Below are 288,358 nucleotides of genomic sequence, written 5' to 3'. Positions count from 1 at the left end.
TCAGTAAAATTCAATTTTAAAAAATTCAGTTGGTTCTCTCTCTATAGGAAGGAAGCCATACAGAAAAAATTACTTATTACCATCCTGGAGAAAAGCATCTTTTCTCTATTCCTATATCAAGCATCTTGTGTTAGACCCTAGGTTTGGTTGAGCAACAAGAATAATGCATAGAAATGCATTATTCAAATGCATAGAAAGAGGTCTGAAGGTACAGGAGATGAAAGCAAAGGTTAGGAGAGAAGGAAATGGTTTCTGTTAGAGATTGTGTGAGACAAAACAACAGGGCAAAAATATCAGTCTGATTTTGGTATTTTATCACCAGGAGTAATTGTGTGGCAATGTGTAGCTCTTAACTACGCCTGATAGAATTAAGCTTTTATTTAAAATTATGGCATATTTGTGTTTTCTTCTGTTTTTTTATGCATGAAAAGATGCTTAAACTTCCATATTTATAAGCTTTTACCAAAATAATTTCAGCTTTATAATGTCATTAAAATTATTACTCAGTTCCATGAAAAGTGCAGGATTTTAAGATTTACTTAGTTTTAAATATTGATTTATATTTCCAATACCATTGAGATGTCAAATGTATTTCAGTAAAAAGTTTTTTAGCTGAGTGTAACTTTTAAAAGTGTTTATGAGACTTTGTTGTGTTCTTTGCAGTTTACCAGTTAACAGACACAAAACAAAACCAGCATTTTCCCAAAGAGAGCTGGGCTTTTGGGATTCTCCCCTGTATATTTTTTGGTTGTTGCTTAAAAAAAATATTTTCTTCTGGTTGAACTCAAACCTGAAATCCCTTAATGTGGAAAGACATTTTAAAAAACTACACTGGAGCGTGTACAGGAGAACCTTTGACACAAATCTATCGGAGAATAGAAAATTAGTAAAGATTTTTGGTTTGATATTTTAATTTTTTTTTCTTTGCTTAGCACATTTCATTTCCTATTCAGGAGGAAATGTTTGTATATCTAGGCAGGAATGACATGGCTTTTAATCCTACATTACACCATAACAGTTGCTCATACCCACAGTGTTCCCCAATCAAGCCATCATTAAAAGTTTTTCACACACTCTGAAGATCTGAAATGTAAGTTTTAGACCAATTCCTGAATGTGTACAAATGCAGTCTCTGGTGGAAGGAGACTTTGAAATGCTTGTTAATTCTGTATTAAAAAAAAATTAGCAAACCCCAAAAGCTAAATATGCTTAATCTGAGCTTTTTTATTTCTCTCTTCTTCTCCAAAAGTGCCTCCCTGGTAGCAGGAGAGCCTGGAATTAGAAGTGGGAGAGCAAAATTCTGCAGAGGAAGGTGCTGCCTGAGGCTGAGGCATTCCCCTTGGAAAGCAGGTACACTTCCTTCCAGCCTAAGTTCCTTCCAAAAAGAAACAGAGGGCTATCTGATTGCATTAGCAAGGGTGATGCTGTCAAATTGACTTTAGAATTGCTTTTGATGGTTTACTGTCCTTAGGATGTAAGTTGGGTAAGGACTTGTTAAAAAACAGCACAGCTGTCTGTGCATTTTTTCCTTTACTATTTTATTGCTGTTGTGTGCAAAATTTTGTGTCAAAATTTTAGAGGAACTTGTTTGGCTATGTGGGATTTACCCTGTGGATGAGGGTGCCCTTAATTTGATTTTGGAGGTAATGAGCTGGGAGGGATTCCCTCCAGCTGTGGAGCAAAACCTCTCAGGCTCTGTAGGGGATGCTGCCAGCAGTCCCTTTGGTGAGGGGTGCAGTTGGCAAAAACCCCTCTGCATGCCCCAATTCCCAGAACCTAAGTGGGAAACAGCTCTTTGTGCTCCTACCCAATGGCAACAGAACATCAAATAACCAACTGGAATTACCCAGAACCTGGGGAGAAACAGTTACCTTTGCAGAAAAAAAATGGTATTTGAATGCATTTTGTTGGTTGTGGTGTTTATTTCATACATGTCATGATTAAAGGAGGTATTTTTTATATGTGTCCACTTGCAAGTGATGTGTGTGCCTCATGCTGAATGCTCTGAGATGCTGTCACACGAGCCCCAGCACACACATCAACCTGTGCTCCCAGTACAGCTCCAGGCTTAAATGAGGGGGGAAACTGGGATATGGTGCCATGATCTTGCTTTTTAGAGACCACCTTTGGTACCCAAAAGGAGCTGGGACTCACTCTGGGAACTGGGGTGCAGAGTTCACATGAGAAAACCCAGGGAATGTCAATGAGAACTGCACCTGTCAATGAGAACTGCACCTTCCTAATGTGATTTGTTCAGCCTCTTGGAAAATTTGGGGGATGATAATGAGGATTATTTGATTACATTTTTCTAGGCAATATCCCACTGACTTTGTTTATTAGTTTTGGAATTTGATTTGTATTTGTAGCAAAGTGTTATATATACCCTGCTATCTTAGCACTTGGTAGCAACTAAAATGCAAGCAGCAGAAATTATCATAACAAATATTTGCAGCTTATTGTCAATTCTATAATCAAAACCAGGTCAGCCAAAAGGAAAAGATTCAATGGCTCTTTGTCTTCAAATGCCACCCTCCAGAAAAGATTTAGTACATAGAATTTATGATACAATATATATATTGTTCTTGAAAACTTGTGCCTTCAGTACTGCCTCACATCTGACAAAATTCTTCTTTGAAGGGTGATAAAGCTGTGTTAATGTTATTAGAATTTGTTTGGACTATTATATCTAGTTTTAATTGACATAAGTTTTTTGGAATGACAAAGGGGTTTGCCTGGGGAAATTTAATTACAGTTCTTTCTTTGTTTCCACTTCAATTTGCAACTTTACACACGAAAAGCATGATTACCTCCTTCCATTGTTTTTGTGTGTATGTAAGTTGCCTGCCTCTGCACAGAAGCTGTGACAGTGAGCCTGTCACTAATATTTTTAAGGAAGGTGTTTGAGGAGAAGCAAGGATGTGAATTGCCCAGGCTTTTGGGAAGCATCCTTGGCAGTTTTACTGAAATTACAGCCGGTGAGCAGCTCTGTCCTTGCACAGCAGGCTCAGCTTCCAGAGACCAAACACAAAGAGAGGGAGGGGAAGGAAAAGCCCCAATTTTCCCCTTTTTCATTTGCTGAAGCAGCAGCAGGTAGGGAGGGCAGCTGCTCTGCTGAGATTGAGCCTCTCCCACCCCACCAGGACTCAGAGCTTGGGCTGAGCTGAGCTCATCCCTTGGCTGAGCATGGGAAATTAAAAGTGGAGTGTTCGTGCTGGCAAGTTCAGGAACTGGTGTTCACAGCTCCAGCTGACATCTGCCCCTGGCACACTGAATTTACTGCCCATCGTGTCTCCTTTGTAACAGAAATCAGATTTTTTTTCTCCACATACACGGGAGTAAAAGGTGACACGATGAAATTTTTTTTTTTTAGAAAAGCTATTTCTTTGGAACCCTGCAATATTGTAAAATTAAAAAGTTTTGCTTCTAGAAGATGCTGTCTTCTGGCAGCTGTTACTTTGCTCACCATCATCCTTGTAAGAATGAGTTCATTTTCTTCTCAGCTTGGGGCTTTTTTAGGAAGGGAAGGCTGTGTTTTTAGAGGAAAGACAAAAGGATCTCTCTCATCTTTTTGTTTAGTATCACTTTTGAGCTGGACAACACTTTAAAGTTTGATAACAAATCTAAAAGTTTCTGTGCAACCCCCAGCTTCTTTTGTGCCTTAAAAGAACTGTTCAGGGACTTGATGTGTATGCAGTTGTCTTCAAAGACATATTTCATATTATGATAGGAAATAGCAAATGTTCAATGGAAGAGTTTGTTTCCCAAGAAGCTGAATTCTGCTGCAGTCCAAAGCAAGACTTTCATTTTAGAACACCAAAGATTCTGTTTAAAACATCTGAGTATTAGGATTGAACTGAGTGAAACAAACATCACTTTAAAAACTTTTATTCATGTTTTCTGACTGCTGGTGTGACTGAATGATGTTGTTTTGTAGAATCAATGGATAAAGCTGAATGCAGATCATTAGGGGAGTAGGCTGGAGCCAGGGTTTACATTTGGGAAGCTGCTGCCTTTTTTGTTTGGAAACAATATCAAAACTACAAAATTCAATAGGTTTTAGTGCTTTTTAGAGACTACCATAAGAAATCCCACTTTTATTGGTAAGAATGTGGTAAAACATTTGATCTCACTGCCTCAGTCATTAAGGAAGATATTATAATTGAAGATTAGGATAATCTTGTCCTAATGTCTCCAGTGAATGACTCTAAAGCTTCCCTTATGCTCTTTCCCAGTCCCTAATTGCTATTACACCACTGGTGACAGGAGCAGTTTTATTTCCAGTTTTGTTCATATTCTGCCCACGTGGTTTTGCTGGCTCACAACATCCCCCGCAAGGTATTTAAATTCGCCTTAAGACAGGGGCAAATTCTACATTGTTCCACTGCATGTTGTGGATCTGTGTCTCCTGGGTTGACCTTCGCAGGTTGTTTTGCTTTTAGAAGCGGAGTTTCCAACCAAATGCTTCCAGGCAGTGGCACTGCAGAAAAGAAGTGACATCAACAAGACACCCAACCAGAGGCAACCAAACCTAACATGCATAACAGGAATTGGCAGGAGGTGTGAATAAAACTCCCAGCCCAATGTCACAAAGAATATCAGGCTTATGGAACCAACAAAAAGCAGAATCTGTTCCTACTGAAACCCCTTTGAGCACCTCCACCTCTCCACTGGAGTCTGTTGTTAATCCTCGTGAGCATCCTGAGGGGTTTTTTAATTTTCCAACCCCCTTCCTACAAAAGGTGGTTTGTGTCAGTGAATTTGGGGCTGGACCAGGTTTCTGAATTGAAGAAGAATCTTCACTTTATTCTTGTTTGCCATCTCCAGTGTCTTCAAAGCTGAGTCCTGAGACAGGTGACAATATGATATTCTCCAAATGGAAATGCTGGCAGGGCCCTCACTTGTGGTGTTCAAACTGCATTGTGCAAAACAATGTAGGATCCCATGGAAGAAATCTGTGGAGATAGGGAGGGACTGAAGCAGGGAGTGTGTCCATGTCACTATCATATTTTCTGAAAAATCTCTTTGCCAGGATTTATTCTCCTGGGAAGCTGAGAAGCCTCAGAGAAAAATAAAAATAATTATTTGATTGCTTCTCCTGTGTTTTGCTGCTTTGGAATGTGGTTTGGAGATTGTTTATCCAGCATGTGAATTGTTTTTAATTAATGACCAATCACAGCCAGCTGTGTCAGGACTGGAAGCAGTCACAAGTTCTCATTATCATTCTTGTTAAGCCTTCTGTAAGTATCCTGTCTCTATTCTTTAGTATAGTTTTAGTATAGTATAATATATAAAATATAAAATAATATACTATAATATAGTATATTATAGTATATTATTTTATACTATTTTATAATATGATATACTATCTATTATATAATATGCTATAATGTATAATATAGTATACTATATATTATATACTATAATATATATACTATATATACTATACATAATATATAATATATATATAATATCTATAATATGGTATATATAATATAATATATAATATATATTATATAATATATTAGCCTTCTAAGAACGTGGAGTCAGATTCACTCATCTCTCACCTCATCCTGGGGACTCCTGCAAACACTACATGTCCAGTTCTGGGGAGGGCTCAGCTGAAAACTCTGAATTCTGCAGGATTGTTTGCCATGCAAAAAGGTCCTTCTGAAGAGCCTGAGTGAACTCAGCCCTGTTAAAATCCAGAGATTGCCACTCAGGGGGGGATCTCAGGGTTCATTCCAGGTCTCTCCACAGCAGGGCTCCCACCCATCCACAGGGGAAATACAACAAAAGCGAACTCAGAGCTCGAGTGACTTTCATAGCACCACAAGCAGGGGCTCTGAAATGGATCAGAGGGGATTAAAAACCAGCAGCATGAACTCCAGGTGACTTCAGTGAGCTCTGCTAATGCTAGAGACAGTGAGGAGCTCAGCACTGCTCACAGAATAACAGTGTTTGCAGAAAAATTTAGCAGCTGCTCAGAGGGGAGGGCAAAAGACTACGGAGAATGGCTCTGAGTCCCTTTCATTCCTCTTATCCATTTTCTTCCTAAATGCTGGGTTAATATTTTTAATTCCATTTTTTAAAAAATATTTCTCTTGACTTTTTGTATTTTTAGAGAAGGAAGGCTTTTCAGGCTCAGGGTGAGAACTGTGCTCACCTGCAGCCCCCACACCTGCAGGAAGATTTTGGAAAATAGGGCAGCTGTGCTGTGCCTGCGTGGCAGGAGAGCAGCTCAGGGCATTTGGCCCAGGGAGCACATCTGCTGGGGAAATAATTCCTCCCTTTTCTTTGCTCAGGCAGCTCTGTTGTGAAGGATCACTCCCAGGAAGGTAATCCATCTTCCAGGCTCTGAGCTAAACACAGGCAGGATCCTATTGATTTCTGTGGGCTCATAAAGGCACATTTTTAGACATAATTTTCTGCTCTCAGCTCTGGTCAGTGCTTTCAAATACTTGGATTTCATCAAATCAAGAGTGTTTCTGAAGAGGAGACAGTCTTTACTAGTTCTGGCTGCATGATCTTGAACAAATCATAGAGGCAGGAGCCTCCTATTTTATGTTTTTTGGTCCATTTTCAGGTGACATTAATAAACTGACTTTTCAAAGTGTCAGATGTCCCCAAGGTAACAACCCCATGCTTTAAAACCAGGAGAGGATTTCTTCACTAAGCAGACACTGAATTTGAAGGACTCTGCCCTGTGCTCCTTGTTGTACATATTTTAGGGTTATAGTGGTAAGGATGTGCAAAATCAGAGCGTCCTCTGCACAGGGAGCTTGAGGGAGCAGGGCAGCTGCTCACAGAAGAAAACTGCCCCTGCAAGGTGGCAAGAAATGCCTCTGTTTTAGCTCTTCTTAGCAGAAAAAGCTAACTGAAAGATCTCAGAGCTGCTCTTCCTTCAGAACATGTAAGCAGCACCTAGGAGGGTGCCTGGTTTCTAAAGTCTTGTACCTGGTTTTTAGCCTTTCTTGTCCTAGGGTGGTTAACAGACTTTATGTTCTTTGCCATCAAAATCTCAGAAAACTTCTGTGCAATTTTCACGTATTGTGTGTGTTACATGCACTGAAAAATAATACACCTTGGGATTTGGGATAAGGAAGGAATGGGAATGAGACACCAAGCAAGTGGAGAGTCTTTTTGAACAGATAAATGTGAAAATTCAAAATTTCTCATATGTGTGGAAACCCAAGGCACTGGGAATATTTCTCTGTCTGCTCTGGGGTGCCCTGACCCCCAGGGCAGCACTGACTGTGACCCTCACTCATGGAGAAAGCTTCCTAGACTTCAATATAGACCAGAATCCACAAAAGTGTGAAATAGATTATAGAGAGCAGTGTAGGTGGATCACTTGGTGAGAAATTTAGATTTTGGGATTTTTAGTATGTTGTGGATGGAAGCAAGATGGAGGGCACAGGGTGTCATCCTGAGTTTCTTTGTGCTTCTTCTTCCTTCTTCTTCATGGGTTTGGGTGGCATTTTGTAATTGGGTGGAAAAGTGCCCATTGCAGCTCTTTGGGATCGGTTATTGGGTTAAAAGGGAAAATAATCTGGGTGTCCTTCCTTAATTGGATGGTTTAATCTTAAAAGGCCTTGTAACAAGGGATTGTTGGCCATTTTGTGCCTTCTAATGAACTCATGGTTGTGAGACTGTTTTACTGATAAGAAATAACAAACACCTGAGTCAGAACATGAAATACCATCTCAAATGTCTTCAATCCAGACACAGAGAAACTGATAAATGTGGATAAAACCTGATCTGCTTTCAGTAAGAAGAAAGCAAACTCCAAACCAGAGTGAAACTTGCTCTGCTGCACATTCTGGCTCCAATCATACAATTTCTCTGCAGGTGCCTCTCTTGCCTGCCCCTGATGTCAGCAGGGAAAAGCTGCAGCTCCCCCAGCCTGGGAGAGCCATCCCTGCCCATGGTTGAACCCGTCTCAGTTCTGCCAGGCCTGTTACGGATTCAGCATCCAGCACAGGTTTAAAGTCCCATTGAGGCATGAATATAAGACCTCTGGGATTTTAGCTTGTGCTAAATTTGTTGTTGGAGTGCCTGGCTAAATGTGTGTTTGAGTTGTGGCCTCTGAAAGTGCATGTTTATATAATGCAATATCCTGATTTGTGAAAGGAGGGAACATAACATTTATTGGGGTATGTGACCCTGTTCACAGGGTTCTTGGATGAGGGAAGAGACAAGGATCTGACTCCATGTTTCAGAAGGCTTGATTTATTATTTTCTGATATATATTACATTAAAATTATACTAAAAGAATAGAAGAAAAGGTTTCATCAGAAGGCCAGCTAAGAATAGAATAGCAAAGAATGAATAACAAAGGTTTGTGGCTCAGCTCTCTGTCCCAGCCAGCTGACTGTGATTGGCCATTAATTACAAACATCCAACATGGGCCAATCACAGATGCACCTGTTGCATTCCACAGCAGCAGATAATCAATGTTTACATTTTGTTCCTGAGGCTTCTCAGGAGGAAAAATCCTAAGGAAAGGATTTTTCATAAAAGATGTCTGCAACAGGGGTACTGCAGGAGTCAGGGTAATCTCTGTGCATCCTGAAATCCTCCTGTGAATCCCTGCAAGACTTTGGGCTCAAAGACCCCTGGGCTCAGAGTGCTGCTATGTGAAAAAAACCCATCCATAAAGCCTTTTTATTTATCAGAGGCAAGGAGTTCCCATAAGAAAATGATGCATTTGGAAAAGTAACAGAAACCCCAAATTTATGCAGCACAGCAGTTTTGAAGTAAGCAGGCAGTCTAGACACCTACCAGTTGTTACATAAGGATGCATTGAGGACTCATTAATATTTCACTAACCAATAAAATGTTGTGTATTAAAGTATTCAAATGTAATGTTATCCATTTAGCTGCCTTGCAATGGGAAACAAACCACAAGAAGGCATCTCATAGGAAAAAACCCCACCAGGGTGGACTTGAAAATTGCTTTAGATATAAAGCTTTGTGGGCTTAAAAAAGATCCTGGGTAGGAGAAGGGGAGCAATTTTCAGGGTCTGTCCTGGTTTTGCAGCCACACAATTTAAACTGTACATTGGAGCCTGGGCTAAACCCACAACAGGTGATTTTGGTGTGTTCACACTGGTGATGGCAGGTTCAGGGGGCTGCTGCTGGCTTGGGAAGCCTTATCCTTTCTATGTCACTAAATGTTATGTTTGCCTCACAATCCAATGGGTTTTTCCAAGTGCAGGTGTAAATTTGGACTAAGGGAGGTGCTTGAAGGAATTGGGTGCTGAGCTTGCTCTCCAGATCCTTTCAGTGTGCCTTGGGAAAGGCAAATATCCAGGGAGAATTTCAGATTGCAGTGGGTTGACCCTGTCTGGATGCCAGACACAGCACCCCTGTACCCACCCCACAGCCAAAAGCTGCCCACACAAACCCAGTTCCCAGACACACAGGGTGTGCTTATTTCCATTTACAAAAAACAGAGCTAAACAAAGCAAAAAACCCAGAAAAATCAAAGGAAATACAAGTAAAAACCAACCTCTCTTTTTGGCTTGGGAGTGACACACTTTAAAAGGCAGCCTTTTAAATAGGGCTGTTCTCAGTAGGGCTTGAAATACTGTAGGAAAAAAAAAAATTAAAAATCTGTGTTATCAGCTTTTAGGCAGAAAAAGTGAGGCAGTGCAAATTCTTCCCCTGCCAAGTCTCATCTCAGGCTGTGGGGGTGAGGGATGAGGTGATGTGGCTGTGTCTCCTTTTTGGCTGCCCAGGGAACCAGCCTGTGCACCAGGCCCTACAAACAAAGGAAATTCAGATTTGCATTAGCAGCCCCAAATAAAATGAACCCCAAAATTAAAGCTCTCAATACAGAGAAATGATGGGGTGGCTTAACTGGGATATAGTTCTAGTTTTACTGGGGAATAGCTGCACCAAAATCTTCTGGGTTACACATGTGTATGAATTGAGATGTATATGAGATGCAGGGGTGTGTCAGTCCTTAAAATAAATTTTGGTGGGGTGAAAACCTTGATTATATCTTGGGTTTTAGCAATGAATTTTTTGAAAGGGTAGAAGCATTTATGTTATTATAGCTCATGTAAGATTCTTTTCATCAGTGTTTAAGAGTAAAATTGTTCTGTAAAGTGCTTGCACAGACAGCTAATATTGATTACAATTAAAGTCTCCCTTTTGAATCTGAATTTAAGGCATGCTAAATATGGCAAGAGGCTCTGACTTTGTTATTGATAACATGTTTCTTGATGGCTGATATCAGCCTATAGCTGTTTAAGATATTGATCTCCCATAGTATAAATATTGTATATGACTCACAGCCACATTCTGGATAATGTATTAATTTATTGTTGGTTTAATTTTCAGTAAAGGAGATAAAGTTGTGTTTGGTTTAATATACAAACAACTTAAGTAAACATGCCTATTGTTTAGATGTATGAGGTATCGGTATATTTTTAATTTAACTTTTTAACTAATTTTAATGTAACTTTTTAACTCCATGCGTATGTGCATTCATTTAAAGGCCAGTGTTTTGTTTAAGGCTGCAATAAAGACAAACGAGGATTTCAACATTTAATTCTGTAGATGATGTCCCTCAAATGTAATTAAATCTGATCTCACTTACTAGCAGACAAATGAATAATTCATGGGGCTTAGGCATAATCAGGTTACGAACTTTCTTAAAATTTCAGATGATGTACAAAGGTTAATTTTTATATTAAAAGAAGAAAAGCTGGGATAGTTGTATCTCCAGTGTGATAATCCAGGTTGCCTAGGATACCATGTTAAAGAGACAGAAAGTTCAGGATATATATATAGAGAGTCAAACACGACCTGGTATTTATTTAATCCATAAGATGTATAGATTTTTGTGTGTGTCTGAATAACTCATTATTTCCTCTTGACAAACACAACAGGGAGAAAGGGTTGGGGGAGCTGAAGAGGGAAGGGAGAGCTGCAAACCAGGAATGGCAAACATCCAGGAAGGCAGAAGGAGAGAGGCAATTCTGAGCCTGGGAGGAGCAGTGGGTGCCTGGCAGCTTGAAAGAAGCCTGAGGAAGGTAAAGAGAAATTGTGAAAAATGCCAATCACTTGGTTTTAAAATTTTAAAAGTTTAATAAGAATAAAATGGTTATAAAAATAGTAATATAATTAGAGTAATAAAAACTTGGACAAATGAGATTAGGACAATATGGAACAATAAAAACAAAGAGTTATGGACAGTCCGGGTACCTCTTTCTGGGCAAAATAATCCTGAAAAAGGACCCACGTTAACAGAGGATTAACCCTTAAAAGCAACAGCCTGTTGCATATTCACACACCTCACACATGATGCATAAATTCCATTCAAACACAGGATTCTGTCTGGTCATCATCAACTTCTTCCTCTGAATCCTGACGGCATCTTCAGGGCTGAGCAAGGCAGGAAGAAGTTCATTTCTTCTGATAATGGAGCAATAAATTTGCTTTCTCTGAAAGATTCAGGTGTCCTGGGGCTGCTGTCTCACTGTGACTCCTCTCTTTAAAAAAAGCATCTTACATAGCACAGTTTCTATTTTAACATTATGTTATAACCTAAAACTATATTTAGCACACTACTTAAGAGAATTAATACAGCATAACTTTCTAACATAACACATATAATATTCATTTTAATATTTGCCAAAAGCCAACAATACACATTTTTCACAGAAATTAAAGCCATGGCGTGGCTTCGGCCAGCAGCGAGGCTCCCGGGGCCGGCAGGGCTCTTCTCCCTTCCCCGGGTGTTCCCAGGGCAGCGGCAGCCTGGGGGAGCTCTTCCCACGCTGGAAAATCCACAAACAGCCATGGGGGGATCAGTCAGCCATCAGCAGAGAGGGATCGGGGGTTCCCTGTCAGTACCAGCGCTGGGATGGCCGCAGGCAAAATCCTTCTACCCCCAGGGCATGGTGTGAAAAATGTGTACTTTCTGATTGGCTTTTGGCAAGTATTGAAATGAATATTATATGTGTTATATTAGAAAGTTATGTTGTGTTAATTCTCTTAAGTAGTGTATTAAATATAGTTTTAGGTTATAACATAATGTTGAAATAGAAACTATGCTGTGTAAGATACATTTTTTAAAGAGAGAATTCACAGTAAGATGGCAGCCACAGGACACCTCAATCTTTCAGAGAAAGAGAATTTATTGCTCTCTTATCGAGTTCTTCCTCGCTCAGCCCTGAAGATGCTGTCAGGATTCAGAGGAAGAAGCTGACACTGACCAGACAGAATCCTGTGTTTGAATGGAATTTATGCATCATGGATGAGGTGTGTGAATATGCAACAGGCTGTTGCTTTTAAGGGTTAATCCTCTGTTAACGTGGGTCCTTTTTCAGGCTTATTTTGCCCAGAAAGAGGTACCCGGACTGTCTGTAACTCTTTATTTTTATTGTCTCATATTGTCCTAATCCAAATTGTCCAAATTATTATTACTCTAATTATATTACTATTTTTATAACCATTTTATTCCTATTAAACTTTTAAAATTTTAAAAACAATGATTGGTGTTTTTCACAGTCATGATCAGGGTTCTGTGCTCTGCTGTTTCACCCAGTTTGCTTTTGTTCTCCTCCTTGCTGCTCTGAGAAATCATTGGCTTTGGGAACATCTTTCCACCATGGATTGGATTGAATATATCCAGGCAAGTCCCCAGTGAAAAAGATATCAGGGTTTGCTCAGCCAAGTAATAAACAGATCTTTCATTAGAAATGCAAAATAGACGTGAGAGAAGTAATACACACTGGAACAAAAAGTATTATCTTTGGGATGCTTGCCTGAAATAGCAGCATGCTTAGTGCCTTAACAGAAGGGAAAATGGGTTTGCAGTAGTAAATCTCAGCTCTGACAGCTCTCACCCTGTGTGTTAGAGAAATCCTGCTTTCTCTTCACATGCTGTGTAAATCTGCAGGAGCTGTACCACGAGAAACGCCAGTGCAGCCCTGTCTGGGATCTCCAGCTGCGCTTGGAGGCCTTGGCCTGGAATTCCTCTGGCCTTGTTTGCCTGTATTTTTGCAGGAATACATGGACATTAATCCCTGAAGAGGAAGGTGCTCAGATTTCCCCACAAGCCACCTTTAGAGGGTTCCCTGCTCTGCACGCAGATGTGTAGCAGTGCCAGCACATCCTCTCTTCTTCCTCTGCCATCCAACAGCCCAGGAGCCCGGCTGGCAGTGATTTCAACCATCCAGTCACCAGTGTGCTTTTATAGAGACCATTCATTTTTGCTGACTTTGTTGATATATTGGGTGTGTCCACCATCCTCTTATTTCCCCCCGCCCTGTTATTTTTAGGCCAGCCATCATTTCTGCTGGCAGCACTCAGCCCTGGCTGCTCACAGTGCTCAGAGCTGGGCATCCCCAAGTCAGCTGAGCTCCCCCACTCTGAGGAGTGCTGGCACCCAATTTCCTACAATTTCTCCCATTTCCGGTGGAAATACATAAAATCAGAGGGTTTTAGGAAAACTGCAAAAGACAGGCCTCAGATACAGCAGAATTGTGAACAGTGCTAAAGCAGCAGAAAAATTATTTAAGATGTAGAAAAGATACAGGTGAATAGAACAATAAAAGCTGTGTATTAGTGCTTGTATAGGCTTTCTAAGTTGCAAAAAGTTTATCTAGCAAGATATTAAGAAGGTTAAACTTATGAATAGTGCTCTGTGTGTTGTCTCTTATAAATAGGTATTGTATTCAAAAATAAGCAAGCATTGTTTTAACCAAAGCTATGTGTGCTTATGGTGATTGGACAGAACTACTGTCAATGTGCTTTTGCTTCATGTAATTAGCTTAGAAGGTTATAAAGTATGCTGTAATATTAAGTTTTCCAGCCTGCTTCCTAGATTTGTGAGCTGTTAGCATCTTTCCATTATCACAATCATGTAATGAAACTGATGCTGAAAAATAAATAGCACAAGACAATCTTAATAGCAGCCCCGTCCTGTTCGTGTCTGTAAATCAATTGCCAGCATCATTTGCCACTTACTGAAAGGGGCTTTGTTTGCACCTGTGTCAGCCCCAGGGCCCTGTGGATTCAATGCTCCTGGGTTATGCTGGCTGAGCTCTGCTGCCTCTGCAGACTGGGGCAAAGCTGATGTTTTTCAAGCAGGAGTGAGGTAGTGCTGATCCTCTGCTTGAAAAGCCTCAGCAACATCCAAGAGTCCTGCACCAATGGACTGGAACTTCACTCCTGAACACTGCAAGATGTGACAGGATATTTGGAAATAATAACAAAAAAAAGCTGTTTCTACTCCAAAGAGATATAACTTAACAGCACTACGCTGGGCCTTGGCTACTCCTCTGCAATTTCAGAGCAAAAGCCACTCATTTTCTGATGGAAGTAATAAAGAGAAGGTGCTCTGACCCTGTAATGTTGGTCATTTGCTGCAGACTGTACTGGGCTAAGTGCACTATCCAGTTTCTTGCTGAGGTAGCTGAAAAAGCAGGTGATGCCAGTGAAATGTGCCCTGGGATGCTGGGAAGGGAATCTGGGTGAAGCATTTAAAGCCATTTATCTCTGAGCCCAGAAAGCTGAGGCTCTCAGGTCAGCTAAGCCACCAAGTGATGAGACAGTTTAGCACCAAATCCCTGAGCTCTAATTTAATGTGGAGCCTTATCTCAGTGTGAAGCCTGGTCCCCACTCCTTTCTCAGGGAGCACAGGGTTATTGCTCAGGATACCTCTGGGGAGGGCAGGGAGAGCAAATGAGCTCCTCTTGCTGTTCAGGTTACATGGATTAGTGATTGATTGATTAATTAGAAGCCTTATTGACAGTCCAGGAGGTCACCAAAAGCCAAGGTCCTGTCTCATCTGAAATACTTGCTGAAAATACCAATTTAAGGAATAATGTTTATTTTCTTTGCAGTTTCTGCTAGAGAAGGCTGGGGGAGGAGGGGTGCAGGGAAGGAACCTCCCCAGAGTTTTAGGATGGAAACAGAATGAAGAATAATTGATCTCTGCAGACCTCTTTATAGGTGAGTCATGGGACAAAACTATGCTAGCAAATGCACCTGTGTCTTATACCTTGTACAGGGAAGATGTATTTTGGGCCTGTAGCTTCTTCTTTCAGGTTATTTTTAATTTTTTTTTTTTTTTTTAATTTTTAAAAGTTTTTTTTTTTGCTTGGCCATCTTTTGCTGCTGTGCAGTCAACCCTCACCCAGAGCAGCCTTAGCACAGGACAGACATCCTGTTGTTTATCTGGCTTTCAGAGGTAACAGCTTCTGTAAACTGCCTGCTGGCATTTTGTCCCCTGACTTCAGCGCTCACAAGAAAATTTTAATGTGAATAATTTCTGAATCCCAAATAATAGGAAGGGAAAGCTGTACCAGGGCTGTGTTTGCTTTCTGAAGCTCACTGCTCAATGTCTTGGACTGAATTTTAAATATGTAGAAATCAGGGATGCTGGTGGAAAAATGCAGAAAAAAATTACAGTAAAATATTTACTGTATAATGGCAGATATAATCTCTATAATGACATTCTAATATTCCATTCTAATGACATTCTACACAGAAAAAGAAAATAATTTTCAAGTAACAAGTGCTTCAAACCCAGCTATTGTGCTGATTCTTAAAAGTACAAATATGCTCTCTTGTTTGTGCTGGCTTATCTTCGAACTGTGGACATTTATGGAGTGACCATCTGTGGCAAGAAACATGTTTCTCATCTTGTCAATTCTTTTCTTCCTGGCCTCTCTGAGCTGGGATTTCAGAACTCTTATGCTTGGCAGGTTCTTGAATTTGTGATGCTTCTTTCTGTGCCTGGAATTGCATTTTTAATATCTTGGCAGACGGCGTCCTAGCAAGGATGAGTTTTACACTCGTGGTTCCCCTGTTAGGGCATTTATTCTGAGGAGCAATTTTGTCCCCAATTACACCACAGTGCAGGGATCTTTTCTCCTCTTTCCCCAGCAGTAGTGAATTTTGCAGTTTTAGGTTACATTGCACAATTTGGAGCAAGGTGGAAAGAACTTCCACTGACCTTCAGAATTGTGCCTGTCCATTCACATTTCTGTTTCTCCTCTGAGGAAGGAGCACTTGTTCCTCATTGTTGGCAAGCTCAGGACTTAGAGGGTAATACAATCTGACCAGTTTGCATTTAGGAAGTAGTAGTAGCAAGAATAATGTGCAACCTTATGTAATTGTATTACAACTTTTAGGATGGTGGAGGAAATAAAGGGAGATCTGGATAACCCTCAGTTTGGTGTGGGTACAGCTGAGCTGTTATCTCCATTGCCCACAGGAAAGGACAGCTGGCCTTAAAAGCAGTGACTTCCATGAACCAGAGTCAGATTTGGCAATGCCTAGAAGTGAGCAGCATTCAAATGCAACTTTTGAATTGCTGGATTGTCACAAAAGGAGGTATTGATTGTTGGGTGATTGTGCTGAATCAGAACAATGTCGACTAATGTAAGAATCTGTTTGTTAGCTGTTAGGAAATGCTGGATTGTACTTGAAGTGAGCATTTGTGTTGATCTAACACTTATTTTCTAGTATTTTGCTCCCACAGCATCAGATATGTCTCAGCTTTTTTTTTTTTTTTTCCCTTAAATTATGTCAGGCAAACCATGTGGGGTACTAAATAGCATTTGCCTCTTCTCCATGAGTTATTCCAAGACTTGAAATGTCTAGAGACCAAAAGATTAAAATCTCTGGACCTGCCTTTTCACTTGCAGGGCCCTCTCCAGCGGGTTTTGGGGGCTCTGTCAGACCTGACAGATCCCATCCATCCTGGCAGCTGCAGTGCATTAACTCCTGTTCCCAGTGATGGTGGACACTGCCTGGCAGTGCAGCAGCATTCTGTCCTCAGCTGCTGCTTTTCCTTGAGTATATTTACAGTGCCAGCATGGGGAGAATTAGCCTCTAGAGCCATATTTGCAGGCCCAAATTAGTCTGCAGAATAAGTCAGGAAATTTGCAGAAAAACTCCAGTGCTCTGAGGGAGGGTGAGGAAAATCCACAGTGCCATAATGTTAAAGCAAGTTGCAGTCCTTTCCAAGGGAAAAGGATTTTTACCATGCCTATGTAGGCACTGTGTAAAATTCAGGTACAATTAGCAGAAAGTGGTCTTTAAAACCTTTAAAACTAGTATTTTAGTATTATGAATGACTTCACTCCAACCTCTACTAACTTCAGTACTGGGATTAACTCCTTGGGGCTCTGAGCATGCAGCAATGATCAGGAAGGTTGCAGGGAGGCTTAGCTGATAGAAAAAGTTGGTGTATGGAATAAAATTCCCTTAATTCCTCAAAGAGATTGGAGTGTGCATGAATGGAAGTTCTGAAAGCTTTGTGCAGGCTAAGGAAATGGGAATGAACAACAGCAAATATGGCTTGGGCTCTTGTGACAGCATGTTTGTTTTTATGAATTTGTGACATCCAGTTGCTGCTCTGTGATTGCTGTGCTTGTGCTGTCCTCACCAGCCTCTGGCTGTGCAGCTCTGTCTTCTCCTCCTGGGTGAAAAGCTTGCTCCCATCATCCCTGTCCACTCCCTGTGCTCATCATGGAACGCAGGGAGAAATTCACCCCATTTTCCTTTGCAGTATCCTTTGGAATACTGAGAGGTTTTTTCACAGCTCCATTCTGCCTTCCTGACATTAAACACCAAATCCATTAATCCTCTGATTAATCCCATGAGACCATGTTTCCCAAAGCCTTGATCCCTCTTAGTTGGAGTCTCTGGATGCTTTTTGTGGGTCTTTTGTGAAGGGTGACCCTCAGAAACAGACACTATTTGATCTGAGAATTAGCAGGAGACCCCAGGCTTGACTCTCAGAGCAGTTTTTCCATCAGCCATCAGAAATTTGGTGGAGACTCCCCTCTGTGAGGCTGCTGATGGGCACATCAGGTGAGAGGCTGTGGGAATTGAAATGGAACCCTTCAGTTAGAATAATATTCCATTTTTAAACTAAATGAATTAATTTTTATTTATTTCAGTTTATTCTAAGTTTACTCCATGATGTTTTAGCTCAAGGGATGTTTTGATGTGTGTCTGCTGTGTGTACTGGGGAGGAAAAGATAGAAAATTGAGTGAGTAGTCAGAATTTCTGCAAATCTCTTCACCTGTGAAAAGCAATTGCTAAAAATGCTTTTCAGTGCTCCCTTTGTAATCTTGCAAAGAGCAGGCTGATACAGCAATATCTGCATCTCCAGGAGGCATGATGATTTTCTTATGAAAGAGTAAATCAGAAGAAATGCAATTTGTCAGCTTGCCCCCTGAAGCTGGAGTGGGGTAATTTATTATCAGGTGGTTTGGCACTCTGTGCTCTTGAAATGTACAGGAAACAGAGCTGCCTTCCCTCCAGTTTACCCAGTTCTGGCTGTTTTCAGTGGATGTGCTCCCCATTTGTGTCAGGGCAGGAGCAGAGCAGGTCAGTCTCAGACATCTTTTCATTAAAAATCCTTTCTTCGGATTTTTTCTTTCTGAGAATCTGAGAGGCCTCAGAAACAAAATGTAAACATTGATTATCTGCTACTGTGGAATGCAACAGGTGGATCTGTGATTGGTCTCATGTGGATGTTTGGAATTAATGGCCAATCACAGCAGAGCTGGCTCTCTTTCTGTCAGTCACAGACCTTTGTTATTCATTCTTTTCTATTTTTAGCTAGCCTTCTGATGAGAACTTTTCCTTCTATTCTTTTAGTATAGTTTTAATATAGTATATATCATAAGATAATAAATCAAGCCTTCTGAAATATGGAGTCAACATTCTCGTCTCTTCCCTCATTTGAAAACCCCTGTGAACACCATCACACAGGTCCTTGGTGAAAGTGCAAGGTGAACTTTGGTTGCCAGTGCCTCCATTCCTCGTTATCGTGTCAAGTCAAATGCCAGGCTCACTCTGGCAGGGAGGAGGAGGAGGGTGCTTTTCCAAAAATGCCATTTAATTGTGTGTCTCCATTCCCTTGACAATAAAGACTGAAGTGCTCTATTTTACCAGTGACTTTACCCAGCAGCCTGATGTGGAGCTGTCTGTGATTCTGTGGTGCTGAACTCTGTTCCCAACGTGAAATCCATTATATCCATCTCATTTCAATGCACAGGGATTGCTGTGGCATTCAGCCTTGCACAGAATTAGCTCCTTTTTTAGTTCAGAAATCACTTCTATCACAGAGTGCAAAGCTGCCTTGCACAACTTTATCCACTGTATCTGAATAATAGCCCAGAGACTGCTGCATTCAGATCTTCAGAAATTCTTGCTGAGAAGCAAAGTATCCTTCTTGTACTTAGCATATTTTCCCACTGTCATTAGTTTATGTCCTATTGAAGAGAGATATCAGAATGCTGGAAGTTATTACGTGTCTGGCCTGACAGCTCCTGCAGGTTTCCAGCAGGATCTGGGAGCTTTCTTGGTACAGGCACTGCTTTGCTTTGTGTGCTTATTTCCATTTGTAAACAGAGAGCTGACTTTTCTGGCTGATCCATTCCAGGTTTAACTGGAAAACTTGATAGTAGTGTTCATAATAAGGGGTAGATATGCTTCCCAGATGGATTTTTGTAGTTCCCTTTTCACCTTTTCTTTCCTTACACAAAATGACTTAATGGGACCTCCCTCTATTAGTGTTCAGCAGCCAAACCTTCAAGTGAGAGCTCTCAGATTCTCACTGTAGCAGTTTTTCTGCTTAGCCCAGCTCTGAGAATTCATGCACTAAACAAATTCCTTCTTTTTTCTCTTGCTGGTTTCCTTTTTGTCCCCTCCAGAGAGTGCACTTACTCAGCCTGCTTGCTGTCACTTTGAAATGTCAGAGGTGCCGTTTGGACATTACTTTGGAGGAAAACAATGACAGGTCAAGAAAAACCCACACGTCTTAAAGAAGCAGAGCTCTGGTATAGTCCAATGTTTCTCAATATCTGAATGACATCAGGTACCAGCTGAGACAAGGATATAAATTTCACAGTAACAAAGAGGAAATGGGTGAGCCAGATTGTGCTGTGCCATCTCATCCATTTCAAGTTTTGGTCTTTTTTTTATTTTTTTATTCTGCATTCAGATTCAAGGATAATTCATGGCATGAGTATTGACTGCTGTCAGAATTCAGAATCTCTCTGAAAGTTATTACTGTAAATGTCTACTTCTGCTTTTTGTTTAGGATAGACCCCCCCCTAACCTGAATGGGCTAATGAATATATAATTGGTGCAATTCTAACAGAGATTCACAGGGTTGGAAGGGACCTTAAAGATCATCTAATTCCAGCCCCTCTGCCATGGGCAGGATGGGTGTTCCTCTCCTTTCTTTTTAGCTCTATCAAATCCCTTTGAAAGTCTCCTTTAGTGTGTTAAACCCTTTTCTTTTTAACCAAATACTAAAATAGGGAGTGAGTGCCACTGGGGGATGAGAGTCCAGATAATTACATATATGAGTTGAGCAATTACATGAGTTGTTTCAAGAAGTGTGTGGGTGGAACTTGAGCTGTGTGAGGAGTTTGAAATCTGGTTTGTCTCTGGCCAGGTGTGGACAGGTCACTGTATGGTGCTGACAGCAAAGCACAGCCTGGGATTTAAAGAGAGGATGTGTTTGCTTGCCTGGCCCCATGGCTCCTGCTTGCAGGAAAATCACTTTTATTAGCTACAGAAAAGGAAAAAAAAATTAATTGCTTGAGAGCAGAAGGGAATTTTTACATGGAGCAAAGAAAGGAAGTGTGTTTGACAGCTTTTGATGTCCTAGTTTGATAGATGGTTATGTGTGACCTTTGTCTGCAGAGGCACTGAGAGGAAAGCGCTAAAATCTCAGAAGAAGCCAGTGGAGGAAGAGGGAGAGGAAGGAGCTTCAGTCCAGGGCTCCTGGCAGCCTCCCCAAGGCCTGGCAGCCGTGCTGGTGTGCCAGGGGCACAGCTCCAGCCTGTCCTTGAGGCTTTCCATCACAGGCTTTCCCAGCCAGGGCAAGAGATCCTGAGTCAGTCAGCCGAGCCACTCTTGGAAGCTTAAAAGAGGGAAACAGGGGAAGAATCAAGAGAGAATTTCTGCAGAGCCTGCATGAGTGAGTGTCCCCATGGGAAGTTGTGCTGGAGTCTGGTGGCAGCCAGTGGAGGTGGGATGGTTTCACTGGAACAAAGGACTGGGATGAGAGGATGCTGTTGTAAATCTTTGATTTGTGTGGGTAATGGAGAGGCAAACAGTGATTAAAAACTACTCCTCTAAATCTGTCTGATCTCCTGAGTGATCTGCCACAGCACTTCTTTCCCTCAAGCATTGCTTTGTGTTTCCCAAAAGCCCCCTCAGAAGTGAGATGGGCTCAGAAGTTTCTTTTAGTTAGCAGCAAGATTTAATATCTGATTCCCAAATTGCGGTCTCTGAATTTTCCTTCTCCTGTATTTTATATTTCCAGGGGCTATATTAATGTAATGTAGCAGTAAGCCTTTTTTCTACACTAATTTGATCATCTAGTTTTCTTTAGAGAAGTTCTGCACTTAAAATTATCTCTCCTATACTCTAGGAAATAGCTTTTGTTTTGAATGCTACAGCTGCTACATTTTATTTTTTGCCATGGTGGAACAGCTTTTATGCAAACAGAACTGATTCACCTCATTTACTCCTCACTTCCCTCAATTTCTTCCTGTTGCATCTGAAGCACAATAACTTCATTTAACTGAATTTGCCTTTCAAAAAGCTACAACTCTCTGGTGCTGATCCTAATTTTAGCCCTTCCTTGGGACAAGTTTTCCAGTGGATAGTTAGGCTCCTTCTCACTTTTCCTAATGATACATGCAAAAAATAATGGCTAAGTGCAGGCAAAGTTAACTGAACTATATATTTTTTTATTTTAACTCAGGGAGGATAATTTTTATCACACTCCTGGTAGTGCTGCTTGCTGGTCTATATACATAAATTGTGTGTGTATATATATATATATATATATATATATATATAGTTTATAGACACACATATAATTTTATATATATATAAAATTTATATATATATATATAATATAGATATTTTTATATATATGATATATATTATATATAATATATATATTAGATATTATTGTTTATAGACACACATATAACTTTATACATATAATTATTATATATATAACAATTCATATATATATAACTATATATATATAAAGTGATATATATATATATATATATATATATATTACAATATATATACACATTGTTTCTCTGCTGTGAAATGGAGATGATGTGCCATGCTTGTGCTGTTAAAACATCTAGTCACATCCTACTGGAGACAAAAGGAGTTTTCTGTCTTGTTCAAAGGTCAGATTAATTTACTTCCTGAAATTAGGATTAGGTTTAAGTGCAGCATATCTGATTATCCACAAGGGTTGAACTGAAACCTCTAGAGGAGGGAGTTGTAATCTCTGTGGAGCTGTAAAACCTGGGGCTGTTTTCTTCTGTAAAAGGGGGAATGCAATTTTCTGGAAAGTTCACTGCTGACTTTGAGGCACTCCTGTGGTCTTACCTGTAAGGGAGCTCCTTTGTAGGTTTGGGGTGAGCTGGGAGCCAAAGGAGACCCCAGGACCTCCAGTGGCCAGAGAGCCAGGATTTGGGCTGGTACCATGGATGATTACAAGGGAGTTCCAGAGTCTGTGCTAGGGTAAAAAAAACTTGCAGAGATAAACAGGGATAAAAACAATGACACAGTTCGGATGAGGAGTTGGGAGTGCAGCCCAAATTTATCCAGAGCTTCTGCACTGTGGCCAAAGGTTTGGCTGGGGGTCCCAGGTGAGGATGGTCAGGGTGATTGAAAATGTGAAAAACGCCATCACTTGGTTTTAAAATTTTAAAAGTTAAATAGTAATAAAATGGTTATAAAAATAGTAATATAATTAGAGTAATAATAATTTGGACAATTTGGATTAGGACAATACAAAACAACAGAAACAAAGAGTTATGGACAGTCTGGGTATCTCTTTCTGGGCAAAATAAGCCCGGAAATGGACCCACGTTAACAGAGGATTAACCCTTAAAAACAACAGCCTGTTGCATATTCATATATCTCATCCATGATGCATAAATTCCATTCAAACACAGGATTCTGTCTGGTCAGTGTCAGCTTCTTCCTCTGAATCCTGACAGCACCTTCAGGGCTGAGCAAGGCAGGAAGAAGGTAATTTCTCTTGATAATGGGGCAATAAATTCTCTTTCTCTGAAAGATTTAGGTGTCCTGTGGCTGCTATCTTGGTGCAAGTCCTCTCTTTAAAAAAAGTATCTTACATAGCATAGTTTTTATTTTAACAATTTGTTAAAACCTAAAACTATATTTAACACACTACTTAAGAGAATTAATACAGCATAACTTTCTAACACAACACATATAATATTCATTTCAATATTTGCAAAAAGCCAATAATAAAATAGACATTTTTCATGTCCACTGTGGCCAAAGGTTTGGCTGGGGGTCCCAGCTTGTTGGGAATTCAGCTGACTAGAGACTGGAAAAGTACAAAACCGTGGCTAATTCCAAATCTTGCACCTGCAAGATAACGTGTCCTTGGGCCTAGCGGAGTATGATAAAGAAATGGACAGCGAGATGTGAGAAGTAGAGAACGTAGGCCCAAAGGAATGTGGATGAGTTAATGGTATAGTTTAACTAATAGATTGCTTGGCTTACAGAATATTCATAAGCTTATTTTTTTGTTGTGTAAGTGTTTGATGCTTTCTTCAATAAACTGGACCTGTGATGAACCATCTGGTGTCCTGGTCCCCTTCCTTCGACAAATGACCTCGAACGTTGACCCCCTCGTCTTGAACTAAAAGAAAAAGGGGGAGGACATGCCACGGTCGAGGAAGTTGGAGCTGGGTCCTGTTTGCAGCCGGGACGGTGCCTGAATTTTGAAGCACCCTTGGGGTTCACATCGGTGACTCATGGCATTACGTGCTGCCGGAAACCTGGAAAGCTGCAAAGAGCGCGCTCACGAATAGGTATGGATAGGCAAGCAGCATATGAATTATTCTCCGCGTATTTAGAAAGGCGAGGGGTAAAGGGGGTAGATTTAAAAAAGGAGCTACCAGGGTTATTAGCCTACGGATACGCTAAGGGGACTTTCCTTAACCCACATACCGTTCATGAACTCTCGGAATGGAGAAAATTTGGGGATATACTATGGGAAGCAGTGTTAGAAGATGATAAGACAGCAAAGAAATTGAGCAAGCCGTGGCGGGTGGAGCACAATAGACTGCTTCAGCATGTCTCTGAGCGCAAGGCAGCAGCCGCGGCTCGGGGCGCCTGCGGGGCTGTGCCACTTTGAACTCGGCATGGGCGCAGTGGCGGGGTGGCTGTGGCGCACGCGGTGATTCAGCCTACCGGCGAGTCTCGAGAAACAAGGAGCCCAGCGCCGGGGGGTCGCCCGCTCCGACACAAGTGGCGTGGGACCAGAGCGCTTTTCCAGCGCGAGTGCTTCTCCCTCCGTCCCGCGGCCGGCAAAAAGCTTCAGTTTTAGACCCAACAGCCGTAATAAATGTGACTCTTGTCAACAAAAGAAAAGATCCTTACTGCAATTAAGAAACCAGTGATAATAAACAAGTGACACCAAGGAGCATTACTATCAAGATGTTCCTCGCCTAAGTTAAAAAGACTTTTTGTTCTTCCTGGCAGAGACTGTGAAAGAGAAATCAGCGTAGTGAAAGCGTGAGTCAAATTTCAGCCGATTTGGCTTAGCATCCGTTATGCTGTCAAAATCACGTGTATTAACATAGACTTTAATCGGTGGAACATCAAACTCCGAGATTGTATTTTGAAAAATTTAAAAATGTTAAAGATGTGTTAAAGTGATTGTATAAGTAAGATGTAATGAGTGTGTTTTTTGTATTTTTTGAGCTTTGCTTGGATGTGATAGATGTAAAAGCAAGCACTGAATTCAAAAGAATTTTTCCACAGGTATACCTTGAATATCTTATGTTTAAGTGCATTCAAGTATAAAAATGCTGCAGCAAACACATGAAGAAAGTTGTTTTAGTTTAGTATTTTAGAATCAGGCCTGTAAGTAAGTTATAGTAAATGCTATATTCTATTTCTATAGTCAGTTTTATTTGTTACTAAGTAGTTTAAGTTAAATTATCCATTAAGTGCCATTAAATGTTAAATATTGTTAAGGTTAAGTTTTGTTAAGTTTATTTCCTGTTAGGTTTAAGTGCTGTTCAGTTTAATTTCTGTTAAGTTTAAGGGTTATTAAGTTTAAGTGAAGTTAGATTCTGTTAAGTTTAAATTGTATTTGGTTTAAGTTATGTAGAATTTAAAGTCAGTTAAGTTCTGTTAAAGTTAAGTTCTGTTAAATTTAAGTGATTTTAGATGTAAGTTCTGTTGATTTGAAAATCTGTTAAGTTTAAGTTCTATTAAGGTTAAGTTTTGTTAAGGTTAAGGTTTGTTAAACTTAAGTTCTGCTAAGTTAAAGTTTGTTGAGATTAATTTTTGTTAAGTTTAAGTAAAGATAAGTTTAAGTGGTGTTAAGTTCTGTTAAGTTTAAATATTTTAAGTTTAAGTATTTTAAGTCTAAGTGCTATTAAGTTTAAGTGATGTTAGATAGATGTATGCTTTTATTCTAGGCATTTATTTTATGACTTTTGTGCAAAGTGTTGTTGTGAACATCAGAGAAACTCTAGTTAGAAGAGACAATCAGAAGCATTTGTGAGTAAAGCCATTCCTGTTTGAAGTATATCTGCTGTTTGAGAATGGAAAGCAAACTTACTAGACAATCGACGCAAATAAAACCTGCGCACATTTTGCTCCTTTAGCTTAATTTTGTAGGTTGTATTAGCACACCTGAGTTTTGTTTGAGCCTTGTAGCAGTATAAAATTCTTTTTGTATCTGTCGTATAGCATATCCTATAAATAGTGATAGCCTTTTTAGTTTGTTTCTCTGGCTTAGATCCCTTGTAGGAGAGAAACCTTGGTAGCTGAGAATACTGTTTGTAATATAATAGTTGTTAGAATTGCCTATTTTTGTGTTGCAAAGAGTGTGACACAGTTAGCCCATAGAACTTTGCTTTTTCCAAAAAAATAAAAACAGGGGAAATGTTGGGAATTTAGCTCACCAGAGACTGGAAAAGTACAAAACCGTGGCTAATTCCAAATCTTGCACCTGCAAGATAATGTTTCCTTGGGCCTAGCGGAGTATGATAAAGAAATGGACAGCGAGATGTGAGAAGTAGAGAACGTAGGCCCAAAGGAATGTGGATGAGTTAATGGTATAGTTTAACTAATAGATTGCTTGGCTTACAGAATATTCATAAGCTTATTTTTTGCTGTATAAGAGTTTGATGCTTTCTTCAATAAACTGGACCTGTGATGAACCATCTGGTGTCCTGGTCTCCTTCCTTCGATACCAGCTGAGGATGTTCAGGGTGATTGAGAGCACTCAGGGCTCTGACACTGTTGAATTATGCTCTGTTTGTCTGTGTGTGCGTTGGGAAACGTTTTCAGTAGGTCAATTAATTGTGATTGATTTGCTGATTGCATTTAGGGCAAGACAATTAATTTAGAAAGGCCTGAAGAGACACAGGCTCTTTCTCCCTGTGTGGTGCATAGGGATGTCATGCTGCCCAACTCCCAGGTGCCACCTTGTCCAGATACTGGCTGCAGCCACCAGACTCCCTGGCTGGACCAGGAGTATCAGCAAGGTAAGTGCTGGGATTAGGCAGGAAAAGAGATTCACAGTGAAGCTGTTTGAAAGAAACAGCACCTGAGCAGAGTGAAGGAACAGTGTTTGAAGGCAGCTGGAAAAAGTAAGGTGTATTGAGTGCAGAAGTGTTAATTTGGCTAGTAAGGAGAGTGGGTGTATTTTATACTGGTTCTTGGATTTGTTTGTAATTACCAGCTCTGGTTAACAACTCTGGGTTATTTTGCACAATCTGAACTAGAGCCATGGGCTCTCCTTTGGCCTGTGTGGAATCTGATGTAATTAGTATTTGTGTCATCCAAAGGCATTTCAAACAAATAAGTACAAACAAGGAAGGAACAAAGCCGTTTTGGTTATCAGTGGTACAATGTAATTCCTCCTGCAGGTAATTACTGGTTTCCACCTACTTCTCACAGGGCTTGAACTAAATGCTATGTTAGCAATGTGCAGGCAGAGTTCAGGAGATTAGTGCTTATGCTGCTGGTTCTGGAGGGAAGGAGTAACAACAAAACGCAAAGGCAGTGAAAAGGAAGGAATTTTGGGATTATGTTGCCACAAACACTTGACATGAGCAGTTTTGGTTGATTCCCAAAGGAATGGCTCTTGCAGATCATTGCCAGCTTTCTTTTTCTTTTTCTTTTTTTTTTTTTTTGGTTTGTCAGCTGTTTTCAGCAACAGGTAAGGTGTTGTTTCTCCTTTTACACAGTCACTGCCACACAGGTTATCGCTTGTTTCCAGCTCCCAAAAAATATCTGCTGAACCTTGCTGACACTCTAAAATTTTACAGAGGTGCTGGCAATGTGTGAGGAAGGAAACAAGCCCCAAGCTTTGCTGCTGAAGGGACAGTGTTTGCTGCAAAAGCAGCAGAGAAAAGGTGCAGCAGAAGCCGCAAAGATGAGCATTTAGCATAAAATAAATGAACTTCAGCGTGTTCAATTATAAAACTCTTAGAAGCGGGGTTATGTTGAGGGTTTCAGGATGCACATGAGGTGCTCCATTTCAGTGCCACATCCATGTGTGACAGGCAGGGTAAATATTCCCCAAGAATCCAGTACTACCTCTACCTGGCTTTGTTTGGAACTGGTAGGGCACCTCCAACATGGATCAACAGCTGTGAACACTTTAACTTGAATTAACCTGGGAAAAAGCAGAATACTGTGGTAGCTTGGGAGTTATTTTGGACTCCTGGGTAAACACCATTTAGACTTGTGTAAATTTGTAGGAGATATTTTGACAAAATTATTATTTACCCAAGTTAATATGTGCTTTATTTTGCTGCGTGCTCCATATTGTATTTGATCAGTCAGCACACTGTGTACTCAGACTCTGCCTCTGATGGTTTCAAGGCATCTACACCACCGGCTGCTGTATATTTTCAGTTTAACTCAGGTTTAAGAGTGTTACTGGATTGACACCATCTAACATGAGTAATTTTGATGAGAGATTGCCTGACCCATTTCTCCCTAGAGTCAGGAGAGGCTTCTTAGATGTTTAATCCATTGGGTCAAGGCATCTCTGCTGATAGAGAGAGAAGTAAATATACCCAGGCTAATGGATTTCCTTTTTAAAAATGTCTTATTTGCTGGCTGCTTGTTAAAAAGCCTGTGCTAATATTTCTGAGGGGTGCTGCCCTTTTGCTCTATTTTTCCTGGAAGTACATTTCCTCCTGATGGCCCTTGGATCCTCCTGGGAGTCAGGATCCAGTAAATAATCTTGGCAGCCTAAAACTCACTAGAGTCATTAGTCTTGTAAGATAATCTTGACAAGCCATCCATGAATATAGCTTGGTAATTATTAATTACAGGTCAGAAGGAGGTGGGGAATAATGGAGAAACTTTCACTTTGTTTTGTTGTGGTTGGGTGGTTGTTTTTTTTTGTTTTTTTTTTTTTTTTTTAATTCTTGTTTTGTTGTGTTTATGCCAGGGCATTGGAGAATAAGGGACCCAAAAATAGTCCTGGTCTGTGGTGTCCTTCAGCTTGTCCCACCCCCGGCTATTCATCCCTCTTATCCATCCAAAAGGGCATTATTTTTCCTTCCAAATAAGTTTGTAAAGTTTCAGTTTTCTCCAGTTTTGTGAGAATTTGTCTGGGAATGGCTTAGCAATTTGTGATTGAAATGAATTGTTTCCATTTACTTCAAGTTCCTTGAGGCTCCTTCACCCCGATGCTAATTTCAGAGCTTGCTTGTCCCTGTCCGTCTCAGATAGATTTGTTTCTTTTTTTTGTGCATCTATTCCTTTCTTTGTTGGTTTTTGGACTGATTGTGATGGGACTGGAATGAGGGCTGGTAGGCAGTGCCATAGAAGACTTCCTTTGTTATCATCTATTGCTTTTCAAGTGTTGTTTGCATGTGAGGGATGAAAAGGAAATGCTTTGTGGGCCATTCCACCGCTCCATTTGCAAAGAGGAGAATTCAGTTCAAAAGGAAAAGGTACATTCAGCCTACAGCTAAAGCATCCAGCATTAGCAGGTACTGGCAGGTAGGGAATCACCATGAGTTTATCTACCATAATTAGTACTGTTTAATTTCTATATTAAGCAGTCATGTCTTTAATTTGTCTGATCGTGTCAAAGGAGGGAATAAACACAGTAGATCTCCTTGTTCCTGCTCAGGGCTGTGTCAATACCCAGCCATCTGCAAAGGTGTGTTCTCTTTCAGGATGTAATTATCTTAAAAATGACTGTCAGAGCTGCCTTTTAATGAGCCTTCTTGTTGTCAGCAAGTGCCTGGCACTGTTCTTGCACTGGAGGTGATGGCAGCTGTCCCCTGAGCTGCACCACACTGCTCACAGTGCTTGGAACACCTTTGGGATGCTCAGCAACAAAGCTGATCATCCACAGGTGTTGTTTGACTTTGTGCTGGCTGCTGAGAATTTCTCTGTGGTGTTTTCAGCACGAGTAAGAGACACCATAGTGTCACTGTCATATCTTCTGGAAAAATCCCTTTGCCCAGGATTCTTCTCCTGGGAAGCTGAGAAGCCTCAGAGAAAAATGGAAATAATAATTATCTGATTGCTTCTCCTGTGTTTTGCTGCTTTGGAATGTGGCTGGAGGGCTCTCAGGCAAAAAAATATGGGAGCAGGAAATAACAGTTCTTTAATAGGGAAGAAAATAAAAAGATAAACAATTCAATAAACTAAATCAACACTGAGAGAGTTAGAACACAACCTGACACCATGCTGGTCAGGGTGTTGGTGGCAGTCCCATTGGAATTGTGGCTGCAGCCCTCCTGGAGTGTCAGGTGTGGTTCTGCTGGAGCAGGGATCCTGTAGAAAGGGTGTATTCTTCCTCTGAAGATCCAGTGGAAGGGGCAGCTGCTGTTCCTCTGGGGAATCCAGTGGAGAAGCCGTGCTGGTGTTCCAGAATCTCCAGACTATATCCAGGTAGGAATGCTTGGCTCCTCCCTGTGGGCAGAGCATCTCCCAGTGGGATGCTGCAGTTCTTATCAGTCATGCAGTGACATTCAATAGCCTCTTATCAGCAGATGTCCCCCCTGGAGAGTGGATTGGTTGTGGAAGAGATAAGGAAAACTGCCCAATTAACAGAAGACAACTGCCATACAGATGGCAAATAAAATACAATTTGCTTGGCAATCCAGGACACCTCCTTTCTCCCCTGAGTGCAGGAATTCAATGTGTTGGGCAAGAAGAGGCCTGAGGGAAGGGGCTGCACTGGTTTTTGGGGCACTGCCACTGTCCCAACCTTGTAGTGCTCCCCAGGGCCTCTGGAGCCATGTCACCCTTAGCTGAGCACGCCCCAGGCTCAGGAGTTGTTCTCTGCGGGGAAGAATGTGGTATTTGCTGGGTCCCCAGGATGAAGGAGGAATTGAGAATCTGACTTCCTGTTCTTAGAAGGCTAATTTATTATTTTATGATATTATATTGTATAAAATAATACTATACTAAAACGATACTAAAGAATAGAGAAAGGATACTTACAGAAGGCTTAACAAGATACTAAAGAAAAAGCTATGACTCTCTCCAGAGTCCTGACACAGCCTGACCATGATTGGTCATTAAGTAAAAACAATTCACATGTTGGATAAACAATCTCCAACCACATTCCAAAGCAGCAAAACACAGGAGAAGCAAATCGGGTAATTATTGTTTTCATTTTTTCTCTGAGGTTTCTCAACTTCCCAGGAGAAGAAATCCTGGCAAAGGGATTTTTCCGGAAAATATGACAGTGACAGAAGAAGGCACGAAGGTGCTGACCTTGTGATTTTCCCCAAGCTTTGAGTTAGAGTGGGGTTTTCCTGTTCTAGTGTCCCTAAATCCCAGTGCCAAGAAATTGGTTTTCATTGGTACTTTTTAAAAAAAGACAATGTGATTATTTTTGCTTCTTTTTAATAACTTAACACAAATATCTGTGTTTAATTCTTTAATGGCATCTATTATGGGGGACCCTAAAACCTGTTTTTCATGCTACTTAATCTTGCTGTTTCATCTCATATTGGGTATTAGGCCTCACAGCATCTCACAAATCAGATTAGGTGGAAACAAATACTAAGATGGAATTGTCCTGGATTTCAGTCTTGTTCTGCCTCAGACTTAATTTATAAACCTGTTCTTGTTAATAGCATAGATGTGACAGCTCTGTATTTTAATTACATTAACTTAGTATAGTTTATCTACATTTAAAGCAGAAACTATCAAACCCCAATTGGAGCTGAATGTTGTCATCTGTGAAATTTATAATTAATTGAATTATAAGTTTTCTTTGACATTAACCTGGGCTTCTAACTGCAATTTTATCTGTTCTTACACCAGCTCTGGTTAGTTACTTGCCTTGTCATTTGCATAATACTGTTGATTATATTTGCTTCTTGAAAGAAGTCAGGTAATAAATAAATAAATTTCTTTGCATACAAAGAAATAGATTAACACTTTCTTTAGCACAGAAGATGTTTATTTTAAGAAGGTATGCATACTGCCCTTGGTATATCTCATCCTTTGCTTTACTGCCCCTCCTGAAAGCCAAGTAAAACTATTCTAAATCAGATTTTTAAAACTAATTTATTTGAGGGAACTGGTGGGACAAATGTGCTCAGAAATAAAGCCATTTCAATGTGATTAAATGCAGAATAATTAAACCATAATTCAGGTAATTTTCAAAATTAGATTGTCCAAGTCTGCAAAATGTTTTTAAGCTCCAGCCCCTCGAGCTGAGGATTGTGTGGGTGTTAAATAAGATGACACATCTCTCCCAGCCAGATCAATATTTGAGTTGCTTTTAGGTCTGCCTGTCACAGAGGAGCAAGCAGATAAATGGTGTGAATTTCTAAGTAATATTCACAATACCAGCTGCCAGGGATGTTGTTTGCTTCTAAACACAAAATCTGCTCGAGTGTGATGCCTGCCCTGGCAGGTGGGAGCCCCTGGTTGCGAGGTGCTCATTCAAGGTGAGGATGTGACACCTCCAGGACATTGCACAGCACCTGGGCCTGAGGGCTCCTGTCACCTGGGAGTCTTAGCTGCAGTCTGGTAAGAAAAAAAACCTTCACAGGGAGAGAAAAACAAAGGCCTGCTGGTGCTGTGTGTGCTTTCACTGATAATTTGCTAAGATATCAGACCTCCTGTGGTGGCAAAAACCACATCCTTGAAATCTGTGATCTGAGCTAATGCTTCATCTCATTTAGGTCAGTCTTGATAAGTGATGTGTGATGGAGTGGTGGGGTTTTTTTTGGGTTTTTTTGGATTTTTTTTTTTTTTTTGTTTTGTTTGTTTGTATTTTTTTTTCTTTTCCCCCCATACTGATTGTTATCACTCCCTTTGTGTGTTTTTTATGGAGAAGACTCCTGGGCTGGGAGCTGGGCAGCCCAGGTTTGCTGAGCTCAGTGTGCGTGAGGTGCTGAGAGAGGGCAAACCATGGCAGGGGCCTGATGAGGCAAATCTGTGCCTGCTGCTGTGAGCTCCCATCCTGGAGGGACTCTGCTCTCCAAACCAGCTGCTGCTTCTTGGGTCTCTTTTCCTCTGTGAGAGCCCAGAGATCCAAGCCTCCCTCTCACACAGCAGCTACAAGGAGTAAGAAATGTTTTATAGGCAGTGTCAGACCAAAGAGCTGCTAGGAACAGGGAAGAAGAGGAAAGAGACAGGGAGATGAAGGGTTTACTTGCTTGTCATCCTTGGTAGAATGCTGCTGTGTCAAGTTTAGATAGCAAAAGCACAGATTTAGATGGATACCTACACCCTGGAAGCTGCCTGAGAGCCTGGGTACCTCTGGTGCCCTGATGAGATTGTGCATCACATTAAACCCATGGCATTTGTGCTGGGAAATGCCCCAAAAAACCCTACAAAAACTACATTTATAGCTCCCTGCTTGGGAAATATGCATCTACCTAAATTTGAAATCTGGGAAGTCTTCTCTGCATTTACCCTGACAGGTGACACACAGTGTTGCTTGGAATAGACTTCATGATGAATAAATGTGTTTGGAAGGGAGTAGCTCACAGCCTGGTTTGATTTTTGGGGTCTGGCACATATTGCAGGGGGGAACTGGGTGCTGTCCTTGAGGTTTGATGCCTTGGTTACATCTGTGGGGTGAGGTTAGCTCTGAATTTCTGGTCACCTTGTTGTGAATTGTTCTCCTCTGAGCTCCATCTCTCCTGGCAAAGGGATGCAGGAGAAAAGAGTTGCGAACAGAAAACATTGGAGCCTGGAATATCTGCAGGGAAAGGGACACCATGGGGCACTGCTGGGCTTCCTGCAAACCTTTGTGACTCAAAAATGCTGTCCCTTCATAGCTAACCCTTCTGCAGGCCCAGTGTTTGTGGTGACCTTCCTGCCTGTGTCCCCTCTCTGTCAAAGAGCCAAAGGTGACTTCACACTGAGGTTAACCCCCAGCTGCTGCCTGACAGTGCAGCAGGCTTATCCGTGGAGCATGCATTTCATTATTTCCTTTTAGCAGATTCAAGGCTTGAACCCTGCCTGAGCAGGGCAGAAAGAGGAACATCATCCCCTTGCTGTATCTCCAGGTGCATGGAGGATGCTCTTCTGCTGGAAAAAGCTGCTTGTGTGACAGAGATTACTTCCAGAAAACAGGGGGTTTTTATGCTCAACTGCCTGATTTGTCATGCTTTACTGAAAAAAAGATGTGTGAAAGAAGGGAACAAAATTCTGCTTTTCTTTGTCTACTTACATATTAAAAGATTTGTGTTGTGTTGTTTTGGTTTTTTTTTTTTTTTTTTTTTTTTGTCTTATAAGCATAAAAACCAGAGTAAACAACTTACAGGCTTACCTAGAAGGCTGTAGCTCTTAGACAGTCATTAGTATTCCACTTACTTGTTTTATTCTGTTTGAGCAATTATTTTATCTTGCTGGGCCATCAGTTTGGAAGCAATTTCTTGACTCTCAAACTGCTATTTCTCTCTTTCAGGCACACACCTTGCATATATCTGATATTTTCAAAGAACTGATGCTAGAAAAGCAGACAGAATAATTTGCTCAGCATTGCACTCTGCTGAACAATTTCCCCCCTCTGATTCCTTATAACTATTTGAATAGAGCACAGCCTCCACAGCAGTATGCATGAAAAGCACCTGTACCCTGCATTTTTCACAGTAAACATTTGGGATGAATTTGTCATAAAGAAAAATGCTGACCAAAGAGATTTTCTGCTCAGTTATTGGGAGGCTTTTGGGATAATTCACAGAAGTCTGCAAGACACTAAAATAGAAAATCTTCTAGTCATTTTCATTTCTATTTTTTAAAAAACAGGTTGGTTTTATGTTTCACCAAATGCCTTCATTATTTACAGAAACATGGAATGGTTTGGGTTGGAAGGGGACCTGGAAGATCATCTAGTTCCAACATGCCCATTGAACTGCCATTAGCTAACGTGAGTTAAACTTTTGTTGGAAATTACTGATATTTTTCTCTGATATTGTTTATAATGGCTGCATAGAAGAAGAATGTTTAAAATTATATTTTAGGGATGAAGTAAAAAAGGGTATTTAGTTGATATCTGTATGACACAGAACAGGCAGGACTAAATAGCAGAGTGTGGCATTCACATTCTCTGGAAAATCCCTTCGCCCAGGATTTTTCTCCTGAGAAGCCTCAGAGAAAAGGAAAGCAATTTTTATCTCATTTGCTTCTCCCGTGTTTTGCTGCTTTGGAATGTGTTTGGAGATTGTTTACCCACAGGTGATTGTTTCATTGGATTCTGGTGTGAGTTGTTTTGACTCATTGGCCAATTGGGCCAAGCTGTGTTTCGAGGCTCTGGAAAGAGACATGAGTTTTCATTATTATCTTTTTAGCATTCTGTAAGTATCCTTTCTGTATTCTTTAGTATAGTTTAGTATAGCATTCTTTAATATAATATAATATAGTATCATAAAATAATAAATTAGCCTTCAGAGAACATGGAATCAGATTCATCATTCCTCCCTGCCACGGGGGTCCCTGCAAATGCAATAGCAGAGTTTAGGGCTGTTTTGTGCCTTGAACAGCTCTGTCCTGCTGAGCCTGAAGCCAGCATGAGCATGGCATGGAAGAGGCATGGAGTGGCTGTGCTAAACATCACCTTCTGCAGGGCTACCTTGCAGCAGGTCCTGGGCAACTGCCCAGAAAGTGCTGACCCATCCTGGCAGTGTCAGGAGATTCCCAAAGCATTGGTTGCTCCCAACAGGGCACATTTGCCTGGAAGTTCTGGGAGAGGCACGAGTGCTGAAAAATGGGAAAAGGTAGTGGAGGTGTACTGTATTTGCAGGGACCCTCGTGACAGGGAGGAATGATGAATCTGACTCCATGTTCTCAGAAGGCTAAATATATTATTTTATGATACTATATTATATTACAGAATACTATACTATGCTAAAGAATACAGAAAGGATACTTGCAGAATGCTAAAAAGATAATAATGAAAACTCGTGACTCTCTCCAGAGTCTCAACACAGCTTTGCCCCAGTTGGCCAAAGAGTCAAAACCACTCACAGCAGAATCCAATGGAACAATCCCCTGTGGTAAACAATCTCCAAACACATTCCACATGAGCACAACACAGGAGAAGCAAATGAGATAAGAATTGTTTTCCTTTTTCTCTGAGGCTACTCAGCTTCCCAGGAGAAAAATCCTGGGCAGAGGGATTTTTCAGAGAATGTGAATGCCACAGTCCCCCAGCAAGGACCCCCTTCCCTCTGTTCCCTGGGATTATTTTAGCTGCAGTTTTATTCCAGATCCCTAGCACTCAGCCCTGCACCAGGGTAAGGATCAAAGGGACTGCATGGCATGGGGTCCAGGGATGTTCTTGGATGAACAGCTCCCAGGCAGGGTGGTTCTGGCAGGGCCTGGGCTCTCTGCACGCTGCCAGCTGGCCTGAGCAAGGGGAATTTGGATGAGATAACATCACTGACTGAGCTGTAGCTGGGGATGAGGGATGGCAGGACTGGGGGCAGGTGTTCACGACTAACCTCAATGGCCAGTGTTGCCAAAGGAGATGAATCCACTTTTTGCCTACTCATGTTTTATGTTTAGCATGAGACACAGCGTGGTTTTCAATTTCTATTTGGGATTTTAGAGGTTTGGCACTGTAAAGGGTGCAACTGCCCAGTTAGCTGTTTGCAGCCAGTGCTGCTTTTAAAATGCTGACCAGAATTCTGTGGAGCAGCATTCTCTCTTGTGATAGTTGACTAATGTGATGATTGACTCTCAGAATTAATAGACAAATATCATGTATATAGGTTAAGAAAAGTTTTATAGATTTATAGTTATGTTTTACCTCCTCGCATGGTTATCAAGGGACAGCTGGAGTTGGGACATCAGGAAGGGCTGGCTTGTCCCTATGGTGACATCTGAGCTCCAATCAGGATTTGAGGAGGAGATCTCCACCACTGGACAGTGAAGAAGGAGTCAATGGACAGAACTCTGGGAGGATTTAAAGGATTAAAAGGTAAAATCTCCATTGTGTGGCTGAGCACAGGGTAGGAAAATCCTTTGCTCCTGGTGTCGTAACCTTTTTCTCTATTCAGTCTTCTGTTGTATTTTTGGTAAGCTTTAAAGAACCTTTTCAAATTATGAAAAGCAAGTAACCATTTCTCACACTGTCTTCACTCAGTACTGAATGCATCACTTTGGGATTCCTGTTCTGCCTGAGGATGCCTCAGTTATTTCACATTCAGGGGCACCAGCCTCACTTTAAGGTATGTTACCTGCATTTCCCAAACTGCTGTGGCTAAAAAGATGCAATGCGGTGATACCTCATCTGTTTGCAAAATCCCATCTGCAACTACCCTTGTTTGCAGGCTATTTTGCTTTCCAGTGCTTCACACCTAAGATGGGAGTGAAAATGAGGCAGTTTTGGAGGTTTCCATGGCTGTGACCCATTCCCTATGTGCCACCTGAGGCAGGAGCATTCAGGTGAGCTCAGAAATGTGTGGTTTTGCCTTGTCAGCCTGTCACCATGCCTGAAAGACTGATGGGTCATGGTCATGAATATGGCATTTCTATGGAGTCTCCCTTGATTATAAAGCAATCCAGTAATTCCTGAAATAAAAGAGAAGTGTGGGAGGGGGAAGATGGGAATCAAATCCTGCCTCACAAGAGGTTCTTTCCTTTGGAAAGAAGCCAGCCACTATGTAAATAGAAGCAAAGGCAGGTAATGGAACAGAAAATAGGCCCTTAATCCTGCTCTCCTGGAGGTTTTGTGGCAAATCTGTAATTGCTGTCCATGGAGGGGTGGATCAGCCTACTAGACCAGCAGCAAAGCCTTGTGCTACTTTGGCAATTACAGACATTGCCATATTTCCATCAAAGGTTCAGCTGGTGGCTCAGGGAACCAAAAACCTGATTAATAACTTCCCCCCAGACACTGAGGAATCACATATTTTTCTCTTATCTATTTTCCATTTAAAGATAAAAGTGGCAGTAGCTGCTTTTCTCTGTTGCAACTTGGAGTAGTAGTTTACATAAAATACACAGATTAATACAGAAATAAGGCTCTAACATGAAATCACCCCACATGTTAACACAGAGGGCTGCTGAGGAATCCCCCACAGGCACACAGATAAGTCTTGTAAGATAACATGGTAACCCTGTGTGTATAAATTCTGACTTTCCTATAAAAATCTGTTCTTTTTCAATTTCCCTGGAGTTTACACACGTGCACTGCCATTGTCTAGAGATAAACCCACACAATAGCTCGAGAGGAAAATTGTTGGTGCAGGCAAAATGTCCTGTGGTGAACTTCTCACAGGCTGTTATGCTTTACTTCCTTTTTATCTTTAGAGCTCAAGTTCTGAGCTTTCTGTCCAACTCTTGTCTCCTCCAAGGCTCAGTGATTTTTACAGTTCAAAGATTTAGGGGTTTAGCTGGGGACATTTTTCTGGTGATTCTTTTTTGAAATGCTTTCTTCAGAAGTGTCTCTGCTGCATGCCTGCAGCTGAGAGGCACATACAGTGTGGAAAAAGCCCTGTCCTTTGTCTGGAATGTTGCTGCTTCTTCAAAATCAAGGATGGTTTCCTCATAATACTTTCTTTTCATGTTTCCTTTCATAATGCATGGCAGGAAGCTTTCCCTTGTGTTGATCTTTTTAGGACCACAACCCTCTCCATTTTACAAATCCTCCCCTATTTTCTTTCTAGAAGCCTTATGGGGGTGTTTAGGGCTCACCCTTTTATGCTTTCTAGGACTCCATCTAGTTTTGCTTTCTAGGCTTCTCCCCCTGCTTTTCAATTTCTTGGAATTTTCCACAATTTGTAGGAACCCATTCATTTTGCCTTCTAGAAATTCTGCTCCTTGATGTTTTCTGGGAATGTTTGATGTTGTCTAGGATTCCTGGGATGCATCTGTAGTAATTATACACATTTCCTAAGACATCCCACCCCAGGAACTTTCCAGATGGATTTTGCTTCCTCCCATGTCTCTGGGGAACCCCAATGTCTTCTTTCCCCATCCATTTCCTAGGAGTGTTCCCATCCTGCTGCCTGCTCTGCTTTCCAGCAATTCCTCATTGTTTTCTAGGAACCTTATGGGGGTGTTTAGGGCTCACCCTTTCATTCTTTCTAGGATTCCATCTGGTTTTGCTTTCTAGGCTTCTCCCCCTGCTTTTCATTTTCTTGGAATTTCCCACAATTTGTAGGAACCCATTCATTTTGCTTTCTAGAAATTCTGCTTTTTAAACACTGCTCCTTGATGCTTTCTGGGAATATTTGATGTTGTCTAGGATTCCTGGGATGCATCTGTAATAATTGTCCACATTTTCTAAGATCACACCAGTTTGATCTCTAAGACATCCCACCCCAGGAACTTTCCAGATTGATTTTGCTCTCCCCATGTCTCTGGGGAACCCCAATGTCTTTCCCTATCAATTTCCTAGGGATGTTCCCTGCCTGTGAATTTCTGTTCTGTTTCCAGCAATTCCTCATTGCTTTCTAGGACTGCCTACATAGAAGGAAGTCCTCTGAAGTTTCTAAGAGGAGTTCCTAATTTGCTTTGTAGAAGATAAGCCTTATTTGCTTTCTAGTGGTTTGTCCTTGCTTTTTCAGGGATGGTCCCTTTTGAGGAAATATTGATTTTCTTACTGTCAGTTCCCTGTTTGTCTTTCCAGATTCTCTCCATATCTTTGCAGGAAATCCCCCAGTTGCTTTCTGTCACTTGCTTTGTTAAGAACTCCCTCCTGTCTTCTAGGAAGCCTCCTCTTTTTGATAAATTCAGTCTCCTACCTGGGAATTCTTCTCTGCTTTCAGGGAATTCCCTACTGTGCTTTTAAGGAATTTTCTCTTGTAATTCCAGCAGTTCCCCAGTGCTGCCTGGAAAGTCCAGGGTTCTTTCTGGAATTTATAAACCACATTTCTTTTCTTAGAGGGTTTATTTTGCTCTTCTACTTGCTTTGACTTCTCTGCTGCTGTTGAGAATTTAGTGCTTGCTTTTCTTAGAAGTCCTCACGTATTTTCTAATAATTCCCTTCTTCATTTCTAGGACACTTTTTTTTTGGAAAGCTGCCAAAGTGGCACTTCTAAGCAACTGACCTGCTTTTCAAACCCTCCTTTAGCTTCCAGAGAGTTAAAAGTCATTGGTGCTTTTGATAAAAGGTGGCTCAGAGAACAAGTAAAGATCAGGATATCCTCAGATGCCAAAGAAGTGGAGAAGCAAGTCTCAAAAATCCTTTACAGACTGATTCTCCATGATTTGAACTGGAATTTCTTCATGCCAACAAAAGTGTGCATGCCACATTGGTTTTGTGAGTACCTCCACCTCCAATTTAACTTGAACCTTAGCCAGGGCATGTCAGATGGTAGAGTTAAAAGTGCAGCATTTTTAAACAAACAGTGGAATCTTCTTTTTCCTTCGTGTAGCTGCTTTACACATTAAGGAGGCTTTGCTGGCACAGCAATGCCAGTCAAGGTGACAGCTTTGGTTTTGGCACAGAGGCAGAACTCTGCAGCAGGAGCCTCAGCTGCTCGGTGATTACTGCTCAGTGACACCAAACACATTCAGACTGCATTAATTTTAGCAGGATTTGTGAAATCTGAGCAGCTAAGTAAATAAGACTATCAAAGAGATGTGCCTCAGGGTGGGAACTCTGTAGAAAAACATAGCATCTCTTAATTTTCTTTTCTGAAGTACAATGGGATGCTATCTTGCTGCAGCATGAGGGTCAAATAGAAATTATTCACAAGCCCCAAAACAAAAATGGAAAAAGCTTAGGACTTTACACTTAATGCAATACCAAAATCCTCTGGTTTTTCAAACCTGAGCATCACAGGACAAAACCATAACAGGTTTAAATGTTTTCCTCTTTTTTTTTTTTTTTTTTTGGTCTCTTATTGCTGCAGACATTTAACTTGAAATCCCCAAATGACAGTGAGAAATGTCAAGGTAAGTTGTTTACCTGATGCAATTTAAGTGATGCTGACATCACACACTGACCACATTGTCAGCTAAAGATAAGTTTTAGTTCATCCACCACTGTCAGCAAAACATTCCCTTATCATCTTTCTCAGCTATTTGTTTGGATAGCATTAAATTATTCAGGCTTTGGCTTGTTTAATCTTTCAGGTCACTGCTACCAAAAGAGATAAGAAAATTTATTAAGAGTGCATGTGGGATGATGTTGGAGGGAAAAACTGGATGGAGAGTTTGTGGAGCTCATCTTTATTCATGAAGCCCTTGAGGGTGATGGGGAAGGGTACCAGGAATCCACACAGGCTGTTGGCTCCTGCAGCTGTGTTTAACTCTCTGATGCTGGCTGCCTCGGCTGGTGCACACAGGAGGCTCTGCCAGGGCTTGTGCTCTGCCTCCCGTGCATTATTGATGCTCCCAGAAGGGATTGCGCCACTGCCTGGCACTGCCCCTGCTGCCCAAGGTGGCACAGCCACTGCTGCCTCTCTGCAGGGCTTTCCCAGCCATGGCACTGGGGCTCTGTGGGTGATGAGAGCGATGCCTCAGGTTTGAGCTTTTCTATTTTTCAGATTCTGTACTGCTTTATTGTGTGCACTGCTTTAGTCTGAGCTTCATATTAGGGGATGGTGAGCTCTCTTCACAAAGTATTTAGACAAAACAATTCCTTCTCTAGCTGGGAACCAAGGACAAATGATCCAAATTCCAGGCCCAAGAGCATAAACAATGCTGGATTGAAGAGAGAAAAATAAGAAGGATGGGACTTCATAACCTAAAGCTGTAATTGGACAATTAACTCCAATATGCAGATGGACCAGAACTTATACAAGTGAGAGACCCTGTGACCAGTTGTCCATTTTGTGACCATTTTGGTTCATCTTGGGTGCAGCCCTGGCTGGGCTCTTGTGCTGCCCAAAGTGCATCCATTAAGGCCTTTAATAAATAAATCCCTACTTTATTCTTTAGCTCCATCGAGCCTCTGTTCTGGGCCAGCCCTCACAAGGCATCATTAGCACTGAGCAGGCACAGCTGGAGCAAAGCAGGCTCTGGTGTTTGCCAGTGGCAGGACTCCAGAAATTCAGGCCTCTTGGAAATCTGATCTATTTAATTAGAGAGATAGTGCCACATGCACAGATAGCAAAGCAAATCTGACTGCTCTTATCCATAGTGTAATTATACTGTGTGTCTTAGGATTTGTGCCTCTATCCTTTCTTAAAACTGAAATAATAATTAAAAATCCTCTGCGAAATCTTCTAGGCATTTTTAAAATGAAAATTTTCTAGCGCTTATCAATGCAGACAAAAATGTAAAACATGCACATGTGCAATGTAGGAGCTCTGAGATAATTCCTCATAATTATTTAAAACTGATCTCATGGATTTTTGAACCAGATTCTTTGCTTATTTGGCACCAATAACACAATGGATAGATTTATTTTGGTATGTTCTTTTTACTGTTGCTGGATGGTTTTGAAGAGCATATCCAAACAAGCTGCTCACTCAAAGCAATGATGTATCACCTGCCTATTTTTATTTTTAATTTTATTTTTATTTTTATTATTTTTATATGCAGCATTTGGTCTATTTCTAGTAGGGTAGAGCCAGATCCCTTAGAAGTTTGGGTATTGAACTCTTTCTTTCTCTATTCCCCCTGCTGCACAATCCTTTGGAAGAGCTGATAATGTGCTGACATGAGGTTTCCATAGCCAGGTTTGCAATGTAGGTAATGTGTTGTGTGTAATGTGATGTTCCTGCAATAAATTTGTGCAACTGAATTCTGTTCCACTAAAGGCAGATGAGGAAAGCAGCAGTATAAGCTAGGATAATTTTTTCCAGTTTTCGGAGGAATTTTGGGCTGCCAGAAATTCTCCCTGTGCAAGAGGAATGTTGCTTCTGGGCACAAAGTATGAGAATGTGTATTCAATAGGTCAATGCCTGGTCTGCTTGCCTCTCCCAAAACAGTAATAAAGGAAACCAAAGAGATTGCCTCAGTATCAGTGTGGTACTGCCACCCTCAGGCTTTCCCAAACTGCAGGATTAGCTACAAAATCAATACATATATGCCTTGGCTTTTTTTGCTTTTCCCCCAAAAGCTATTGTCGCAGACATCTTTTCATGAAAATCCTTTCCTTAGGATTTTTTCCTCCTGAGAAGCTGAGAAGCCTCAGGAACAAAGTGTAAACATTGATTATCTGCTGCTGTGGAATGCAACAGGTGCATCTGTGATTGGCCCATGTTGGATGTTTGTAATTAATGCCAATCACAGCCCAGCTGGCTCAGACTCTCTGTCTGAGACACAAACCTTTGTTATTCATTCCATTCTATTCTTAGCTTAGCTAGCCTTCCAAGATGAAACGTTTTCTTCTATTCTTTTAGTATAGTTTTAATGTAATATATATCATAAAATAATAAATCAAGCCTTTTGAAACATGGAGTCAGATCCTCATCTCTTCCCTCAACATAAGACCCCTGTGAACACCGTCACAAGCTATCTCATGACAAGTGGTTAATTTGAATTTTTACCCTTTACTCCACAATGAGGTTTAAAAACTTAATTATAAAGACAAAAAAAAAAAAAAGTGAGATTTGCTGATAATAGACCTCGAAGAAAGACACAAAGTGTCATGGGACTTGTGATTTAAAGTGGGGTAACGTGCTATTGTTAGTTTTGCATGTGTATTCCTTTGGGTTTCAAATATACAAGCACCTGTCTAGAAATCTAATTCTTGGGCTTTTGTTAATTTAATTTAGCCCTCCCTCCTTGCCTCCCCATGGCTGATGCTGTCTCCTTGTTCACTAACATGAGATGGAGGGCTGTGAACAGGCACAGGATTAGTGCAAGCCCATTTCTCTGTCCTGCTGAAGGGTTAGATCTCCTAAGTACAGGAAGGAATTTCACCCTCATCTGTTACTAATCTAAAATCACTGGAAAAGTCAATTTTTAATTAAAAGTGGAGAAACAACAGCTACACCTTAAGCTGCAATAAATTTAGGTCACACTTCACCCAGACATCAGAATTTCATGCTGAGCCCTCAGTGGGTGTCATGCCTGAGCAGGTCAGCAGTAATTCCACCCAATGAAGTGGGTAATTAAGGTAAGTGGTCAACCAGACAAGTGAGACATCATTTTTAATTGCCATGAGAGATGTTTACACTCTTGGTACATCAGGGGGCTGTGAGAGGACAGGAGACTTTGAAAAGGGCTGTTCTGTAAAACAAGCCTATGGCTTTCTCACAACACCTGGCATTTTTTTTTTTAAAGAGTCAAATAAGATGTTTTTCAAACAGGTGCTAAAGAACATTTGTGCTGAGCTTCCTGAGATTTCTCACCTTGCAGGGAAGTGGCCCTGGAGAGCTTTGTGGAGATGCTGGAGTATGGGAGTGCTAACCATTACATATTAATGGCATAATTTGTCATTAGGTGATTAGTGCAGCACACCCCCGTGGTGACAACCAAATGTTTGGCTCATTCCTGGGAGCAGAGCTATCCTGAAAGGTAAGCAGTGAAATGTTACCCTGGAGGAAGACAGCTCCTTGGTATTAAAACATCATAAACAAGTGCCAGCCTCCTGCTTCAGACCAAGGCTGCTTGTGAACCCTCCCTGTGTCAGGTTCTGGGTGCAAATTAAGAATTGATTGTAGGAAAAAAGATAAAGATGAAAATGGCTCTCTATGGATCTTGCTTGCCAGCAGACAAAATATTTGTTTCATGTTGAATCAAGCCCCTCAGGTCTGGCCTGGCAATGAATGGACAAAGAGCAGCTCTAATGTGGGTTACTGTAATCATTTGGAATAATCTATTTAAACAATTAATATGCCTAAGGAGAACCCTCAAAATCCCTTCCTGCTGAGTCCTTTAACTCTTTTTCCCTCTAAGTTGACTCAGCAAGGTTGTGAGTTTTGGGTTTGGGGGATTGCAGAGCTCTTGCTGCTGTCACACTGCTGCTGCTGCTGTAAATGATGGGTGGAGGAATGATGGCTGCTGCAATCAGTATTCAAAATGTTTGTCTACAAGCTGAGTGACTCATTAATTACAGGCTGTAAAATGCTACATTGCTTCTCCTGTCCGCCTCAGTCGAATTTGCAGGCATTTAGCTCAGCCTTCTCCAGACAACACATTGATGCAGGAGTGAAAAAATACGCAGTAAAATCACTGTTTTAGCTCTGTCAAGTTGCCTCATCCTTGAATTGATCCCACAGGAGGAGAGGTAAAATATAAAACTAAAGTAAGGGGATGAATTGTCTTGGACAGTTTCTGATAGGTTGTTACCATCATATTTTCTGAAAAATCCTTTTTGCACAGGATTTCTCTCCTGGGAAACTGAGAAGCCTCACAGAAAAAGGAAAACAATATTATCTCATTTGCTTCTCATGTGTTTTTCTGCTTTGGAATGTGGTTGGAGATTGTTTATCCAACATGTGAATTGTTTTTACTTAATGACCAGTCATGGTCCAGCTGTGTCAGAACTCTAGAAAGAGTCACAAGTTTTCATTATTATCTTGTTAAGCCTTCTGTAAGTATCCTTTCTCTATTCTTTAATATAGTTTAGTGTAGCTTCTTTAATATAATATCAAATAATAAATTAGCCTTCTAAGAACGTGGAGTCAGATTCATCTTTCCTCCCCACAATGGGGGACCCCAAAAATACCAAAAAAGGTGAGGATTGTTTGTCCTTCTTCCCTCCACGCTGCTTTGCAAGTGGGATTACTCTTTCATCACAGGCAGATAAAACTGGATTTGATCTTGTTGGTTACTACTTACTGTCAGACAGATCTTTTTATTTTTGTTTTGCCTTCAGTGTCTCTGAGGAAGGAGATTCCACAGCATCCCTAGGCGAACTGCTCCAGTGTCTGACCACTCACAGTAAAAACCTGGTTCATGATTTTAGGTGGAATTTCATGCCTTTTAATGTGTGTCCCCTTTGTCTTGTCCTGTCACTGAACACCACTGAAAAGAGCCTGCTTCCCTCTTCTCCAGGCTGACCACTCTCAGCTCTCTCAATCTCTTCTTGTGTGAGCAAGGCTCCAATTCTTTCCTCATATTTCTAGCCCTTTGTTGAAATTACTCCTTGTATATTGTGCTTTTTTCCTTTCTTGTTAAGTCAAAGGAAGCTTACATGACATGGTTAATTAATGTCTATGAAAATAGCTGAACTCTTGGGGGGAGATAATTTTTAATATCATTGTTACTCAGAAACTTTGAGCACTGAGGTTTGTCCTCAGAGAACCCTCACCTGACAACAGGCTGTCCAACAGGAAAAATGCCTGTAGAGGAATTCCTGTAATAAACCAAGAAAGTATAGTCAGAGGAGAATGCTGAGATAAAATATTGCTCCAAATATTCTTTATGGATTCTTAGATGAACAAAAGGTACTAAAGTCAGCAAGTGTTTATTTATTACCTCTGATGTGTGGCTGTGTGAGCCTGCACAGGGAGAGTTCATGCTGTTAAATCTACAGATCCAGAGCCTCCATCCCCACAGGGCTGGGCTGTTACACATTCAAGGGATCTGACTCCTCAGGGTGAATACAATTTTTTGAATCTTAGTTTCAAGCAGCAACACATATGGAGATTCTAAAAGGTCTCTGGGACAACTCTTCCTGTGTTTGACCACCTCCAAACAAAACAAAACAACAAAAACCCATCAAAACCAACCCAAACAAACAAAAAACCCCTTTGCATTCTCTAAGAGGAGAAAAAGGAACTTTTACCATTTCCATAGCAGGCTCCTTGTGCTGACATTATGGTAAGAAGTTTCTTCAAGTAGGAAATGTTAAACTGGATCCACTGACAGTTTTGGAAGTGCAGTTAAAAGGTAGTAGAACATTTTGAAGGGTAAGAAGGGTGCTTGGGAAACAGTTTGATAATTGCTATATATAAATAATCTTTTTCTCTGAATGGATTTTTACAGCTAGACTTAGAGGAGCCAGGTTGAATTCAGGCCCAGTTGGATGAACAGACTAAACTGATCAAATGTCCTTTGAGATAAACTCATGGCAACCTTTGGTTGTAACCTTAAAACTGGGACAAGAGATGCTCAGAGAAACTTTTCCAGTCTAATTTACTCTCATATGTGCCAATCTCTCTTGCTTAATAAGAATACTTTTAAAAAAAACCAGCAACTAAAAGCATCCAACCTTTTCCCTTTGAAAAAAACCAGCTCCAACTGAGAAATCCTCAAGTTATCTAAGGGACAAATCTCTATATTTTGTATTGTTTTGGATTTTATAGAACAGTGCATGGTTTAACATCCCACTTCCATTCATTGCCTATCAGTCCTATGAATTTCCAAAGGAGAGAGAAAAAATGTCATCTCTTCCACTTGCCTGGGTCATTTCAGCTTGTTATTCAAATTTATGTCCAGTTTTTGTCCTCAGGAACTTTAAGGTGAGAATGGTTTGAGTAAAACCCATGACCCAGCTGATTCCAGCAATCCCCAGTGCTTGCCTGCAGCAGCTCTGCAGTGAACACAGGGCTGTGTCATTTCTGCCCTTTGTGCTGCCCCTCTTCCCAGTAAAACCAAAGCAGGCAGCAAGCAGATTTCCATTCAAGTTCTAGAGGGAGATTTTCCAAGGAAATTGTGCTGAATTCACCATATGTAATCCCAAAGCAAAAGGCGTTTGGAGCAAGGCTGTCTGGTCACACCAGTAAGAGTGTTTGACCTGCCTGGCAAACACTGGGTGCAAGGTAGGGCTGGGCTCAGAATTCTTCTTTTCAGTCAGCTGAACTAATTCCCAGTGGGCAGGAAGATTTTTTTCAAGCACAATCATTCTGGTTTTTATAAGACATTAAGACTCTCCTGATGTCATTGGCATTGCATTTTCAGAAACACTCAGAAGTCAGAAACTACAGAGAGTGAAAAACACAAAGGCAGGTAAAAAAAGAAGGAAAACGTTCCAGTCTGCCAGATCCAGATGGAATAATACCTGGGCTGCATCTTTCCCTGGGAATGTGAGCAGCCAGCATTGGTCTCTGTTTGCTGTATTAAAAATACTCATGTCTCTTGTATATGACTGAATGGGAAGCCAATATTATAGGCAGTGAAATGCTGGGTTTTTTGTCTATGACAGGATTTCCTGTGCCATATTCTTGATGCTTTTTGTCTTGTGGGTTGGGCTGTATTTCAGAGATATATTTCATCCACAGCTGTACACTAAAGTAGAAAGGGAGCACTGAAATCTTCCCATCCTAGCAGCACCGCCCTGAGGTAGAAATTCCTGTTCCAGAGTTGTTGAGAGGCAGGTTGGCTCTGTTTGGTGTCTCAAAACCACCTGTAGCTAGCTGATGAGTGATCAGCTGCATGCAGTCCTTGCTATGAAATAGCACAAATTCATGGAGCATAAATTGATTAGTTCAGCCCCTTCCCCCAGCAATAACTTTGCTGAATGCTGTCTAAGAAGGCAGTTTGTGCAGCATCTTCTAAAAGGCGAAAAATTGTGTGACAAGGGTAATTCAGCCACTGCTAATAGATGATGTCAGGGCTGTGGAGGAATGTGTATCAGTTTAATGCATGTCTGCTGTGCAACATGTGAATTAAAAAAGAGTCACAGAGTCAAGTGTGTGTAGCAGTAAATATGGAAGTGAAAGATGATGGTGGGGATGGATGAAAGTCAAGTCTCTATCATTATTTATAGTCTAGCAGTGTTGTTTTCTGAATGTTTTTGGAGAAAAACTTGGAAGGTAAGTATTGTATTAGCAGGGTTCCTAGACAAAGGAAGGAATGATGCATCTGACTCCATGTTCTCAGAAGGCTAATTTATTATTTTATGATACTATATTATATTAAAGAATACTATACTAAACTATACTAAAGGATACAGAAGAGATACTTACAGAATGCTAAAAAGAGAATAATGAAAACTCATGACTCTTTCCAGAGCCTTGACACAGCTTGACCTTAATTGGTCAATAAGTCAAAATAATTCACAGAAACACAATGAAACAACCACCTGTTGGTAAACAACCTCCACACACATTCCAAAGCAGCAAAACACAGGAGAAGAAAATCAGATAATTATTGTTTTCCTTTTTCTCTGAGGCTTCTCAGCTTCCAAGGAGAAGAATCCTGGGCAAAGGGATTTTTCCAGAAAATATGACAGTAACACAGGTAAGGGGGCAGCCAGGGTGGCTACTTCAGTTTGAATAACAACAGTACCCAAATGTGCAGTGTAAAATCCATTTTTGTGATCCTCATCACGCTTAGGAAATCATTTGTGTGGCTCCTCATTGTGAACCTCTTGATCATGGCGAGCAGCATTGATACGTGGCTCAGAGAATGAAGGAAGGAGAACAAAGACAGTGCTGGTAAGAAATGGATGAGCCAGGAACAGCAGGTAATGAAGAGGAACACAGCAGATAGGAGGCTTTAGATCATTTAAAGCATAATAGATGAGAAAGATAGTTCACTGTAGATAAATGTGGAATAACGATGACTATGATGAATCCTTTTCACTGCAGACTCTCTGTTTCACAAAACAGAGCTTTAAAAAAATAAAACCACCAAAACTTAGAAGCCAAAAGGCACAACTCTGTGTGCTGCTAATGGATAGTAATCAGGATGAATATCTACATGGAGAATGGTGCTGCTGCTGGGGATTGGGATCCAGGACGCTCAGGGGTGGGGTAAAACAAAAAAGGAAGAAAGAAGAATGGGAGGGAGAGTGAACCCAATGGAAAAATATAAAGGTCAACTAACTGAAAAAGGAGAAGTTTGGAATAGTACACTTGTGTATGCAGACTTTTGATGTCAAGACAAATTATTTGGTCCTGGAACTGATACCTCTCAGCTTATTGCTGGTGGTTATATTTTGAAAGCAGTTATATTACATGTGTTTAGAAGGCAAGTGTCTTGGTTTAAGACAATTTAAAGAGTGCACTCTGAAATCAGTCACCTCCCCTTAGTTTTAACCAATCCCTTTCCACCAATAAGGAGAAACAAATAGGAATAGATTAAACCGAAAAAACCAACAGTTTACTAAAAAATGAAACAGCAGCAGGCAAGAAATAACAATAAATGATCACTAGACACAAAACTGGACTGAGATAAACTGGACTGGATAAACTTTGAATGAATAGGTTAAAGTAGAATCACACTTTCTAGCTGAGGAGTGGGGATGGCAGGAACATCTAGCCTAGAGTCAGGAATTGGATTTTTTCTTAGGCTGACAATGTCAGCTTTTGACTCTCTGCATGTATGAAGAAGTGACAGCTTTGTATATCTAGATAAGACTTAGACTTGCTGATCTGTTTGTAATTCTGTCTCTTGAGCACTGGAGTCTGTGTCACAGGGCACACTATTTCATGTGAGATCTTTAAAATGAGCTGTTAAAATGTGATGTACAGAACATACACACCTTTTATTCCATATTTTATAGCCATCTTGAAGGTCAAATGAAAATCTGGTGAGTCCTTTCTGAGCTATTTCTCTGCTCCATTTCACAGTACATGTGCTTGTCTTTTTATTATGCTATTATACTGTTTTACTATGCTATTATTGGTTGAAATTAGTAAAGACATAAGAGAGAGGGTTTAGTACCCCAAATGCAATCTTTGCAGCTGGGAGTTTTACACTGATAAAAAAAGCTCCATGACCACAAATGCCTTTAGATAATAGTGGTGCTTCAATGGAAGTGTCTTTCTATCAAAGGAAAAACATCTTTATCCATCACTTAAAACCCCTTGTCAGCCTTAGCATTAGCAAATGAACCAGCACATCTCAAAAAGAAATACAGGAGGCACAGAAGTGTGAGAACTCTTGTCACAACAGGCCTTTCATTTCTCTAGTTAATATCAAAGAAACAAACAAATAGATATTAACTGGTTTTTTGTTAACAGGCAGAGGTGATAAAAGATTTTTTCATATGCTCAGGGAGGGATTGGTCTCGTGTGGTTGTTTTTAATTAATGGCCAATTACAGTCCAGCTGTGTTGGGACTCTGGGACTCTTGATTATCATTCCATTCCTTTCTAGCCTTTGATGAAATCCTTTCTTCTGTTCTTTTAGTATAGTTTTAATATATAATTTTCTTTTAATATAATATATATAATAAAATAATAAATCAACCTTCTGAAACAAGGAGTCAAGATTCTCCATGTTCTCTTCCCTCCTCCTGGGACCCCTGTGAACACCACCACACTTCATGGCATCTGAGCTGGGGCAAAACTCCCATTTCATTCCTGGATTCATAGGGGGCAATTTTTGGGAGAGGGGACAGTGACATGTGTATCAAATGTTCTTCTTCTCCCTGGCAGGACAAGCTGTATAATTACAGATGGGCCATGCTGGAGTTGCCACACACTTCCAGCAAATGACATTGGATATTAGTGATTCTGCCTCATCTGCAGGAAGCAGCTCAAAGGTGCAATTCTGCAGAATCACTGTACATTCCATATTCTTATAGTCCTAAATTGGAGTCTTTCTGACTTGGAAATTAGATCCCCAGTGCTGCAAATGGTGTCAGAGTGATTATTTGTCCCACAGCAAAACGGGAATAAACTTGGGGCAATGTGTTTTCTTTCTCATGTTGTCTGTATTTATAGGTATGCAGATTTATAGTAGCTATTTTAGTATGAGATATGGGCTAGAAGTGCTTTGGGGCCCTTAAAAAAAGGCTGATATGTGACAGAAAGGGAAGGCTGAGGGATATGGAAAGGGACACTTCCAAAGACAACGATGCAGTTGTGGGAGACAGAAGCTAGATAAGACAAAACTCTTAAAATGATGATCCACCAAAATCAAAAAGGTGTCAAGGGAGAGGAATATTAATGTGGGTTGTCTGGGGCAAAAGGTGATCTGTTATGGGCCTTAGGAAAGATGCCCCAGTGCAGGATGCACTGTCCAGGACCACAGGGAAGGAAAGGGAAGATACAGGAACAGGTAGTGAGAGAATAAAAGGTAGAAAATTGACTGCTGCTGTCAGACACTATTGCAGCAGAATTTTCATTGGGCTGGAGCTGTGTAAGTGTCAGCAGGAACCTTTAACCACAGTGCTGGGTGCAGGAGGATGAGCAAATGCACCAACTTTGAACTGCAGTCCTAATGTCTTTGTTCAGTAAAGTTTGCTTTCTGGATGGTTAAAATAAAAGGAAAAAAAAAAGACTTTTTATTTTCCACTCCACCTTTAAACTCTAAAAGAATAGCACCTTTTATATTGCACTATAAACTGTGGAAGTACCATCTCCTACCCTTTTCCTGAGTCTTTTCATGTCAGAGCCCTCTCCTGTGAACGGACTCTTCTCTAAAGAAAGGAGAGCTGTGCATCACCTGCTGGTCTTACCTCTGTCATTGGCCATAGTGGGCTCCTTCTCCTGAAATGATCCCTGGATCTTTCAGCCACCTGCCTTCTGGTGGGCAATGTCATGTCAAGAAGAAAGGCAGTGTGTGAGACAGAAAGAGCAGGGCTAAAATAAGCAGCAAGGTCTGACTTCCGCCTTAGTCCCTGAATTCTGTTTGTATCTCCCAGAGGTTCTGCCTTCCCATCACCACTGCTGGCAGTGCCTGCTACCCTTGGAAAGAATACAGAGTGAAATCAGGAGGTGTTCTGTCAGTGCAGTTCTTGCTCACTTCTCCCACAGGATGTGGTTTCACTGATGGAGACACAGGAGAGGCTTCATTGTCACAGACATATTTTATTAAAAATCCTTTGCTAGGATTTTTGTCTCCTGAGAAGCCTCAGAGGAAAAGAAAAACAATAACTATCTGCTGCTGTGGAATGCAACCAGGTGCATCTTTGATTGGTCGCATGTGGTTGTTTTTAATTAATGACCAATCACAGTCCAGCTGTGTTGGGACTCTGGTCAGTCACAAGATTTTGTTATCATTCCATTCCTTTCCTTTCAAGCCTTCTGATGAGAACCTGCATTGCTCTGCTCTCCTGTGGTGTCAGCTCCTTTGCATGCACAGAATTTGGCTTTTATTCTCCACTGTTTGCTGTGGTGGTCTTTGAAACCAAGGGATTTCTCAGAACTGCTTAAGACAAGGCCTAAGGTCCATGTTCAGCATCTCTGTGAATGTCAAAACCCTTAAGTATGCTTTTCTGGTTCTTAGAGAGTGTAATTTTTCAAGATGCATTCAAGGAGTTGGAGGACACTCCTGTCTTTAATAGAGCAGCACTTTTGAGATGTGAGGTTCAGGACATTTCTTATGAAATACAAAAATTCTGCCTTAAAGCAGCAGCTGGATGCAGGACATTCAGTCGTACACACAGCTGCAGATGTGCTACTGATTTTTGAGTAGATGGGTTTATTAATACATGCCTTAGAAAGAAAAATTGTGTGGGATGATTATTTGGGAGAGTTGGCTGGATGAAGATAAAAAAAAAAGTTGGGATGTGTTGTATTTTTGGGGTTCCCCTGATGGAGGAGGAATGGTGCATCTGACTCCATGTTCTTAGAAGGCTAATTTATTATTTTATGATCTATATTATATTAAAGAATGCCAAACTAAACTATATTAAACTATGCTAAGGAATACAGAAAGGATACTTACAGAAGGCTAAAAAGATAATAATGTAAACTTGTGACTCTCTTCAGAGTCCTGACACAGTTTGACCTTGATTGGTCATTAAGTCAAAACAATTCACATGAAACTAATAAAACAATTTACCAACAACCTGTTGGTAAACAATGTCCAAACACATTCCAAAGCAGCAAAACACAGGAGAAGCAAATCAGATAATTATTGTTTTCTTTTTCCTCTGAGTCTTCTCAGCTTCCCAGTAGAAAATCCTGGGCAAAGGGATTTTTCAGAAAATATGACTACTACAGGGATGGGAAAATGGAAAGGAGTTAACTCAGCTGGTGCTTCCCATTCCTGTTTGTCTCCACTACCCTGCATGGACTGATCACACTCTGCTCACAACTGCTTCCACCTGGAAGTGAAAAGAGCAGAACCACTTTTTCTGGCATTTGCAAACCACTTGTCCGACTTACAGGCCCTTAGGTTTTTATAATTTCTATAAATACAGTACTTGTATTTTTATTTTTCATAATGTTTGTAATTTTTTGTAAAATTTGTAATTTTATTTTTTCCTTTTTTTCCCTTCAGTATTACACTGTTTCCTTTCCTTTTCACTTTAACCTGTTGAGTGAATGATCTAGTTCATTCTCTAACAAATCCTCAATGATGAAAACTGTTATGTTCTTTAGACCTTTCTATCATGATACATCAATCTCTCTTTGCAATTCTTTTTGTTTTGTTCTTTTTGTTTCCCCACAGCTTTACATCCTTGGAAATGCATTCTTACTCAGGCCTATTTCAGTTAATATAAAAATTAGGTTTTGCCTGACATTTGTTTCAAATAATTTACCTAAGGAGCAGAAATAATACCTGGAGCTAATTTTGCTAATTTCACTGATATTACCAAGGGCTGCATATAAATCACTGTGTACATTTCATTTTCTTGACCACTAATTTTGCTGTTCTCTCTGGAAGTGCTGACTGGGGCTGGAGAAATCATTATCCCAGACTTTCATGAGACACACTCTGTTATTTTTACTTGTAACAGGATCTATGATAAATTGAGTTCATTAACTTCAAGCCAGTCCCCAGCTCTTGATTTCTAACCAGTTTTTATTTTGCTCAGAGATCACTGGCTGCTAAAGCATAACATCAGTCTTCAATCAGAAATGAAATTAATCTCTTTTTAGAGCTGAGAGGCAAAGGGCCTTTTCTGAAGCCTGTCTGAAGGAGGTTTAGTTTTTATGCTCATGCTCTTCATAACCTGCCTTCCATCAGAGGCTGCCGTCTCCAGAGTCCTGCCAGCAGAGCAGTTTGTGCCAGAGCTCCCTACCCCACCACAGGCAGGGTCATTAGGGTTTCTCCAAGCAATCTGAAGGGCTGATACTTTGGCTTTTCCTGAAGTCAGGGGAGGAAAAGCTCCCAAGATTCACCCAGCAATGGTAGGAGTGGCAGCAGCCTCCAAGCCCCACAGTGGTGAGCGTGCAGTCACCAGAGGCAGCTGCTCTCTGTGTTTGTCCTTGGCAAGTGATGGGCAGCAGAAGGGCTGAGCAGAAATGGCCCCAGTCTAAGACCAGATTTGTGCTGTGACATCCTTGCCATCCATTCTGGGGTCAGTCTGAAAAGCCAAAGAGGCAAAGATGTGTGTGTTGCACTGAACACCCATGTGGTTTGGTGCAGGTGGTGGAGAAGACTCCACAGCTTTGGGAAACTCTGCAGTATTTAGGTGAAAATTACTCATTAGCTGGAAGGTTCAATGTGGCTCCTCATGCTGTTTTGAGGGCAGTGCTGCTCTACACCAGTGCTGATCCAGTGCTTTTCTCTCCAGGGGAGGCAGATCCATCCCAAAGAGCCTGGAGCCACATCTGGGGAGCCTGTCTTGGCCAACTGCATCCAAGTGCAGTGTGTCACTACAGGCTGACTTTGGCTGCAATCTGCAACAATTAACTAACATCATCCTCTTTGCTGATGACACCTGCAAGGATCATAGTCTGAAGGGAAAAGTTTTCTCAGGACTTTCTTTATCAAGAAGGATGGTCCTGGCTGACCATCACATGAGGGAAGCCCTCTGACAGTTACACTGTAAGGATAAATAAGATTTAATACTTCATTCAGTAGGATTTAAGATGACTTTGTAAGATGCAGGATTGTAAGAGCTGAAATGAGAGATCCAGGGGCTCTCCAAAATGCAGTTTATTCCATCCAAGAGGTTACAGCAGCCCAGGGAGGTGGGTGACAGAGCTGTGCCTACAGCTGTCAGCTCCAGCTGCAGGCAGGCCTGCAGACCCTGAGTTTAGGTTACAATGCATTATATACTTTCCTTTGCTGAGCAACTTAATAGAACCAATCTGTACCTTAACTTTTATCTATAGCCTATCACAACTACTGTTATTACCATATTCATGTTACTATTCTGTAATCACTAAAAGTTAGTACATTACAGTTTAAGCTAGAAGATGTTTTTCAGTTTTCTTGCTGTGGAAAATTCTGAGCCCTTTTTTCTACTTGCAACATTTGCTGACTTGTTTGCCTGTGCTCTCTTCCTGCTTGGTAAAAACATTTTATTGTTTAGGATGGGTTTATCCTTTGCTCTAAAACATAAAACCTCTTCTAACTAGTATATCCTTGGCCTCCTTGGTTATCCAGTAAGACTGGCTCAGCAATTATTTTCTTCTATATCAAAACTTGCTTCCATTTCTATTCCTTCTTCAGATTCTACATTCAAAAATCTTTCTGCTAAGCGTACACACCTGTGAGACTTTCTTGTCAAACTTCCATCCTTCCCAACACAGGATGAGTTTTCGTGCTCCTGAGGCAGGGAGGAGATAACCAGCTGCTGCTGGTCATGCAAGTGGAGAGGACGTGCTCAGGAGTGAGCAGCTGTTTCTGATTTATTGACTAACAAGACACCCTTGATGCCAAGCACACGAGGCTGAGCTGAATTTCTTGTAGCTGAGCTTGGCCTGGCAGGTTTTCCCAGCCTCATTTCCCTTGGGGTGCTCCTGCCCTTCTGGCACAGGAGAGCTGGGATGCTGCTGGGCTCTGTCTCTGCCTGTTTGCTGATCTGCTGAAAGGTGATGTGAGAGACAGGGGCTGGCAGCTCTGTGACTCCAGCCAAATCCAATTCATTCAGGATTTGTGCTGCACTCCTTGCTGTTGCAATTTAGCAGGGCTCTGTCGAATTAGTAGTAAATTTAGCTTTTTAGCCGCTGAAAAGCACTGCTCCAGTAAGGTGCAAATGAAGCTGGCAGTCTGACAACTTGGTCTGCAGCCCAATCACTAGTCCTTGGAAACCAAATAACCACTGTAAATTTCTGTTCTAATAATGGCTGAGACAAAATATCTGCATGCTATGCCTCTTTAATATTACTATGTGTATCAATAAATAAATGGAAGTGGACATTTTCAGTATCTTGGATTGAATTGGTTTTCTTTTCCTTAACTGAGCTGTATGATTTTTGCCTTAGGTCTTGGAGAAGGCTTTGCTGACCTTGGAGGATGTGAAAGGCCAATAAAATGTGGTTGTGTGAGATGTGTTCTGTCTTCCTGAAGAGCAGAAAATGCATCTGAAGGAGGTAAGCCTGAGGAATGGTCTTGGTTTAAGGCAATTTGAAGATGTGGAAACTCTAAAATGAGTTTCCAGCCCTTAGTTATAACTAATCCCTTTCCACCATTATTATGGCATGATTATCCCAGAGCAAAAAGGTTTGGATTCCTTTTCCTGTGTAACTCTTTAGAGAAAGGGCACAGCCAGAAGTTCTCATCAAGGAAACATAATCAGTTTCACAAATTATTAGATGCCTTCTATTGACACACACTTAAACCTTGCTGTTATTTTCTTCTCTCTTGTGTGTGGGAATCAGAAAAGTCTTATTTATTAATGTTTCAGACATGACATAGCTGTGACCAGATGAAATCAGGAGAGACTGTTAGGCTTTCATAATTTATAGAACAGAATTATTTAGACCATTTGCTAGGAAAAAGGTTTGTATTTTTCACTGCCCCGGCAAGTTAAAAGGTCTTTGTATCCTAGAGAGCTGTAAGATCCTGAGGAGATGGATGAGTTTTACTAAACCTGTGGTGAAGGGCAAGGGACATTTCCTTAATAAAGACTAAAAAAAATTTTTTTGTTAAATTTCAGTCAGGTATTATCCGGGGAACTTAGAAGAATATTGTTAAATTAACTGCACACTAGGTTCTTTGTGTTAAAAACTTATAAAAATTCAATATTTTATTCCTGTTTTTAGTGTTATGGATTAGCAGTGTAAAAAAAAACGTTGTGGCTATAACAAGGCCTGGTAATTATCTGCAAAAACTGGTGGGGAATAGGAAAGCTTAAAATCTGAGCGAGGCTCAAAATGATCTGGGAGAACTTGGGTCACAGTCATTTCTATCACTGGTGCTCAACTTCCAGCCTTCCTACTGGCAACTGGGAATCTTTCTACCCTGATTTACCCTGGAAAGTGTGATCCATTTAGAGCTCAGCTTTCAGCTGGGTCGTACAGCCTAATTAAAAGAGATGAGGGGATAAAGACACAGCATGGGGATGCCAAAATTGGGCATTTTTTCAACAGCAAACCACTTTCTCTTTGAAAATAGAGTGCTCAAACTTCACAGTGCCTAAATCCCAGCCTCTCACTCACTGGGTGTGAGGAGAAAGCTCTTATAGTTGCAGAAAAAAACTTCCAAAAGCTTTTTGAAGGTGTGCACTGTCAAGCCATACCAATAAACAGAAACAACTCTGTCTTGTGACTACTGAAGCCAGGAACAACTTGTTCCAGGTCCTGGGGAGATTCCCTGTGCCTTGCAGGATGAGGTACCCATGCAGAAGTACCACAGTACCTGTGAAAGCAGAAATGCTTTCTCCCAGGAATTGCTGGAGGTGGCCCCAGCAGTGTGAAGTGGTAAAATAGGGGAAGGCTTTTCCTCCCTTGAGGATGAGAGTGGTAAATACGTGGTTTGTGAGTTGTATTCCAGCACAAGAACACTCAGGCAGACAGCCAGAGTACAAAGTGTCTTTCTGCTTGTGTTGTTTTGTGTAAATTAAGGGCAAGGAGTGCTGCATTGCACTTAGAGCAGCATGGCTTACAATTTAATGTTCTTTTGTTTGGTCGATTGATTTTGTGACTTTGATACACAGATTCTGGTTTCTGAATTATCCATGGGAAAAAATTCTCAGAAAAGGCCTCTTTCCTTGAAATAGGTTTGGCTCTCACAGTATGCATTATTTCTTTATCTCCTGTCAAGGAAAATGTCACTAAATTATTCAGAGGCTGCAGGGAAATCCAGTGGCATCTTCAATGCCTTTTTGTTTTGTTTTTCTTTAAAGCACTGTAAGAAGAGGGACACATCACAGTAGCTGCTTGGGACTCCATGAGGGGAATCTGCATTTTCTTTTCCTCATTAACTTGTGTCTTACATAAATCAGGGATGTCACAAATTGCTCACAGAATGTGGTGATCCTTCTCTTCCTCTCCTGCTTGAGGAGAAGATGAGCTGCTGGATGTCTGTCATGTTAAAACACCCCACGTGGTAGCAGCCTGAGTGCTGTGAGCTATTTCAGTGTACCTGCACATGGCCATGGATGGGTAAATGAAGGTAATGTAGAATGTAATCATGTCCCCTAAAGAGTTGCAACTGGACCAACTACTAAAGATTAGGAGCAGGCCTGATGATAACAGGCAGCACCTGTAGCCAATGAGAACAGTGTTACAAAAGAGTGGATTGGTGGGAACTGCAGTCAGATGGCTGCTGCAGGGACTAAGAACAGTCAGTGCTTAGAGGAACTGCTTACAGAAAACATTGAGAAGGTATGGAACTCTGGTGCTATGAAAATCCTAGCACCATAATGATAAGAGAACTGTTGATATATAAGACAACAAGTGGTGACCCCTGACGTGATTTGGCAGAAAAAGGATTTAAATACTACGCTATATTGCCCCATGGATTCGGGATGACCCCTGGATTCAGGACTAAACCGAATAACCCTGTGGATTCGGGGAAACAGGATTTGACATGTAACCCCGTGGATTCAGGGAAACAGTATTTGAATACCAAAGTATTAGCAAAATATATCAATTTCAGCTATTAGTGTTAATTAAATATAAAGATAAGCACTTTTTAAACTATAAAACTGAAATAACATTTAGAAATATATATATATCTGTACTCTAGTATGCTGTTTGAACACTTGTATAACTCTTAGTTCTAAATGAAATGTACAAACATGTCATAATGTTAATTTTTTTGAATATGTACTTCTAGAAAAGCTGCAACTCTGTGGTTAAAAGGAAAAAGGGGAATTTTAGGGGGATACAGTATTGGTAAATGAAGGGGGTATAGAATGTAATCAGGTCCCCTAAAGAGTTGCAGCTGGGTTAATTACTAAAGATTAGTAGCAGGCCTGATGTTAACAGGCCACACCTGTAGCCAATAAGAAGAGTGTTATAAAAGAGTGGATTGGTGGGAACTGGAGTCAGTTGGCTGCTGCAGGGACCAAGAACGGTCAGTGCTTAGAGGAGCTACTTACAGAAAACACCGAGGAGGTATGGAACTCTGGTGCTATGAAAATCCTTGCCCTTGCACCATAATGATAATAGAGCTCTCGATTTTTAAGACAACAATGGAGGATGTCAAATACCTCTTCTTAGGGTCCTTGCAGCTTTTTTATTCATTGCTATCAGTAGTGTGGGGAAACTTTGGAAAAAATGCTCCAAAGAAGTGTAAGCCAAGGTAGGAGGTGCAGCAGGAAAGAAACTCAAAATATTAAATTTGTGTTTTACACTAAGCTACACCATGGTACCTTATTGTGGGTTTATCACATAAAGCGACATTTAATCTAGAGGGAGAATCATTGAGCTGGTTTTCATGGGAGGACTTTTTGTCTGTTCTGAAATATGGATGGCTGTAAAGTGGTGGGTCCCACTCTCTGAAAATAAATGCACTCCTTAGGTAGGTTTGTGTTGTGGGTTGTTCAGGGCACTGAGTGCCCTGAATAATCTCTGAGGAGTGTTTTCTCTGACTCTGATGTCACCTGGGAGCTGCAGCAGATGAGGCCATGGCAGTGGCTAGGAGGAGACATTGCAGTGGATTGAACTGTGGGCCATTTTCCTTGCTGTCCATATCCAACAGTAATGGCTTCTATCAGATGAAAATGTAAGCAAAGATAATGCCCTCCACCCTGCAATTATTAGAGTTTAATTACTGACACATCAAGGTTAACACCATTCCTGTTTTTCGTGTTGTGTTGTTTCATTAATTGAATTGAACAGCAGAGTAGTATGTGAGGCTCTGGATATATTCTTAAAAATCCTGGGCTCCTTCTGCCCTGCAAAAGTACCAAGTCTCCGTCCGAGTTCTGACTGCTCCAGTGGATTTTGGTACTTCTCACAAAGACTCCCTGGACAATGTAATCTTTCTGTTTATCCAATCTTGATGAAATACAAGAGGAGTGCAAGCTTCCCCCCATTGTGGCTTATCATTATGCCACAAATCAGGAAAGGCCAATTTTGAATGCAAATTTTGTCTTTCTGAAAGGATTGCCTGGATGAAATGTGCTGAGTGGAGCTGCCTGCATTCTGAATGCTCAGAATGTGCTGGGTTTGGTAAAAAGCTATAATTTTCTGTTACAATAATACAGCTGTGGGGAATTATGTGGTAGCTAAATTCATATGATTTTCCCAAGAATTAGAAACAGTTCTACTCAGCCCCAAAGACAAAGAGGAATAAGGAGGTGATGGCATCCAGCAGGATGATCATAGAGCAGATTGTTTTGGAATGTTACTGAGAAGTCATCAAAGCTGTGAAGTGCTGGACCTGGCTCCTTAGTCCCAGTTCTTCACTGTCAGGAGAACACAGCAGAAGGAAGAGCTGGAGGGTGGCAGATCACAAATAATTTGAAGATAAGAAAAAATAAAAAGATAGCTTTATTTTTACTTTTATATGCCGAAGGGTGAAAATGAAAAAAAAAAAGGTTAAAAATACAAATTTCAGGAAAATATCTGCTGAAATGCATTTTGTGTTTTTTTTTGTAATCCAGCTCTGAGGAACCCATTGAAGTTAGTGGGACTACACATCTTAAGAAAATGCTTAAATACTTTAATGCTTTGCTGTATTTGTGATATGGACAGAAATTCCATAGCTAGAAAATTGCAAAAAAGGAAAAGTGGGATGAGGCTGGGATGAGCAGCAGAGCAGGCAGGGCTGAAACCTGCCATTCCTTTTGAAAAAGGAAAGCAATGAAGTGGCTGAGGCTGCTTTGTTGGAATTAGAGGAAAAAAATGATCTTACACCACATCCTGTACGTTAATTAGCAGCAATAAAAATAATTGTTGCCTCCAGCTTGAAACTGTGGCTAATTGCACTTAAGTGCTCATTGCAAACTAACATAATTAGACCTTCAGTGTGTTTCATAAATACATGGCTTAAATTATGCAGGGAGGGAGGAAGTGTCCTTTGCAGCTCTTTGCTTCTTCCTTTCCCTCTGCTTCCACAGCTGTTTCTCAGCTTTCCTCCTTAGATGGTCCTCCTGTGTGTGCTGGAACTGATTGGGGAGGCAATTTCTTACTGAGACAGACTTTTATACTGGTTTTGCCCCTGGTGACAGGCAGGTTTGATAAGATTCAGCTTGGCAGAGGATTTCAGGAACTTCAGCCTCGCTGAAGCTGTGCTTTCGTGTCTCTGATCCCCAGCACAGATCCCAAATGCCTAGTTTAAATAATAAGCTTTTGTAAAATGAGGGAAGAAGGCATTAAAAAGGAGAAAAAACCCCAAGCCAACAAGCCCAAAGATTCTCTGCCTTTCTAAAAATGCAATTTCCTTATAAAACAACAGGTAATTATTTAGGTGATGTATATTCCTGTGTCTGCAACAGATTTGTGTTGATTTTTCCCCCCCCACTGACATATAGAGGATAGAAACACATTTTGCATTTCATTTATTTTGGACAGAAGTTGCAGTGATGCTCCCTATTGCTATTTGAGGATAAAATATCATCCACCCATTCTTCATCCTTTCTCTCATGTGCTAATTTATATGCAAGCAGCTCCTGAAAATAGTTCCATTTTGCCTTTTCCCTATTTTTGTCTCTCTTCCACCTTTATTTTCATCGAGTCATGAGACTAAAAATGCAGACCCGAGGCTGGGAAGCAGGCACAGAGCTGCTCTGATGGCTGGCTGGCAGCTGGAGGGTGTGCAGGCTCTGTCACACTGCTGCCAGCTCACAGGAGCTGTGGGATGTCACCTGCAGCTTCCCCTGGTCCCTGCCTGTCATCAGCTCTGCAGGAGCTGGAGGTGACAGATCTGGGAGGGGTTGTGGCTAAAGGAATGCCTGCCTGGGGAGAAAGGATGGAGAAAGGAGAGCTAATTGATGGGGATGGAGAAAGGAGAGCTAATTGAGCATGAAAACAGCCATGGAAGAGACAAATGGTTGGAGGAGGAGGGAATGGTTGGAGAGGAAAAGGCTGTTCAGCAAAATAAGCAAACAAAGGGAATGCCCCAGGCTGTGATTCCACCAGACTGAGCAAAATAAAAGCGAGCCTGGTTAGTAGGTGGTAGGAGGCAGTGGGGATCCCAGGGTTTAGCATGGCTGGCATTCCCTTGCATTTATGTGTGTGACATCTTAATGACTGACTCTGTCACAACAGAGATTTCCCACCTTGAGCCTCAGCAGTTCCCTTCTGGTAGCTGCCATAATATTGTGCTGATTGATTTCTAATGGTTTTATTGCTCGGCCTCACCTCCTGTCCTGACACCCTGTGTGGTGCTGCTGTGGACTCTTGAACTCATGCTGCACATTGAGCTGAAGTGATTTCTGCCACATTTAGTGCTTGTGGCTGTGCTCTGGGATGAGAGGGACAGGTCAGTGCTGTCTCAGAAGGTTTTACCTTTGTGCAAAGCCTTTCAACCTGAAAGAAGACTGATTGTGTTACTGAGTAATGATAAAGTAAGGACTGAAACTGAGATCTGGTTTTTGTGCCCCTTATTTGGGAAACTCTGTTTCAATTTCTCTTAGCCAATTTTATGGCTAAACTTAAAGATTAAAGAGGGAACATCCTTCACAGACTTTTTAAACAGCATATCCATAAACGAAAAGACTGAAAGCCATTCAAGTAAAAAGGAACCTCAGGAGTTCTTTACTCCAAGCTCCAGCTAAAAGCAAGGTCAGCTGGTCAGAGAAGTCAGGCTACTCAGGGAATCATTGATTTGGACCTTAAAAATGTCTTGTAGTGGAGGCTGCATTTCCCTAGGTAACCTCTGTCCCTGCTTGACTGCCCCAAGACAATAATGTTTTTCCTTGTGTGCAGGTGTATCCCTTCCTGTTTCCATTTCTATCTGTGAGTTGCTCCTCATCCCCCTCACAGTGCTGTGAAGAGCTTGGCACTGTGCTTTTTGTAATGTTGTCAGAGATGTTTCTTCCTCCAAATCCAACTCTCCAAGCCCAGGAGCCTCAGTCTGTGCTCACAGGGTGATGCTGCAGGCACCAACCACGGGGTGACCCCACACTGCCCTTGTTCCAGCGGTGCCTTGTGCCACTTTTCAATCTGTGTGGTGTCCTCTGCATCCAATATAAAGTACAGGCTTGGTGTGCAGTGTAAAGAGCTAAAGCTGAGGTGCATGATGTGGATTGCTCTCCCCTTGAGCCCAAATTCACCCATTTTCACCAGGAAGGCCATCAGGCTGTTCATGAATTGTGTTTTCTCAGTAAACACAACCGTGCTAAATTGAAGTGAAGAAACCAAAGCGTTGCTCTGTTCTTTGTGCAGGAAAGGGAGGTGGTCAGAGCACCAAGCCTGCCAGAGTCCAATGAATGTTTGGACAGTTCTCTCAAGCACATGGTGGAGTCTTGGGGCTGGTCTTGTGTAGTGTAGGAACCCAGAACATCCCTCTGGCTGTCCAGGATGGCCAAAACCCCTGCCAGGGTGCTCAGAAGCCCTGGCATGGAGCCCAAAACACCTGTGGTTTTGATTATGACCCATGGAGCAAATTACCAACCTTATATGAAGATCAGCAGGCCACAACAGTTTAGGTAGAATAACAGTGAAGTTATCACGGGGTGGAAAAGTAGATTTTGGGGTTTCTGGAATGGGGGTTCAGGGTGCAAGATGGAGGGAAATGGGCATGTCCAGGCTTTCTCCTTCTCCTTTTTGGCCTCCATGTTCTGCTGTGATGTTGGCACTTTTGGATTGGTTTAGAGTAGACGCTCACTGTCTAACATAGGTGATAGGTATTGGGAAGTAATTGCAAACACTATATGAAGTTTTTAGTATGAAGATATAACACCTGCCCCAGGGGCAGGCAGAGTGCCTGGACTGTCCTGCTGAGCTGACCTCACCAGGCAGGAGAAAATTTTTTATAGATAAGATACAGTAAACAACCTTTGGACCGAGAAATGAAGAGCTCAGACTCATTCTTCAAGCTCTGTCCTGGGAAAAGACACTTTTAACATTCTCGGGGTCACAGTGACCAAAAGATCCTGAGAGTGGAAGACCATGACCTTTGTGGGTTCCTTCTAACTCACAATATTCCACGGTTCCATGATTGCTACATCTCCAGTGCCACTTTTGAATGCATTAAATTCCAAATGCCATGATTCCTCGTGGAATTTCAAGCTGAGCAGTGATTAGTTTTTTTTTGGCAGGCTGACCTCTAGTGTCTCAGTAAGACAAACTCAAGAGAAGAGGAACAGCAGAGGAATGAAGCCCAAAATATGTCTGCACTGACTGGCATTTTATGAGCCTACAAGCTCTTTTAATAATAAAAGAGCAAGTGTTGCTATGGTATCTTGAGGTGCATTTTCACTGCTATGGCCACATAAGGATTCCACTATATTTTTTAATCTTTGTTTTAATTACTGAGTTCAATTTTTGAAATTGCAGGGACCTCTTTCATTTTTTGATCCTGTGGTGTTCTGTGAGATTGAAATATTAATTGAAACAAGAGCTGTCTTGCTCTTTCTTGAGAAGAAATCAAATAATCTCTGAAGCCCTAGCTATATGCAAGATTTGATTAAAAGTCTCATGGAGGTCACCAACACAGCCAGTGCTGAAACACAGTTATTTTTCATACACGAAAAGCATGAGCTCAGCCTTAGCAGCCAGGCAGAGATATCTGTTATGCATGGTGGGTTTCTCTGTCTGCCCATGTAAAAATCCAAAACACTGGCAGGTTTTTATTGCTTCAGGTCAGACTCCACAGTGCACCATGGTTCAGCCCTGGGGGCTCCTGGCCACTTTTGAATTCCTGCTGATTTGACATTATTCTCCATGTACTCTCAGTTGCTATCTGGGGTGGTGGAGAAGGTGTTTGACTGTTCTGCTGATGCAAAGGTGTTTGTTTATTGAGCAGAATGAGAAGTACTCCAGTTCTTCCTATGGTATTCCAGGGAAAGCTGTTTGTCCCCTCATCTGAACGTGTTCATGTACGTTATGGAGTTATTTCTATTTTTATGAAAATACATGATTCCAGCTGTGGGTAGAGAGTATAAGTTTTTGAAACAAGAATGAGATCTTCTCCAGAACTTATTTAAAAAGCAGCAAAAATCACTGGCTCACATAATATCCCCAGGCAAACAAATACCTTGTGTTACTCTAAACCAGTAATTGCTGCTGTTGGGAAGCTCTTGCAGAAGGCTTCTTTCCCATGCAGTGCATTATTCCCATCCCACACCAGCTCAAACAGCCTGATTTTTTCATCTTCTGGCAATGGTGCTGGACATTTATTTATTTTACAGGAAAGCTGCTGAGTAAAATCAGTCTTGCCTGAAGGGCTGTATACTGAGCCCATGTCTCGAAATATCTGCTTTATTTTTACTGCACAGAACTTCAGTGGCTGGTGTTTTCAGAGATGCTATTTTGACTTGTTTATGTTGTTTTCCTTAGGCATAAAAGTGAGAGTTAGTTTAAGAAACAAATGAGCATGCATTTTTTTTCACAGAGAAAATAAAATGTAAGGCCAGACAATTGAGGAGTTCTAGAAATGTGGAGGTAAACCTGTTTATGTCCTTGGAGCATCTCATTCCATGGCAATATGCCTGATATTTTGTAGCATGATTGTAAAATATGTGTTACTGTCATATTAAGGGTTTTGAAGTGTGCTCCTCACTCAGGCATAACATCTCTGTTATTTTGGCATGTCTGATTTTTCTCAAAATCATTACATTTTGTACGATTTTTTTTTTGTGCTGTAGTACAATAGTACAAATCTCTGTAAAAGAAAACATTTTACCCTTCTAAATTCACTCCATGTCTGTGCTGTTAAAACTGACTATGGCAACCCTCAAATTTTCTTTCTTTTAAGCAGGTTTTAACTTTTTTGGCTTCATGGTTCTGAGGTTATGTAGAAATCAGATCTAATGTTCAACCTAGTTTTTAACTGGGAGGCTGAACAAAGTGGATCAGCCTCATCATCCCCGTTTCTCATGTGCAAATAAAACTTTGTCAGTGTTAATTATTTAAACTGAACCATAAAGTTTGGGGCCTGTATCAGAAATTATATAGGCTCACAAACATGGAAAAATTTTGGTGTTTTTTTTTTTTTCCTTTACTTCACCAAAGTCTACCAAATTTTTGAGAAGCAAAAAATTTGCTGCATTAGGAAAAATCCCATAAGCATTGTAGCAAATGTTACCTAAAGACAAAACTGAAAAGTCTAGAGTATTTTTTTTAATGATTTAATTTTTTTTTTGTTCTACCATACCCTGCATCAGACCCAGAGCAGCCTCTCTTTGCACAGAGGTGGTGCCTTGTGAGGCTGCAAATTTTTTTTTTTTTTGAAACAGATCTAAATCCTACCTATTTCTTTTGGTTTTAGCTTGTAGTTGATACCTTTCCTTTACTTGCTGTCTCTGAATTTTCTATAGAAAAAAAAAATTGGTTATGGTAGTGTGCTCATGCTCTTTCTTTCTCTGTCAAGATATTGGTTTCTTCAGCTGAATTTTTATGTTCCAGGCTGTGTGTGAACAGCTGTTGAATGCCTGGTAAGACTTCCATTTGCCAGGCAAATCTACTTCTAGGACTTAAAATTCAACTTCACATGAAATCTTTGCTGGTGGAAGATCAATGCTCAGTGGAGCCTGTGATATTTTGCAAAGAATGTTTTAAACTCTAGGCTGTAGCCAGAGTTATAACTGCAGAGGAATTAAAGCACAGGTTGTACCATCGTGCTATTTCAGGAGAGAGAAATTAGGCATAAAATATTTGTTTTTTAAAAAATATAGATCATACTGACAAGACTGGATGGCTCTTTCTGCCAGCCTGCTTAACAGTGAAAATTATGTAGGCTATGGCTTGAATATGGAGTGGAATATATTAACATTAATATTGTTGACTTGCTGAGATATTCTGGTACCTTGCAGTGCAAAGTCTTTGCTAAGTTTAAGGCCATAACAGTGGTTTGATATAATTTCCCTAGCCTGGTTATCCTGATAAAAGATATCAGGACATATATCTGTGTTATACAGCTTAAAATCTGGGAGTGTATGCCAATATTTTTCCTCTCTTGGTAGTAAAAAAGCCCTCACATAATGAGGTGAGATTGCACAAAGTGTTTCACAAAGAGCAAAAGGGTTGAAGCCACTCCCAACCAGGTGATAGCTCTGTTTAGAAGGTAAAAAGTATTCTTTGGTACTCCTTTGCCTTGACGAGATTGCTGGTGCTGCTCTTCATTAAAGTGTGAGCCACATGTCCCATTAGCATGGCTCTGGCTCTCTCAGGTTAAACATGATGTAGGTTGGAACTGCAGTGTTTTTCTGGCTCCTCTGTTGCTCCACAGGGGGAGCTGGCTGAATTTTTTCCCAGGTCCTTTTCACCTTTTTTTTCCACCTTTTTCTCCCCACCTTTCCCCCCCTATTTATTTTTCCTTATCCCCGTTTCTACTTTTCTTCAGGCACAAGCCTGCCATTCTTGAATTTGCCCTTCTCAAGTCCCTAGTCCTCATTTTAGAAAAAAATACTTTTAGGCAAAAAGTTTTCTTGCCGTGCTCTCGTGGGATTTGAGTTCTTGAAATACGAATGTGCTAAAATTCAGAATTTGTAGGTGCGCAAATGGTTATTTTAATTGCTGTGCAATTGCACGGGGAGTAAACACATCAGGGCCTGCAATTAGAGACTCAGTAAGCAGTTGAAAATGTTTTTCTAATTTTTCAGGTGCATTCCCAAAGGCACAGGTATGCCTGTTACAGCACATTCTTATGACTCTGAAGGGTACAGGGGAAACTGACTTTGGCATGCACGGGTAGGCTGAATATTTTAGTTCTGGAGACAACAGCAAACATGCATATTTTATGTTTGAGTACAAATTAGCCATGCAGGATACCAAATGAGTGCCTGAGGGAGGGTGCAGAGTGCTGAAATTAGAGTCTGAATGAAATGTATTTAGTATTAAACCAGTCAAATCCTGAGCTGGCTTCTCCACTGGTGTCAATCAGTCCAGCTCCATTAACTCCAGAGGAGCTGTGCCTCTGTGTCTTGTGGGGAAGAGCCCTGCTCTGAATGTTTTCACTAAACACAGCACAGTTCTGTTGAGAGAGGAAAAATGCTTTTCTACGGTATTTGGGCTGTAAATTCACTCCCAATTTCTAAATGAGCTCTGTGCCTGGTCTTTCATCAGCCCTGCTGGGGCACTGCCTGTTGTCATGGAGAGCTGCTCAAGGTCTGGTGGAAGAGGAAGGATGTGAATGGGGGCCAAGCAGGATTGGGTTGGATGCTGAGCCTCTATCCTGCCAGCTGGCATGGGGAGTGCATGTCCTTACCATGGGGGAGATCTGCTCTTGCTCTTAGAACATCCTCTGAGCTTTCCTATCCTTTAATGGCCACAGATTGTGACTTTGGACTCAGGCTGGCTTTTTCAAAATTAGCCAGATGACTTAGAAGTTTACAAGACATGTTCCTTCTTAGCAGGACTCAGGGTCCTAAATGTGCAAGATTTTTAATTATTGTTTCTCAAAGCCTTGAGTAATGAAGATACTTTGCAAAATTTTATTGATCCGAAAGAGATAGGTATTTGCAAAATATCACAGTTTCATTAGCTGAACTGAATAAAAGGAAGTCAACTTGGGCATTATTTCTGCCTGCCAGTTTTAATTACTATACAGAAGAAAGAGGAGTAAAGATGCAGGAGCACATTTGTCCTGTTTGAGTTTGATGATCTCTCAAAATAGACTGCCAAACTTCTTATGAGGAGGCAGAATGCGTCCTCACAGCAATATAAAACAACTTCTCTTTCATTAGAATGGCAGGGATTTTGGATGTTTGTGCTCTAGTGACTTAGGCTGGCCTTGGGAAAGAATTGAATTGTTAGGTTTGACAACTAATTCTTTCAGGTTTTATTTTTGCATGGTTTCTTGAAATCAAGGCAGAAATCTTTGCTCTCCAGCACACAAATTTTCACCTGGCTGTGGTTATGACTCCTGTCATGCACTGCCTGTTCCCTCACCCTCAGCAGCAGCAACTCCTTAATTATTTACCTCACATTCTTGGAGTTGTAAATACTCCCCTTTAATCAGAGGCAGACAATGAACACATTGTAGCTGCAGTGTCTCTTTTCCCATCTGAGGTTTTGGTTATTCTGGAAGTGCCAACCAAAAAATAAACCTGTGAATACAGCAGCAGCATCTTCTACAGAGGTGCATGACAGGCATATGCTCTTGCAATTAACGACATTAATTATAGAGATAAGATAATCCTGATGGTGCCAGTGAAATCAGCTGAGGATTTTTGTTCTTTTCAGTCTGACCTGCAGGCTTTGCTCTCTGCCAGAGCACCTGCAAGGCCCACTGGCAGATGGGGAAGAAGTGTGTAGTATTTAAAATAGAATAATATCTATTGGCAAACAGGGAAATGTTGTAGTATTTGAAGTATTAGAATCATAATGAATTGAAATTAACCTTTTAAGCTTCATATTTGCAGATAATTAAAGATAATTAATATTGTACATATCACCAGTTCCCACTTCTCAGAGATGGCGTGTGAACCTCCTGAGAAAGTCTAATTTTCTTTCTTGCACCTCACTTTCTACAATAGGATAGTAGAAACATCTGACTTGCCATGAAAATTTTTATTGTAAGAGTTAGTCCTTCCACTTGGCTAGAAGTCTCATTAATGCCCAGGAGTTCACTTATCTGATCCCTTACATGCTCTTTAACTTGTTCATGGAGAACTCTTTATATTTTGCATATACACATGGTCTTTATATTGACATAGGCTTAAAACATAATTTATCTCAAATAAACAGAATTCCTAGTGTAATTTATGCAATTGCATTATTGCAGGCACTTTCTATGAATACTCAATCAACATTTCTATTAATAGTCAGCACTTAGGAGATCCCAGACCTTGCCTGTCTCTTTCCACCCTCCTGGAGATTTTTAATCAGAGACTTGGATGTCCTATTGAAGGGAGGAAACATTTGGATAAAATAATCTCCCAAATCAATAAACCCTACAGATTTATTGCTCTGATTCACATGCAATGTTGTGGCAATATCTGCTAAGTAGGAAGTGTAACTCTATACAGAATCAAAATTCAACTCATTTCAGAAAGTAAAAAGGAGTTCAGTGCAGGATTCACTTAATCTTGACATTTACTGGATTATACTTCCAATAAGGAATTTTGAGTATTTAATAAATATTTTTGGGGGTTTCTTTGCTTACTAGTATTGCCCTTAGGCACTTAAATAGTCAACATCTTTAGTCTTTTACAGATACAGGTCCTACAAACAAACCTGAAAATCCATATATGGAGAACTTTTTTCCCCTCTTGTCTCTGTTGATTCTAAAAGCTTTGAGGATGTGGTATATATAATATTCTGTTGGACATAACTCAGTCCAACAGTAATTGTCTCACAAATGCGGGATAATTTCTGATAACAATGCTTCTGAAATTATTCCTAAAAAAAGAGAAAATATGAACAAAAGAGTAGTTGAGAACCTTCTTGTTTTGGAGGCATCACAATAATGACTAATGAGTGATACCAGTAAACTGGGAAATCTGTCCCACTAGAACTTTCTGCCTTTCTCAGTTTGGGAGTTTGTGTATTAAACTTAGGATTTTTCAAGTATTTCCTGAGCTTGAGTATTCTTAGAATGGACTTTCAGAACAAACAGATCCCATCTCTGCAAGAGCTGGGGCAGTTTATATGTTTTTCATGAGGAGTTGGAGCTGCTGCACTTTGAGGAGTGTGAGATCTCATCAACTCAATCAATTAGGTAATTCTGGGCAATACAGGTGCAATACAGCTCATACATTTTCTGAAAATAAACTGCCTAATTCAATGTTACATATAGAAAATCTTTTTGTGAGATGCATTTTATTTAGCAGCTCTTCGAGGCTGAATGTTGCTGTGGGGCTTTTGGGTTTATATCAAGAATAACTTTAATTCAAATATAGGAGCTAGTGCCTTTTACCTTTATAACTGCTTCTTTCATTCCCTGCTCCACCTCAGCTCTCTTCCAATGCTTGAACCAGAAATGTCCATGATAAAATCTCTGAACATTATATTTTATTCAATCTCACACACAAAAAAGTTTAGAAACCTGTGGATTTCATAATTGTCTTTTTCAAATATCTGCTCATCAGCACGTGGCAAAACTGATTTTTTTCCTATCATGAGACTAATTGTTTTAATCCATGTGGTGTCTTGACTGTCTTTTTCTCAATGACAGAACTAAAGACAATATAATAGTAATATCTAATAAAAAGTGTTTTAAGTTTAAGCCTTTATTCAGCATCCTCTACTTATTAGAAGCAAGTTTTGATTTTCTTAAACACTTATGAGCGTATTTAACCTTAATTAGCTGCTGAGAAAGTAGGAAAATTAAAACAGGACCTTATATATGCAATAAACATCATTTCAGCACCAAAATCCCAGTGCCCAGAAAGGTGTGTGGATCCTGGGTGAGGTGTGGGGGATTGGAAGGACCTTACAGAGCCACAAGGAAAAAGAATAAGCTGGAAAAAAGAAAAAGAATAAGCTGAAAAATCTGTAGTACAAAAACCTTGGTGGTGTAAAAAGCAAGATGGTGAAGGCACCCTTTGGAGGAAAATAAAGCCAGCATTGGTGTTCCATTTGAGAATATAACCCAGTCAGGAAATAGCTATGTTCCACAGCCATTTTGCTCTCCACACTAATTTTCCTATTTTTGGTGTTGTTAGAGCTGCCTACATAGGATGCTTCCAATTTTCACTTTAATGCGGATATTTTTATTTTGTATTACTGGCTCTTGTTTTTCCTTTCCTTGCTTGGGTGCATTTACAGGTGAAAGATCTCTCTTGGTGTGAGGCTGCTCTTGCATCCCAGCTGGGAGTTAGGAGCTGGATTTATTTTCCTGAGCCATACATCACTGGTATGTTTTGCTCCTTGGAGGGATATCACAGGCTGTGGAGAAATGGAAAGGCACCCACAGACATAAAGGAAGAAAAAGGGGAGAGAAGCAGCTGTAAATGCAGGGTTGTTGAATGGCAGAGTATTCTGGGAGCAGGGTGGTTTAATGTTTTACTAATATAAGGCTGATAAAGACCCAGAAGTTGGTCATTTCAAGATCTTCACATTCAAAGAGCCTTAGGTAAGTTTACTTTAATTTGCTCCATGCCTGTACACAGAGCAGGAATAAAACCAGAGTAACTCTTCTTTCAGTGTGCCATTTAATATGGATCCTGGATGTCAGGGGAATTAAGAGTAAAATCTTTTTCTGGCTTCCAGAACCAAGGCAGCGCTGTTCCGTGGCATCAGCAAAACCCCAGTTTCGATGACAGCCCCCTCAAGGCCATTGTTCGGGGCTAAAGGGAAAACCAGAAAATACCCTTTTCTCTTGTAGGTAATAATAATTACTAATAGTAATAATAGTAAGAATTAGTGCTCTTGGTCTTTTCAGTTGGTTCCCGTTTGGGGGGATGAAGGCTCTCTTGCACTTCCTTGGCTCTTGCTGCTCCAGTTTTGCCACTCTTGTAGAAAAGAAGTATTCATTCCCTTTCTCTTGGAAATCCCATTCAGCATTTTCAAGCCCTTTCTCCTGATCAAGCAACCACAATGCAAATGCAACAGCTGAATATGTTGAATACTCAGTATATTGAATGAATATGAATAACAGCAATGTTAACTGATGAAAATTATTTGTCGTGTCCTTCCCTAGTCACCCACAGGGGTAGTAACAACTTGATTGTCAGAGTTGGTGAGCACCCAGAGCACTTGTTCCATGTCCCTGTGCCCATAAAGGGCACAGAAATAACACTACAAATCAAGGTGGTGTATTCTGATCCTGTATATGGAACATATTTTGAATAATATATTTTTTGGAGGGGGGAGGCTCTCATTGGTTTTTTTTAGTCTGTAAAACTTGGGTGCTGGTTCAATGTCCCTTCTGGCAGCTTGCATGTGGGCCATAAACACAGCCAAGGATGGACCTGCTGCAGATCACTGATTAAAGGCTGACTTTTCATGTTGTTCAATGTGTGATCAGATTAAAGGCCTTAGTTCAGAAAACAGAGTGGGGTTTTTTTCCCCTAATTAAGGAAGTCATTTTAATATAAAATTGTAGGGGGATAGAATATGAGAAAATAAAGATAGTGTAGCAAGTAATCTCAGCCCTAAGGAGCTGCAGCTGGGCCAATTATCAATATTAGGAACAGGCCTGACTTTAGCAGGCCCCAGCTGTAACCAGTGAGACGAAGAGGCTATAAAAGAGTGGAGTGGCTGGGTGAGAAGGGAATTGGAGTCAGTGGTTGTTTTGTGGAGCAGAAAGTGGCAGTGGTCTGAGGAGATGCCCAGGAGAAACACCAGGAAGGTCGGGAACTTTTGTGATAAGGAGGCAGCAGTATGGAACCCCTGCAATGAGATGACAACATAAAATTGGTACATTAGCCTTATAAATAGTTTAAGATTGTCAGAATTTGGAGTTATTTTGGAGTATATTGAGTTTAACTTCTTTTAAAGAGCAAAGTTTTATTGTGGTGTAGATTCAGTAAGCCTAAAACTGTATTCTGAGTTAACAACCCAGAGACTGCTGCATTTCTGGCCTGCAAAGGCTCATAAACTCTTCAGCAAATTTAATAGGGGCTCTATCTTACAGCTTTTTAACAATAAAATGTTTTAAATAAACTCTATGAAAATATTTGTAGGGCTTCTCCTGCTAATCCTTATGGCTGCTGTCATCTTGAAGTTACTTAGGGTTTTATGCAGTGGAGTCTTGAATCATCCAAGAATAGAGAGTGCACAACAGCTCTGGGCAGCCCCTGCCGCTTCTGGATTTTTTTTTTTTTTTCTCAGAATGGAGAAGCTTAAGTGCAGTTTCAGTTTTGTTAAATTAGGTACAGGCTTTTATGTAATTCAATAGGTACTGAGTTCTGGGCTGTTTACATTACAAACCCTGCCTTTGTCAAGTTCTTTATCAGGCACTGGGACTGAACACAGTCCTTCAGAAAACTGAAAGCAAATCTCTGTTGAATGCCATTAACTCCTGATGATTTGTCTTAGCAGCTGAAGATGCTAGTTTTTTTTCCCAAATTCTTCTATATTATTAAGGTGCTTTTTTAAAAATTCAGTTCCCTTATAAATCAGAAAGGTCTGCTCAGAAAGAGAAATCTTTCCTTTTAAGGTGTCAGATTTGATCAATGCCATGTTCCTTGGGTTACTCTTTTATTTGAAATTTCACACTATCATGGTGCATTATCAAACAAAAACTGCATCTCCTACTTAAAAAGTTGACTGTTGTGGGTGTTTATACCCTTTGATGTTTGCTTGTACATTTTTATTATGCACCACATATCCTTCTGGAGCTATAACCTTATTCTGATTGTCTGAAATTTAAAGCAGGGGTCCTAGGATGTTCCTCTGAATAAATCAGATGATCCATGCTCTAGGTAGCATCTTCTTAGGGTGGAGCATTGTAGAAAACTCGGGATGGCCATACTGAAAGCTTCCAGCGCAGCCAAAGACTGGATTGGAAGCCTCTCAGTCTCAATCATGCTCTTTGTATTTGCAAAACCAGATTTGACTTGTCTTCCCTAGCACTTAATCCAATATCCAGGTCAATTTAAGATGCCCATGGGCAAAAATCTTCAAGAAGTGGTTGTGTGGTTTGCATGAAGTTTTAATCTGCTTATTTTTTCTAAAGTCTATGTTGATACCTTTTGTATGAAAACTGAGTAAGTGGAAAGATTTTCTGGCTGGATCTGGAGTCATGCTTAACCAGGCACATACACAAATGAGAAAATGGATCTTTCTTTGTGTGTTCGTACGTGTGGATGGATGAATATAGTGCAACTTTAATTACAATTTTGGTACTAAATTTGTAACATAACAGTGAATTTATCTGTGCTCTCAAGCATGTCTTGAGTGAGTGGTCTATAAGTAGCTACATTTTCAGCTGTGGGGATTTTTAAAAAATTCTTTTTCTTATATGTTTCTTGATTTCTAACTCTAACTGCAACTGTTACTCTTGGCAAGCTTACTAAAAAAAAAAATCAGTTCAGCAGAAATTCAAGCTCCCTCTTTTGCTAATATCTTTCATAAAACCTCCAAAGGTTTTAAATATTCTCATGGTCATCTCCCTTTTTGTGTCAGCACAGGGATGCTTTAATTGCATCCTTTTTCAAAAAAGCACTCTCCCCTTCAGTCAAAGAATCTGTATTCAGGAGATGGAAGAGATACTGAGGAGAACATGGAATTTGAAAGCCCCACAATCTTTGCCCAAGGAAGGGATCCTTAGGGAAAGGGGGATATTCCTCTTTGTCAATCCAAGAACAGAGAAGAACTTGCAGGCCATTAGGAGGGAAGATGAGAAAATGAATCTCTGCATTGCTTGATATAATTTTTCAGGATTTTCACAATTCTCTTGTACAAACAAAAAGAATCTCTAAGGTTTAGTTGGAGCACACCATGGGTAGGTTTTCTGTCTAGGTACAGAAATACACACATTAAGGAGGGTGTTTAATACTGAAAGGTCACATATCTGGAAATAGTTTGGTTTAAATATATATATGTATAAAAACTGATTCATTGCTGCATAATTCTAGTTTTGAAGTCAGTTGATTTCAGTGTGTTTTGGGACTGAAGTAATACAAGAGTGAATCAGTTCTATAATTATTTTGGGAAAAATGATATGCTAGTAGTTCTGGAGAATTTTTTTTTCTGTGCAAATCATTACTGCTTAAGGAGGGAAACCATACCTTTCTTCATATGTCTAAATTAATTTTGTCTTGCATATGCAGATATGTTTCTTTTTAGGTTTGATTAGGGAAAGTTTTTTTTCCTTTTTTAAATGGCAGATGTCTCAGATGAGTAAGAGAATCAGGCATGCTGTTATGAGCAAGAATCCTAAAAAGTCAGAATATTGTAAGAAAGAGGATCTGAAAGTGTGGAAAAAAAAAAGCTTGATTATCAACATTTCTAAATTTAACTTATTAAAAAAAAGAAGATATTTTCCACCTTTGGCAACTGAAGCTGCTAATCAAAAAGAAATAATCAAGTACTTAGCATTTTCTTAGTAACAAAGAAGAGAGGGTACCATTTTGGGTGTAAGTTAATAAAACATAATGTTGGCTGATAGGGAGAAATTTTAGTAGCTACCTTAATTGCTATGGAAACATTGGCCTTAAGGCAACTGGCAGGGTATTTGTTGAGGTTGTAGGTTCAAAATATTTTTTTTGCTTGTCAGTCTTCATTAAGGTGTAAAAATTACAGTAATAAATGTGTTATATGCAGTTCTTTAATTAGCTGAGAAATACATACTGATAACTGTGTGGTAACCTAGCTGTCAAAAAATCTTAGAGGTCTGAAATATTATTTAGTGTTTTTGTTTAAATTGTCTGAGATGGATAGACAAAAACTTAAAGAAAAAAATGTTGCAAAGAGAAATACTGGAACGCTAATGGAGTCTTGTCAGCTAAATATTATTACTGAGTATTCACACAAAAATGTAAAATCTTGTTTTATTGATTAATACCTTGTCAAACTGTATGAAAAGACAGATGATTCAGGAAAAAATAGGGAAGAATCCATGATTAATTGCTACTAGAATATATTTGTGATTAATGTAAATCTACCAAGTACCACAATCTGTTTGCCACAGGGTTTCAAAGGTGCATCTCTGCTTGCAGGAAGCACTCAATTGTGGTCAAACTTAGAATTCATGTCAGAATTCATGTCACCTGTGGCTTCCCAGACTTCAACAGGTCTGGAAAAAAATCTGCCAATATTGTTTTATTCACAGGCAGAGAAGGAGCATTCTGCTGGAGCTCCAGCCTGAAAAGGCACAAGAAATTAGGAAATTATGTTCTCAGCATACACAGAACACTGGTAGGAGTGTGGCACTAAGGATAGTGGTGGAAGACTAGAGAAAAATTATTTTCCCCTGACAAAAGGAGGCATATAATAAAATAGGAAATGTGGAAATTAAAGGGGTAACAGTTTCAGATGAAGAAATCTGAGAGTAGAAGGGTGCTGTGGACCTGTTTTATCTGGAGATGTTCTGAGAACTATTGATAATGGACCAAAAAATCACCTTGATTTTTTGGATGTGAAGAGTCAGATGAACTAGTCCTACACAATGCTGTCAGCCTTTATGGAAGGATTTTTTACACAGTAAGAAAATAGATTATTAAAACCTGACCTTGTTAGTCTCTGCCTGTGCGAAGATTTATTCAATCTTCCAACCTGCAGAATCATGAGATTCTGCAGCTAGTAAATCAAGCAATGATTTTAATATTAAGAACCTAGAGTGGAGCAAAAAGTAGTGGTATTATCTCACAAGCCCTATCTATGGCAATGCATTATTTTCATGTTTTATTAGATGCAGTTGCTGCTTATCTCCCTAACTTCAAGTTTTCTAGCTGACAAATTTACTTTAGTGATTTCTTCTAGAATTTTGTGTTTCCTTTTTATTGTTGATGGGTCACAGTTCATTGATGATTGTTGATGACTGTGATGTATTAACCCATGGCAGATAACTTTTCAGTTTTCCTTCCTTTAAAGCATAAACTTATAATTGTATGTGCATATGTAAAACACTGGAAATAAAACTTGGAAAGCCAGGTGGGCTGCTACCCAAAAATCATTAACCACTGACATGGTGGCTTTTGAATGACTATGTTCTACTTTGGGATTTTATTACTAATATAGGCCATTTCATCATCTCTTCACAATTGGGAAAACCAGAAAACAGTCTTGGTGGAAAGATTTAGGTGAGATGAAGATATAATTAATGAACACAGATATTGGTAATGGCACTGTGGGTGGTGTAACTTATTTAAGCTTTATTCTCACCAGTACTTCAATGATGTGCCTAGTTCTGAGAATGCTCTTCAGCATTTCCCTTCTGGCTGTTTGAGTCTTGGCTTGGTTTTATGAAAATTAATGATCTGTTCTACTTTAACAGCCTGAATGGGAAATTGCAGGATGGCCTGTTTGTACAGCTCTATTGTGAGAGCATTGGAGCTGGATCATAAAGAGCTTGTAGCTAAACCATCATTTGTGGGGAAACATCCAATGGTAAACTTGGAAATGGCCCAAATCCAATAAAAATGATTAATATGTTTTCTCCATGCATTGTCCTTGGTATAAAAGTATTATGATCTGCTGTAAAACCTGCCATTTCAGGTGTGCTTTGGGCAGAAAAGAGAATTAGGGAGCAGAGGGAAGGACGTGTGTGGACATTTTTGGGGTCCCGAGGATGAGGGAGGAATGATTGAATCTGACTCCATATTCTTAGAAGGCTAATTTATTATATTATGATGTTATATTATATTAAAGAATACTATACTAAAACTATACTAAAGAATAGAGAAAGGATGCAGGCAGAAGGCTTAGCAAGAATGAATAATGAAAACTTGTGACTCTCCTCAGAGAGTCTGACACAACTGGACAGTGATTGGTTATTAAGTTAAAACAATTTACATGAGATCAATCAAACAATGACCAGTTGGTAAACAATCTCCAGACCACATTCCAAAGCAGCAAAAAACAGGAGAAGCAATCAATTATTGTTTTCATTTCTCTCTGAGGCTTCTCAGCTTCCCAGGAGAAGAAATCCTGTCCAAGGGATTTTTCAGACTATATGGCAGTGACAGACATGGAATAACCACATAAAGTTGTTTGGGTGCACAGTTTAAAGGGGTGATTTGCAGGACCTTATGCAGGGCCTGCTCAGCAGGAGAGGTGATAGGAGAGGATGGAGGAAATGGTTTCCCTCCTGTGCTGGGATGGGAATGAGACTTTGGTGCCATTCTGGTGTCCCCACCTCAGGCAGGACAAAGCTGAGGAGGTGTGAGGAAAAAAAGGCACTGAAACTTGTGTTAGGGATAGAACTGCTGCTGCACAAGGAGGCACTGAGAAGGCTGGTTAAACACACCTGTTTTAAAGGTGGGAAGGGGTAGGACTGAGATTTGTAACCTCTAGGGGTTGGTGAATACAGCATTTGTAAAAGAGGGTGCCCATGCACTCCCTGTGCAGTGTATATGAGCCTAGCTGGGATGGATACCTGTAAAAGTCTGTCCATGGTAGAACAGACCTGTGCCTGGGATAATTTATTTCACTGCTTGCACAGGTTTTCCCTCCTAGAGTGATGGCCTTGAGCTATTTATGTGGCCTTCAGTCTCTCTTTTGCTGTGGGTCAGTGAAAGGCTAAGCTGTGCAACTTCTTTACCAGGAGACTGCAGGAAAATTACAGGAAAGGGGTTTTCTTATGAACCCCAATTTTGAAGTTGCTCTGACATTTATTTGCCTTACATGACTATGATCTATTCTTTCTGCTTGGTCAGAAGTGCACAAGAAGGACAGTTGCAGGTGGAAGGTTGAATAAATCATTGATTCTCAACAAAATAAGAAGAAATTTGCAAAGAATATTTTTTCCTTTCTTCTCAGGTGCTGCAGCCTCTTGCTCCCTGGACACTGCCCTCAAATGAAAGAGGGTTAACTTTCTTCCAACCCTTTGGACACATCTTCCACCCCTTTTCCATGGCAGCCAAGGTGTTCTCCAGGGACTACTGATTGCTGTAATTTCCACATTTTCATGGTTCTGTATATTTAAAGGGAATATAAATTAATATGAGGTGAGATAAAATTGAGATGAAGTATTGGAATAGGAATCCCAATATTACCAGTTAGATTGTGCCTGGGCCAGTCTGACCCTCGCTGCTGGGCCAAAGGCAGCAACTGTGGTGTGTCACCCCAGAGATACCTTGGCTTGCTGGTGGTTGCAGCTGGGCACTGAACAAGTCCAGGCTTGTTAGGAACTCTGTTTACCTCAGGAGGAGAGCTTCAGGTGATGGTGAAGAGAAAAAGAGATGGATTCTGCTGGAGGGTTTAAATCCAGAGGTTTATTCCATGGTTACAGAGGTCTGAATGCAAGCAACTGCTCCAACAGAACCGGCCGCGTGGTCTGATCACCTTTTTAAGCTCAGGGACAGGGGGAGGGGAGGTACAGGTGAGCCACCAACCAGGTGAGAGGGGCAGGGTCTCAGGGGAAGATGACACCCAGACAGGCCAATGACCCCTGGGCCTGAGGGGCATCCTTTGAACTTGACCAACCACACGACGCCTTGCTGGAATGTTAAGCCTGATTGACAGGACTCACTCAGCATGGGGGCAAGGGGGAAGGGAGAGAGGTATAGGCACACCTGGGGAAGTGACCTGGAAGTCTAAAATGGGACATTACAGCACACCACAACAATAAAGAGAGAAGACTGCAAAAGCAATGGGACATTTTATGGCTAGTAAGAAGATGATCAAGTTTAAATACCCTTGTACCAGCGCTCAGTTAAATGAAAATAAAGTGAGCAGTGATGACAGGTTTGAATTTTGGGTAGCTGGTGAAATTTCACTTTTCCTAATCCAAGATTTATTAATGCCAAGACAACACTATCCTAGGGTTCCTTGTGGACTTACACCCTCACCTAGAAATGATTTTTATACTATTTAAATGTACATTTTGTAGATTTTAAGTTTGGGCTTTAGAAATCTAAATTGTGGTTACACTGTTGGAGGAGAAAAAGGAATTACAAGATATATATATATATAATGAAAAAGTAAGGAACTCAACATTGTTGAGTTCCTGTGGTCCCAACCTCCCAAATTCAAGGCATTACACTTTCTGTCTCATCTGGACTCACAGGCACTGTTATTGCTTCACAAACTGCAAGTTGATTCAGATTGACCTTAAATCACCCAGCATCCTTCTGTTAACTCTTGCCTGCCTGAATTGGTTCATACTTTCCAGGACCCCTGACAGATGAAGTCCCTACCTAGGTCAGAGCCTCTATACACTCATTTTCTCCTGGGTCTGCATTTCAGAAAGTACCTCTGTAACACCACAAGTTGTCTCAAACAGCAGAAGGATTACAAGGCAAAAGTCTTGGTGCTGAAGGAAATTAATTAACAAAGAAAACCTTTAATCACTCGGGTTATTTAACAGCATTAGGTCAGTCTGATGTATACAGTAAGCTCTCCTAAAAGATACATAGAATTTTAAAAAATTCTAATATATTCTCAGTTCCATGTTTCTCTTTCTTCTTGAAATTCAGGACTTATGCTATGTCCTCCTAAGGATTTCAGAGCAGGGTTTGTTTAAAGAGAGTACACTGTATTTTATATGTTTTCTTTCTTTCTGGATGGGGTATGTTCAGAGCATGACTGGAAAGAGCTTCAGAGTGTGATCTTCCCTCTCCAATCTTACGTTTGTTAATGAGCACTGACTTTCGATGAGGACTGACATCATTGTGGCCACTGAAGTGTCCTCATGGCTCCTGAGATCACACACATGGAAATGCATGGGATGTCTTGGTGAGAGCACTGTAGGTCCTTCACAAAATCAGGTAGATGTCACTGTTTCACTTGTGTTCTGTGTTTTCAAGGTTTTCTTGTAGATTTTTTTTCTGCTTTTATAAGAAAAAAAAAATCCTGGATGCAGTGGGCAACAACCTGAGCTTTCCCAAGTGTTTTCCTGGTCAATCTTTCCCTGTATTTGCTGTAATGGCACTGGCACTAGTCTGAAAATTGTTGATAGTTGGTTGGACTTCTGCAGCTTCTCTTACAAGTCTTCTTTTGGGGCAACCTTGTCCTGAAGGGTTATTTCTCTAATATTCATATTTACCCATCACAGCAGATGTAGCTGAAACCAGCTGCCTCAAGTCCTGGTTTGGGGCTCCAACAATTGGACCATTGTACTGTCTTGTCAGACACCCCTTTGAAAAGCTAATTGTGTCTATCCAGGTGTTTCATGCTGATATTCTTTGTCACAGAAAGTAATTCTATTTTGGCAGATCTGTATTTCCTTGTGGGGTCAGTCTCTGTAGCAATCCTGCTTCAGATTTTTCCTTTCTGTCAATACTTCTGGAAATGATGGGTTTGTAAGGAGCACTGTTGTAAATAATAAGCACAGCTTGTTAAATTACAGTCACAACATTAATAACGTCCAAGTTTAAACGAGGAAATAAATAGTTAAAGCACAGTACATAATGTATTTTTCTTACAGTAAATATTATTTTCTGTCAAATGTAAGAAAACACTCAGTAAATCTCTCCCTCCTACCTCAGTTTACCTGTTGGGGTATGTATGACAGATTGATTTAAGGGTTTATCACTCACTTCGTACCTATAAATTCACAATTGTTGGTATTGTCATAAATTTGTTAATTTCCTGTGCAGTTGCTCTTATCCTTTCTTTTTGCTTTCTTGGTTTTATATTGTTGATGGTTGTGTTAACAGTATTAAAGTACTGAGTTGGGCACTTGATTAAAGGCAGTGAGGAAAGTGGTTGAGATACTGTAGACTGGTCTTTTAAAAAGTGTAAATAATTCAAAACTTGCATGTTCCTACCTGTTAGCTGCTTTGAATGCTCAGATGAAGAGCTAAAACAAGGTAACATTTGATGTTTCTCTTTGAACGAAAGTAGAGGAATAATTTTATAACAAAACTGAGAAATTTCACTAAAAATCTAATTTTTAAGAAGTAGGAAATATTTTTTTTTGTCCCATATACAATTATACTTGATTTCTAACCCTGTTATTCTGCTTCTTCTGGAATTGCTTCAAAGCTCTTGCGGTTGACTCTAATTTCATGAAATGGGGTACTTACTTCAGTATAATACACCAGAAAGATATTTAATAATGTTTAACATTTTAAATTGTATGAAAAAAACCCCAAGGAAGCTAAAGAAACAGTTGGCCTGGCCTTTACAGTAAAAGTGTTGCAACCTGGTTTTTAAGTGGGCTGCTTGGGTCCCAATGAGGCTGAGATGGGAATGAGTTCTTTTCTGTCCTGTGCAAATTATTATTGGTTTTCATATCACCTGAAGCCTCTCATGGGGTTCATCATGACTTCCTCCCCAGGGATGTAATTCATGGGCTTGATTGGTGTAGCAGTTTATTAATCTGCCTTAAACTCTGTGCTTATATGTAATGGTTTTAGCCTGATTTATGAAGACTATTTTGTGCCAAATCCTTAGGAGGCTGCTTCTGTGGATTTGTCTGCCTTTTGTAGATTCCTTAGATAAAATTCTGGAGGCAGCACATATATCAAGTGTATTTGAGGAGGCAAATATTGCTGATCCTTGTGGAAACAAATTAGGAATGCTGTTTATATATATAAAAAGGCATATATAAAAGTTATCATGCAGTCTGCTACCTGTGTTCCAGTTAAAATCCAGGAAAATCCTTCAAGGGTCATATATTTTTGTTTTGGTGGGTTTTACCTTTTTTTTTTTTTTATTTTCAAGATTCACAGATGCCTGTGGCTCTACACGGGTTTATGATTTTGAATAATAAATGCCTGCAATAGCTGTATGTGCCTTCACAGCATTGTCCTCCAAAATTGGCATCAAATCCTTCATCCAGGGGGGGACTTGATAAATTTGCTGCTTTTCAGTAGCAAATAACCTGTTTAGAGGATGTTTATAATTTAAAAGCATTGTGCTAGTAATTTTGAAATTGCACATCAGCAGGAATAAAATACTGGATGTGAAAGCAGAAAATGCAGTTACAGAACTGCTAAGGAAAATGATTGTATTTTTTAAAGTAATACAAATGTTTGGATTTTGAATAGTTCTAAAGAACAGAAGCAGGAATGTGTTTTTAAGTGAGTTAGCAGGGATTCCAGTATGTACTGGGGATAAAATGTGAGTTGTCTACCAGTGTATTCAATAAAAATTCCCTTAGAGTGCTCAGAGCTTGCACTGAGAAAATCAGAAGAAAATCCATAGAGGAAAAAGGTCAGAAAGTTGTGACTTGTGTTTTGTGGCTATTTGAGTGCACACAGCCCTCTGCCACTTGTTTTGCTGCAGTTGAATAGAAGCTCTTTGCTCAGTTTGAGGTTTTAAAACCTCAGTTTGAGGTTTTAATTCAGACTGTGTAACCTGGGCTGGCACAGGTGAGAAAAGTCCTTTGGCTTCAGAGAGGGAGCTCAGAGGAGCTGCTCTGAATGCTCAGTTAAACATTATTTCAGATTGACTTATGGAGGGCATTGTCCCATGGCCTGAAAACTGGAATATCCAGCAACAGATCCAAAGGAAAGATAACCAGTTGATCAACTTTCAGATATGACTAAATATCTTTGGGTTTGATCTGGAAAAGAAATAGAGTGAAATTTACCAGAGGCAGCTAAATTGAGGAAAGTGGTGAGTGCTCGTGAGGGTGGACAAGTTTAATTTTACACAAGCACTTAGAAGCTGAAGAAAGGGGCAAAAATATATTTAAAAAATTATAAAGTTCAAGCAAATGAACTTTATATATCTGGAAAATAACTTAGCTAGTCAGTGGGAGGGAAAAATCAGCGAGACATCAAGGAGTGAAACTGAACAGCAATTTTCATTTTATTATGCAGATGAAAATCTGGAAGAACTCTTTTCTGAGTAACAAATTATACCTTGCTGACACCTGCATGTGACTCCTATTGATGCATCTGCATGCAACTCCCTTTAATAGCTGAGAGGAGAGGTTGTTGCAGAAAGTACAGGTGGTCTGAAATCAAGGGATGGCTGTGCCCCAATCTGTAGGCTTAACTGAACCTCTTTCCAGCCAAGGTCTGAATTATGTGTTTGGTTTGAAGCTGGCTGAAGTCCATGACCTTAAACTGAGCTTTCTGGAGTAGGGTGTTGGTTTGTTCAGTGTAGAAGAAAAGCACAGTATGCTACTCCAATCTGATCTTCCAGCAAAGCGTTTGTCCTGCACACAGCCCTTGCTGGAAAAATATAAATTCCATTCTTGAACTGGATTCATCCTAATGAAAGTGTATAAATAATTTTGCCATCACACGTCACTTTTGACCTTGGAAAAATCACTTCAATTATCCACATCTCTGCTCTCAGCATATGCTTTTAAGTTTGCCCTTCCTGTTTATTCCAGCTCAGCTGTTTCCTGTGACTTGCCTGCATGGTGGAAGCGCTGCAGACTCTGGACACTGCTGGGATTTGAATAAGAGTAATAGCAGGATGGAAAAGAAAGATGTTAGAAAAAACCCCTTGTTTTAGGTGCATGTTGGACTGTCCCTTAAAAAGATGTTCTGTTACTTGGCCTGGAGAGTGAGGCATTCAGCAGTGTCTTTTGCTGGTATCTCATTTATTCTGCTGAGAGTCACAGGAAACACCAGAGGCAGAGTTTGTGTCTGTCATAAAGCTTAGAGGGTCACTGGCACAGTGCCATCATTAACTGAGCTGCTGATTAAATGCTATGCTCATTATAACACATTTAATTTTGCGTGAATTTTTATTTATATAATTCAGTGGACACCTTTCCTTTTGTGGCTCCTCCTTTTGGGCATTTTGAGTTTTATTGAGATGGAAGCAAACACAGTTCAGCGTTCACCGAACGCCTCAGGCTGACAGAAACAAAGTGGCTGCTCACAATCTCAGTTGTTGCTCTCCAAATTACAATGTCAAATGCCAGAATGCCTTTTCAACAACTCTCCTCATTTTTTTCCCCTCATCTTGGTGACAGAGTGCAGCACAAGCAGACCTTCACCTGTAACAGCCTCATGGATCCATGGGTTGAAGTTATGTAGGGAATGGCCAATGTGTCACCTAATGAGAGACAATAGACTTAACCAGGCCAAGGCCAGCTGTTCCCTGGGTCTGGGGGGACAAGGAGGGTTATACTGATGTGCAAGGACATGGGCAGGGCTGGTAGGTGGGCAGAGAGGTGTTTAGAAGGTCTTTGAGAAGCTACACCAGATATAAATACAGGCTTGTGGTCTATCTGTGTAGAGCAAGACACCAGCTCATGGGAGGGGGGCAATATTCCACTGTGCTGATGTGACAGTGGGCTTTGGCAGATTCTTGTCCTAACTCTGTAATTCCTTGCTGATTTAGCAGGAATATTGGTCTGGAACTTCTCAGACTTTCCCACACTGATTTCTCAGAATTTACTTTTGCTCTCTTCAGCTTGTGGTTTTGTGGTCTTCTCACAGAAGGGGTCTTTGTGGCAGAATGACATGCTCTGGTTAAGGACTTTAGAGCTTGACTACATAGAGACTAAAAGTTAATATAGTTGTATCAAAAGAACCCCAACAAAACCTCCAAAATTTTTTATTGTGCTATCTTCTGTGTTATGTATTAGACTCCCGAGCAGCACTATCATTATTGTCCTCCTTTGCTTCTCCTTTACTATTATTTTGACTTAATTTGTAAGCTCTTTTGTAGGAGTGGATTAATCTTCACAGACATTCCTGAAATCTGTGTCTATATTGCTGTTAAACATTTTCTCAGAACGTGAGAATTCCTGAGTGATTCCTGACTATCCCTCATTGTTGCAACTGTTCACATCAGCTTTTCTTTGTGCTTTTACACAAGAGCCTTGCTGGCTAGGTAAGAAGGCCTCATGCCCTTCACAAGTTGGTGATGGCTTTAGTGTTTCAAGGCAAAAGAATAGCTGAGAGTTAGAAGTGAAACCAGCAGATAAGGGTAGAAGAGGGATTTGGTGCTGCTCTCACTTCAGCAACTCTTTGTTACCTGGAGCCTTCCAGCCTCAGATGCTGCGGCTCTTGTTCATTTGTCACTGTCTTTTTCCATTTCTGTCCAAAACTGCCCATGGCTGAGCACAGTTGACATTTGTCACTGTGGAGATGGGTCCCAATCAATCTTGCCCACCCAGAAAGACCACAGGGACACTTTCCTGCATTTTATCCTCTGTGGAGTTTTGGGCTGTTTGCTGGGTACTAGGGGCATCCAAGGTGGCAACCAACAAAGAAGTCTGTAACTTTGTACTTTTGATGTAAAAAACTCTTTTTGTTTTAAATTCCTGGAGTACTGCAGGTTACCTTTGAAGCTTAGAGATCAATCCTCAAAGTCCCTGCTCCCTCAGAGTTAAGAAAGGATGAAAAAGCAAACAAAGGTGTGGAGGTAACAGGGATCAGTGCAGGTTCACCCAGCAGGTCAGTGCTTGTGCTGGGACTGCAGCTGAAATCTGAGGCATTCCAGATCAGTCTGCTCTGCCTCATCTCCCTGCAGTGCTCAAGCCACCTGGGCAGTGATGGAGACACTCAGCTGCGTGGCAAATGTGCAAGTTTGCAGAGCTGATGCCTTGTGAAGGCTGACCTGGAACAGAGGCTAGATGGAGTTAAAGAATAAAGTAGGTATTTATTAGAAGACCTCAATGAATACACCTTGGGCAGCACAAGAGCTATGCCTGAGATGAACCCAAAATGGTCACAAAATGGATGACCAGTCATGAGATCTCTCACTTTTAGAAGTTCTGGTCCATTTGCATGTTGGAGTTAATTGTCCAATTACAGCTTTAGGTTATGAAGTTCCATCCTTCTTGATTTCTCTCTTCAGTCCACCATTGTTTATGATCTTGGGCCTGAAACTAGTATTGATTTTCCTTGGTCCCAAGCTAGGAAGGGAAATGTTTTGTTTACTTACTCTGTGAAGAGAGCTTACTAACACTTAACATGAAGCTCAGAACTGCGCACTAAAGCAGCACAGAATCTCAAAAATAGAAAAACTAAAACTTAAGGCACTGGTGCTGCTTTAAACTCCACAGTAATGGGGAAGGTCTGGCTGTCAGGCCCATTCTGCACTCCCTGGAGTGATTGCTCTGACTGTTCATCTTTTGATTCTGCGTCTTTTGACGTGCTGATTCTGGGCTGCTGGAGGGAAGTGCTGCAAGGTGGTGTCAGGATGCCTCTCTTCCAGACAAGGCCACAGCCAAGCAGTCTGTGCCCCATCCCTCTCCCCCAGCCTGCTGCTCCTGTCTGCCCCTGTTCCCTTCACAAAATACACAGAATACACTTGTCATTTCCACATCAATAGTGACAGCTGTAATTTCTGGTACTTTCTGGTGCGTGTGCCCAGAAGAAATGGTGCTCTGCTTTGCTGGGGGTTTGGCTGTGCTCAGAAAAACACTGCCTCAAGACATAACAGGGATACACAGGTGTGTATTCCTTTTTTCTCATTGTAGTTCAGTGCCTGTCACACATTCCTCATGATTTTTTCTTTCTTGACATGAGTAGATGGAACCCAACAAATTTCTGACCTCTCTGCACTGCAAGCATTTAAGTGTCTTTCAAGGTACAAAGTATGCTAATTCTTTTCTTTATTATAAATAAGACCTTTCAAATAGGACAGACAGGTGGTAAATATTTTTTCAAAACCTTGAAATTACTCAGTTTTTATGTTTAGTGAACAATATTCTGTGTCTACAAGCAAAGAGGAAAATTATGTTAGGAGAAACATTCTTGTGGCTGGATTTCTGCCTCTGGAAATTAGTGGATGCACCTCCTACTACCTCCATTCCTGCCATTATCATGAGCTCCTTCCTGAAGACTGAGGGGAAAACACATGAAATGTTCACAAACCTTTAATGGCAAACTGCCTTAATACTGGGAACTTTCAGGGTGAGTGAACTGCTGTCATACTTATGAACAGGAAGGATTACATCACCAGGAAAGTTGAAGTTGCACACCAAGATTCTGAAAAGCAGTTAATAGGTTAAAGAAGCAAAGCTCATATTTAGAGATTCAGGATTTTTTCTCCAGTACCATTAGAATTGCTGTTTGGATGTTGTTTAGTTCTGGAGACTTAATCCAACCCAGTGCCATCGTGGTGTCCAAGGTGGCAAAACCTTGGAGGTGATCTGGTCTGATCTGTGACCCATCAGCACAGAAATGCACCTGAAGAACAGTCCAGGTGTGTGCTTTTGAAAAGAATAATTTGGCACAGGCGCATCATCTCAATTGGAGTGTCTGCTGCCCCAGCTCCAGCACAAGGAGTACAGGAATTACCTGGTAATCCTCTATGGTGAGATGTGCTGCAAATGAAGAATTTACATTTGCCAAAAAGAAGTAAATGCTTCATATTAATTTGGACTGTTGTGTGGATTGGATTTTTCTGGAAAATATCACAAGGCAACAGGTCAAGGGTAGCCTTGATATGAGAGAATTTCTGACTATTAAGAAAACAATTGAGTTTTTTTTTTTTTTATTTATGCACTATAGAACCTAATTTTCAATTCCTTAGTTTGGACCTTCTTGCCAGATAGCTTTATTTTCCCCTGACTTGGATTATTGGCAATATATAGTATAAACAAATTAACATTTATTTTCCAAAACTTTAATCTTGTATTTTGCCATACCAAACAGCCAAGAATACACAAACAAAAGGCATGAAATAGTTTTAAGTTTAGATCTCAAATTGATTTAGTCTCCTTGATGCTTTTAGCCTTGAGTAGATTGCTTTTGAAATATTACATTTAATTCTGACAGTGTTGTCTGGATGCCATCCAGGGACACCTGGACAGGCTTGAGCAGTGGGAATCTCAGGAGGTTCAGTGAGATCAAGCTGCACCTGAGTTGGGGCACCTCTGGTGCCAGCACAGGCTGCAAGGTGGTGGGCTGGGGGATGATTCCATGATCTTTTTAATTCCCTTTATGATGTCTTGGAGTCCATGGGATTTGGCAAAGGGTGATGTTGAGTGTATACTCACTCATAAATAAGGTGTATGTATACACACATATAAAACATGTGCATAACCTCCAGAGACTTTTCAAGTGGAAAAATCTGGAATTACTGCTGAATGATATCTTTGCTTTGGAAAAGTCCCTTTATGATCAGCTGTAATGCAACATCATCTAACTCGCTGCCTTACACATTTACACATGAAGTACAATTATTGTTCAGATTCTTGTCTCAGAAACTCTCCAAATTGTTGCATGTATACCCTTGGTTTTTTCCCCAGTAACAAGCTCTCTTGACAATGTTCATTGGTCAGGATAAGTTTTTAATTGAAAAAGAAAACTCAAATAAATAAGTAAATAGATAAATGTGGACCAGGTTTTTCCATGGTGGTTGTTGACACAGAATTAGATCCAGGTTGCACTCAGAACCTAGTGTTAAATCACTGAACTCTGAGTAATGATAAGTTGTTATAAAATGCAGTTTAAAATTCTTATTTTCTTTTGTTTAAGGAAATGAGGCCTGTCTATATTCCAGTATATCCATTTTGTATGTGAGCATTTACAGATATGGTAGAACTTTTGCACAAATTTACAAGGTTTTGTCACAAAGATCTGCATTTTCTCTTTCATACAGACACATTCACACTTGCAAAATCAAAGCATAAATTTTAGTATATTCACTTTTGTTCTGCCCAAAAGACAAAGCTTGCATTTAATATTTATTTCACTGGAGATTAGGTGGAGCTGTTGAATTAATGTGGAGAATTGCTTATTTTCATAGCGCTAGATCAGTATGAATAAGACTTCCCACATTTTATTGTAGGTGGGAAGGGTATATCAGAAAAAAAATTATATTAATTATTGCCTGGGTTTATCAGCCATCAGGCTCCCAGTGATTCACTCAGGAATACAGGTTGAAGCTTACAAATAGTTGTAATACCCATGGGAACAGCCCTTTTGTGTTTGTTCTGATTGATTCCAGGATCTGCATTTAAACATAATTTCAATTCTCTGGGTTTTATCAGATGTTCTAATTGCAGCAAGTAAAAATATCCTTATCAGGCTAAACTTAAATCTAAATTAAATCAATTGTCAAAGCCTGACAGCCAAATTTTCTGCTGATTAATGCAGAGTTGGGTATTTCTGCCATGTTCCTGTTTGCTTTTTCTACCAAACCCTGATGTCAGGTGTGACTGACCTTACAATGTTCTTTCCTTCTCCCCTTGCACAGATTATTCCAAAGTCTTTGAAAAGTAACACAAGCCCAGTGAAGACAACTACAAGAATGGAATGTGCTGCTCTCAAGGACATAATTTCTGTGACAGAGGCTGCTCCCATCTCAGCAACTCACACAATCCATGGCCAAGGGTAAGTTTATTAGGGCAAACATTCCAGGCTCTATTTTAGCTTCTATTCTGAAGGAAAAATTAAGTTTGCTGCCTGCCAGGCACAAACTTCCTCCCACATAGCAAAAAATCTTTAGAAAGTAATGTCAAGTTTTAAGCACTCCAGGCAAAAGGTTGAAGAACTGAAAGATAAATTTCTACAAGTTTCATGAAAATCAGTGGTTTTTTAGAAACAAGTGACTCTGATTGCTGCATCCTCAGGGAAGAATGAGTAGGTGTTATATTTGTTCTTGTTGGCCGATACTTCTGGAAGTGTTGGATATTCTGTAATTGTCCAGTGGCTGCTGTGATTCCCTTTCTTCTGGGAGCAGATAAGGGGTTAAAAAGGTGTCCAATTATGTCAGATAAAATACCACAGAAGACATTGATTAAATTGGATTTGTGGCTATCAGACAGAGAGGAATTCCAGATTTGTTCTAGAGTAACAAATTCAAGTAAATTTTTACTCTGCTAGCTAAAATTAAAATAGCAGTAGAGGTAAATAAAAACACTGAATCTACTTAAGGCTCTTTTAAAAAAATTTTTTTATTGTCAAGAGACTGTTTAATCTGCTCTCCTTAGCACAGCAGTTTTTTGTCTCTTACCTCAACTTTCTCCAATATAAGTAATATATTGGGCTCATGGATGTCTAAGTGAATCAAAAATTTCTCATTTCATATGGGCAGCAGTGGAATTTGCAGGCATTTCAATTGAGCCATTTAAAAAATTTATGAACACACTTCTGCCAAGCAGAAATAAAACTGTTTTCTTTTGCGTTCTGTAACTTCACCCAAAGAACAATAAGAAAGCACAGTTTGTTTCCAGCCCATTTATTTTTGATCATGCCTAAAAAATAATAGTAATAGTCCTAACTGCAAATAGCAGATACATAAATAATACAAAAATGAGTCTCCTCCTTCATTGCACTTGATTTGTGTCCAGTAAGACAGTTATTGAAGGAGTTTGAGCAAATTAATGGTTTATATCAGTCCATTTAGATTAAATTTCTGAGACAATTGTAGGCAACTCGGGTGAAAATTAATGGCTAATTTAATTTGACCTTTTTAAAATGCAAACACTTTAAGTAACTGCCTTAAATATCTTGCATAGGATGCTTAGTTTAATAAATCTAGTTTGCTTTCTTTTATGTATTTTATTTCTCATTGGGTGCTTTCAAAGTTTTCTCCAGCCCCTTCCCTAGTGCATTGGGATTGGAAAGGAAAGCAGATGGCTGTCAGATGGCAAGGCAGCTCTGACACTAACCAAAATGAGTAGGCTTGGGTATTATTTAGCTGTCAGAAACCAGCTGCCTTCATGATTTTTGTTTCATGATTTTTTCACGGAGGTTCCAGTAGGGATCATGTTCCCCCTCACTGAACAGTGCTCTTGGCCTCTTGCTTATGGAAACCTCCTCTCCTTCTGCAGCTGTGACAATCATGGAGAATTACATTCAGAAATAGAGTCAGGTATTTTATCACAGTTTCTCAAATGAAAGATAAGCATCTTTATACTGATTTTAATTGCAGCCTCTGCTTTCCTCAGCCGAGCAGAGTGGTCACTGCACTGGGGGCTCCACAGCTCACCAGGGCTCTACCAGGGGTACTGGCATTGCCTGTCTGTGGATCTCCACCTAGGCCCCAAAATGGACAATTTCCCACCTTTGTGGAAATAAATTCTTTGCAGAATTGCTAAAGCAGTGAACCACAGTGACAGGGATTTCCTTCTAGGTAGTCCTAAGCACCTGTGAGGAGATGAATGGGAGCGGGGTGATCAATGCTAACATGGTCAGCAAATCTAACACAGTTCAGAGGTATCACCAAGGGGTAAAAAAGCAATATTGGCCTGCAAAAAGGAAACTCTTTCTATTTAAAATATATTAGAAATCACCTGAAAGGAAAAAAAAAATTAGGAAATTAAATCCCTGGACTCGATATGGAGGAACGTAAAGAGCACATTATTAGCATCACAGATGGGACAGTGTGCATACCCTGGAATGGAAAAGGAAAAGAACTGGAGCAAATGGGAGCTCCAATAATGTGTTCAAGAGATAAGATACAATATTTTATTGAAACTAAAATATATTCTTTGGAAGCACACTCGAAATTTAAACAATTCTAATTAAGTGGAAGGGGCTTCAGCAGATAAGAGAAGTGAGGCAGAAATTTTAAGAACTAATTTTCAAAGGTGCAAAGACAAGGAAGAAGTGATAGAAGGTGATTGGAGGTAATCTGCCTGTTGGAAAAAAAACTTTTAATCTGTTGGACTTTCTGTGGAGCAGAAAGAGGGCAGCTGAAGCCCTGGCACCTGCAGAGTGGTGCAAGTTTCTTTACAGGCCAAGAGGGTCCTGCCCTCCCTGGGCCAACAGGAGGTTTTCCATTTGACCTTACAAGATGTGGATTGTTTCTAGGGAAGAAATTTTTAAGTCAGATAAGCTTTATTTTGGGGTTGCTGTCTTTGAGATCACGAACACCAAGATGAATGAGTAATGGTGAATTGTTGCCCTATAATATCTGTGAGTGGGCTGAGTCATGGAGGGGCAGGCTGGGTTATTTTAATCCATATTTCATGTTGTCAGCCTCAACCTTCAGATCTCTTTCTGTTGGCTTCTCTCTGTGCTGGAAATCTATTTGTGAAGATGTTCTGCCTTCTGGCCTTGATCAATTCAGCCTGCAACAACAGTTGGGCTGGGTTTTTTCCCCCACTTGTATCTTCATTTTCCCCAGTCTAAGCAGTTTCTATTCTTGGGGTTTAAAATCTCAGGGTCATTTTCATTTGCACTAAATAAGCTCTCAACATTTTGCTGTTTGGCTCTAAGTGTCCTTGGACACCTGTTTTGTAGATACAACTTCCATTAAAGTTAGACAGAATTATAAAGATTGATTCTGTTCCATTGAATTTAATGAGATTTTGTCAATAAGTTTTCTGGGAAATTGCTCGTATTCTAAATCTGGGAGGAAAATAACCCCAAATTTTCTGTTATTGGTATTAAGCAGTTCTAAAGTTGCTGCAATTAACTATATATCTATCAATTCTTCCCTCACAGCCCTGCTTCATCAGTTTTGTTACTTGTGTTCAGTTATCAGAAAAATATTCAGCATTTCTATCTCTTAGCTTTCCTGAAGTCTTCATAGCTTTCTCCAGAAGCACATGAAGGAAATATGAAAGGTATTCTTGTGGCATTGTGGGACAAGAATTTTGTAAAAATGATCCTTTATATCACATTTGGACAGAAACCCCACCTCTGAATTTCTGCTCAGCTATTCCATGGTGATAACTGCTCACCAATTTACATTTTCTTGGTTTGACTTAAAATGATCATTAAGATAACTGTAATTTCTTTGTGGTTATACGTGGGATTTGATAATAATATTCCAATTTCTTAGCTCTCAGAAACAGCAAGAATAATAGTAACGATTGCTGATAATATGAGTTGGTTCTGTGCACCTGTCTATATTGCTTTATTTATCCAGTTGGCTTTTACTGATTAGGGAGATTTTGCAGATTCATCAGAGATGAATTATAAGTCTGCCTTTACAGACAGAAACTACAGGCTGTTAACAAGCTCAAGTTTATAGTGTGTTCATGTGTGATCCTGTTTTAAAATGTTAAATGTTTTCTGGTTTTATCTTATTGCTGTTGACAGAGTGAATTATTTAATAGTCGCCATCTAAATAAAATACTGACAATAACATAATTTAGTTTGGGTATTAGGAAAAGGTTCTTCATCAGGGGGTGGCTGGGCACTGGAACAGGCTCCTCAAAGCAGTGCTCACAGCACTGAGCCTGACAGAGTCCAAAAAGCATTTGGACAACAATCTCAGGCACTTGGGATGACTCTTGAGGATGGTCCTGTGAAGAGCCAGGAGTTAGGCTCAGTGATCCTTGTGGATCCCTTCAAAATCAGAATATTCTGTGATATAAGTCCAAACTCATCATGTTAGCAGCTTTTATTCCTTCCCCCCCCCCCCACCCCCGCTTTTCACTTCACAAAAAAATCTGTTTATTTAGTTCTGATTCCCTCATCAAAACAGTTCTGAACAGCTCTGGTTAATCAGCATCTGACAACTTTCTAGATATAACTACAGAATGATAAAGGCTGATTGAGCTGGAGTTGATTTCCATTTGGCTTTTGCCTTCTAATTGTTGAGTGTCAAAACCCTTCTACATAAAAGGCTTGCAAGGTCCTGCTGTAGGCAGGACACAACTCAGTAGAGTTCAGCAACCTCAAAAGAAATGTTACAGCTCAAGTGATCTGGAAATATTTGAAAGCTGAGAAACTCTGCTGCTTGTGACAGTATAATGAAAATTACCAAAATCCCCCAAATTTACCACATCCTGGGCAGGATTTCTCTTGAATCCCTGGTTCTAAATAAGAGGATTGAAATGTGCAGAGATTTATTTTGATGTTCTCATTGAGTACCCAAGTAGCTGATAGCCATTTATAACTCTTTGGATAATTTTTTGAAAATGCAGAAGAAATTGGTAATTAAATTTTAATTGTTTAGGAAAGGACTCCCCCTCCCAAGGAATTTATTTATAGGTCTTAGTATGGAAACAACCTTGGCTGTTACTTGTGATTTCTGTTTCTGAAGGTGTTGGCAAGATCAGGCACATTAGGCTCTGGTGGCATTTGTTGAACTTTTTAAGTAAAGAAATCCACCACTAGAGAGCTGTGTCATAAAAAAATGAGATTTTCTGGGATAATATTTAAATCTCAGAGAAGAGATAGGAATCACTGCTTTCCTCACATCAGAAAGCAAGAATTCAGCCCAACTTCCCTTGTGAGTTCCTTCACATCCAATGTTTGCTCTTGCTCTTTAAGAGAGGCTTTCACAGTAATCCCTTTGCTGCAGTTGGGAATTGAGTCCATTGCCCAGCTTCCCAAGCTGGAATGGAAAAGGTGGCTGGGACTGTTTGGACTGATATTTTATTTTTTTTGGATGTGTGATGAGTGATATGTTCCAGTAGTGTTGGGCAGAACTCAGGTCAGACACCATGCAGGATGTGAAGGCTGTCACTTTAGTGGCACTGGTGCATGTGGTGCCTATAAGGATTCTTATATGCACCAACATCTTTAGGCTGCAGGAAGACCAAAAAAATATCTGTTTGTAGAAATTGTACTTTCCATGCAAACTTTGTTCCCCAGTGGAATTTTAGCGTCACAAACAAGATGAAACATACTGGAGTCACTCAAAATGGAGCATTTATTTACAGTATGTACTTATCTGACACTGCCTTGGAAAAAAAATCCAGATGGGCCTTATTCCTAAAACCAGAAAGCAGAATACTAGAACAGCATACATTTGCACTTTCCATTTCTTCCTTTGGCACCAATGGTTTTAATCTATTTGTCTTTTTGAGCAGTCATTACTTCTGCAGATTATAAACTTAAAGTACTTTTCTCCTCTGGATGCATGTATTTACCTTGCAGTAATACCAGCAAATCTCTAAGGGGAAACAAGTCTCCAAGAGCCTTTAGAAAACCCATGGATTGTGTGTTTTGTTTGGTTTCTTACCAGTGGTAGCCTTTGTTTTAGCTGACTTCTTGAAGATGCTTGGAAGACTCATGTAAGATTCAAGGTTAGTTAGGCCAGACAGTTTCACATCTCTCAACAACTCACTGGACTTCTTAATGAACTACAGAATCTCTTATCACATGGTGGTTGCTACCAAAAGTCTCTTCAGTAATGTATAGATGCCATATGTTTTAATATTGTTTTAATATTACTTTTTTTTTTTCCTTTTTTTTCCCCTTAGAGATGCTGCAGCTAAATTCTGGCTGGAAACTCAGACACAGGAATAAAAGCAGCTACAACTCAAATGTATATCTTTCCTCCTATGGAAATGAAGTTCTTATCATCTCAGTGCCTTATTCACAAAGGCCTATATTTGTAGCACTATTTATCTTCCTGAAGGGAATTGTATGAGACCCTGGAGATGAATAATAGCTTTTCTTAATCAGCCTTTTGAAATACCATTGTCTTGTCTGTCTTTGTTAAAACACCAGCACAGTGGTGGGTGTTTTGTAGCATAATATGAAACAAGGTGCTTGCTGCTGAGAGCTTGTAATTTACACAAAGAAGAAGCAGTCAGAAAAGGGGCTGGCAAACATTGGCACTTGAAATTCAAGGGCTGAATGTTTTCCACGCTGAGGGCAAGAGTGAGGGGAAGAATGAACAAACACCAAATGGGCAAGAGTCCTCTGGTGCCTGCCAGTGCAATCTGCCAGGTGCTGCTCAGCAGGCTTTGCTAAGATTCAGACACTGCAAATTTATGTAGCTTCTCCTTGCCTGTTTATTTTGCTGTTACATTGCATTGATTTCTATCTCACTATTATGTAAAGAGTGACCTATATTTGCTCTAGGTCCCTATTTTTCTTGGTTATCCTGCTCTAGATAAATGATATCTAGAAGTTAAAATAATTTGAAACTAAAATAAAAGTAACAACTTTTTATGACACAGCTCCCATCATATATAGTACCTTTTCAGTACATGATAAAAACATGCATTTTCCACTTCAAGACTTGGTCACTTGTGAGTGACAAAGAAGTAACTCTTAGGAGGGAGGTGTGTGACATGGCATTGATGTATTTGGAGTTCAAGGTTGCTGTTTGGTCTACACTGTCCATGGTCAGTGTGTGCATATCCTGTTTGTGTTACAAACCTACGTCTCATCATCTCTTCTGTTGCATCGCCAGCTGCTTTGTGGCTTGACTTTTTGTTTTCAATTTCTTCCTACTCAATGTAGTGGTTTGAGCCTGTCTTTAATGCAATGCACCTTGTTAATTTAAAGCTCTCTTTCTTATTTAGACAGTTCATATTGGGTTCTGATTGTGTCCCTCAGCCTGCTTTCTCCTCCCATCTCCTTATGCTGATTTTACAATTATACACTCCATTCCATCATCCTAGACAGTGAGGGAATATTAAATAGAATTTGGTATTCAGTGGATGGTGAGCAGAGGTGAGTAGGCTGCTGAGGGCTCAGAGATGTGGTACTAGGGTTGAGAACCCTTGCTCTGTAATTTAATTTTTCCTTCTTTCCCAGAAAACTGGAGACAGTGGACTCACTGGTAGGGTTGCAAAATCCCAAGACATATTTTCTGCAGGCTTTGCATCCCAAAATTGTTTTAAATTGCAGCAAACACCTTTATCTTCATGTTACAGTTGCAGAGGGCAAAAAGCAGGCAGCAGGTTGGTGACAAAGGCAGTGCTGGCAGTGCCCTTCCCTCAGCAGCTCTGATGCTCCATCCACTGCTGTGCCCTTCTTCCAGAGAAGGGATCTGCCTTCCCTGGGCTCCCGTGTGCCCTGCAGAAAAGCTGGTGCAGTAAAATCAGCTGTGCACATCAAGCAGGCACCTCCTCTACCTTCATTAGCATTCCAAAAGTGCCCATTAATTGGTTTGTGATAAAAAGGAGGATAAAAGACAAATTATCTAGAATTATCACAGTATCATATAAAGCCCTTTAATTTCTTCTCTTGCCACTCCCCAGCTGTGAGTGGGTGATGTAGAGCACCCCTGTGGGTGCAAGTTGTGTCCACCTCATCTCTGCTGTTTGTTACACACAGGCAGGAGCTCAGTGCTGCTGTTTCATGTCTATTGATGCAAAATAAGGGAATATGTCACAGCATGTGGGTTTATCTGTATATTTCTCTTGTCTCTCAGCTCCTGCACCCATTGCAGCAGCAAAAGTGTTTTGAGGTTGAGCTTAATGGAGAGGGTGGGGAATTGTTCTTTATTACAAAACAAGTGATGGTGAAGGCTTTGGTGCTTTGTCTGCAGTAGATGTTTTGAAGTTCTGCTGTTCTACCCTTATATAACAAAGAGAAAAAAAAGAGAAAGTGCTGCTTATTTAGTCTGTTTGCTTTTGGGTAAAATGATAACCTTTTTTACCTTGAATCCAAAGAATTGTACTTTGAATCTAAAGTTTAAATGCATTTCAGGAGTGAATTGGCTGTTCAATAAGAAGGGTTGTTATTATTTTAAAATCAGAATTAGGATAGATTGAATTAGAATTGACTTCAGGTCAGTTTTCCAGGTATAAACATATATTGCAACAGGTGTTATGTATGACACTTCATAACTCTCAAGTCTTCTGGGGCAAACTCAGGCTTAGAATGAAGAAAAAACCCAGAGATCTGATTGACAGAAATTTTCAAAGATTTCTTCTCTCTTAGGCTACAGAGAGTAAATATTTAATCCTGATGCTAAAACTAATCCAAGGTATTGAAATCTGTGGCAGAGTTTACATTTATCAATGTCAAGGAAATATCCATCATCTGTACCCCCCAAAAAATGTTAGACCAGTAAGGACCTGCTTAGAAAGGCAGTGAAGAAAAAAGAATGAGTTGCTTTTCATGCAACATAACTACTGTAGTCTGCAGCTGCTAAATTACATCTCTTAATGTTTTTTCAGCCAAAGTTCCTATGCAGAGCAGTTCTGCTGTCCCCATGAACTACATGGAGGGATGTAGTTCAGGGTTTTGTTTCTGTGGAGGAGCCAAGCAGAGTTGGCAGATAGCTCTGGCTTGCAATTTTAAGGTTGCCCTGTGTTGCTGAGTGCACTGAACACAGGAACATCTCACCAAGAGAACTAAAACACCGATCCTCTCTTCTGTTTCATTGTGTTTCATATTTATTGCAGGACTACTGGGAGTTCCTCCAGCCCTGGGAGAGGAGGCTCCTGGCAGAGCTGACCCTAACAGAGACCTGGATCTGCTTTTCAAAGGGCTCTGTGTGTGGGGGTTCCACAGCAATTTCAAGATTTTCATGAGCATTCTTGACTGCAATGTACAGGTCATGGATGACCTTTCTTGCTGCTTGCTGTGGGAGACGGATGTAGGTGCAACATCTTTATTCCTGTTTTGCTGGGTTCTTCATAAGCATTCAGTCTTGCAGGGTGGGGAAATGTCACTGTTTGCTTCTTCTCAGAGAACACCAATGCTGGGTTTTATAAACAAAACAAAGAAAATCTTCCACCTCACTCTCCCTTCCGCTCTAGATTTCACGCCCAGTTTCATTAGGTTGTTTCACTGTCACAGACATCTTTTATGGAAAATCCTTTCCTTAGGATTTTTCCTCCTGAGAAGCCTCAGGAACAAAATGTAAACATTGATTATCTGCTGCTGTGGAATACAGCAGGTGCATCTGTGATTGGCCCATGTTGGATGTTTGTAATTAATGGCCAATCACAGTGAGCTGGCTCAGACAGAGAGCTGAGCCACAAATCTTTGTTATCATTCTTTCCTATTCTATTCTTAGCCAGCCTTCTGATGAAATCCTTTCTTCTATTCTTTTAGTATAGTTTTAATGTAATATATATCATAAAATAGTAAATCAAGCCTTCTGAAACATGGAGTCAGATCCTCATCTCTTCCCTCATCCAAGAACCCCTGTGAACACCGTCACAGTTTCACCAACTTAATTGCAATTTGCCCCAGTCCACAGAAAGTAAAAGAAAGCTGTTCCAGACTTTCCAGTGATGCTGTCTCTCACTTCTGGGGAGGTTGGTGTGTTCAGAGCACCTGGGGGCAGACTGTGGCCAACCTCACCTTCTTCCTGTGCTTTTGGCCTTTGAACAGGGACATGCCCACCTGATATATGGTCTCCTCAAGCCAGGTCTCGTAAGTTCTTGGAGATTTATGTCACACCCAAGATAGCTACCTTAGAAGGCATCAAATCAGCAGGATGGCTTCTATGGTAGTGTTGGAAATAGAAAAGTTTTAATAAAAGGCAAAATAACAAAGCTCTTTACAAAGAAAAACTGAGCAAAAGGTTCTTGCTCCTGGTAAAACACCTCACAAAAGCCATTAGTTCCTTGTGTTCTCTTCTTTTCCTAGTAAATTGCTCAGGTGAGACTTTTTGGCTCTTGTCCACTTGGCTATCCTTAAGTTTGAGGTGAAGTCCCCCAAGTCCTATGAGGTGTCTTTTTACCTAATTGAGGAGAGAAACTTCTGGGCTTTTTTCCTTTTTTAGGAGACAAAGGATAATTTTGTCACTCTGTCAACAGGGGGCACATTCCTATACCCACCCTAAAAGATGCCCACACAAAACTTGGGCATTCTTTGTATGCAGATGGAATGCAAAGCAACAACATTCATGGAAGGATTGTCTCCTGCTTTTGTGCCAGGTTTTTAGATAGGAAGGTTCTAGAGTGAGTATTTTGACATTCATTGCTACTCTACTAAGCTCAATTTGTACTTAGATTTTGTGTGCTCCACATTGTGGGGCACCAGCCTGGAAAGCAGGCTGCTGGAATTTGGGTGAAACAAAATAATCAGTCAAATTGACAGAGTTGGACATCTGTTTTGGAGAGGCAGCACTATTTCCAAAGCACTTGTCCAGCCATAGAGGAAATGTTTGGCATTGCCTCTGTCCTAAGGCTGTCATAATGATGAAGCTGCCAGTGACTTAAGTGACTGTCCCCTGTCTGAATGTGGCTGTGCAAGGGGTTAATGCTGCTGTGCTGTAAGAGACTGGGAGTGGGATGCTGTTCAGTGTTGTAGGAAATACAGCCCTCTCAGAAAGTTTGGCACTAACTATAGGTTTACACCTGTCTGTGTTTTGCACACAGCATCTGAACACAGAAAATAATGTTTCATTTAGAGCTCTGTTTGCTGCTATGTTTAATATGTTTATTTTGGCTGGTAGAATTTAGTTTTTTACATTAACATCACTGAGGGGATCACATGAGGCTGTTTACATGAAATATGAGGCATTCTGATGTTTTGCCTCAAAATATTTTGAAAAACTGTCCAAGTGTGCAAGTTTCAACTGTCCTTCACACGCTTGTCCCTCGCCCATTTTGCAGCAATATGTTTTGGTAGCCACAGCTGCATTGCAGGGGTCACTCAGAGAGCTCAGAGAGATAAATGCTTTTAGGATTTTTCTGCAGCCCATTAGGCATGGGCCCTCTGTCTTCACTGTCAAATGTGGCTGTCTTTCTGTCTATTTTTTTTTTCCTGAAAAGACATTTCTGTGGGCACTGCAAGGAAAATTACTGTCCCTGCTGATGTTTAAAACCTGTCTGATTGCATCACAAAGCCATAATTGAGTACAGGATGTCATTCAGTGCTTGTAGTGCGTCTTTTTCTTTGGAAATTACATTCTTCAAGAGGGGTCTGATGACAAGGAGAAGCTCATGGAGTTCATTACTCTGCTGCATCACAAGTTTTCTGTCCTCTGCCACACTGGGTAGAGGCAGACTTATCTTACTGTTGATGGTTAAGATTCAGAAGGGTACAAGCAGATTTTTCTTCTAAGCATGGAGGTCTGTGTTTTATGGTTTGGCAAACCTGTTCTGTGGAGAATGCAGTGAATGTTTAAACTCCTTTCTCTTTAATCTCTGAATAGAAACCTATAGCCGATGCTACAGAGTGATTTCCATTCTATTTCCATTCCCTATTAATATTTGCATGATGTTCATGATGTCTCCCACCTTCAATAGATTCCTGGGCAATATGACTGCTTAAGAAGGGTTGAAGCTGGTTGACAAAACCAATTGTCCAGGATTTCCCTGGAATGCCTTCCTCCATTTTTGAGCCCATTTTAAGACAGAGAAATCATCAAAGCCGCCTATGCACTAAATTAAGGTTATTAGTAGGCATGCACTGATATTTGAGGTTAGATATATAAGGTAAATAGTTAACTAAAAAGAAACATTTTAAAATAAACACCTTATTGATATTGCCTCTTCTAACTTGGATGATTTTTTTTTTTCCATCTCTAAGGCTATTGTATGCTTTTGCACATCAGTGTGAATCAGTGCAGCATCATGTCCTGTTACATCTTAGGAAATGTGAAATTCCCCTTTGAAATCTAATTTCATCATAGTTATTGGCTGTGATTGCTTTCCACTGTATATCATGTTCTCTCACTGGGCATGGTCACTTTCCTCCCAAGTTATTGCTCTGCAATCTGATTTTAATCTAACTCTCCCAACAAAGAAGAATTAAAAAAAATAATTAAATGTAGCAGCTACTAAAACTAATTAGAACCCAAATTTATTAAATTCCTGCCCTGATCATTCTCACTTTTGATAATTCCCTAAGGAGAAGATCACTTACATAAGGGAGAATGAGAAAAAATATCTTTATATGAAAAATTAGTATGTAGGGAAAAAAATCCTTGGAGTTGAGAATAGTGTGGGAGCATCAATTCTTTCTTCTCTGCTCTGTTGCCAGTTTGGAGTTTTGTCTTCGTGCCTTTCTGGGGGAACAGTGTCTTTTATTCAGGCAGCTCACCTTGTTCTGCCTGTCACTGATTCTGAAGCTCTCAGAAATACAAAGATTGGGGGTTATCCAACTCTTTTATTCCTTCCAGAGGTGATAATATCCACTGCTGAAATGCAGCAGGCTCTGTAGTGTGTCTGATCTCACTCACCAGAAGCCCGCTGTGCCTCCCTGCTGTTGTGCTTCCCCGAAACCTCAGGGAGAGGGGTTTTTCTCTGCTGAGTCTCTCTGATGGGAGATATTTCCCTAAACTATGATATTTTTAGACCTGCTGCTGCAAAAATGTGCTCACCTCCTGATGTCTGATGGGTTTGAGCTGGGGGAACATATGGTCTCCCAGTGAAGGCATGGGGTTTCCCTGACCTGAGAGCAGCCCAAACTGCAATTCCCATCAACAAACAATTCCCAGGTGCCGAGCCAAAATCCAACAGTTAGCTAATCCTGGTTAGTCCACTTAGTTGAAAAGAACCCTTAATTAGTCTAAATGTATGTTCCTGACTCAATACTCTGATATTCTGTACACCCATTATAATTTTCCCCTCCTCTTTCCCCCTCCCAATTTAATTTGCTGTCGCCTCCTATAGTGGATGACACTTCTGTAGATCCTAAAAGAGCTTTGATGCTTATGTGCTAAAGCATTTTGCAAATTAAGGAACTAAAGCGCTTTTGTATGTAGGAGTCATGTTTAACAAACAAGATATTAAAGTAACTTGCAGCTGATGACACATCACCATAATTGCTGGGATAGATTCTGCAGAAGTAGGCAAGAATTGGCCCTTGAAATAATCATATGTTTTTCACTTAATTACAGTAGCAATTTCAGGATCCAAGGACAATTCTTTTTTAGCAGTAAAATATTTATTGACTTTCAGCTTCAGGTGAACATGTGCATTTATGGTGACATTGTCTTTTTGTAGGCAGAAATCCCAGCAAAAGTGCTCCATGCTGAGATGTGCAAAGCTTTTATAATAATTTTTGTTTCAGTTTGTTTTGAACTGCTTTTACAATACCAATGATAACACTGTACAAAAAATGTTTCAAATATAAAATAGTATTGAAGTGAAACATCCAAATATTAAAACAAACCATTGGGGGATATTTTTGCAGACCAAAGTCCTATTTTTGCAGGATACAGGATACTGAGTGTTTATCTCCATATCATGCGATTAAAAAAAAATTCTTTTGAAAAGTCTCTGACAAATGGCTGCTCAGCACCCCAGACCAGAAGCATATGTTTCTTTTGTTCATTTTGAAAGCTGGGTTTTAGCTAGGAAAACATCCAGTGGGATGCATTAGGCTTTCACACATCAGGTAGCTCATTTCCAATCTGACCCTAGTTGTTGGTGTTCAGTGTCTAAAATTATGGCTCTGAGCAAAGCTCCTCTCAGGTCATAATTTCACTTGCTCTACTGTTGCTTCATAGAGTAACATCTGCTCCTTTTTTGGTAAATTTTCACTTTATTTTCCTTCTTCTTAAAGAAGATAAAATTCTCCAGAGTTTTGCATCTTTAAATTTTCTTTTAAGCTTTCTAACAAAAACCTGCTTAACTTCTGAAAGCCTGTCTCTATAAGAATACTTCATTCATGACATTGAGATAGAACAGTTTTCAGGAATAATCAACAAAAGTGAGGAATTTTATTTATTTCTGCACTATCTTCTTTCTTCTGGAGCCTTCTCAGACATGTTACTCCACACAGCACTTTGCTGACACAAGGATATTTGTTGTGATTTAGGAGCATTTGTGCCTCTCTCTGAACTGAGCCAATGACCTCAGGTTTTCAAAATAATAAGTACTACAAAAACCTTTGCAAGGCAAAAATACTATGCAGGGATGAATGTCCAGGAATGGTCACTTAATGCAAACAGATTTTTTTCCCTTAGAAAGAAATCTAAATCAGTACAGCAATATTTTATAAGTAAACAAGAAATTTCTATCATAGTAAGCAGGTATGACACCTTTAATACAAAGGGTGTATACCCTTTAATATTGGGTCCCTGTGGGGTAGGGTGGAATTGGGGGATGTATAAGTTCCCTTCCAGCCCAAACCATGGCTCTATGATTGATATTTGGTTTTCTGTGAAAACCCAGCAACCCAAATCCTATTATTTAAAGGCAGTAGAACAAATTCATTGAGAGGACAAAATAGCCTTTAACCCTTAATCTTGCCATAGCCTAATCATTCACTTGCCTTGGTCTCTGGAGAAGCGTGTCCTGATTTTTGGAGATGTGAGCTGGCATCAGCTTTTCAGAGGCTCTTTTTGCACCTGTTGCCTGAATAAATTCCCATTGAATTAGAGGGAAGATGTTGCTGTAGTGTATCTGCCAAGAGATATAATTTCCTGGCAGGACTTCCTGCCTGCCTGCTTACTCCCTATGGAAATGTGTTTTGGGTTCAAAATCCGTGGTTGGTCATGGTTTAGGGGCAGCACCAAAAGCCTGATTCAGTCAGGAGGAGACAGCTCACCATGAGGGGATTTTCATAAATTTATTTCTCCAGGCTGCACAAGCATCTTGTCGCTCCTCCTCTGGCCCCTCAATCCCTCCCTCATCAAAAATTAAAATATTCAGGCCAAGAGCCTCGTGGGTCTGGGCACGTTCAAAGCAATGAATCTCAGCACAGAAGGGGTAAAGTGACAAATGTTCCCCTGGCAATGCCCTCACAGTGCCTGGTGCAGAAGCAAAATTTGTCTTATTGTTACTGTCACATCCAGTGCTGTCAAGCTGTACACTTACTGAAAAAAATAATTAGTTCAAAGGGAAATTTCTTTCATGTGGATAAGGCTAATGAAAAGGTTACTGTTTATGGCCTCATTTATGAACAGTTTCATCATAGGCATGGTTTTGACTGCTTGTGTTTAATATCTAGAGGTCTTTTCAAGAATTCCTTGAAAGAAAAGAAAACAAACAACAACAAAAAAATGGGTTTAATCACTTCTATCCTTAATTTTTTATAAAATAAAATGCCATTCCGTCACAGAATCTAGCAGGGACTGCACTGGATATCTTTAGCTTAATTCAATATTTAGAGTGAAAGGTTTTCTTTTGGCAATTTAGATAAAGTGAAAAATATTAGATTAAGTGGAAAAGAATCTGTGACTAGTCTAAGAGTTTTAGCTTGATTTATATTTACATGGAAAATATTGTTTATGGACAGCCCAGGAGGTATCTATGTTCCAGTGTCTTTTCTTTGCTGGTAGCCAGTATTGGATGCTTATGACAATAATTGAGGGACTAAAAAGTGCAGAGTTATATTTTTTCTACTTTACATTCTCAATCTGAAGTGCAGAAAGTTATATATAAATTTTAATAGCCCTTGCTGGACTTCCTGATAGAGTTTTGAGGTAATATATTTTAATTTCCACATTTTCTCATTTATCCCTTTATAATTCCAACATCTTGTGGCACTGAATCTCACAATATAATTATGTCTTTTCTGAAATAAAAGTCAGGATAAAACATCAGCACAAAAGCATGTGGCTATAGAGTAGAATGAATATATTTTAGGCTAGAAACTAAAAGAACAGTCCCAGTAGTTCCAGTCAGACATTTAGGGGAAGCCTGAAAAGGAACATGAGAAGTTTGTCAGATCAATTATAAAATAAATTTTCAGATGACTGAACTTAATAATTCAGATGTTTTCCTACAGTAAGTTCCTTTTTCCCCTCTAACTTTTAAACTAGTGATGGTACATTGAAAAAACTGTGAAAAATTAGGGAGAACAGCTCCCGTCAACATTAGTTACAGCAGTTAAAAGGCAAGGTACTGTTAGGAAAAAGGCATTAAAAAACATTTGTAACTTTTAAAAGAAGGACTGATCTGCTGTTGCCATTAAGAGTCTCACATTTTGGAATGCACAATTAGTCCTGCAAGCTAAATGTAGGAAACATCCTTTTGGCACGCTGGAAAATTGCCAGTGGAGTTTTAGTGAGTTCTCTTTGGTTGTGGACACAAGAACAGAGTCATGAAATACCCGAGGACATGTTTATTTCCTGCCTCATCAGGATGATTGCTCTGCTGTATTTAGCCTTTCATTTGCCTAGTTTGTACACACTTCCCACAAACTCTGTAATTAATTGGCAGGCAAGACTACACCCTGGCTGGAAGTAATTGCAGATTACTCTTAATTGTAAGAGCACACTTTGGGTGGATCGTTTAAGACACATATACAGATTAGAGGCAAATATAAGCAATAATTAACCTGTGAATGTAAACAGTGCCTTGGTCTGGAAGGTGTGTGCAGAATTCATTTGCTTGTCCAAATCTCCATGCACTCCTACGTTTAGGCTGGAAAGGCTCTGAGGAGGGGGAGAATTTTGTCAGAGGATATTTCATTAATAATGAAGTGACCACAACCTCGAGGCATTCCTCACCTGACAGGCACCCAGCCCAATTCCACCCTTCCCAGCCACACTCTGTCTCCTCTTCTTGCCAGCTGGAATAAATCAAAAGCTGCAGTGAGTCAGCAGAGCGCAGTGAACATTTCTTTGTAGGTTTGCAGTGACTGCTGAGCAGCCTGAGCCTGCAAAAAGCAGCCAGCCTCTCGTCAGGGAGATGGATTGTTATGTAGATATAATGAGATTCTGATTTAAACTGGTATAAATCAAGGCAGAATCAGCCCCTGTAAAGCTGACTGGTTGAAATTGTTGATTTTCGTGTTCTGGTTCTTTACATGCTTTCCTGCAGCATCCCCTGAGGTGGGTGTGTGTTGTCCATTCAGAATGTTTATTTATTGGTTTATGGAATGGCCTCCTGCGTCCTCAGAAATTTGTTTTGATTAAAATTCCTTGATAACTTCCTTCTATTTCAAGCTCTGAGTAGGGCTAGAAATTATTCATGCCGCACATTAGTTTTGCTATTTCTGCAAGCATGACCACATAGTGCTTTAGTATTTTCATGTTTTTCCAAGTTTGATTTCCCCCAGAAATTGCTTACAGAAATAATGGAAACTTCATCTAAGTAATCATGTAGTAAATATTTAAATGACACGAACCTGAAGAGCATCATGCTGTCAAATAGCTTTAAAGGTGTATCTATCCAACCTCAGCAAAAATATAGTGTGTGTAATATTCCAGTTCTTGTGTGTGAAATTTGGCTGAGGTAAATTGGTATATTTTGGCTGAGTTCTTTCTATAAAACTACTATGTTTTCTTGGAAGTGCCTGGTAATACATTCAGCTTCTGATTGAGTAAAAACTTGTGTGGGTTTTTATGACTTATCTGTTGAATATCAATCAAAATCAGAATTATGGAAAAATCATGGACTATAAGAGTCTATTACATCTTGGGTACATTTTCACAGCTTGTTGTATAAAATTAATTTAAGCTTTATTTTGGATATTTTTCTGTGATATAATGGGTACTTTATAGAAAGGACTTTTTAAGACTTGCAGTTTTTGTATTCTGGTTTAAGAGAAAAGATGAAAATTTTTAAGAATGCAGCTTAAGGGACAAAAAGTGTGCATTCTGACTGGAAATAAAACCAGGACACACACACAAAAAAGGATCATATATTGTGACCTTAAAAATTCCCCAAAAAGAGTTTCCTTTGAAGAGTTTCGGAAGTAACTTTATCTCCACTATCAACACTGAAACTGATTCTTGTTTAAAAAAATAAAAATATTGTAGCTTTCCTTTCTTTGGTTCCAAGAAAATTTAAAAAGTGACCAGAATTATCTATAGCCTTCTAACTGTAATTAGTATGTGATTTTTATTTATTATTATAGTGTGTGTATTAGTCACTAAATTAGTCATTAAATTTGAAAATGTTAAGACTATGGACTCTTATTCACAAAGTGAATTTTAAAATTTGTATTCAATTTCAGGCTGCTGTAATTAGATTATAAAAAATTGTGAGTCATTGCATTAAACACTGGGATTGCCTTTGACAAGGTGCCCAGTAAAAGCTGTTTTGTTAGCAAATTTAATGACAAAATATCTGAAAATCTATAGTGATGCATAGATGGACCATATGAAGACAGAAAGATAAATCACCTGAATTACTCGCTGGACTAAATGTAATAATTATCTATTTATTAACTGGCTTTTACTGTCTTTTGCTCTGTTATAAAAAGCTCAATTCTAATCACATTTATGGATGTTTTGTCAGTTATACTATAATTTTACTGCAGCTGTTAATTTGGGTAAATCCAGTAAAATATATTTTACCCAAACACATTTTCTGTCCGAGCTGGCTGTAAAACACTGGTACCATTTTGAGTATTTGAGACCCGAGATACAAAATCCAGGCTAAATTGTGTGAATCAAATTATTTCAGTTCTCTGCTCTTTGTGCATCTCTCTTTAAATATAGTAGCATATAAATACACTTAATTAAAAACATTCAGTACCCAAAATGTACATAGTGCTTGATGGAGCTTGAAACTAAAGTGTTGTTACCTAAATAAAATCACATGAGAGATGGAAGGCCAGAACAGGCTTGCTTTGAACCCAGAGCTGCAGGAGCAGCAAACCCCACCTGGTAATTTATTATCTGTTTGGTAACCTTTCATGACTGGAGTCTTTTTTACCCCCTTGTTTCACACTTTCTGGAGGAAGGACAGCTGCCCTGTTATGATCTGTACACGTCATTACACCTGAGTGCTTTATTTGAGGTGTTCTCTTGCCTTTATTTCACATGGAAGTGCCATGGCTTGTGTGGTTTATGTGTTATATTCACATATGCTCACTTGTGTGATTCATGTGTTATGGACCGCTTCTCCAACACAGGATATTTAATGTGCTGCAAAATTCACTGGAGACAGTTTGTCTCTTGGTATCTGTTTATCTCTTGATAGACTGGCTTTCTAAATGTAGGAATAATGTGTAGCTACACGCCTTGCCCTGGGTTAAAAATGTATTCAGTAACCAGCAATGTTGTAGTGTGGTGTTTGTGAGGGTCCCCAGGATGAGGTGAGAGATGAGAATTTGACTCCATGTTCTCAGAAGGCTGATATATTATTTTATATTAATATAACATAACATGACACACAACACACCACAACACATAACACAACATATAACATATATTATATAATATATAATGTTATATATTATATAATATACAATATATTATATAATAGATAATGTTATATATAATATATAACATGTATATTATATGTAATATATAATATATATAATACATAATATGTATTATATAAAATATATTATATATACTATATAATATATAATATACAATATATAATATTACATTACACATTCTATTATTATATTTTATTTATTATATTTATTATATTATAGGCATGATATACTAAAATTATACTAAAGGAAGAGAAAGGATACATCAGAAGGCTAGAAAACAATGATAATGAAAGCTTATGACTGGCTCCTCAGTCTGACACAGCTGATGGTGATTGGTCATTAATTAAAAACAATTCACATGGAACCAATCTAAGATGCACCTGTTGGTAAGCGATGACCAGACCACATTCCCAAGTGATCAGATAAATATTGCTTTTGTCTTCTCTGAGGCCTCTCAGCTTGCCAGGAGAAAATCCTGGGCAAAGAGGATTTTTCAGAAAATATCATGGTGACATTGGTGAGTTAGAACCTTCCTGCAAGTTTCCCAAGCTGGCAGTGATGGGGGTTGGTGTGCAAATTAAGGTGCTTGGGTATCCTATTTACAGTTCTGCTCCTCACTGGCATTGGGGGATTGAGAATGTTCCTCACTGCCGGTTTTTCACTTTATCTTTTCCTTCCTTTCTCTCATTATTTTCCTGTCCAGGCAGGGAACTGGTGTGTATTACATTTAGGCAGTATCATTTCAGCTGTCTTTGGTTGTGTATTCTCTGGCACACATGAAAGGCACAAATAATCATCTCAACTCCCTGTTGCACATGTTTTAGCATTCAGAAATAGGCAGATTATTTTACAGTGTTATTTCAATTTTTTTTGTCTTAGTTTTAGGATGCATAATACATTCTATCAGGTTCACTTTAAGAATTGCTCCAAAACAAGATAAGATGGGACTCCTGGCTGCAGGGCCAGGACTCAATAAAATAGTGTTCAAAACTATGTCAGCAGGAAATGAAAAGCACTCTTAGTTTACTCAGGCCATTTGTGTCAATGAGAAATGAATCAATCAATTGACAGCAAAGCTGGCACAAGTCCTGCCCCTGTATCAAGTAGTCTTATATTAATTTTAAAAAATATTTAAAGAAAATGACCAACCTTATTCATACTGCTCAGACATAAAACATAGCAAGCTTACAGGCTTAGCTCTGAGAAGCTTGGAAGAGAGACACAATTTTTTCTTCTCTTTTGTTTTCCTCTCCTGTTTTACTGAGGGTACTTTATCTTTCATAAATGACAATAAAGCAATACTGCCTCCCACAGCATTATAAATTATTTCAAAAATTCATGGGTTTGCTTGTAGTGTTAGGAGAGGAGGATTTTATCTGATGATCTAACTTCAAAATCTTTGTTTCCCTCTGAGTTGGCACCAGCACTGTTGGTATTTTCAGTATGCACAGTTCCAGGGAAATATTACCATATTTTCATAGCTTCAGAGATTCTGATAAGCAGGTCTTTTGTGGACTGCCCAACACAGCATGATCTGCACTCCACAGATGTCAGTCTTTCTGTGCTTCCCATTTCAAATTCAGCAGCAAAACTGGTGGCATGAAAATTGCAAGCAGGGTAAAAATGTTTCTGTAGAAATATATTTCCTGGTCAGACTCCATGTAAAATAAAAACCAGAAAATATATGAGCATAATTCAGAGGATTACATGGCTTTTGAGGAATTTTTATTGTGTGGATTTCATTTGCTGTTCATGCTTTTTGCCCCTCCAAGCAGGAGTTGCATACAGATTTTTTTCCTTAGACTTCTTTGCATTTCAAAAAATTGGGCTGGTAATTTTCTTTCATTTTTAATGAAAAAGTTGTCAGGGAAGACTGGTTGATGTGAAGGGAATGAAAATTATGGGTCATATTCAAGTATTCAGGAAAGCTGAAGTTCATAAGCACAGGGTCAGCACATGTGTGCTCTTTGATGTTCCTGTGATGCCTGAATCTGCCTGGTCAAATCAGGCTGTTCCTGGATCAGGTGAGCAGATGTTTAGTTACACCTATTTACCTCTGCCAGCTTGCATAAAAAAATTTATTGGATAATGGTCAATGGGAGAAAAAAAAAAGTGGTTTAAGCAATCAATTATAATTTAGTATATAAAGATTTTGCAGTGAAGTTTATATTTTCATTTAGTGCTTGTCAAGTGTAACATAGTATTTTTTTTTAAGAATAACACTGATTTTTATCTCTTTAGCAATGCTCTGACCTTGGTTTCCCAAGGACAGTGCTGCAGATCTAAGGAGCAACTTTTTTATCCATTCCATTTCCATTTTGAATTGCTCTTTACTATGCAGAATACAGGTTTAATCTTTAAAACTAAATGATTCAGGCATAGGCATGTGTATAATGTTCCATTTCTGATGATGGGATGATGTGTTTCCTGGTGGATATTCTGCAGACAGTATGGGGAAATCTGGTGGGATTTCTGCTCTACTACTTCCATTGGCCCCTGGTGATTTTTTTTTTTGGGAGGGTGTGAGTCTGTCTGTTTCTTTTAGTTTAAAAAAAAGATATGCTTTAGCATCTTTAAAATAAGATGCCATTCAGATTTTCATCCAATGTCCACGCAAAACAGAAAGAATTTTTCAGTTACACCTCTAAATGGCTGTAGGTGAAATTTGAATAAGATTATTTCACGTAAAATTCATGTGAAATCCTGCCCTGGTTGGGCATAATAACAAAATTGCCCCATTCAGCAGGGCTAGGCTTTAAGTAAAAATTGATATCATATTTTCATTCTTCACCTATCTCTTCCTTCTCCTCCCTCTTCAAAAACTTAACACGTTAAAATTTTTGATAAAACATGGCGATATAAAACAATTGATAAATATGTGTTGAATACACCTTTTTATGTCACCTAGGACAATAAGAGAGCTGTGTCACTTGTAGCCAATGAACTCCAAATCCTTTGTATGATAAGATGCATAATTAGTAAAAAGTTTTGATAGCTGACATGCTTGATCTGTGGAACACCACTGAGCAGCCAGGCTTGTGCAACTCTGAAATAAATAATCTGTGTCTCTCTCGTGTAATCGTTGGCTTGGTGCTTGCTGGCTAACAAATCCAAGTTTTGTAGTCAACACTAATAAGATGAAAACATGAAAACAAAAGCCCCTGAGGAGCTTTTGTTGGTCAAGAACCTTGGTTTCTTTTCTTCAATTGACAAATGTGCAGCTGATAGCAAAGTTCAGGACCTGGGTCACCAGTGGATTTCTCTACTTGGTGGTAATTGAATTCGGTTGATGTTCATGTTGGCTTGAAGTGTCTTGAATCTCCAAATGTATCTTCCCAAAGAGATGTCCTGGGATTCAGCAGTGTTTTCAGCACTGAAATTTCCTGGGAAATTTCTCCTCTCAACTCCTTATAAAATAATTGAAGGGCAAAACCATTGAAAATCATATATATGACTACCAGTTTACCATTCAGTATATGATTGCATATATGAGCATAAATAATGTGTTTTATGTCAGTCAACGGTCTCCTCATTCTTAATGTCTTTTTTTGTTGGTCTGTTTTGAGAGTCCTCCATTTCTATAAGGTTTTTTGTTTGTAATTTCTGTAATTTCAGATTTTTGCCTCCTTGTCCTTGAGCTTTACATAAAAGGAGAAAAGAATAGTACAAAGATTGCAGCTGGGCAGCAATTTTGAAGTGTCTCCCTTTTCCAAGGATACCAGAGCCATCCATTTAATTGTCTGCTATTGATTTTCATTCTCATCCACATGCAGGATATGAAGATTTTCATCACAATCCTCTCTTTTAAATTGCTGATTTTAGAAAACTGCTTTGCCTTCTAATCTTTCTGTGTTAATCTATGTGGAAAGTAATTTTGACATCAGCCTTTTCAGTCTGTTTCACTCTTTTTTGCTAAGTGTGTAAGATTAGAAGAATATTTCATCTCTAGCTGAACTACTTCAGTATTTATTTCGAGCTAAGAAGTGTTAGTTTTCCTCACCAAATGACATGGTTAAAAACAGGCATGAAAGACTGGATGGAGGCTTCTGGGAATGAGTTACGGATGTGACTTTTTCATTTCACTTGGCATTCACTGTAGATAACCAGTGAGATTAAGTTTTATGCACTAGTGATATTGCTGACTTGAATTATGAAGGGATATGATAAACTAGGGAACTTGAGCTGTAGCTGTGGACACGAGGAAAAATACAACATAGATGGAAGATGTGCAAAGGCTCTGCAACCAACAGGATCAGGGAGAGCAGATGGAATTTAAAAGCTGTGGCAGAGGAAAGAAAACAAATCTTTCTGTCTGGATTCTTCTTAAAATTCTTGTGACGTATTGAATTAGTGGTGTGAAATAGAAGTCTCTGGCAGTTGGGTGCCTAAATTACACATTTAGGTTAATTTGTTTGCTCTGGTTTGTTACCTTTTTTTTTTTTTTTTTTTTTTTTTTTTTTTAACACAGTGCTGAAGATGGGAACAAGAAGTAAAGTGATGGGGGAGGGAGGCTGCAAAAATTACCTTGTGATAATTCCCTATATAGGGCTGTTTTAATGGGATGACCAAAATTAATTATATTTGTATTTTCAGGCTTTAGATGAAAAGCTTGTAGCAGCTTATATCTGGATATAAAATTAATCTTCTATTTCATCTTTTAAACTGGAAGAAGCTAGGTCAGATTTTGAAGTGTTATGTGACCCCTGTTCCCTCTCCCCCAAAACCCAACCAAGCAAACCCTCCCTCAGTCAGACCCTTTTTCTTCACCTCCATCCAAACACTTTTCTCCCCTACTTTTCCCTTTGAGTACCAGGACCCTGCAAGCAGCACAGGCGTTTTCCTTTCACAGTTCTCTCTCCTCAGACACTAAAGGGGCTTCCAAGGTCCCATTGAAGTGTCACCTGAGTAGAAAGAAGAATTGGACCTGTTTTTTGTCTAAATTAAACCACAAGGGAGAAGGGCTAATGAACTGTGCAGGGATAAATAATGGTTGCCAAAAGGATGGTTTTGTAATGCTAGCACTTGAGTTAAGTGTTTTGAAAGGCTTGAAAATGCAGAAAACCATGTATTCAAAATGTATGAGTGAAACCAAGTCTTTTCCTGGCATAATGATAGCTGTGTGGGAACCTCTGTACATCACCACTGAGCTGTGAGGAGCCTGCACTGAGTCACATCAGAAATTACTTGGAAAAAGGGATGAAAAGGTGGCTTTGTTCATCAGTGTGCACTGTGTATACAATCCTAGTAACTAACCAAATCATCGTGACTAAAAAACCTTCTGAAGAGGCACCGTGGGCCATTTCATTCCTCATAGAAAGCAAAATTTTGGGGATTATTAGACCCTGTCTAAGGGAACATTTGGTACAGTGTATGATTTGTATTAACTTGTTACCATCTCAGTCTTTGTGAGTCATGTTATTCATCCCCCATGACTAAGCAGCATATTTTTGAGATTTTTCTTCTCTAATTTATAAATATGGTGTATAAATATTTATATGCTGAAGAGAAAGTTAAAAAGTAGCTACTGATGCCTAAAATCCATTGTGAGGAAAGATACCTGAATTGGAAAATTCCTTTCTGAAACAAGATAAAAGTATCAGCTAGGTAAGAGAAACAAAAAACAATCATTTATTGCTCCCTGAGGGAAATCTTTAAATGGAACTGGATACTTTTTGACAGACATTTGTGCTGATATATCTGTGAATTATTTTGACTCAACATGGAAACTACTGGACGACTTTCTGTGGCTGTTGGTATACTCAGCAGCTCAACCAGACCATTATAATTGGGCCCTTCTACCTCTAAAATCTAGAAGGAAAAGCTTGCTCTCATTAGGCCATGAAAGTTCCTGTCAGTCTCAGTGTAACTGGCACTGTGCCATATGAATTGGTCACAATATGCATGTAAATATTATGTAAATGTGCTGTTTTGATGGGAAATATTCTTTATGGCATGCCAGAGGTTTAAAATTCTTGACCTTCACAGGTGATTTCCTAGGAAACCTTGTAAATTTTTCTGGTATATTTACTTCCTAAGAATACTGAGGAGGCTTGATTTTTTTTTTCCTCCAAAAGACAGAAATGCAGCATTAATTTGCTGCAATTTTGGAGAATATTCTCCATATTGAAGTTTTCTCAGTAAGGCTGAGTTGTGGAAGCAAAGCCAGAAACTGCACTAGAGAAAAACTTAGGGGAAGTGAAATACAGCACAGAGAAGGAAATATAAGCCACACTACAAATATGACACTCATTAAAATGTTCTTCTTACAATTTATGCTGGAAATAAAGGCTGTTGCTGTAAAGAATTTTAGTGGCAGAAACAGAGTGCTTTAAAGAACATCTTTTGTGAGTGTTGACATTGTCATCTTTGATCATTGTGAAGCTTTAAATGTGTTTGGAATGGAGTGTGTTAGCAGGACCATGGTCTGGAGATCCTATTTGAATCAGAGACCACTTCAGGAGACAGAGTTGATGTGTCTGAGGGGGAAAAAAATGGAAGGATGTTGATGGTAATATTTATTGTTGAGCTTACCTCGATTTTATAAACTCCTTTTTAAGTAGTTGAAATTTAACATCTTCTGGAGTAGCATTGCTGGAGTGTGTTTAGTTCCTTCTGCAGGCTTCAACAATGTCTGTAGATAGTAACAAGATATAAATCTGTGGGGAAAAAAATTGTACAGAGTCTACAGGGAATGAGAGCCTTCTGAGAGGAAGGGAAGAGAAATAACTAAGCAGAGGGAGGCTTCAGAACAGCTCCCTGCATGATTCAGAGATGCCTTGTGCTGTTACAGGTACTTTCTGTGTCATAATTTACAACTGAAGTTACCACTCTGTGTATGTGGCAGCAGTTGTCTGTGCCTCCACTACTTCCATCCCACCAGGGCCCTTCAAACACATGCTAAATAGAATGAGAATTTCCTGGCTGAAGGGTGATGGAATTGCAAGTGATTTGAGGATTATTGTTTCTTCATAAATCCACCTCAAACCTGCCTCCCTACTCCCCTGGCAGAGATGGAAGAACAGCCTGTTACCTTGTAAAATACAGATTAAAATCAGCAGCACTCAGGAAAGAATTGGGATGATGAAATATGCAGCTTCAGGAGCAGGATTTCCTGCCACTCTGCTCAACCTTTATTTGTTGATTCCTCTGGACTTTGCCAAAGTAATTAATGGAGAGAGCGGTTTATAAACTAAAGAAGGAATTTCTGGGTTAGGAGTATCAATGAGGCACAAAGTGAACAACTAGGCCTTGGGCAGTTGGGGTTTGTTACTTACTGGCATTTAATTTGGTATGCCTGTTCTGCTGCTAATTAAACAGCTGATGGACTGGTTCATATTTGGGCATGGTCACATTAAACAGTGAGCCTTAGCCCTACAATGCAATAACGTTCCCAAGTTGTGGTTTAGCCAAAAAAGAGGTGTTCATATGTGGCATTCACAGTCTCTGAAAAAATCCCTTCACCCAGCATTTTTCTCCTGGGAAGCTGAGAGGCTTCGTAGAAAAGGAAAGCAGGAAAACAATTCTTATTTCATTTGCTTTTTCTGTGTTGTGCTCATGTGGAATGTGTTTGGAGATTGTTTACCCACAGGTGATTGTTTCATTGGATTCTGGTGTGAGTTGTTTTGACTCATTGGCCAGTTGGGGCCAAGCTGTGTGAGACTCTGGAAAGAGTTGTGAGTTTTCATTATTATTATCTTTTTAACCTTCTGTAAGTATTCTTTCTGTATTCTTTAGTATAGTATAGTATTCTTTAATATAATATAGAATTATAAAGTAATAAATTAGCCTTCTGAGAACATGGAGTCAGATGCATCATTCCTGCCTTTGTTGGGGCATCCCTGCAAATACAATATTCGTAGATAATGCTGGGTTTGATTTTGGTTTACATTTTTGCAGTTCAGGTGTGTTTGGCAATAGATTATCATCACTTGCTTTTGCACCTTTGTCAGCTTTTGCAGCAGAACAACTTTACCTAAGGCTTTCTAGGGGTTTATGTTTAATTATGAGTTTTGAAAGCATCACTGTCACATCAAAAAGATGCCCTGGAAGATGCCCTTTATTCTCTTATTTGGGTGTTTGGAGGTAGAGGGATATATGACATTACACCAGTAGTAAAAGCAGAAAGCATTTGTTGGTGTTGATGCCCTGCCTTGACTTTCTGGCAGCAACCCATAATCATATATTCATGTGAGAAAAGTGTGAAATTTTGTGAGATCATGAATATTTATCGGAGCACAGAGGGATCCATGGCCAAGCTCCACTTTTCTGCATGCTGGCTGTGTAAAATCATAAAATATCCTGAGTTGGAAGGCTCCCAAAAGGATTATTAAAGCCCAGCTCCTGGCCCTGCACAGGACAACCCCAGGGATAACTCTGTGGATCTGAGAGAATGTTCTCCATTGCTCCACATGCCCTGGCCAGGAAAACCAGCATCTGCTTGCAGGTGGGCATGGGCAGAGATGAAAGATAATTACTGGATTTCCAAAGTTTGATGGCATACATTGGTTTGGAAGAAGGTGCTTTGCTGCATGGCATCAGGAAGGGAATCACCACCAGTCTGGCATCATAGGAATTGCTGTTAGGTCTTGAGGCACTGATTATATAGAGCGGTCTTGTTGAATAGCATTTTTTTTTTTTTGACTTAGAGATAGCGTAATTGAGAGGTATTTTAAAAATTTTTATTTTATTTTTAGTCTTATGAGAAGGGTGAGATAATATAGATGTTATAATTTATGCTTTCACAGTCAGAAGTTAATAATAACTATTTATTAATTAAAAAATACTATAAGTGTTTCTTGGTTTATTAGTTTTTTGTCATGCTATATTGTAGCTGTTTTCAAGCCAATCATATAAAACTATTTTTGTAGGTTTCATGACAATGTATCTTTTATAGCTTTATTTTTTTTAAAGTATCCTAGTCTTATTTGCAAGGCCATCCTTTGAAAGTTTTTTCTAGCTCCATTTCTTTCTCAACAATATCTGTCCTATTCCATGGCTTATTTCTAAGTCAGCATTTCTTATCTCAATGTTTGCATTCAGATGCATACAGTGTGTGGGCCTTCTGTCAGGCCCTGAGAACTCTCTACAAGTCCCTTTCCCACACTGTCTGATTACCAGATAGTTCCAAATTAGAGTGGTTATTAGAGCCTGTGAACGTATTAGGCAGTGAAGAGACACCTCTTTGTGTGACTTGTGTTATTTCTTACAAGGGGACAAGGCCAGGGGGTTCCTAAGAGAATGCTTAACCTGGTCTGAAGCATGAAGGAATTACATAAAAAGAGGAATAATTACCTTCTTCTGTGTGATTTCCTGCCAAGTGGTTCCAGATGAGTTAATAATGTTGCAGGCTAACCAGAGAATGTCCCTTCTATCTTGTCTGCCTTCCTGGGTGGACAATGGGATGAGTTTATGCTGTAGGGATTATGAAAAGGGTCAAAAAGAATTCACTCATTTCATAAACTCTTGGAGCTAAATCCAGTGATCAAAAGTGCAGTGTTAGCATAGTAGAAGGCATAGAATGACTTTTTAAAGGCCCATTTGATGTATTTTTGGCACTACTACATTTCTAGTTGAGAAATCTTTGAAGCTCTTGAAGCATTAGAGCTGTCAGCTGGACTAAATGACTGGTTAATACTTTTACAGAGCAGTGCTTTATCATAGTGATGGCTTTCCTCCTTCCTCTTAATGACAAGCAATTTGAGTTTCTGTAATAGTTTGCTCATATTCTATGCTATTTTGGAGTTTTCTTTTTTTTTTTTTTTGTTTTGTTTTGGTGATGTCCTCTGAGTTGAATGTTGAAATTTGCTATTTAAAAACGATCTTTCTCAGAGTGTTAGTGTAAGTTGTCAGTGAGATCAGTGGATTGTTTTATAGAAATATTTGTATCCTGATTGTTCTGGCTTGGAAACAAAAGCCCTCATGTTTCAACCATTGTTCACAGTTTTTAAAATTAATTCTGCCTATAGAGAGAATTTAAAAAAAAATGTTTTTGGAAGTCAGACCATTATTTTCAATATGTTGAAAATATTGATCAAACAATGACTAAAAAAGGGGTCCATAATCTCCAGTTTTCAGAAATTAGAAGGCAATAAGGCACACAAAACTTTTTAGTGACCAATATTCATCCCTATTCAGGCAGAATATTTTTTAAATAATTCAAAGGGATGTTCACAATCAGATCATGTATGTTCTGTTCTGGAAAATAAACTCAATACCTATAGCTTTCAAGAAAAAAATTATAAGAAGATTTAGAAAATGGGACAGATTCTGACTGTCAGAGTAATTATTAGGAATTTAAAATTATGATAAAATAAGGAACTCTGAACTAAGGATTCAAGGTTTGAACGAAGGATCCAAGATTTGAACAGAATGAGACTGCTCTTCAGTAGCATTTACATAAACATCAACATATACAGGAATAAAATAAATAGAAATATTATCAAGTCTTTAAAATGTTTTCATCTGGTAGGAGTGCCGGCAGCTAAGGTGCATTTAGCAGTGAAACCCATATAAATATGTTGATGGTGGTTGGCAAATTCCCTGCATAACCAAATTGTCAAAAGATAACTGTGATGAATTTATTTTTATAATTTAGATTTTTTTCCTGAATTTTGGAAAAAACCTCCAAACCAAACCCAAACAAATCAACCTACAAACATTTGCTATGATGAGCAGCAAAACAAATATTTAACTTTGTGTTAGTACACCTGAATAGAAATAGCTCAGTGTAAATCTTCTTGTGTAGTGGCAGTATATATATACCATGGCAGATATATTTCAGATTCTTTTTTTTCCCTTGGATATGCAAAGCTTCTCCCCAGATCTACAGTAAACATAAAAACATCCGCTCTGACCAATTCTGCCAAATAGAAATCCCATTGTTTTTGTCTGTATTACTGTGGATCAGATTTTAAGTACAGTAAAAAGCCCAAGAAGTTTGTGGGTTCACTAAATTTTAATGTTTTCTGAGAAACTCAGGGAAATACCTGCTGAAAGCCAAATATTAAAATTTCTTAGAGAGAAGTGAAAACTTCTTATTGCTTATTTCCTATTCCAGTAGCACTAAAGAATAAAGGATTTGCAGTTAGGCCTCCAGCCAGAAAAGACCATAAACACATGTTCAGACACATGAATAGTCTCATCAAAGTCAAAACATTTAATTTTCATCCTCAAAACATGTGGGCTTTTATAACTGGCACTTGCAGACTAGACTGATGAATTAGCAGCAGATTTACAATTTAATAAAACCCTCTTACTTTCCATATTCACATGAATAGGAGTTTGTTAGTATTTCACACAGTCTGAAAACTTTGGCCACATCCTCCACAAGTGAGACATCTCTTTGTTGAAATGAAAGCAGAAAACCTGGCCTGTTTATGGGAACATGTAGACAGCTGCCCAATCTGGGTTTGGATTGCTTTGTTTTCTTCCCTGCTTGTCTTTGAACTGAATAGCTGTGCCATGTGTCTGTACTCAAGAATGTAATAACCAAGTTGTTGCATTTTCAAGCCTTCTTTGAATCTACAATTTAAGCCATTTAACTCACTTTTTGGCTCTTTGGGGGGCAAAATAGCTGAGGTCACCTTTGGCAACTCCCATTCTGAATTGTCCCCCTGCCCATGTGCAATATTCTACATGCTGGTGACAACTTCCTCCAGAGAGGCTTTTTCTAGTTAGTTCATGATTTATTTGAAGTCTCCAGGCTCCCAAAATAGGATAAAACACTTCATAAATATGATTGCAGCATTAGAAGGGTCAAGACTTTGTAACTGGGTAACTAAAATTTAAAAATTAAGTAACTTGCATTTCAATAATTAATGAGTCAGCTCTTCCTGACTTTCCTATTTCCCATTTAATTTTAAGGCAGGCAGGTTGTTGTGGTTCTGCAAGTTTTGGATACAGAAAGGTGTGGAACACCTGTTACTGCTTTTCTTATAAGGATTTGTAAAAAAACTGTCTTCTTTTTAAAATTCTTTTTCTAATTTCTGTGATGCCTGTTTCTCCTGCACCTTCTTTCCTTCTCTCTGTCCTGCTGCCACTCCTGGAAGCTCCAGGATGCCCAACCTCTGAGTTCTGCAAAATGAGCCGTGGACTTGTCTGTTCTCCCTCTGAATTTTGTTGTTTGCTGCCAGTTTCTTTTTCCTCTTATATGCTGCTGTTAAAAAAAAAAAAATCCTGGCTTAGCAGTCCTCCTCTTAGAGTCTCCACACTGGGGCAGAACACTCCCACATATCCTAAAATGAACTGTGTGTCCTCATCTCCGGGACAATCAATGCCTCTCCCTTGTGTGTGTGCTCTTATCCTCAGCATATGGAAAGGTCACCAGGAAAGGCTTGACCCACAATGCCAAAGTAGGTGCTTGTCAATCCTGTGATGAACTTCAGCTCTACAGAAAGAGATTTCAGTTAGCAGCAGCAGAAAGAAAAAAGGCCATGGAGGTGGAATGCTAAGTGGAATTAGTATTATTAAAATCTTGTAATTGAAAAGCAGTTCCAAGCTGTCAAACTGTTTGATATTCTCTAGGAGGATGCTCAAGTTGGTCAATTAAGATTTGGGGGATTTTAACACTCTGCTTGGAAGAAGGAGGGGGAAGAAATCCATGGTTGGGAAAAATTGGAAGTATTTAACACTGTTAGAAACCTGGCGACTCTCGCAGTCTGCTCAGGAGCTCAATGAAATGATCCAAAGGAGATGCCAGCTTGTGCAGACATTATCTCTGACTGCACTGCAAGAGCAGGCTCTGTTTTCAGCCTTTGTGTGAAGAAACCCAGTGGGTAGGAGAGGGTTTGGGACGCCAGAGGTGTTTCCCAAGGGATTCCTTCTGCCGTGCGAGCCGCGCTCAGGCTCTGCAGCCTGCCTGTCCCTCAGGCTCTCTGCTGTCCATAGCATCGGTGATTGCAATTCCTGACAAATCCATGTTACCGATTCCCTTCCCTCTGGAACGGAGCTCGTGTGGGCTTGACCCGTCCTTCCAGCGGCCCTTCGGAGGGAGCGGTTCCAGCAGATGTCACTGTGGGCCCTCGAGTCACAGCCGCCCCAGCGTGAGCTGCTGCTCGCCTTGCTGTGCCACAGACACACTGACAGACACAGACACACCTGCTTTGAACGCCTTGGCAGTGACGGGACCGAGCTCCAGCCGGGCTGATCCCGGCTGTGTGCAGGGCCCTGGGGCTCAGCTCCATCCCGGCTGTGTGAGCTCCCATCCCGGCTGTGTGCAGGGCCCTGGGGCTCTGCTCCATCCCGGCTGTGTGCAGGGCCCTGGGGCTCTGCTCCATCCCGGCTGTGTGAACTCCCATCCCGGCTGTGTGCAGGGCCCTGGGGCTCTGCTCCATCCCGGCTGTGTGAGCTCCCATCCCGGCTGTGTGCAGGGCCCTGGGGCTCAGCTCCATCCCGGCTGTGTGCAGGGCCTTGGGGTTCAGCTCCATCCCGGCTGTGTGAGCTCCCATCCCGGCTGTGTGCAGGGCCCTGGGGCTCAGCTCCATCCCGGCTGTGTGCAGGGCCCTGGGGCTCTGCTCCATCCCGGCTGTGTGAGCTCCCATCCCGGCTGCGTGCAGGGCTCTGGGGCTCAGTTCCATCCCGGCTGTGTGAGCTCCCATCCCGGCTGTGTGCAGGGCCTTGGGGTTCAGCTCCATCCCGGCTGTGTGAGCTCCCATCCCGGCTGTGTGCAGGGCCTTGGGGTTCAGCTCCATCCCGGCTGTGTGAGCTCCCATCCCGGCTGTGTGCAGGGCTCTGGGGTTCAGCTCCATCCCTGCTGTGTGCAGGGCCTTGGGGCTCAGCTCCATCCCGGCTGTGTGCAGGGCCCTGGGGCTCAGCTCCATCCCAGCCAAATCCCCGAGGCCCGGGGGGGCAGCCCAGGCTGATGGGCACCAGGAGGGTGATGGAAGGGTGATGGGCATCCCTGTGTGATGTGAGAGAGCTATAGGGTTAGGAGCTGTCCCTGAGTGACAGCGATGCTACAGCAGAGAAACAACAGCTTTACGTAGCAAAGCCTTGGGCTCCACCGATAGAGAACTTAAAATCCTCACTACAATCCTTAAGAGTTTTCTAAATATTGTGTTTGGGCGGTACTGAAATGAATATTTTATTTGATTGGCTTATGCTGAGGATTTTCCTGGCACGTTGCATTCTGCATATATTGGAAGCAGAATAAACCTGGCAGTGTTTTGTAGGCTTTGAGTTTTCCTAAATAAGATAAGAATTCATAGCATGTGAGGCAAAACAAAAGAGCAGACAAGGGTAGAGCTGGAAGCAACAGAGGAGTTACAGGCTGTAACAGGAGTAACAGGCTGTGGAGATGGGGAAGGAAGGAGGAGGAGTAGAAAACAGATGTCAAGAAGCTCTGATGAAGAGCACAAAGGATACCAAAATATCCTGGTACTGGAAATGCTAAATGCGGCTTTCACTAATACTTTTTAAAATGCAGGCCTGGACAGCAAGGCTTTTTAAATTCAGACCTTTCTAAACCTCTCAGCTGATTTCTTTACAGTGCTATTCTTCATGGCCTTACACTTCTATGGGCTGGCAGCAGCCTTGTCAGCTCTCATCCCCTCTTGCCCCAAACTCCACCCGTCCAGAACACATCAGTGCTGTATTGAGATCAGATCTGCTGTCAAGGAGAAGTTTCATTTTGGTATGTGAGGGAATTTAGCATGGTCCATGCAAGATATTTCTGTTTATGGTGAGAACAGAGATCAGAAGAAAAACTGGGAAGTTCTCTTTCTTACTTGAATGGCTTAGTTCTGGTGATTTATCATATTTACAGTTGTACAGCTTATATGGCCATGAGTATGCTACTCCTCCACAGCATTGTTTTCTTTTAATTATATTGATTTCAGATCGCAAAATCAGGCAACAAGCGTTGGTAGAAAGGGAAATCCTCTTCCTGGACTTGATAGATAAGAAAAAGCAGAAGAATTATTCAAGTATCTGGTCTCCTTGGGCTTCTGAACCTACACATAACTCCTCAGGAGTCTCAGAATGTGATTATTACAAGGCTTGAGTCAATATTCAGTCAGAGCCCTCCAATTTTCCTTTATAAATTTCTATAATAGACTGATTTTTATCCACTCTATCCTCGTGTTAATACAAAAGTGAGAGAGCTCTGGTCCAAGGAAAAGCTCTGGCCTTTATGGAGTTTTCAGCTAAGAATTTTTTTCATTTGTTGGACCTCAAAGTGATGCATTTGAAGGAGGCTTTATTGCTCCTATGAATGCCAAGGAGAAGGCACTTGTTTGAAGGAACGAGTTTGAAGGTTTAAGGTGAAGAACTTTGGTGCAAATGTGATAACTTTACAATAAATAAGTTGGCCTAGACAAGCTTGTTATAACAACTCAAAAAATGAGACCCAGAGGGAAGTAGTGTTATTTTAATACACCCTTGGCTGCAGATGTGCTCCTGGGGTGTCAAGTAAAAACATCTGGGTGGCTAATGAGAATATTTTCAGTTTCTCAGGCCAGAATGTATTTTTACCTTCTGGAGGTTTAGATCACTGAAAGTTCAAGCAACAACTAAATAAACACTCTTAGAAGTCAGTGACAGAGGAAATCACATATTATATGTTACTCACAACTGTCTATGCACTGCTTGTATCTAACTGTTAACATGTCACAAAAAATATAATTGGGATTTATAATAGTTCAGCTGGACATAGAATGTGTACTTGCACATTATGCACAGATACTTTCAGCATGACCTCAGTTTCTGCATACATTTCTTTTTGTTGCTTTTGCTAGGTGTGTGTTGAGATCGCTCATGCTGTAGCCCTTGGTCCAGTCAGGACGGGACCAGATGTGAAGAACGTGCTCTACTCTGCAGCCGGGAGCCATGGTCTGTCCTGGAGCCTTTGGCAGAAGGTGCCTGGCGAGACCCGAGGCCGACCATTGGGATTTTGGAGTCGGAGCTACAGGGGGTCTGAAGATAACTATACTCCAACAGAAAAGGAAATCTTGGCCGCCTATGAAGGAGTCCAAGCCGCCTCAGAGGTGATTGGTACAGAGGCACAACTCCTTCTGGCACCCCGACTACCGGTGCTGGGATGGATGTTCAGAGGAAAGGTTCCCTCTACCCACCATGCCACCAATGCTACTTGGAGTAAGTGGATTGCCCTCATTACGCAGCGCGCTCGAATTGGGAAGTTAAATCGCCCTGAGATCCTGGAAATAATTACAAATTGGCCCAAAGGTGAAAGCTTTAGTGTCGCGGATGAGGAACAAGAGCCAGTGACCCGGGTTGAGGAAGCTCCGCCATACAATCAGTTACCAGCAGAAGAAACGCGTTACGCTCTATTCACCGATGGTTCTTGTCGCGTCATAGGGATGAAACGGAGGTGGAAAGCAGCTGTATGGAGTCCCACTCGACGGGTTGCAGAGGCTACTGAAGGAGAAGGCGAATCCAGTCAATTTGCTGAAATCAAAGCTATTCAACTGGCCCTAGGTATTGCAGAGAGAGAGAAGTGGCCAAGGCTCTATTTGTATACCGATTCTTGGATGGTAGCCAACGCTCTATGGGGATGGCTGAAGAGATGGAAAGAGGCGAACTGGCAGCGCAGAGGAAAACCAATTTGGGCTGCGGAAGAGTGGAAAGATATCGCTACTCGGTTAGAGAAGTTACCTGTGAAGGTTCGCCATGTAGATGCCCATGTCCCCAGAAGTAGAGCTAATGAAGAGCAGCAAAACAACCAGCAAGTCCATCAGGCTGCAAAGATAGGGGAGTTGAAGATAGATCTCGACTGGGAGCATAAGGGAGAGTTATTCTTAGCACGATGGGCCCATGATGCTTCAGGCCACCAGGGTAGAGATGCCACCTATAAGTGGGCACGAGACCGAGGGGTGGATCTAACCATGGACAGTATCTCTCAGGTTATTCGTGACTGTGAGACGTGTGCTGCCATTAAGCAGGCCAAGCGGGTGAAGCCCCTCTGGTATGGGGGGCGGTGGTCTAAGTACAAATACGGGGAGGCCTGGCAGATTGATTACATCACACTGCCTCAAACCCGCCAGGGCAAGCGCTATGTACTAACCATGGTAGAGGCCACCACGGGATGGTTGGAAACCTACCCTGTGTCTCATGCCACAGCCCGTAACACTATCTTGGGCCTTGAAAAGCAGGTCCTTTGGACCTGCAAGTTCCAACAAAGTTCCAAAGTTCAAGCAACAACTAAATAAACACTCTTAGAAGTCAGTGACAGAGGAAATCACATATTATATGTTACTCACAACTGTCTATGCACTGCTTGTATCTAACTGTTAACATGTCACAAAAAATATAATTGGGATTTATAATAGTTCAGCTGGACATAGAATGTGTACTTGCACGTTATGCACAGATACTTTCAGCATGACCTCAGTTTCTGCATACATTTCTTTTTGTTGCTTTTGCTAGGTGTGTGTTGAGGAAGAAATCTGTATAATGCATGGCTGAAGACAAGGAGTTAAGTTTGCAGCTCCATCCTGGAGCCTGGAAGAGGATCACCTCTGCTGGGAAAATTTCTTTATTTGGCAGAGAGATGTGCAGAGACAGGTAAGGGTTGTGTTTGCAGGTATGGCTGTCGTACCTGAAGGTATGAAAATCCTTCATAACCTCCAGGGAAGGGCTGGAGTTAAAGCTGTCTGACAGCAGAATTTATGTGTGCACAGGCTGCAGGTGGAATTGAGTTAGGAAGGTGAAATGATTTCCTGATTTGCTTTCCTCTGTTCCTCTGTCATGCAGCCCCACCAGGCTGTGGTCTCACAAGGGCCATAGCTGAGTCTGAAGAAATCCATGAAAGCACAGTATGAGTTGGTGCATAGAGGTCTATAAAGGTTTAAATTCAATTTAAGGATTCCAAGTGACCCATTTGTGTCAGCTTTACCTTGAAGATCGTAGCCTTTAATGACTCTTTACGGTGATTATCAGTAAAAGCACAAGAACAGAAAGCTTGTTGTGCTTTAGCAGTATAAGACACTAGATGCTCTTAAAGTTTTCTTTTACCTTTTGAAACATTGACAAATTTGATTTGCCTCCCCCTGAAACCACCTTTGAGATGAGTGAAAGACAGAATCAGGCTTTTGGAACCTATGGCCTGTTCTGCACCTTCTACCTCAGCCCCTTAATGACTACAGGAACATATTGAATGTTACCCCAGACCCTCAGCTGCTCTGGATCAGCAAAGCTGATGTGCCTCTAATGGAGAAAGGGTGTCTGGCAGCAGCAGCTAGAAATGGGACTCAGGGTATTTACTTAGGCCACACCTTTATCTTAATTGTCTCATTCATGCTGTTGGAAGTGGGCTATGTACAAGGTGAAGAAGTAATCATAACACCTGAATTTCCTGAGATTTGAGTGCTTGATTTCTCAGCTGGTGTTGCTTTGATGTTTTTTCAACGCTGCCAACCTCATCCAGCTATTTGATGGCTCCCACTCCCAGTATCTCATATCCTTTTGCCATTGCTGGACTTGGCTTGCTCTAGAAGAGATCAGGCCTTCTGCAAGGTGCCAGATTTTCCTTTTTAAAAGCACTGGTTTATGCTGATTTAGACAGTGAAATTCTAGGCACTTTTTCATAGAGAGCTTATGCCACAGGTTCTGAGACAGAAAGCCCTTGAGTAAACTACAATCCTAGCTTGGAGCAAGAGGCAATAGACCTGTCAGTAACACAGTGGCATGGGAAATGCTGCTGTAATTAAAGTTCACTCAGCTTTTCCTTTATAAATCTCTGTAATAGAGGCTTTGTGTGTTAGTGCAGCCATTTCAATTTATGTTGTTTTGAAACTAGGTAATCAGATTGTCAACTTCAGTGGGATCATTTCTCCATGAACGTATTTAGCAAAAGTATGCCTAAAATCATCAAAACCAACTCTTCTGTGTGGTGCTGTAAAAATAACAAAAATGGTTTTTAAGCCTGCCAGCCAAGGTTATTTGGGAAGCCTGTAAGCTCAGGTGCAAGATTAGGGAGACTTACAAAATTATAAAAAAAAATTTGTAATACTCATTTCTTGTAGGTGAGCAAGATTTTGCCTAAATTTAATAGGTTTTTGATAGCTCATAAGCTTTTTAAAAATACATCTACTGGTTATTATGTTGCAAAATACATAAATAGCTTTATATAGGAGGTTTAAACAATACTGTGTTTTTTTCCTATTAAAAAAATCTATAAATACTGGATTTTAAATACCTTTTGGTACATGGAGTGGCCTAAGATCCCATTGAAGTCAGATACTGGGTGCAATTAAATGTAAAGATTTTAAACTGTTTAATCCCAGCATTATTATTCATTTTTTCAAAGGTTAGCAAAAACCCAAAGCATATATACCGTGCCTTCATGTGAATGTTTATTTAAATTGTTTGTAGAATAAAAACCCACAGAGAAATGAAAATCTGTTCAGTTTGCAGTAACAGAAGTGGCAAAATTGACACATGAGTCTTTAAAAAGGAGTAATTCTTCTGTCTGGAGGGCTGACCCATTGAATTAGAATATAAAGACTTCACAGTGGTTCAGAATTTTGCCTCTGGTAAGAAGTAGAGAAATATTACTCCCTTTTTTTTTTTTTTTTTTTTTAATTTCCCTCTTTTTTCTGCCTTTTAAAATTTTTTTTTCTCATCTGCTTAATACAGTCTGAGATTGTCCTACCTAATTTTAGGTGACATTGATTAACTCATTCTGAATTAGCTGTAAACTTCTTCCAGATGTAATTTACAAGTACAGAGCTCTGCCATTGTGTCCAACTTCAGACAAAGAAGTTAGGATTCTCTTGTTTGGCCACCAGCATGGTAAATACCAGATTCTTGACTTAGGTTATTTCATTTCAGTCAAAAAGGATTGTTTGGATGTAAAGGATTTTCAGCAAGGCTTGAAAATCCTTTGCAGCTCAGACATTGCAGCACAGTGCCCAGACAGAATAAGGAGATAACCAGTTCTCACTTGGACTCTGCAGGAAGTGTCTATGGCTCTGCAACACGGAGTTTGGGAAATATTATTAAGATCTGGTATCTGTAGACTCATGGCAAGCCACTGGTCCTTATTCATCTCCTCAGAAAGTGGGAATAAGTACAATCCCTTTTAAACCCTAACCAAATTTTGATTCTGGAGATAGTTACACAGGGAGCAGATAGTTTCATGATACCTTCTGCTGGACACAAGGGGCATGAATGGATGGAAGGGAAAAGAAAGTTACTGATGAAACTGGTGGAAGAAAGGGAAACTGGATTTATATCTTCTTTCAGTTCCTCTCTCATAAATATAAACCACTACTCCTCTGAGGGTTGCTATCATTACCTGCTAAGTGGGCAGCACTGCTGGCAAAATTAGGAAACAAAAACATGTTTACTTTACCAACAAAGTTAATGATAACTTTTTAAACTTTGATGTAAATGGATAAGCAAGAGCTCACCTCGGCACCTCCTCTGAGCATGGGCTATCCTTGCATAAAAGCAGGTTAACAGGGTGGGTGAAACACTGGAAAAATCATTTTTACTACTCAGCTGCCTGCAGTTCTTTACATTCTGCATTACTCATGTGCCAGTGTGTAGGGACCTCAAGGAGGGACCTACTCACCCTGTCACTTTGTCCTCTGATTCTCTCCTCCTTCAGGGTGGCCTTGGCTTTCCCCAGAGTGAGCTGGTGGTTTCAAATTGGGTGCATTGGCTTCAGTAATCTGACCTTGGACCAGCTTGGATGGCATTATTAGCACGAGGCAGAACTCTGGTGAGGAAAGGATGCATTGAACATTTCACATGGCAGAATGTGCAAGACAGGCTGGAAATTCAGTGTCTTGTGCTTGTTAAATAGCACCACATTTTCAGCACTTCAGCCACACATGGGGCATGGCCATGCTTTATTCCCCCAGCAGTCAAGACTTTTTGTTATGATAGTAACCCAAACAGGCAGAATTTGTTGGTTTTTGAAAGTGCCTTTGACTTCTTGTGTGTTCTCTCAAGACACATCTTATCACTGAAACCAAAGGAAATATTCTGAAAAAACTTTAAGCAGTAATGTCATAAATTTTCTGTTTGCAAGTTTGTTGGTAAGGTTTTCACCAAATTTATTGTAGTAGTAGTAGCTATAATAGCCTTGTAGTTGAACAATGCTACTGCTATTTTCTGCTACTGCTTTTTTCTTTGATTGTTTATATAAACAGATTAAGTAAATAAAAACATTCTTATTACCATTAAATCTGTAAAAGCTCTCACTGAATTTTGTGATCACCTTCATATTTGATAAATCTTGTTGTTAAACATAGATATGAAAATGAGTTCCTTGGTAATAGTAGATTTTAATCACACAAAGACTCTTCACAAAGAGATTTGCTTTTAATTTAAAAGAAATTGAAGCATCAGCTCTTTAAGGTTCTGCATTGTACTCCTCTTCCATCACCCAAGACTCAAGCTATAACAGTAGTAGGTGTGGTTAAAAGATACTGACTGCTTCTTTTTAATATCTGAAAGGGTTTTAATTAATAGTTCCACTGGATAAACAGGCTGTATTTTAGACCTGAATTCCCTCACCTTTTACAGATAAAGGATGAATTTAGAAAATTTAGGTTTTAGAAAATATATTAAAAATACATTGCATATATTTTATTTATTGGTAGTGTCTGTAGTCCTATATGAATCCACTGTATGTGGATTTTTTTTACTTACTGTTGATTAAAGATGCTAAAAAAGGACTCTTGGGAATACCAATGAAAGGGGGAATTGTACTTGTTTATGATTGAGGGTGAGGCTGTGCAAAGCTGATCCAACAGAGGTTTTTAATTACATTTTTTTTCCAGGTTTCAGAGCATGTCTTTGATATTTACTGTGTAAATAGTTTATTTTACTACTGCAAGTGTATTATTCTCCATCACCCCTCTTCCTTTTGTCATAAAGATCAATATTTCCCCCACTGGAAATCCCATATAACCTCGGTGATTTCTGTGGCTTTTATGAAAGTGCACTGTTAAAGTAGTATTTGCACTTAGTAACTGTAGGTTTGGGACAACCTGTAAGGAAAAAAATATTCCATTTCTCCATGAGACCATTTGTGTTTTGTTCAAGATCAGTGGGAATCTGCCATGTTGGTGTCCCAGGGAGAAAATCAGCTGCTACTGGAAGTTCAATAACAGGTAAAACTGCTAATTTTGAATGCTTGCAACCCACTTATTAAAAAGTGCAATTTTAAGGGTAGCAAAAACAGTAATTACTCTGTTTGAATGGCTTTAGATATCTCAGTCTGAACATTTCTTTCAAAGATTCTTTGACTTTTTAGCCAGAAAAGAGCTGATGCAATTAGTGGGAATATTATTTGAAAACACATTTATGTGTCAAACCATATGAGCAGAATTTGAATGAAATGAGTTCAAGTGTGATGGTGTATCCTGTGGTGTTCTTCAAAAAATATTAACCACCTTTACCCTGTACAAGTGCAAATTATTATTCCAGAGTATATTATTACACTGTATTGCTCCTGTAGCTATAGCAGTACTCAGTGTACTGAAAACGACTGGGAAAATACTTTTCTACACAGTAAGAATAGCACTGTGGTCTTAATTAAGTGATTCATTTCAGTAGAATATGGACTTTAACTTGATAATAGTCCCTATCAGCAACATAAATGCTAATTTATAGGTGGGAAATTATAGGAAATAAGCATCCAGGCAAAGTGGGAAAGCATGAGCCAGTCCCAGTGTTCAGTGCCACTGACATTACTGCTATTGCACCTAACAATTCACGTGGAAATAAGAACATAATAAGTAAGAGATGGCAGTGGCAGATGGACCCCATCTGGAGTAAAAGACTTAGAGCAGCTCTGAGAGTGTAAAAAGGCTTTTTTTTTTTTTTTTTTTTTTGCTTACTCTTGAATTAAACACCTTTTAGTCCAGAGTAGCCTGAAACTACTTTCTTGTACAATCTTACTGACTTCTGGTGGTCCCAATATTGGCCACACACCTGAGATCAGCACAAGTGTCCAAACCAGATCCCTCTTCACCTTTCTGTAGTGGTAAAGGAGCAGCAAACTAAGGCTCCAGCTTGGGAGAACATGGGTGGGGTGGGGATAGAAAGGAACCAAAAAGTGTTACAGGAGCAGGAGTGGAAAATTGAGTTCATATCATGTACACATCAGGGAGAGGTGTTAAGTTGCACAAGGAGCTGAAACTCTTCCATTTCTGGACGTCTCTGGCTGACTTTGAGAGCACAGAACAGGTTTTGAATCTGGTATCTGCCAAGTAAACAAACTTCCAAGTTGTCTTTGGGGCCAAATGGAGCCAGGGTGGCTGAGGCATTGGGGTCTGGAGCAGGTCTCCTCAGGCAATCTGCAGGGAAGGAATAACTGTGCACAGGGAATGGAAACCACTGCTGTTGTGGAGAGCTTTTTTATTTTGGGCATGTTTTCTGCTGCTTATCAGAAAATGACTGGATTATCTTTACTCCCTTATAATTTGAATAGTACCTGATTGCAGTGCTTGTACAGCATATTCAGTAATGGATTCTGGAGAGTGCTTATGAAATAGTTTATTATGCAGTAATCAGTTAAACACTTCCCTTGTTACCAAAATTCTCTGAAGTTGTTGGGATAAATAAGACCCCCTAACACTGTGTTTTAATCTTGGTAAGGCCTTATTTTATTCTTGTCCAGGAGCTGTGTGGCCCACAAAATTATGGCCTCCACACAGATGCTGATATAAACCTTTTTCACTTATTTATACATTTTTAGCAGTCAAAGAAATGAATGCTCATTGGCTCTAAATTTTGTATTTAACTTAATTAGTATTCTATTCTCTATTGGTTATTGATTTCTCACTTTTCATACTAATTAGTTAGGAAAGTTATATAATTTGCAACACCCTGGCTAAACTCCACAACAGATCTTCAGGTGTTACAAATGTGTGCAGGTATGAAAACATTCTCTGCAGGTATGAAAATTAGAAAAGCAAATCAAACAGGTATCTTTAGTTAATAACTATGTAAAATGATTTAATTTCTATTTAGGTACTAAATCCTCAGCATTGTTAAGCTTGGCATGCCACTGTGACTATTTATATTTATTTTATATATTGATGTATCTTGCTCTTTGGAGCTAGACCTCCTTAGAAGTGTATGAACACCATGTTAAACTTGGAAGGGAAATGTGATACCAGGAGTAGTAATCACATCTTGTTTCATGATTCAGGCAAAAATAATTCTGCTCTGTATAACAGTGAGAACTTTGATTGTAGCTGAATTTTCTATGGTTCTTTGAATGCTTAAAAGAAATGGTGTATTATTATGTTTGCATCTTTACTTTAGGGAACAATAGGTCTGTTGAAATTTGTGAACTGCCCTTCAAGTCCATTTGTAGGGTATTAAGTCAGCTGGGAGATTTCTCTCTTTGCCCCCAATTAATGGTTTATGCTTGACCTTTAAAATGAAAGTTGTTTTTTTGATGTAAACAAACCCAAAGTCACTGAAGAGGTAGCTGTAAACATTGAAGAAGTTGAAATAAGTGAGATGCAGGTAACTTTTTAGATAGCAGCTATTTTTGTTAAAGTCTTATTAAAGACTAGAATTTGACACAATTAGATTTTTCTATCTGTCTGCATCTAGTTGGGAGATTTGCTTGTTTTTTTCCTTAGTAACTGAAGCCACAAATTGTAACACAGTATGAAATAAGTTTTTGAAACCAATAATTAAAGTGCATTATATTTTTTCTAATAAAAGAAATAATGACAGAGTCTAAAACACTCACTTCCTAAGAAAGGGTCTAAGCTAAGACCTTTTGCTGGTGCAGGTTGGCTTGACAAAAATAAATCCCATGAATATCAGACAAGCCAGGACAAAGTCTAAAGTTTTCAGGAATAAAATAAGCATCTTCAAGACTTGCATATCAGGTGTGTAACTGGGATATAAATTGTCATTAAGTAATTGGCTTGTAGGGGTCTCATTTTAGTAAAAGGTGACACAGGGTAGCAGTGACTCCTTAATAAGGCTCCTGTGCTCCTCCACAGGAGTGTTTATTTTCACCTTCTGAATTTGATGAGATGAGGGAAGAGTAAATTTGTCTGAAAAATACCTGATATTGGGACCTGAGATCTCAGGGAACACAAAGTTCCAAGTCAGAAACACACTGCTGATTTTATTTGAGCTTCCTGTGGCCATGTGCTGGCCAAAACTCTGGAGCGCCAAATCTCCATGAATTTGGCTAAGATTTTAGCAGGCCTGTCAGAGCATCAGTGATGCTCATATCTAGAGATGTTCCCTTATTAAGGATTCTCATTCTGCCTTGTATATTTTGACTGCCTCTAAGCTCTATTTATGGTGTACTATAAATGTTTTCACATCAATTTGTCAGCCAGGAGCAGTAAAATCAACGAACTCTGATTGCTATCAGTTCCCCATAAAAGCTTTTTTTTTTTTTTTTTTACTTTTGCTCTTAATTGCAATGATGTGAGGATTGAGTCTTCTTTACAACCCTGTAGTAACAGATTATTTATGTCATCTTTCACATTATTTATATGAATGAAGGCTTCTTTAATAAGAACTTCTATGAAAAGCTCTAAGTCAAACCCCAAAGGCCAGAAATTACTTTTAAATACTTTTGCATTTCAAATTACTTCCTACTTGTCAGTAAATATAACCAAGCCATATTTCAAACATTACCAAGCAACTTTAAAATTTTATCCTGCTTTCTTGCCCAATTGAAGCTATGCTTGTTTTAAATGTATCTATGATGAGTTTCACAGTCTTGTTATGGAAAGGTTTAATTTTCTTTTGAATATTTTCCAGGCACTTAATTTAAAAATGGAAACAGAATTCTAGCTATTTCATGTGGAGTTGTGGCCCTGATCAGGACTCTTTTTTTTTTTTTGTAGTAATTAAACTGGGGATTTAATTAAACTATAAATGGAGTTAAAGAGTATTTATTACAGAAATTTGTGCCACAGTTGTTGGCAGCTTTTTGGTGCTAGCAGTGCTCCTTTGCTCACTTCCTGTTGAAGCTGGGCTTTTGCCAGGCCTGTCTGTTCCCAGGGATGGGTTGGACATCCTCCTCCTCAATGGCATTTCCCTCCATCAAAATATGAGTAGCTTTGGCCACTGAACCCACAATAAGCAATGAATAGATGTGGAGCTGGTGCAGATAAATTGTTTTCATTGCCAATTTACCTGATTTGATCAGAATATGTTGGAAGCTTCTAAGTAGCAAATTCAAATTTTGAAGATTTATTTTCTAGCAGAAAACAACTTGTAGGAGGTCTTGATTATTTTTTTGTCTTGTAATTGTGGAAGTCCTTCTTTTTCTTAATGCTTGCTCAGGTTGCCCAGAATCATGTTAGAATAAATGCAGTTTGTGCAAGAATGTGTGTGTTGGATGAACATATTGTAATATCTGGAATGATTTTACTGTTCTGAATGCAGTGGGATTTCATGTAAGGTCCTTGATCAGCAGCCAGTGGAGTTCTCAAAGTTTCTGGGTTGGGTAGTCCTATATGTTTATTTATAGTGTATGGAGTTTTTTGAGGAGGGATGGATGGCTTTTTGTTTGGATTTTTTTTTTTTGATGGAAGGGAGAAGAATCCATGCAAGAGGCTCCAGCTTCTCTCATGTGTTGAGACTGGAAAAGGAGAGGTGTGACTTGTAATAGATTGTCCCACTCACTGACTAATAAATGGACTCATTAAGGGAATGAGAGAAAAATAGGATTAAACTACTGCAGGCCCAGTGCTTGCCTGACCACAAGTATGAGATGGCTGAAGGTGGTTTATAAAGAAGTTAGAAGCACATCAGAGGGTACAGGGTCTGGAGGGTTAAAGGCTGCTATAAATTCTCATTTACCTGCATTTCACTAAAGCTGACAAACAGCAGTGAAGTTTATTCACTTCTGGGGGAACTTCTTGGGTTGTTTCCCACCAGATTGTCAAGACCTAGACAGACTTGTGACAGATCAGCCAACTTGTCTAACAGTTTATGAGGAGACCTAGAGCAAAGCCCATTGAACAGTTCTGACAGAAACAGCCATCTTACAACTAACAGACTGCAGGGCAGGCTTTTGGAGAGTGATGCTTTTCTATGCCCTGTCTACCCTTGTTTCATAATAAGTTATTGCTGCCTTGTGTATGTTTTTTCTACCCTGTCCAACTCTGTGATGACTGAAACCAGGGATAAAGCACTGAAACGTGGCTGAGCCAGCTGAGGTTGAACTGAAGAACTTTTAGGAACATGGTGTGCCTCAGCACAGCCCTTGCTTCCATCTGAGAATTGGGCCAACAGTAATGAGGCAGTTAAGTGACTAATTATGAAGATTAAGGACCTGCTGGGATTTTCAAAATGATTATGAGTTCTATTCCTAGCTTTAAGCACCTTTATAAATCAGGCCCTGCTCCTGAAATTTGCATCTAGATGCCTAAGTGCCATGGGAATCCATGGAATCTGAATATAAGCATGGATAACAATGCAGGCCCACTCTTAGATTCTTGTTATTTTTTATTTTTATTGCCAAGGTTGCTATAAAATTTATGCATCTTTATTGCTATTAACTTATGCATTTATTGCTATTAAAATTATGCATCTTAAACATACAAATGAATCCATGCAAGGTGCTGATCTGAGCTGTTTTAGGTGACATGAAGCATCCAACTCATGTGCTTTGAGTAGCTCATAAATATGTTAAGGAAAATTTAATTGCTTGATTTTGGCCTCTTGATTCATACTAGTTGGTTATAAACAAAATGGGCTGGTTATTAAAAAAACAGCTGGAACACAGTTGCTCTTTTTACCCTGGGTGTTGACTCTTTCCATGGAAGACAGCAGGCATTCCCTTGGAAAGGTGGATTTTTGCATTGTCTGGGTGTTCTTCCATAAGAGATGATTCTTTTTGAGGGGCCCTCAGCTGGTGTGCAAAAATACTGAAGAATTTTACTTGTGCATCATAATGAGAGGAGAAAGTGGTTTTTGGGCTTTTTCTATGATATGAAAATACCCTTGGTATGTCAGGCAGGCTTTATTAAAAGAAGTGAGACAATCAAAAGAAACCAGAAGATTGCTTTGCAAAGTTCTTATAACATTGAGTGAAACATTTTGCCTAAAATTGATGACTAAAGGAATTTTATATGATAGTCATGTTATAATGGGAGCCTGAAGAGAGAGAGTTACAGCTGTAGTGCTGAAATCCATGGCACAGGAAGCACAGAGAGGGAAATCAGTCAAACTCTTGCTTTGTGTCATAAGTCAGTAAGTAAATAACCTCGGAAATCATTGAATCTCAAGAAGAAGAATTGAATACCAACTAGAGGAATGTTGTGTAATAGCAGATAGTGCTGGCAGCAAATCACCAGGCAGTTGTTAAGGAAAGCATCTATCTTAGGTGTGTCCCTGATATATGGGAAACTGTCCTTTTCTGGCACTGTAGGTGTCTTGGGCAACACATTTTGCCAGCACAAATGTCTCTGTGGCTTAAGGAAATGATTCATTAATGTTGCTTAACTCTAAAAAAGAGTCAGTTCAACTTTGGAAAATTTTATATTAAGCGGTCTCTCTGACATTCCTACCTTTTTAAAAAATAACCTTGTAACATTTTGGGAATTCCAGAGACAAAGTTTTGTCACAGGATAAGTGCAATTCCTGTCAGTAAATCTGTAATCCATGGGAATGGTTACTGGGAGACATGAATGATACAGAGTTTAATAAGTGGAATATAATGAATGCCAATGCACATGGATTTGTGGAAAATAGACCTTAACAATTTAGACATCCCTGTCTTGAGACTCTATATTTAATTGATAAAGGCATTGATTTAAAGTCTGCCATACAAGTTGTCAGAGTCCAATATCCTCAGACCAGATTCTTTTAAATATTCCATGAATGAAGAGTGTAATGCTTAATGTCAAACTTGCTTATTTAAAGATATTTAACGTTCCATGCAACTTTTGGTTTAGCAGAGTGGTACAAAATATATCGAAAACACAATGCAAATGTAAATTGCACTTAGAAAAACGTAAAATTGCAATAAATCTGCCCATTTAAATCAAATAAAGAAATCAATCACAATACCAATGTGATTCACTTTACCTGTCTTAACATTCTTGGCATCTTCAGTTGTCAGGAAGGAGTATTTGGGCTTAAGCCAGCTTAAATCTGTTGCTCTGAAAGTATTTTGTTAGTTTTGGGTGAGCCACATCATTGCTTTTGCCATTCTGGTCTGATCACTGCTGTGGCTCCACAAAGCCAGCTGCTTTGTGCTGTGCTCTGAACTTCCTGGGCACTTCACCCTTGCCCAGCTTTGAGTGTTGCTCATTTTGAGGGATTCATTCAGAGACTCCTGTTCCACCCTGAGGGGTTTAGTCAGTCACAGATATCTGTACGGGTTTGAATTCAATAGCTTGTGGCATTTTTATTAAAAAATAGTATTTCCATGGGCCCTGCTAAATGGAATAAAGCAGGTAGATGTTATTGTCATATTTTCTGAAAAATCTCTTCACCAGGATTTTTTCTCCTGGGAAGCTGAGAAGTCCCAGAGAAAAAATATCTCATTTGCTTTTCTTTGTTTTGCTGCTTTGAAATGTATTGGAGATTGTTTATCTAACATGTGAATTGTTTTAACCTAATAACTAATCACCATCCAGCTGTGTCGGGACTCTAGAAACAGTCACGCGTTTTTCATTAGTTTGTTAAGCCTTTTGTAAAGATAATTTCTCTATTCTTTTGTATAGTTTTAGTATAGCATTCTTTAATATAATATCCTAAAATAATAAATTAGCCTTCTAAGAACACAGAGTCACATTCTCAATTCCTCCTTCATCCTGGAAACCCAGCAAATACCATAGGTAAATATGTCTCAGAATATATTTGTTAGCAGCCAATAATTTTTACACACCTGTGTTTCTCATGTGGTCCCTAAAGGGCCTGCTTTGTAACCCTAAGGTACTTTACATCTTTCTTTTACTCTGCAAGTAAAACCATCACAAATTTAGATATGCAGACAACTGCAGATTGAGAGAAGTGTGTCACTTGCAGAGAGAGCAAACTGAAAGCTCCAAGTAATGCTGAACCCCTTGGTGAGGCAGGCACAAGGAGACAATATTCACTATGGCCACACGTAAAACCAGGCTGGTGGAAAGGAGCACTGAACACACTTAAAGCATGGGCATCTCTGTCTCGTGGAAAAATGTAATGAAAGCTGAAAAAACTTTGAAGGCTGATATAAGAGTTGGATTTAAGAGCAGATGAATGCAAGACTGAAGTGGGAAAAGTCATGGTATTTGTCATGCAGGAGCAAAATGCATGAGCAACTCATCCCTGGTGTGTTCTCCAGTGCCAGAAATTGTCATCAACAGTGGTTGTGTCTCTTAAACAATACCTAGTTCAGATTAATTAGAACAAAGGTGTTTTTGCACACCACCTGAGGCCCCACACCTCTCATCAGTCAGACCTGCTGTGTGAAGGCAAATGTTTCTCTCACCCTTGGTTTGTGAAAGCAGTGGGCAAGGTAACCCTTGCAGTGTGGCTGCAGAGCTGTTTGTGCTTACCAGGGCACTACAAAACAATCAGAGTGTCCCACTCTGTCTCCTCAGGGTGTGACTGTGCTATCAAAATTTCCATGATATGTCAAATTAACTCTGTCTACAGCATGGAGATTTAATTAGGTTTTACACATGATTGTAGGGAAATCCTGGTTGTGTTGTTTCTCGGGTGGATCATGTTTCCAGCCTTGACTTCTTTCTGCTCTTTTACCACACCAGGCTCTTTTATAAGCTGTTTTATGCCCTATAGATGTAAATTTTTTATCTGTTTGAGGAGATGTGTCATGCCTTTCACAGAAAACTTATGCTCTGCTTTCCCTCCTTTTCTTTCTGTTCAATTTTCCCCCACGTAGTTGTTTGCACTAAATTATGTTCAACCAAAATATCACTTATATTTGCTACAAGTTCAGTTTGTTTTCAGTTCCTTTGTTTCCAGCTTATTTGACCAAGTGTTTTCTGAAAACCAATGCCTCCTGTTGATAATATTTACAGCTTTAACACGAAATGCTGCAAACATTTTAGAAATTTAGGATTACTTCCTTTGACCCCTCTCTTCTGGTCAGATAATGTGTGAATATTGAAGTACATTTTAGAGGGCTTTAAAATCTGCTTTTTCTTGTACACAATTGATGAGAATCTCTTTGTGTCCCTGTCACAATTATGTTCAGAATGAGTGTGTGTGTATAGATATGAGTGAAGGTTGATAATGCTTGATAACTCCTAAGTGGGGATTTATATTCATGGAAGGATTTAATCACAGGAGTATCTGCACATAAATATGCACCTGTGAGAATGGAATTTGTTAAATAAAGCAGGCAGCAATCTGTAGCTGCAGGGAGATAGCACTGCTATCTGATGAGGCTAATGGCTTCAGCACTGTGTTTTGTTAACACCTTTGTTCTTTTCTGAGCTTCTTAAGAAAGGAAAAACAAGCATCTGATCTCACATCTTTCATGAGAGGAGTGTATTGATTTACTTTTTATTTAGATTCCTTTCAGAGTTTTAGGACAGTGGATAAAATACTGGTGAAAGCAGAATCTTTCTACCTTCCTCTGTATATCTCTGCAATTTATGCTAACCAAACCATCTCATCATGACTGTATATTATTGTGCATTATATATTTATATATAAATTTATATATAAATTTATAAATGTAAACCCACATTATACTTACATAAAATGTTGCTAATTGTTGGTGACTGGCATAAGTGACTAGGAAAAGTGAAGGTAAAGAGTTTTTTATTAGTTGGTCTTTCAGTTTAGGTAATGTGGAAAGCTTATCTGCCTGCCTTCAGAGTGTGTAAGAATTACTGAACAGGCATCTTTCAAATTTCAGTAAAGTTCTATAATAAAATCCAGGTTCTGAATGGGGAAAAGGCAATAATTGGAAAAGTATAATTGAGAAGAGGCTACATGAAGTACTCATTTAGAAATATGTTGCTGTTTTCTGAACAGTGATAATGAGAAAGTTAAGGTGGGAATTATCTGCATGGAAATTCAAACTTGTTCACTACACCGGTTAAAGGAAAGAAATTTAAATTGCCGTGGACAGACTTAGTTAAGAAAGGCTGCTCCTAATTGAATTGAGCTATGCTGAAAATCAGGCTTTAATGGAAATGAGAGGTTCCACATACTTATTTGCAGCAATTTAGCTTATGGAGTTTAAATTTCAACAGAGGCAAATTACAGTGTAGATGGCCTTTAATAGATTTGAACTACAAACAGGGGAGTAGGCTTTCAGCTGGTGAATATGTGCCTGCTGAAGTTCCCTTGACATTCCCAGTGGGATCTGCAGGCTCTGCCTCCTTGCCCAGGTACATTGTGCTGCTTTTCCTGGGAGCAAACACAGAATTCCCCGTGAAGCTGAGGTCTGACTTTGTCCCTAGGGAGATTGAAATGCCATTCCAGAGCTGTGTTTCAGCGTGGAGCTTCTTCCTGATGACAACAGATGGGCACCCGAATATTGCCCAGTGGGTTGGGAACCCTTATGTAATAACACTTTTTTTGCATCTGCTCATATGAATAAGCAACCATGAAATTGGTTTGTTTAATTAAAAGCAATTCCCAGTCCTCCAAAAGAGCCACGCTTTTAGAAGTCTTTAACAGAAAGACAGCTGCATGAATTTATAAAATTTCCTGAACCCTGCAAGAGTTATGAGAAAGAATTTGTGTGTATATATTTACAGAGGTGCTAAGAGTGACAGAAAATCAGATATTTGCACTAAAATACTGCTGCTGCTAACTTCATGCATGTAGTTGACATCCTGGGTGTCAGCAGAGGATCCTGGATACAGAGAGAGAAGCAGACTTGACTAGTAGTGTGCAGTTGTAAATGTGAAGAAAAATATCAAAGTTGTTTTTTTGTTTGGTTGGTTCTTTTGTTGTTTTTGTTTTTTTGTTTTTTTTTTTTTTTTTTTTTTTAAATGGATGGAGAACATAGGAATTTAATTACATTCAGACAGTATTTGAGTATGCACAATATAAAATATAAACACCATAAAGTCAGTAGCATCACATACTTTATAGAATAATATATCCTCATACTGCTGAAGGCACTCACAACACTGCACCTTCACACAGAGGGAGGAGAAACCATGCAAGGAGAAGTTTTAGGCATCTGCTCAAGTGCTTCAATCAGTTCCTTAGTTGAGACTGCAGCTGTCAGCTGTATAATTCAAACATACATTACTGGGGCTGTAATGCCCTCCTCGTTTTTAATCATTTCCACCAAAGCAAATCCCACTCCAGGGGTTTGGCTGTTCTAACAATGTGCTTGATACAAACCTCCCTAAGATATAAAGAAGGCTGGGCAAACAATTTGGAAATTATAATAATCCAGTGGAGGTTAAGGTTGCCTTGCTCTGCTGGGACGTAATAAAATTGGAGCCTTATACATACATCTGAAATAAATTAGCTGTGGGTGGTTGCTGGAGTTTTATTACTCTAGGGTACTCTTCCTTTAAATTTGAGATACATTGGAGCTTACTATTATCTGGAAATGCATTAATTTCAGTGGCATGTATTTCTAGATTCATGTTTGCTCCAAAATTATTGGAGTTTTTGGGATAAAATGGGATCATAAGAGGTCATTTTGAAAGGCAGACAATATAATTATTATTTTAGAGTCTGTGACTACTGGTCAGGAGATACTTTGCAGTTCCCCTCTGTTTAAAATATCTGGTTTGGTGTGAAGGAGGCTACAGAAAATTACCACTTAGCTGGTTGAATGTACTGACAAAGAACTTTTAAAGGGGGGAGAGGGAAAAAATTGAGAGCAAGTCAGCACAAATGTGCTGAGAGAAGGGTGCATCTCTTATGAAAACCAGATACAAAAAGAGAAAATAAAACCTTAGGTAGAAGCAAAAATGATGAAGTGTTTGTTTTGAGGCAATATACCCTAATGAAGGGCTGTGGAGCATGGGGAGGAGCTGATGATGGAGAGGGATGGAGTGTAGGCAGGAGTCAGGGGGGCTAATGGCCTGAGAAACAGCAGAGAGGGGAAACAGAAGGCACTTAGGAGCAGAAGAGACAGGATGAGATATGAGATGGAGAACTCAGAAAGGAGTTGGTGTGGGATGGAGCTTCCTGGGAAGTGCCCAGCAGCCATGGGGAACAGGAGGCAGCAGGAGCCAAGGGGAGGTGAAGGATGGCTCAGTGCTAGGTGTGTGCTCAGGGTGTGAGTGATAAATTGCCTTCATTTGCCCAACCACCCTGCTCACAAAGGGCAGCTCAGTCCTTCCCTCTTGCTGTTACCTCTGCATTTCTCACTGTGGTGTCTCTAAGGAAAGGAAGTCACTATGGCCTCTGCAAACTCCTCAGATCCAACCAATCCATTGTAATCAGCCTAATCCACTCCCCTAAAAACTGTAACAGGCCTTTGTGGCAAATTTTCAAGGAGCCTCTTTGGTCAGAACATAGGTTTTTAGAATATAATGAGAATATTTTTGCAAGTTTACTACCATTTCTTTTTTCTTTATTTTTCTTTTTTTTTCGTGGTGCTTTTTCACCTCTAGAACAAGGCAGTTTTAGAAAAACAATAACTTGCTTATAAATCTCTTCTCAGGCTTTCTAAGCTCTTATGCATAATATGATTCCTGACAATTCTTGAGGAAGTGTTGTTTTCTCTTTCTTAATGTTCTCAGCCTGCACATGAAGCAAACGTAAGTAAATGAGCAAACCCAGCCCAAGTAGCTGGTTGTCATAAAGGTTTGTGCATCCTGCAGTTGGTGTCTGTTTGAATTTTGTGTTTCTTTTCTGACTTCATTTCCTGATTCAGAGCTGAGTATTCTAGAGCCTCAGGCACTTGGCCCAAACTACATACACACTGTTTTTTCCCATGTGCTCACTGACAAGCTTGTGTAACTCTGAGGAGGAGTACCTCCTCAGGAAGGTGCCTTGAATATAAAGTCTCAGTGCACTGAATTTAAAGAAAGCCTTGCCCTTGGAGTGCACATCAACCCTTGCTGACAGGAGCACTCCATAATGTGCAGCCACTGTAGCAGTATGGTCAGATGGGAAACAGCATTAAAGTCATAAAAGGAGTTAATAAAGAAAGCTAACAGTAGCCTTGAAGTATTTTTCACATTGCAGTATGTTAGAGACTAGAGCCTTTGTGTGTCCATTTTTGCAGAGTGAAGTGAGAACTTCTCTCCCAAGGACCAAGTTAATTGGCTGGCAGACAAAAGTGTGAGTGTGCAAGCAGGGAGACACACAAAGCATTCAGCCTCATCATGTTTATTACCCCCTGGGAGTGTAAAAGAGTTTGTCTGCATCCCATAGGAAATGGAGCAGTGCAGCAGCATTTACACAATATAATCAGCATATATTGTAAGGCAAATTCAATTCCACTTCATAAAGCTCTCACTGTGTGCTGCCATTATCAATAGGAATAGTACTTATAGGAGATGTTATCTCAAAGTAGTTTTTTATTTCCTTCAAGTGGCTGTGGGTATCCTGCATCTTGCTGATTCAGTTCTTTGTGTGAGTACTGTAAGTTTTAACTATTTTTATAAACTAAACCCTCAGGTTCTTGGAGGGAGTGAAACTGCCCATTCAGCAGTTCCCATGTGTTGGTTTGTGAGTATCCCACCTTTTTCTAAGGAGCAAAATCAGCTCTGCTCCAAGACCAGTCTCAGGTTTGGCTCTTGTCTTCTGTGTAGAGAACTTTGTATGTCCAAAATCTGGCCTGACCTTTGAGATGAAAGAGAAATCTATGAAAACCATCATGCTTGGTGTGGTTTCAAGCACTAGGAGCAATGTGCTTGGAGATTATCCCGTTTTCTTCCCTGTGGAGAATTATAACAAATTATAACAACACAGTTTAACATGGAACACTTTAAATGTGGTGTTCATCTCCATGCCAGAGTAATAAATTGTGAATCAAAATGGTTGACTAAAAGGAGAACATACACTGGCTGGATTATGGAAACTGTACATGAGCAGAAAGTGAAGAGATCATGTTGAGAAAGGAGGTCAGGTAGAGGGACTCCAGAGAAGAGAAAAACAAGGTATCCAGGGAATAGCTAAAGTCAATCAAGTGACCTTCTTGGTAATGCAGGACAAAAATCAAAGTCTTATAATTTTAGTCTGTGTACAACCTTTGGTTTTAAAGAATGAGTTGGATGTTTTAGTATTTTAGGAGTTGATCTCTTCTTGCCTTCCAAGGAGATGTCAATATAAAAATGCCGCTGGAACCTGAAGCTTTAGGTCATACATCATTAATTTGCAGTTGATTTCAGTGGCAGGTGTGTGAGGATTGTAGGGCTTTTCTTTTTCCCAGAGATCTTGGGCACCAGTCACTTCAAATGACATCAATAAAAATGACCAAGGACTGGTTTCCCTGAGAAGTGAATTATATATATATATTTTTTTTTTGGTATCACATGGTTTTGTACTCTGGAACAAAATAAATAATAGAATAACCTTTTTATTTACATGATAAGGTAAAGGCTGAGGCTTAAAATATAATGGCATATTTACTGAGCATAGTTTAACAAAATAATATTTAGCTTTATTTTTTTATGTTTATTTTTTTTTTTTAAAACATCCTTTTTTAGCCACACGGACAGCAGTACTGAATTTTGTGCCAGGACATACATTTTGAAGAAGATTGCACAGGGTTGTTTGACCCTTTAACAGAATAGTTAATTTCTTTATAATGAAACTCAGAAAAAGAGAAAGGAAGAAGAAATAAATAGGTGGGGAAGATGTAGACAGTGGTGCCTGCGTGGCTTCTGAACCTTCAATTACTCCTTCCACTTTATTCTGTTGTTCTGGAGTTACACCTTTCAAAATATACATTCTATTTCTTCGCCACTATAAATCCTAAGTGCTCAGCTGCAGGTCTGTTTATAACAAACCTTATTTTTACAGTGGAGATTAAATGTTTTCCTTGAGGGATAATTTCTGCATTTTATCCATGCTGAAATCCACGAGAGACAACCCCATACCAGCAGTGCAGCTGGAGCAAATCAATACTTTAAAAAATCTGTCTGGGTTTATCATTCAATATCTGTGGTAGGTTTTTTGCTATTTATATGTACTTATAATAGGTAAAAGTATTAATGATTAAAAGGCTTGGTATGTGTGGAAAAGCCTTGAAATCTTCTCAAATACATGCAGAGTATTTTTATCCAACATATTTGCAGAATGATTTTTCATCTCACTATTCAAAAAATAGGTTAGGTGTGCATGTGTGTCTGGAGATGAAGAGTTTGTATTCTCAAGTATCATGACAGCAAAGAAGATTTTGGCTATCCTTGTTTGTGATAGGAGAGGGTGGTTGTGATTTTCCCAGATGTCACTGTAATAGTGCTGGGAAAGAGTTGGAGCTGGGAACTGTGTCCAGATACCTCCAGCTGAGTATCCCTGCCTTGGATGCAAAGCCCATCTCTCTCTCCAATGGAAAGGTTTTGTTGCTGTTGTTGGTTTTGTTGTTGTTTATTTTTGTTTCAAAATTATTATAGTATGATTTCAGATGGGCACAGTTTGAGAGGAGTTTTACTGTTCCCTCCTGCTATTTGAAAAATACCCGGTGAGCATTGTCCTGGTTTTAGGAGGAGTCCTGATCTTGAGGAACTCTGGCACTTCCAGAGCAGCTTCAGATCTTGTCTTGAACTGAAGGAATCTTTGTTACTGAAGGAAATAAATGTGATTTGTGTCATAACAGAATGACAGTATTAAAGGAAAACATTCTCCAAGCAGTTTTGCATAAAGTGGTGAAGAACTGAGCTCTTGGCCTGACATCATTTGAGGTTCTAGAGAGATGTGCTTGCTTTTATTCCTCACTTTTCTGGGGGTCTATATCTGGTTTTCTGCAGCTACATTTGACATATTTAAACAACTTTGTTCAGAAATTATTTCACCTGTCCTGCTCCTTTGTATTTGAACAGGAATCAAAGCACCCAGATACCAGAAAATGAAAGATATTTACCAGTGGCAGGATTTTATTTCTTCACAGAAACTGTGGAAAAATGAGGTAATTCCTATGGTGGCTTCTGGAGCTGCCTTTGGAGCGTGTCACACTGATGTAATGATGAAATGATTGGATTATCTTGTCCACCTGGACATGCTTTGGCTTTGATTCTCCATCAGTTCTGTGTGAAATCAAGCTGCTTGCCAGTCCCACTCAGTGAGGGGCTGTCACAGATGCCTGTTCATTATCAAAAGTAAATGGTATTTTCTTGTGGCCATATGTTCTTTGGGATTTTCCTCTGCAACTCTCCAGAAACCTGCCTGTCACCCTTAGGGATGGTATAGGCACAGAACTTGAACACTGGAGCTTGTAAAGGGACTGAAAAACTAATAAAGGTATGACTAAATAAGTCCCTACCCTAAAAGGAAAAGGACTTGCATATTGATAACTCTGAAATGAAATGATCAAAAATTCATGATGGTGCATTGTGGATTAAATGCATGTATTCATGACTAAACCAAATGTGAAATTGGAGTTTAGAATATTCTGCTACCAATAGAAGCAGAATTTTTCCCTCCATCTGTTTTACTGGTAGCAGAAACTTATTCTGGTGTCTGTACTGCACTGGAAATTATTTTAAAGTTTTTATTAATATTTTGTTATCAAAATGCTCAGATTAATTAAAAAAACTATGCAATGACAGTAAATAATGCCAAAAGGAAAGGTAATTTGTGGTTGCAGTGTAAAGGTAGTGTAGTGTAAAGGACAGGATCTGTTTTACCAGGTATGAATCTCCCTTACATCCTTGTGTGTGGGAGCAAGTATTGGAATTTACCCAACAGGCAGAGTAGATGACATGGAGTTGAATGTTTTGTGGAACTTTTTAATTTCAAGTGAGTTCCAATGGAGTTTTGACAGTTACCTTGAGTGCTCTGCATGCAAAACTCTTAGGTCATGAAAATGCATGGTAAAATGAGAATACCCAGCCAGAAATGGCAAGAATTTGATGCTTTACAACAGAACACTGAACAAAAAAATGCACAATTTGGTCATGGTTTTTTGAAGGCCTGAAGTAAGCACATGCTTTGGGGCCCCTGAGACATTCACTGATGTTTCAATGAAATACACTGAAGTGTAACACATTTCATTGTGACCAGGATCCTGGCTGGCCTCAGTCTGCAAGCCAACAAAACACCTCTGAACACATTAAATAATCTGTTAAAATAATTTGGTGTTAATTAAAACATACTGAGTGGCCCAGTGACATTTAGAAAAATATGAATGGATGCCAGTGATGCATTTTGCGAATTCTAGCCTGAGAAAGTGGGAGATTTTAGCTCACTCTGTAATTCATTCATTAAAAGTGGCCCCTTCTGGTGTTTAACCCTGCATGGGCAGCTTAGAGCAGACTGGAGAGTGTCTGACCTAAGGCAATCACAAAGGGAATTTGGGGAGGCAGGAGGCAATTACCTGTACTGGAATTTGGCCAGGAGATGGCAGCTAACACGGCAGTGCTCATTAAACCCTGTGAGTAATGAAGAGCCATCTTTTACTGCCAGGCTGGAATGAATGTGGTTGATCTTGGAATGACTTGGCAGGATTCACTTTTCCTGGGAACAGTGAAATGACTGACACTGTCAGGAGCTAGGAAGTACTCTCTGGATAAAGCATTTCTTTTGTCTAGTGGGCTTCTCTCAGGCAAATTCATTTTCCTCTGCAAAAGATATGGTTAGAGGATCAAGAAGCCCATAAAGAGCATCCTTTTTACTTCATTACTCTCTCTTTGTTGCCAAAAACATGTTGGGCATTGCAAGATGTTTCTGATAACTGCCAAAAAGGACATTTGCAGGTTATCACTTTCTTTTTCAGTATATTCCAAATGGTCATACTTTGTGTTTCATGACAGAATCTGTGTATTTGATGATAGAATGTATTTATCAAAATTCTTCCACAATTTCTATAAATATCCTATTATTATCTTATAATTTTTATTTTCAGTGTGAAATAATGATTTTCAAATACTTAATCAAGATTATGAACCCTGTATTTAAGCATAAGTATTTAACTTAGAGGTTAATGTGGTTTCTTTTTGGTTCTTCTGTCTCCTTTAGCTGAAAATTCTTTCAAAAAAAATGTAAAACTCTTGCCTGGAGTATAAAGTAGATCTATACTAATTTTTTGTTTGTTTTTAAGTAGAGATGAAATAGAATTATTTCAAAGGCTTACATTTCTCAGAGGAACATTGGGACCCAAGTGATTTCAAGGAATTCTTTAGGAGATTGTGAGAAATCTAAATTAGCACTGTCTGTATGTTGTGCCTACCCAGAAACTGTCAGAACAACCAGCAAAGTTTGCCTGAGGAGGCAATATGGTTTTATTCATGACATAAAGATCACAAATCTTGGTTTTGATACCACTTTAACTTCCCACTCTGTATCTGTTTTCTTTCGGTTTTTTCTGCTGTTTTTGTTTAATTAGGCTGCCAGACCTTTGGTCAGGGACTGTTTTACTGTTTTTATACACTGTAATTATAATAAGAGCATGTGAGATTGTCACCACTGTGTAGAATTAATTTCAAGTGCTTTAAACACATTTGAAATTACCAATTTCACCAAGATTCTCATTCAGCAAGGCACTTGACTGTGGGGTTCTCTTTTAGCATATGAATGCCACTCTTGATTATTTTAAGGGTTGAATTCAAACACCTGCTGAAGTGCTTTGTAGTGAAATATATTCTAGAGTAAATCTGCTCAGAAATGCACTTATAAGCAGAGTTTAATTCATTCTAGTTCTGTCATACTGCTGAGACAGACTGACATGCTTGTGGGGAGGAGCTCAAAGCTCTGGTTCACGTGAAAAGGGGAGATTTCCTCAACCTTTAGTGTTTGATTTGTCTGTCAGCAGCCCAGGAAAACTGGGACCCTCGTGCCCAACCATTCTGCCAGTGTCCCATTACAGGGATCCTTCAGTGAACAGTCCTGCTGGGTCAGAGGTGGCTCAACTGAATTGTTCAGGGATACACACCACCAGCATAAGGGAGACCCCTCAATGTCTCTTCCTACTTTCTGACCCCTCAGCAGGTCACCCACTTTATTTGTGTTGTGTTCCCTGCGGCTGGTGACTGCCACTGCCTGGGAAGGACTTACACTGACAGTTCATGGAATAACATTCCTTATCAACATAAAATTGTGACAGGTTAAGGTTCAGGGACTGACAGTGAAAGTATCTGACTGCAAAAACATGTTCAAAACAATTCAGAGATGCTCTAATTCCCAGGAAAAGTATCCAGTGTGCAGAGTACATTCCTTACCCACAGGGGAAGAGGATGGGTTCAGCCTGTTGACTGATCCCAGTAGTTATAGTGGAGTCTTCCCTAACTCACTCCTATTCTCAGCTTACTTTGTGCTATTTCTTTATGTTTAGGTGGAGCTCAAGAGACTCTTAGTCATGCATGCCTTTGTTTATGATTGGTGTAAAATCCTCTCACTTTGCTCAGAGGTGTAATCAGTAAAGCAAAGAGCATGTGCCCTGTGAGGGGTGGTCACACTCGGGGATGAGGAATTTTGGGAAGGGGATGTGTGTTAATACAGTTGTGTTGTGGTGAACTGAGCTCATCCAAGGAGGTGATTTTGGGAAGGGGTTGTGTGTTAATACAATTGTGTTGTAAGCAACTGAGCTCATCCAAGAAGGGGGATTTTGGGAAGGGGATGTGTGTTTGTAGGGGATACAGTATGGGTAAATGAAGATGGTGTAGAATGTAATCTTATCCCCTAAAGAGCTGCAGCTGGGTTAATTACTAAAGTTTAGGAGCAGGCCTGATGTTAACAGGCCACACCTATAGCCAATCAGAACAGGGTTATAAGAGAGTGGATTGGTGGGAGCTGGAGTCAGTTGGCTGTTGGGAGGACAAGGAGGAGTCAGTGCCTGGAGTAGCTGCTTGCAAGAAACATCAAGGAGGTATGAAACTCTAGCAATATGGAATCTTTGCAATATATTGACAATAGAACTCTTGCAACACATGACAGTGTTTGTTAGTACAGTTGTACTATGGTGAACTGAGCTCACCCAAAGAGGGTGATTTTGGGAAGGCGATGTGTGTTGGTACAAGTGTGTTATGGTGAACTGAGTTCACCCAACGAGGGTGATTTTGGGAAGGGGATGTGTGTTAATACAATTGTTTTGTAATGAACTGACCTCATCCAATGAGGTGATTTTGGGAAGGGGATGTGTGTTAGTACAATTGTGTTATGGTGAGCTAAGCTCACCTGAGGAGGGTGATTTTGGGAAGGGGATGTGTGTTTGTAGGGGCATACAGTTTGGGTAAATGAAGGTGGTATAGATTGTAATCTTACCCCCTAAAGAGTTGCAACTGAGTTAATTACTAAAGATTACGAGCAGGCCTGATGTTAACAGGCCACACCTGTAGCCAATTAGAACAGTGTTATAAAAGAGCGGATTGGTGGGAGCTGGAGTCAGTTGGCTGCTGTGAGGACAAGGAGGAGTCAGTGCCTGGAGGAGCTGCCTACAAGGAACGTCAAGGAGGTATGAAACTGCAGCAATACAGAATCTTTGCAATATATGACAACACGTGTTAGTGCAGTTGTCTTATGGTGAACTAAGCTCATGCAAGGAGGATGATGATTTTGGGAAGGGGATGTGTGTTCTTACAATTGTGTTGTGGTGAACTGAATTCCATCCTGGAGCAGGCTTGGAGCACACCAACAGCATTCCATCCAGGGAGCAGCAGCTGCATTTTACCCTGTAAATCCTCTACTGTTACAGCTTCTGTTAGGATGTGAATATAACTTCTCAGTGTCCTCTAATTTGACCCCCAGCCATTTTTCCACAGACTTGAGAAATCTATATAAAAATGAATCGGGATCATTGCCCTTGAAAGTTGGAGAACTTTTTCTCTTGTGTAAATGCATGGCAGATGCATTTAGTTAGTCTATGAGAGATGTATTTTGTTGCAGTGAAATTTCACTAGCCCAGAGAAGACCTCCAAGTGATACGATAAGGCAGTCTTGCTGTGTTTTGATCTATTAGACTGTCAGCTGTTTGCACCCAGTGTTTGAATGCTGAGGTTTTTACATATTTAAATGCAGGTAGGAGAGCTAGTTAATAAGAAAAAAAAAGTGAAATCTTTGATCACTTTCCCAGACCATTTAGCCAGTTATGGCATAAAATATTTTAAATTTAAATGTTCCCCCCCCACCCCCCTGCCTTCCTTCTATCTATTTTATTTTTATTTTAAGTTGCTCAGAGCACAAGTCTTATGAGAAAGTAGCTGAGTGTACCAGGGGTTCTTAAACCTACAAAAAAGAGGCTCAAAGGGGACATTATCACTCTCTAGTGACCTGAAAGGCTCTGGGGGACCTTATCACTTTGCCACTGCCTGAAATGAGTTTTGTAGCAAGGCAGATGTTGGTCTCATCTCCCAAATAATAAGCAAAATGGCATCAGGTTATTCTGGGGGAGGTTTTGATTGGATATTAGGAAATATTTCTTCACTGAGAGTGTTGTCAAGCATTGTAACAGGCTGCCCAGGGAAGTAGTTGAGTTACCATCCCTGGTGGCATTTCAAACACACATAGATGTGGCACTCAGGGTGGTTTAATGGTGAACTTGGCAGTTCTGGGTTAACAGTTGGACTCAATGATCTCAGAGATCATTTCCAACCTGAGTTATTCTTGATTTACCTGGAATAAAGCTCCATTCTACACAACTTTATTTAGATGCAGAATGCTATCAGGAAGATGTGTTAAATTTTATTGCAGCATTTCGTAAATGCATGCTGCTTATTCAAGAAAACCCATTTCAGTGGGCTAAGTGAAAATAAATAAAAAGATATGCATTATTTACAGGCCATAATGTGAGTAAGAAGGCTGCATGCACAAATAGCAGATGAAAACCCAGCAGATGTTGCAAGGAAAATTACTGTTGAGGAAAAGAGCTTGTCTTCAGGCCCACATGCTGTATATATACACACTATGTAAAAATCAAAGGTAAATCTGTTTTACACAAGAATTGTCAATGCCAGATTTTACTATGAGGACTGGAAACCCCTGCATTGGCTTCCTTCAGCAGTAGGACTGCATCTTGATTGCCATCTTCTTTCTTTATGTAAATAGGAGGAAGAGATTAACCTATGTAATTAGGAGATTGCTTTTGCTTGATTTTCCTAACTTGTATTTCCACCAGACCTAGAAAATAATCAGCAGCTTGCAAGATGTGCATAATACTGGCATGATGGAGTCAGCCAGGCAAACTCTTCCTCACACCCATGAATTGCACAGGTTGATAGGTTGCCGACCAAAACTGCTCTATCCCTCCCCTCATCATCTGAGCAGGAGAGGAAAAATGTAATGAAGGGCTCAGGGGTTGTGATAGGACAAAGAAAGATCCCTCACTGGCTGGTCTCATGGGCAAAACAGATTTGACTTGGGGAAGGTAGTTGGGTTTTTTACCAATCTTAATCAGAGCAGGAGAATAAGAATTGAAACAAATCCTAAAAACACCTTTCACCCTATCCCTCCCTCCTTTTTGGGCTCTACCTCCTCCCCCTCACTGGTACAGAGAGATAGGGAATGGGCGTTAAAATCAGTTTATAACACGTTGTTTCTGCTGCTGCTTTCTCCTCAAGGAGAGGGCTCATTTCCCTGCTCCAGTGTGTGCCCCTACCACAGGAGACAGTCCTCAAATTTCTCCAGTGTACTTCCCACAAGTTGCAGTTCTTCATGAACTGCTCAAGCACGAGTCCATTTTCCTTGGTTTAATTCTGTTCAGTTATATTTTTCTTCTTGATGGGTAGTTAAGCAGCTCAAAAAATCTCCCTCCCAAAATATCTACTCTGACAGAGATAATACATTCTACATCCAAGAGATGTTATGCCATTGTCAGGTATCCCAAGTTAATTAGGGAGGACAAAGCAGGGCATAAGAAGCTTCCTGAGAAGTCAAAGGCCAGGACTCAGGGAGAAAAGAATGGAGCTGTTCTGCAAAAGAAATCAAGATGGGAGCAAGGGTGACAACTCTGAATGCAGGGAAAGCCTTCTAAAGGGACATCTCCTGGCAGTCTAATCCCAGGTTGTACAGTGTCATAGTAGAGCGGCCTTGAAGGCAGTCTCCAAGTATTTGAGTTTTCTTAAGCTTTTCTGACTGTACAAGAACTTCCTCCATCAGCAGAAGGTGGCCAAGAACCTTGCAGACACAAATCACAAGACAAGGGGAGTGATTCTCACGACGACTCCATTGTTCAAGATGCAGATTTTGTATTATTGTCTGGTTTAGTCTTTCTGTGAGAAGTTACAGGGCACAAAATTAAGAATATGGGATAAAAATACTAAAAATACATAATGAAATTTTAGGATTTTTATTCTACCCATTTTACTCTTGATTTGTATCTGTGCACCATGGTCTTAAAGCTTATACAAGGATCCTCCTGAGGAAGACATGAGCTCTTGATAGTTCCATGTTTTTCTCATTAAATTACGATTTGTGAGTGGACCTCTATTTTTCAATAAGAAAGTTCAAAACAGGCACCTCATGGAATCATAGAGTGGATCATTAAATTCCAACCCCAAAATCTGCCTCCAGCTCTTCAGCTTTAAAAATGCAGAACATTTTAAATGGAGACAGTTTCATTTAATCAGCATTGCAAAACAAAGCAAGCTTTCCACAAGGTGCCGTATATTGACTTGCCTCCTTTTTTTGACATTGGATTTAGTGTTGAAGTGTCAGAGATTCCCCTGGGACTGAAATTCTGTTTTCCACATAACTCTAAGTGGATCTGCTTCACTTGCTGTACTGGTTTGATTTCTTAATTTTTAATGCAATTACTCTTGATTTATATCGCTAAATGAGAAGGTGTTTTTCAAACCAACAAACATGAGCCACCTGGGTGTTCCTAATTGCCAAAATTAGTTGTTCACATATGCCTGCTTTTTATGTGATGGAATTATTTTATTTAAAGCCCAAGTTTCCATTCAAGAGGAGAAGGAGCAGGAGTTCCTATTTGCAGTGCTGGTGCCAGCTGAAGTGATTTATCTGTGCACTGCTGGGCCATGTTGTGTGGGTTTTCTAACTCTGCTCAGAAAACAGGGCTTTCCCTGGTGTCTTTAAAAATCAGAATATTTCTGCTCTTCTTTCCAATGTCCAGTGTCAACCCCAGCACAGCACTCTCAGAGTATTTGTGTTATGGATAATTCTTACTCAACTCTGTCTTGCTTGAACTGGTACTTTGTTATTTTTCCCTTTATGGGACAGGTCCATGCCCCAGTGAAGACACAAGTGACTGGAAGAAACCTCTTGAACTTTTTCCTTTGCAAGGTTCAGTATGTTCATGTTAGTCCAGCATGTCTGGGAGGCAAGAGTTTCAAATGAGACATTTCTAGAGAAAAAATATTTTAATTTTTGCATCTTTCAGTGAGCATTGTGCATACATTTGGAATGGCTCTGTGTGGAAGACGAGAAGTAAATCTGAGTCCTATGAGGACATTCTGAGTGTTCATTAATATTTTATTCTTACAAAATGAGGGCCTAATTAAAACAATGTTTGAGGGTCTCTTCACTGTCTTCCATTGTCTTCAGTTTTGTAATTACACCCTGAATGAATATAAAATTAGATAGGGGTTCTTTGTCCCACTTGGGTTATGTTCCTGAGAAACACCAAGTAGAAGGAGCTTCTTTCTTGCTAGTCCTTGCATTTCTGTTTTTTTTCGCTGCCATTAACAACTTTTTGATGACACAAATAGTGCAGCCAAGTATTTGTAAATTCACCATTGGAAAAGGGCTTATTTTACACAGAAATTTCACACTGTTTCCTTTCTGTATAGGTACATTTAATAAACAGACTATTTGTACGTTTTTATTGATGCTGTTGAATCACTGAATTGGTCAAAAGGATGAGCCCAGCTTCTGTTGAGGTTGGTAGTAGTAGTGATCTAGTGAGATATATATATATATATATATATATATATGGTGATATAGTTACATAGAAAGAGATATACTTTCCCTCTTCCTTTTGTATATAACTTGTCTGTTGAGACTTGCTAATATTCCCATTGAATAGCATCAATGAATAGCTATTTCTGGACAAATTAAATGTTAATAAGTCCTTGTTATAGGTGTCAAGAAAAGTAGCACTAATTGAATAATACATGATGGTTCACTGATAAGAATCAATGACCCAGTCTATAAAGCCTAAAAAATTCACATTGAGGTACTTGCTTAGGATAAATTGCCATGGAATCCATGTTACAAACCCAGCCTTGCAGGCTTGTAAGGTTCTGCTTTAGTTGCTTAAAGGATAATTTTTTGCAGATTCTCTCTCATGATTTTAGAGTTTGTTTTCTTTTAAAAAATAAATACCTATTTTAAAAGGTGTTACCTATCCAATTCCATTGAAAACACAGGAGAATAATTACCTTATTTACCAAAGTCCTTGAGAAAAAAAATGGGATGTGAAATGTGTTTCTTAGTGAATTTTTTAATGAGGAGGGCTATCTTCATTAAGCTAGGGAGAAAGGCTTGGATAAGATGGATGCAGAGTTTTCTTTGTAGTGTTTAAATCTATTCTTTTCCTCATACTGCAGAGGAAAATGCAGTATTCAGAGATGAATGCATGATATGGAATGAGTCAGCTCTCATTTCTCAGAGAAGAGAGAATGTGCCTGTCATGTTTGTATCTTGATTATAATATTCCATGAATCTGAGGGGAGAAGCATGCAGAATAGTTTTATTAGTTTGCATATATGTGACAAATAGCCCAGTTTTGGAAAGCTACTTAGCATGCCTTGTAAAATGCTATTTTATTGGCTGATAGTTTGATACTATTCTGGGTTTTTTTCCAATTTCTTGCTTGTAAAAATACAAATATTTTTAGTGTATGAGTTACAAGTTTACACACATTTTTGTACCAATGCTGGGATTTTTCTAACACCTTCTTAATAGCATGTTATGTTGTGTGATAGATTTCTAGACCTATGGAAAGGTTTGGAGAATTTGTTCTCCAAATAATTCCACAGTTTATCTCAGTTTCTGCTGAAAGAAATGAGATGTATTTGAAATTTGAAGGGGAAATCAATGCATGTTTTGAGGGATAATATGTAAAACATTTGTGAATTCTTCAATAGAAAAATATAAGTCCACCCTTTGTGCTTCATTTCAATGAAAGATCTCTGCAGAACAAAATTCCCCCTTTTTAATCTGTTTTCATCAGTGAGAGTAGGGGGATAAAGAGGGTAGAGATGAGCAGTTTTTCCCCTCCTTGTTTCTTGGAATTTTACTACTGTAAAATGCTGTCTGGGGAGGGATCAAGGTAAAGAGCTGAGCTCGGGGCTGGAAGCTGTGGGGACTGAGCACACCAGGAACAGTCAGTGTCTCTCCACAAGAACCTGTTGTCTCCATGGGGCTGGAGCTGGAGACTTCATCTGGAATCCACCAGATCAACCACATTTAAATTTACAGCATCAACCTACTGACCTTAATCCTTAAGTGCAGTTACTGGGGTAGAGCCTGTACTATATTTTCTGTACTGAACAGGGGAGATATTGCCTAACAAAAGAAAGAAATGGAAGTTTGTGATTTATGAGGTTCCCTCCAGTGTCTTCCTTGACCATGGCAATGGTCTCATATATCTGGTTACTTGGTTTATAAGACCTGTCAGCAGAACATCAGCATTTCATGCTTTCCTTCCCTGCACACAGTGAACAAAAAGCTCCTTTTTCTGGGCTCCTGTCCATGCTGCTGCTGTTATTTTGTTTTAATTGTGTGATAGGGAACAAGTTAAATTGAATCTTAAAGTTAAAAACTGTTGGGTTGACAAGAGATTTATTTAGAATGCATTTTAAAAAAACATTAGTGGGGGAGAAAGATAAGCTCGATTTGATGGATAGAAAACTCTAAATGGCCTTGAGATTTTCAGTGTTTCTGTCAGTGAGGGCTTGATGGAAGACTGCTTAGCTCTTATCAATGAGCTTTCTTGCAGTTTGAATGAAACTGCTTTTTTTTACTCCACATTGAATTCCTCATAGTAGTGGCGGCATTTTGTTCCACCAGCACCACCCACATTTTTTCCCTGTTGATCCAGTTGTTCTTCCCATAGTCCATTCCTCCTTTCTATTTAAATATGTTAATTTTTAAATTTTAAATATTAATATCTCTCCAGTATTTTTATCTTAATATTGTTAATATTGTTAATTATTTTTTAACTCTCTCTTACTGTTGACAAAATGAAGCGCCTCAGCTGCACTGATCTGTTTTGGAACTTTGGAACTTGAACATCTAAATTTTCCATGCATCTTTGAGATGTTGGTACAAGTGTGGTCTACTCAGTTACTTCAAAAGTAATGGATTAAAACCATGCAAAGAGTTGCCCTGAAACTGTTGAGCCTCCTGATAGAATAAAGCTGGATTTAAATATCTTTGTGGAACACAAGATGCTTTCACAGTAAAAAGTACCAAATTATGATGACACAAGGTGGTGGCTTCTTTGTTTTTTTTTTTTTTTACCAAATCTGTGAAAACCTCATTTTTGGAGTGTGATTACAATAATTACAATTACATGGCTTTGTGCATTTGCAGCATGAAACTCTTGGTGAACTTGGAAGAAACTGGATAAAAGCATGAAAGCATTTCCAGATACAATAGGATTTTGTTGAATATTATTAGCAACTCCTATTTTTAAATGAAGGTATATTCAGTAATGCTATGTGTGTCAAATATAAAAGCTGATTTTTTTTTATACCAGTAGAAACAAAATCTGGAAGTATTACTGGGTATTTCTGTGTGATTTGGAAGAAAAGGATCTCCTAAGAATTGCATGCACATCAATTTTTTATGCATTCAACTCTACTAAAATGAGGATAATATTTCAAGTGGGCCAGATTACTGAAGCAATTTCTGATAGGTGAATCACCACAAGTAATATTTTAACATGAGTAGAGGTTAAAATAGCATCTGAAGAACCCTGGCCTGATTTTGTAGATTTACTGATTTTTTTTTTTCAGTAATCTGCAAAGAGAAGGCCATATTGACTTTCTTTTGTCTTGGCTTTTGTGGCAACCTCTGTTCTGATCCTCTCCCACATCTGCTGAAAGTATTTTGAAAGTATTCCTGTTATTCCTTTAACCACAGTCTCCTTGTTATTTGTTATCTGTAGGGTGCTTGTGTGAATGCTTCCTGCATAATAACTTTTCACTGCATTTTGAGTGATACATCCCCATGGCAATAGTCTGTTAATTTTTCTTGGTACAGAGAAAAACATTGTATTTGGGGCAAGCAGGTTGAGCATTGGCAGGGAATGGTTGTGAAGTAGTGCTGAGTAACTGCATTTTGGTTTTGCATGCTTGAAAAAATGTTGGGAAATAATTTAAAAATCTATTTTAAATGAGCCCCAGACCTCAAGACACCAATTTGGTTTTTATTCCTGTATCTGATATGAGTTTTGATTCTCTGAGTAAGTCTGAACTACTTAAGAAGTACAGTGGTAGAAGTCCAACTGGTAAACTATCAAATTAGATTAAATTAGGTTCAATTTCCCTTGCAGGTTATTTTATGTCCATGCTGTATTTGGAGATAGAGTTGACCAGAGTAGGGATTTTTCTGCCAGGAGAAAAGTAAAGAAAATAATTTTTTGAAACCTTTCCTTCAATAGCAGTAGAACAAAACAATTTCAATGGTGGGCATACATGATTCTGACAGGCAGGCCTTAGAGGGAAAGCAGAATGATATACAGTGAAGAAGAGAAAAAAAATCATTGTTTATGGATTTTCTGGACTGTCTATTATGGTCTGAACCTTTCACAGCACAGAAATGAAGCATCCATTGCGTGCTTTGTTCTCTCACTGAAAGCCTCATGTCCTGCACTCTGATCTGACTGAAATCTTGATTTCTTCCTCCTTCTTAGAGATACTTCTGTTGGATTCCAGAGAAATATAGGAAACCAGGATGTTGTTTCAAGAGGGAGGCCATGCTAGAACTCTGGGAGGTGGTGGGGACTATGGGGACTGAGGTAGGTTTTCCTGCAGGGAAGTGGTGCAGAGGCTCTCAGATGGGCATTATGAGCTGTCCTGGGGGACCTCAATGTTTTCCTGCTCTTTGACTGCAGAAGGCTTAGTTTCCCTTCCAACAGTGCCTTTAAACTGACTTTTTATCCTCCTGAATTGCACAGTATTTTATAATTAATGGATAAAAATAGGTGAACAGCTGCAACAAAGCCCACACAGGATCTTTTTTAAATGCCCTTTTTTAGGATTATTGACTTCTGCAGGGCTGAAATCGATAGAAAATACAGTCTTGATTTCCTCTGTGCACAAACCCATGGAAATCTATAATAACCTCTAGGGAGAGAACATCAAAGTTCATGGGTTTAGCAGCTGTGGGAAGACTCATCAGCTCCAGAGCTGAGCATGCATGTTGTCAAAACAGTTTGGTACTAAACAAAAGTTAACTTTTTGAATTATTTTTGTTTGGCTTATTTGTGCAATAACTGCGCTGGCTAATCCTTATTAAACTGCAAGAAGGAAGGGAAATAATTCCTCTTTGTAAATGAATCAAAAACACTAAAGAGCACCTGCAGGAGTGCAAGGATGTATCCCTAATGGATTACTTTATGAACAATGCAAAAAATACAGCAGAGTGCCCATGTGGTGGTAACTGGTGGTTCCTTTGTGCATTTCACTAGGAAAAGGAATGCCTGAGCCTAAGGGACTTAAGATCCACATCCAAGGAAAGGACAATACAGAAAATTAGAGGGACTGCCTTGAAATAGTTTTATACCTAATTCTTTTGTCTGTCCTTTTATAGATGTTTAACTTCAGCTGAAGAATCAAATTGAAATTAGCAGGTTGAAATATGATTTCTATTTACTTAATGTTATTGAAAAGGGAAATGTGGAACTGATAAAATATTTTTCAGTACAACTTTTGATTCAACTGTAGAACTTTCAGACGCAGGAGGCTGTTGATGTCACGAACATAATATTTATGAAATGATAAAGTAAGTATTTATGTTGGATATCCATAGCCTGCTCTAATTAATGGCCAGTACTTGTGGAAGGATTTCAAACTGATATTCCTTGAAGATGATGTTTGGGAGTGCATTATTCTGCATCTTTTACTTTGTTGGTGTTGCACTGAAGGCCATCTGTAGGTGCTGGTTTGCCCAGAGGAAGGGCAGATCTTATTACCATTTACAATGCAAAAATTCCAAAGAATTTGAAAATTCTTTTTCAGTGAGTTTTTTTTTCTTATTTCTTTAATAATGAATGTGCCAAACATCCCCTGATGTGTGAGGGTGTCTTAACCTGTTTAGAAAGCCTATGGGATCTCTGTTCATAGATGTATTGAAAAAGTACTAAGAGAAGACCTTGAGCCATACAAACTGGCTATAATTCATAGTTAAATAAGAATCCTGTAATAAAAAAGCTTAAGAAATCTTTTCTTGTCAGAAACTAACTGCTTGTGACATTTATCTTCATGCTTAGTATTTGTTAGGTAGAACAGGACAAATCTCAAATGTTTCCAGTAGTCCCATACATTTTCAGGGGGTTTTATACCTGGAAGGGGATTTTTAGCTGTTATTTAAACACAGTTGCTTGTGTTTTCTCTGTGTGTTTTCATTGAACACTTAGGACAAAGAAGTGGGGTGAGTCCTGGTTGATACATGATGAATGTCTCTAAAGCTCAATAATATTTTATTTGAAAGGTCTGTATGTGACTCTTTTTGAGCTACACTGTCCTGCAGTGCTTCAAAGATCATAGAAAGATGTCAGTGTTGCTCTTGTGCATCATACTGTAATTTCTTAACTAATATCTTAAAAAAAATTAATTCTGTATTAGAACTTGCATTCATCCAGTACCCAGTTGCACAGTGGTTATATTAAACACTGCCAAAACAAATCTTCTATAATTCTGAAATTATAGAATTATATTTTATTCAGCTTCATAACACTTTCAGCTAATTTTTAAATGTAATCTTTCAATGATTCTGTCACGCAGTTGTCTAACAAGTTGCTCATGGCATGATGAAGATTATTCTTAGACAGTAAAAGACAGAACAAAGCCACCTCCATGGGATTTATATCTCCTTTTTTTGGAGATTCATTTTTGTTAGGGAAGAATATATATGAGGGTTGATGCTCTAGGAAGCTGATTCTGGAATAGTATTTTGGAAACATAGAGAGGGCACGAGAGGGAGTTGTGGGTAATGGGATACTGTGGGATTGAAGGCAAGGAATATTCCAGTATGTTCCTGAGTTTGTTAGCACTGGGAAAGGAGGGATTTTAGCAGCAATGGAAAGATGAAAGTGAGAACATTAATGGACTTGTGGATTCAGTGCAGAAGAGGCAGTGAAACCAAAGATCGTGGAATGGTTTGGTTTGAATGGTATCATTAAAGGCCATCTAGTCCAAACCTCCTGCAATGGACAGGGGTACCTTCAACTAGATCAGGTTACTCGGGGTCCCACCCAACCTCCTCTCAAATGGAAACATGGGGCATCTACAGCCCCTCTGGGCAACCTGTGCAGTGTTTGACCACCCTGTTCATGAAATATTTCTTCTTTATGTCTATTCTGAATTTGCTCTCTTTTACTTTAAGCCCCTTGTCCTGTTGCTGTAGGCCCTATTAAAATGTCTGTCACCATCTTTTAAGTCTTCTTTAAGTACAGAAAGGTCTCAATAAGGTGTCTATAAAGCCTTTGTGTCTCCAGGGTGAGCAACCCCAACTCTCTCAGCCTTTCTTCCAAGGAGAGGTGTTCCATCCCCTCAGTCATTTCTGTGTCCCTCCTCAGGACCTGCCCCAGAACTGAACACAGTAGGGTTTCAGCAGACCAAAGCAGAGGCAGACCCCCCTCCCTCACCATGCCATGCCATGCCTCCTTTTGTGCAGCCCAGGATACAGTTGTTTTTCTGGGCTGTGGATGCACACTGATGGATCATGTCCAGCTCTTCATCCACCAGTCTCCTCAAGTCCTTCACAGTAGATCTGCTTTCAACCCCTTCATCTTAGCCTGGGTGGGTAAAAGGGGTTGTCTTGTAAGTAAGCAATCAGAAAAACCTGAAGATTTTTTTTTGTGGAATTATTCACTCGTAACCTGAACTGCTGTCTAAACTCAGATGGGTACAGAAATGTGGAACACTTGAAGCAGCGTGTGACTTATAAAGACCAAATATTTTCCTTACGCCTGTTTGCATTTCTAGCACATTTCTGCCTGCTGGTTCTATTTCCATTTGATAGGAATACCAAATGAAGCATTACTGTAGTTGCAGCTCTGTGAAATGCTCTGTGTTCATTTGTGGTGCTGCATTAAACTATAAGGGCATTAATGACCAATAGGATATGAACAGGGAATTATGTAATTAAACAGAGGCTTAAAGAGACCGATCATTAGTCAAACCAGGAGATGGGAGGTACAAACTTTAGGGACATATTAACAGCATTCATATGTTATAAGCTACCACCATAGGTGACAGTGTCACCAGCAAATCTCACTTTTCTCACAGAAATTTGCCCTGCAGGTTTGGAACTGCTCTGGATAGACTCAGTTCTCTGCATTTGCTGCCAGAAGTTTTCTGTACGCTCTCATCTTCCTGTTTTTCTCTTTCTGGGGGAAGGTTGAGCTGAGAGGGGCTTTCTCTGCCATGTGGTTTCCTTTGTTCCCGGGGAGTCTGTGGCATTCAGCATTTTTCTGTCAGGTGTTTATTACTGGTATCTTGGTTGTTGCTGTTCTGTGTTTTAGTAAACTGCTATTTTTTCACTTATGTCTTCTCACATTCATCTCTCCTTATGGATGAAAGGGAAGAGGTTAAAAATACAAGGGGAAGTAACTAATTTTTGAGTGTCTGCCCCCTAAATTGTCTTAAACCAAGACAAAAGTGTAACTCCAAATTTCCACAAAGACAGACTGCAAGACTTTAATTTCCATCTCAGAATGCACAATCTCAGCTGGTGAACCAAGGAGGATGTGGTCCATCCTGTGCTGGATGCTGAAGAGGATCAGTTTTGATAATGTGAAGTAGATGCCCACTTGCCCATGTAGTGTCCCTCTCATCACATTGCATCCTGCTACTTCAGCTCTGCTTCTGTTGCCTGAGTAATCCTTTAATGTGGTCAGAGCCAAACACAGCTGGACAGGAGGCAGAGGAGACTCACAACAGTGGCTTGTGGTAACCACAGAATGGAGAGAGTAGAAAGGAATTGGCTTGAGGCCAGCACACTCTAAGGTACAGGGCACCCCTGCACCCCTGGGCAGCAGGGATTTGATGATGGGTTGGACTTGATGATCTTACAGGTCTCTTCCAACCTTGAATTTCTGTGATTCTGTGATTTGAAATCAGGGTGGAGAAAACCAAAGGCCAGAGGTCAACTTGAGCAGTTTAAACGTGGGACAAGCTAGTTCCTGACCTGGGGAAAGACTTGTGTGGAAGCAGATCTGCCTGGAATGCCTTAATCTAAAACTCAAAAAGTGAGACTGTCTGGAAAGTGAAGACTTCATTTTTGCTTTTTGAATCATAGAATCACTCAGGTTGGAAAAGACTACTAAGATCATCAAATCCAACCATTAACCCAGCACTGACCACTAAGCCATGTGCCTAAATACCTCACACCATATTTGCCTGTAAATTTTCATTGTCCTTGCAATGATCCTTCTAGAAGGCAAATTAAGTAAAATTCCTGATACTTTTTCTTCCCCATGACAGTTCCTTCTGTACCTCTCCAAGTGCTCTCAGTTGGCATGGAAACATGATGCTGAAGCTCTGACAGGTCATCTGCAGGGCCCAGTGTTTCCAGCAGGACCTGCACCTCTCCTGACTGTCTCCAGCTGATCTGTTGTCTTCTGATAAATTCTAATGGGAAACTGAGCACAAACTGGGGCAGTGTTCAGAGGCAAGGAGAAAGAGAACATTTTGAGGTCTTAAATAATGAATACAGCAGGCTGTAAAGAAAAAAGCAGGGGTAGTGGAGGAAACCATAATTGGAAATATGGAATGTTATCTGATTTTCCCACTGATTTCCTTGGCTCAATCAGTGGCAGATTCTGCCCTGTTTTCACACTTCTGTGGCAGTAGCACACTTTGAGCAACATTTGCTTTTTGATCTGCTCATGTGCCTGTGGTTATAATAATGCCCAGGTTAAGAATGAATGTCTGCTTTTTGCCTTAGAGTACATTGGCGTAATTACACTTTTTAAGAAAATGAGTTAGCAGTTATTAAGAATTGTATCGACGTGCTCTTATTGTATTTATTAGGTCAATTTGTTAGACTAGATATATTTTTCTCATCTCATTGTAGAAATATTTGTGAGTGCTGGTCTCTGCTGCTGATGAAATGACCCCCATACTTGTGCATAAGATAAATGTGTTTGTAGGTATTTGCTGTCCCTAAGCTCAGGAAAGAAAAATTATATAAAAATTATGGAGAACATGTTAAAGATTTCTCTTTACTTAGTTGTACTTTGAGCTGATGCATTCTATTTTTTTCCTGTGAAATAATAGTGAAGACCTGCTAGAGCAACCCTTTTATTCTGCTTTGCCTGGTGCCTTTTGCAATCATGTAATTTACATGAGATCTTCAGCACAATTGTGTGACATTGTTGCCCAAGTATTTCAGCATGATTTTGTTGAAGTACTTTGTCACAGGGGTTCATTTAATGGGAAGACTTGAAGGGCGTATCACTCACATCTCTTATTGCACTGAACATTTGACACAAAGCCACAAAATTGACAGTCACAGCTTCAAAGTGTCCCACAGTAGCACAAAGAGCCTCTTATTGTGTTGGACTATTGTTTTAACGTGTCAGAGTGTATTTGAGAAACAATCTGATTGCCTGTGGATAATGCTCTTGGCCTCGTTGTGCTGATTAAATGGATGTTTGGATTGCAGGGAGGTCTGTAGCTCTCTGTTCAGCCTGACCTCCTCTCCTGGCTGCAACGAGCTGGGGCCCATTAGCATTTGTTCTGCTCATTAGAGTGAGAGGTGATTGCAATCCTGAAAAACACCAAATAGCCCAGTTAGTACATGAGCTGCTTTTCTTTTCCCTTGGCCTCCACCCACTGCCACTGAGTATCCTGAGCAAATGCTGGAGACAGTTGGCAAGATTGTAGAATAATTGATCTCTGCATCTGGCACAAGCTGGCTCTTCAAGAGCAAGCGTTGCACTTTCATTTGTCCCTTTGTCACCTTTTGTCTTACATAAATATTTGTGTCTTTAGTACTGAGTCTGCCATGTAGTTGGGGGAACAAGGTGCTAAGGTGCCATAAGTGGGGTTCAGAATAACCCTGGCATAAAAAGCAGAAAAAGCTGATCATAAATATTCAGAAAAAAGAAAGTGTAAAAGACCAAACTTGCTTTACAGCTTGAAGCACATTTCCTAACTGTTCCAGCAAACATTTTTGGTGTTCTTGCTCTTTGGTGGCATGGGAGTCAATCATGACAGGGAATTAACATGACCATGCCACAAGTAACAGTGGAGACCCACCTTGGTAAACATGAATTAACTTCTTTGGTCACAGTGAAGATGTTTCAAACAAACACTAATAAATGAAATCAGGATCTCATTATGAAGTTGTGCAGTGTGCAGCAGCTTAAAAGAACGATATGTTGACTTGGCTGAGGCAGTGAGATGGGTCTGAGCTGCCTTAGCCCTTCCTTCTTTGGATGATCTTCAGGTCATCCCATTCCATGCATTCCATGCTCAATATATGCTGCTGCACGCTGCAATGCTGGGTCTCACTTTTTGCAACCCTTGGATGAAACTGGAAATGGCTGGAGATGGTACAAAAGAGCCTACATCTTAACAGGACACGCTTTGTCTTTTAAGAAGGAAAAAGTGGGCAAAAAGCGGTTTCATGAGATCAGAAACAGTTGGATAATCTGATGTTTTGTAACTGTTCTAATTGTCTTCCTGCTGCTAAGCAAATTGTCCTCTCAGACCCTGTGCTCTTTCATTTGGAGAGACTTGAGTCTCTTCATTGAAAATAGAGGTCATATCTTCAGTTTGTATATGTTGTAATTAATAGTTGTATTTGTTTTCTGACCTGGGAGCACATCCTACGTTGTCTCATAAACTTGTTGTATATATGGAAATAGATAAAAGCAACTTAGGGTGAAGAGATGGTTTCCATAGGTAATGAGGTGGATGTGCTCAGTTAAAATCTCCAGAATTATCTCTACCACAACATTATTCACTCCAATGTCTGTTCCCAAGCACCAGAGCTCCTGCTTTAGCAATGTGCTAATGCTTTATCAACCTTTGAAGCTTAAAGGTTTTAGACATAATGCTGAAAACATCTTCAGCTAAGAGGTGAACCAGAAACTTTGATATTCAAGTATATCATCCAGGTAGAGAAGATACGCTCCCTATAATTCCTGCAAGTTGAGAGAAAATGGCATTCCTTGATAAGAAATTAATATTTTCTTTAAAGAAAAATAAAAATAGGGTGAATGCAGAGCTCAGAGATAAGAAGTGAATGACTGTATTTTTGCTGCAGTGCAGCTGTGAAGAATGAGCTGTGCATTGAAGCAGTGAATACGTGAGAGCACTTAAGTTAATATTGCCTCCATCAGTAACTCTTACCCTTTAGCTGCGTGTCCTTCACTGTATTTTCCATATTTTATTGTTTGAATAGCATGCCTTTGCCACAAATGGCTGAAAGCAAGGCAATAAATGAAAGCACTCTGAGAACTGATAGTTCCTCTAGTCCTGCAATAGCCCCGTTAGTTATTGCCCGGACAGCCAGTGCTGTATTTCATTGCATAGTGATGCTCTTTCCTTCTGCCTACAGCAGCATCTCAAAGGGGGACTTTTTAAAGTGTGTGGAGTAGTAAAAGTTCTGCCTTGTTTCCTTTCTACCTCTTTAAATGCTTTTAAAAAGTTCTTTGGAGAGAAGGGGATGAAAGCCTATGATTTCTTGGAAAGGTAGCATGCCTTTTGAATTTTGATCTGTGTTAGTGGTTTTAACCCTTAGGTCTTCTGGCTGTCCGTTTAGCTTAGAAGAAATGATGGCTTAGATCTGTAGGGCACATCTCATCAGGGCGTTTGCTGTTCCTATAGCAAAGCTGTTCTCTCTCTGCAATTCATTTCCAGCCTTTTTGGTATTAGCTGGGCAATGATGTGACAATAGGGTGATGCTTGCTGTTCATTTTTAGCTGTGTTATTTAGCTGGGGATGACAGGTCCTTCTGCTGTCCCAACTAATTGCAGACATCAGAAAATACAGTGTGATGTCTGGGAGGAAGAGAGAGATCTGACTTCTGGCCCAGTTGTATGATTTATGAGCAGCTTCAGTTCTGCAGCTACAACTCTTTCATTTATTTGCATCACCTGAGTAAGATGTGCTGTAAAGCAGAATGTTGTTGATGACTTAGAGTGAACTTTTGGACTTTTCCATGGCTACGAGACTACTGAAGTGCCAGACTGCAGCCTGAGGCTTGAATCAAGGCTGGGTTTTGTTTCCCTGAGGAAGTCACTGAATCTCTCCTTGCTTCAGTGGGTGAGAATTAATTCATTCGTGTTTCAAAAATGCTTTGAGATTGTCACCTGGATGGAGTCATAGCAGTGCAGAGTGTGAACAGGATGGCTGAGCAAACCAGGGGAGCACTGAGGCATGTACAGAGCTGAACAATATCCAGGTATTGCTCAATCACATTTATGTCCCAAGGGATTGGAGTGCTGAAGTGTAAATGTGGGCTCTTTCCTTTGAAACACATGGAACAAAATGAATAATTTGTTTACTTGCAAGCTGACTGTCTCTTTGATAGTCTTCATACCCACAATTCAAATGCTGCAAATGAAATGTAGTGTTACATTATCCACATGTCGCTCCTGACTTTTATTTTTTTTGAGAAATAGAGTAAAAATAAATTGTGCTTAACATATTGTTTGCAAAGTAAGCCTCCTGGGTTAAAATTCTGAGAGGACATCTTGCTTGAATAGGAAAATATACAAATACAATTGTGTATCATTCCTTCTCATGCCCACTGCTATGCTTGTATAAATAGCACAGATCTGTTGATTCCTGCCATTTGTGGTTGGTTTAAAAGAGTGATGTCAAATGACAAACTTCTCCTAAATGTCCCCTCTTTTAATACCTATATATTCATAATTGTCTTCTAAATAGGATTTTGTTTCATAATCTGAACAGAAATATTAAATCCAGAACATTTCTGTTATTTATGCAAAATTTATGCAATTTAAATACATGGTGGGAAAGGAATTAATACTTCACAAAGTATAGGGCTTAGAAAAATTTTCCTTTTAGCATTAGCAGTAAATTTGTCAGCAGACTTTGGGTTTACTCAGGTTTTTAGATTTTTTTTTTTTCAGCAAATGCTTTTAAATGTTTGCTCTCTTGATTGTTGGTGAATATTCAGTGTTTGAGCTCTGTGCCTACAGACTATTGATCAGAAGCATTTTATAATGCTTTTCCTGCTCCTTGATTAGACAAACATGTAAGCACTCTGGCTCAAATAACTGTGTGGGTGAAGCTGAAGCTTGGTTGCTAGGAGCACTTGAGTTTTTAAAATTTTACCAAAGCCTTTGGTCAGGAAAACAAGATCAGCCAAACATTTTCTGAGAACCAAACAAAAGGACTCGAGGGGATGAAAAAGAACTTAAAATAGCCAAAGAAATAGTGGTGGATATCCTTTTGTTTAGCATTTTCCTTGTTGTATTCAAGCTAGAGAATAAGGTCACAGATTGTGTAGATTCAAATGATCACATCTCTAAATAGCAGTAGCATTAAAAATGATTGCCTGGACTGGGAGAACCAGTTCTGTTGAGACTCATCCTTTACCTGTGACCCATAAAAATTCCCTGGGTTTGATCCCCCCAGTGCCAGTGGGGATATGGGCAGTGTGTTCTCTGTGCCAGAGCCTGCAGCTAACTGGAGTCTGGGTGCTCCAGATAGCAACTGAGACACCTGTAAAAAGAAGGATATGGTCTCCCTTTCCAACAAAGCCATGAGATCCCTGCCATGCTAGAGACTGGGAATAAGGAATAGAATAAAACTGTTAACTAGAGGAAGAAATGCTGGGCTGGGAAAGACCCTAGTGTAAAATAAAGATCTTTAGAGCTACAGAAAACACTGTTCCAACTCTGTTCCAGGCCCTTTGAACTTGCCAGCTTTATCTCACAGGCTCCCTGTGGTTCCTGCAGGGTGTCAGGGAGGAGAGCAGGAATTGTGCTTTCCATCCATCAGGCTGTTGGGAAATGTCATGCTGTCAGGCTCTGGTGGTGGGAGCCAGCACAGCCTCTGGAGTTGGGGAGTGCGAGACGGCGTCTGCTCCCTCCGTGGCGCTGCTCTAGACACGACCTCAGCCACGGGCATCAGCTCAGGCTCACACAGAGCACGGCAGCAGAAGGGTGGGTGCCAATAAAATACCTCTGAGTAAAATACTTCTCACATTCAGTGGTGCAGCACTGAATGTCAGAGGGAAAGTTAGCCTAGCCCAGGTTTTACATATTTAACTGTTTCTAGGCCCGTGCTGCTTGTGTGTCTTCACCGGGGTTCATGAGGTGGTTTGTACTGGGACTAATGGAAACTGAATTTTTTATTGCATTTATTGCAGATATTCATAAACTGTTTGAAATCTGTGAGAGTGTTTGTTCTTATGCCCTGTCAAACACTGAGGTTTGCAAAATACGTGATCTTCTTTGAGGTCTTCCCTTTCATGGGGAAGTGAAAACAAAGATTTGGTGAAACTAAAATGAGAATTTTACTCCTGAAATTGGGACTACCAATTTCAAAGTGTTGGGCTACTCAAAAATTTAAAGCAGATAAACCACAAACAAATTGCAGATAAAAGGCTTTTCTAAATTAAAATCTTAATACAATTCTTTTTGTAGTGTGCTGAGCAGCCCAGATGACCAATATGACTCTCCTTTTGTTGCTTTCCATGTAGTGAGCTTCTTTGTTGGCAGGCCTGATAATTTTGGGACTATTTTGAAAGTACCTATTCATGTGAACTCTCTTGGAAAAAAGAAGAAAAAAATGGGAATACTGTGCTGCCAGTTCCCTGTAGTGAACAGAGAGCAAGAAGTCTGACAGAGCTGGACAAATTGAGCTGCCCTGCAGAATAACAAGGAGGTGGGCAGATTCCTTTTTGTCCACTTGATTCACTGCTACCCTGGCTTCTCTTTCATTTGTTCAGCTGCACTTGCTCTCCAGCATGTCTGGGCTGCAGCCATTTCTCACCTCTGTTTGTTTGCCAATATGAGGTGTGTGGACATGATATTCCTCTTGCTCAAGCTGAGTCTTGCACTGAAAACTTTTCTTTTGTGTAGCAGAATATACAGGGTGCTTTCAAGGCCCTTCAGCCAGACAGATGCAGTGATGGAAGACTTCAAGGCACACAGAGCACAAGAGGACACAGGCTGAAATTCTGCTCTTAGCCTCGAGCTTTGCTTTTACATGTTCTTGTCAGCTGTTTTTTTTTTGCTGCCTTTCAGTTTTGAAGTTGCTGATATAAAATGATCTAATATGATGTTCTCTCTGTAGTGGCAAAAATTTCCAGACTTACCACAGAGAAAGAAGCGTGGACAAAACTAAAAACACCAAGAAAACCCCCAAACCAAAACCACAGAACCCAACCAACAAATCAAACAAAACCCCAAATCTCTGAGATTTTGGGGTTTCCCAAAATGTCAGTTGTGGAGGGGGTTCATTCCTTATAAAGATGGCCAGTTCTGGTTCACTGGGAGGGAGAGGCCTCTGGGCCTCCTCCAGTGGCCCACCTGGGAGAAGGGTTGAAAATGGAGGTGAGTCAGTTCTGTGAAATGAAGGCCAGCTTATTTTAAACCTGGCAGCAGCAAGCATCAACATAGCTAATGGGAGCTTTGGACAGGGCTTTTATGGGAATGTGAGGGTGATTATTTTTCCTTTGACTTGTAAATAAGCTTGCACGGTCCTCTGACTTACAACACAGCTATTCCTGGTTCTCACTTGTTACATCTCATTATATCTTGTACCTTATATTACATTTCTTGAACTTTTAACCTTTTGAAGAATATAACTAATGTGCTTCTGGCAAGCATTTGTGTATCATTATTGTCATATTTCAAAGTAAGCTCATTTCTCTTCTCATTGTTTCTTCAAATCTTTTTTTCCTATGAAATGAGAATATTAGGCTAAATTCCTAAAGGATGTAACCTAGATACTGAGGGCACACATTTATCCACTGTTTGTCTATTCAAAGCTCTAATCCCAAATATAAATACTCATCTGCTGGTTATTTGCATGCATGAAAGATGGTGGGTGTATACACAAGGTTTTTATTTTTTCCTTTTGCTTTCCCTGCTTTTGCTGGGGAAGAGCTCTGAATTACCATGGAGGAGAAAAGGAATGCTTTTGTCTCAGCAAAAACAATAGCAACTGGAACCATCTTAATTAATTTAGAACAATTATACGCTGATTTCATATATTCTTTATATATTATACACTGATTTTTCTATATTATATAATAAATAGCATAAGAGAGCATAAGATTATAAATGTAAAAGGTGTAGCAGTAATGTATGTTAAAATCTGATTATTAGAGATTCCTCTGCCTGAATTTAGGTGCAAACAAGACTTTTTGGCCAAAAACTAATAGTACAGATTTTATTTAACAGGAATTGTGAGGTGGAGAGAGAAAGAGGGAGATATAAAAGTTCCCATCAGGTGGCTTAGTTCACAGTCCGAATTCCAGGAGTCCAGAGGCACATTCAGGAGGGTGGGCTTCAGTGGTCACAGGTGAGCAATTTCTTTAAGGCTTCAACTCTGTAGCGTGGGGAAGAACAAAAATCGAAGAGGGATTTTACAACCTCTTCTGTTCCAGTCATTACCTTTGTTTTGATGTCTCAGCTTCTAAGAGAGGTGACCTTTGCAAATGAAGAAATAAGGCACATACACAAGAGGAGAAGCAGTAAAAGATTTATGGTGGTACATGTCTTTTCAAAGCTTTAAAGGTTTCTTCATTCATTATCTTCTCAAGTTTCTCCTTCCAAGGGACAGACAGTAAAAGTGGGGCTTGTTTCTCTCTTTAAATTTAATAGCAGCTGGAGACTGCATGGTAAAATACATGCTTGCAATAACAAGGTAACAATACCAAGGAGCTCATTGAGGCAGGGCTTGTGTCACATGTGAAAACCACATTGTAACTGGCAAATAAGACCTTTTGTACAAGGCATAAGAGTATTTATTTAAAAACAAAATAAGTAAAGAGGGAAAAAAGCAGCTGAGGGTGTTGTGTAACTTGTGCAATAGAGAAATTCTTGGACAGTACTGAATCTTCATGGTAACATTTGCACTATAACCATAGGGTTGTGTTCTACGTGTGAGAGACTTTGCTTATTCCATGTGATAAAGGCCTTGCTCACCTGGATGATGTTTTGGCGTTGGCCACTTCATTTGGTGTCCACACTCCTAAATATTCCTATTTCTGGATGTTGTGGATTCAACTGGCAGTTTCTGACTCCGCTCTGTTGGTGTTAGACTCGATAGACTTGGCATTGAGAGGCAACCTGGCGTGGGGACAGAACACAAATTAGTGGAAATTCAAACTGAGATGCTTGTGGGATGTCTTAAAAAATATATTCTGAAAGAGAGCACAATGTGCTATTCTGGCTCTGAATATTTGTGTTCTTTGTGCGATTTAGACTCTGGTAAATGGTAAGTGGTAATGGACTGGGAAGTGGGCGGTGTTATTTCTAATGAGATGTCAGTGCTAAAACGCTGTGTGCATTAGTGGAAAGAAGTGGTATCCAGCTGATGAGCTCTGCTGATGCTTTTTCATCTCATTAAGCCTTGATTAAGTAATATGCATGTTACTTCATAAATACATGGTAATTAGTGCTTGACCTCACATGTGGCTGGCTGGGGCAATACAGGAAGTTGTATTTACTTAATTCCTTTTTCTCCCATCTCTTTTCCCCCACAGAGCCACGTTGTTCTCTAGCATTTCCACTCCAGAATACTAGTGGTCCTCTCCTCTCCCATGTAGTTTCTTGCCCTTTTGATGAGATGTGTGAGTGTACCCCAAGCTATTCACTATCCACCAATTCCTCCATCTGCCAGGAATATTTTCTGCTTGTCTTGGATATCATTTCTCTCTTCAAAGGCCTCTATGAATTCTCTGTGTGTCCAATTATAATATAGATACATTTCTCCACAATGGTGTGCTTTTATAGTGGGATAAACAATTCCAGATGGCTGTTTTGTGTCAAAATCCCAGCTGGAATCAGGTGATCCTTACCTTGACATAAATGAAGTTAATGTATTGCTTTCTCAACTGCAGTTGATCTCAGCCAGCTATGTTAGGATGATATCTATATAGCTGTTTTTCTTTCTGCATGTCTTAGCTAAATCAGGTTTGTAGTTGTGCTATCAAATAGTTATCTTTTTCTTTGGCAACAGAAATATAGTCTTTAACAGTAGAAGAACTCCATCAGGTGGAGTGAGGGTGGTAAAAGTAGAATCTTGTGTTCCTAAGGAAGGAGTAGAAAGTATCCCATTGGATTGTGTGTTGAAGGCTGGCTGGATTGGGGTATTTATTTCTTCCCTTTTCTTTCCCCCACCACTCCCAAGCTGAATCTGGTTTTGTGACAGTTTTCTTGTCACTTCTGTTTCTATACATATTTGTTCAGATATCCTGACAGGTGTCATGCATGAGGACAGAATTTACATGGATCTTTCTGGAGAAGCTACATACCAAGAACCTTTAGTAGACATTTGGCTGTCATCTCCATTATCCCTAAAAAAGTGTTCAAAAAAGTCTCCTCTGTGTCTGGCTGTGTTTAAATTTTATAAACACAATTTTACCCTCTTTGTGTGAGAAATTCCTTTTTCAGGTTTGCAACCTGCTAATCTCTGGTTAGAACGGTAAAATACTGTGACAGTACACTTCATGTTTATAAAAATAATAATAATGATTCATAGGGAGAATAAAACCCTCAAAACCCCCAAACCAACTATACTTTACCATATTAAGCAAATATAAAATATAAAGATTGGGGTTAGGGGAATATAAAATAAGATGTTTGCATAATGCAATTGTTAATGGGACTTAATTTTTATCATGGGAAGTCCTTGCTGCTTCAAAATCACATAAAAGATATAGAAAATCAAGCAGAAAACACCTGTTGGAATTCTTCCCTAATACCTCCGTGCAATATTAAAATAATAACTTAAAATATGACATTTTTAAACAAACCAAAGTAATTCATTTAGAGTTCAGTTATTTGCTAAGAAGCCAGTTTTAGAAAATTTAACTTTTTTGCAGATTGCAGATTCTTACCTAAGGGAAAAAAAGATGCATGAGATCTCTTGCTGGTGATGTAAAGAATGTGAGTGAGAGCTGGCAGGTGGCTTACAGATATCATTCTGAAATATCTTATCCTGCCAAAAAACAATGATGTGTTTCATTAGCACTTTGCAGATGGCGTGCAAAATGATCTTCACTGAGGAAGTTCTTCCTCCCCTCTTTTTTTATTTTTTTTTTTTTGACAGCCTATTTTTGAGAGTTGATTTTGAAAACATGGCTTGTGGTGGCTGTTCAGGATACACCCAGATGTAGCTGGGGATGTGTTTTCCTTGTGGTTCTGTGTGGGAATAGCCCTGTAGCTTTGGGGCCCTGCTCCATGTGCGCAGTGTGTTGATATAACCCAAGCAAGAATAACACATATTCAGATCATGTTAGACTAATACAGGAGTTGCTAACTTGTAAAGAGAGGAAGTCAAGACAAGGAAATTGAATAATTTCACTTTGATTCCTCTGAATTTAGTGAGTTGTCAGATATTTCTAAGCATGCAATGCATTTGTAGTCCAAATGTTCCTTTCAGCACAAATGTTCACACCTGCACTTTCCTGCTGGACTTAATTTTCATCTCTGCTTTTCTTGGTTTTTTTTTCACCCAGTTATTGGCAAAGGCAACAAGCAAAGAATAGACTCCAATGACCTCTTGTTGTTAGGATGTTGCTGCTCCTGGAGGCCACAGGTGAGCACATGCAGCTGCCTTAGAGACTGTGAGGAAGCAGGAAATTGGTGCTTTGTTGTCTCAGGGCCTGACTTTGTTTGCTTATTTTGCTGCTGAGGAGAATACACAGTTTTGAGTGAAGGTGCCATAAAGGACAGAGGGAAGACAAATGGAAAGGTGCTAATTCCGAAAACCACAGCAAATAAATGCTGGTGAGAAAGGTCATAAGCCCAGTTAGGACTGAAAACAGTCCTAGGTAATAGGAAATGGAAGATTTTGGGGAAGAGGTAATGAAATACTTTAAAAGTGAAGGAGGAAAATGAGTTTTTATTACTTTTGTGAGAGAGGATGGAGCCCAGAGAGGAATACAAAGTGAAAAAGCTGGTGTAGTTGAAGGAATTGGGTAGGAATAGGATACCTCCTGCCATGTTTGAAATGGCTATGAACCATAATTTTTATTTTTAAAAGCCAAATTAAACAATATAACAGTGAGCAATATGGAAGTGGGAGTCTAAAAGTGAATTTTAACAGCATGACAGTAGCCAGACAGGAGTGTTTTTCACTAAAAAGATATTCACAAGCGAGCTCTACAGAACCTGGATGTGCACTCAGAATTGAAGATGAGGCAGGGTTTTATCATGCTAAACAAACAGTGAAATGTGAGTTATAATGATGAGAAAAAGAGAAATGGCCTGGGAGAAGGAGGGATTTGGAATTCTTTTTAAGTTTACTTGTGCTTCCCTTCATGGAAAACAATCACTGAGGCTGGTCAAGATATGAATTTCCTAGGAGACAAATACAAGGTATACACAGGTCCTTGGGGTGGTGGCAAGGTGAAGATAGCTGCATTTCTTATCTTGTGTTATCCTGGGGTGTCCTAGAAGTGTTAATCCCTTGCAAAAACAAAAGGAGTTAGATGGATTTGCTCAGGGATAATCTGAGTAAAGAGAATGAGAAAATAAAATCACAGAAACCAGAAAAGCTGATATAGAGATGAAACACATGAAAGTGGGAGAGTGAATTTTATACAGACAAGTGATAGAAGAAGGGTGGGGGGTATGGTTTTGAGGCTAGGAAGGCACTGGAACAGATTGCCCAGAGAAGCTGTGGATGCTCCATCCCTAGAAGTGTTCAAAGCCAGGCTGGATGGAGCTTTGAGCAATCTGGATCCCAGGAAGGGCCCACCTGATCCATTTGTGCTCTGGTTAAACATAGATACCTACATACATACAACAGCAGGAAAACAGTCCACAGCCATGGCAACGTGGGATTTAATTAAAGGGAAAGGAGAGGTTTTCTTAATGAACTGACTGCTGAGAGGATAAACCTGTAGCAGACACCTGATCTTGGTTTTTTTTCCTTCAGAAATTCTGAGGAGGCAAAAAAGGGATTATGAGTATCATCTGGGGTTGCCAGATTAGGAGATGAAGAAAAGAAGTGTTAACTAGGCAAATAGCAGTAGGTGAGACTAAAGAAGAAATAGTTATCATGGTGGTGGAGGAGTTTGGTGGTGCTGGTGCCCAGGAATTAGTGCTTTTCACAGTGAGAGAGCCTGAGAGAACCTTGCTGATATTCAGATAAAGAGAGCAGTATTGGGTAAAGCTTTTTGAAACTGTTAGTTGTCTGCTACTAAATGTATTGTATTATAGACCTCAAAAACCTGCAGCTATGTTTGCTCCTTGTGATCCTCTTCCACACTATCCTTATTTTCTGTCATTTCAGCAGTGATGAAATTGATTTTAGAAACAAGGTTTTGAAAAGAGAGCTGAATTAAGGTGGATAATGTGACTCAGGTCAATGTGTGCTTACAGAGCCCCCCAGTGCCTGAGCACTACCAGTGGCAAAACCACAGGGAAAAAGCTGGCAGACAGCAAAGAGCAGGCCACCCAGTCTTGGGAGACTTGGAGAACCTTGGCAAGAGCCACCTGAAAAGCTGTGTTGGGACAGCATACATCAGGAGAGGAGGGGTGGTTCTTCAGGAAAGTGGGATTCAGATTACAGAGCCTGTTTCCAGCAGCAGGTTCAGCAAGCCAGATTGATCCACTTCCATCCAGCCCAGTGTGCTGTCAGAGTGCTGTATTTCAACACTCCTTTGTAGCCACAGTTATTTCTACTCCCAAGATGAGGTCAGCTGCATTTATTGCTAACTGAGAGTGACACAAACACTTGCATTTGGAATAATTCTTTCTTTTTGAATGGTAAAGTCTATTGTGCACAACTTTTGTGCTGTTATTCCTAGTGAGGATGAATATGCTTCAGTTGACTTTGGCATTTAGTGCCATTTTCAGAGAGCTGTCAGAACAGCACACCCAGAGAGAAATCTTCTCTCAGTTCTTCTCTTATACTCAGGTATTCCATAATACCTCATGTCATTCCTGTCGATAAAAATCAGCTCCTCTTCAGCCAGATGGTACCTGTTGCTTATCCTCTCCCATGAATTCAAATGGACAGTTTTGGTGATTTCTAGTCTGACTCCAAGACGACATTTAAATGGGATCTGCACTGCTATTTACAATGGATTTACTTTGAGTTGTGAGTAGAATTAATGAGGGGCCTGAAAATTGCCAAGGATCTACAGGAAAGGCTTAAATGAATTTGAGTAATACACTCTTGAGATTTACCCACTGTTTTTTCCACCAGTCTGTGGTACATAGCTGTAACAGAGTAATAAACCATGCACTTCTCAATGTTCTTTGAGTTGCATTAAATATGTTGAGCTACTGCAGTTGAACAGAGGAGGAATATATATTTCTGCAATTCTAGTCCCTGCTTGCAGGTGATCCATTTACAGGGGGTTGTCAGTGCCCTGAAGTCAGGATGAGGCTGCTCTGATTGTTTTTTCTTTCCTTTGAGCAGTCCTAGCTCCCTTCTGTATTACTCCATAGTTAATGGAAAGGGACTCCTTTGGCTTCTGTGGAGCTTTTCTGGATATGAATGGCTGAAAGAGCAAACTCTTACATACATAAACCATGTTATGCCTGGGATCCTTGGAATTTCTTTTGTGTTGTCAAATCTGTCAATCTTTGTGGTGTCTTCTTTTCACCTGGCAAGAGCCATTCCAGGTACCCTTTTTGTGTGTTCTGATGTCATGCCACAAATGCATGTTTCATTATTTACTCCTGTATTACCCCACTTTTTCTTAGTGCTTGGTTATAATGTCCAACAACACCAGTCAGGATTTAAACTCCAAAGAATGGAAGTAAAGGTTTGAGGACAGCCCTTACACAGCAAATGGGAGAAAATTCTCTCCATAAGCCAGATTTGACAAGCAGTCAAGGAATACAGGAATGAAATGACAATTGCCACAAGCTAGATGGAGAGAAACCTTGAAAGAAATATCAATAGGAAATGGAAAAATATTCTTCAGCCTTAGAAACCAAAAGGAGCAATGACTGACTAGTTTGCTGTATGATGAAGGAGAGGGAAGCATAATCCAAGCATAGGTAGGAGTTTAACTGAATGGTTTGTGCTGGGATTGAGCAGTCCTAGGATGGTGACCATTGAGCAAAGGCAAGCAGCTGTGAGGTTTGGAAACAGAAATTACCACTTTCTAGATGAGAACACAAAGAACTTAATCCTATCAAGTCAGGAGACCAGCTAATTTCCATCACACAATGCTGAAAGAGTTGGCACATGAAACTGCAGGACTGTGGCTGAGCATCTTTAATAAACCTTTGGGGAGGATGGATATGACTATGGAATAGCAAATGCAGTACCTTTATTTAGGAAGGGAGCAGAAGTGATGTGGGAAAGGACAGGCCATTAATCTCACCTCAGCTGCATGCAGGGCTTAGAACAAAGTCTGAAGGAAGGACTAATTAAGACACATGAGAAAATGGGCAATGGGATAAAGAGTGGCATGGCTTTACCATAAGTAAGCTAAAGGAAAGGCAGGCGCACTATTGTTTTGTCTTAAAGGAAAGTGCTCAAAAATTTGAAAAAGGGCTTCCAAGCTTCTGATCTTTGGGGAATATTCTTAAATATCCCTCCTTAGTGGCTCAGACTTTACAGTGGCTTTGCTCAGCATTTCCCTCTAGACTTCCCTTAAGTTTCCTGCTGAATAAAATGATCTTCAGCAGTCATTTAAAATATAGTTGTGGTTTCTTCCCTGCACACCAGAACCAAAAGCTAGATGTCATGCTGAGCCTTACTTTGATGTTTCAATAATTTACATGATTGTTTCTGCAGTATTTTATCTTTAATGCTCATTATTGATTTGTGCCTACAGATAAATGTCCTTGTTTTGAAAATAAGGGACAGCATGTACTGACCCAGCCAGAACATCAAAGAGAAATTTAATGGGGTGTAATTTTGCTTCTAAACAAAACTGAAACAATCAACATTTTTAAATGCTTTTAGAGCAGTCTTCAATCTACATTGTTATGAACAATGAGTTGGCCAAGTAAACAAAGTGAGATCATTTTTATGTGAATATTATGCAATTTAATTGCAGTATCTTAGAATTGCATAGAATATCTTCACGCTTGTGGTACTTTTATGATTCTTGTACAGTGCAGAGAAGCACCAGGGGAAGCTGGGTTGTGTCAGGTGAAGTGCTGACTCAGCCTGCTTCCACTCTCCAGTTCAGCTCAGATCTTTGCCACTTTGACTGGAGCATGGGTGAGGGTGGTGGATGTCACATCAAATCAGAGCTGACTTTTCTGTTTCTTTAAATTGCTAGACCTGCGTGCAACAAACATGCTGATAGAGATATGCAAAGTGGAAGAACTAAATGCTCTTTGAAAAGTGCTGCAATCAGCAATATATGCTAAAAATGTGTTTGCTTTAAATGTCACTTTACACTTTTTACTCTGTAAATGTGATCCCTGTGCATTTTGAGCTGCTTAGGATATTGCTTCTTCAGAGAATTTTAAGTGCATGATGCTCAGAGCCATTAAAGTTTCTGATCCTGAAGGCATCTCTGATTAGCAGACCACCAGGAAACAGTATGGGTGTTGCTTGTAGGTAGGGGAAAATATCATCAGTGACATTTACTGTCTTCCTCATGAAATAGCAAGATTTCCTGGGAGGCTCCCATAAGGATTCAAAGTGGTGCTCAAATAGGTATTTGGTAGGCCTGGTTTTTACACGTACCTCCTCTCTCTGGAGATGAAGTTTGTCAGAAAATGTTGGACACCAAGGAACAGGAGCAGAGCAATGATCTAAACAACTAAGGCAATGATCTGTGTGCCCCTTGCTTAAAAAAAACACTGCCATGAGGGAGAGAGGAACATGAAGTAAATATTGGCTTGTTCTCAGTGGAAGGCTACAGTCATACAGAAATTAGATGGTAATTTAAGCTTTCCAATCATGTAGAATAATGGAAAATCTAGTAACAAATTCCTAGCAACAGGAAAGTTGCAATCTACACATAGTAGGGCATTTTTCACTTTTTTGAGCTTCGGTGAACTGGTGGCAAATGTGTTTATTTTGTATTGTCCCTTACAGCCTCCTGAAATGTATTTCTGCCGTTCCTGAACTCAGATTTTCAGGTCCATCTGTCTTGCTGAGAACATTTCTTGTTATCAAATGCCTGCAGCAAAGCAAAAAAGGAATCTCCCCAATTTAGCCTGTAATAATTTCTGTCCATGGTACATCTTTGTTACATTTCTCCTGTCTTTTAGACTCTCTGCTCTTACAGGCCTCATTCTGCTTCTCTTGAGATTGAAATTTGCTGGTGAAGTAAAAGAATTAAAAACCACTAGGATATTCCCTTATATTCCAATATTAGAAGAGGACAGAATCCATACCACTACATGTATGGGAGAGCTTTAGGAAACAATTATTTTTCCATACCTAGCACAGCTGACTGTGTGCTTCCAAATATTAATCTCCTACTCCTTTTTTTCCTTTAGGTGGGCATATTTAGAAAATTTACATCCTGCTAAAGTTAGTACATTCCAATTTAACTAGCCTATGGATATGTGTAATCACTCAGTTTGCATTCATTGATTTTTTTATTGTCTTCCTATTAAGGTTTAATTGTATTAACTCAGAAGTCAATCTCAACACTTTCATTAAATTCAGATGTATGAAGAGCTCTGAGATTGGTGTAAATTTTGAGTCAGTGTTTGCTTGCCACCTTCAGTTTTACAGCCCTTTTATTAAGTCTAGACTTTATTGTCTTTTGATGCACGATGTTTTCTAAACCAGACTGAGAGCCGGGTGAAAATTTGTGACTGAATGAACTTTGTAGATATTCTTGCTTCATATGTGAAGCAAGTTTTGCCTCGAGCTAAATTCTGACCAGACTTTAAAAAAAAATAGAATAGTAGCTAATGCTGTCTGTCATTACAATTTACATGCTGACAACCTGAATATTGCTAGCTGGCATTCCAAATTCATTCTGACTTTAGAGATATTACTGATTTCAGCAATATTTAAAGAGAAGTATATAAATTGTTGAAGATGAAAAAGGGATGAAGATAGAATATCACCTTTTGTAGTATTTTGACCCTGGCACCCACAGGGTTTCTTGCTCACTTCACTCCCTCTCCCATCCTATCCCTGCAAGATGTGGGAGAGAATAGGGAGATTGAGAGTGAGAAAAATCATTGGACAAGATAAAAAAGATTTTATAGGAGAAGGAAAGAGGGGAAAATCCCAAGGCTGTTTAGTCAGGCAGGGAGGAAAACACCTTAGTCAGAAAGGGTAAGTATTCTATACCTATTGGGTGTCTATTGTCAAGGGCAGCCTTAAAAAGCAGATATTTATGTAGTTCACATCTGTGACACTTTTGTCTCTTCAAGCATCCTCCTGTCATGTCAGAAAACACAGACTAGATTCCTAAACCCAGTGAGCAGTAAAAAGTGCCATTGCACATTTTGTTTTTACGTTGTGATTTTACTTTCTGAGCTACTACTAACTTACTGTAGGCAGCATTTCAGATGTGCACACTTAAACCATTGAGGCCTCCTCAACAAAACATGCTCTGATTCACTTCATGGTGAACCTAATTAAGTCTCTTTCTGCTCTGCTGTGAGACAGCTGGGAGAAAGTTTGAGGTCTGTAGAATTTAAAATATCCCAAACCTCCATGAAACACTGTTAAAAATACCCCTATATCCCACAAACAGATGTACTTGATATTCTGGGTCTGTAATCAGGCATTAGCATCATATCCAGCATGACTTTACAGAAGATCTTCAGCTAAAAAATAAAGGAGCATTTAAATAATCCACATGATTAATTTACAATTCAGTGCTAGATTGAGTTTTATTAAATTACAGCTTTGCATACAGTCTACAAACCAAATAAGCCATCAAATTTAAGCAGTGAGAGAGATACAAGGATGAAAGTCAATTGTTAATTCCCTGGTTGGTGCAGGATCTCATTGATGTGTCTGCCTGGGTGTGGCAATCCAGTGGTTTGAGATTCAAGCAAATTATCTGAAGTCACTATTGGAAGGACTTTTATAAATAATTCTCATTGTCAGTCAGAGAGCAACTCACCCTTCCTATTCAGGAGGCTGGGGACAGTTGTCTTATCATCCATGTTGGCATTACCACATGTGAAATTCTCAGTAAAGTAGGGTTTGTTTTTTTTTTTTTTTTTTAATGCTTTGTCCATGGTGCTGATGTTACTGGTCAGTATTATGTCCTAATCCATCACAATGAAATCAAGGGTTTTTTGCTAAGATACTGAATGCTCTGTCACTCAGAAATCTTTACCCATGGTATTATTGGCCACTTGACTGACTGTAGGCCCAGCATCAGTGGAGGAATGGTGACGACTTGTTGGATCCCCAGGGTCCCAATGGCTATACTGAAACCAAATCACCTCACAGGATGTGCTGAATAAAATTATGCGATTCCATTCTGAAAACCTTGTTACACCCTCCTTGAGGTTTCCTAAGTGGATGGTAGAGCCAAAGAATTGTAAATTCAGAGCAGCCCCATGAACTTGTCAAAGAAGTTGAACAAAATTCTTTCATGTGCTATAATGAAAATTCTTTATCTGCTTCATGGCTAACAAAACAGAGAATGTTTGCTTACTCACAGGCATTAATTCTATTGAGTTACTATAAATGAAACCTGAGGGGGAAGTTTTTATTATTGTAGTAAAGAGGATAATCAGGAAGCAGCAAGTGAGGAAAGTTTGAGAAGTGCCAAATTGCTCTAAAAATGGCATAACCTGTTGCCAAAAGACTGATTCCTCAGAGATGAATCACATTCAGAGCATGCCAGTTTCTCAAAGCTGAAACTATTATTGGCCACATGAACTGCATTTAAGAAAAAAAACAAAAACAACTCAGAACTGGTTATAAACAGTCAGTAAATGTCTGCAGAAACTAGTCTGGACTTCTCTTTGGTTCTCTGCTTGTTTACAAAATGTAAGAAGTTCAGTGAAGCATGATTCACTCCCTGCTCATCCCTTGGCACTCCTTAGGGAACAGCAGGGGCCTAAAATAATGCCAATAAAAACTTGACTTACAGCCCTTCAGTCCAATTTCTCGTGGGCTCACACAGTATTAACATGCATGCAGCCTTGTGCTTTATTGAATCTGTCTTCAAATGGATTCCAGAGCCCTGTCCCTTACAGGAAAGGAGCAGGTCAAAAGGTTCCTCAACAGCAACTATTAATATTCTGTATTCTGTGAATCTAAATAATTTGCAAAAATCCTTCCAGGCTCATTGATAAGTTTTCTAAATCATGACAAACTTCCCTGAAGTGAAAGAAAATAAGTTTGTAACATTTAAATATGTTCAAGAGACTGTTCTTGGTAGTTCTTGACCAATCAGTCTGGCATCTGCCCTGGACTAAAGAGTCTGTTACTATTGACTTGAAAGCATTGATAATTTAATGGAAATGTAATTAAACTTTGATAAGGCTCACATTAATTCTGCACAGTTTTCTCATTAGGAATAAAAATAACACAAAATCAAATGGTTCTACAACCTATGGATGAAAAATATCTAAGTGGTGTGCCCCAAACCTGACCTGGAAAGATGAAGACATGACTCCTGTCTGAAATCTTTCCTTTCTTTCCAGAATTAGCTTAGCAAAGGGTGTGTAACAGGGCTGAAGTTTAAAGCAGTGCAAGTATCAGGAATGTGACAATTGCTGGAGATGGCTGATGGGAATAATCTGATTTGGTTTGGCATGCTAAAAAGAGCAAAGAAAACTGTCTTTTAATGGGGAATTCTTCTGTGGAGGCAATGACAGTTAGAATGGAGAATTCTCTTCTGGCAAGTGACATTGGAGAAATCTTGAAACTCTTGTGGTTTTTCACCACCCAGGGGAGAAATGAGGATGATGTTGTGACCACGAGACTTGAACAAAGAGTTGACACTCTAGGGCTATTTAGTCAGGCAGGGAGGAAAGCACCTTAGTCAGAAGGCTGGGAGCTGAAGGTGACAAAATCAGAGGTGAAATAAAACACATGAACAGGGATTATAATTAACGTTAGCTTGACATGCTTGGTGGTTGTCTGAGCACCCTCTGGGATTTTAAAAAGGAAGAATGGTTTGCTCCTGGGAGTGCACAAGATGATCCAAGCAGAAACCATTTCAAGAGTCCCATGGGTTCCCTTATGCATGAAGCCAGTCACAGACCACAGCAGCCTGTCCTCACATCATGATCTGTGGTTAGCAACCTCAAAAAATAATTAAAAAACCCCCAAAACTGAAAAATAAACAAAATAACCAAAACATCCTATGGTTATATTGCTTTATACAACAGAGTTGGGTTGAAGCACACTTTTGTGATTGTCCCAGGAAGCAGAACAAGCTGTAGCATAGCAGAAAACATTCAAAACGCACTACACATGAAAAAGAAAGCTTCCAGCTCTTGATTAGCCTCAGAAATCTTATCAATGGTGCATTATCAAAAGGTGAAAGTACAGCAAGAGGGCTTGCCTAATTTACATTCTTATAATGGGTTCAATTTAGAAGGTTAATATACAGTATTAATCCCTGCCAGGCACATTGTCCTATCAGAGAGCATTACCAAATGTTACAGGGGAATGCTCGTGAGAGGAAGGTCAAGAATTTATCATCCTCTCATTAAATAATTTGAATGGAAATCAAAGAACAAGGAAGAGGTAGAAATGCAGAAAGCAGAAGCTGCAATGGCAGTAAGATTAAAACTTGCTCTATAAGAAGGATTACTGTTAAATTTTCACAGCAAATGGCAAGCTTGTGTGTTTTGTTGGTCCTGAAAACCCTGAGCTGCTTTCTCCAGTGTGATGACCTTTCCACTGTAATTTTCTTTAGAGTAAATTGATAATAAGAAAATAAAAGTGAAGATAATCCAGATAATCCTGCCCTGATGTGCTCTGCCCAGTCACTGTCTTGTAGGTGCTCAAGATTCTGTTTGCAAATGAGACAAAAAAGTGCTTTTATTTAATGAAAAGTCATGAGCTATTTAGGTTTAAATCAAGACTTGCAGAAAATTCGATGATTTCAGAACTTTGCATTGTGTGAATAATTATGTTTTCCTATGAAAATATGAAATTATTGCTCGGTTAAGTGTTGCTTCTTAATTCAAGGAGAAGTTTTCCTTTTTAAACTTTATTGCAAATGATGTTTTCTACATTTATTCTTGTCTTCCCCTTTCTCCCCATTGATCTCCCCTTCCTTTTTACTATGTCATTAGGAGAGTTGGGTATATTTTGTCTGATATGGACTTAGATAATCTAAGAAAAGAGAAGGTACCTTAATATTTGAATCCTATGGTAACCAAAATAAACAGATGAATTTCATCTGTGGAAACGTAGACTTTCAGTGGTGTTTTGAGATTAAAAAATAGTAAATCCCTTTCCTTTGGAAATCAGGATGTGTTCATTTTCCATATAAGCTGCCCTAGGTTTGAACACATATACTGATTATGGCCTTAAATTGATAATGCAACTGTGCCTAAAATATAGGCCAAGTTCTGGCAATTCTGCCAACAAACTCAGCTGCAGATAAATTACATTATTTTATAAATTCTTCTTTGAATAGACTTCGATTCTATTTAAAGGAAAATAATGCCTCTTTTCTTCTGCACAGCCTCAGAGGGAGCTGGGGGTGACAATGTTCTATTAAGTGAGCTAATGGAGCAGCTCTCTCTGCTAAACTTGTGTAACTCTGGAAATGCCATGTGCTGCTTGCTTCTTCCCTAATCATTTTAGCAAGTCAAGAAAGGTGCCTCCCTCTTTTTAGGATGTTTTTCTACATCACAATCTTGATGCCTCACTTGCTGCTAATTGCAGTGATTTCAAATATGTTGACACTAAAGCTTGGTGGGTGCTGAAAGAATTCTGCAAGTATTTCCTTGGCTTGGTGTCACATTTGCTTTGGCAGCATTCACTTTCCTTTGAGATTTTCTTTCACTAGCAGACTTTTAATGACATAAATGGGTGCAACGGGTCCAATAGAAAGCAATGTATTTTGGATAAATACTCCAAACTTCCAGGAAGTAAACTTCAAAATCAAAATGGTAAATATTATTGCTGCAAAAGTAGCTTAGGCAGAGTGCTGGACCTGTTGGTGTGGATGAAATAGCTTGTGAGCTTTCAACAGCACATCTGGGAGTTCAGGGAAAGTGCCAGTTTACACCAGCAAGAAGCTTGACTGCTAAGCCATATCCTTGAAACATCTGGGCATCATTACTTGAGATGTGCACACTTTGTCCTTGGGGAAATGAAGAATTTAAGTGCCAAAATAAATGTACCGTGCTGCAGTTTAAAATACACACTGAACTGCTTTACCATCCTCATCTCTCTTTCCTTTTGAAAGTTGCACGGCCCTGCAATGATCAGTTCATTAGTGAACTTCTGTGAAAAATAGTTTTCAAAGGATTCCCATCACTTTGTGTCTTCCAAAATCTTCTGATGTTTCCCATGCAGGATTTTTACTGGCAGCCCTACACACTGGAGGAGGTAAAAGTAGGAAAATACACTAATGGGTTTGAAAGGAAAGAAAGATATAGGTGAGGTGACAACAGGACAGGAAGGAAATAATCCTCATTTCTAAACATCCTTTGTTTTAAAGAGGAATGGGAATAGATGGATTTGTAGTTTTTGACTGGTAAATTTCACACTTTTACATCTATACCATGAAATATTGGTGAATTAGAATGTTATAAAATTGTGAAACCTGCTCTTTTAACTGCCTTTCAACCCCTGATCTCCATTAAGCCAAGCACAGGAACAAGGCTAAGCATGGTAAATAAAATTCCTTTTTTTTCTTCCAATTCATCTTTAATATATATTGCAATGTTAGGACGAAATGAGAATATTCATTTTCTGCAGCATTTCATCTTACACTGCTCTTTAGGTTCAATTTACTGAGCCCTGCTTTGATGAAGTAGAAAGAAATCAAAGGATAAAAATATGCTGATAGACAACCTCAGAGAAATTGTATTTCAAGCTTAAGGAAAGAGAAAACTGCTTTCTTATGGGTGCAAAATGTAAGATGTTTACAAAACTCTATAAAGAATTAGAGGCAGAAGGAGAAGTTACATTCTTTTGGAATAGGATGGTTGGCATTTAATGTTTCTTTAGATGCTTCCCTTTGCCTCAATCCCTGCTATTTAAAGTTTCCGTGTGGTATTAGCCAAAAATCTTAGATCAGTTTATTGCCAGTGTATACAGCTTTCCCCAAAGTATCATAAAAACTCAAACCACATGTAATGTTTGCAAGCAATTTAGTGTTGCTTTGTGTGTACTCAGTGCTTACAAGATGCAGTTAATTGTTTTAATCATTTATTTAGCATTACCTGATTAAACATGCAGACATATCACCATAGTTAAGCTGGTTCTGCTTTGAACTTGACTCAGATCAGCAGTTTTTACCGTGCTTGTAGGAAACTATCATTCTGGCATTAAATGGTGTGAAAACCAGTCTGTGGTTCCTTTAGAGAACTCTCAAACTAAGAATGTTTCTATTCTTTTTATTTTTTTCTCCTCTTCTCTAAGTGAGGTGCAAAATTTTAGCCAGAGCCTTTTGTTCTGGAGATCATACCTTTAAAATATACAAGACAGACAGAGTGTGGCAGAGGGGAAGAACTGTTATAAGTAATTTAAGAGAAACCGGACCTCAAAGATGTTAACTTTTCCCAAGATCAGACAAGAGGCCAGAACTCTGAATTAAGGAATGGACCTTAAGGACAAGATGTTCCTTCTGGATCTCTTTCCTTAAATATTGGAAGGAAAATGTTTGTGATCTTCAGATTTGACATAGCAGAGATAGTTCTTCCTTCACAAATCTCCATGGAAACTCACAGTACAGGTTGGAATGGAGCAAAGCAAAGGTAGTGCAGCTCTGGGCTGTCTCACCATGGCAAAGGATTTTCTGAGTGATAACATTTCCTTAAAAGTGGGTTAGGAACTGTGAGTAAAGGAAGTGTTTTTGTCAAGGACCAAAGCCAGAGCTTTGGCTGTTAGTGAAATGTTGGAGCAGAACCCTCTGTTCTAGGGTTATCAGATTGTAAAAGTGAAAAGTAGGACAAATCCAGAAGAAAAATCACTCCCAGAACAACCCAAATTTGCTTACCTCACCTGTTGAGTAGAACTGCTACTGCATATGTCATTTATTCTGTATTTTTCTGCAGAAAAAGCAGAGGAAGTCTTGATGGATACACTTTTTAAATGGGTACAGTGTTTCCTATACAGAATGAAAGTTTTGAATGATAAAGGAAGTCTGGCAAATTTTCAATTTTTTTCAAGTTCTGGGATTTAAGGAACAGGCTCAGCCTATTTGGGTGCAGGGGCACAGAGAAGAAATGTTGAAGTTCTTTAATGTCTAAGATTTCAAGAAGGCATTGAGCATTGTGGTACTTTTTAAAAGAGACTGATGTTGGTTTTGTCTGCCTATGCATATCTTGATTTAAATGATAATTTTTAGGTCCCAGAAAATACAGACTGAGGCCTTATCTATTCCGAACTGAGTGCTGAAACTTAATTTGTTTTGAGTTGATGGTGATGCATTGTCAGTTTTACCATGACTCAAAAAAAATATAAACTGTAGTTTTTTTTCATTGTTATACTACTACCCTTATATTCTGACCATAATTGGCTGATGAAATTTTGCTTTAATTAGCACATTTTGATTTAATTTTTGTGGCTTATTTTAAGATATTTACATTTCTTATTTGCTTATGTCTCTTTGCTTTCTATAAATTTACAGTTATGCTCTTTTAATGAGAAACAACATTAACTATAAATGACAATTTACTTTCTTATAGGCTCTTTTTGTATTTTAAGTTATGCCTAAAAGTGCTCAGATTAGCAGTTCTGAATTTCCGCTCAAAAATAGACTTGATATTTTTGCAATGGTCTTGATTCTGTCATTATCTGTGTGTTAACTGCTTAATATTCCTGAATTTTAGATCCATACCTCCAAGTGTTGTTTTTTTGAGGAATGGAGTCTTTGTACACAACAGAGCATGCACAAAATTTGACCTCTTATATAGGAAAGGTCTTTTTAATAAGTCATGAAATGTGACATTTTCAGGTGGAAATCGTGGTTTGCTTTTATTGAGAATGCTTTTGGGAACACAGCATTATTAAGTGATAAATGTGTCAGGAAAAAAAATCAGAATCTTGACTCTTAGTGGCCAAACCTGTGGGCATTTGCCAGAAGTGTTTTCCAGCCTGTACATAAACTTTCTCCTGTCTCCTCTCTTTGGTCTTCCTGTCTCTTGAGACCTCTTACTCACTCTACATTTACTCATTTCCAACAGAGAAGATTCCATTTGGAGGAGCCTCTTATTTTACTCCATGGGTTTAAAAACCCCCTTTGTGAAAATCTTCTCCTTTCCTTTACAGCTGGGTTAGTGTGGTTTTGTTTAGCGTTGCAGCTGTTCATATTTCTCTTTATGGGACATTTCTTTGGCTTTGTTTTTCTCTCTCATGTTGTTTTTGTGGGAATTTGCCCAGAGTGGGAGTTGGAACAAATTAATTTTCCTGAAATGTAATTCTGGGAGGGCTGCACCAGATGAGAGAGAATATGAGCGGGTCTCCATTACTGTGTTTATAGCTACCTGTCTCTATTGATCACTAACTAATCTTCTTGGAAGTATCATTTCAATTTTCCTTTTTCAGTGTGGGCTAAGCAGTGTTGCCAACACACATTTTTCTCTGTCAGACATCACAGTTAAGTATGTGGCAGACAAAAAGTTTGAAAGCCATCTCCTCAGATTGCTGTTTAAAAAAGACTTTTGAATGACTCCATTGGAGGTGTCATGCTTGCTGGCACTGAAATATTAGAATTTTTGAAAGGAAGGGAGTTGGATATATTCTACCAACCTGTGCTGAGCACTTAAGTTTTACCTGTTTTCACATCAGGATGTTTAAGTCAGAAAAAAATAGGCAAATGTATAGAGAGACTTGAGATTTGAAAATGGCATGTGAACTGACTGTATTAAATGCCTAAAAGCAAAGGGCAGCATCTTAAAAATCAGTAGGAGAAAGAGTTTGGGTCCATGTTTTGCCAGAAACAGTGGTGGGACTTGCTCTGCTCTGAACGTCTCTCCTGGTTTTGGTCCATGGGACATTTATTTCTATGTTTCTAGTGGTACAGGGAAATGCTGTCTGAGCATCTTTGGTGGAAGTTCAGTGGCCTCCCTTGCAGGAATGTCCATCCCAATCCTCACAAAAGTAGAGGCACTTACTGGGACATGGTTTATCACTGAAAAGGAGAGCTGAGCTCTCAAGTGCTCTGGTGTCCACAGCCAGTTTGTTTGCACTGATTTATCAAGATTTTAGCAAGCCTGGTGGGGTTGTGTTCCAAAGATGAGTTATGGCACATAAAATTCTGTAGGAAGCATGAGAAGGAAAAGGTACTTCACCCAAGAAGGTGTTTGGGAGGGACTTCAAGAGCTGTGGGAGCAAGACATTGCACTGAAATTTGTCTTGGAGGCTGCAGCAGGCTCCAGACAGTGCAGCTCTCTCTTTTCATATGTTGAAATCTCAGAAAATCCTCAGTCCTTCCTCATGTTCCCCCTGCTGTTAGAGCTTTCTGTGAGTGGTTTTTGTGGGATCACCAACCTGGATTTGCAAGGCTCTGTGGGGAAAGAGTAAAGGTGTCAGGTAGGCATGCAGGAGACATACCTGTGCCTCAGGACTTCCTACAGACAGAGATGCCCCTTCTGCTCTGCTCTCTCTGTGAGTAAAATAAAGCAAAATACAAACTTTGATGCCACTGGGAGCCTCCAGACAGTGAAATGAGAATTCTTTGGTAAATAGCAGTAAATGTTACTTCAGTAGTAGCATTTCAAGAGGATGGTGCATGTTCTGCGCTCAAAGTAAGAACTTTGGTTAATTTGGATGTCTGTCACTCCCGCACCTTCCTTCAGCTGGTATTTTGGTGAGAAGTGCATGTGCAGCACCTGTGGTCCAGATGAGAGGTGCCAGGTTCCAAACCAAATTCCCCAGCTGCCTTCCAATAAATAAAAATTACAATGTAGAGGTAAAAGAAATGCTAGAAGTCTTTCCAGATATCTCATTCATACATACATACATACATTTATATCTCAGGGTGGCATATGTAAGAACAAAGTAAGTCACAGGCTGGAAAAATCTGCCCTCAAAAACAAAGGAAATAATGCTGCAGGTGAAAGAAAAAAGCTAAAACTTGTAGAGACAAAACAAATAACTTTTCAAGATATTAGGAGTTATAATAGATGCAGAGGTTATTTCAAAAGGAGAGGTCCACCTGTAAATTTGGAAATAAAAATTTGTAATAGCTAGTTTCTTTCCTAGTGCAAGAATGAAAGAGGGAGATGAGTGGCAAGAGATCAAAGGGCACTTAGAGGATGTATAGACTGGATGAGGGACAGGCAGGCAAGACAGAAAGCAGTATCAAAGGACACTAATGATGAAGAAGCTCTGCTTGCTATCTGCCATAAAGAAACACAGTGAGTCAGCAGAAGTTCAGAGGGTATTAAAAGGAAAAATCTAAAAGGAGATCACATTAGAAGCAAGCTCCGTGTATTTCTTGCCCATCAGGGGACGTATTAATAAAGGGACATGGGCAACATTCGTGCACAAGTTTTTAAAGTGCAGGGGCCTTTGGCTTTCAAGCTATGGATTTAAAAGCCTTGAAGAGAGCAGTCTGAAAAAAGACAAAGCAGCCAGCACATTAATTGACAGTCCCATTACAGGGCTTGGTGGAGCCTTGTCTGGAGTGCTTTGAGTTCTGTTCTGTTCCCAGCTAATGCCCTGTTGTCATTAAATACAAATGGTGCATGTGTTTATTTTGTGTTCTTTCGTGTTCCTCTGAGGCAATGACAGAAATATTACTCTTGTCTACTTATGGGTAGTAAAGCTACTTCCCACAAGTCTATTGATGAGCTAGAGGATGTGCCAGGGAAAAGGAGCTTCAAACTGTACTCTGGAAACATAATTAAGGATATCAAAGACATGATTAGAATAATTAGGAAATTGCTCAGTGTAATATTTAGCAATTTGTGATTGTCATCCATTGGCCACAAAAGACTTCCTGCATAGGAAGGCAGCTTCCTTCTTGCTGTTTTTGAGAGGCTTTTTTGTGTTTGGGTCAGTGAGTGACATGTGCAGGGCTGTGCTGCAAATCCAGCAGAAAGCTGGGAGCCCAACCCACACCTGAGACTGGAAAGGGAGAAGAGAAATTACCCATTTTGGAGAAATCACAGTTAAAATTTTGTGTGTAGTCTAGAAGGAACATTGTAGGGGAGAATTAATGATTACCTCTGGAATAGGGAAAGGAAAAAAACATGAGGATTCTTCCCTGAAAGAAAGATTCTGGTGTCTTTACATTAATCTCCACCTCCATCTGCAGGCCATGCAGGCACTATGGGGTGTCAGGGGAGAGGACACATTCAGGAATCTCATTGCACAGTTCCTTGAAATCAAATGTGTTTTCTAAAGCTTTGGGAGATCGATGGGAGAGGTGTTTCTGCAAACATATGTAAAAATCCATGTACAGGGTTTTCTCTTTTCGGTGTGTTTATGTCACAAATTGTCACAGAGCAGGCAGTGACAGCAGTTTGGGGAACTTACACTGCAGGGTGCTGGATCAGTTCATGTAGCTGAGGATCTGCTTGTCTCTCTGGTACTAAATCCCCCTGAATCTTTTCAGATTTGCTTCAATGAGCAAAACTTGCTCCTCGTGTGGCTATTTGTGGAATAGGTGTGGTTAATCAAGGGCGCTTTCTGCTCAGTCCCACATCTTTGTACTGCTGCTTCTCTGTATACACCCTGAGGAATTTCTCCAATATGCTGAATATAATCATTGGACCTTCTGTCTTTATTGCTTTCTGTTCAATTTCTCGTAGCTGCCTTGCTTTTTGCTGCTACCCCAGATTTCTACTTGCTCTCTATTCCTTGTTGAATACAATATGGAATGAAAACAGTTTAAACAAGACCTAGAAATACAGAACTTCTTTAGCAATTATTCTGCTCTTTTATCTCTCTCAATTTTAATGCAATTGGGTTCCCTCCTTTTATCCCTGATCAGTGTTCTGCTGCTCTTACATCTCATTTTCCGTATCTGCTTAAATGAATTGCTTTCTGATTTCCTGATTGCACTGTGTCTTTTCTCTAGTAAATTCTGAAACTATTTCAGTGAACTTTCCTATTACAATATTGTATTCCATCTTACCATCTCTTTTCGTAGTCATGAGAGAAAATTCCTCCTCAGTTTCCTGTATCAAGGCTAAGATTATATCTCTATCATCCAAGTCTCCCATACCTAGGATTCTTGGCAAGTTGAAAGTACCAAAACTGCCAAATTGCACAGAACCATTTTCATTTAATGATTCAGATTTATAAAAGCATATGCTGAAACTGAGAAATTTTTAGTAACTTGAAGACTTAATTTATTTTTCTGTTGAAATGTGTTGTCCTGTTTGTTGATCCAAGTTGTGTGGTGATTCTTGAAATATGGCAGGATGCACTTTGCATGTTACTTGATTTTTAAGGGAATTAAACTTTCTGAATGAATTGTTTCAGTTTGGATGGAAATTTAATTTTAAGGTCTTGAAATTTTAGCACAATTTTAGCACCATGAGACACAGCAGTAATGAGAATGAAGACAAAAACTTGAAAGATATTAACATGTCCAGTCTAATCACTGATGATGCCCTCGGTCCATTTCTGCTGGTCAGAACCATGTGTGGAAGAAAGATCAGTCAAGCAATAGAAAATCACTCCAGTTGTTTTAACAGGGAAATATTTATTGCTGCCATGAGAAAGGAAAACTTGACACGTGAAATTAGAAAATTACATTCAGCCAGGTTCTGTGTTGGAAGGCCAAAAGGAAATGGGGATAGGCCAGGTGACACTGCCTGAGGATCCAGCCTTGGAATGAGGCAACATAAAGGGAAAAAATGAACACACTGCAGCTAAAGAAGAGGTTGATAAAGTGAGAACAGAGGGAAAGTAATAGTGCCAGTGCTACAAAAGAGATTTAATAGGGGTTTGAAACTGAACTGCACAGTTATTGATAGCACATCATCAGCCCAAGGCACTTTTTCATTATGGCCCAGCTGGTTAGAGGAAAGAGCATGAAGGGATTTAGGAAGGCATTTTTAGCAGTGGCCCATGGAAAACAGGGCTAATGCAGCATTTCCTAAACAAACAATGGCTTTTGAGGTACAAGAAAAAAAGAGTTGGAATGGAAGAATCTTCCCCTAGATAAGATGCATTTCAAACCAAACTAAACACTGAGATATGATGATAATAAGCCACACATTTATCCAAGGTATAAATCTGAACCCTTTGGGTAAATTTTGCTCCTTTCCTTTTATGTTTAATTTCCCTGCTTAGCCTTTATTCCCACATTTTTACTTAGATCACAAACAGCTGGTGTAGGAAAGGTATATATAAGTATTAGTAGAAACAACCAAGGTCATAAAAATTATTTAAAATTTAGGAAAAAACCCCAACCACATGTGCCTTGAAACTGGAGAAAAGTTATGTCTTAGCCAGTTGTGTCTTCTTTTCTATTTGTAAGAGCTATTCAATCATGTGACTCCCAGGCCAGAAAGAATAAATGGGTTTATCTTGGTGGAAGCCTCACAGATTGATATGTTAGAGCTTTAGTGACTGAGCACTGGGGTATTCATTTAGAGTATCACTGTTTTCCATCTTTTCCAGAGCTTCTCCTGGAGAAACAAACCTCTTAGCAGTGAAGAGACTTTTACCTTTTTAAAATCATTGAACAGGGAGATTTTCCTCCCTTCTTGGTTTTAGTCTCAAAGTTAAACATTTAAGAGTTCACAGCTTTAGGAAGTGACATTGCAAACTGGATTATTTCAAATTCTTGAAGCTGGATGATGTCAAAGTGCACTGATAGTCCAGACCACCTCCACCTGTTAGTCCAGTTTGAATGGAATTTGCTAGGTCCTAGATTGAAGCATCTTTTCTACCTGGTTTCCAAAATGCTGATTGGTTTACAGTTGATTCTTGTACCTTAATAGAATATTGCAGTTTGTAAGATTGGTCACTGATAAATCAAAGAGAATTGTTTGCATTCATATCATTATTTGAATGTGAAGTTTCAGACTCTTATTCTCCATCCTCAGAAAATTTTCAGTCTTGCATCTTAACAGTAAAGAAAGTAGAACTGCCCAAACATAAAAAAATCCCCAACCAAACCACCCCAAAACTAATCAATCAGAGTTCAATTTAAAGGCCATTTATTAACTATTTATGGAACGAAAGCAAACAGAGATGTGTAAGAAATTTCGAGAGACTAGTTTGCTAATCTGGTAGGAAATTTCATTCCTAAAGCTCTACTCTTTTGGAGAAAAATAGGATTGTAGGCCTCATTTTCAGCTGATTTGGGTGCAGCCCTAACTCTGGAATATCTGTAAGTTGCTAATAAATAATTCTGTACCGATCTACTACATATGTTTGCAGAGAGTAGAATTTTGTGTGCCCAGTAATTTGTCATTACACAGTGAGGAAAGAGAGGGCTCTATAGACTCTGTAGTAACTGCAATGGTTGTAATTATGCTAAATCCATAAATATATCAAATAAACTGATGTTCCTCCTTTTCACTGTATTCAGTGTAAAAGGGAACATGACCTTCTGGTGATTAGAGTAACAAGTGCTCTAACAACCCCAATATGTGTTTAATGCGTCATGCAAACTTTGTGATCATGTATATTCTGGAGTTGGATGAAAATACTGCAAAACAGTATGGCAAGGACCTATGTTTAACATTAGATGAAAGGAAATAATGGAAGGAAAGAGAAAAGGCTGGCATTTTATAGCTACCTGGCTTTGGAGTGTATGATTGCTTGTTATTTTTACCTCTGAATCACCTCATCACTGACTGACCTCTTTCAGGTCACAACATGATATCCACGTGACAGTAGCTAACATCAGTTTTGTCCTTATAGTGAATAATTTACAAGTTAGAAGTGTAATTTCATTGAATATCAGACAAGTCCTCTATTGGTTTTGGGATAGAGGTTAAAAAACTTGCCTGGCACCTATAGCAATGTCTTATTCCATGAAAAAGTTCACCCTGACCTGAGTAACTCCTGTCTTCTGAATAATATTCTGTCCATCTTATGTTGCCTGTAAGTGGATGTTTTTGACTTGTCATGTTCTTCTGTTGGCCAATTTGTTGTAAATAATCTCCTACATTTTTAGCATGGGACCAGTAATTATTCAGGGCTTTATGAAATCCAGTTCTTTTTACTGTAACATCCATAAAGCTGATTCCAGAATATCTATTTATGCCAATGAAAATTTTAATACTTTAGAGCACTTATGCCAATTGTACATTAATTGTTAATATCATTTACTAGAACATAGTTGTTGTTCTGCAGATGACCCTGCTCACTGAAGTGCTAGAATGTGCGGATTTTCTTTGGAATAGTAGATACTGCCAAGAATTCCCTTTTTTCTTGACTATTCCTACTACCCTGCACTGTGAGCCCATCTGTCCTGTTGGATCTTGTAGATCTATTGTTAAAACCACCACTGTATGTCCAGTGGGGATTAAATATATTTGCACATACTCGAGTAGTGTTGCTGACACCCAAAGAATCCTGGTGACCTTTGGCATGACAGAAGTTTGTTAAGTACTGCTTGTCCTGCACATAGCATGTGTGAAGACCCTCACATTTTATCTTTGTATGCAAGTATTTGAGGCCTTAAGAAAACTCCTTTTCCTCCTTGTTTCCTTTTCCTCCTTGTTTCCTTTTCCTCCTTGTTTCCTTTTCCTCCTTGTTTCCTTTTCCTCCTTGTTTCCTTTTCCTCCTTGTTTCCTTTTCCTCCTTGTTTCCTTTTCCTCCTTGTTTCCTTTTCCTCCTTGTTTCCTTTTCCTCCTTGTTTCCTTTTCCTCCTTGTTTCCTTTTCCTCCTTGTTTCCTTTTCCTCCTTGTTTCCTTTTCCTCCTTGTTTCCTTTTCCTCCTTGTTTCCTTTTCCTCCTTGTTTCCTTTTCCTCCTTGTTTTTATTTTTTCCCTTTTTTTCCCTTTTTTTTCTTTTTATTATTTTTTCTTTTTTCCCCTTTTTGCTTATTTTTTTCCTTTTTTCCCTCTTTTTCTTTTTCCCCCTTTTTTTCCTTTCCTCTTCCCTTTCCTTTTTCTTCTTTTCTTTTCCCTATTATAGGCCCTTTCTCTGCTCTTGCAATCACAGATTCCCTTCTTCTGATATCCTTCCTTGGAGAGAGGAAGAAATGACTTTCAGAAGACAAGCCAGCTGACAAGAGGTGGGATTTTAAAAGTCACAGGCAAGGCTGTTGGAAAGAAGAGTGCCTTGGTGAGGGCAGAGGGAGCAATGACTGATCTTTGTGGGAATCCAGTGCACTTTGTAGTGGCTTTGGATTAATGCAGCCAAATCTATACTGGTTCTCATGATCCATTCTGCTGCCTGAGGAATACTCCACTATTATGAGTCTTGCACATAGACCAACTGAGCTGCAAATCAGCTTTTTTCCTCTAAAGTAACACCAAGAATGACACATAATGACAGGCAGAGCAGCAGAACAAAAATTTCATGCTTGCTCGGTTTCCCTCGTGCCCTGCTGTTCTTCACAGGGTTTGGATGCTCTTTCCTTCTGCTCTGCACATCCACTTTTGCAAACAGGCAACATCTCCCTTCAGGGACATGCAGGGAAGGGCTGGCAATTCCTGCCTGCCTCTTTTGTCACCCAGCAAGGTCTCTGCTGTACTGAGCCCCTGTGCAGTTTGACAGGAATAGGTGAGAGACAGCCTCTTTTCTCTAAGAGATGAATGAAGTCATGCTGTGTTTCCCTCGTTGTGTTTTCATCCCAAGAGATTATACAGAATGCTTTCCACAACCCTTTCATGTTCTGGAATTTTAGGATCAATGGGTCTCTGGCTATTTCTAAAACAGTTTGAACAAGAGCAGACTCAAAAATTGTCCATGAAATAAAAATAGATGTGAATGATTGTAATTTGGAATAATCTGCTGGGATTCAGAGAAGAGCTAGGAATGTGAACACACAAGCTGAAGAGGAAAAGACTTTGTTGGTTTTCTTATAAAGAAGATTGTAGAAAGGATTCCTGCTACAACTGTATATGCATTCACACAGGGAGTTCCACCTGTCTTTCCCAACCTCTTGCCTGTATCCTTATCTACTGATTTTCCACAGTATTTTTCACTACATCAATCAAATGGGTTTTAGTTTTGTTTCTGAAATGACTTTTAATGTGTTCTAGTAAGGTTATAATCTCTTATCTTGCTTTATGCATTTTTGTGCACTTTTGCCTTCTCCAAGCTTTTACTAAGCCATAGTCTGCAGTCTCCAAACCCAAGCTTGACTGTAGGTCAGTTTTTAAAAGGTGATACTTCCCATCACAGCCAGCAGGGAGATAATCCTGGTGCTGCCACAGGGACCCAGCACCATCCTGTCCTTGCTCTCCTTTCCTGCCATGTCCCCAGTGCTGGTGGCACAAAGCTGGCCCAACTTTCATGTGTTCCTTCATGCAAGCAGCTGTTGAAGTCATGCCAGGAGGCATTATAAAATAATAATGAATAATAATGATCCCAGGAGCAGTGTGTCCCTCCATAACCTCAGCTGGAGGGCAGGATGAATTGCAGTACATTCTAGTTGGGAGTTTAAAGTCAGTGGAGGATATGAGACAGCACCACTCCATGCAGGTGCCTCCCATATGGATGCCTGCAGAGCTGTGGCTCTGCTGACTCACCTGTTTTACAGGGGCCTTGCCTGCCAAGAGCACTCCCTGATAAACTGGATTTGTGCTCTGTAGTCAAGGTGTGGGAAGAAAGCAAGCACATGTCTCTCTGATGCTAATGGAAAATCTTTGATTGGAAAGAAATTGGCATAGGCAGAGAAGGTTTTCAGGACACCCCTGAGGGCAATTACTGGCTGGACTCACCAATATCTAAAGATATCTGGAAGTGTAGAGAGCTTCTACCAATCATGCATTGAGGCAGCACCTTCACAGTCAGTGAAAGTACTTGAGAATTAGGATAAGTGGGTGTATGAAGCCATTCCTCCAAGTCTCTGCCACCAAAACAATCTGTTTTACTTCATGTCCATTGATGGGACTGTGTGTAACATTCTCCTCTGTTCCTGAGTCTGTATAAGTCTCTGTTATGAGTCCTTGCAGCATTTCTTGGATCAGACAAATACCACATGTCTTTATTCTGTGCTGTCAGTGAGGCAGTCAGACCCCACCCATCTGTCAGCTCACTATGAATTTTGTTTAGGTTTTGGCTGCTGGCATCATGCATAGGACTCCCACTGGCAGCACAGCAGAGCTATTTCCAAATTAAAAAGAATTTCACGTGTTCCTGAAGGAATTTCAGACGTTCCTGTAGCAAGAAGTAACATCTCTTATAATGCAATAAATGGCTTTTCCCCTACTGATACTCTTCCTTTCTCACATGGGAGAAGTATGAAAGGAAAACATTTTTCTTATTTTAGGAATTTGCTAATCATTGTGGAATCATAGAAAAGAGGTGTGGAAGAGACTAGTGAAATCTAATGAAGACTGAAATGCATGACAGCATCATGCAATAAGGAACCATATGATCATTTCAGCTAGCTGGTGCATGCTGCTGAAATGTAGTTATTGTTATCTCTGTCATCTGTTTCACAGCTCTTCCTATCTCCTCACCTTTAATTATCATTCTGTTGGGGTTCTGCCTAAGAAAGCAGAGCCATCTGGGGAAATCAGCATTGCTTCACTCAGGCTCGGCTGGAATTAAAATGATCTGCTGTGAAGACGAAGAAGAAGGAAAAAAAATCCAAAATATCTTGTCTAGGGAATTAACCAGAACTGTTGACCAGCTCCTACAGTTCAGTATAAGAAAGAAATTTTATTTAATTAGATACCGGAATGTACTCTAACATGACAAAAAAAAAAAAAAAAGGAAGGTAGGTGAAAGCTTGCTCCTATTTTTATGTAGCAGACATGCTGTCACAAAATCACAGTGCATGTGTGCTTTAATGAAAGCCAATGAATCGTTCCTACTTATAAAGATGACAGGATGAGGCCAGCAGCTGTTAAAATCAGTGAAATATATTAATTGTCATTCCTAAATCATGACCTCATATTCCCAGGCCTGCAGAAATGGAGGATGTGCAGTAAATTAGTCCCACAGCCTTTTACCTCTGAGCCTGGACCCTGCTGAGGCCACCAGTTGAAATGAATCTGTGTCTCCATCTGAAGCAAGTCCCCTCAGAGTATTTACTGCCGTCACAAAAGTGCTTTGGCATTGGGACAATTTGACCTGATTAATTGGCACTGTTCAAAGAGAGCAGGGGACAGCCAGAGCAGAGAGAGAGCTCTTGTGGTGTCTGGGAGTCTGCACTGCTCAACTCATGTTGCTGCTGTCAGGTCTAGACTTCCAAAGCACAAGGGAAGTTAATATTAACAAAAAAATTCCTGTGGGTAAGGAGAAGGATGAACAACAAATAGCAACACCCAGTCCTTCTAAAAAAATCATGTATCAAACACTGTTGTCTTAAGTGAGGCTTGCTGCTTATCATTTTAATTTGTCTCATAAAATAATCAGTCCAAGAATACATTGGCTAAATTATTGAGTAATGTGAGAATTAAAGTCACCTCAGGAAACAGCCTTAAATGAATAATTCTCTGAGCACTGGAGCAAACGAGGCCTGATGTTTTATGAATTTGTCTCCACTTCTTTGACAGGATAGGATTTATTAAAAAGGGAGTTTTTCCTGTTAGGACGTTTCTGTCATTTGCCTGCTGTGCAGATCCTGTGGTACTTGGTAATGACTTGGTTTGGTGTGACCCTTGGTGAGGACTGCACAGTGTCTTTCTTCTAGCCAGGCTCAGCCATGAAACATCTGCACAGCTGGGGTAAACAGGAATCAGAGCCTTTACTCAGTCCTGCTTTCTTTATTTTAATTTTTTTTTAATGAGCTCTATTGCACATAATAGTTCTGGCTGCAGTGAGGCAGAAAAGTAAAAGAAAAGTAAAGACCTGGGTGGGAGAAAAACCCGGACTCTCCATCATAAAGGCAGTGTGGGTGCCTCTTGCGGATTATTTAGCCACAAGAACTTGAGTACAGCCCTTCTGTCAAATTTAGGTGAACACGCTCAAAAAATGGTAACTGACAGATTTTGTCACTGCATGGTAAGATAAATAACCTATAAAAGCAGATCAGCCATTGTGCAGGAGCTGGAGGAAAGTCATATCTCCCTGCTTTTAGTGAGTTGGGGCATAGCAAGGAAAATCTGCCAATTTCTGGAAAACAAATATAAGACTCATTAAGTCAGTCTCATTAAATCTTACAATCATGGCTTCTGTGCAGTGCAAGCAAGGAAAGTGTTTTAACTGATAAAAAGCCCCTAAGGTACTATCAGCAGGACCATAAGGTAAGACTTTTTATTTGTTTCTTTCTTGCCTGTCACTTGATGCAGAGCTGGAATGAGACTGCAGTGTTTCACTGCACAAGAAGGTCATAAAAATGTCTGAAATTGTCAGGAAATGTGTGGATATGGAAAGAGTGTTTTCACCCATCAGATTTTGTAGCAGCTGAGCAGAACTCCTAAGAAAGGAATGACTTTCCTCTGCCAAAACCACTGGCTAGATGGTTGCCCTCAGTAGGAGTTCCTGGCAGATGAAAACAGCAGAGGGAAGAAAAATCCACTGAAATGATATTCCTAAAGTTTGACAGCAATACAAAAATATTCCATCCAAATATATGTAGGCATTTTTCCTTTTCTGCATTCACTGTCTGACTGTTTTGATGTGGTTTGGTTTGAGTTTCAAAGTTATTTTATATTTTATGGAAGTGTGCCTTTCTAAAAAGACATGTATTTTTTCATAATTAAATAGGTATTTATTGCATGCATTATCTGAAATGAGGCAGCATATAGCAGTGAGTTCATTGAGCACAGGCATCCAGAGGGACTTGGATGTTTAGGAAAGATGCTCCATTCCCTGAGCAGCTCAAAATCCATCCCCACATCAGACATAGCCTGGCCTGAGTGGAGGAAGGGCAGTGTATGGGAGTCAGGGAGGGGAGTACAATTAAGAGTCAATGATGAAACATAAAAGCTTGTGATTAAGAAGCTGAAGAATGAATGAATGAATGAATGTTATTGGAGCTGAATATTATTATGAATGTTACTAGACCTTGTGTCTGCAGCTTTCCTGAGCCTGCTTTGCCAATCACTCAGGCATCTTCTTCCTATTGTTGCCCAGAGAATTTAAGGATGCCCCATCCCTGGAAGGGTTCAAGGCCAGGTTGAGTGGGGCCCTGAGCAACCTGGTCTAACCAGAACTGACAAGTCTGGCTGGCCTTGGAGGAAGAGAGGCTTTAAACCTTGCAACTCAGTACCTTGGGGGATGTTTCTAGGAAGTCTCCAGGAGTCCAAGGCCTGTCAGAGCTGTTGGTCCTGGCAGCTTTGGTCTGGGAGAAATCCCGTGATAGAAATTTTTGGAGACAGAGTCCCACTTGGGGCCACGTTCTCCTGACAACTAGTATCAGCCCTTTTCTGTAGGCAAGAAAAGCCAGAAACACAATTTATTGGGAACAATTTAGTTTCCTAGGAATGCAAGGCCAGCCAGAGCCATCAGTCCTGGCAGATTTGGTGTTGGAGCAATCCTCTGATGTTTGCAGTTTTAGGAGGTGGAATGTCACTTGTGGCAACAGATGACTGTGTATGTTGGCCCTTTTCCATAGCATGGAAAGCCTGGCAACCCATGTCTTGAGGGGGGTTAAGAGGCAGGCCCTGGGAGTCCAAGCCAGGCCACAGCCATAGGTCCTGGCAGCTTTGGTTCAGGAGGAATCCTCCAACATTCAGGATTTTAGGAGGCGGAATACCAACTTTGATCCTCGATGCCTGACTGCCAATATCGGCCCTTTTCCATAGGAATGTGGTGTGGGTTTAGGCTTCTCGGGGAATTTTTCCCTTTATCATTGCTTAGATGTTGGGAGTGTGAGGCACTGCCTCATTTGGGGGGCATTTTTATTCCTACTTGTTGGAGCAGGGCTCCCAAAAATAGGTGGCAGAGATTAAGCCACACGTGGAAGAATAGACTTACACACTCAATCAGAACAGAATCTGAAAAATATAAAAGATAAACTTCAGGCATCATAAGGAGTGGGTAATAGTCTGAATTGCTGCTGCTTGTAGGAGTTTGCCGAAGCCTCCTGAAAGGGGGAGAACCCCCTTTTCTCGATCCACCTAGAGATGTTCTGAGCTGGCATGGAGCGTGTCCTGGCCACAGGTACACCAGGAGGGAAAAACAGTGCCAGGCTGGCTTAAAACTTCCAAAAATGTGCCAAATTCTGTTGGATTACTGCTCTTTTCTGTTGTATATATACATACATACATATATATATATATATGTATATATTTGTGTGTGTATATATATATACACACACACATATATATGTATGTCCATATATATGTATTTTCTATATATGAGAGAAGCCATATATATATATATATCTCCAAATATATATAAATTTTCTAGTAAAGACCTATTATTCCTTTTTCAGCATTTTTTGCCTGTAAGTCCTGTAATTTCCAAGTTAGTAAAAATCTTAAGGGAAGAGTCTTCTTTCTAATCCAGCAAGGTTCCCACCTCTCTTGGCAGACATTTGTCTTTTAAACCAAGGCAGAAGGAACACCCTGCAACCCAATATCTCAGGGGCAGTTGATAGGCAGCACCCAGGAGTCCAAGGCCATCCAGAGCCATTGGTGTTGGCAGCTTTGGTGTGGGAGCAATCCTGTGTCATTCCCAGTTTTCAGAGGCAGAATCTTGCTTTCACTCCTGGCTATTTGGCTTCTGTCAAATTACAAAAGCCCTCCACATTTTGGAGCCACAGTGAACCAGGTGAGTGAGAAATCATCTATTAAAAACTGCATGTATAAGTAAAGCATCAAAATCTGCTCAGGAAAGTAGCACACGAGCCTTGTTGGATTTATTCTTTTTGTTTGGCTGGATTGTTGTGAGATTTTGGATTTTTATAGTGATTGGTATGTTATGATATGATTTTGTTTGGTTTTGGATTTTTCTCCTTTTTTTTTTTTTTTTTTTTTTCCAACACAACCAACAGGCTGTCTTAAACAGAGCTATTCCCAAATCATCTGTGGTTTGGCAACAGATAGGGTTGACAAGTTAAATTATTCTTGACTCTTTTCACAGAGTGCCCAACCACAACACTCAAATGTTTGTTTATTTGGTTGTTTGAAAGTGACACTGTGATGTAAAGCAAAGTCCATATGCAACCATTTACCAGTTCTACCGTTGGATTTAATAAATGCTGTTTTAGCTTTTATTCCCCTACTGCCTGATTTTTGGGAATTGTCCACCACTGTGAAATTGGAAAGTTCAAGAGAAGAAACTATGAAAGGGAATATCTAATTTCTTTACTCTAGCTGCTGTTTCATGGCCTCAATTAATCTACACTTGCAAGGCCTTCAATTTATGGAAAATTATTGGAGTGGCAATGTGAACTCCGCATAGCCAAAAGCTGGATTTTAATAAATGTGGGCTATTTAGTACGTACACACAGGATGGCCTTTGAAATCCATCAAGGCTTGTCCAGCCTGCTCTGAATAATTTTAAGAAATCAGTGCATAATTAATCAAAAATGCTATCAGATCTTTTTTCCTGTGGGCTATCATCCTTATTTCCAGTAAATGTGAGGTTGAAGTTTTTCCTCCTCCTTTACACTGGCTCTGCTTGCACACTAGTGGGATTTATCTCTGCAATATAGAAATGGATAAAAGAAAACAGATGTCCAGTAGTACATCTCAACTAAAAATACAATGATTTACATAATGTGTGTAATTGTAGGAAGTCTCAGGAAGGTATTTTGAGCTCTGTGCCTTGGCTTAGATACTGATTTCTGTTTGCTGAATCAAAATGGCAGCCTGAGGAAAAAACCTATCTGAAGGATTTCATCCAGGATATTGTCCTTATGTACTTGTACGTGTAGAGAAACAGAATCCACTTGTCACAGTGAAGGAGAAAACTTTATTTACTGAGATTTATTTCAAAAAGGCAGCTATTTTAGCCACAATTCATGCTTAAAACCTCTGCCTGTGGAACGGCTTGTACCAATATCAGCAGGCAAACTCAACATCTGTCAATCTTTCACTTCCATTATCTTTTTTCCCCCATTGTTTTGATGTGCAGTTCAGGTTGTTAGTCTTGCTGAGTCATGTCTCAATTGCTAGAGGAACCTATCTAGTTGTGGAAATTCTGGAAGTGAGACAAAGGGATCTCTGATGCTGCTGGGTTCTGCCGTTCTTGGTGCTGTGCAGAGCCTGGCCGGGTGTCCCCCCTTGCTGGCAGGTCTGGCACCCAGCTTTGCCCTGCCTGCTCCTAAATGTCCACGTAATTATTGGAGAAAGGCTTCTGCTCTTCTCCTCAGACTCAGTGGCAAGTGGCTGTGCTCAACAAAAATGATGTTTTTGTCTCCTTAAACTCCATTTAACTTTCCTACCTCAGACCTTGCCCCTTGTTTGGCATCGTTTCAACCCCACTTCTCCTGTTCTGCTGCCTCAGGCCATCCGTGGCTGAGGATCTTTTCCATATTCACAACACACACCTGTTACTGAGTGCTTGTATTTGCCCCTACTTGATGTTATCTTCTGGTTTAATCAGTTTTTTTTAATAGGTGGCAGAGGGAAAGGTAAACTCTGCTTATAGATCGGTGATAGTTTGAGGCAGAATTTGCCTTTTCTTCTGTGTGAAGTCATCTCCAGATGGTTAAATAAGGAATGCCCCGCATGAAACTGCTCTCCAAATTGTAAAATTGCTTGTTTGCAATTTGCCAGGTACCTGCAAACCATCTCTTTACCTTTAATAACCATATTTTACAAGTGGGAAAGGGAATTTTGTGCTGCTGGTTTTGACCAAGAACTGTAATTTGATTTAAATGAATTTGCTTTCCCTCCAGCTTCTCTGACTTCTCTCCCATGCTTTGTTCAGCCTGCATTGTCTTTCTTGCTGGTTATAAACCCTGATCCATAGTATGCCCAAAACCAACACTGGCAAAGAGTATCATGTCAGCTGCACCACTAAATAAAAGAAACCTTAATATTTTATGTTTTCAGTTAAAATTTAGTGGTTGAAATGCCAGCCTTGTAGCTCATTAAACTCTTGAAGAGTTTAGAGTTTATAGGAAAAAGTTTATAACGTTCTCTTGATTAAAAATGAACTATTTCAGCCTTGGAAATGACTCTGTAATTAAAAAGTAAATCATATTATATGTTCACCATGGTGAACTGATAATTGGAAATTATTATTTTATTCCTTTTAATATCAATAAAATGGTGTAGCATTTGTGAGTAGGAAATAAAAAATAACCTTAAAATTCTTTTCAATGATAAGCCCTGTAATGCCTGTAAGCACAGGAATTACTTCTGTGTCTATTGTGGCTTAATGCTTTTATTACCTGGAATGTCATATAGAAATAAAAAATTATTTTCCACCACATTTTAAATATTATTCTGCAATAAACCTTGGCTGTACCATTAAATCTTCTGGAGCTATTAGCTGCCTTTAAAGCACCAGAATTTATATTTGGCCATACTGCAGCTGTCAGTTCAAGCCCAGGACATCTGGGGGTTGGTCTGAGCTCCAGAATGGAGTGGATTTGTCTCTTTCCTCAGGAATAGATATTGTCCAGCCTGCAAATGAGGCAATGCACACAGCTGGGGTAGGACTGATAGAATTCCAGCAGTTGTTCATTCTGAAGCAATTTCAAGAGCTGTTCCAAAGCATTTAGCCTTGGGTGTCTGAGCTTGTGGGAATTCCTTTTTATACTCTCTGCTGGGAAGTCATTGTGATCAAAACCTTTGAGGGGATACAGTTGGTTTTGGGAGAAAGAGTACATTCCTACTAAAAGTCCTACCCTGCATCCTAATTTCATTTTGGAATAAAGAACAAGGTAAACCCTTGTCTAAGAGAGTCAAATTGGTGTTTTTAAAACTTTCTGTAATTATCAGACACCAAAAGGATAAAGGGAATTGCACACAATAAATTGGGTTTTGTTTCAACTTTCTCCTTATTCAAGCTTGCCCAGGTAGGTTATTCGTTCCTTCAGTTTGAATTTTGCCATTAGATTTTGACAGAAGTAAATGGAAAATTTTAGTGTCTCTCAAATCCAAACCAGCTTCTCACTCTTGTGAATTTGGTGAAAAGAATTTATTCCAGAAGCTCCTCTGGGCTCATGAAAAAAAAAAAAAATCTGAATCCTGACTTGCAAGTGAGGATGACTACTACTATTACTACTACTATTATTATTAATATTTATTTATTTATTTATTTATTTATTTATTTATTTATTTATTTATTTTACAGATGAAAAGGCTGATAGAACACACTTGGAAGTGGAAAACTGAACTCTCAGGTATTGGCCAACTGATGATATTCGTTGACAATTCTTGTGCCTGTCTGTTTTAGTATTGTTTGGAAATAAAGAAAATCCAGCATTGCTGCTGTCTGGCTGTGAGATTTCACTTTCCAGCTACATTGATTTTATTACTAAATTAATTTAGTGCCAGTGTCCCTTTCAGTGATCACATAAACCTGCACAAGGGACACTTGGCATTTCTCTACTGGTTACTCAAGAATTTTGCTGCAGAAGTTTTGCTCTCTAGCTGCTGTATTTCATATGCTTCCTTGTTTTTATACCAAGACACTTATATCAAATTTGAGCACTTTTTGAGAAAGTGAATTGATGGGTTTAGGTACTAATGATAAAGTAGATGCTTTGATCTCATAATTTAAATATTCACAGCCTTTTCATGCTTGGAGTTTTAATCATAGGTCAGCAGTGACATACTTGCTGATACATGATTAAGAATTCTGGGCAGACAATTCTGGATTTAAATTAATTCATATAAAAACACTTTTAAAATAATCTCCTTAAAAGCTACTGGGTTTGCTGTTGCAAAGAGACCCAAGGGCTTTAAGGGTGATTTATGTGTGCACAATACACTCTTCACACAGAAACTTCCCCTATAATAGAAACAAATCTTATGACAGCTGTAGTCTTTTAGGAGTGAAGACCTTTTCTTGCATAAAGCATAAATTTTAAAAGCTGAGTAGCTTTTTATGTGGTTTATTTGTGGATTTTTTTACTAGCTAAAAATGCAAGATGCTGCATAAATATTTGTTCAAGTTTAGTTGCAAAGAGACAGAGCAATGTGTCAGGTACAGTATTTTATTGATGGAACAATCTGATTGAGGCCTATAGGGAAACTCAGATGATGGAGAGAATTATTTGAATGCTGGCATCATTTCCAAAGGGATTTCAAGCACTTCCAGCCATGGCTATATAACACGGCATGTGCATAGCAGTTACCTCTGGGCATGATTTCTCTTTCAGTTTGGGTATTCTCAGTGGGATTTCTGCCTTCTTGTGAGATGTTCAGCAGTGTGTGAAATTTCTAGGTTCTCTCTTCAGCAAATCTGGAAGTCTGGGAGATCCATGTGTGTTTCAGCTGTAAGGACTAGGAGTTTCATCTCTCACATGAGCTTTCTGCTTTGTTTAACATTTCATTCTCCCATATACAGTAGATTTGTGTCTGGTATTTAAACCTAAAATTATTTCATTGGGAGAAATAAAAGGAACATGAAAGTCTTGTTGCTCTGTACAAACCACATCTGTGATGGCTCTGTTACCTTTTCTTCAGCCACTTCCTTAAAGACAGCTTCAGAAACATAGACCAAGGTTGATCTTTTCTGGTGTAAAGCTGAGGTAATGGGCTCCATCAGAATTTCAAGTCTTCTCTGCCTTGTTAGAAGGAGTTATTTTGTAAAGCAGTTTTTAAATTATATCTGTATTTTCAGATTAACGTTGTAACACAGTTTTTAATTTGCAAATAGTGTGGAAATTCAAAGAAACACCAACTGCATAGAATCTGAAATAAAACATTCCAAACCCACAGGGTTTCACTATGTCAGTTATGCCAAGATAATCTGGTGGAGTAGTCTGGACTGTTAAAATGACAAATACAGCTCTACACTAAGAGGTTCACTGCTTTTTGGAGTTACCCAGTGGTAAGTAACTTTGGAAAAAAAAATGAGTATGAAGGAATGGTAGTCCTGAAAGGTCTTTAGTCCACAAGCATGTAGGAGGATTCCTCACACATACACTTTCTATTTAGGAGTATCTCAATTATCTGAGAGGGATTGCATGCTTGAGTCTATGTTCTCTGAATTATTCTCTCTCATGCAAGTCAATTTTTATGCTCCACTCTCCTATCTCAAAGTAGATGGCAAGATATGAGAGGATTTTACATGTAATCCAAAGTCTTCCATCTGGGTCACTGGGTTCCTGATAATTGCTTCTTTTCTGGGCTGGAAATCACTACCACTGACAGGATAAACTAGTGCTGGAAAATCTCGCAGCAATTATGGAAGTATTTTCTGACATCAGACATGTTTTTTGTTCTTCCCTACAGAAAAATGCACTCTTGAGAGACACAGATGAGATTATTTACAGAATCTGCAGCTCTCCTTCTGGATTCTGCTCACTGAGAGAAAAGGTGGAGAAGCACCCACAAAGCAGCTGTGGACTAAAGAACCCATTTCACCCTTCAGAGCTCTCCTGCTGGTTTAGTGGAAAACCCGATGGATGGATGGATAAAGCTTGCACAAAGAAAAATCAGCTCTTGGCTAGGTGAGAAGGAGATTTTAACCTCAGAGTCCCAGGAGAGCAATAGCATGGAGAGTTGAACAACTCGTCCTGCAGCTTTAACTCTGTGTCTTGGTTTAAGACAATTTAAGAGGTGGACACTCTAAAATGAGTTACTTCCCCTTAGTTTCAACCAATCCCTTTCCACCAATAAGGAGAAATGAAATATGAGTAGATAAAAGTGAAAAAATGACAGTTTATTAACAAGTGAAACAGTAACAGGCAAAAAAAAAAAAAAAACCCAAAAAAAAAAAAAACAAAAAACAAAAAAAAATCAACCAGTGAATAATCAGTAGATAGAAAAAAATTGCTAAGTCCCATGAATAGTTTGAGGTCATTAGGAAACATAACTCTCTCAGCCTTTCTTCATGAGACCAAACTGACTTTTGACCTTGGAAATACCTGGGAGTTCTGGTCTTTGATTGTGACAAAATCATTAAACAGCAGTTAGCACTTGCTCGATGGACTGGTATGTCAGTCCAGCCTTTTAAAGATCACATTGGAAAAACCAGTCAAATGAATCAGCTGGTCTGGAAGAAGAAAGTGCTAAAAATCTGTGAGAGACCTTTTACAGAAACTTCTTTAAAAAAAAGTTTTACGACATAAAACTTGCAGGTGATCTGAAATAGCCGAAGCAAATGAAAGAGAAGGCTGCTGTAAGGTGAGAGAGAGTTTCTGAACCTGCCCAGTGTGAATTCCTTTCCTGTTGACTCATGTCAGATCTGTTCCTCCTTCCATCTTATTCCTTTCTATTTTAGAAGACACTGTTCCTAAAATGGAAAATGCTTTTCTTTATTCCCAACCAGTGGCAGTACTTGAGAACTTAAGAAGTATGTTAGTGGTCATTAGTGAGGTTTGGTTTTCTTTTTCCCTTAATATTTGAAGTTAAGCCTTTATAAAAACTGTGCTTAGACTGCAACTTTTCAGAAGTTTATGGCTATCCTGATTGATGCTTCCTTGAGATATATAGCAGCAAAGCCAAATAATCACAAAGAGCATGTGCTAGGTATTTCCACCCAGGGAATTTAAAATTTTCTGACTTCATTTATGATGCTGCAGTGTAACCACCTGGTGGAGTGAGTGATTGCAAGGCCTGATTAATGGTAGAGACTTTTAGACTGGGATTTGTTACTTCTGCACCTTGTATGCTGTTCTGTGGTGGAAATATTTCACAGCTTTTGCCAGCTATGTTTTTTGAAAAATCACAGCTTGTTGGAACCTTGATTCTCTTACTGGAGGATATCCCATGGTTCAGGTCTGTTTAGATGTGGCAGGGCCAATGAAAATATGTTCTCTCTAATGAGGACTGGATATATCTGGACTCTTCTGTTTGGTAAAACCTTGAAGTAAATGTGGTACCTTTGTAGCAAAACATGAGTGAAACCACATGGTGGCTCTTCTGTAGCTTGGCTTATAAAAAATTACCCTTTGTTGAATATGTGAATGTAGATGTCAAATCTCTCCCAAGGTTTGGGGATTATACAAGAGATGAGATGGGAATTGTCTTCGTCTTCCCTATTTTCAAAACTGGATAGTTTCAATGTGGCAGACAAACTTCTTGTGCCTGACCTGCTGAGTCTCAGGGAGAGGGATGCTTTGTTTCAAGCAGTGTTTCATTTAAAAAAGGTTAATTTCTTGGATGCAAAAAACAAGGCTTCCTGAAAGAAATGTGCTGTTGATCCAATTCCAGTACTTTCAAGTTTTTGGTGCCTGCTGAAGCGTAGTAATGCCTCAGAAGCAAAATAAGGGTTTTTTTTTCACAGATTTTAAAGAAGTTGTGACTTTTCTCAGTTTTACAAGAGATTCTCAGGAGTTCCAGCATTAACTCTTTTATGCTGCCATACATCCAGACTGAAAAACCACTTTGTTCCCTATGCCAATTATCTTTTTAGGGTTGAGGAGTTGCTACAGTTCATGTATACTACAAGCTCTTGATTCATGGGAATATGTTTACTTTTGCTATGCTCAGTCTGTGCAAAAAATTCTGCTCAGTCTTTCTGAATTTTAATTATTGTCTTTTGATTGAATGGTTGAATTTTGCAGTATCATAGCTGATATTAACGCATTTAAAACACATACGTCAGGAGGATCTGGTATTCCAGAGAATGTTTGAGTAAGCTGAGAAGTGAGGCAGATGTTTTACTCTTATATTTCATTGTTCAGGTCTATTCATCAGTGTAAACAATCAGTAGGGATTGTTTACCCTGATAAATAGAGAAGTGGAGCAAAATCTTCTGCCCTAGGCTTTTACTGTAACTTTGAGGCTGAGCAAAGTTTTTCCTGAAGAGCAATGCAAGGGATGTGACAAAATGTGCCTGAGGAACAATGTGGTGACAAGATCCCATCTGTGAGGAAACCAGCAGGAATCAAGGCAGGATGTTCCCCAGGGGCCCAACCAGTGCAGCTTTGCAGAGCCAGTTCAGGAAGTCTGATGACCTGGCCCTGCCTACCAAAATATCTTCTCAAAGCAGTAATCCTTATATCCCTTTTTTCATGAGAGAGACATCTACCAGAATGCTTCCAATAACCCCCACCAATAACCAAGCAACAAACTCCAAGAAATACCCTTTATACAGATTGTAATGTGGTGATGCCAACAGGCCTGCTCTAACTAAATACTCCAACAAGGGAGGCATTGGCAGAAGAATAAACATTTGCATGCTTCCCATGCAAGCCAACTCCCTAAATGCTGGGCCTTAGGTGAAATATTCCCTGAACAAGCTATTCCCAGTTATCCTGCAAGGTTTCTGAAGGGGAAATGGCCTGTTGGGTCATGGGAGGGTTTGTGCCTTGCTGATATTGCACTGCCCTATGCCTTGCTGACATTGCACTGTCATATTTTCTGGAAAAATCCCCTTGCCCAGGATTCTTCTCCTGGGAAGCTGAGAAGCCTCAGAGATAAAGGAAAACAATAATTATCTCATTTGTTTCTCCTGTGTTTTGCTGCCTTGGAATGTGTTTGGAGATTGTTTATCCAGCAGGTGCTTGTTTCATTGGTTTCATGTGAATTGTTTTGACTTCTGGGCAATCATGGTCAAGCTGTGTCAAGGCTCTGAAGAGAGTCACGAGTTTTCATTATTCTCTTTCTAGCCTTCTATCTGCATCCTTTCTCTATTTAGTATAGTTTAGTATAGTATTCTTTTATATAATATAGTATCATAAAATAATGAATTAGTCTTCTAAGAACACAGAGCCAGATTCATCATTCCTTCTCTGTCTGGAGAACCCCACAAATACCAGAGCCCTAAGCAGTGACAGCATCATCAAAGGAGGCAGAACCTACCAGAGCCAGGATCTGCAAAAGTCACTGAGCTCTCTTGGCTCTTCCCTGAAGCACCTGGCAGTGCCCCTGGGATGCTTGTCTGTGTGCAACCCTGCAGACAGAATGTGGCAGCTGCTAACATCCTCATTCTGTTTCCTTTGATCTGTCCTCACAAAGTACAGCTTGTTCAAAACAACTGGAGGAAGCAGAAGGCATCAATTCTCTCAGAATTATTTTTGGGGAAAATCAATACATTGGCTTTGGAGGTTGCTTGTGGAAATAAACCCAGCATTGCTTTGAAATTTGATACACCTCAAGAACCGTTTTGAAACTTGATTCATTTCTAATTAAAGTGAAATCTGAAGCCATGTGAGGGTTTTGATAAGTTCAGCTTTTGTTGCAAAGAGCAGTTCTACCCAAGTTCTTTTCTCTTAGGGGCTGGCTGCTATTGTACTATTTTATGTTATAGTTTCTGAATTCACCCCACACAGTCTCATTGACTTCAGTGGGAATTTTCCAAGAACAAGGAATTAAATAGTCTTCAGAATTAGTTCCCCCATGAATTCAAAATATTAGATATCCACTCAAGTTATGTTATGTGCTGTCAATTTTTCACCTGTTAAAATTCTTGGAGCAGATGCAATAAAACTTCTCCAAGCTTGATAAGAAAAGTTGCAAATACTTTGAATTCTCTGCAGAAGTCTGGGAGTTTGGGAAAGCTGCTCTGAGGTTCTCTTTCAGAAAGGAATTTTCTGTGCTAAGCCCCATATTTCACAGTTGTCAATTCTGCATGACTTTGGTGCTCTGCATTTAAATAAAGAGAAATAACACATTTTGGTGGTAAATTATGGGTAAATAATAAAGGCCAGAGAAAACAACAACAATGAAAGAAAGAAGAACCGCAATAATTTACATACATTTGGTTTCATGTATTTGTGATGAAAGAGAAAATATAAGGAATATGTAGGAGATTGAGGATGGGATTGTCATTGGTTGTGCCAAATTGCAGGAATACATCTTATAATTACCACGTTCCTTCTTATGGAAGCAAACTTTAGGCTTGAAACATTTTTAGTCTTTCTTGGCTTTTCTAGATGTATTCATCTGTCAGTGCAAGTGAAATCCTAAAGCCAGCAGGGGGACATCAAAACAGACTTCACATGTGCCCACTGGACCTTTTCCTTTCATTTTTCTAACTTGCAGGTAAAGTGATTGATTGGAAATTATTGCCGTTTGCCTTGATCCTGCCTGTGAAGACTGCTTCCTAGTATTTTCTTTTCCAGGTTTTTTCTCCTATGATTTTTTTCTGAAAAGGCACCTTCTCTCTGATCAAATCCTTTTGACAACCTATAGATGATTTTGGTATCAATTCACAGTTTTTATCGATAAAGTATATTTAATAAATTCTTACTTTCCAGGATCTATTAGAAAATAAGCTAGAGGTCCACATGTATCTGTATTAGATGCATGAACTTCCCAATTTCTTATTATGAACCCAAGAAAAGAGGATTTTGTGAGAATTTTCTGCAGTGGAGTTAAGTTTATTTAACATTTTTTGCTGAGTGCTTTATGAATAGCATACCCGTCTGAAATGGCTTTCTTTTGGCCAACTAGAAATGCATCTTTGGGATATGGTGGGTTTCTAGAAAGCATAAATTCTATGGGTGTGCCTTGGCTTTCTGTTTCAAGCTGTGTGGTGCCAAGTACATGGCAGTTTTGTTCAAGAAATAAATCAGGTACTCTGAAAATATGGTAACCAAGTGACCCTTAAAATGCTTTAAATCCATTGTTTCAATGGTTTGAATCTTGGCTTTCAGCACAGTAACAACTCTTTTTTGTTTTGTTTTGTTCTCTTTTGTTTCCCCTCTATCTTTCATGGGCAATATTGAATTTTTTTTCTCTTTCCCTAGACCAGGTGTACTGCAGATCCTTGTTTTGTCCAGGAGAAGCCCAAAGTATTAACACAGCAGCGAGGCTGAAGTTTCACATGTGGGATTCCCTCCATGGGCAGCGTGGCAGGGGAATTTCAGCTTGGAAATCCTTTAGAAGATAATTTGGCAGTATGCACTACAAAAATTCCTAATTTTATTTTGAAGCAAGCATTCCAGATCATGACTTTAGTTCTTCCTTGATCGAGCTGCTATAGACAACTTTGTTCAAGTAATTCTGAATACAAACATTGGTTTAGGCACAATTTGTTGAGTACATTTGTGAGAGAAAATCCTCCCTTATTGTAATAGGTAGAACACTGAAGTTGAAGGCATTTTTGTGATGCAATATTGTGACAGAGCTTGTGATGAACTGGGTGGTGTGTGGTGCCAACAAGTGGGGAAAGTGAAGTGCTACACTGATACTCAAAATATATTTTTAGTCTTGACTATCTCCTCTTTCTCTGTGGGATGAAATGACATGATTTATCATCTCAAGCTCTTCTGCACAGACCTGGGGAATAGATAGTGCCCCTGTGGAAGCTGAGATAAAGCCATGTGATCTTGGCAGCCAGCACATAATTAAAAATACTAAATATTGTGGAAGGTTTCAGCTGGCAATTCTCCAGGGCAACTTTTGGTCATTTGGATGTTGCTTATCCAGGACCTTACTGTCCCTAAATGTGCTTCTCATGATGGAGAAAAGAATGAAGACAGAAAAAATGTCAAGATTTGTTATGTGTAGTATCTGGCTTGCCGTTTCCAGCATTTTTAATATAAATAGTGTTATTGTTCAAGGGAAGCATAAATCCTCAATGCCCTTAATTAATTCTGGAGTGAAATACTAAATTTAGGGTGTGTGTATGTATAGAAAAAATGGATTGCTGTTATGTGTCAAGCAAGGTTGGCTTTTGTCATGCTCTGTTTTGACTATTGTTCTATAAACTTACTTCAAGGAAGATATTTCTGTGGCAGATTGATGATGAGCAGGCCTCAGGTAGGTTGACTCAGTGCTTGAACTAGGAAAGAATTGTGCCTTTGGTCACTCGATCATGACAGAGAAAATGAGACAGAGTTGCAGTCTCAGAGCACAACAGAACTTTTTTGTAATGCAAAAATGACTCCATGGAGAAGTTGGGGAATTATTTACCTACGAAAGAATGAAGCAACCTTTTTCTGAAAGGTTAATTTTCTGAACCTGGTGAATTGGAACTGTGGGTTAGAGTAGGCTTCAATATTTGCATTGGAATCATCTTGGAGCACTGTGATGAAAGCATGGGATAAATTAATGACTGTGCTTCTGAGTGAAAGCTGGTGGGTTTTTTGAACAAATCAAGTAAAAATGAATTTAGGTGGTTCTCAGATTTGGAAGGTCCAAAACAAGTTGGAAATAGTGTCTCCTCCTGATAATGTTCACCTAAACCTACTGCCTGTTGGAGGTATCAGAGTTCATCAGTTCACTTCTCACAGCTTTGTCATGCTTTGATGGTGAGAACCTGTTAGATAGTCAAAGAACATCCTAGATATGATTTAACAAGGACAGATATCTGTCTTTTGGTGAAAAAAAAAAAAAAAAAAGCTGCCAATGCAACAGAAGAAAGCCTATATTTGATGGTATGTGAAAATTTATCTCTTGTAATCCCATTTGTGACTGCTATTTCTTTTTCTCCAGCACAGGTGTGATGCATCCCAAGGGAAAGTATCACAGAATGTCTTTCTGGCTATTGAATACCTCTAAATTGAGGCTGTGCATGTTTGACCTGCACAGTAGTGCTTAAATTGTAAAAATCATGGCATGGCTGGGGAGCTGAAGGCCTCATGGTGCCAGATGTTCAGGAGGCTTCTCATCTTTGTAAGAACTTGGTGAACCCTTCAAGAACAAGAGCGTAGTGGGTCATTTATTCTGATTTAATATGATTTTTTTACACACAAGTGGCAGCTGATATGAACAGATCAGCCTGACCACTTCAGCTTTGTATTGGGAGGTGCTGGTACTTGCAGTGTCATTGCCATGTTGGTGAGGATGACTGAGAACTTGGTAACTTTTACTTTTTGGGCTCCCTGGAGACACCTCTGTTCACTGGGCTGGGGTAGAAATTAAATGGTGCCAAGTGAAAAAATATATTGAGTTTTTGGGTTTGGGTGTTTTTTTTTCAGTTTTCAACTGCCTTGATACTTGATTTAATTTGAAATCAAAGAGTAGCAGAGAATATTGACAACTTATTTTTCAAAATACTTCTGGTTAAAAAGAGATTTTGACTTACTGGTGAAGAGGATTTTGCCAAGCAACAAAAGACTGAACCAGACCAAAAAAACTCCTGCATCTCAGTTCTACCCTGTGAGTGGATCACTTCAGCAAGGACTCTTTCATGTGGCTAAAAGCAGCGTTCCTCTGTCACAACACACACTACCATGGAATTCTTGCAGCTTAAAAGCCTTTGAAAGCACTAAGAAAATGGTGTTGAAAAAAAGAAAATTATGCTGGTGTTTTGAGCTGTGGAACTTTGTTTTACTCTCTAAGTTCTTTCCAATGCTCCTGTAATTGGAGCAGGCAGGGAATAGGTGTCTGTGGTCTTTCTCTGGTCAATACCACTAATGCTGACTATAAGGATGCTGAAACATTTAGTCCTTGCTCTGATTTCCCTTTTCTCTTTGTTCTTCTTCGGGCACAAAATGCTAAACCCTCACCCAATTCTCTAAAAGCATCTGCTCATTTGTGCAGAGCTGGTTACTGTTAGAATCCAGGTTTTATTAGGTGAAAAACATAGTAAAACTTTTTAGTATGGGAAGCAAATGACTTAATGGTGAGAACTGGGTGTCTCCTAACATGCCTTGGGTTTGTATTTGAAAATACCCTTGAGGGAAGGGAAGAAATATCATTAAAAATTAAAAAGAAAAAAAGCATAAGATGAATGAGTATATGGTGCTGGTGAGCTGCTCTTTCCCTCCATGTGTGTACATAACTTGGGGTAAAAAGTGGGTCTGGACTGTGGGAAATTATGATTAAATGAAGTGTCCTTCTTGTTATTTCCAATGCCAGAATATTTCATTATTTTATTGATTTACAGTGATTAATGTTTTCTTTCTCTCTCTTTTTCCCCCTTTCTTATTTTTCTTTTAGGCTGTATTGTCAGAAGAGTGGCCAATCACAGCTCCTTATTGATTCTAACCAGGGCTGCAAGATGATTGAGTGCTGTGACTTTTTGGGCCCTGTTGTTTCTCCTTGTGCTCCGGTGGAAATATTATTAGAAGGATTCCCAATAACAACATCTCTGGATGTTCTTTTGTTCTCTGAATATATAGGGATGGAGATGGAAATGCCAGTGACCACCTGACAGCCAGCCTAAGATGAATGCTCATCATTTTATGAGACAGCAAGCAGCTACAAACATGCAATCTGCTTCTTTAGGACAAGACCAAATGATTACTTTAATCTGTAAAACTACAGACATACAGTAATAAAGAATTATTAACAAAGAAAATATTTAAAGATTTGGCCATATTATAGTTCGCTTGTGGTAAGCAGACTCCTAGAAACCTGTTTGATTAGCTGATCAATGAGAAGCTGTTATTGGGTTTTACATTGTTCTGTCACTGGGATAATGACATTGGGGATGTAATTGGCACTCTAGTTTGCTTGGTACTATACATGTTTGAATCCATAAATAGGATTTAACTTTGCTAAATATAGATTGGGATTATGGAGCAGTACTAAGACTGTTTTAGTGTTTTGCTTCAGCAGTTTAGTGAACAAGAATGGTTTTGATTTGTGCAAGTTTCTTCTCTCACTGGGGAAAAATGTGGACAAGTGAAAACATAGCTAATAGGCTGGTGAGGGAACTAAAGAGGATGCTGGAAGAAATTGTGGAATTTTAATCATGTTAATAATCAAAATAGTAGATTTTATATAGTTTGAACTGCTGTTGTAAGTAATTCATGGCTCCTGCTTACAGCTGACACCACCCATGGGTCACAGGCAGCTGAGTGTTCTATCTGCTTCCACCTCTGGTTCCAAAGCCTACTCCTCTCCCCTAAAGGATGTTTTTGTCACCGAATACCTGTGGATTTGGGGGCATTAAGCACTACTTTCTTACTGCTGAGAGACATTGTAAAGTGACAAAAGGAATTTCTCCTGGTTGGTGGCCATGTGGTTGGAAGATATTTAGGAGTGACAATCTGTGGTCAATTACAGGCATTTCTTTGGACTTGGCTCATGGGAGCTGTGTGAACTTTCTGCAGGGAAGAAAAAAAACAATCAGAAGAATAGGAAGGTTTCCCTTTCCTTTTTCCTATTCCAAAAGTAAACAGCAGCCAGAACTCAAATAATTGGATAGTAATATGTTTATGTGCTTCATGCTTACAGCTTCGTTGTATCTGGAATAATCTTTCCATGTTGCAGTCAGACAGTGGAGGCTGCTGCTTTTCCAGGGAAATCTACACTTCTGGAAAAATACTTCAAGTGCCCCAAACCTGTGCACAGCCAATGTTGTTGGTTTCTTCCTTCTGCTCTCAGTCTGTTAAGCGTTGGATGTTAATTTAAAATCCTCTGTGTGGTCACTGCTGTGTGAAGGGAGCAAGCAGAACCTGTGTGAGTCTGTTATCTTTCATGTTTCTCTGTGCACAGAAAAACCTTCCTTAGGAATTTTCTTTGTAGCTGCAGTGGAAGGATCATGAGCAAAGAGCTGCAAGGAGATGGCCATGCAGAGGTAGAGGTGTCTGGGACCTGTAAGTAGCCCAGGGGTGCAAGCCACATACAATCTAGAAAATTCTGGCATTTGGGCTTCTTTGTTTTACAGCAAGGAAAGCCCTGTTCTTCCAGTTAGATGAAGAAAAAATTAGTTGCCATGTTCCTTCTGTGGGTTTTGTGTCCTTGTGGTTTTTTTTCCTCCCCATCCCCCACTTAGATTTGTTTGCCCTGTCACTGATATTTTTACTGTGGCAGAGAATATTGGGAGATCAGGGTTGCCTAAGCTCAGATGCTGACAGTTATGTTGCAATAAAACTCTGCTAGCACCCTCGTCATCAATCACAGGCCCTAATTTGGAGGCTTAAATTACAGGTATGTCTTCTGAATTACCCTCTGCAATTAAAGTGCAATAAAAATACCTGCCACGGATTTTAACAAGCAGCCTAGTCACAGCAATGCCAACTGTTTGCTGGCTGCTGTTGGGATGTTAAATTTTTTACAGCTATTAAATATAGTGAGCAGCATGGCTGCTGCCAGTTGTTAGGAGAAACACCAGCACAGCTGTTCAGCTGGAAGTGTAGTGTTGTCTCCCTTGAGGGAAGGAGGCATTTATGACAAGGAAAGGTGTGCTGGAGACAGCAATAGCATTCCTCTGGCTGTCGGGGGCTGGCACGTCCTAGAACAGTCACAACAGCACCAGAGCTCAGTGCTAAATAGAAATTCAGCAAGCCAAAGAGAAAGTCTGCCTGGAAAATAGCCACAAAGATCATGTCCTGCCTTTAAGTCATGCTGCTGACAACCCCATGGGTGCGGGTCAAGGGGAAGATGTGGGTGAAGTAGGAAATACCAGACCTTTGCATTTTACTAAAGGGAAAAGTTGCCAGGGTTTCCAGGCACAGGGCATAGAAGTTAAGAATCAAGAATGCATTTACAGCTAGAAAGATTTGGCAAATCCAAAATCCGAGGGGCTGCTTGTGAAAATGTAAAGACTGCAGCTTTCAGTCCATCCCTTTAGGACAGATTTAACCAGCTGGTTCTGAAGTTCACTGTTTTCTGTGGAATGACTGACTCCACCCAAGAGATATGTGTTTCATTGTCTTTAACTGGATGGCCCGAATTAGTGGCTTTCTTGATAAAGGACTGTCTCCTCAAAAACCAGACAGCAACATCTTTGAAGTACAGAAAGCTGCACCCTGTTTGGTGGGGTTTTGATCCTTTTGAAATCTAATTCAATCAAATTGTGGTTTCTTTCAGATTTTGTGTCTTGAATAGACATAATCTGTTTGCTGTTCAAATAAATCTTTCAAATTTCAGCATGGTAGGGAGGTCTTTACATTATCTGACTCATGCATCTAACAGACATGTTCTGAATTGTCCCATTGACTTCTCACCATTGCTCATAGAAAGAATTCAGTCTCCCAAACTGTTAGGAGGTAAACAAAGTAAACAAAGAGAATCTAATGCTGGAGCTGGTGAAACTCCTATTCAGGATTTTAAATGGGTGCAGCTGAGTATTTAATGGGAAAATAGTCATATTATTAAGGAAGCAAACAAATATTTTTTACCATTAGAAACAGGCAGTCTTAAAAATTAGTGGCATATTGTGGGAAAAATACCAAACTGCTCTTGTCAATGTCTCATTATTCCTTACAGTTCAGAGAAAAATTGTAAAAATAATGGGTCAATATGCTGCTGTTATATTTGCATGTTATGCCTCACATCATGTGTAATGTTTTATCAAAAAATGTTTAGTTATTTGTCTGGTTATTTGACAGGAGTTTTAGAAAAGATACACATCGATAATGTGTCCTAATATTGAAATATTTTTGCTTTTTTGTTAAATCTATGCACCATAGGTCATGCTATTGAGGCATTAAGTTTCTATCTCCTGGCTGATTTGATTTATTACTAACTTTTATCTGAAGGATATAAATGAGGCTGGAATTGCATTAAGCCTTCATCTGAACTGCACATTTATTTGATACAGGATAAGGAAGAAGCAAAGCATTTTCCCATGGCACTTCCTTATTTTGTCTTGTGGAAATGCATGATTTTGTTCCTTTTGTACACACACATGCTCCTGCTGTTCTGCAAGATTGCACAAAATATTTACAAGTATCTTTTAATTAAAATAAAGGTTTGTCAGGGCACAGCATATGCAAAGAATATTTGATTTTCTGCATGTGTTACACTGCTACTGCAAATATTTTATTGTAATCAATGCTATATCTGATTAACTCTCATCTCTCACACCCTGCAATTTGTGAAGTTTGATGAAGTGATGAAGTGAAATTTTAATTACAAAGTACAAAACCAGAAGGAATTGGAGGTAACTGATGTATGGTCCAGATTTCCAATGGACTGGCTTTCCCTGCAGATGGAGTCAAGTGAATGTTTCAAGGTTGTGCATAAGTCTGATGATCACTGCATTCCTTTAAAGATCAGATTGTTGGGATGCCCCCTCAGTGACACTTTTTAGTCCATGGACAATGCAAGAGGGGCAGCAGAGATGCTTGGCTGGCCTGAGGGAGGCAGAAGGCCAATTCTTGATGGGTCTGACTGAGGAATGTTAAACTGTTGTTGGACAAAATCTTCACTGAAATTAATATTTTGATATTTTGGCTCCTCCATGGGAGATTTTTTTTTTCTCCACCAACATTACTTTGTCCCATTTCGTATATTACATTTTTCCCAGGGAAGAGGGAAATGAGGAAAAGTTTTCTCAGTGAGCAGATTAATAATTTCCTAGAGCAGCAGCAAAATCAAGAAAAAGGTGAAAACTTAATTGTGTAAACTTCAGGGAATAAATGATGTAGGGATAAGTTTGTTGAACAAGTGTCAGTGTTTACTTTTCCCACATGATGCCATAGCACTGCTACCTTCTAGTTCGTTACAAAATGGTCCCTTTTCACACGTAACAATCAACAGGATGGGAAGAAATGGCCTCAGGTTGCACCAGGGGAGGTTTAGATTGGGTGTTAGAAAATAGTTCTTCACAGGAAAGGCTGGCAAGAATTGGAACAGGCTGTCTGGGGAAGTAGTTTGGGTCATTATCTCTCAAGTCAATTAGAAGATGTGTAGATGAGGCTATCAGGTTTAATGATGGACTTGGCAGGGAAGGGTTAATGATTGGGCTTAGAAGTATTTTTCAACCTAAATGACTCTATGCTTTACAATTAAAAAAAATAATGAAGCAAGGAAACAACTTTCATTTTCTGACTAGAAAATTCTGACTGGTTTGCAATAAAATTGTGGAGGAGGTGGGCACCTTGATGTCCTGCTTTTCAAGACCAGGCTTTTTGTATCCCAGGCAGTTTGTTTTTGCCATTGTGAGTGAGATTTGCATAAATGATGTAACTCAGAAGTTAAATCCAGCTTCTTAGCAAAGTACTTAGGGTATAAATAATGAATGAACTTCAGATGCTGTGGTTTGACTACTGGCAGGTCAGTAGGACTGGAAGGGGGGGAACCAGCTTTTGAATTTGCATGATTTGTAGTTCCCTTTGTGTAATTGTGTTGTATAGGCATGGTCTTAAGTTATTTTTTAAGAATTTGCCCAGCATAAAGGATGTGGTCACTTCTAGTCCATTTGAAATTGGATTTGAAATTCTGATAAATGTTGGAGCTGGATTTGGGTGCTGAATTCATGTACTCAGCTGAGTCAGTCAGATAAATTCCCTCTGGTATCTGATCCCCACATCACTGTGCAGCTCCCTGGTGGGCACAGCTGAAGGAACTTCAGACTGGTTATTGTGCTGTGCAATCCAGCAGAATACACAGAGCTCAGCCTGGGGTTGGTGGGATGTCCCCATGGCACCGTGTGTGGGTCACCAGGAGCTGTCCCAGCCCCTCAAAGGTCATTTATCCAGCTTGTGTTGGTGCTGACTCCAGATCAGTCTGATTGCACCCACCCCTGCATGGTGCAGGTACCTCTAAACATTCACTGAACCACACGCTCAGCAATTAACTTTTTTTGAGCCAAAACCAGTTCATTGAAAAGTTCCTAAGCTTCTCAAGTGTTTTCTAATCTAAGCTAGAGGTTGTTGGCTTCCCAACTTGATTTCCCAGAGGGTTTGTCCTCAAGGAAAGCTAATGCCAAACAGCAAAAGATTTTTTTGATCAGAAACTTTGTACTTTGGAGGCTCCTTTCACATCTGTTTATATATCAGCATAAGGAGCTCACAATGTAAAAGAAAAACTGCTTTTATACTTTGCCAGGAGTAATCTTGGCGTTTGAAACTGATGGGGCTTTAGTCTTAGCTTGGATGGAATTCATTCCTGCTTTTGGTAAAAAAAAAATAGGATGTAATAAACATTTACACTGCAGCAAGATGATCAAATGCAAACATGGAGATCCATATCCTCTCTCTTTGCCAGTTGAAAGAGCTCCTCATCTTCCTTTGCCTGGAAAGCCATTCACCCTCTTTTACTTCTTATGCAGTGTGGGTGTGTGTATATATATACGTGTGTATATATATACATTGAGAGTATTTGAATTTTTTTTCACTTCATAAATTTGTTCTTTTTTTGGTTCACTGCTAAGCAGGCAGGGTTTGGTCATGATACTGCTGATGTGTTCCTGTCTTCTGTGTGTTTTGACTGGTTAACACAGGCAGGAAATGCTGTGTGAGCTCTGAAATGTTTAGAGAAGGGAGAAAAAAACATATTCGTGAGGGAACCTACTGGCCTGTGGTTTATTTTGCTTTATTTATTGGCCACGTTGATGTTTTGTCACTGCTTCAATGGCATTCTCTTTGGTGCAAAACATTTTTTTCACAGCATCCCTCAAACTGCCAGGGATGCTGTGAAAACTGTGGTGCCCTAAACTGTGGCAAAAGAGGAAGTATTTCTTCCTGGCTGGCTGCTGTGGCTCCTCTGCCTTCTTCTGTGCTTTGATGAGGCTGCTTTGCAGTTATTTCACCTCAGGGATGCTAAAGCACCTCCAGTTCTCCCACGTGTTTGTGTTGCAATTTTGTGTCAGTGATTCTCTGTGCTTAGCCATAGGGACAAAGCTGTAAAATCTGTCTTTGTGCTGGGCACTGAGCTAATTTTCCACAGGAAGAGGCACATCTGGGAATCACAGCAGCAAATCAGACTGAATTCTAACCTCTAATCTCTAACACCAGTTTGGGGAAAGGATTTGGTTTGAGTTGGGTCAGTTTTCTTTTTGCAGGGTTGTGGTGATATTTTGAAGTGATACTCTCCTTTGGGAAGGTTAAACGGGTTCCTGAGTTTGCCAAAGCAAAAAGAAGAAACAAGTGCACAGATGATGAGACTTTCATACCTGGTGCCTGTCCTTGCAGGTTGCTGTCCAGCATTTAAAAGCAGCTTTAGCAGTAGTTACTTCTGTCTTCAGGTACATTTTTGCATTTCCACAATATAATTAAGGTGGCTGATGTGCAACTCCCATTTCTCACCATCTCTGCTTTTGTAAGATAGAAGCTGATTTTCATTTGTCAATAGCTTATGTCTCTTTATGCTAAACTTTTTGACAATTCTGGGATTTATGCAAGATTCTTTTTAAGGAGTCAGATGAAGTTTATGAAGTCTGGCTGGTACAAAGAAATGTCACTAGTAATTTCTAGTAACTTCCTCTGAGTGCCTTCTATTAGGGTCTTTCATGCTTTTCCTGGTGGTATTAATTCCACCAGCAACTCACAGTCGTGTCAATGGCAAGTGACATAATTGGCATTTTTTTATTCTGTGGGCTTCAAATGTAATTTGCTGAAGACTTTGCTCTCCTTTGTGCAGCAGGTTTACTTTATCCTGCACTTGATTTGCTCTTCCTCTGCAGCTCACCTGCTTGCAGGTGAGTCTTGTTAGTTGGGAGCTGCATCTCATTTCCAAATGCAGATTTCTCACCAGCAAGCATTGCTCCTGCTCTCCCTGTGTGCTTTCTTCCCAGGAAATTTCAGGAAGGAGGGTCTGATTGGGGTGACAAAGCAGGCTGTGTGGGACCCAGCTGCCTGAATGCCTATGGGTGCAGCATGTGATGTCTGAGGCTGTATTTCTGTGTTGTGTCTGTGTGGGTTGGGAACTTTTAAGTGCAGCCTCTAGCAGAAGAAAGGTGGTTTCAAAGCTGTTGGAAAATTAGGAAGGCCATTCCGGATTACATTCTCATGGCAGTGGATATTTCATATGCTGAACATATTGATTACAGCTTGGGGCAATATGATTTAATCCTGAACACATCCTAAAAAATTCAAATACATGAGTTCTTACTCTTCTTCTCATTTTCTATATTGTTAAATGGTTTAAACAACTATTATCAGTTCTTTGATTTCAAGGCAAAGTAAATCTTTATTTTGGATTAAAAAGGCATTGAAATGAGGATTTCTTGCATCTGAATTTTTTCCTTCACAACCATGATAAGTTTCTAAACAATAGCACAGTAATTAGGTTTGCAATATGCCTTGTTGTAGACTTAAGTTCCTAACATTGGGATCTAATTTTGTATTTGATGTCAGAGAGGATGTATAAAAAGGTGTTACACTTTTTCACTGCTCTGTTATTGGAAGATGGTGAAATAAAAATCAAACCACCCTGAATGCAAGGATGATGTGCAATGGGTAATATTCCCTTTGGCCTCAAATATTTCATACAGGGATTTTTTGGATGTTGTTGAAAGTGATGCATAGTAATTAAAATGTAATGATTTTTCCCTTCCAAATGAGCATATACTTCCTATCAAAAGGCAACTGGATGATCATAGGTAAGTTAATTTTCTGCATTCAGATGTGTTATCTTCTCCCTGATTCATATGTTGCTATAGCAACAATTGGCTGCCCAAGGCCTGACTTGGCTCCCAAAGAAATGTGAAACGCCCTGGTTTATATTTTTCTGCTCTAAGTCATGGAGATGACTTCAGTAGCAATAGCTGATCTTTATACTGTGGTTTTTCATTTTTAATTTGAAGGTAAAACCGTTTGTTTCCTAAGTTGAATATATTCCTTTTCTTCTGTGTTTACAATCTGACATTATTTTTATAAGCATGACCAAATGAGATTGTTACAGAATGCAAAATACAGATGTGATTTCTAAAAGGTGATACGAAAAAGGGAAATTATTAGTCTTAATTTTTTTTTTTTTTTGTAATTTTAAGGTATGTATTTACTTTGTCAGTTTCAGATATCGAATGGCAAAAATACCATGAAACATATTGGCAAAAATAGTTTTACTATGAGTTTATAAAGTGACACTTAACAAAGTTTGATGGCAAGGTTCACTGTATTGCTTACTGGTGAGATGAAACACAAAGAAAACTTGAGTTAGAATGGGTTTAAAGCGATTTACACAGAATACAGATACATAAAAGAGTAAGGGAGGCTCTCCCATTGAGTTGTGAGGTTGAGTGGATGCCTTTGCTTTCTAAATTCCTGATGGAGCTTAACAAGTAGGTCCAATCTTGGTCTCAGATTTGGACAACAGTTTATATCTGGAGGAAGTAATTATATGGACTTATTTAATGTTAATTTAGCATACAACAAATCAGCATCTTAGTGAGGATCTGTTTGGAATAGAGGATTCTCCTGCCTTGGGTAAGGAAGGATCTCAGTTTCAGGTGAGCAGTCTGAAGCCCCAAGAGGTGCTCCAGCTCAAGGGGGTGTGCATTCAAGTTGTAATTTAGAGAGAACTCGATTTGGACCTGTCCATGTTATTCCCAGAGAGGTCTGTGTGCCTCAGAAGCACCTTGAGAGGTGTCCCAGCCCCAGGGGATGTGGGCAGGGGCAGCCCAGAGGACACTCACTCAGGCTCTTGTATCTGCAATGGAGTGGTTGGCTCGTTGTCAGGCTGCATCCAGTGGGACAGGTCTGTATGAGACCCCTTGTACCCAAACTTCCTTTGTTCCTTAAGTGAGACTTGGAAAAGCCACCATGTGCCAATTGCATGGTCTGTGTTCCACCAATATAGTCATAGAATGATTTGGGTTGGAAGATCTCAAAGATCATCTCATTCTGACCATGGGAATCTCATTCCTACCATGGGCAGGGATACCTTCCACTAGACCAGGCTGCTCAAAACCCCATCCAAAAACCCCATCCAAACTGGTGTTACACACTCCCAGGATGGGGCATCCACAGCTCTGGAACACCTTTTTCAGTGCCTCACTACTCTCACATTAAAGACTTTATTCCTAATATCCAATCGAAACCTACCCTCTTTCAGTTTAAAGTAATTCCCCCTTGTCCTGCCACTATATGCTCTTGTAAAAAGTCCCTCTATCCACAAAAAGCAAGCAGGTCACAGTCCTGAGGCAAAGAACTTCCCTTTCTTCTGTGTTTACAATTTTACATTATTTTTACAAGTGTCACCATTACAGAATGCAAAATACAGATCTGATTTCTAAAAGGTGATTCTAAAAAGGGCAATTAATAGCCTTAAATAATTTTTTTTTGGTAATTTTAAGGTATGTATTTACTTTGTCAGTCTCAGGTATTGAATAGCAAAAATGGAATGAAATATAAGAGAAATAGGAATAAGCAGGAATGAAAATAATATAAATACTCCTGACTGAGGTGGTTAAGACTTGCTCTAGTGCATTCTTGGATCAAAAAACATGTTGAGGGTCACCTGAAATTGTACTAAAAGAATAAATTAAATTTCATATGTGTATATATGTGTTCTTTCATTAATTTAAATATGTAGTGGATTTACAAAACAAGGATTGGACTCCCACTATTGTCTAAGGAAGGCATCCAGTGTAACAGTGAACGTTCTGACCTTTAAATGTGAACAAAATGTGATCTCAAGGAAAGACCTTTTGAAAGTCAAGAGTAAAATCCTTATCCCACTAAAATGCAGTATTTTCATCTGGAATGCATGAAATGAGGTGATTTTTTTTTTGCTCTTTGTAGGCCTACAGGAAGCCCTCACTGAACTGTGTAAATAAGATAACCTAAGGTATCACATACTCTGGAAAATCACAAGGTAATACACATTTTCAGAGTTTGATATTTTGTGTTCTTTATGTGTGCATTGAATTTACCAGCTTTGTAGAATTATTTTTTCCCTTCCCCCTCCAGTAAGGGAGCAGTGAATCATATGATTGATCTTGATTCTTCCTGGACTGTCCTACAGCAATAGGATTTTCTTGTTAAAACATATTTGATCATCAAGTGATACAGGAGCCAAGTGAAAATGTACCTCAGACTACTGATTTGATGTTTACATGTTCAAGTTCACAGAAAATTGCATGATCTAGGAGGTATTTCATGATCTTTTACATCTCTCATAGAAAAAAATAGGCTGAGCCTGTTGTATATTATGAAGCAAGACCTTGTATGGAGTTTTAAGTATGCATTTAACAGCGTTTCTTTTCACAGCTTTTCACCAATTATTAACAGAAATAATTTAATTGAGTTCTAGAGGAGATTTTTTCCATTAACTTGTCATTATGGAGTTATAATGGATACTTTAATTAGGCAGTGTTTTGAATGGGAATATTTAACTAAATGAAAATTGGGACAAATACATTCACCATGCTCAGTGGCACTTACTAGAGGCTTATTGTGCATAGGCTGCTCAGGAACAAAAGTAAGTGAGGAAATTTGGCTGAAATATTGGGTATGGCTTTCCTAAGTTTCTCCTGAGATAAGACATTGAGATAATATGTTGGCTTTTGAATTCTGAAACCCCTCTGGTCTGCTCAAACACATCCCCCTTCCCCGCCCACAGCTGGAAGAAAATGTTTCACTGCTTTCCAGCTGAAATTCCCAGATGCTTTTTTGGCCATGAAAAGCTCTCTGGCTGATGTTTACTTCCAACCTGTAAAGAAAATGAGTATGTGAGTACTGGAATTCCAATGAAATTAAAACTTTGAGTTTGGTCAGGGGTCTTTTCACTTGATGTTACAGCTTTCCAATAAAGCAGGTGAAAAAGCTTGTTTTAATTTTTTCATGTTTTCTGTGCCGGGAATAATTTTGAAGTATCATTTAAAATTCCTAATTGGCTTTGTCTTTTTTACTTAATGTACTTTGGAACCTTGAGCAGTAAATTTATAGCTGAACTAAAATTAATTTTTCTCAGAAGTCTTTTTTATTTGTCAATATCTTGTAATATTCTTAGTATCCCATGCCCCTCTGTGAGGCTGTGAATGATAAAAAGCTTTCTTTTAGAGGGTTCTGCCTCTTTTTCTATTTCCTCTGTCATCCACTACAACAAAACAGGATGGGACCCATATGGGCTAGGGCTTAATATACCTGCAGGAGGCCGAAATAAACAATTAGGAAGGTGATATCAGATTGCAGAGGTATCCAGCTGTGGGACAGAGGTGACCTCTGGGATGAATCTGCTGGTCTGTACAGCAGCTTTTCTCTGTCAGTGGCCTTTCAGCTGGTGGTAGAGAGTGGGTTTTGGAAGTAGGAAAGCTTTTCTGGACTCAAACTTTTCTCTCTGTGCTTTTTTCCCTCTGGGCACTTTGTGTGTTCTCCTGGCTTTGTGGAAGGATCATTTATTACCCATGAGCAGATGCATAAGGATGGCAAATTAAAATCACATAGGTAATCCTAATTCTGGAATTGCATGTTTTTGCAGAGCCCAAATCTGCCAAGGTAGTATTCTGCTGAAGTAACATTTTGGTGTTTTATATAATACATTTATTTAACATTTTAGTTTTATATAACACATTTATTTAATACAAAAACAACATTTACTTTTATAAGTATTTGTATTTGATGCAAGATTTAAGGTGTTGTCACTGCACTGATGATTTATTTTCTTCAAGTGGTGACTCCCAGAGGGCCACTTGCCATACAATAAGGGGAGAAAGGGCAGGCAGCAGAACTGGGACAGACCAGACCTCCCAGGGTGTTATAATAGCCCCATTTGCTTAGCAGTTATGTGTCCAGTTGTGGTTCATTAATTTTGATGGTACCTGCTTCTTTCTCCTGTCAGCTTCCCAAGAAAAGAAATTGATTCATTCAGAGTTTTGGACTATGAGTTGTGTATTGAAAGTTTATTGCAACAATTCTGTGTCACCTCCCCCTTCCCCCTTGAACATCCTTATTTTTAGGGTATCTGTTAAGTATAAATTTCTCATCATAATTTTGTTTGTCTAAAGTGATTTTGTGGTTTTGTGTTTGTTTGGTATTTTTTTCCTGCTGGCATATTTGCTCAGAAAAAAAGATGAAATTTGCATGCTGCTCTCAGTAGGATTCTTGAACAGGAATCATTAAAAAAAGCTCTAAACTAGTGTTCAATTTCAGTTTAATTACCAGCCATAGGCTTTAGACAGGAAAAAGGACTGTTCAAGTCTTTTTGCTTCTGGCATTTCTGATTATTATATGTTTTCAATGGCTTTGTCCAGTTTAATTGTAAACCTCTTATTAGCAGTACAAGGGAAGCAAATTTTCCCAACAATATATGTTTTCCAGTGGGATCTTAAAGACATTTGGGAAAGTCAATCTGCATAGAAAATAATTCTCTCTTTGGTAGTTATGCTTTTCAGTTCATCATAAATAACAGCCGTATACAGACCTGGACTCAGGGGAGCAATATTTATGTTCTAGGCTTGAAACAGAACCTGTGAGCTAAAATACCTGGATTCTGAGTGCCAAGAATTGCATTTGAAGGGGTATTTTCTGTCTCCCTCCCAGGCTGTGCCCAGAGTGTTTCTGGTCTGGGCCTCAATTCCTGCACTCCAGTTTGGGCTGTGGCAGCACAGCCAGGGTGACTCACTGGGGTAGTTCATTTCTGGAGTCTCTCTGACACCAGAAATGGCACAATTGGAGAATAAAGAAAGGTCAGTGGCCAAACTGTGATATCAGGATGCATGACAACAGGATCTTTTTTCTCTCTTTCAAATGTAAAATGCACATGAAATGAAGTCTTGGGCTCTTTCGGGGAATGACTTTGATTTCATTCAGCTGGGACTCATCTGTCATAAACCATGAAAATACATTATCCATGCTTCTATTTTAAGTATGTCACAGTTCAGTGCTGCTAAAAAAGCAGGAGTTTTATTTTTGTTTCTTTTTTCCCAATTGTTTTACTGACATTTTTTCTTCCTTCTTTTCTTCTCTGTCTGCTGTGTGTCCTGTCATCATATTCCCCTTTCCCCCTCCCATTACTTAAGTTTCCCAAACTGGGTGATGAAAGGTGGGTTGAGGATTTTTCCAGTTACAAATTCTAATAAAAATCAAGGTGGTGCTGATCATGACCCAGGGACTGTGTTACCATCAATTAAGGGGAAAAAATGTTTAAATTAAGTATAGACTTAATGTTGGTAACTAATTATGCAGCCTTATAATATGTGCATCAGTTTGACATATGAGTTGCTTGAACATAAAAGGATTGGGGGAAAGCTTTTACATCCCTTGCATTTTTTTTTTCTTTCAATACCATCATAATTGGTGTTACCGCAAGGGGAGAATCTCTTAGCTGGAAAGGTTCTATGTTTTGCAGTTGTAAAGGAATAAACATCCCAGGACATCAGTTCTTTCCTGAATAAAGCTATATATTTACTTGTGAGGATAATTTCAGTTATTAAAATGTAATTAGTAACCAAATAGGTAAGAGCAAAACAGAAAGCTCCATAGCATAAGAGGTTTCTGACTCTTGGAAGGATGTTAATCCCATTGGGGAGTTTGGGGGAATAAAAACCCAGCAATAGTAATTATCTAATTAATAGGCATCAGAGTCTGCTTTCTGAACCTGCTTTTCAACAGATATGTTGCAGTTATTGGAGGCAGAAACATATAAGGGTGAACTTGCAAGTAGAGCAAGGCACAATTAAAACTGAAAATTGAGACTTGCAACATTAATTAGAAGATCATTAACTAGCACTCTTGATAATGTGCCTTCGTGTCTTTCCTTCCTCCTGTTCTGCCCCCTCTTGAAAATGTATGAATTCCAATTTATCATCACTTCATGAAGGAAAGTGCAATTATGTTTTGCTTCCATATGATCTCATAATGATCTGGGGATTGAAAACCCTGTTTCATTTCATTCTTAAGAAGTCCAATGTGTCCTTGTGGCTAAATGGGGATGAGAAATCAAGAAAATGGGGACTGCCTGAAAGGAAATGTTTGAGGAGGGGTTTGGGATAAGGAAGAAAATACTGAGTCTGTGTCAATATAAAGATTAGACTGGGGCTGTTTTCTCAGTAAGCATGATTTAAACATGGCTAATTTAATTTGAAAAAGGCTGAAAAAGACAGGTGAGTATGGCATCAGAATACACAACCAGCTGTCATGAATTCAGTGAAAATGCATTCTACAAGAAGGGATGTGAAAATTGAGGCATTTGCAAGACTTGGGAAATATAAGAGGGGAGATTTATTACCAGGAACTATGAATCAAAGTAATTTCTGATTCATCCACAGCTGGCAAGCACAGCACCTATTATTTCTGATAATGCACACTTTCATTTCATGGACAATGTGAGTATTTAGCTTTCAGGTGTTCAAGACACTTCATTAACAGCAACGAAGGTAAAATTGAGTAAAAAAAAATCACCTAATTTGTTGTTTTTCATTTGGTTGGCAAAAAGACAAACAAAGAGCTACTGCTTAGAATGAAAACAAGCTTTCTTCATTCTCTGAATTGTTGATAATTAAGGGAATGAATGTTCTGAGGGTGATTGTGATTCTGTGTATGTTACTGTGACTGGGATTTGAAAATATTTTGTCTTCTAAAGAAGTTTTCAAGTAAAGGTGTTTTTTGGTTTTGTGTGTTTGGTTTTTTCCTTAAGATGGGAAGAAGTTGAACATCTTATTTTGTGTGGGAGCTACTGGAGCTTTTTGTATCTTTTGGGTTTTCCATTTGTTTGTTTGCTTGGATTTTTTTAATGTTAGAAGCCTGGAGAAATTGAAAACATTCCCCATCTATTGGTGAAACATTATTAGGTACAGAATATTCTGCCTCTGACATGAACAGCTGCCACCACCAAAAATAGATTTAGGGGCTATATAGCTTCCAGTTGGATGGCTATATGGGGGCTTTGTGTCCCTCCAAAAAGGGTTTTGATCCCCTTCATGAGGGGATCTTCCTTTAGGGTACTTCTAAGTTGTTGCTTAGATGGCAAAATGTTTTGCTGTGTGGTGAGACCTTGGTTCCTTCTGAGAGTCCAAGTGATTTCTGTGTTTCAGAAGGATTTGGCTATGCCTATTCACATCTTTGAGGACTGAGGACACCAGAAGCATAAGTGGATTAGGATATTCCACCTTTCACACAGAAGAATCTCATTGCTGGACCTTGTAACTGTTGTCTTTGCCATCTACATGAAATTCTACAAGCTGCCAGCTACTAAAAGATGGCCATCAATTGTCATTTCTATTAATATGTGATTTGTGCAGACAGAAGTCATTATAATGATTCAAAGCTGTAATCAGCATGATAATGGATCCTAATTGCTAGGCTCCTTAAAAACTTTAAGACAAAAAGTCTATGCTAATACCATCTGAAAGCTAGCAGCAATTTATTATTTCTCTTTTGATCAAGCTTGTTTTTTGCAGGGGGTAAAAAAGGTGTTTTGATTATGTACTTGAAAAATAGCCTTGGTATTAGAGATTCAGGTAGACAAGAGGGACAGTAACTTTATTACTTTTCCTCTTTAGTAAATATAGACCACAGACAATCTAATAGGTGAACGTGCTTTTATTAAAAATAGGTAATCAAGCTCTTGGAAGATTTTAATTAAATAGTCTTTTTTTTTTTCTTCTTTTTTTTTTTTTTCCCTCTTAAAGCTACTAAAATATAAAGTGGGAAAAATCTGCAAATATTCTAAATTTCAGTGACCTGCTTTCAGTGCTAATCTCAGTTCCTGAAATGCTCTGAAGATGAGTCTCCTGCACATCTGTTTCTGCACAAGAAATATGTCTCATGGAGAGGTAGTCAACTATTGTGTTTGTGGGGTGCCCAGATGAAGGAGGGAATGATGAATCTGACTCCATGTTCTTAGAAGGTTAATTTATTATTTTATGATACTATATTATATTAAAGAATGATATACTAAACTATACTAAAGAATACAGAAAGGATACTTACAGAAGGCTAAAAATAATGAAGTCTCATGACTCTTTCCAGAGCTTTGACAGAGGTTGGCACTGATTGGCCAATAAGTCAAAACAATTCACATGAAACCAATGAAACAATCACCTGTTGGTAAACAATATCCAAACACATTCCAAAGCAGCAAAACACGGGAGAAGCAAATGAGAAAATTATTGTTTTCCTTTTCCTCTGAGTCTTCTCAGCTTCCCAGGAGAAGAATTCTGGACAAGGGGATTTTTTCCAGAAAAATATGACTGTGACAGTCAACAGTTACATTTCCTGGCAGGTCAAAAGCTCCACTCCAGCATAAGGATGACATTTCACATTTGCCCACATCACTGGCCCTACAAATATTCATCTGGAAAATGGAACACTGCCACATCAAGACCCTTTTTTAGCACGCTTTCATTTTTATAGATTGCTTTCTATGCATGTATTAGAACAGAAAAAGTCCCCAGCAATGCCTTGTCCAGAACACAAGGCAATCTTTTTCCTGATGGGACGGAAAGTCTGTTTGAGCTGGAGAACCAGTGCTTTTAGCACCTCCTTTGTGTTAGCTAGACAGCACTCTGAAATTGCTTCTGCTTTCCTTGCAAATATCACTTAACACTTTTCCTGAATAGCATGGGGATCTTGGCTCTGCTTGCTCTGTACCATGCCTTGAGCTCTGGCTGTCATTCAGTGAAGCACTAATGCCTTGAATAGCACATGAATTTCTAGGTAATTCACACCCCGTGACTATTTCTTTCTTTCTCTCCCTTCCTTGCTTACTTTTTTTTCTTTTTCCTCCTTTTTTTTTTTTTTTTCCTTTTTTTTTTTTAATTGGAATTGCTACCACTGGCCTTCTCTGAGGGCATGTGCAACCTGTGGAAAAAGAGGTCCCTCCCCACATTTGTCAGCCGTGCTTTAGGCTTTAATCTGCACCATTTGTTCTCTTTTCTGAGTGTGTGTTCAGATTTCTTTTATTTTTAGCTCCCTGTTTGCTGCAGCCCAAAGAGTGTAAGCGAGTAAATACTTCCCTACCTCATAAAAATGGTCTCTTGATCAGTTTTTGCATCTCTAGCAAGCAGCTGACTTCAGCTCTGCCAGGTAAGCTGATACTCACAGCTCCTTGGTTTCTGCAAGGTTTCATAAACACTATTAAGAATTTCTCAAGTTTTCTACAGGTATTGCCAGTAACACTGATCCAAATTACTCTGCCAGGTGTTTGATGGAAATAGCATTTTAAAAAACAGAGACAATTGTCTGCAGCAGGCTGTAGGCTCTCTGCTGGGCTTAATAAGCAAAGTTATGTTTGTCTGGGGGACTTTTTCAGACAACATAATAGACGAAGACAGCTTGGTTATGAGAAGCTTGGTGTATACATCAGTTTAAAAGCTTGTCACCTACTTGATGCATTAATTCAAGTCCTCTGTGCAAGCCAAAGTTCCTATTCCAGGCAGAGCATATGTTCTGTCACTTAGCACATGACATGTTTTCAGATCACTGTGGGTGCCAGGGTGCTGGCCCTGAATGCCAATGCACAGCTTTGCCCTGCAAAAGCTGGCACCAATTTATTGCCCATTCAAATAGTTCTACTGTATTGTTGGGCCCCTTTACAGCTTAAATATGAGGAAAGATGTTCAGGGTTTAGCCCACAGTTCTCCTTTACTATCCTTTAAATGTTCCCCATGAGAAATGACTTCCATTCATCCACTAGCTGAAATAATATTCATAGGAGCATAAATGTATACAGTTGTATTTCTCTGTAATAGTCATGCTGACAAGTCTCATAACTTCAGAGACAATTCACTTGCCTTACTGGTACTGAACTTGATTTTATAAAGATTAATTCATCAGGGTTAACTAGACTTTAGGCAGATAAACTGAAATAAAAATCCAAACCAATCAAACTCTCAGAAAAGAGCTGTTCATCTAAACTTTTGATCAGCAGCTGTGAGTAACAGCAGGGAACTAGAATTTGGGATCAAGGTCATACATGTATGAATGATTTACTCTTCAGTACGTCAGAATAAGGTCCAAAGTCCAATCATCAGTTATGAAAAAAAAAAATAAAATGCTGGATACTTGTACTCTGAAATTTGATGCAGTTGCCAAGTTATAGGCATATTAGATTAAATGTCTTATATAAAGTTCGGTAGGCTACAGACCTAATGAGAAAAACTAAAATCTCTGAATATCTGCAGTCATACATGTCCTGGAGCAATTGCTATGCATGTTTTACTATTGTTTTTTTTTTTTTCCGTGGTTGTCACCATTCACTTGGGAATCAGAAAAGGTACTTCATGGCTTGGGTGAAGAATTGCACACCAGCCTGCTGAATGGTAAATCGTGGGGTAAGAAGTTGTGAAAAAACCACGCAGGGTATGTGAAAGTGTTCACAGGGGTCTGAGGATGAGGGAAGAGACGAGGATGTGACTCCATGTTTCAGATGGCTTGATTTATTATTTTATGATATATATTATATTAAAACTATACTAAAAGAATAGAAGAAAGGATTTCATCTCAGAAGGCTAGATAAGAATAGAAAAAGAAGGAATGATAACAAAAGCTTCTGCCTCGGACAGAGTCCAAGCCAGCTGGGCTGTGATTGGCCATTAATTAGAAATAACCACATGAGACCAATCACAGATCCACCTGTTGCATTCCACAGCAGCAGGTAATCAATGTTTACATTTTGTTCCTGAGGCCTCCCAGTTTCTCAGGAGGAAAAATCCTAAGGAAAGGATTTTTCAGAAAATATCATGGCTACATAGAATATGTTTTATCCAGCTGTGGGAAAAGGCATGTTCTCAAACTGCTTGAAAGTGCAAGCTGTGGGCAGCCTTCAGGGAGCTTTTCCACAGCTATGTGTGGCATTCACATTCTCTGGAAATATCCCTTCACCCAAGGTTTTTCCCCTGGGAAGCTGAGTAGCCTCAGAGAAAAAGGAAAACAATTCTTATCTCATTTGCTTCTCCTGTGTTGTGCCTGTGTGGAATGTGTTTGGATATTGTTTACCACAGGTGATTGTTTCATTGGATTCTGGTGTAAGTTGTTTTCACTCGTTGGGCAATGAGGACCAAGCTGTGTCAGGACTCTGGAGAGAGTCACGAGTTTTCATTATCTTTTTAGCCTTCTGTAAGTATCCTTTCTGTATTCTTTAATATAGTAGAGTATTCTTTAATATAATATAGTATCATAAAGTAATAAATTAGCCTTCTGAGAACATGGAGGCAGATTCATCATTCCTTCCTGCCATGGAGGTGCTTGCAAATACAATAGCAATGTTCCTTGTCTGTTTTTTCTTGCAACTTTTGTGCCTCAGAGAAAGCAGTCAAGTATGAAATAGGGAAGGATTCAGTGTGATGAGTGGTAATCATTTTACTGGCTGACAAAAATCCTACTGGCATCTGAATTTAGGTATCTGTAGTGTTAACATTTCCATACTTCCCCTCTGGTTTTGTTCCTCACAGCATGTAAAGGAGAGGAAGCATCCTTCCAAATCTGAATGTAGAACATGTGATAACTGAGAAATGTGGGACCTTAACATAAGGAAAGATGAAGGTGCTACAGTGCTTTTGTATCTCAGAAAGGAGCCACAGCAAGGTTACCCAGTGATGTTTAAATGTAGACTTGTAGGAAGGCATAGAATCATCCCTGAAAAGTGTACCTGAGCTTGGATTGAGGCACAAAATAAAAGTATTAATTGCTCTTGTATATGTATTTACAGCAGGAAGGCTTGTGTGAGTCTTGGAAAACAGGGATTTGCATGCTGAGGGAGGTGAGCAGGGTGTGATGAGCATGTCTCCAGTTTTATCAGGAATGTATCTCATTTCTTCAGTTTCCTGATAACAAAATTAGCAGCCTTGTTAGCTGTATCATTTACAGGGAGCAGTTCAACATATGTTCTGATTCATGTTCACTTTGCTCAAGGTTTTTCTCTTGTCTCTATTTCAAACAAAGTACCAAATCCGCCTCAGGTTGGTAGGTGTTAGCTTTGCAGGCTGTTGCACTGAAAATCCTTACACTTGAAATTCTCCTGGAACCTCTGGCAGACAAGCACATTTCTGACTTCAGACGAAGAGGAGACGAGTGCAGAAATGAGGGAGTGGACTGAGCAATGAAAGGAAAACGAAACAATCCTCTTCTGGCTCCTTCTGCCTGGCTTGGACTCTACCTGCTTTTTTAAAGTCTTTGAGTTTGCTGTTGACATTAGAAGACATTGATTTAGCTTGGCACGATGCACTGCAGAAAATAGCTTTCCTGTCTAATTCTGCACTTGCATGGGACACTGAGAAGGTGACTTGTACTGTTAACAACTCTCCTCAGCTGCAGAAAAAAAAAAAAAACAAACAACTTTCCGGTATTTAAATATACATGTTAATCACTGATTTCTGTCAGTGTTCATTTCATTATCAGCTGAGCTTGACACACTTATGAAGGCCACACTTAATAATTTATCCCAGGAAACAAATTCTGCTCAAGGTGCAAGGAAATGTGGGAGATGCTCATTGTGTCCTAATTTAGTGTCAGATGACACCTGTAAAGGTGCAGAGGGTAAGCACTGGGAATGGGATTTGAGGATTTGTGTATCTTTGCTGTTTTAGAGGATTTGCTGCATATGAATTTCACTCTGTATTAGTTGGAGACTGTTCTGAAGGGTTTGAATGGTGGATGGAAGATATCCCAAACTCTCCAGGCACCTCTCTGATGAGTGAACCTATTCACTCAACAAAAGGAGTAGGAATTTTAGGGTGGAAATTTGAGGCAACCTCCTGAAAATAGAAGCAAAAGTCTTGGGTTTAATGTGGGCCTAGTTAATTATATTCATAGTAATACTGTCTTGTATTGCTCATGATTGTGTATTTTTTTTTGAGCTGGGAGAGAAGGCAGTTTTTTAAATCTTTGGCTGCTAATGTATCTAGACATTATTATAAGCTTAGAATAAATAAGAAGAAATGCTCTCAGAGAAACTGGTCTGCCTTCACAGTGGTGCAGTTCCACCGATTACAATAGGCTTTGTGAGAGAGAAATCAATTTAAAAACTAAAGTACTTATATTTAAAAGTGCTCTTTGATCAAGGGCCTCTGCATTGAATGTTTCTTACAATGTCTAAAATATAATAAAAAAATCCCTGTTGAAAACATTATACAGGGCTGTTGCAATAATTTGCTCAAGGCTACAGATCAGAGGAATCAAGCAACAATATTCAGTCCACTTTTTTGAAGTGTTCTGACTACAATTGTCTCTAACATGCTTGACTGATACTGCTGGAGGAGGGGAAAAATAAGTCTGAGAAGAAATCCATTGTGAGAAAATCAGTGAGCTGCTTCCATTATTGTATCCTTATACAAAAATGCAAATATAAAGTAACCATTACTTTCAGGATGCTATATTGGATTAAAACCAGAGGAAAGATAAACAGAAATTAAACAGTCTGTTGGCAGACTGAGCAAACAGTAAAGTACTGCTCCTTGCATCTTTTAAAATGAAAAAAAAAAAACAAAAACAGTTGTGCCAGTTGTATCTTTGTGTATAGGAACACAACTTTTGTGTTGTAGGTACTATTGATTCCACATCAGCACAACTGCTGAAGAACTGCAGTTTCCATTCTGCAGGATGGGTCTGACGATATTTCAGGGCTTGCTTTTTACCTAGATGGGACAAAAATCTTTCCACTTTGTGGAAAGCCTGCTGCTTTGAGCTAGCTTGATGTAATTCCCTAACGCCATCAGCTTTAGTAGCAGGACCATTTGAGAGTTTTAATGCTGCATCAGATGCTGCATCACCACCCACATTTATGGGCTGAGGTCTCCAGACCAGTATTATCTCCCATCCTAGGACTTGTTGGTTCAATCAGGGAGATAAGTTTGGTGCCAGGCAAGGGAATTTCCTTCCCAGTGAGGACAGTCTGTGGGAAGAGATAAGGGTTGCTTCAGCATTTCTAGCAGAGGTAGATTGATCTTGGGTAACTGAGAGATAAAATGGCAGATGAATTTCAAACTAGATGAGGCCCCTTGAAGGCAAAAATGTCTTGAATAAAATGATGGGCTTTGAACGGGCTGCCACTGCTCAAGAACAAGATACTGGTGTTGTCCTAAGTGACAGCATTGACTCTAGTGTCTTGTTTCAGTCAAAAAAGAAGTGAATTGAGGTTTGGAATGACTAGAAAAAAAATGGAGGGCAAACCAGAGATCAGTATTAGGCCACTGTGTGAATCTGTGGTTCAGCTGCACCTTGAATACTGGGTGGAATTCTGAATCTTCCATCTCAAGCTGGACATTTTAGAATGTAGAAGTCAAAAAGAATGTCAGATATGGTCAGAAGGCTCAGAAAAGGCTTCCATGGGATGAAAAATGAGGTGGGAAGGGATTGTAAAGGCAGGTATGATGCAATAAAAAGTTCAAGGAGTTGTGAGGGGATCGAAGGGGCTAAATAACAAATAATTATTTGGTTGTCCCTGTATAAGACACTGCAAGAGTCATTTAATGGATGGCTGGTTCTTCATACAATGTGTTATTGGATTGTGGAACTCTTTGCCACAGGATTTTAAAGCAATAGAGAGATAAATAAAAAACAAAACGCATAAAGCAAAAAACATGCATCCTACTGGACAGTGCAAGAGGCAATACTTAAAAAAGAAATCACATTAGGGACAGGATATTTAAGTGTCACTGCTGGACCCAGAAGATTATTTTGGGGTAAGGTACTAGGTGTTTTCACTATCCTCATGCAGTCACTATTGGTCATGCTGGGCTAATTCAATATTTACTATTTAAGCAGTACACTCTTATTAAAACCCTGTATTTTTAAATGGATAAATAATCTCTGAAGGCTTTTTATACAGATTCACTTATGCTTCTTTGATTTCACCAGTATTAACAGCTGCTCTCTGTAATCTGGAATATGCTGATAATAAGAGCAGAAGGGAAAGCAACTTATATTTCTTGACCTGTTGGCTCACTGGGGAATTAAAGCAGATACTGTAAAAATGCAGGGGTAAAAACGTGAGCAGCAGCATTACAAAAAGATTAAACAGGGCTTTACAGTAATTTGCTCAAGGCTGCAGATCAAAAAAATCAAGAAACAATATTCAGTACTCTTTTTTTGAAGTGCAATTGGAGTAGGGGAAAAATAAGTGTGAGAAGAAAACTATTGTGAGAAAATCAGTGAAAATTCATTATTTGGTGATTATTATTGTTTCATTTCACCTGTGCATGAGTTTTAATGCCTTTTTTTTTTTGCTCTGAATACAAGGCTTTTGGGGCTTGTGCAAGGACATCATCAACAAGGAAATCTTTGGTCTTCATTCCAGGGAGAGGCAGCAATTTCTTTCTGTTGTAGTTCCCAGACTATCCACTAATTGGGAAGACCCACTCTTGTCGTAGAGGGCCCAATTATGGAATTTTTGTCAAAGGATGTTCATCCCAACCTTAGCTCCATGGGGAAGAAGGTTGGTTTGGCACTGCTGTGGAGCACAGTACCCAAGCAGGAATGTCTTTGAATATATTCCTTAAGAAAACAGCGTTAATGTAAAATGGAAGTGGAGACTGCAAAATGGATCTCTCTGGGAGTTAGGACTGATTAGTTTAATGCAGGAAGGATAAATATGCAAGTGTTTCTTTGAGTAAATGGCTAGATTATCTTTCTCTTTGTTCCCAGAGTGTGTGTGCTCTCTAGAAATTATCTTCTTAATAAATTAAACAGCAGCAATGTTCATAGTAGAAAAAGTGAAATTAAACTGCCTATTGAAGTGCCACAGAAAAGGAATTATTTCTCTGTATACTAAACACGTTTAAATAGAGCTGCACAAAAAGAAAAGGGAATTTTTTCTTTCTCCAAAAAGTCATTTTCTTTAACATTATACTGTTTCTAATCTTATTTTTTTTTAATAAAACAACCCTGTTTGCAAGTGTTTTGCCACCAAGTGATACTGATGCTTTTTTTTCCTGAGTAGTAACTCGACTGAAAATTAATTTCCAGAATAGCAACGGATTCACAATTCATTTTGGGGTAATATGGTAAATTCCTGTTAAACAATAGGAACCCCTCAAAATGTGAGGACACTTGGTCTGTTCAGCCTGGAGGAGAGTGAGGGGAGACCCCATTGTAATCACAACCTCCTCGTGAGGGAGAGCAGAGGGGCACTGATCTCTTCTCTCTGGTGACCTGTGTGACATGATTTGAGGGAATGGCCTGGAGCTGTGTCAGGGGAGATTTAGATTGGAGATGAGGAAAAGGTTCTTCATCCAGATGGTGACTGGGCACTGGAACAGGCTCCCCAGAGCAGTGCTCACAGCACCAAGCCTGACAGAGTCCCAGAAGCGTTTGGACAATGCTCTCAGGCACATGGAGTGACTATTGAGGATGGTCCTGTGCAGGGCCACGAGTTGGACTCAATGATCCTTGTGGGTCCCTTCCAACTCAGCTTTTTCTGTGACTCTACATCATTTAAAAATTTCATTCCTTGTAGGTAAGGCTTGTAAGGAAAAACCTTCTTTACATTGTCCTAAAGTTTAATTTTATCGTGGATGCTTTCAAATTTATTTTGGAAGAGAAGGTATCTGCTGAGACAAAATGAACGTGTGTGTGAGTGTATTTTGGAATTATATTTCAGCAGACCAACCTATATTTATTGATTCTGTTGCTAAAAAGATAAAATATCCCCTTTTTCCTAGTTCCAATATTATTATTGCTACAGAATATAAGTTCAGTTATTAGAACCACACACACATTAGGCCTAAATGTTTTACATTTTCTCAAAAATTTCATTCGCCAAGAGTTATATCCCAAAGTATTGGGAATAATTTCAAGTATTTTTTATTTCTTGGATACCCCTAAGACTGTGTAAAGCATTTGAGATGAGGAAAATGTTAAACCAACACATTTTTACACACTGTGGTTTGTTCTTTAGTATAACAGTTGTCTGTAGTTGTCTGTAGTCAGTTGAAGGTAGTGGTGTCAAGAGGATGGGCAAATTTTGGTCAGGAATCAATTTCAGGAAAATTAATGTATCTTAACTTGATAGAAGAGGATAATTATCATCCTTATCTGTCAGCTACCAGTGTTTGTTAGTTTTATTGCTCTGAGTTCCTGAAAAAAATAAGTGCATGAACGTAACGATATATAACGTGTGCACCATATCTGTGCTTATAGTTATTTGGCAAATTTTAGCTGTTGTTTTTTTTTTTTTTAATTTAGAATACAATTTTGCATTAATCTGTTTGGTGGTGAAGGTGTGTGATGTCTGAAACTCTTTGACTTTTAATACCATGAAACCTTGAAACTTTGATTTTTAATGCCATGGTTTTACCACTGACATTTTTGACAGACAATGCACTGTTGATATCAAAATTCTCTTCAGTGTTACCAGAATCCCTATGAATTGCAGAAGTTTCAGATGGATTTTGATAGTTTTTTGTTATCAATTGAATGATGTGGAGGAGCATTTCACCATGGCAGAGAAGATCAATGAACAACTTTTTTTAATGAAATTTGGGTATGGCCTAAAGCAAGTCCAGCTAACCTTGGCTCAGAATTTGTTGGGAGCTGTGGAAATACATTTTTCCTACCATCACTTGACATTTTTTGGGCAATGGTTGGACTTGATGATCTCAAGAGTTTTTTCCAACCTAAATGATTCTATGTCAACAGCGTCTTAGTTTTTTATTTTATTATATTTATGTTATTTCTCTTCAGTTTAGCAAGGTTTCCATGGACTATTTGGGCACACTGGGTTGTGAATGCAGCAATCTTTTATCTTTTGGCAGTCATGGCAGAAAGCAGTTGCACTTTTGTAGCTTTCAGTTTAACACAGATTCCATTTTGGACATGATGTAGTGCACAGACTGTCAAACATTCTGATCATGGGGATGTCTTGCTGACCACTTGCTTATGGCCTCTTATTTGCTCAAGTTCAGTTATCATACTGGCAACATCAAAGAAGTGGCAAATATGCAGAGATGTACTGATGTGCACGTCATCCAGGTATTTTGTTTCATAATAATTCTTAAGAAACATAGTATTTATAAAATGTGATCCAGAAAGAGAAAAAAACCCCACCCTTTTAAAGCTCTTTGGAGTACTTTAAACATCTGATCAGGATAAATAATAGGATAAATAAGGCTATGGCAGGTGGTCAAGTGAAAATAAGTTTATGGGTATAGACCACAATTCAGTTAAAGGGTGGTTCTTTGGTTGTAGAAGTGTATTTGATTTTATTTTACAGGGAAATGCAGAAAGCAGATTGTAGCCATGGTGTTTCTCTCTTCCAAGAACATGCAGGAAATCTTTAAGATGATTGTGAAAGAGATGACAGTTCTGCTTCTTCTATGATATTGAGAGTTGACTTATAGGTACAGCTACGTGACAGTGACAGATTTTCAGCATGAACTACACTGGAGCTTTATCCAAGGTTTAACAGCAGCACTGAAGCTGCACTTTTTAATGGTGACAACCTGGACAAGTATAAAAAGGTACAGATGGAAAATGTTTCTCATCTGCTGCTCCATCAAACACCCCTTTATGAAAAGGAAGCCAGGGGAAGGAGAGGAATGTTGAGCAAAGGAGGGGAGGGAGTGAAGAGAGATGGAGAGGCCTCAGTCATTCAAGTTGCGTCTCTCATTTCTCTTGGTTCCAGCAGGTACTTCTGTGCACTGAGGGATAGACCAAAGAAGCAGAAGGTAATTTCTTTTATCATAATAAAACCCTGGAGAAAGAGCTCTGTTTGTGAACACCATTCGATGCTTTTTTACACAGACCATAAAATACAAAATAAATGTTAGTGAGGAGTCAGTCTTCCCTTTTATTGCTTTCTGACAGAAGATATATGTGTGTCCTATTTCAAGGATCATAAAATAATTAAATGTTTTGTCTCTTTCATGGTCCTTTTTATAATAACATCAGATGGATTGGGATGTAAATTTGAACCTGTGGATAAACCAGCTATGGAGATAGCAAAAAGCACCTGAGAAATAAGCATGGAATAAGCTTCTTTTCATTGAAATGGTGATTTAGTTGCCACCAATAATTTTTACCTACAGCTTCTGATGCCAGTATGCTCAAGATGTGACTCAGGATGAGGTGCAGTGATGTAACGATAAGATGTTGGAGCATAAACTTGTTGCTCTGGACTGCTCCTAAAGATCTGTCTTCTAAAGCTGCAGGGGAATAAACAAAAACTAAAACATGTTACTGGTAATGGGGTTCAAAACCACTGGTACAATCGAAATGAATCAAAGAATTGGTGCAGAATTCAACCTGGAATAAGTTGATGAAAATCATTAATTTTTACCCAAACTCTATGCCTAAGTTCTAGGGAAGTAAGGATTTTTTTTTTTTTTTTTTTTTTTTTTTTTTTTTTTTTTTGCTGTGTGAAAGATGTTAGAAAATAAATGGCTGAAGAACAGACTTTTAAGTGATAAAAACTGGAATGGGAAAAATAGAATTGGAAACTGTAGTGATGTTTCTCTTGGCATTGTTTCAGGGTGATTTTTTTTAAAATCTTTCTTTAGCAACAGTATCACACTGTGGGCGTGTATTCAGTTTGCAGCTTGTAAGATGTGACTTCTTTTTAGTATTGTTTTTAAGCTATTTCTCTGTCAAAATCACTTAGAATTCTTAACCAATGGTGCAAGTGCTTGCAAAGATCTTGGTGACCGGCACAGATATCCTTGTTTTGATATCCAGGTAAGTAATGGAAGTTGTGAACAGGTACAAGTCTTAAACACACTCCTAGGTTGAAATATCCCCTTGATTTGATTTGATTTGACATAAAATTGTTGATACTCAGCCTTGCACTGACAGCTCTTGTCATGCAGTTTTGTTCTGTGGGATCCTGGGCAGCGGCATCCATTGCCGCTAAAGACTTTGCAACATGCTTTTAAATAATTTATTTTATATATGTTTATATATAGATGTTGTCTATCTGTAGTAGACTGTAGTAAAGTTTACAGAGTGCTCACACCTCTTCTGCAAAATAGTTGTTGATCTCTAAGGGAGAAAAGGTTGGAAAAATCTGTTTATTTTACCTGGTTTGTTTATGTAATGTGATTTCTGCTGTCTTTAAAAATGCAGTATATATAGGAAATGGTGCAACTATTTCCTGTCAGATCCTAAAATGGATTGATACAGATTATTCTTGACAGATCCATATTTTCATATAATGTTTTATGATATTTTAGATGGCTAAAACACCACTTCCTCAATAATTTCTTTGAGTATCTTTGTAGCTTCAGACTTCTAATCTCAAACTTCAGTAAATCATGTTTGATGCTTTTGTTTTTAATATTGTATGAATGAAAGATTTGCCCAGTTTTTAGCAGTAAGATCTGTTGTTTTCCAGGCACCTAGCCCTCTGAGCTGAAAGATAAGGTTGAGGAGCAGAAAGAAGCCCTCCTAATCCAAAGGGAAATAGTCAGGAAATGGAAATTTGTCCACTTGGACACATGGAGGTCTATGGGGCTGGATGGGATCCACCCAGGGGTACTGAGGGATCTGACAGAAGAGCTCACCAAGCCACTTTTAATCATTTACCAGCAGGCCTGGCTAACCAGGGGGCTGAAAGTCAGCTAATGTGACACTCTTATACAGGAAGGGCTGGAAGGAGGAGCTGGGGAACTACAGGCCTGCCAGTCTGAATCTGGTATCAGGGGAGGCCATGGGTCAGATCATCCTGGGTGACACCACACAGCAAATGAAGGACAACCCAGGCATCAGCCCTAATGAGCTCATCAGCCTTCGTGAGTTCATAACAGGCAGGTCCTGCTTGACCAACCCAGTCTCCCATGCCAAGGTAACCCTCTCAGTAGATGAGGGAAAGGATGTGGATGTTGTCTAGAGTGTAATGAAGCCATTCCCACTGTTTCCCACAGCATTCTCCTGGAGAAACTGGCTTTATGTGGCTTGAGATGGGTGTATTGTTGGATGGGCAGCAAACTGCATGGATGGCCAGGAATGTTGGAGGATGGAGCTAAATCCAGCTGGTGGCCAGCCACGAGTGGTTTTCCCCAGGGATCAGTATTTGTGTCAGTCCAATATCTGTTTTTTATGTTTTACATGTTTAATATCTTCAACAACCTGAACAAGGGGATCAAGGGCACCCTCAGTCAGTTTGGAGATGACTCGAAGTAGGGCTGGGGTGTTGATCTGCTGCAGGACAGGAAGGCTCTGCAGAGGGGTCTGGACAGGCTGGATGAGGTCTGTTGTATGAGGTTCATCAAGGCCAAGTGTTGGGTCCTGCACTGGAAAAAAGGAGACCTTATCCTTATCCTGTGGAGCAGAAGTGCCAGATGTTTGAAAGATCCACAGATGTGTGCTAAGGTATAGTGGGTGCTTGGCAGTGTCACATTAATTGTTAGTCAGATTAAAGATCTGTTCCAACCTAAATGATTCCATGATTTCTATGTTTTTACTGTTCCTGGCTGGAGAGGTTTTACAGAGAAAGAACTTTTCTTCCCTATTTTATGAGAGGTTGGACACATTTACCTCCCACTCAGCAGCACTTCCAGTCCTCTCGTGGCAGCCGGCAACTGCTTTTTATTCTCAGCACACTTCTGGTGTCATTACTTCTCAATTTCTGTCTGCTGCTAACGTTAGGGATCCTCCCAAGACGTGTCATCTCTATCACTGCAAGTCAATATTCATTTATTTCCTTCAAGGTTCACAGCTCTGCCCCATGCAACACCAGGGAGAGCCTCTGAGCAGGAACAAGGACTCGAATTTGGGGAATGCAGAGAATGTCCTAAAGACAATGAGTGGTAATTTACCCAGCTGATTATCCATTGCTTTAAAACCCAATCAGCTGTTTACAATGAGCTCTTTTTGGTCATGCACTGTGAATCTAATCAAATCATACTGGAGAAACAGCATGGCAGCATGAGGGCTTCTCCCTCCATGTGTGTTTTTTTTATAGCTCACTCAGGACAAGGAGAGTAGTGAAATAAGAGTAGGGAAATGAAAAATCTTCTTTTTTCTTAATTTTTTTTTTAATCCACAGTGGTGAATAATGCAGAATCAAATGCTAAAAGTGTTTTCCTCCTAAATTTTTATTCAGTTTACTCTGTGATTTATATTATATTATTGTTGTTCATTTCCAGCAGTTCTTTCTACAGCTGCTAGCTTTGAGTTTGATTCTTCTGTGAAACCTCTTCACAGAAGGATTTTCACTTCAGATAATTTGGAAAGAAGTATTTTTTTGCAAAAGGAGATGCATTTCACCAAGGTTTACATGCTTTTTCCCCTTACAGAGCAACTTCTTAAGACCCTAGGGCACAATGCTAAGTAAGAATAAATAGGAGAAAGTGTTTCAGGATCTAACAAACAGAAGACCATGAGGGCCCAGCTGAACAACTAATTCACTCTGTTGGCAGCTTCAATTAGGAATCATTGTTAGGAATTTTCTGAGTGCTTGAAAGATATGGTTAATGGGCTACTGGCAGAAATTAGTTTTCTTTTTGGCTGTAGAAAACTCTAGGCTCTCAGTAGACTCTCTCACCTTGGTGAGTTTGATAGGACTGCTGATAAAAGCCAGCAGCTGGCTTTCAGATGCACCAAGATAGACTTGCCTATCATTCATGGAGACATAGAGCAGCTGCTACCCAGGGGCTGCAGCCAAAAGGCCTGTGTCTGCTGAATAAATAGTGCTGAGCAGTCTAAATTTGAAGATACGACTTTTATGTGGGTGCTGACAGAAGGGGTAGATGTCTCTTGAATTTTCCATATCTTTTAATGGTCCATGTTATGTTCAAAGTGCTTTTGTAGTTGGTGTTAAACCATACTACCCAAGATGCACATGTTAAGAAAGAGAAACTGTAAGTTTCTGATTCCCATCAATGGGAAATATTTCCATCTTTTTGTGATTGTACATCTTGATTTATTTTAAGGTGGCAGTTCATGTTTGTGTAACGTTGCACTTAAATTGATAGTGGGGTGTCAAAGATGGAACCTTTTCACAATGATCAGGAAGTACAGAGGTTTCTTATCACTGGGGATTCATGGCACATTGGAAAGGTAGAGGAAGCTAACAATTTATAGCAGAAATTCCAACATTCAACCTAGAGATGTGATTCATAAACCCCTCTCATTTCCTCAGTGTCCTCGTTGTCATTTTTCAAATTCTCATCTGTTGATATTAAGAGGAACTGAGGCTGACTGAAACTCATTGTGCTTCCTGGAAGGACTTTATGTGTGTAAAGCAGTAATGTCATCCTGTTCTGGGATTATTTTATTTTGAAAGAGTATTTTAGCCCTAGGGTGGGATTGAATACTGGTCCCTTAAGGAATTAATAAAGGACTATTTTGACATCAGTGCTGGAGTATGAGTTGGGTTTGGCCACCTGAATGAATTTTAAACTCTCTGTTCTAGGCAGTGAAAATCCTGTTTGGCCTTGTGGTAAAGATTTATTTTTCTGAGGTCTGCAACCACCTGCAAGCAGACCTGCAGTTGACCTGCAGGGCTGCAAGACTCCACTCCTCACAACAGAGGGAAATCTGAGAGTGGGTCTGAAGGCTGTTTGCCATGTGTAAAGTTCTGAATTTTAAATAGGTGTTTTCATCATCAACTTTAGAGAAACCTTTCTTCTTTTAGCTTCTGCTTGCAGAGGTTAAGCTTGCACACCTACATCCTGATCCAAGAGGGAAGATGGTTGTGATTCTGTAACTGTCTGGTAGGAATAATTAGGTCATTACCCATGACTGGCAGTGCTAAAAAACCAGCTGGAATTTGTACTGATTGTGAATTTTGTTGATTGTTGAATGACTGGTTGTGAGACATTTCATCCAAGGAAATAACTTGGAGCAGTGGCATTGCATATGTAGTGGGCTTATGATCCAGATAATGTTCTTCTGTAATGTCTATTAATTTTAGGACTTTTGATTATTTTCATAGTGTCAGCCAATAATGCTTGTGATAAAAATTGCTGTTTTCAGTAAAGGGTTGAAACAATTGGTACTCTGTACAAATTGATGCCTACTAACAGCAATAACAGAGGCACTTGCAGAGTTTGGGGACATTTCTTAAACCTGCCTTGTTGGGCATTTTATAAAATACAGATATCCAGGTGAAGGCTACATAGTCTTGAATGTTGGTTTTACCTGGTTGCAAAGGAGGTTGTTACAGAATAATTAAAACAGAAAAGTTTCTGCATCATTAACTTCCTTTGCAGAGGCAGGTTCTGCGAAAGTAGCACCTGATCAATTGTGAAAACATCCTTTCCCAACAACTCCTAGTCCCTTTCATTGTTGAAAATATGAAAGTGAGTGTTTAAGATGTCTTAATACCTGTGTAAGAAATAGGCATGTAATGGAACAAAGTATTCTTCTAGAAATACTTTATTTGGAAGTCTGGTTAAAAGGCAGTGTAATTTCTGATTAAAAAAAAAATAAGTGGTTACAGTTCAGCTTAGTACAAAGAACCATGATACAAGGGGAAGAAGATAAGAAAGACATGAGTGAACAAAGAGTGGAAGTCTATGAAGTAAAGAGTTTTGTGGATGACATTCTCTTTTCCAAAAAAAAAAAAAAGAGGAATTTTCCTGTTTAATGTTGGTCAAAATATATTGGACTGACAAAACTTCTTATTCACTAACCATAACTAAAATGTCAAAAGGATATCAGTTTTTCAAATGGTCAAATTTTGCTTTGTTAGTAAGAGCATGGTTATATTTGGTTGCTGACTTCTTTTCATTTTCTATTAGCATGGAAGATGAAAATGGAACCTGATTTTTGATGGTGCCACTAAGGAGACATGGGTGGCTCAGCCACCGTGAGGCAGCAGTTACCAGCTGGTGATCTTCAGAGATCCTCTGATATGTCTCCAGGCTGGAATGGGAGAGTGTTCCCAAGGGTGCTCAGACTTTATCAGTGTCTCATGGCCTCAGCTGCCACAGCTCTCAGTGAGGAGCAGCCCCGAGACACGTGCTTTTGTCAGAAGCGCTGTCTGCACTATCTCCTCACAGCCTGTGTGGTCAAGGAACATGTGTCTGATGAGCAGGTTTATAAACAAACATGCCGTCAGTGTTCCTGCCCCCCAAGCCCACCTCAGAGGAGCTTGTGGTGTCAGGTTGGATATAACAGGTTGACATCGGTGCAGAATGGCAGAAAAGCAGACGTGCTGGTGCCCACATCCAGCACACTCTTGGTTAACATACACATCTGCAACCTGAAAAGCCCAGGTGATGGTTTAAGGACCTGCAGCATCCATAAAGCCAGTAAGGATTTCAGACATCCATAACTGTGTTTCCAGGTGGGGTTTTTTGCTGCTGAAGGCAACTGTCCATAGAGTTGAGCTCCTTTCCCCTGAAAGGAGGAAGTTTAATTCTTTGTAACTATTCTGATATATGCAAGTTATATTTTAAATTTTGCTTTCCATAAACAAATTTACCCCTTTGTATTAGAATATTCTTCTCTGAATGTTTTTACAAGTGAAATGCAGTATTTATTGCACAGTATGCACAAGAAACTGTCAGTACAGTGTAAGGGCATATTTCAAACCCTCCTGAAATAAACCATAAAACTCCCATTGATTTCACTAGGCCTTGGCAGGTTTTAATGGAAGAGGACATTAGGCAGAGCACCTGCTTGGACATTAACCATTGTGCATAAACAGGTGCTCTTCCTTGCTTCTAGCTGGTATTTAAGTCCTGGAGAATGCATATTTTTGTTGCTTATTCTTTAAGATACTGGTTCATTTTCAAATTTGGACCTTGCACTTGTCGAGTACAGATAACAATGATTATTGCTGTTGAGATATATTATTATACTGTTCCTACACAGAACCACATAATAGTCCCCTTTCTAAATTGGTATTTTATTGGCAGTGACAATGATGGGTTGATAAGAATGTAGAAATGTTGAGCAGGGAATTGCTACACTGGCTTAAAGATCTGGATCTAAGGAATATTGGTGGGGGAGAAAAAGAGTACCCAGATTTTGGAATATTAGCTTTTAGACCAAAGGAAGCAAAAGGTTGTTGCAGCTCACCTGCTGCCATTTCTGATAGCAGATCTCTTGTGATTTATGCTTCCTACATTACTTGAATGAATATATACAATGGACCAGAGCTATCTTCAACTCTCCCATTCCTAATTGAAACTGATTGCTTCTGGCCCTTCCTTGATAAGGGTGAGCTGGAGTTTGCATTGTACAGCCTTGGGCTTTCTTGAGCAAGGGGGACAGTACAATATACGCCATCAGACTCCACCGGGGCTTTTTTGGCTGGTTTTGTACATATGACCACCTGGAAGAGCTGTGCAGCTCAGCACATAGTGCTGATGTGCTTCTTTGCTTATGGCATGAAAAAGGCTAGTAAAATCCTGAGGGGTTTTTGTTAGGTTTCTTTTTCCCCCCTCCTTTTATGACTTGCATCCTCTGGGGCCCTGCTCTGCTGACAGCACCATGCTTCACCTTGCAGCTCCAGGGCCAAACCCATAGTTCAGCACAATTTTTGATTTTACTAAACCACTGCCAAGTGTGCGTAGACATCAGGTGGCACTTTCTCTATACTCCAGACAATTGCACAAAATACAGTACTTAGGAGCCCTGTAATGGACAGCTGCCAGAAAGCAGACATGGATACCTGTCTGATGAGCTCTCTCCTGAAAATGGTGCTGCTTTCACATTGCCTCCCGCTCCTCTCTGTTCCCTTACAATGCCAGCAGAATGCTGTGCTCACAGAGACATAAGCACTTCAGGCTCAAAGGGGAATATTTTAATATTAAAGGCAATGACTCCTTCTGCTACTTTTAAAATAGATCTGGGGGGGAAAAAAAAAGTTAATCCTGTTGTTTAAAATGGTGCCTGCTCCTCCCATGCTCACTGCTGAGGACCTGTGACCTACTGGTTTGCCTTGGCAGGATTTCCCCTTCCCTGCTGCTTCTCTCCCTGCAGCTGCTCATTTTGGAGCCCTCGTGGCTGTACTCGTTGTGAAAAAACACAGCTGCTCTGCATCCATTGTGAGCTCCAGCTATTGATTTAGATCCTCCAATTTTTATGTGTTGAAAGACAAAATGGTTGTTTAGAGAGGCGTTTGTGTGGAACCTGCAGTCAGCCAGGGCCTTGAGGCAGAACAGCCTCAACTTCTCTGCATGGCTGATGTGCCAGAGTGCTCAAAGTAGCTCCCAGTCTCTTGTCCTTTTTTTATTATAACAAACACAAACTAATAAGCCAGAACAAGATAACTACTTTTAGAAAGAATACACTATTATGTTGGGTCAGGCAGGTTTAAATCAAAAGGTCTGAAAACAAATCTTCCTCCATCTCCAGTGGATTCTTGAAAATCTGAACCTTTCTTCTGACTTTGCAGGGAGAGATCAGTCACCAGTCACCATCATGGACAAACCAGATGTGACTGAAGGAAACAAATTTGTTACCAATCAAACCAGAGTAGGGCAATGAGAAATAACCCCAAATCTCAAAAACACTTTCCCTCCACCCTTCCCTTATTCTCAGGCTTAATTTCACTCCTGAGTTTTCTCTCTCTTCCTCTCCAGGGATGCAGAGAAATGGGGAAAAAAGAGTTGTGGTCAGTTCATTGATGTTTTTTGCTGCTCCTTCCTTCACAGGGACAGGACTGCTCCATAGGGGTTCATTTCATGGGAGAAAGTCCTCTGCAAACTTCTCCAATGTGAGTCCTTCCCACAGGCTCCAGTTCCTCAGGAACTGCTCCATTATGAGTCCCTTTCCATGGGGTGCAGTCCTTCTGGAGCAGAGTGCTCCAGTGTGGGTTCCCTGTGTGGTTACAAGTCCTGCCACCACACTCTTCACCGTGGGCTATAGGGAAGCCTCAGCTCTGGCATCTGGAGCATCTGCCTTTAACCTTGGTGCCTTCAGAGCCGTTCCTTTCATAAATTCTCACTCCTCTCCTCTCTGGCTACAATTGCTTTTGCACAGTAATTTGCTTTCCCCTTCTTAAATATGCACTGTCACCATCCCTGATGGGCTCAGCCCTGGCCAGTGGCACATCTTTCTTGGAGCTGGCTGACATTGGCTCTGTCAGACACAGAGAAACCTTCTTGCAGCTTCTTGAAGAAACCACTTCTTGCAGCGCCTCCCCTCTCCTCTAATTCCCAAAACTCTTCCACACAAATCTGGCCAAGAGGGCTTGGGATCACTTTCAAGGATTCTTCATTCTTGGGGAAGTGTTTGGGATGTGCAGTGTTTGCTCAGGACAGTTTGAATGATGTTTTTCAGGAGCACTTCCAGGGTTTGTTTTGTGTGCTTTACTAACTTGGTTGTACCACTATGGCCTTGCATCCCTGGAAGTTCCATGATGATTTGCCCACTGTTTTTAGTGGAATGGAGCAAGACATGAATGCCTGACATGAGGAATGTTACAGCTCTATATCTACAGCTGCAATACAAACCACACTTTTTCCAATCTATCTGATTGTAGGGGTGCAGCATTTTTCAATTTATTTGAAAATTTCAGCATCACACAATAAAAATAGATGCTACAAGAAATGGAATGATATGCTGTTATCATACCAGAAATGGTATTTTGGAATTAGTCTTGCCAAATCAATTTTACTGTGACTTTTATTACAGAAGCTTAAATAATGAGGCTGGTAATAAACTGCAAGATACATTTGATTTGTTTTAAATCTGCAAGCAAAAAGAAAGAAGTGCCAATTTATATAAAATTAAGTTTTCGAGGTGTAACAGCTTTTAATGAAGGGAGCTAGTTGTCACAAGTTATTTGCTCTGTTTAGAGGTAGAATTAGAGTTACCTCTCTAAAGGTGGAGTAGGTTTCAGCATGCATATTGCCTGCCAAAAAAATGCAAATAGAACACTGTTCTTACTGGAGGATGGGATGAAGGATGGCTCAGAAGCCTTGGATTAAGTTAGAAAGTGAAGAAAGGAACTGATATTTCCATTGATATCTCCATTTTTGTATGCTGCATGTAACTGTGTTGTACTCGGGGAGAGTTGCTGACTTGTCACAGGATGTGTTTTACATTAGCAACCTTCTGCATTCCCAGGATGCAACATAAGCTGCATCCACTCTGGAATCCTGTTGTGCCCAGTAGCTGGGAGTTTATGGTGTGCAGGTTTAGCAGCTGAGGTTGTGTGTGCAGTATGAGACTGAGGGGGTGTGTTTGCAGAAAGTGTGGTTTCTGTGCACTGCTGAATTCACAGCTGGCTTTTATGCTGCGGAAATTATGGTGGAAGCGCTTTTTGGGGAATCAATGGCACGAGAAAGGAAGCTTGTCTCATGTTTAGAAGTTTGGCACTTCAGTGTCAATGCTAAAGGGCCAGCTTTTTGGATTTGGGATGGAGCATGTGTTCTGTAACTCACTGTGCTTCCAAGTTCTACGTTAGATCTGCCATAAATTGCGTGCCAGTGCACTCACTTGACGGTCTCTGCTTTGAGCTGCAGCCCAATATCAGTGAAATGCAGTCCAAGTCCTCTTGGGGAGGATGTTTGTAAATCACTGCTTGTGCAAACCCAACTACAAAAAGGAATTCCAGAAAGATGAAAGGGGTCATCATTTAGAAGATGATATCTCCTCTGTAGCTGAAGTACTACAGTCAGTTCCTTTCTTTTCCATTTCTATAGTCAATTCTTCCTTTTCTTCCTTCCTTTCTTTCCTCTACCCCATGTATTACTCTTTACCTGGGGAAAAGAAGAGTCATGGATGGCTCCCTTCACCTCTTGCTTTCCTAATAGAAGATATTAATTTTAAAAATCTGGTTCTTTGCCAAAGATAAATTCTGCTGTTTATAAAAATTTATCCTAGCAATGTGAAATAACATCATGCATGAATAAGATATGTATCCACTTCTTAATGGGGGAACAATTATTGCTCAGAGATTTCCAGTATGATCTCTTCAGATGTGCATTTGCACTGAATGCAGCTTGCATAGGATTTATTTTATTTTTGTGTAGCCCATTGTTTCACTGTAGCCCTGTAGCTGAGGTGCCACAATGACTGACATTTGCTGTTTGACCTGCAAGAAAAGACTTCTTGAAAAGCTTCAAAATGTGTGAATGCCTGGGTTTCTGTAACCTGCAGACAAAGTGGCTTCTAATCATGTCACAGGGTAGCTCCTTTGCAATAGGGAAGAATCCTGTTGAAACCAGGGCTCGGCTATCAGTCGCTTGCAGATTTTCAGAACACCTGAGAAACAATGTGGAGTACGGGTGCTTCAAAAGTAATTAGTATGTATTCAGTTAATGACTTGTCACTCTTGCTTTATTTTGGAAAAAGAAATAAAAACCCTGTTTCACATACTTTCACTTCCCAGCTCTAGTCAATCAAGAATTAGAAGCAAGCACATTTGAACTCGTAATGAACAAGATATGTACTTAGTTTTTAATTAGGAAAAGCACGTTGAGTGCACAAGTATAATTACAGTGCTTTTTTTTTTTAGTTTTTATTTTTAAATAGACCAGCAATTACTAGGAAAAAAGGTTATTGACACACAGGAACCTCATTTATAGATGTAAATTTCCAGTGATGCGAATACAAATCTAAAACTATGCATCACCAGGATCCAGTTTTATCTGTAGGCATATGTGAACTTCTGAAGGTGTTCTGATGGCTGGATCTGTGCTGGAAATTCCTGAGAGAAAGAGTGAGGTGTTGGGAGGATGTGAGAAACACAAACTGAATAAGGCATGCTGAAATTACTGAAAGATAAGCCACCCAAGATGCACATACTACTCGTGCATCAGTGTTTTGGTTTTTTTCCTGAATGACACTAAAGATGTCAGAAAGTTGCAGACTCTGTAGAAAAATATACATGTGTGCCTGTGATTCCAGCTACTAACCAATATCTTGGAATAGTGTGTTAGATGCAGGAATTTCCATGGCTCTTCTCTGTGACCCCTTTCTCATTTCCATCCCCCTTTCACTAAATTGCTGAAGACACTCTCTTTTAACTGTTCTGTCTGTGAGAGACAGGCTCTTTCCACTGTGGGGAAAAAAATAAAATTAGTTCCCTGCCTCTGGAAAGCTGATAGTCTGCAGCTTAAGTCTAAGTTGTCTTAATGGGTTTTAGACTGCCAGATAGCAGGCATTCTGCTGTATGACAACTCTGCTTTGCAAACTCTCTGCACAGACCTGATGGAAATGGATGTAAAGTTTAGTGATTGTTAAACTGTGACACTGAGAGACAGCACCCTTGAGCTAAAGTCCTCCAGATGAACTGCAACTGCACGACAGCCACAGGATAAGGAAATTTGTCATCCAGCCACTAGGATCTGACACTGCTTCTGAGTGGCAGAAGAGAAGCTAAAAACACTTTATGGATTCCTGCAGTCAGAAGCAGAATTTTCCAGTTTCGAATGAATATGGAGTCCTTTGTGTGTATGTTTTATCTTTTATTTTTCTAAATACCTGATTCCATTGATATGCAAAGAACCCTGTTAAAAAGGTCATGTTAAATACCCACACCCCTTGTAGCAAAGAGTGACAAACCCGTTGTTACAGCTTATAATATTGTTTTGTTCCTTGAGAGAAGATGACAGTGTCTTTCCTTCATTCCCCTGCTGTTTGAGAACTTCAGCAAGGATATCACAGGTGCTCCCTGCCCCTGTTGCAGTGTTGTCCTTCACTTTGTCATGCATTATGTAAAAATGTGGTAGGCTGCAAATTTCAGGAGTCTAAAGCCTAAAACAGGGATGTTTTTTACTATCCAAGTTTATACTAAGCTTAGCTGAGTACTAAGCCAGGCTTATGATCCTGAGCTGCACTGCCACTGAGATTAGCTTGGATGATTAAAGCATGGTGTCAATTATGCCAGGGTTGCAGGGCCACTCACTCACCTGATGATCCTTGTGGGTCTCTTTCACCTCAGAATATTCTGTGATTGCTTAAAACATTTGGCCTGACAGGCAGATGGGATCTGCTTGCTTTGTTCAGCAGCTCCTTTTAGAGCTGAGCAGGAACTTCACTAGCCTCAAAATCACCAATTACTCATAAACTGGCATGTTCCAGGTGTCATAGCATGCCCTAAAATGGGAAATGTGGGAGAAGTTATGCATTTCAGTAGCTTACTGGTGAACTCTGAAGACCCTTTCATAAAACCCCTTTCCTTTGGACCAGCTGGTCTGAAATGTGTAAAACTGAAGTTAGATTTCAGCATCTCTGTTCTCTATGGAAGTATAATCCATGATGTTACTGGGAAGATGAAAAAGGAGGATGTCTGGATTTTTTGGAGAGTTTTACAGTTCTAATAGTGTTCAAAGATGACTTGCATGACACTGGGAGTTCTGTCTCTGAGATAGCACCATGATAAATAAGTAAATAAGATGTTTTTGGGAGCAGAGTCCTTTGTAATGCAGACCCTTTAGAAAGCAATAGATCAGACTCCTGGCTGATATTCTCCAATATCCTTCCATGGCTTGAATATAAATATATGCATATATGTATTTAATACCTACTGCGGTTTTGCTCTGTATTTCCAGAAGGTTCTTTACTGAACTGCATCAAGATGATCTGGGAGCATTTCTGTAGAGCAGGTTGTTAGCTTAAAGGATCTTTGTGCCCTTCATGCTGCCCTTCAGGTTATAGAACAGTCCTTTTCCTTTTACATTTTGATGCATTTTGGTTTTTTTTTTTTTTCCTGTTTGAGAAGAGGTCTAAGAAATTGGGTGCTTTATCTCAAATTGAAACTATCCTAGATGAAATTTCAACACTTACTTTTATATGCTCTACATACTTTAATATGTTTCTGACTATGAAATAAAATGCATCATCTCAACAAAATAACTTCTTTTTTTACTGCTGTTTCACTCTGCAAAGCATCTCCTGTAATATGTTTAACTTCCCAGCAGCAATTCAGCTCAGTTAATACACTGCAAGTATAGCACTTGTATTAAATCTGCAAAATGACTGCTCCCCAAAAAATCACAGAGTCACAGAATAAGCTGAGTAGGAAGGAACCTACAAGGATAATTGAGTCCAAATCCTGCACAGTACCATCCCCAGGAGTCACACTGTGTGCATGAGAGCATTGTCCAAATGCTCCTGGAGCCCTGTCAGGCTTGGTGTGGTGACCACTGCCCTGGGGTGTAGCCATGATATTTTCTGAAAAATCCTTTCCTTAGGATTTTGCCTCCTGAGAAGCTGAGAGGCCTCAGGAACAAAATGCAAACATTGATTATCTGCTGCTGTGGAATGCAACAGGTGCACCTGTGATTGGTCGCATCTGGTTGTTTCTGATTAATGGCCAATCACATCCAGCTGGCTCGGACTCCCTGAGCCACAAGCCTTTGTTATCATTCCTTCTTTTTCTTTTCCTTGCTAGCCTCCTGATGAAATCCTTTCTTCTATTCTTTTAGTATAGTTTTAATATAATATATATCAGAAAATAATAAATTACGCCTTCTGAAACATGGAGTCAGATCCTCATCTCTTCCCTCATCCAAAAACCCCTGTGAACACCATCACACTGTTCTAGTGCCCAGTCACTCTCTGGTCGAAGAACCTTTTCCACATATCCAACCTAAATCTCCCCTGATTCAGCTTCAGGCTGCTCTCTCAGGTCCTCTCATGGGTCACCAGAGAGCAGAGATCAGTGTCTGCCCCTCCTCTCCCCCTCACAAGGAAGCTGTAACTGCACTGGGCTCTCCCCTCAGTCTCCTCCAGGCTGAATAGACCAAGTGCCCTCAGCTGCTCCTCACACGGCTTCCCCTCAATGCCCTTCACCATCCTCATCACCTTCCTTTGGTCACTCCCTACAGATTTATATCTTTTTTATATTCTGGCACGCAAAGCTGCCCCCAGCACTAGAGGTGAGGCTGCCCCAGTGCAGAGCAGAGGGGACAATCCCCTCCCTTGCCCAGCTGGTGCTGTCCCTGATGTCCCCAGGACAGGGTTGTCCCTCCTGGCTGCCAGGGCACTGCTGACCCATGTTCAACTTGCCATTGATGGTCACCATGATATTTTATGAAAAATCCCTTTGCCAGGATTTTTCTCCTGAGAAGCTGAGAAGTCTGAGAAAATAAATCTAAACAATGATTATCTGATTGCTTGGAATGTGATTTGGAGGTTGCTTACCAACAGGTGCATCTTTGATTGGTTGCATGTGAACTGTTTTAATTTAATGATCAATCCTAGTCCAGCTGCGTTGGACTTTCTGGTGAGTCACAGGTTGTTATTATCATTCTTGTCTAGCCTTCTGATGTCTACTTTTTCAATATAATATAATATAATATAATATAATATAATATAATATAATATAATATAATATAATATAATATAATATAATATAATATAATATAATATAATATAATATAATATAATATAATATAATATTCAGCCTTCTGGGAACTTGGAGTCAATTCTCATCTCTCACCTTGTCCTGGGGACCGTCACAACACTGCAACAATCGGCCAGTATCCCCAGGTCCTTTTCCATGGCACTGCTTTCCAACCTCTCATTCCCCAATCTGTGCACGCAACCAGGGTTGTCCAATCCCAGGTGCAGACTCTGGCACTTCCCCTGGCTGAACTTCCTGAGGTTGGTGATTGCCCAATTCTCTTGTTTGTCCAGGTCTCTCCGCAGGTCTTCTCTGCCCTTGAGAGAGCCAACATCTCCTCCTAGTTTTGTATCATGTGTGAACTTGCTCAGCATCCCTTCCAGTCAGAATCACTTATGGAGATGTTGAAGAGCACAGGGACAAGGATGGAGCCCTCTGGAGCTTCACCAGTGACAGGTAAAATGTCTGATGTCCCCACATTCACCATAACCCTTTGCTCCTGACCCGTGAGCCAGCTGCTCATCCATCGTATGATGTGTTTATCCATCTCTTGGAACACATCCTGCTGAAATCTTTTAAGCATAGCCTAATAAAATAATGTAATGAAAGGCTTTAGAAAGTTTCAAGGAAATGCTACAGAACTGCAAAATATTTACTATGATTCACTTCATTGCACTTCTTAGGTGAGCAAGGTACGAGGACAGCTGCTGTCAAAGATGCACAGCTTGAGGAGAGCACAGCCTGGTGGCACAGCAGCTGAACTGAACTTCTCCCACAGCATAATTGTCCCATCCAGGGCTGCCATCACTATCCCTCACATCTCTGCTGGAACATCCCTCTGGCTCTGCCACACCAGCAGGCAGGCAGGAGAAGGTAAGAGCAGGCTTGCTGTCATTGTGCTGCTCCCCAGGCAGTGTTTTAGGGTTCTTCACAGGCAGACTGCAGTGCCATACTTTTGGGGACTTCTGCTTCCATGGAAACGACACAGTTTTTGTGCTCTTGCTCTGAGGATGCTGCTTTGTGAAACATGATTAAAAGAATGCACTTACTTAAAAGCATAGATTTACCGCACTAAAGCTTAAAAAAAAAAGAAAATTATAGAATTCATTAAGATTATATTTAATAAGGATTCCTCTTGGCTTGTAAGGCTGTTGTGTCCTGAGGAAATGAGAATTACACCCTTTCTGCTTCTTTTCTGCCTAAAAATCTGTATGTAGAAAAGTCTCACTGGATCATCTGCCAGTCTTTAGTCCCAGATAAAAAGGCTTCTCTCTGCTTTCTCTGCCTCCCCTTCCTGGGCCTGGCACTGGAACATGGTTTGGTATTGCTGGGGTTTAAGTTGTTTTCTTTTCCTTCTCAAGGTCCTTTGAAACACATATGCCTTAACTTGTACCTTTCCAGCTTCAGCTTGGTAACTCTTGGGATTTTTCTCCTATTTTTTAAGGTCTTTTCAGATATGGCAGTAAGATTTGTAAAGATTCTGTTGAAGTCTTTGTCAATTGCACACGTTTCTTAGGCACTGCTGAAACTTGTTTATTTTCTGCAACATGCCTGTTTAGATTACATCTGGGATTTTCAGTTAATGAGGAGGAAAAAACTCAACCTTCTCCATTTTAGGGAATTCTCAGGAGACTTGTCAGATGGGAAGGTGTCTTATACCAGGGTGCTCATGGATTTGTTTCACGAAGGAGAAATGGCCCACACTGACAAGTTTGGCTCCCTACATCAAGCTGAAGACATGGAGCAGAAAATAGGAGATGGGTAATAATTAGTAGACCAAAAACTGTGCATGTCTAATATTTTCATGGTCAAGAATGCAAAATAAAGTGGGAATTAACACAGTCATAAGGCTGCTGGGGCATGGAGGAACAGCAGCAACGCAGCATTCCAGGTTTCTTGGTTTTCCCGGTGTACTTAGCCCTTAGTGCAAAGCCAGACAACTCAACCAAGACCCCCCAAACCCCAGCTTTGCTGGAAAAGCATGAAAAGGATGGAGTTTGCCCATACAGTGGTGAAAGGATTAAGAGCAATGGGCAAAATTGTGAGTAGGATCATCTTTTCAAGCCTGGAAAGTCTGCTTGGCAGTAGCATCAGTGACAGTCAGCAGCTGGCTGACACTTCTGCAAACTTGCACTGCTTCCTATTTGAATATGGAAGAATTTCTCTACATTTTTAGTAGCACTACTTAGCAGATCAGCATGAATGAAGAAACAGTATTTTTATCATCATCTTGGCTTCGCTGAAATTTTGGGTGAATAGAAAATGTATGATATTTTCTTCAGTTCACTTTCCTGTGATTCATTTATTTGGCTGCTATATATATTTTTTTTCCCTAGATGCCTGTTGTGAAATTCTAGATGTGTGACACCTGCAAGACTTGCTGTTGCAATAATTAGCATGAAATGAGGCAGAACATTTTTAGGATAACTGATTTATCAATATCTCCTTCCTTCAGTTTTAGTATCACTGAATCCAAATAAGGCTGTAAAGGCAGAGGAAATAAAGTGTGCATATTAATGATTTATTTATTTTAAAATCACAAACACTGTGTATGCTTTCTGAATATAAAACTGCACGATGGAGAAAAGAAAGGTATTTTCTCTTTTCAGCATTGGCCAGACTGAACCACACAGAAGCTTTTCAGAAGACTGATCTCTTGCTTTTAGCATCTGTGGTATTCTATAAACCTTCCAGGCACACAGAGGACACTCACTGCTCCCTCACTAGAAACTTTATAATCCTAGATTACTGTGACAGGCAAGGATTTAGATTACTATGGCAGGCAAGGATTAAGAAATTAGTTTGGCAGAATGATCTTTTTGCCTCTTTCCTAACCTCACTTGAGAGAACACAGAAGCATATGAACTTAGAGGTCTACTTTCATTTTAGTGCCAAAGGATTTGAACGTTTTCTGGAGAGCGTTGTAAGAGTTCTGGCTCAGAAAAGAAGCCTCAGTGATGGAGCCTTGTAGGAAAAGAGAAAGAAGCTTGTTGAATGCGGTTTGGTGGGGTTTTTTTCTGTTGTTGTGTTTTTTTTTTTTTTTTAAATCTTTTGCTTCCAAGGATACCATCGGTTCATTCAACCCTCCATCTGCAAACTGCTTGGCAGGATGGGGGAGATTTGCATAAACGTAGACCTGAGAGGAGGGAAGAGACAGATTTGATTCTCCCACGCAGAGAGATAAGCTCTGCCCTGAGGGAATGCTCACCCCCGCCCCAGGCGCTGCGCGAAGGGATGGAAGGCAAGATGTTGGCGTGCCTGTGGAGCGGAGGGGGTGATACTTGAGTTGGCGGTCTGGTTATCAACACCTACCTCTAAGTGGCTGCTCGTCTTCCAAGGTGTTGTTCACTGGCAGAGCTGAGGCTGCTGGGCAAGTCTGGAAGTGCCTCTGCAGCTTGCTGTTGAGTAGGAGGGATACGGGAGTATTGTAAAATGCGGGTCCACCGATGAGGGGAGAGAATAAGACTCCATCTTATCAGAAGGCTAATTTATTACTTTATGATACTATATTTTAATAATTAAATAATGCTATATTATGCTACTATACTATACTATATTATACTAAAGAATACAGAAAAGATACTTACTGAATATTAAAAAGATATTAATGAAAACTGGTGACTTTTTCTGGAGTCTCGACACAGCTTGGCACTGATTGGCCAATGAGTCAAAACAACTCACACCAGAATCCAATGGAACTATCACCTGTGGGTAAACAGTCTCCAAACACATTCCACATGTGAGCACAACACAGGAGAAGCAAATGAGGTAAGAATTGTTCTCCTTTACTCTGAGGCCTCTCTCACTGCCTTTCAGCTTCCCAGGAGGAAAACCATGGTTGAAGGAAATTTTTTCAGAGAATGTGAATGCCACACGGGAGCGCAAAATGGACTTTGTTCCCAAAAATGCAGAGATTTGGGGAAGTGGGTGGAACAATCACATGCTCCTCTTAGCAGCACAAGAGGATTTTCAAATTTTCAACTGTTGCACCAAAACCAGCGATTACCATGCTTTTAACACCCCCCCCCCCCCATGGTATTATTTTGTTCTCAGTTTTCCTCCATACAAATGATTTTGTGACTGAGTTACACGTTTAAAATATTTTTTGGCAATCTGTAAAAAACATAAGTTCTGTTTGGAAAACAAAAATGAGCTGCAAAATTGTAGACACCCCTGACTAAATGCAGACATCCTGGAATGAACAAGAGAGGGGAAAAAAACGCCACCCAAACAAATCTATTGGGAGGGAAATGTAGAGCACTGTAAATAATCTCTGACAAATACAACTGTAATAGAATAAGCTTATTCTGACTCAATCCACTAATCCATATTCATTCATGTAACAAATAGAGTTCAGAAAAGTAAATTTAATTTGTATCTTGTTGCCTGAGTGCATATGAAAAAGCTGCTAATATAAAAATTCCAATATTTTATACGTTTTCATCAGAAGTAATAACTAGTATTTCCTCTCTATTTTCTTTTAGCGTACAGAAACAAAATAATCTTTCAATACATTCCTATTTAAAGTTTTGAAGAAGTACAGATCTTCAAAGTGAATTATAATTTCTGTTCAAACCTTGGGATAAAGCATCAAATATAAATACAGGCTGAATGGATTTCATAGACAAATGCTACTGTTCAGTCTAAATGTCATTGTATCATTCCCATGTGGGTAGCTGAAAAAAAATGCCATTTTCCCAGGACAGGCTATTTTCTGCAGCCCTGCAAAGGTGGGACACACAGAACACATTTAGTTGCTCATGTCAGGCTGCCCTTCACAATGAGCATAGCTTCTCCTCTGATTAATTATCTACAAAACACCCCAAGAAGAGCAGTTTCAGAGGAAAATTACCACCACTACTTTCAGCTCCTAGTATTGTCAGATAATTACTGATGTTTGTCATTAAAATTGGGAAAATGTATGTTCCCTTTGACTCCAGTTTTCACATTTTTGTGTCTCACTTAGATTGAAATGTCAGATAGCTCCAAATGGTTTTGTAGTAATAATTAATTAAACCATAAGCAAACCAGCCAAAGCTGTGTAGCCTTTTCAGTAAAAGCAATTGTTTATTCCAGCTGTGTTCTCCAGAGCAATCTTTCAAAATTAGTATTGGAATTCTTTATTCCAGATTGCCATATATTTAATTGTCTTTCATTAGTACTCATTTCTGCTCTTTTATTTTGCCTTTCTCTTTGTTCCAATTATTTTTCATGTCAGTACTTTCTGCTTTCCAAATCGTTTAATGCAAGCTAAATTATCCAAATCGCATAAAGATTTAGAACTTCAAATTAAGCCACATAATTTATCCATTGTGAATTTTTGTCATATGACTTAAGATGTGAGAGCTGAAAGAGTCACGGATGAAATCACAAATTTCAGTCCTGGTTTCATTAATATATCGATACTAGAAATAAAATACCAGTTTATGTAGCATATAGACTGGAGTTGGCATACTTTGTGACTGATCAGGCCCTGAATCAAAAAGGCTGACCCAAGTGGTTTGCGATTTGAGCTAAGCTCAGTCTCTTAGAAATGTACCAGAAAATGTAAAAGATCAGTAGGTATGACAGGAATGAGGATTGTGGGAAATCCCTTTCCAGTAATCTGAAGAGAATCACTGCATATGAAGCTTATCAGGGTGAGGTAAAAAGGCAGTATTATACAGCAGCCTTCTTTGGATTTTGACATAGAGGTGCTGAGCCACATAAACATTGCATTTGGGATTTATCTGCCCTACCCAAGGTAGCTGAAAGTGGGATGCCTACAGCCATGTTCTTTATTTTCTATCTCTTGTTTTGTTGTTGAAAAGAGATTGCCACTTCTTCATGGCTGATGCCATCCTAGGACAGAGGTGTCTGAAACCTGCTGGATTAGATATGGTGATAATCTTTCATGCCTTTGGATATTTAACTTAAAAGTGAAGTCCTTGAAAGATGTCAGGGGAACACAGGCAGTCCTGCTTAAAATGTTAGATCACTGTAAGACAGCTTGCACAGGGCACCCAAATGTGAGAGGAATTGCTTCAGGATTGAATATGACGTAGTAGGGAGCACAGGTAACACTGATATCTAGAAAGTCAAGAGAATTTTATAGCTGGAACCTGAAAAAAAATTATAGCTGGAACCTGAGCCTATGCATTTTTAACTGGGAAGGACCAAATATTTCACAGTGAGTTTTGTTTTGGTTACTGTGCTTCATGTGTGGGTAGGTTTAAATAGTCTTGCATTGCTGCTGCTTTTGTCATCTTTAGTCCTTCTGCAAGGAAAACAAGCAACCACTTTTTGTCATGTTTATTATGCTTCTAGTGTTTCTTTTTCTTCCATCTGTGTACTATCACACACAAAAAGCTGGGAGGCATCAGATAAAGTAGTCTGCAGAGATTATCTCAGCTCACTACAAACATGCAGGGCCTGATTCCAACATCCCCTTTATGCAGCCCCTCCTCTACAATAAATAATCCACACAAAATGATGAAGAATGAAAATGCCTGTCTCATCATGTCTCATCTTGATTAGTCAGTTAAAATAGGGAACAGGCAGATTACAGGGGAAAAATTTTATGGTGTGTTTTGTTAGAATGATTGAGGGAAACAAGTGCAAGTAAAGATGCTTCCCTACCACAAATGTGTGCACATATCCATGCTTTGCTAACCTGAATGGATTAACAGAGGACTTGTAAAATGTAGGCACTACATTAAAACTGAGCCTTTAAAAGTTTGCACACAGATACTTTTGTGAACAGTGAAAGACTGGTTAAGAATTTGGTATGAGCTATTGATTTCCAGAGTGCTTTTTGTCTTAATATAGAGCTCTTATCTGAGATCAGTGAGTATATGACAATACAAATAAGTGAATTGCTCAAATCCCATTCAATTATTTTGCTGCATTTTGTTATAATAGCATTGGTTATTAGAAGTCTATTATGCACTTAGTGGGAATCATGACATGGCCAAGGGGTAATCATTACTGAGACCATGGATTCAGACCCCCAGCTTTGAATGTCATGTTTGGCAGTGTTTTGAGTTGCAAGCTTTCACTCTGCAGACTTGTTTATGCAAATTGTGTGATACGGATCAAATGATAATGAGATCAAATGATGGCCACATCCTAAATCTCATTCCATTCAAAAATGGAGCTAAGACATGGATGTCATTGGCTCCTAATCTGTGAGTCATGGAGGAGGTGACAAAGAGGCAGCAGAGACTTTAAAAACAAAAAAGTTTAATTACAGGAAGTTTTTAGCTGTGTTAGTTTACAGGTTACAGCTGAGACCAGTTAACTTTTTAAGGCTGAAAAAGGTGGGGGTAGAGCTGTTGATCTTTGCTTGATCTCCAGGGGCTCCTCTCTGCTTTTACAGCCCTGTGAAGGCTGCAGAAAGCATTGATGAAAACCAGGTTTTAAGGCGCATAAATGGGTTTTATTATTTGGACCTTGGCTGTACTACAGAGCCTCAGACCAACTGCTGAAACTATCTGGATCCTTAGCTGACACAATCTGTCATTTATAGGTGAGTATGATGGAGAGGAACTCAGCCTGATTCCAGGCTTTTGGATGTACTTGTGAGCAGGAGTATGGGATGCATTTGAGTTGCTGTGTGTTTTCTGTTGATTCACAAAGCCAGCAAATTGAGCCCTATTGAGACAACTTATTACTTTCTTGTATTGCTGTAGTCATGTTCACAGCAGCAGCATGCAAGATCTGATGTGCAGTCTGACTTAGTTAAGCTTGTATTTCAGAGCTAATTCATCTATTGATGGCAAATAGAATTTTTCCTGCTTTGATGTGCTTCAAAAAGCATTTTTCATACACCCTCCCTTAGCTGAAGAAAAAGATAATTGAGGTGGAAAGCATTTACTTTCCTTCTCTTTGTCACTGGCTGCAAGATAGGATCCTGCAGGAGCTGCCTCATCATTGGAATATTTGTTTCCCATTGAGATTTCTATTGCCCTCCACTGAAGTTGTGTTATGGGGAGAGCAGTGAGCTCTCAGTGCTTTGTTTGGTTCCACCATGTGGGACAGATTCTGCAAGCAAGGTAGACTGCTAAGGTCTCAGACCTGAGCAGTAAAGGCAGTAATGCTACACACGGCCAAAAGCTGAAAGCAATGGGATTGTTTGCGCTTTGGAAGGATCTCATTTGGTGAATTTACTGCATGGGCTCCTGTTTATTTTGTTGTCCTTTCTTGTGGTGTTGAAGCATTTTATTTCCCTGTCCAGCTTTCCTTCTCACAGTCCAATTCCTTTGTGTGGATCAGACAACTGCTGTCAGATTTCTCACTTTCTACAGTTAATGTTTTATTCTTTTAGGAGAAGGTTTCTGAGCAAGGCTGTGTGCTCCAATGGTAGAAAACAGGCAGTGACAAAGATTGCTCCAAAGTTGTAAGCCTTTGTTATAGGATTGAAGAGGTTTAGATGGTGACTGACTTGGTTTCACACAGCCCCATTGCTTTTGTTTACTTTGCAGCAGTTAAAACTTTTATTGTCTTGCCGTGATGTCAGTGTGCTTTACAGGTAAAATATTTTAAATCCAGGCTCTGGATCTAGGGCCTTTGGTTAAAATGAGCTTCAGAGGCAGTGAGAAAAGTTCTTATTTACACTCCTGGCTCTTCAATCAAGCCTGTGGTTCCCACCCAAGAAGTAAACCTGCCCTTCCTCCTCCTCATCCCACCCCACACTCTCTCCAGGGTGCCATAAAGAGGGCACTGCTGGTGTAAGGGAAAGATGAACCTGTCAATGGTGGGATGGAAAGGCTCCAGGCTGGAAAACCCCAAAGGCTTTGGTAACAACAGGAGGAAATCAGGAGATTCACAGTGTGGTCCCCAGTTCGATGTTTTCCCCAGAAACCAGTGAGTGATGCTGGAGCTTTCGCTCCACACGCATCTCCTCTTGTGGAAACCCAGGGAACTGAGAATATTCCTCTGTCTGCTCTGGGGTGCCCTGACCCCCAGGGGAGCACTGACTTTGATCCTCACTCATGGAGAAAGTTTCCTAGACTTCAAGATAGCCTAGAATCCACAGAAGTGTGAAATAGATTATAGAGAGTAGAGTAGGTGTATCACCACTTGGTGAGAAATTTAGATTTTGGGATTTTTAGTCTGTTGTGGATGGAAGCAAGATGGAGGGCACAGGGTGTCATCCTGGGTTTCTTCTTCATGCTTCTTCTTCCTTCTTCTTCATGGGTTTGGGTGATGTTTTGTAATTGGACAGAAAAGTCCACAGTGGGGGCTTTTAGGGATCAGTTATTGGGTTAAAAGGGAAAATAATCTAGGTGTCCGTTCTTACTTGGATAGTTTAGTCTTAAAAGCCCTTGTAACAAGAGATTGTTGGCCATTTTGTGCCTTGCTAATGAAAAGCTGCTGAACTCATGGGCGTGAGACTGTTTTACTGATAAGAAATAATAAACACCTGAGTCAGAACATGAACTACTGTCTCTAGTCCCTTCAATCCAGACCCAGAGAAACCGATATCCCCTCAGTTATTATCACCCTGCACCTGCCCATGGGGACTGTGACACAGGTGGCTTCCAGAGAGAAAGCAAGAGTGCTTTACACCTCCTACACGCTATGGAGATGGCTGAGCAGGGTAATTTGTGGTAAATTAATTTTTTTTTAATTGCTGAGGACCTCCAGGGACTGCGAGGAAGCATCAAAGCTGTGCTGCCCGCAGCGCTCTGGAGGGACCCGGGAGCTTGGGAGTGGTCGGAGTGGGAGGATGCTGCGCTAAATGTGTCAACAAACTGTCACAAAGGATAAAATTAGTAGGCGACAAGTGAATGTGATGCGTTGGAAAAGTGCCACTGTGGCTTCTTTTTCATGGGGATGTAATGCCTCAGAAATGTCCTGGCTTTCTCTGGAGAAAAAAAAAGCAAAGTAGCTGGTGAATCAGGGGATGAGCTGGATAAAATTGTTGAGCACACTAGGAGCTATTAAAGTAATTAAATTTTCACATGGGAAACATTCTAACGGATTAATAACTTATGAAGGAAGGAAGGTTTGTTGTACTACTTCTGACTTTTATGTTTTTCTGCTGTTCCTCTTTCTCCAGCAATGGTTAGAGGTGGATAATGGGGCGAATGATCAGATTTTGCGTCTAATGTAATTTATCCATTCTTATGGTTTTGGTAGTTGCACCATTTAAAAACTTCCCATTTGAATTCTCATTTTCACTGAGGTGTGATACTTCTATTTTCTGGAAATATTTTTGCCTCAATTGAAGTATTTGGTATAGAGAAAAAGCTGATTTATTTTCTTAAATTGAGTGTGATAGATATCAAAAGCTTAACTTTTATTAAGGAATGCTCTTTTGCTGAGAGACTAATTAAGAAATGAAACTTTTGACTGTAGAAACTGAGAATACACTGTAGCAATAATAATTAATAACATGTCAGTAGGAACACCATATTGAAGTAGAAATAATTTAAGATTAAGACATTTCAGACACGGTTAATGATTTTCATTCACTGGAAATTTTTTTTCCAAGCATCATTGTAACTTTTTGAGGGTAGTTTAAAATAATCTAATGATCTAAATGGTTTACAGTCCTGAGGTTTAGCATACATTACCACTGCTGCTTGAAGAGCTTTTCAGAGACATTGTCAGCTCTGGTTTCAATGTTATTTCAGTACAAGACAAATTTCTAATCCTTATTGTTAAGAAATGACTGTTGCGTGTTTTAAACACTTTGTTAAAGATTTTAGAAGAGGTTAGGAAGTCATCTAAGCTTTCTTGTTTGCTCAAGAGAGGTTGTAGAAACGTCTAACCCAACTGAAGGGACTAATGAATTAAAAGTGTGAGAGCTGAATGTACCGTGCGGGTGGATGCCTGGTACTCGTGCTGGTGGTAATCCCTGCTGGAACTAACTTATCCTGAAAGTGGCACGTAGCTAAGGAAGCTGACTTTGACCAGAATTTGTTTCAAGCACTCACTTTTGCTTCCCTTTAATGCATCCTAATGCTAAGATGGAGTTTGAGAAGTATCAATAGGACCCCGCTAACACGAGAGTGCCGTCTGCGCGAGCAGCGGGGCTGTTGATGAAGTGCCACGGCATTTACAACATGAAATATAAGGCAACCTTAAAGCTGACTGTACTGAACTTACTGCTGAGTATTTGCTGAGCAAATCGAGTGCTGCTGCTGCAAGATGAGCTGGTGCAACTGATCTAGAGTGAGGTTCAATTTATCTGAGCGGCGCCGCCCTGCTTGGAGCGCGCTGCTGAGGATGGGCTGTGGAGGTGGAGTGCTGTGCTCTCACAATGAGCTTGGTGTGCTGTCAGAATCCATCCAGACTTGGCTGTTAGTCAGCATTTTAAACCTGGTGCTGAGATGTCCTCACACTGCAGAGTGAGGCACAGGCCCTTCCTCTGCCCCTCTCACGGGGTCCCTGCAAAGCACCAGGCCTGTGAACAGAAGCAGTTTCAGGCCACAAACCAACAGAATTTCACTTGCAACTGTGAGAAATATCTACTCACTTCTTGTAGCTTAGGAAGGTTTATTAAACCCTATCAAAAATACAACAGAAGACTGAATAGAGAAAAAAGCTTATGGCACTGGGAACAAAAGATTTTCCTCGCCATGTGCTCAGCCCTGGTGGTATTTTCAGGGTTCCTCATGGCAGGAAGGAAATGATGAATCTGACTTCATTTGCTTAGAAGGCTATTATATTATGCTATATTATGCTATGCTACGCTATGCCAGGCAGTATTACGCTATGCCAGGATAGGCTAAGCTGTGCTAGGCTATATTACACTATGCTAGGCTATGCTATGCTACGCTACGTTATGCTATATTATGCAATGCTATGCTATGCTACATTACGCTAGGCCAGGCTATGCTACGATACGCTAGGCTATGCTACGATATGCTAGGTTATGCTATATTACACTATGCTATATTATGCTGTGCTATATTACGCTATGTTACATTATACTATGCTATATTACGCTATGCTATGGTATGCTATGCTATGCTATATTATGCTGTGCTATGCTATATTATGCTATGCTATGCTATATTACGCCCAGCCAGGCAATATTATGCACGGCCATATTAAGGCAGGCCAGGCCATATTACGCTAGGCCAGGTTATATTAAGCTAGGCCAGGCTATATTACGCTATGCTACGTTATGCTATGCTATGCTACATTATGCTATGCTATGCTACATTATGCTATGCTATGCTATATTATGCTATGCTGTGCTATATTATGCTATGCTATATTATATTATGCTATATTATGCTATGCTGTATTCTATTATGCTATACTAAATCTATACTGAAGAATAGAGAGTGGATACAGACAGAAGGCTTAACAAGATACTAATGAAAATCTTGTGACCTCCTCCAGAGTCCCAGCACAGCTGGATGGTGATTGGTCATTAAGTTAAAACAATTCACATGAAACCAATGAAACAACCACTTGTTGGATAAACAGTCTCCAACCACATTCCAAAGCAGCAAATAATATTGTTTTCATTTTTCTCTGAGGCTTCTAAGCTTCCCAGGAGAAGAAATCCTTGCGAAGGGATTTTTCTGGAAAATATGACAGTGACAAGCCCCCTCCCATGGAGATTTCCCCTTTTTAACCCTTTAACTCCTCCCAAAGCTCTGTCCATCAACCCCTTCTTTGCTGTCCAGTGGTGGAGATCTCTCCCTCAAATTCTGATTGGAGCTCAGATGTCACCATAGGGACAAGCCAGCCCTCCCAGATGTCCCAACTCCAGCTGTCCCTTGATGACCATGTGAGGGGGTAAAATATAACTATAAATCTATAAAACTTTTCTTAACCTATATACATGATATTTGTCTATTAATTCTGAGATTCAATCATTGCATTACTCATCTATCACACAAAGAAGAGTTGTGCAGCCTGTTTAAAAAAAAAATTGCAAATGTTCATGGCAAATGTCCCTTCTTGATTAAATTTACAAAAAATGTGTGTTTCATCAGTAGCTCTGCATTTGAGCTATGCTGGATGGAGACAGGGGCATCAAGGGGATCTCCTCAGTATTGACAAATATACAGGACATTTGGTAGGTCACAGCAGAGACTTCTAAAATCAGTCATCTGTCTGTATGAAGAGTGGACACTAACCCTGAATTTAAAAAAGTAGTTTTAAATGAACAAACTAGAGTTTTTTCAGTATAGGCTTCAAGTTGTCAATGATATTTCTATTCCAATTCAGGTTTTCAAGTCCTACTGCTTTGGATACACATTTTTAGCTTTTCCAAACCAGCTGAGCAAACCCTTAGGGTTGAAGTAGGTTGCACAGAGAGGTGACATATTTCTTTGATAATATGGCAGTGCAGCATTTCTTAATATATACTGAAATGATTAATGTCTTCTGTCAAACCCAGCAGTAGTAGCTGGAATTGTTCACTCTTCTCCATTTCTTCCTACTATGTGGAGAAGTACCTGATCTAGAGTGATTGTATCCACGCATTAATTTTCTTTTTTTACATTCATGAAATAACAATGGCAATAGTTGATAGCTGGATGAGGTAAATGTTTAGGATCACTGTTGGATTACTGAGGACAGTGTTTTAAGGAGCTGATGTCCCATATGTCAAATTTCCTGTGGCTCTTTTGGCACTTTGGGGCTGACTAGAGGAGCAGCTAAAGCAGGACAGTGCCTTGGGGAGGAGATTTTTGAACGGTGCAAGGCTTGAAGCAGATCCCTCTGTGTGTACTCAAGCTGTGCTGTGGCACAGGAGCACACAGGCCTCTGACACAGGGCTAGAATTAGAGCAAAAGACTTTAAGGCATCTGTAATTGACCCAGAGATGGAAACAGGTGTTGGTTGGAAACAAATTCTCTGGTTTTCTTCCTCAGACCAAGACTGGAAAGACCTCGCTGGCTGGGTCTCCTTTCTGCGGTTATTTCTGGATGCAGGTAGAAGTGAAATGGGAATAGTTTAGCATCCTGCTGTGGAGCACCAGTGGAGAGCACCAGCCCCTCTAAGCCAGGGGGATGATCACTTTGTGCAGGCTGATTTTCTGGGCTTTGTCACTTTGCAGACACTGAAATACCAAATTATTTGATACTGACCTCCATTCATGTTTTCACAATCAGTTTTTTACCAACACAGAGCTGTTTTTATGAATTACACGCACTTCTTTTCTGTGTGTATCTTGTGCTGCCAGTTTTCCAAGACTGAACACAGACCTGCTGGTTTTCCCTCTGCCCTGCAATGCTGTGACTGTTTGGTGAAATATCAACATTTTGAACATAATATCCTTTTGTCCTAAATGGAGCCACTTCTCTCCCATTTTATTTAATCTCTAGGGCAGCTGTTCTGGTGAGAACCCTTCTAAGACTGTTAAACAGCAAAAATATGCTTACAAGAGCTGTTGCCCCACATTTTCATGTAATTTCAGCTGGCAGGTGCTAACTACTGTAGCTGTCTTGTGAGGGCTGTGGTGACAAAGATAAACCTCAGGCTAATTTTCTGAACAGAATCAGTCAGCTTGAGGAAGTCTTGTTTGGAAATTAGATAATGATGATCTTAGCTGTAACATTTCAAATTATGTAGTAAATAAAGAGCTGGATGCTTCCTCATATAGTTAGCTCTTAATTATCATCTCCAGTGGCAGTGACTGGATAGGTTGATGTTTATGATGGATATAGAGGTTGTTCCAAAATTTCTTTAGGCAAGAGTCTGGAAAATCCACATTTGCTTACACCGTGTAGAATAACATCTGGGTTTCTGTCATTCTTGACAATAGGCACCAACTGTATTTTATAATGACATGAATATCCAAGGAGACAGTAGGTATTGATCCATAAATTGCAAGTTTGGGGTTTTTTTTTGGTATTTGTCTTCAGAATTAGAGGTTTTCTATGTTAAAAATAGGTAGTTGTGTTGGGAAGAAGGCAAGAGCCAGGCAGACAGGATCCACACAGCCAGGTGGGAGACTTCAAGCTGGTCTCATTGCATGTGTTGAGCAGTGCCTAATGGTTTAAATTAGCAGTTCTCTGCTTCTTGGTGTTTGTGCTTGTGACTGATAACATCAAGGGTCTCCACTTGAAACCTCTCTGGGTCTTGGGCAAAGCTTCCCAAACAGCCAATAGTTCAGAAAAGTTTGTATAAGTGAAATCAAAGTTTCATAGGAGCAGGTTTGAACCCATAATCCAGAATGTGGCTCCCAGCATGGGAATGCTGAGAAATTGGGGGAGGCAGATTGGAGGCCCATTCACTGTCATCCTTACTCTTCTCATCTCTAGGGCTGAATAGGGAAAATTGCTTTATTGTGGCTGAGGGACCACATTGCTTCAGGCCTCAGTGTTCAGAATTCACACACTGGCTCTGCTGGGAATCAGCCAGAATTTCAAACCCCAGCCCCCTGATGAGATCAGCCAGAAAACACTGGGAGAAAGCAGAAATTCTGTGTAGGACTGTGACAAAAGATTTCCTGTACACTTGGCTATAATTGTGTGGCAAGCCTGGGCTGCAGGTTGTCATAACTAGGGCATTTTGCAACATAATTTTGTCAGGAAGCATAGTTTGCAGCAAATATGTCACCAACTTTTGGGGCCTAAAATAGGTAATTTAATCCTATTAAGTTTCTTTTCCTCATTTACAGCAGCTCTAGCATCAAGCAAAACTGTGATTCTGTGCCATTAAAGTTTCCCTGATGCAATCTCTGCCAAAGACTACATGGACAGTGCCATTAAGGCTTCCTGAGAGACTGCTTTGAGCAGCAGAAAATGTGCTATATTTTCTGGATGTCCTCATAAGGCTGAATGTGAAATCAGACTTAGTGTCTCAAAGCAAAGCACGCGTTTAATGAGCCAATAAATAACCAGACATGAGATGTGATACTGACTGTGGAGAAATATAGATCATGTGCTTTTCATAGAATCACTGGGGTTGGAAAAGGTTTTGAGATCACTGGGTGATCTCACCCACTTCCCTGGGCTACCCACTTTTGTGCATAGGACTATAGAATATTTACTCTGCTGCATTCTCCCTCTGAGCTGATTGCAGATCAGCTATTAAATGAAAATGAGCAAATGGTGCTTTTTGGTTTGATCACCTAAAAGGTTCCTTCCTAAGAAGTCTTGACTTTCACCTCAGTAACTCCTTCTGTGTATGGTCTGTATATGGTACACTACAGTAAAATATAAAATAAATTTTCTTCAACTTACATATTTTCCTTTCATCTTTTTTTTTTAATTACCCAGATAATTTTGTTTCCAAGGGTGAAGTCCCTGCAGTCAAATACATTAAAAAGTCCCAGCCTGTCTGGAAGTGCTATTTTTTTATTATGTCTAATTTTTTTTTTTTCCTCTGCAGGCTGTTGGAGGGCTCTGAAATATGTTCTAAAAGACTTAGGAAAGACTTTTAGCTTAAAATCCAGCCTGCAATGTGGAAAAAAAGTTTTAATTGGCCCCACTGTAATGGTCAGTGAATGAGGCACCAATCTCAGTGTTAAGAGGGAAAGTTCTAAGCTTCATTTTGTAGGTGGCTTCATTTCAGCAGAGTTTCAGCTTCCAGAAGAGTTGCTTTTTTCATCCCTGTCTGAACTGAAGCTTGTGTGATGGGCCATTGTTAATAACTAGAGGGGAGGCAATCTCATGTGGATAGGTCAGGGAAGCATTTTTTAGCTCTGGATGGCTTTTAAAATTTTTTGCTGCTTTTCAGAGGTGGATTGACTTCTCTGTCTATGGCTGTGGTGGCACCAAATATCTGAAGAGTTTGGTTTGACTCTCTGAAAAGCTGTAATGCCTTTGCTGGCCTGACTCTTTCTTGAGGTGTAGCATTTCACATTGAGGGTTTTGTTGTGGCAGTCTGTCCTTTTGAAGTGATGCTAGAAATTATCTACAAGAAAGAGAGAACTGCAAAAGAAGGGGGTTTTATCTCAAGATGAAATCTGGGCTAGCAATGAAGTTGGTAATGAACACTCCTAATATTCCTGGTCCAGTGGCCTGAGACTTCTCTGGAATACCTGGTTTTGAGAAGGAGATTGCTTATGTAATTTTAATCAAGTGAATGTTTAGAATTTGCTGTGCCTTGTGCCTGGTATAAAGCAATGACACTGAAGAGGTACCAGTTCTGCTGCCATATTTATTTTCCCTGCTGCATCTGCAGGCACAGTGTAAGGTTTGTTTCTTTGGTACTTTGATTTACTTCAACTGCTTTCTCAATAGAGCTTATGGTTAAAGAGATTCAAGATGGCCTTGGATTTTAAAAGCAGCTGGGACCATGCTGGACCCAAAAGCGGTGATGATTTTCTTTTTCTTTTTCTTTTTCTTTTTCTTTTTCTTTTTCTTTTTCTTTTTCTTTTTCTTTTTCTTTTTCTTTTTCTTTTTCTTTTTCTTTTTCTTTTTCTTTTTCTTTTTCTTTTTCTTTTTCTTTTTCTTTTTCTTTTTCTTTTTCTTTTTCTTTTTCTTTTTCTTTCTTCTCAAAATGTATAATGAGCCAGACTAAATAATTCCAGTCAATGACTTCTTGAGGGCCTTGTGTGTGCAGAACTACAAGTTTGCTAAGTTTAGGTTTGTCTTAGCAAAGTTTGTTAAGTGCCTTGCTTTATCTGGATGCGTTAAAGTTTGCTAAGTCAGTGCTTTGGGAAGTGCTTTGCTTTTCCTGGGTGCTGTTTTAAAATTTGCCAAGCACCCCATTCTACCTTAACATTCTAAAGTTTGTAAGTGAAAGTTTGTTATCCAGCCCCCTGAGGATTTGGGTGTTTATTTGGGTGGTGCATGGCCCAGAGTGACTCGAATTACCTTCCCCTTAAAGTCGCTGAGAGAGCCGGGGTTTAACATCCTGGAGGCTGCCTTTAGATCAGTACAAAAAGGGTTCTTGGTGGCACTGGAAGTGAGCAAACTGGGCAGGAACAGCACAGCTGCCAAACCCAGTTCCAGCCTGATGGGAAGAGTGGGGATGAGAAGCCTTCCTCCCACAGCAAACATTGATCCATAGTCTAACCAGGCATGAAAGATCCATGAGCAATGCATGTCAAGCTTCATGTGGGTATTGTTTTGTTCCATTTCTTTTGATGAATGCACAAAAACATCTCCAAATGGCTTGGAGATTGAAAGAACTTTTAAAAACAATTTATTGGGTAATTCACAAATAGTTAAAAGTGCAAAAAGCACTGAAAAACCAACAAGCAGTGGCCAGTAAGCAAGTTTCTGCAGCTTGGTATAAGGAGTAGTAAATGATGCCATCCAGAGTTCCCTGTGCTGGGACTTTTAATTTGTTTGGATACAATTCACTTGTTTGCAGTTGTGTTGGAGTGAAGACTAGAATGGCTTATGTTGATATCAGCCTTCTGATTCCTTTAGTCCAGACCATTGTATGAGAACCTGTTTTTTTCAGAACAAATATGAAGGGACATGGCTGTACTAGCGTTGCATAATCTGTCTTGCAACTACATCCTTACCTGTAGGGGGATAGAATAGAAGAAAATAAAGATAGTGTAGAAAGTAATCTCAGCCCTAAGGAGCTGCAGCTGGGCCAATTATCAAAGATTAGAGGAACAGGCCTGACTTTAGCAAGCCCCAGCTGTAACCAGTTAGAAGAAGAGGCTATAAAAGAGTGGAGTGGCTGGGTGAGGAGGGAACTGGGGTCAGTGGCTGCTTTGTGAAGAAGAAAGAATCAGTGCTCTGAGGAGCTGCTCACAGAAACACCAGGAAGGTCTGGAACTTTTGTGATAAGGAGACAGCAGTATGGAACCCCTGCAATGAGATGACAACATTTACCAGTTTATCATCAGAGAACTGAAGCAAGCCTCAGGTGGTGAGCATGCGCACAAACCTCTACAGATTTCAGTTTGAATTGTACTGGCACTTGTAGTAGATCTGGTTTGAAGAGAAAAAAATCAGTTGTTTTCCTCCCCATATCACATATGATTTCTGTTGCTTCCAGACCACCATTCAGTTCACAGGATTATTTCTAGGTGCAGGAAAGCTCCAAAATTTATGTAATGGAAATCCTCCATGGCAATGATGTTGATGATTCTATGTTTCTTGAAAAAAATCAGGCAAAGTGGATTTAGTGCTTGTAAGTATCTGGAGAGAGGTGGAAGTGAAAATAGTGAATGAAGATGTAATTTACTGAGGAAGAGCAAAGAAAGACAAGTGAGAGAAAGACAATTACATATGGGGGTAGTTTCAGTATGGACATGTAGTAAGTATTTTGAGTGCTTTGTAAGATGGAGGTATTTTGATCAGAAGGGCAGGGAAAAATACTACAGGATGGTAAAAATTGTGGGAAGATGTTATTGCTGCTTGTCAAGCTTTCTGACTTGTTATGTGTGCCTTCCCAAGCAACCTTGAAACCCTGCAGTTCCCAAAAAACCATGAAGGGAGCAGCCGTACAGCTGGAAATGGGGTGTCTGGGTTCAGCCTAATGAGGATAATTACTGTTTGACAACCCTTTATGGTCATGAATAGAAACTAGAGCAGCCTTGAAGTAAATATTTGGAGGAAAGAAATTGTAACACTTTAGAAGTTTGGGTGTGGGATTGGAGCCCAGGTTGGTCTCTGTGCTTCTGGTGATCTGGATAAAAGCATCCACAGCAGCCTAATTTAGCAGAATTAAAAGTGAGAAGTGTGATCAAAGCTAAATGTGTGGGTTTCATTGAGCAGGTGTGTGCTGCTTCTCTTCTGGCATGTAATTATGTTCTGATTTTCATGATTCTTTTTCATTTGAAACCAGCCCACGATTTAGGACTTTCAGTACTACCAGTTTTGCTCTTCAGGGGAGAAAGTCTAACAAACAGTACAGAAGAAAAAGATTAAAAATCAATGTTTTATGCACTTACATATAAGATAACATGGAAATTATGATAAAGTACTTCTCCAAGATATCCGATTTTGAAGTCATTCCAAGGCCTTTGGGGGAAGAAAAAAAATCCACAGGAAAGAAACTGCAAACAGATCTGAAAGCAGCAAACTACAGAATTTATTAAATGACTATTCTGTCTCCTTCAGGGGGAGGGAAATGTGTTTGGAGAAAGGAGATATTAGGTGAACAAGAAACATTTAAAATACTTTGGCTGATGTGGCAAAATCATGGTGGAGACAATAACTGCAGATACTCAGTGGTGCTTTCCATGATGCTCTGGAGTGGGTACAGAAAGAAATCAGGAAATTGGTTTATGGATAAGGCTTGCAAGAAAGGCTTTGAGCTGCTTGGAGATTTTAATTTAATGAGGATGGTGTAAAATTTTAGAAGGGCTGCTTTTTTTAGGTGTGGAGGTGTCTTAATGCACTTTGTTGGAGTGACATGATCTATTTTTGCCCTACCCTCGGTAAATGAGCCCACTGTGACAGACAGTGCTGAAGCTGGGGCTGTCTGGGGTTTTCAGCTTCAGATGTCATTCTATTCAGCAGTGTCATGCAAGCACAGTTTTGAGGAGCAGCACAAGAGTGCATTTTGCCTTCAAGAGAGCTGACTTTGAGTAAAAGTGAAATGCCCTAGGGATTTTCATTGGAATTCAGTAATGTGTTGGAAGTAAACAAAGAAATAAACCTAGTTTCAAAAGTGATAGGTAGGTCTGGAAGAACATTAATAGACTTTTATTTCAGCATGGGAAACCAAGCAATATCTAATTGGCAAAAATCTGAAATGGGCTATACATAGGTGAAGATGTGATGATTTGCAGTTTTTAGTGTGCTTTAAACCTCCCCTCCCAACAAATAAACAAACTCCAAATAACAACAGACAAAATAAGACACTAAAAAAACCTCAGTCTGGTAAGTAAGCTGGTGCACTAAAATGCAGAGGAAGTGGGCAGTGCACAAATCAATGAAGATGTCTGTGCTGGATGTTGCTGTCAGCTTTAGCTAATACAATCCTTTGCCACACCTGAAGAATCTGCAACACTGTTCATGGCACTTAAGGAAGGTTGAAGTAGTGCATGATTGACCATAATGTGAATTTGAAAATAAGCATTTTAGAAAAGATAGGTTTCTCCAAGCAGTCTTTGCAAGCACAGCAGGAACTTCCTGTTTTGAATACCCAGGGAGAGGTGAAAGTTGTTGGTTATAGGAAGGCTGCATGTCCCAAAGCAGCTTTCAGAGTTAAAAAAATGTGGATCCTTACTTCAAACACTTAGTGAAAATTGAGCACTGCTCTGAATTGGCTGACTCCAGGAATGCTAATGTAGCAAATTGGAGAGCTGCATTGTCAAAATGTGCAAAACCTGCTTTCTTTTCCTTAAGAATTTGTGAGACTGAGCAATTTAGCTGGCTTCAACCATAATTGCTCTCCCTCTTTCTCTTTTTCTCCTCTTTCTCTCTCTATTTTTTTTTTTTTTTGGTAATTGAAAACCAATGAGGTTTTCAGAAAGCCAATAGTGTGTAGTGTTATCTGGAGCTATAGAGAGCTGAAAATTGCTCTGTCAAACTGTTATAGAATAGTTGGCAATATATTTGCCTTCCTTTGGTCCCCTTTTGAGCATTGCAGGGAAAGAGGCTTGGAAGGAAGAGAGGAATCAGCTGGTAGGGGATATTGAAAGGCAGTTACAGATCCAGTGTATTGGTGAGCTGATTTTAAGGAGTTTCTTTTAAGGGGCAGTTTTAAGGAACTGTTTTTGAACAAAGATTGATCCAGGCTGGGAGTGTTGCTTGGACAAGAGAGAACTGAGGCAGAGGTTCCTGAAGTTCATAAAAATCAGGGTTGCCAAGGACAAGGTGGAATGTTCTTGCTTGTGCCTCTCCCAGTTTGAGAGCTAGAAGACATTAAGTGGTCAGAGATTTAAAGCAGCAAAGATTCTCCTTCATGTAGAAGGTCCTGGAGAGGGGGAGCTCCAGCCACAGGATGCTGTGCTGTCACTGCTATGTGCCTTCTTTAGGATTTGCTCTTCTTCAGCAAGTTCTGCTTTCGTGGGAGACAAAATTTGAGAAGATGCTATTTAGATATTAAAAAAATGATGTCAATATTACCACATATAGCTCTCATATATTTTCCATTATATTAAGGAATTTGCTTATGTACTCAACTATAAATAATAATTCTCGTTAATGGATGGATGGATTGGCTTAAAAAATGTTGGGAATGTCCAAAATACCTGGAATATGTAAGAAAGAAGGAAGAAAAAAAAAAATCACTTACAAATTCATGGGCCTATTCAAACATAAGTTTTCTTGACTGGTTGTTGCATTCCTGTAGTGAATTTTGGGTTTAGGTAGTTTTTACTTAAGTGAGAATATCTTCTCACAGTGCCCCGAATAGCTGTGAGAAGACACCTTAAGATAAACATGATTATTGAGCAGCTTTGGTCAGACAAGGTCTAGTTTAGGACATTTTAGATTGTTTTGATTTAGAAAAGCTTTGTTTATTCCCTGTTCATGGTAACACATTTATTGTGCAAAAAATACGTAAAGATTACTACAGCACTGTAACTCCATTTGTTACATTTCAATGTGAATCCCAGGATGGGAACACCATGCATAATCCTCTAAGACTGCTAGTTTTGCCAACTGGATTTCTGCTTGTTGTTGGAGGGGGTTGTTCCTTCCATGTGGATTTGTCCTTCATCTAAATCAACAGCAGTGATGTTCGACTATGCCAAAATTCCTGCTAATGGTAAATATCAAGAAATATGTATTTCTTTGGATGTTTGGGATGACCTAATTCTTTAAGTAAATGGAAAGTGAAATTGCAGAGCACCAAACATAGGAAATACAAAATGGGGGCCACATTTGGCCCCTAATATTGTTTCTGTGTGTGTGTACAAGTTGGATAAATCTTTGCAGATATAAACTAGAAGGGACCTACTGACACTGCTGAGGCTGAACCTCGTCTCAGCTCTGAATATTGTATCATAATTGAGGCTACAATAATATTTTCCCTGTCTTGTTAAAGGAGAATGTGAATTTGGCTTCAAAAAGTGGAGCAATGTATTTGGTATTGTTTTTAACCATATAGTTGGTATTGTTTTAAAGATCAGCTTTGCTATGTCAGTAAGGTATAGAAAGCTCCTTTGTTTACTACTCACAGAAATAAGAACTATGTAATGCAAGTAGAATAAATGATGGAATCTTCAGAACAGATTAATAAATTTTTGAGAACTTCTTGTTGCCCTGCATTTATGCATTGAAGATGGTTTAGTAGGTCACCAACACAAGAACTGTGCCACGGCAACTGATGGTTTGTGTCCTGTGGGTGATTTGAAGTTGGGCTTCTGAGGATAAAGCAGGGTGCAGGAGAAGAGAAAGAAGAGCTGGCTCTGCTGCCACAGACTGGAGAATGACTTTTGGGATGAGTTTTCCAACTGCACTTTAGATTCCCTCCTGTTTGTCCATTTCAAACACCAGTTCAAAGCATCTTCTGCTGGGGTCAGTGGCTACAGAGGATGCAATAAGTGTCTAGTTATGTTGTATGACTCATGTGCAATTACCCAATTGCTGCAACTTTTAGGCATTGCTTGTGATTCCAGGGATGCACTTAGTGACACAAATGGAAGCATGGCTCATAGGTTTGCAAGTCCTGATTTATTTATACGTGCATAGGCTTAAAAGCCTCTTTCTCAGTCTCTTGATTGTTTCTGGCAAAGGCGATGATTCATAATCAAGGTCTTGTTTTCATGATAGGCTTGGTAGAAAATTAGTAAAGGAACTGGTTCTGTGTATATAAATCTTCAACTGTACAGTTTTCAGCCTGCAAGTCCACCTGTCCTGTTTTGCAATCTCCTTTACATTTCTACAGTTGCATTTTAAAGTAGTTTCATCTTGTATCTTTAATAAAGTACCAAGCAATGAAAGAGGCTTTGTTCATAAATCTTTTAAAAGTGAAATGTATTTAACTACTGACACTTTAGATTAAGGATAATGTTCAATTAAAGTTAGAAATTAAGATCTGATTGAAAATCTCAGACTCTACAAAACCAGGTTAAAGCAAAGTTGAAGGGGTTCTGATCTTACATTATTTTATATTGGCTTAGATTAGTTTCTCAACAGTTTTAATTACATAGGAAGAAATACCCAGCTATACCCAAGAAGGTAATTGCTAATATATCAAGCAAATCACCTGCAAGCCTTTGGAACAATGAACTGTTAAATAAGGCATGTGATAAAAGTGGGCTGTTACAGAGTTGGGCTTTCACTCCTGGATTAATCCAGTGGCACTTAAAGATTTCTCTGAAAGAAAAATAAAATATTTTCCAGATGTTCAGCCAAAATGCTATAGTGTTATAGAAGAACTTCCATGTACATTTTAGACCCCATGTTTGACATGACTTGTGTACTGACAATGTTTCTGTCCTTCTGTGTACATTCAGGATTTGCAGGAGAGGAGAATGGGAATAAAGAAATCAGAGAACAGAATGGAAGAGCAAGTGAGAAGTATTTAATATGTGCACAGTAAATGGACATATATTATACATATTATGACATATATTACACATATATATATTATACATATATATAATATATAATACACATTTCATTATCCCTCAGTCACAGTGTGTAGCTCCTTACCTCTTTCAGCCACTTGTCTGCCAGAAGGAATTTGAATGTTGCCCTGAGTTAATGACCATTGTCTTTGTCACAGTCAATGGTTACTGCCTTGAGAATTGCAGAGTTCCTGTGTTCTTCCTTTGTGTGTTTACTTATTCCTTTTCCTCTTGAAGCTCCCTGGTCCCTTACCCATCAGACTGAGCAAGACTTTTTTTTGCATTGTGTAATGATGATTTACTGGAGCAATCTCTTGAACATCTGGATTTTGGGCCTGCTGCCCATCTCTGCTCTCACTTTTCCATCCATGTGTGGAAACAAAGCAGGAAGGCTGTCTGAGGAACACAAAAACTAATGCAAGTAGGAATGCAGGAAACCTTTGGCAAGGTTTCTGATCACCTGCACATGGTTATGCAGTGTGAGAGCACAAACTGTTGAAACCAGTCCTTCCTCCAGGGCTCTTAAGACAGAAATCAATTAATTGAAATTGTACAGATCTCTAACATATATAGTATATTTTTCCTTGCTATAAAAAGAGCTTTGTAATAAAGATCAGCACTGTTTCTGGCAAGTTGGAGTTTGTTAATGCTTGGGAAGTTTGTGAATGCCAGGTAAATAATAGTTCCTTTCTCTAAGCATTTCACAGGCTCCTGGCTTT

Source organism: Melospiza melodia, chromosome 3 (genome assembly GCF_035770615.1).
Source record: "Melospiza melodia melodia isolate bMelMel2 chromosome 3, bMelMel2.pri, whole genome shotgun sequence".
NCBI classification, from domain to species: domain Eukaryota; kingdom Metazoa; phylum Chordata; class Aves; order Passeriformes; family Passerellidae; genus Melospiza; species Melospiza melodia.
This window is presented reverse-complemented; position numbering follows the sequence as displayed.